The sequence below is a fragment of the Diabrotica virgifera genome, chromosome 3 (assembly GCF_917563875.1).
Source record: "Diabrotica virgifera virgifera chromosome 3, PGI_DIABVI_V3a".
NCBI lineage: Eukaryota > Metazoa > Arthropoda > Insecta > Coleoptera > Chrysomelidae > Diabrotica > Diabrotica virgifera.
In genome coordinates, this window is record NC_065445.1 from 118,136,473 (window position 1) to 118,387,280 (window position 250,808).

Below are 250,808 nucleotides of genomic sequence, written 5' to 3' on the forward strand. Positions count from 1 at the left end.
AAATGGAATACTCTGTGTTGCGTTCCGCTGCACAAACATTTTTGGACAGTAGTGTAGTTAATTTTTTGGGCAGCAGTGTATTTAATATGTGCGCATATGCAACTATTTTCAAGAACGCGTCGACATGCGCGCCGATCCATCATCACACACATCCACACGCGGGACGCTCCCTCTATCTCATCGAAGAACAACGATTAACACCATTTGTAAAATATGTATTTTATTTTCTCGAAATAAAGTTAAAAAACTAATTTTCTTTCTGATAGTAGCAGAAAACCGTATAATTATTTATGATAAATGTACGGAAATTCACACTCTGTATATTTTTTGCATTTTAAAGTGCTTAAGAGGGTGCATATGATCTGTCTAGATATTTTAGTTGAAAAATTAGTCAAAATTTCCAAATACCAGCCCAACTAGCAGGAACAATATATAATTTTTACTCATGTAGAAAGATATATCTCAGAGCACATAACAGTAGTCTCATAGGTCCACGATACACACGATACGAACTTAGGGCTGCCCCAAGGATCAGTATTGAGCCCTTTGTTATTTAATCTGTACACTGCTGATCTACATAATAGCCAAATTGAAAACTGCACTTTGAAGATTATACAATATGCTGACGATTTCTTTGTATACTTTCTTTTATATCTTTTCGTCGTCTCTACGTGATTATATATTGTAAAATCCGGAGATATGGGATGCAGCCAGAAAGCAGTTTATTAACGAAAAGTCTTAGATTTAAAATATTGTTTATTATATTTTTATTTCAATTATTCTAATTGTTTAAAAAGTAGTAAACTTTGTATCTGGGGCTTTTCGTTGTTTTCCTCGTAATACGAGAGATGTCGCTAGATTGCGTCTCAAAAGGTGGGTTCATTGCATCGCGATGGTTTGCCTTAAAAGAGGCAGAATGTTTATATTCCCTTCAGAGTTGTGACTGCATAAACTTCACTGATGATGCATAAGGATGCTGAAATAGTTGCTATATGGAGATGGTAGTCCAACTCTGAATCGAATATAAACAAAACCTGCCTTGAACCCTTTTTTATATTTTTTTTTCTTTGTATACTCTTTTTCAAAAAAATATAATTGTATACAAACATTAGGTAAAATGCACAACTTGTCAAATAATTGGTTCCAACAAAATGGATTTGAAATTTCCACAAACAAATCGAGTGTTTGCATTTTCACACGACACAACTTACCAAATATTGATGAATTACAATTAAGCAATCATGAGTATAGTTTCCAAACTTCTATCAAATATTTGGGGATGATACTTGACCGCAAACTAACATGGAAATCACATATTGAGTTTATGCTAAACAAATGTAATCAAGGAATAAATTTTTTAAAAGCAATTTCAAAAACGTGATGTTCAACGCAGATGTTGAAACACTTTTCTACAATGTTGTTCTGAAGCTATTTTCTTGTGGCATTTTTATAATCAAGTATATTCAAATGGGAAATAAGCCACAATTTTACCTAAAAATGATTTTATTAACGTTTCGACGCCCAAGTCGGGTGTCGTTGTCAAAATACAAAATAATTATTTTGTATTTTGACAACGACACCCGACTTGGGCGTCGAAACGTTAATAAAATCATTTTTAGGTAAAATTGTGGCTTATTTCCCATTTGAATATACTTGACTTTTCTACAAAGCTTATATACGATCAATCATAGATTATGGTTGTGTACTCTATGGCTCTGCATCTGATCGGGTCCTAAGCAGAATCGACGTAATACAAAATACAGTTCTGAGGATTTGTTTAGGTGCTATGAAATCAACCCCAATTAATGCGTTACATGTCGAAGCTTTAGAAATGCCACTGAAATATAGAAGAGAATATCTAAGTAAAAAAATTATTATAAAATTACAACATAAAGATCCTTCCCTTCATATAAAAATAAGCAAATTGAATGAAGCTGATATGACGAATAAATATTAGAAACACAAGAATTCACCTCCACTTTGTGAAGCTTTTCGCAGTATGTCAAACTTTGATGTTAGTTCAAATCCAGACGAAATCTTAGACTTTAAAGATTTTCCTTCTTTATTACATTTGGTAAAAGTAATTATGCCAAGTTATCATGAAAATGCAGCTATCAGTCATAACATCTTAAGAAGTACATTGACGTTTTTTCGGAGTCGATTATCTAGACAGATGCGTCGAAGTCAACGTTTGGCACTGGATGTGCCTTTTATGTCCCATCAAACAAGACAGAAAAAATGTATAAAATAAATAATGCTTTCTCAATATTCAGCGCTGAAGCAATTGAAATTTATGAAGCTTTATTACATTTTATGAATACAGAAAATAAGTCTACAGTAATTGTTTCTGAGTCACTTTCTGTACTGACAGCTATTCAGGCAATAATATTTCCAAGTCATAATTTAAACAACTATATCTTCCAAATTAAAAAAATACTTTATGAAATCTATAAAAAAACGAAGAGAAGTGCGTTTCCTATGGGTTAAAGCACACATAGGTATCACCTGTAATGAACATGTTGATTTATTAGCAAAAAAAGCCATCACACATGGAACGTTAACCGAACATAAACCTTCTAATCCAGATATATGTGCAATTGTTAAAAATGAAGTTAACGAACAATGGAGAGGGGCATGGAACGAATGTAGCAAACATAGTTCCTCTCAATATGCGATGATCAACCTAAAGTGCCTACTGAGTACTGGTTTAAAAATTATTCCGTTACCCGCAGATATATAACTTCCATTATTAGAATAAAATTTGGGCACGCCTGTTATCCTTTTCATTTGGGTAAAATTAACATTTTATCTTCAAATCTATGTCTAGACTGTCAAAAAGAGGGAGACTTAACCCTTTCGCCACTGCGGGGAACTATAGTTCTCGGCCGCTAGTTCAGGTTTACTGATGGCTATAAATATAACCGCTTTTACGTACAAATGAAATATTTCAGTAATTGATAGTCTACCGTCGACAATCGGCAACACTGGCGTCATAATATGATTGAATTTCCTAACCTAACATCGATGTATTGTGACACGTGCATGGTCGTCCGAGTTATTATTTATGAAATTGCAAGAATCCGTTACTTATTTCAATTAAAATAAAGTAATAAAGCGTGCAGACGTTAATACTATTACAAGTAAGTAAAATAAAATGAATAGTTATTAAAATGTAAGGTGTTTTAGCAAACAATATTCTAGTGGGATCGTTTGTTCCCTATCGTAATTTTATATGGAATTAAAATTACCCATCAGTAATAAACTTTTTCTCTTTCAGACATGCGACGAAACCGGTATCTTAGTGCAAAAGAGTTAGAATAAGCTGTAAATAATATAACTGACTTAGAAGAAGAACCATATTCAGCATCTGATGAGTCCAACTATATTCCTGGAGACAGCAAAGATGAAAGTGAAGGAGGAATCCAAATGAGCGACGAAGAGGAAGAAGTTAACAGCAGTACTGAAGAAGCAGATATAAGCAGCGATGATGAACGCCATTCAATGAATGAAGAAAACGATAATAACGGGAGTGGTGAAGCTATTGACGTGAGTCCCAATGTAAACACGCGTGTTGTATCTGATTCATTGGTAAATGATAAAGGCGTAATGGCAGTTAGATGGCAGGACACTAAAGAAGTTTTACTTTTATCAAACTGCTACCCACCATCTCTATCACAGATTGAAAGAAAACTAAAAACAGGCGAAAAATATACTTTTGATTTCCCTGAAGCTGTAGTATTTTACAATAAATATATGGGAGGGGTTAATTTGGCTGATCAAAAGATTGCAACCTATGATTTAGACAGAAAATCTACTAAGTGGTGGCGTAAAGTTTTCTACAAATTGTTATAATGGCATCTGTAATCAATTCATGGATCATGTTTTCGGAAATTCAGAATAAAAAGGAGAAAGTTCCTTTTCTTCATTATTTAGTACCTGTAGCTGAGCAGTTGATAAGTATGGGGAAATCCAAAGCCAAAATTAAAAGAAGAGTCTCTGGTCGTCCAGGTAGGCACACAAAAAACAAAAAATTATGACAAATATTAAAGATCACCTTCCAAAACAAACTAGCAGTAAAAGATGTTTTAGTTGTTCTCAAAAGAAGAAGGAAAGCCGTAGAAAAACTTTGTGTTGAATGCAATGTCCCGTTGTGCAAAAAGTGTTTTTTTTATATTCCACTCATACGTGAATTTCATTTATACCTTATTTCTTAATAAACATTTTTTTTTAATTCCAAATTTTATTACTGATGAGACCTTAAAATCCCAGTCAAAACTACTGTTGGGGCCAGAAGTTTCCACCTCATTTTACGACTAATTATATACCTATATTATGTCTAAATTAATAATTTTGATTATAAAACTGAATATTTTCAGACTCTTACATGTAAAAATGAATTCAGTGGCGAAAGGGTTAAATCATATATTTTTTGAGTGCTCAAAGTATACTCAACAAATTAATAAACTATTTGAAAATTTATTAAAATATAATATATTTCCACCTTATAATTTATGTTACCTACTTTCTCTAAATAGGAAAAAAATATATGACTCTTTAATGGAATTTATTTGTAAAAGTAAAATCAACCTTTAAGCATTATCCACAAATGATTATCTACCTTTGTTTTATCCCATATGTATTTACCTCCTATCCGCGACATACGTCTAGTTATGTCTAAATGAAATGTCTTGAAGGGTCCCTAGACGAGAAGAAGCAAGTGACCCTGTCTTATTCCTACCTTAACTCCTGAATACAATAATTGCAATATTAACAACCACCTTTACGGTAACGTTTCCTTATCTTTCTTATTTTTGTTTTGTTTTATATTTTTGAAATGTATTTAGATTTTAAAATATACTTATTGTGACTGGCTGAGTGGCGATAGCCCATGCCAAAAAAAGTGCTTAAGAAATACTGATTATTTTTCATGTAAAGGTACGTTATCCATACAATGGTGATTCGCGCTCTGTAGTAGCTCCACATAGTGGATACGTCGGTGATCGCCGCTCGGCGCTCACCCTCTTCGATTCAACCGGTTTGCGGTTTATATGTAAGGGAGCGCATGCCGTATCCATTTGAGCAGCCACACCGAGCGCGGATCACCCTTGTTTGGATACGTACCTTAATATCCATGTAATTTCTGAGTTATTGGTAGATTTATACAGGGTGTTTCATTGGGAAAAGGAAATACTTTAATTTTGAATAGAGGTCACCGAGGCGGTTCTAGGTATACTACATTTTTTGCCCTACCGACTTTTATAGCCGAGTTACAGGGTGTTTTATCGATTTTGCCAATTTCTTTCCCAGGCCATAACTTTAGAACCACCCTGTATATTTTTTTGATATTTGGTACACATGTGGCTCATCCAAAACCCAAACGACCGACATACTAATCACAAGAAAAATCCAGGTCCGGATTAACAAAAAATTATAAAGTAATTGCGACCTTAAAACAACACCCTATATATTGAAATTCTGAAAATCTGTTTGCATATTTGAAAAGAGTACAAAAAACTAAGTCTAATCGTTTGCTTCAATTTTTCGGCCAGATAATTTTATGACTTTAATTTTGAAATTATATTGAATTTTTTAAGAACTCTGACATTAAAAAGCAGGTATTATTAACTTTTAATTATAAATTATTAAAGCTATTGAATAAATACTCATTTTAAAATTAATCAATACGTTTTTTACCACATTGGAACGACCCAATTATTAATCACAAGAAAAATCCAGGTCCGGAATAACAAAAAACATGAAGTATTTGTGATCTTGAAATAACATCCTGTATATTGAAATTTTCAAAATTTGTTTCTACATTTGAAAAGACCACAAAAATCTGACTTTATCGGTTTGCTTTAGTTTTGTATGAAGGAAATTTAATGATTTAATTTTGAAATTAAATATATTTGATACTTTTAAGAACACTGAAATTAAAAAGCAGATTTTTAAAGCACTTTTAACAATAAATTATTAAAGTTATTAAAAAAATACCCATTTTAAAAATAATCGATACTTATTTACGACATTCGAACGACCCACTTACAAATCACAACAAAAATCCAAGTCCGGATTAACAAAACAATATAAAGTAATTGTTATCTTGAAACAACACCCTGTATATTAAAATTTTCAAAATCCGTTTGCACATAGGTATGAAAAGAGTACAAAAAAAAGTTTTTTCGTTTGCTTCAATTTTTTGGCCAGACAATTTAATGAATTTCATTTTGAAATTATCTCGAAATTTTTAAGAACTCTGGGAACTCATAATAAAAATTTCGATATAATTTCAAAAGTAATGTGCTTAAATTGTCTGCACAAAAATTAAAGCGGGACATTAAACTTAGTTTTTCGTGCTCTCTTCAGGTGTGCAAACGTATTTTACAAATTTCAATATACAGGGTGTTTTTTCAAGGTCACAATTACTTTGTATTTTGTTGTTAATACGGACCTGGATTTTTCTCGTGATTAGTAAGTGAGTCCTTCTAACGCAATAAATAATAACTGATTAATTTTAAAATTAGTATTTATTCATTAACTTGTATGGTTTAAAATTAAAGTGCTTTAAAAACCTGCTTATTAATTTCAGGGTTCTTAAAAATTTGAATATATTTAATTTCAAAATTAAGGTTAATAAATTTTTGCACAAAAAATCAAAGTGAACCAACAAACTCGGATTTTTGTGGTCTTTTCAAATGTGCAAACAAATTTTGAAAATGTCAATATACAGGGTGTTGTTTCAAGGTCACAATTACTTTATGTTTGTTTGTTAATCCGGACCTGGATTTTTCTTGCGATTAATAATGGGGTCTTTCCAATGTGGTAAATAAGTACTGATTCATTTTAAAATGAGTATTTATTCAACAACTTTAATAATTTATAATTAAAAGTTAATAATACCTGCTTTTTAATGTTGAGTTCTTAAAAAATTTAATATAATTTCAAAATTAGTCAAAAAATTGTCTGGCCGAAAAATCGTAGCGAACCATTAGACTTAGTTTCTTGTGCTCTTTTCAAATATGCAAACATATTTTCAGAATTTCAATATATAGGGTGTTGTTTTAAGGTCGCAATTACTTTATAATTTTTTCTTGTGATTAGTATGTCGGTCGTTTGGGTTTTGGATGAGCCACATGTGTACCAAATATCAAAAAAATATACAGGGTGGTTCTAAAGTTATGGCCTAGGAAAGAAATTGGCAAAATCGATAAAACACCCTGTAACTCAGATATAAAAGTCGGTAGGGCAAAAAATTTAGTATACCTAGAACGGCCTCGGTGACCTCTATTCATCATTAAAGTATTTCCGTTTCTCAATGAAACACCCTGTACAAAAAACATATTTTAGGTTCTTTGGATAATTGGGCACAAAAAATTTCTTTGGAATTTTTCTCTAATGTTGGTAGTTTTCGAGTTGTAAACATTTTAAAACTGAAAGAAAAAACGAAAAATAACGATTTTCAAGCCTTAAACACACAAGTAAAAAATATAATTTTTGAAATTACGAAGTGCCTAAATTCAAGTTCAAACCTTCTTCAGCTAGCATCATAATTTTTGGCATGTTTTATTCTAAAACGTTTTTTTATTAGTTATCACAACTAAAACGACGGGCATTAACAACTAAAAAACAATCGTTACAAATGAAAGAGGCCCAAATTACTTATCGGAAACTGATAAAATAATATTTGAACTTGAATTTAGGCACTTCGTAATTTCAAAAATAATATTTTTTACTTGTTTTTCGGCCTTGAAAATTGTCATTTTTCGTTTTTTTTTTTTCAGTTTTTAAATTGTTTATAACTCAGAAACAATCAATTGTAGAGAAAAATTACAAAAAACCTTTTTTGTTTCCAATGATCCAAAGAACCTAAAATAATGTCTGCCTGGGCCGAAAAATTGATCTTTATAATTTATTTTAAATACATAAATGTAGCAACAACTCCGAAATTACGGCATTTAGGTATAGGAAATAAACTTACGTGCATAGAAATCGGCCCACTTAAAAATTTGGTAATTTTTAATATCTCATATTTCCTAAACCTGTTGGCCGATTTAAGCGATTTTTTGAAAATGTTATAGCTTGCTTCTTTAGTAATACCAGTGTAATAATATTGTTGCTAAGCAGGTAAATTTTCATTGTATACCGGGTGTACCAATCATACTGTGTTTTTTTCGCAAAGTTCGCATCACCCTGTGGAAATTTCTAGCATTTACAAACTACTGAAATTAAAACCCAACTATAGCCACAGGTTTTCTTAACATCCTGTTTTTTATTCATTCGTTTATGTCGGACAATAAAAAAGTTAGGTACTTTAACAACTATACATTTCATGTTCTTCATCAATACACGATGTTTCTAAATAAGTGCCACAAACTTTATTGGGTTATTCTGCATTAAAAATAATGACAGTTGGCTTTATAAACGTATGTCCGCAAATATTTTGTTTCCGAGATACGGGATGTTGAACTTTTTCTTACAAACGGACGATTTATTTATTGCTTTAAAACCAGTTGAGATATGCAAATGGAATTTGGTAGGTTTTAAGAGATAGTTATTGCGCAATTTTTGACATGCAACTAAGAATTGTATATTCACCATTGGCGTGCATACGGGTTATATGACCCGTATGCACGCCAATGGTGAATATTAAATTCTTAATTGTATGTCAGAAAATGTGGAATAACTACGTCTTAAAACCCACCAAATTTTATTGGCATGTCTCAACCGGTTTTAAAGCAATAAAATAAATCGTCAGTTTGTAAGAAAAAATTCAACATCCCGTATCTCGGAAACGGAACATTTGCGGACATACGTTTATATAGCCAACTGTCATTATTTTTACATGCAGAATTACATCTTAAAGTTGATCGCACTTATTTAGAAATACCGTGTATTGATGAAGAACATGTCTAGTTGTTAAAGTACCTAACTTTTTTATTATTCAACACAAACGAATGAATCAAAAAACAAAATGTTAAGAAAACCTGTGGCTATAGTTGGGTTTTAATTTCCGTATTTTATAAATGCTAGAATATTCCACAGGGTGATGCGAACTTTGAGAAAAAAACACAGTTTCATTGGTACACTCGGTATACAATGAAAATTTACCTGTTTAGCAATAATATTATTACAATGATATTGCTAAAGAATCAGGCTATAACATGTTCAAAAAATCACTTAAATCGGCCAACACGTTTAGGAACTATGAGATATCAAAAAATGACCAAATTTTTAAGTGGGCCGATTTCTATGCACGTAAGTTTATTACATGAAAAATAATCAGTATGTCTTATGGACCTCAAAACGCAAAAAATATGCAGGGTGTTCCATTTGAAATAAGAAAGTTCATTAGATTTCCAGAAAGACGGAAGATTTGACAACAATGTAAATACCAGTATAATATTCGCCGCATTAGAAGATCTTAGCCAACAAAATCTGTAAAAATCGTGCAAGGCGTTTCCGAGATAATAGAGGCGTTCCATACATAATAAAACTCACTCTGTATAATCTATTTGAACAAGTTATGTGGAATTTAAGAAACAAATAAATAATACAATTTATATTTAACACAGGTCTACAGAAAAAAAATTTTGTTTTGGTGCCGTGAATCATTAAGCTGATTTTTACTATATTAGGGGCGATAAATCGAAATATGGATTCCGTTTTTTTGTATCAGCTCTAGTTTTCTGGATATGGCACATTCCGAAATTTGTAGTTTTAATGTTTGGGATAATGAAGAATATGCTATTTAAAGGCATGTACATTGTTAATTAAACTTCTTCCTCAGTATATTTGTTGTTCTCACTGTATTATGCCTTATTTATGCATTACAAGTCGGTTCATTACCAGTTTTTAGTCAAATCAGAGAAAATAGTCTTACCACCTCTTCATATTAAGTTAGGTCTAAAGCAATTCGTTAAGGCACTTGATTCTAATGGACCATGCTTTGCCTACATAGGAAGGAAGCTGCCCCAGATAAGTACGGAAAAACTTAAAGCTGGAATCTTTGATGGACCACGCAGTCAGACTTCTTACAAAGGATCCGGTTTTTGTGAGGTCAATGAATGAGGCAGAGAAAAAAGATTGGCTTTCATTTGTGGACATTATGAAAAATTTTCTGGGAAATCACAAAAGTGAAAACTATGCTGAGCTGGTAAACCGTTTGCTGAATAACTTCCAAATCACTTGGATGTAATATGAGCATCAAAGTCCACTATCTTCACAGCCAACTGGACCGTTTCCCTGAAAACTTAGGTGACACAAGTGAGGAGCAAGGTGAGAGATTTCACCAAGACATAAAAATCATGAATAACTGCTACCAAGGAAGATGGGACACTCATATGCTGGCAGATTTTTGCTGGAGTTAGAGCAGAGACTGTTTAAAAGTTCATTCCAGGAAATCACGCAAGCAAAGCTTTCGTTACGTCAAGTAAAGTTTTTTTTCTATTTGGTTAGTTTTTTCTCAAAACAAACTGTATATCTGTTTCATTGTACAAAGGGTTTTATTGTAGTTAAATGGCTTAAAATATACGTATTTTTTAATTGTGTGATTTTTATTTCAATTTAGTATATCCATATCAGCGTATGCGTTATTTAATGCATAAAAGCTAGCATGGCATATGTTATCTTGAAAACTAGAGCTGATAGGGCAAAACTGAAGGTATATTCGGAATCAGCACCCCAAATATACCTAAAATCAGCTCTAAACACTTTGGCACCAAAAACACTGTAGGCCTGTGTTATGAGTCTGCTACATATTTTTTAATTAAAGACATGATCGTCTTCGCTCGAAATCATTTTTAATGACATGACTTTGAGTTTGTTCGGAAATATAATATCCTAAGTTTATAATTTCAAATATATATAAATACTTCTAAACCCTGTTCTTAACAGATAATTCATGATTCTATAATAATTCAGTATTCATGTAAGGCCGTGTCTATTATTTAACACATGTGTCTATTATATAGGGTGTCCCAAAAGTAGGGGAACGGTCGAATATTTCGCGAACTAAACATCGTATCGAAAAACTGAAAAATACATGTTCAATCATTTTCAAAAATGTATCCAATGACATCAAACACCAACCCCCACTACACCCCCTGGAGGTGGGGTGGGGGGTAACTTTAAAATCTCAAATGGAAACCCCTAGTTTTTCTTGCAGATTTGGATTCGTTACGTAAAAGTGAGTAACTTTTATTCAAGACATTTTTTCGAACTGTGGATAGATGGCGCTATAATTGGGAAAAACGATTTATCCTGATACCATTGGTAAATTATAGAAACGGTCTAATATCTCAATAAATACACTTCCAAATGAGAAACCAAAAAACAGGTTTTTAATATTTTTCGAAAACCTATCGATAAACACCAAAAATGACCCTCCAACCCACCCCCTGGAGACGGGGTGGGGGGTAAATTTAAAATCTTAAATAGCAACCCCCACTTTTTATTGCAGATTCGAATTCGTCATGAAAAATTAAGCAACATTTATTCGAAACATTTTTTAAAATTGCTAATAGATGGCGCTAATAAATCGTATTTTTCCAATTAAAGCGCCATCTATCAACAATTCTAAAAAATGTTGCTTAACTTTTCATGGCGAATCCGAATCTATAATAAAAAGTGGGGGTTGCTATTTAAGATTTTAAAGTTACCCCCACCCCACCTCCAGGGGGTGGGTTGGAGGGTCATGTTTAGTGTTATTCGATAGGTTTTCGAAAAGCATTAAAAACATTTTTTGGTTTCTCATTTGGAAGTGTATTTCTCGAGATATTAGACCGTTTCTATAATTTACCTATGGTATCAGGATAAATGTTTTTCTCAATTATAGCGCCATCTATCCACAGTTCGAAAAAATGTCTTGAATAAAAGTTGCTTACTTTTACGTAACGAATCCAAATCTGCAAGAAAAACTAGGGGTTTTCATTTGAGATTTTAAAGTTACCCTCCACCACACTTCCAGGGGGTGTAGTGGGGGTTGGTGTTTGGTGTCATTGGATAGATTTTTGAAAATGATTGAATACGTATTTTTCAGTTTTTCGATCCGATGTTTAGTTCGCGAAATATTCGACCGTTCCACTACTTTTGGGACACCCTGTATAACAATGTTTCTAAGACCGTTGCCAGGCACGTAGCCAGGAAATGCTCTTGAGGGGGTTCAAACACAAATCAATTTTTTTTGTTAGATTAGACGGTAAGGAATTGAAAAAAATATTCAGAATAAATTTTAGGTCCATATGCAAAGTTTGAAAAAAATATTTTAATATTTTAAAAATTGCAAAACCAAGTATTTACTACTTTATCAAATAACATCTATATGACGGCAATCTCACCCTAGTAAAAATAGTTATTTTTCTACGGCCGTGCTAAAAGAGCAACTTTCACGCACGCATTTCGCTTCCGAAAGTTGAACTTTCCCGCACGGCGTGCGTGAAAGTAAAATACCTTGTAATATGGCATTATAATATGTATATTATAATACATGCAATAAACTAATATTTAGATATTATTTACTAATTTATTTCAAATTTATCTTATTGTGTTCATGTTTCAATGAAATTGGCGCGATAATTCGATGAAATAAAATTATTTTGACATAATATTTAAAAGTGAGATCAGTAGACAATAAAAATAATTTTGAATCGTCGTCATGGAAACCAATATCGTCGTCGTGGTAACCCATTATATTGAAAGTTTGCTTTTGACAACCTTGTCAAAGAATTAATTTGTGTATTTTCACTTCTAAATAAAAATTGATATAACTCTATTTTTTGTGGCTTTTTTCCAAACGTACGTTTTTCTAGAAAAAATATTGTTCCTAACTCATGCGGAAAGTGTCTTCCCCGCACTCGACTGCTTGCCCGAAATCCGCTATCGCGTCGTTCGGGTCAACGGCAGTCTCGTGCGTGAAAGTATCACTTTCCGCACTAGTTAGGAAAGTTATTTTCCTAACTAGTTAACAAATAGTTATTTTCCCAACTAGTGCGGAGAGTGATACTTTCACCCACGAGACTGCCGTTGACCCGAACGACGCGATAACGGAGTACGGGCAAGCAGTCGAGTGCGGGGAAGACACTTTCCGCATGAATTATTAAGAACAATATTTTTTCTAGGGCGGTACGTTTGGAAAAAAGCCACAAAAAATAGAGTCATATCAATTTTTATTTAGGAGTGAAAATACACAAATTAATTCTTTGACAAGGTTGTCAAAACCAAACTTTCAATATAATGGGTTACCCAGGGCCGTAACTACGATTTTAGGGCAAAGGTGATCTGGGGGCCCCCCGCCGGGGAGTCTGGGAGTTTACCCCCCAGCGGAAGGCGGGATCCAGAAAAATGTTTGACATTTAACCCATTGAAAATGCATTTTAATGGCTTCTATGACTGAAGTTTTTTGAACCTACATATTGATTTTAGTTGACCAACACAAAAACAATTTGAAATCACATTATTTTTTATTCGCTTTAAAAAATTTAAAAGAAAAACAACAAAATGAACAGATATAACAAAATGAGATAATAAAAACAATAAAAAGAAAATTTATTGAAACTTCAAAACCGAATGGAAAAATATGAAGATATGAAGGTTTATTTAGAGAAAATGCAGGAAGAGGTGAATCAGATTGCTGAGGAGATACAGAAAATTGAAAAGGTGGAAGAAAGATTCAAGAATGCGGTAAAATTCGATACGGAAAAAGTGAAAGAAAAATTGACGGAGATACGAAAATGTCAAAAAGGAGGAGACCGTCGGGAAGTAATTGTATACAGCTCTAATGAAAGGAGAATCCTATTTGACGAGAATATTAGAAAACGATATCCGGTACCTTCAGCAGTGACACTCTCGAAGCCGAATAGCGTCACTGCTGTTAGATTTATTATGCTGTGGTACTGGTAGGGCTGATTCCAATGTGCTCATTCCATCTTACCCTTACCTTTCTTTTCAATATGTTGTACTATGTGGTTCCGTTCACGTACCAAGATGTGGTCTGGGTAAATTGGTTAAGAGAAAGTAGCTGGGACCGGGGGCCGCCCACATAACAATTTCATGTTCTTAGTTGATTCATAGAACATACTTTTCAGAAAAAGTATATACTGAGAATGTGCGTAATTACCATTGCGAATGTGCAGAGCAGATACTGAGTATATACTACATTACAGTACTTAAACGTTCTATGTATATACTTAGAATGTACTACCGCACTTCTTTTCAGTATATACCAAGAATGTTCTTTTTAGAACATTCCAAGGACGTGCTATAAACCTTCTATGTGTATACTTAGAACATACTACCGCACATCTTTTTAGTTTATACCAAGAAGGTACTTTTTAGAATATTCCAAGGAAGTGCTATAAACCTTCTATTTATATACTAAGAACGTACTACCGCACATCTTTGTATGGGAAGAATATTATATTTTTAAGAATACATATTCTAAGAAAGTGCTATCAACTGCTATATTGCTTAGAAGTATGTTTTCAGCATCACCTAATCTCATCTTAGGTTCTACTGGTTCTACCAAATATCTATTTACATATTTTAATTGCAAATGAGAATGTAGTTAGTACCTACATTCTACAATATTACTTAAAAAGTAAGTACATATTTATAAATTTTAGTTATTTATATAAATCATTATATAATATTTAGCTAAACTAAACTATGCATAATAAGTAACTAAAATTTATATAATACTTATATGTACTTACCTATTTAAGTAATATTGAGTTATCAAAATAGATTATATGTATTTTGAAGCATCGCAAACAAAATAAACAGATTATGTATGTTCTTTAGTCCTAGTACTACATCATTCGCTTTCATCCTTAACACTGCCTGCATAGATCCATAAATGATACAAATAATGAAATAATGCCTGTTTTCATTTTACGGTTTTTTCCTATCCCTGATCCATTCAGGTAAGAATAGAAATGGTCAGAATATGATGGGGGGGGGGGGGGGGGTTATGAATGTTGTGGAATAACAAAATCGGTGGTCAGTGTTGCCAAACGGATAGAAATTTCCCTTTTTGCGGGAATTTTCAACAGAAAAGGTGATAAAGGGAAAAAGTTAACTCAAAAGGGAATTATTGTTCCAGTCCAAATTGTAAAATATTAAGAAAAAATCAAAAATAATTCAACATATCTTCTCAGATTTTGTAAACAGGAGGGAAGTTTTTTTTATAAAAGTGGGAATTTTTAAGGTAAGTTGACGGAAAAAGCTTACTCGACGGTTGGCAACGCCAAAGCCTTTGGTTGCTTTGGTTGTGCAGTTTGGCACGTTTTGGTTCTGCGAAATGGCCTATTGAATTGAATGTACCTAAATTCAAATTCCAAGGATGTAAAAATACTAATGATTCATGATAAACTCGAAATGGTAAAGTCATTTCAGTTATGAAAACGAATTTTTAATAGTATCTATGTAAACATTAATACAATTAATGTTTAAACTTTTTTACCCTACAACAATTTTGAAATGAAATTCGTCCAATACTACCTACATACATAAATTTTATTAATTATGTATTCTAAAAAATAACGAAGTTGATAATCTATAAGGCTAATATTATACTTCCTATACATACAAATTATTTTTAAGACATTTTAAAAGTATCTACTTATAAGTAAAGACTGGATTATATGCAAAATGCATATGCATATATATGCTGCATATTTCTCATGTTTTTCATAAATGCATATGCCTTGCATATTTGGAGATTTAAGAGCATATAAATGCATATTTTGATGGGAATTTACTCTACCCCATTTAAAAATAAGGTATATATTAGTAACATCAACATCCATTAAAATAAAATGTGAAAGTAAATATTTTGCTGTTAAGCTCCTTTGTTGTTGTACCCATAAACATAATGGGCGTTATTTATAGCTGCAGGTATCATTATCCGGATATTTAAGATTTATAGACTTCTCAGAATTTACAAATTACCTAAGTAAATACCGATTATATTTTGAATAACATTACAAATATTACCTGTACTTTCTGCTGGTGTCGGCCAACTATGAATTATTCTGGGAAAACCAACCAAAACGAAATTTTAAGCATTTTAAGGGTAGGATAGATTATTTTATTTTATGAATGGTTAGTCTTAAATCAATCGCCGATTATTCAACTTTTGTGATTGCAAGTTATTGACTATACTGTGTAAAAAAATCATTTTATTATTATTGTGAAAATGCCTAAAGTAGCAAGGGAAAAATCAAGTCTTCTCAGAAGTTGGATTGGAAGTAACAATCATCTAAAAGTTATCGACAGTGAAAGTATGTTTTGCACCATTTGTGATAAAAAGGTAAGTTCTCCACTTCAATAGATTTTTAAACTTATCAAACTTCTTTGCACATCTATGTGTCTGTCTATTCTAAAATGACAAACCGTCCCATTTCTTCAAAAACTGTTTTTTAAAGTTCGCAACGGTTTGGCTTATACAGAGCGAGGTGTTGAGAGTGGCCCACCCTGTATACTACGGTACACTGACTGTACTTTATTGTTTGACGATTTCAATTTCACTTTGAGAAATAAAAAAAAATTGGGGGAGGTTTAAAAAGTTTGATCATTTTAATGTAGGTATCTATTTACGAAAACATCTAAAACATCATTATCATTATATTCCAGATTCCATGTCAAAAGAAATTCCAAGTAGTTCAACACATAAAAACTTCACTTCACCAAACTAAGCTATCAAAAAATGATAATAAACCTCGCCAGCAGATTCTACAGAACAGTTTGCAGATTCAGAATACGTCAGTTGGGCAAGAAACCTTTGCAAAGGATTTATGCCATTTTTTTTTGAACTGCAATATCCCTCTGCACAAGTTAGAACATAAATCGTGTCAAAACTTTTTAAAAACTTATTGCAAGATTAAAGATAAACCAGCTCAAATACCAAGTTCTTCAACTCTTCGGAAAAAATATGTCAGTGCATGTTACAAAGATGTGATGACGAGTATTAAAAATCAGTTAAAAGCCGAATATCTTTGGATTTCCGTCGACGAAACAACGGATACAAAGGGTCGACAAATTGCGAATCTAATTGTTGGAGTTCTTAACGACTCTGGCGATTTTAAAAACTCATACTTAATTAGTGTAAAATGTTTGGAAAAAACAAACTATGCTACAATAGCTAGATTTGTTAACGAATCCCTAACAAATTTTTTTTTACCTGATCAAGTACCATTTGAAAAAATATTATTAATGCTTAGTGATGCCGCCTCATATATGATGAAAGCTGCATCCAATCTTAAAATCTTTTTCCCTAATTTAATTCACTGTACATGTTTGGCGCACGGCCTAAACAGAGTTGCAGAGAAAGTTAGAATTGAATTTCCCAATGTAAACACCTTAATAAATAATGTAAAAAAAGTATTTCTGAAAGCACCACTACGTGTACAGGTATATAGGGAGATGCTTCCCGATATTCCTTTACCACCAGAACCAGTATTAACCAGATGGGGAACTTGGCTTAAAAGTGCTATATTTTTATCTGAACACTACGACGACATCAAAAGCGTTATTTCAAGTTTTGATCCGACTTGTACCGCTATTGATAACTGTCAAAATATTTTTAAAGAAAAGTCTATTAAAAATCAATTGTTGTATATAAAATCGAATTTCGATATCATTGAAAGTTCAATTACAAAATTAGAGGCTCAAAATTTATGTCTTCACAATAGTATGTCTATTGTTGATTCGGTTAAACAGAAAATAACAAATCTGAATGGGGAAATTGGAGTAAAAATTAAAGATAAACTTGATGACGTTTTAAACAAAAATGAGGGTTTCACTTTATTGCGTTCAATAAATAATATAATCAATTTTGGAAACTTCGATGAAAATATTAATATGGATCCGTCTCTAATAGCAAAGTTTAAATATGCCCCAATTACATCTTGTGACGTTGAGAGATCTTTTTCTGCCTATAAACAAATATTAACAGATAGAAGACATAATATTAGTTTAGAAAATATGAATCAATATATGATTATTTATTGTAACAATAAAAATATGTAAATTTGTTTTATTGTACTCTTTTTATAATATTAGTTTAGAAAATATGAATCAATATTGTAACAATAAAAATATGTACATTTATTTTATTGTACTCTTATTTATCTTGTGGTCAAAATAAAATATTTTGCCGTTTTATTTGTCACAAAACCTGAAGTTAAAAAAATATATTAAGAAATAATAATACAATTTGGTTTAAATTCAAACCTATTTATTTATTTTTATTATTTTTTATTTATTTATGTATTTAACGTAAACCATAAAATTATTCATATAAAAATAAGTGCATATATAAATGCATATTTGCATGTTAATTGTGCATATTCAGCTTGTTTTAAAATGCATATTGCATGCATATTTTAGACATTTTTTAGTGCATATTTTCCAGTCTCTACTTATAAGTATGTGTTAAGAATGTACTTATAAGTATGTGCTAAGAATATTCGATAAAGGTATATTCTAAGAATAAACTTTTACGAATATTCCGAGATCCTACGTACACGAATATACTTAGTATATTCGGTACGAGAATATACTTTGAAGTATATGCAAAAAACATGAAATTTAGAATGTTTTTTAAGGTAGATGCTATGCTTGTACTACACATATACTAAAAAGAATATACTCCGACGAATGTTGCATGGTAGTATATGCTTAGAACATGATGCGAACATCATTGTTATGTGGGCGCTATTACGGTTGCATTTAATTTTTATTTCACCAAAATGACTAATTTCCTCAGTAACAATTTATATCTTTACGAAAAGTCTCGGGGCCCCATCTTAGCCCGGGCCCCTCTTCCAATGGCATTTTAGGTTTTATTACGCCGAAATAACTAATTCCCTGAGTATCAATAATTTAAAATTTTATGTTAAGGTCTTGGGAGCCACAGCTTAGCTCAGGCCTCAGGGGCCCCTTCTAAGGGTTCTGTTCCAATTGCATTTTAGTCGAAAATACTAATTTCTCCAGTGAAAAATCAAAACTTTATGTTCAGTTCTAGGGTGCCCCTGTAAGGTCTTTTTAAAATTTTGTCATTTGAAAATATTTCGTTGGGATCGGCTTTTAAAATATATATTTTTATTTTCCTCGTTAAACTCTATGCACGGTCAAAAAAGGGGCACCTGCGGGGCCCCCCTTGGCCGGGGGCCCCGGGGCACTGCCCCGGTTGCCCCAATGGTAGTTACGGCCCTGGGGTTACCACGACGACGATATTGGTTTTCATGACGACGATTTAAAACCATTGTAAATGTCTACTGATTTGACTTTTAAATATTATGTCAAAATAACTTTATTTCATCGAATTATTTCGTTAATTTCATTAAAACATGAACACAATAAGATACGTTTGAAATAAATTAGTAAATAATATCTAAATATTAGTTTATTGCATGTATTATACGTATATATTATATTGCTATATTAGAAGGTATTCTCCTTTCCCGTACGCCGCACATAGGTCGATTTAATGGATTTACGCGGCCAAAATTATTTTACAGCATATTTCTACTAAAACTGGTACAAATCAAAGAAAAATATTGTTTTTTAAAAATTGACTTGTATTTTTCATAGAAAAAATCAAAATTTAAAATTAATACAAAATATGCAGGTTTTTACTTATACCTCAGTCGGTATCTAACATATCGGACTCAGTATTTGGGGTCACCCGGTAGGTAACAGCATTCGAAATGTTTCAGAACAAAATGAGCCTGCCCTAATAGCACACGACGTCCTTTGGACGTCCAAAATAGGTCCATTTTTGGTCCTTACGTCCATGGACTATAAACGGACGTCCTTTGGACGTCCCATGTTGGACGTCCTTCGGAAGGAATAAATATGGACGTCCTTTGGACGTCCCATGTTGGACGTCCTTCGGAAGGAATAAATATGGACGTCCGACGTTGGACGTCCTTCGGACGGAATAAATATGGACGTCCTTTGGACGCCCGACGTTGAACGTCCTTTGGACGTCCATACTGGACGAAATACGGACGTTTTATGAACGCTTATATATTATATTGGACACATTATACCAATTACGGGATCAAATAGCAAAATAATTCAATAAAATATTAACTTAGGCGTTAACTTTACGTTAATGAAATACAGTCAAACCTGTCAGTAACGGCCACTAAAATGAAAGAACTATTGGCCGATATAGAAAGGTGGCCGTTATTGCCAGTTTTTGTAGTCTAGATATACAGTAAAACTTGTGTTACTGGCCACCTGTACTAACGGCCAGTTTAAAAATTCCCCAAACCAATTATATCTAGACTACAAAAACTGGCAATACCGGTCACCTTTCTATATCGGCCAATAGCTTTTTCATTTTTAGCGGCCGTTACTGACAGGTTTTACTGTAATTAGTGTGGGGAATTTTTAAACTGGCCGTTAGTACAGGTGGCCGGTGTTTGCAGGGGGCCGGTAACACAGGTTTTACTGTAGTTTAAATCGAAAAGATTAAATCTTAATTCAAAATTGTATATACAATTATTACAATTATAAACTATAGTTTAATATCCAAAACATGTTTTTGATTTTATGTAATGTAATGAAAATCTTATTTGTAAATTATTGGTTACAATGTTTAACAATAGGAAATATTCAAGAATAAATAAAATAAAAGTTTAATCCTAACAACACAAAACATTCCAGGAATGTAGGTACTACCGTTCTATTCCGTGAACATCTATCTGATTAAATTATGGGTGGAAAGTTACCACAAGATATAAATGTCTTCCTGGAGGGGTAAAATTTTCCATTACAAGATTTTAAGAGAGGCCATTTACTGTTCAATTTGCGTTCATTTTCAAATTTGCCGCGCGAATATCTATGTAGCGTCGCGTGGTCATTGGTCATCCATCACATTTCATATATTTCATTTTCGTTATAACCGATAACCTAAAAATTTAGTAAAAATTTTGATTGGAAAAAAATGCATCGATAAGGGGGTGTGGGAAATGGAAGAAATTAGTGGCTTTTTTGCTGTACTGTCTACTAGTTTTTGCTCTGGGCTCTGGCTGGATCTCTTGTTTAAACAATTTTGTAAGTATTATAAAATCCGTTTTCAATTTTCTTTATTCTTTATGAAACGAATCATTTATGCATGCATATTATTACCTGTAAATAGTAGTACCTATTTCCTATTTCTTTTGATTTTTAATTGTAAAGAATAGAAAAATTACCGTTCATTTTAATTTTTTTTAGAATCAGCTGAAAGTGGTCTACAAAAAAAACCAAGAAGGAAATGTATAGCCTTGTGGCTATGAAAGGCAAAAGAGAGATATAAAAAGTGTATTGGCTAGTTGGAAGAAAGTCCACATTGTCCATGCATAATAAGTTATTACTTTATCAACAAATATCAAGAAGATAGCAGGAAGTCACGAGCAACAGGAGCAATTGAACAACTTCATAAGTTCAAGAATATCGAGGAAATCCAGCTCCTCGATACTACTGGGCAAACTAGAAGATTGAAGAGGACAAAGCCTTTTGAACTAGTTTGAGTGATAGGTGATAGTGAAAAACGGAGCATAGTGCTTGTGTGCTGTGCCTGTGTATGTTAGAATAGTGCACGATCTTGTTAGATTAGATAAGAGACGCTATGGGGTAAGCTCTTCATTTTAAGAAACAGTAGTAATTTAGGTTAAATTAAAATTGCTCATTGGTCAGTTATGACCAGATTGTTTTTTTATGTTTGGCAAAAAGGACTTAAGTCAGAATTGCACATTGATAATGTTTTGATGATTTCTGGACCAGAAAAAAACTGTTGTAGATGTAAACTGTATGTACAGTAGAATCTACTACAGTACTGTAGAAATCATCAAAACATTATCGATGTGCAATTCTGACTTAAGCCCTTTTTCCCAAACATCAGAGAATTGTAATGTACAATAATTCTCCTATCTGCTTTTTCATGAATTTTGTAGGAGACGAAAAACCATTTTTAGGATCATCTGCTTTCACATGTAAATTTTGACATGTTTTGTAGTAAATAGATAGTTGAATTTACTACAAAACATGTCAAAAAATATATGAAAACAGGAGGTGACTATAAAAAAAGTTTTTAGTCTCTCTTACAAGACTCATGAAAAAACAAATCGGAGGTATGTCACATCTGTGACTATATCCAGGGAATGTCTAAAAAATATACTTTGATGTCCCAAGAACCAAATATAACCTACAGTCCATCTAATTTACTTACTGTTGCACGTCATTATCTACGCCAGAGATCTAAGTTGACATAGTTGCCAAAGTATAAAAAGATCCTGAACCCATTTTAAATAAAATATATCACATAATTATTGTAAACGTGGATTATACAACAAAACAAATTAATATTCAATGTAAATAAGTAAAAACTTAAGAAATAGAGAACAAGAATTAAGTTATAATCTTTTAAGATTTGCAGTGCAAGCGTTTTTGCACTGCATTGTTAATAATTAAAAAACGGCTCCGAACTCTTGGCAAAAAGCCGGTAGGTTTCTTTGTATAAGTATGTCTACAATAACAACTAAAACAGTTGTCAGATACCTCGATGATTATTCCAAGTCGTTATAAAATTAGGTGAAATTTATATTTTTATAGTAGAGGATCTTTTTATAGTAAAGTAAATAATAAAGACAGTAAATATAATAAATAAAACAGATACTTATAGTAAAGAATATAAACAAATATGAAGTGTCATCACCACAACTGTCAAATAAATGTTACCAATTTATTCTAAAATGTCACCTTCGTTCGATTACAGTTACAGTGGGATCCGAACAAATCTGCTTCATAAAAACGCTTTATAATCCATTTATACAAATTAAATGAAACATATTATTGTGTATTTCTTTAGGTTAACATTAATAGAAATCTTCAAATATTATTTCTACGCGTATATAATAAAATATGTCTAGAGTCTGTATTTCCAGTGTACTCAGCAAAGTGATTCTAAAAAAGAACACACCTACCGCCTAAATATGTCGTGTTGGTATCATGGGACCTCACAGACTACGACGCGGATGATGCACAACAGTTAGTAAATTAGACGAAGTATGTAGATATATACAGGGTGTAACAAAAATACAGGTCATAAATTTAATCACATATTCTGGGACCAAAAATAGTTTGATTGGACCTAACTTACCTTAGTACAAATGTACACACAAGAAAAGTTGCAGCCCTTTGGCTGCAACTATCTTACGAAAAAACTATAGTAAAATTTGGACACCCCATAAAAATATTTTGGGGGTTTTGTTCCTTTAAACCCCCCCCAAACTTTTGTGCACATTTCAATTTAATTATTATTGTAGTACCATTTAAACACAACGTTTTAAAAACTTTTTTGCCTCTTATTGCTTTTTCGAAAAGTCAATTTTTATCGAAATATTTTGAATATTTGTCAAATCCACCACATATTTGTATATGGTTAAGTACGATTATGGAGACTTGGTAATAATATGCAGACTTATTTATGCTTTACATTTTTAGGTATATTTTGAACCATATTAAAAAAGAAGCCAGATCTCGATAAAATGTGCCTTATCGAAAAAATACAAAGAGGCAAAAAAGTTTTAAAAACATTCTGTTTAACTAATGGTACCTCAGTAATAGTTTAATTGGAACGTACACAAACATTTGGGGGGTTTAAAGGAACAAAACCCCCATAAAATTTTTATGTAGACATGTTAAAAAAGAAGTCGCAACTCGATAAAAACTTCCTTATCTGAAAAATACTAAGAAACAAAAATATTGAATTTAACTAATGGTAACTACCACAATAATAAAATTGAATTGGAACGTACACAAAAGTTTGGGAGGATCTAAGGGATCAAAACCCCCATAAAATTTTTATGGGGTGCACAAATTTCACCATAATTTTTGTTTAAGATATTCCTGCCATAATACTGCCACATGTCCATTTTCAATAAAAAATCGCTAATAGTTTTCGATATAATCGAAAAAATCGATTTTCATTTTGTAATTTCAAAGGGCTGTAACTTTTTTTATGTGCATATTTGTACTAAGGTAAGTTAGGTTCATTCGAACTATTTTTGGTCCCAGAATATGTGATTTAATTTATGACCTGTATTTTTGTTACACCCTGTATATACAGCCGATTACGCACCACCTTAAAAATTGGGCATTTTTGATGTCTCGAATTTCCTAAACCTGTTGTTGCATCTAAGTGATTTTTTTATAATATTCTAGCCTAGGCCCTAGGCTATAGGTTAAGTACCTCCTTATGCTTGTCATGCACGGGGAGCTATACTGTAATATATATTATATCACATCGCTCTCTATAGTAATGAGTGAGCCTGTACATACGGAACCATTTGTTTAAGGTTTAATACCCCATATTTAAGGTGGTGCGTTAATTTCTTGGAGAAGTGTATTGTAATTTAATGTAAATAATGTAATATCCAATAATTGTAATTTAATATAAGATGTAATATAAGTTCCTTAAAAAATATATTTTTTATTTCCCACGACATTAGATGGATGTTCGGCAGCAAGACATTGGACCAAACTGGGACGTCCTATGAAGGCCCAATTGACGTCCACCGAACGTCCCTTCGGATGTTAAGTGGACCTCCATTGGACGTTTGGCAACGTGGCATTTGGACCAAAATTGGACGTCCTGTTAATGTCCAATTCACGTCCCCTAGGACGTCCGGTTAAGGTCCAATTTACTTCCGATTAAGGTCCAATTTACGTCCGATTAAGGTCTCATTTACGTCCGATTAAGGTCCAATTTACGTCCTATTAAGGTCCAATTTACGTCCGATTAAGGTTCAATTTACGTCCGATTAAGGTCCAATTTACGTCCGATTAAGGTCCCATTTACGTCCGATTAAGGTCCAATTTACGTCCTATTAAGGTCCAATTTACGTCCGGTTAAGGTCCAATTTACGTCCGATTAAGGTCCCATTTACGTCCCATTAAGGTCCAATTTACGTCCTATTAAGGTCCAATTTACGTCCGATTAAGGTCCAATTTACGTCCGATTAAGGTCCAATTTATGTCCTATTAAGGTCCAATTTACGTCTGATTAAGGTCCAATTTACGTCCGATTAAGGTCCAATTTACGTCCCCTAGGACGTCCGATCAAGGTCCAAATTACATCCGATTAAGGTCCAATATACGTCCCCTCGGACCTTAGATGGACGTCCAATGGACGTTCGGTAGCGCGACATTTGGACCAAAATAGGACGTATAAAGGACGTTCCTCGGACGAAAACGGACGTCCAATGGACGTCCCTAAAGTCCGTGAAGGACGTCCATTGGACGTCCTTGTGCTATTAGGGTGGTTTGATCCTTTCTGTACACTTTTTTTGCTGCTTAAAATTGTTAATAGTGGGTCAGAAGTTAAAAGAACTTTAATTTCCTGTACGCATCTCTGTATTTCCTTGCACTAGCTGGGATCTCTGAGATCTCTTTTGGTATTTTTGAAACATTCCTTTTTCCACGAGTCTGTAATGGCTGTGCTGCTTGAACGATAACTTCACCATCAAGCAAAGAACGTATTTTTTCTCTTTTTCTTCTTTTTGTCCTTTCACTGGAGTGCTTAAATAATTTAGAAAGCCGACTTGGTTCCATTTATTTATTTTCTACTAGTTTTAAATGTTCCATCTTACCAATCTTTATTTGCTTGTAGAAATACAGCACATTTTCGTGAGTCTTTAACCATTTCTCTATCATCGCCGTTTTAAAATTTCGTAATCTTTGTTTTAAACTGATTAAATTATCAGATATAACAGTTCAATAAATGAATTTCCAAATATTTTAATTTGTCCTCTAGATTAGGAAAATCTTCTAGCTCCATTTGGTCGCAAAGATATTTACGGAGCACTATGTTTAGGCCAGAGCAGTCACCAGATGTAGCTAAAACAAAAAAAAACGTAACTTATTATAATTATTAAAACAAATAAGTAGGTACTTTTATTTTTGTGACGTCATCCTATATAGCAAAATTAAAAACCCCTGTATTTCGGGCATCCGCAGCTAAATTGTACGCCATTAATTAGCCAAATATATGCAGTACCTATGCTATAAAATAAATGGCATTGCTCGACCGGAGGCGATAACTAAATGACTTATAAACAGAAATGTCACTATAAAATGGCTTGTTTTTGACTTTCTAAAAATAATATAAAATAACAGTAAACTTTCTATAAATATTTCAAAAAATATTCATTCTTACCTGATTTATTCGATTCCATCACAATCACTTTGAAAAATAAGGTGAATATTACAAAATGTCACAATTTTTAAAAAGTTGACTACTAAGCTAAGATAACAAAACTTCACTAACAGCTACATGCGCGCGCATTCGCACGTGCGCGGTGAATAGTTATGGAGCGGGGCGGATTGGCTGTGAGTTTCGACGGTAGCGCTCTCTCGCGGTTTGAAACTTATACTTTTCTGATAAAATTTATGTATGTGAAATATACAAAACGAGAAAAATAGATACTTATCTAGAAAGACACAAATTATGAACTGAAATATTATTGTAACCTGATTACTAAATGAATACACAGAATTAATAGTAAAATTAATTATGTTTTTTTATTTTATTCATTATAATTTTAATATTTAATATATAAGTTCGTGCGACTGGATGACTGCTTACGCAAGAGACCATTGAGTAAAAGAATACGTTTAAATGAATTATTTAACATTTTAAATGTTACCTCTGTTTATTTTTGTGTGCTTACTGATTTGCTTATTAAAATTTGTAATTTGTATGAATTGTAATTTGTTTGAATTCTATCAAAATGGATATTAAACATTATACTGGATTCAAGTCTTATTTCCCATGATATCCAATTTCAATCAGCAACACCAAACAAGGAAAGGATTTAGTAGATGCAGGACATGTACGCAATGTTTCCGAATATAATAAATGCATCCAGTACTGTTATATTCAGTATTTTTACATGAATCAATACAACAGCTGCAATATCTTGTTTTCTTTTTTGAAAAATCCATATTATCCGCCATTTCAGTTTATGAAGTTTATCAAATGCACAAAACAAAACTGCCAACTGCCACTAACACAGCGTTGCCACATTTTATTTAGAAAATCTACTGTAAGTTTAGCTTACTAAAATCTACTTATCAAAAACTAAAATATACTATAAAACTTTATTAATATATTTGTATATAATTTAGGACTTTTTATAATAAAAATAACAGCTGACTAACTAGAAATTTTTTTATTTAGCTAATGCCTCGACAACTAATGGGCATTGGCATGGTGATGGTACAGTGGATTTTACCAATTAGGTAGCTAGTGTAAAGTCGACTTTGCACTACATGATTTATCATGTGATTTGTCATATGATTTTTCCCATGACGAGTCGCATGACAATGCTTATGACAAAACAATGCAAAATCACATGACAAATCACACAGTGTAAACATGTAAATTTCACTCCATGACCAAATCATATGATAAATCATGTAATGTAAAGTCGACTTTATGTGTAGTGTGTGTGTGTTGAGTAAGTATCTTGTTACTTTGCAAAGTCGATGTCATTGTCTTTTCAGAGACGCTAATTGTATCCGATCCGAACGTCTGCGGTCCCCCCGATGGGTACCGATCCCACAAGGATAGAAACTATTTTCATTTATTAATTTATAATAAACGAAAAATTCTCTACCCTGGTGAGATTCGAACTCGCGACCACTCGGTCCTTTCGATCCAAAGATAGGCGCTCTTACCACTGAGCCACAGAGGGAGTTTAACTAGAAATTAATATGACTGTTGGTAAACAAAAACCAAACTTTTTTATATTTTAACTGGGGAACAAAATGACCAACTATTATTAATTTTTATCAGTTTTATATTTAATATTTGTATATAATATTTTGTCATCCACTGATTTTAACATCTGCATGTCTGGATCATATTTTTCAAACAATTATTTCGCATTTTATATTAGAAACACGCAAACACAATATTTGTTGTTTTGCAAAGTTACATATATTATAATTAAGATATTTTAGTTTTCCATCGTTAGCTTCTAACAGGCTCACCGAATGCCAGAACTCTTCAATAACACCTGAAATAGGTACTGATTGCACTGCTATACTTGAAATCTGCAAGTTTGTTACACCAGAATCAAGTTTCATTTCTGTTTAATATTCATCATCTATGTCCTGGGGCTAGATTCCGTGCACTGTAGATATCTACATTTCGCTTTCTATCGATGTCAATTGTCGTGAAAATATTTGAATTTTTAGCTTTAATTGAATTATTTTCTAGTTTTGCTAGTTGATGCTGAAGTGGCACTTAGTAAAACAAGAAAATATTTGAATTAAAACTAAAAATTCAAATATATTGACATTGATAGAAAGCGGTCGGCGGTGTTAGCGATTGTACACAGAATCCCACCCCTGAATCTTATTTTCGGTAATGACATTGGGAAATTGTTACAAAATGTCTAAAAATTAATTTAGAAATGGGGTAAATACTACTAAAAAGCAAATTTTATTTTTGTCATAAGAAAATGTTGAAATATACCAAAAATCTATTAAAAAATATTGCCTATAGGGGAGTGCAATTAGAACGAAAAGATGTTTCGGAAAAAATCGAACAAGGTTATATTTTTCTAAAACTTTTTTTGTTAGTTTATAAATATGTTAAAGTAAAAAGTTCTACTCACAAATTTCGCCGCTAATTGTTTATTAATTGTTTAAACAATAACAATTATTTTGTATAAATAATGTTAAGAATATGGGTGAATTCAACATTTTATTTTGATTAAAAATGTTTTTATTTTAGTTTTGATTATGCTGAACCCGAATCTGACATTACAATTTGCAAATTCAAAAGGGCGGATTCAAAATGGCGGATTTTTCCTAAAAATCCTTAAAAAGGTGTTGTAAAATACGAATTTTTTTTATAAAACGTGTTTGTTTACATATATGTGGTTATTTTTGAGAGGTTGCTGAACCTGAATCAAATTTTGATAATTTGACTTATAAAATGCAGATCCAAAATGGCGGATAACCTAAAAAATAGTTGTAAAATCATAATTTCTTTACAAAATGTATTTATTTATACATATATTTATTTTTGAGAGCTTTGATAAACCTAACTTAAATGTTAACATTATAAACTATAAAATGGCGGATCCAAAATGCGGATTTTCTAAAAAGAACATAAAAAAGAACATTTTTCTAAAACATTTATTGTCTTTATTTTTAACAGGTTGTTGAATCTGAATTAAAGATTAAAAATTTAAATTTCAAAATGGCGGATCCAAAATATCGGATATTTAAATGAAAAACAAGTAGAATCCAATCAAACAAATATGGAATTTCATTCTTAAAAAAAAAAGATAAACAAATAATTTTCACAATAATATTAAAAATTAAAATTTATCAGAAAGAAAGAACAAATTATTCAAAATAAATATCTTCAATATCACCTCCAACTGCGCTGACATCTTCGCTTTCTTCAATTTCTTGTTCATTAAAAACAATTCAAACAGTTTTGTCCGAAACAATGAGAATAATATTGATAAAATATAATATTTTATATTTGCATATTAAGTGTTAGACCATGCACAGCTATTTATGACGAATAACTGTCTTCATAAAATTAATAATAAAACAGTTATCATAAATAATAAGTGAAAATTTAATGATGTTGGGTATAATTAATTTGAAACAATATTTAAAAAAACAAATTTTCGATTAGAAGGATATAATTACATATTGGAACATAGTTTTTAATTCCAAACAACTTTCCTTTATAAAAATTTTAGATATTGTGAAATATAAAGGTACTTTACTCTTGAGTGAAATTCATATTTTTTGACATACCTCGTACAAAATTAACAAAATTTGATATTTGATGGTTGCGTCGTATGTTATATACGATGCAGAGTATTTTATAAGGAATAACTTTTTTCGTAAAACTGATATTAAAAAAGTTATCAATAGGTTCCAAGTTACGCCGACATACTGTATAAGAACTAAAAAAAAATTTTTTTGTTGAACATTTATTATTGTTGAAGCTTATTTTTAAATGTATTTTAGGTAAGTTTTACAGAAAAAAGTTTTGATCACTCTGTATATACATTTTTTCAGCTGGTAATTTTCGGTTTTTGTATTACATTTTTGTTATCTTTCTTAGTTTTCTCAAAAAGAAATTGTTTATTTCATTTTTAAACTAAAATTATTCAATGTTTTTGAAAGATTACATCCTAAGATTTAAAAAAATATCAAAAAAATGTATTAAATTTATTCAAACTTGAGTAATACCGTCTTAAAGTGGTGGGAATGCTGTAAAACTACGAAGTTTTCAAAAATTACATTTTTTGAGACATCGTATTATTTGAATTAAATTTTTGAGATTTTTTTTGAATGAAACATCGTTTAGTAAGATGATTGAGGGGTAAGTTGTGCAAATTTTAGAGTTTTATAAGTAAAATTGTTTTAGTTACACATTTTTAAATAATTTTTAAACAAAATTCATGTAAGGCTAATTTTCCGCCCACACCGTACTTATGTCCATACATTTTATTTCTTTTTATTGCAACCATAAGATAGCTTATTTCATCTTCTTTCATGTCCATTTTGTAAAATTTCTTTTGATCCATTAGTTAAAGAATTACATTAAAAAAACTCAACCGTGCACTTCTTCCAACGCTAGTTTACAGTGCGCCAATGTGTGTGAGAAGGGTGACTTTAGCGTTATAAATAAAAAATTACAGAAGCTAGAGATTTAATTTTAGAAAAATCTTTATATAAGTTTTTTTTGTAAAATTTTCTGATTTTTTCAATGGTTTTTGTCAGTTTTTGTTGTCAGTTTTGTCAGTTGTTGTCTGGTCAGTTTTTTTCTAAAAATTATATTTTCGGAGTTATTTAAAAGAACATCTAACTTCGCTGTTCATTTGTTTAATAAAAAATGAAGCACCCACTTCTCGAGTAGAACTTTTTGATATGTTGTTTATTAAACATTTCTTAATGAAATTACAAAAAGTTTTATCTTGTTTGATTTTTTCCGAAGTGAAAATCTAAATGCACTCCCCTACTACTAGAATTTTTTAAAAAATATCAAAAATTTACCAAAAAAGTAGAAACCTACTAAATGTGGCAACGCTGCACTAACAGCGCTGGCGATAACCGTCAAATCTCCTCTCCTCTACCCATGGCGCGCCATTTAAATTTATCAGATAAATGCACAAAACTGCCACTAACAGCGCTGGCGAAAGCTGTCAAATCCCCTCTACCCATCGGCTCATGGCCAATAGTAAGTTTTTGTTAAGACAAACCATAATGTGTCTCTAGGATGTGTTTTGAATTTTTTACGTCACTTTTGAAATTTGACTTTTGGTCGGCTAGTTATTTAAAATCAACGTATGTGCGCCGTGCGGGAAAATTTACTTTCACGCACGCCGTGCGGGAAAGTGCAACTTTCGGAAACGAAATTCGTGCTAGAAAGTGACTGTTTAAGCACGGCCGTAGAAAAAAGTTGTTTTTAATACCTAATTTCACCATTGTATCTTTAATAGATCTGGATCCCGCGTATCAAAAAAAGTTGATTAATAGCAAGCTGAAAATTTGTTAATAGCTTAACGGTATCTAGTCGGACAAACTGTGATGTATGGGAACACTAAAACAGGGGAAGTTTTAATTGTGGAACAGGTTAAAAATTTGGAACGCCAGACTACGAAAACGTTCCATGGATTTTGTCGGACAGAACTTCCAATTGATTTGTTACAGGCCCGGACTGGGCCACCGGCCCGCGGGCCGGTGCGCCTTTTGCCTTGGTTAGTCTATCCATTAAAAAAATTAAACGCTGAAAAAAATTTTTTTTGAACCTTTACACAACAATGATGCAGCTATCATTCCCCTAAAAAATGTTTTTACTTGCTTCTGATTTCGCCGTTTGGCACCGAAGGCGCTACATAATAAAGCCAGTGGGTACAAAAAAATACCAGATATCAGATAATCAAATAGCTTAGATACGATACGCGGCGCCTCGAAGACCATTTTTACTATTCGGGCGCCTTTCGTAGGTTCAATATCCGCTGTTTCTATTGTAATAAATAGCTTAGATGCGACGCGCGGCGCCCCCGAAGACTATGTTTGTGATTCGGGCGCCTTTCGTGGGTATCAATTTCCGCTGTTTCTATTAATAAAAATAGCTTAGATGCAACGAGCGGCGCCCCCAAAGACCATTTTTTCGATTGGTGCACCTTTCGAGGGTATCAATTTCCACTGTTTATCAAATAACGGATATTTATACCTATGGAAGGCGCCCCAATCGGAAAATGATCTTCGAGGGCGCTGCGCGTCGCATATAAGCTATTTGTTTATCTGATACCTGATACAAAGAGTGTTACATCCCACAATTGGACTAAAACATACAGGTGTGGTTTTCAGTCCTCCAAAACTACATTATACATACAGGATTGTTGTGTCCCAAAATCCTAAATAGTGAAGCCAGTGGGTACAATAAAATACAACTTGCATCAGGTGTCAGATAATCAAATAGCTTAGATGCGACGTGCAGCGCCCTCAAAGACCATTTTATGATTCAGGCGTCTTTCGTTAGGGTCAATATCCGCTGTTTCTATTATAATAAATAGCTTAAATGCGACGCGCGACGCCCTCGAAGACTATTTTTATGATTCGAGCGCCTTTCGTGGGTATCAATTTCCGCTGTTTCTATTATAAAAAATAGCTTAGATGCAACGAGCGGCGCCCTCGAATACCATTTTTACTATTGGGGCACCTTTCGTGGGTATCAATTTCCGCTGTTTATTAAATAACGGATATTTATACGCGAAAGCACTACGCGTCGCATCTAAGCTATTTGGTTATCTGATACCTGATCTGTCGGTCAACTCCATATCGGACCAATCAAGCCAAGAGTATCCACAAAAGCTTCCTGATTTGAAAATATTTTTAGATCGCTATCTTCATCTTTCCGTTTCTTCCTTTTGCTCGTTAGCTCAAAACTCACATACTTATGTAAGCTGAGCGATTGTTCTTCCAAACCAGTCCAGCTTATGACACTGTTTAGAAGTGATGTTGAAACTAGCGAGAGGTCCAGAAAGGATTCACTATTACTTCTTACGAACGTAGGTGGCTTACCGTCATTTAGCACGGTAAGCCCCATGGCGTGGATCCATTCTGATAGGTATTCCCCTCTTGAAGCGGGACGTTTGGTGAAACATAACAATTGTACGCCCGCCGGTCTACAACTTATGCCTTAACATACCTATTAACATTCTTAACAGAGTGTCTGGTGATTCCAATACCTCGGTTCACCACGTATACGGTCACGTTAGATCTCCTATCTTTAACGATTCTCTGTCGAAAGACCAAATGTCATACCTTCCCTTCGTGCGAGTACCTCTGCAACGTCGTGAGCGGCCCTCGCCCTTTCCACATTTATTTAAAGGAACTGCGGATTAGATGGTTCTTATCTTTCTAACTTACTTACATACGCTGTCTGATTCCTGGTCCTAGGTATTTTCACCCACCCTTTTCTCATCGCTTGTGGCAGGGTGTCTCTTGAGGCCCCGCTTTTCCAGGATCAGTTTTTTACACTCCGGGCACTGTAAGCTGTCGGCACTGTGATCGGATTCTTTAAAAGTGAGGGAAAAAGTCGTCTCACCACTGCACTCTCGTGACTGGTGCCCCCTCCCTTACCACATCTGTAGTAGTCCTCGCTGTTTTCTCTCATGCAGTCCGTTTTACTATGCCTGAACTGCAGGCATCTAAAGCACCCTCTTGTATCTTGCATGAGTTCCAGCCAATAGGTATATGTTCTCTTTCCAGTGCCTTCTTGGCTGCGATACGTGTCATCCAACCGTGACGTTTGTGTTCTCTATTTTCCCTTATACAGACGAGTTTGACGTCGTCAGGCTCCCTGCTGCCAGTATACCTCCGAACTTGTCTCAGGATTTCTACCTTGGGACTCCTCCGTCTATATCAAATAGGTACACCTGGACCTGATAGCCCCGGACAACCTGTACTGCGTTTCCCTCCGTGCGGGCCACGATAGTCTTCTTCAGGCGCTCGGTATGTTCTTTCCCTGTCACTTCGAGGATGAGGTCCCCTCTTATGCCTTCTTTAGTGCTTTTAACGCTAATCCCCTTCTTCCTCGTGTCTACGCTACCCTTGATTTGCTTGAGCAACACGGCGTAGGATTTTCTGCCTCCCTTCACGATCACCTTTTACGCCTCCACTCTCCTTTCCCCGAGTTTATACTCCTCCACCGCGAGGTGGAGGTCCACACCCATAAAGGTAAGTTCCAGGAGCTTCCTGAGGTTGCTACCTCTGTAGCCCCCACTACTCTTAGGTATGCCTCTCTGGTCTCCAGTGTCTCCATGTCTTCCCTCAATTTATAAATAATTGCCAGTAGTTTCTCGTCCCCATCCATTTCTGTCACCCTTGTCTCTACGGGGGACCATGAAAATAGTCTGACGGTTTTCTCGGTTCTCTTTCTTCTTACTCTTCCTTGTAACTGTAGTCATAGTATTAAGTTAAAGGTACTCCACCTCTCCTGGTGTGTTTGCACCTCCTGCACATAGTGTTCATGTTTTTCCCTTATCAGTTCGTGGAACCTATTTTCTTCACCGAAAAGTCCATGTTCCATGACCACTACTACGTCGCCTGCAATTTTATTCCCTCTTACCGGTTTAGCGACCGTATAGTGATCCTCTTCCAATTCGACTTTATAATGTCCTTTATTTTTTCAAAGCTCCTTTCCCCTGAGTTTAGGACCGTTGCGATCATTTTTATCTCTCCTTCACTAAGATTTTCGGGGAAGATTTCGTCGAAATCCATCTGTGTGGACACTCGTACAGTCTCCCTAGTCGTTTTTTTCCTCACCGGTTTTCTACACTATTCTATTTCGTTTCTTAATGCTGCCGAGGGCGACTTGTCTGAAAGTAACCTCCATGTCTTCGGTGACTCTCTTAAGGTTTTGTACCTCATTCTTGATCTCGACCTTAATGTTTGTATGGTCGGACATTAGTTTCACTAAATTATTTGTAACGCTGGTAAGTTTCTCCATTGCTCTTACCATGGCCGTTATGTCCAAGCTCTCCTCCTTCTCTCTAAGTCTCTAGGTGTTTTTTCCCCATGTGAGGAGCTCCTTTGCAAGGTTGTCTCCTCTGGAAGATCTGTCTTGACCAGGTCGCTTCCCCTGACTGGAGATCTTTTCCTCTTCGCTGAGTACTTTCCCTTTGTTCCCTTTACTACAATGAACACCTAATTATCTCATTCATAGCTTGTTCCAGCTGCACCATCACTGGTGACTCGCTCCCTTATCCCTACGTTTTGTTGTTTCCCTTTTTCCTGCATGATTAAATACTTATCCATATAGTTCTCACGAGTAGGGGCGAATTATACTGTCTGGCGAGGCAGTGCGCCCTTGCCAACGCTAAGGCTTGAATTACAAAGGAGTTTCACCAGTTCTCCGAGGGCTCCGTTTGCGACCGTCTGACGTTAGGCCATTCACCACATAAACACGAATCGCCTGACACCGTGTGTGGTTGCGGATTTTTTATCGAGGTTTACTCTTATGCTATATGGAATCATGGGTGGTTTATAATCAGTGATGGAATTTAGTAAAAAATGTGAAAAAATTCAAAAGGTGACTTCTATTGAACACAAATCATCATGATTTTTGTTAAATGTTTTTGGTTTTTGAACCAATAGATACTTTTGTAGTAGCAAGTGAAAATTACTCACACTTTTCGAAAATTGTTTTGGAGTCTTCAGAGAGTATCAAAGAGTGTAGCAGAGTAAAACGGATACTGGGAAACTGAAGCTATATTTTTGTGTAATCTTAATATAATTTACTATTCCCAATAATAATAATAAATTATTTTATGGATTTAATTAAAATTAGTAATATTGATTTACTTTACACGCATTAGGATTTCAAAAAAGTTTGATGTCAAAGCTTAAGAGGGAGGTCTGGCGCCATTGTTTAGACATTAGGTTGGCGCCTTTTTTATAATTTGGGTTGGCGCCTTTTTTATGAGCCAGTCCGGCCCTGATTTGTTAGCATTTCATTAAACTCTCATGCAAAAATCAGACTGGTATTTATCACCAACTGGGCATTTTAATGAGTGGAACACGAAGAACATGTCAAATGATAGGAATCATGTGGGTTAGTAATAGAAGTCTGATTTTTCTATGAGAGTTTAATGAAAGGGTAACAAATCAATTGGATGTTCTATCCGAAAAAATACATGGGACGTTTTCGTAATCTGACGTTCCAAATTTTTAAACTGTGCCACAATTAAAACTTCCCCTGTTCCAGTGTTCCCGTACATCAAAGTTTGTCCGACTAGACACTGTTAAGCTATTAACAAATTTTCAGCTTGCTATTAATCAACTTTTTTTGGTACACGGGATTCAGGTCTATAAGAGTAATTTTGACGCCTGTCAAAATTTTCAATGTGTTTCAAATGTATTCATTTTTTTCGAATCATGATAAAACTAATAAGTATTTTTGAAAAATTTAAATGCAAACTGAAAGATTTCTTTATTACCGAGGGCCGGAAGTCTCTTAGAATAAATAAAAAATTCTTTTGAATGAAATATTTTCAATTAAAAATCAGACCAAATTTTCTCTTTTATTTTCACCCCTGTAACTTATTAAAATTAACATTATAGAGGTTCTCAGAGACTTTTGGCCCTTGGTAATAATGTAATCTTTCATTCTGCGTTTAAATTTTTCAAAAATACTTATAGGGCAGTCAATGACGGTATTTGGCTCCGAATTTCATCCTACTACATCGATTTACTTGATATTTTCATAGTAAGTAGGGAATAGCTCAAGAAACAAAGTCTACCCTATGCCGATGTGCGCTTTTATCTTGGGGGGTGGTTCCCACCCCTTCTGAGGGGTGAAAAATGTTTTGGTTAAAATAGCCACGGAAGACGCTAGAGAACCTAATTTTAAGCAAAAACTGTTCTATAATTATTTTTTGAGAACTCAATACTTTTTGAGTTATTCGTGGTTGAAAATTGGCTATTTTCATTGAAAAATTACACCTTTTCGGATGGATTTTTGCGAATACCTTAGAAACTATGCATCTAACAAAAAAACTATATAAAACATTTCTGTAAGTTATAAAAAAACAAAGAGGGATATGGTAGGTAAGAAGAGTTTATTTCTTTGCTGCATGCTCAAATCGGTGCATTGAACTTGAAATAACAGAGAAACGGTCAATTTTAGGTGCATAATGATACTAACAACTTTTGTAGTGCTTGAAAAGGCCTTTAAAATGAGCAATACTAAACGTCGATTACATTCAAACTAAGTGAGATATTCTGCAAAAAATTTGATGATTTTTAAGAAGAAATGAGAAGTATATTTAACCCCTCATCCATCAGAATTTAAATACATCGTTTTCCTTCTACAATACTTTTTATTATAGCGTTATTTCTAAGTTCAAAAAGTTGGACTGGTTTTTGAAAAAAATAAGATGAAATTATAGAGCGCATTTTTAAATTTTCTTAAAAATCTTCCTTTTTCTCCATGTAACTCGAAAATGATAAGAGATACGAAAAAAGATACCACACAAAAATGTAGGTTTCTTTCAGATCAAAAATTTCCTTTTTTGTTTTTCATTACTGTATCTCTTATCATTTTCAAGTTGCAAGGAGAAAAAGGAAGATTTTTAAGAAAATTTAAAAATGCGCTCTATAATTTGATCTTTTTTTTTCAAAAACCATTAATTTTAAACCCGTTCACCTTTTTGAACATAGAAATAACACTATAATAAAAGGTATTGTAGAAGGAAAACGATGCATTTACATTCTGGTGGATGGGGGTTAAAATTACTTCTCATTTTTTCTTAAAATACATTAGTTATCAATTTTGTTTGAAGCATATCTCGTTTAGTTTTAATGTAATGGACCTTTAATATAGCTCATTTTAAAGGTCTTTTCAAGTACTACAAAAGGTATTAGTAGCATTGTACACCTAAAATCGACCGTTTCTCTGTTATTTCAAGTTGAATACACCATTTTGAGAATGTACCAAAAAACAAACTATTTTCACCTACCATATCTCTTTTTATATTATAACTAGAAGATTTATCAAGGCAAGTATCTCTTTGTTTTTTTATAACCTACAAAAATGTTTGATATAGTTTTTTAGTTAGATGCATAGTTTTTAAGGTATTTGCAAAAAACCGTTCGAAAAGGTATTATGTTTCAATGAAAATGGCCAATTTTCAACCACCAATAACTCAAAAAATATTGAGTTTTCAAAAAAAAATTATACAACAGTTTTTGCTTAGAAAGGTTATCTAGCGAATTCCGTAGTAATTAAACCAAAAAATTTTCCACCCCTTACAAGGGGTGGGAACCACCCCCAAGATAAAAGCACACATCGGCATAGGGTAGACTTTGAATTAGGAGATAAGTAGAGGCTAGGCCCAAAATTTCATTAAAATCCATACAGTAGGATAGAATTCGGAGGTAATATCTTATTCTTGCTCCTATTGACTGGTGTATTATTAGTTTTCCCAGGATTCGAAAAAAATGAATGCATTTGAATAACATTAGTGAAAACCCATTTGTACCCATCCCCTTAATATCATTTTAGCATCCCTGATTCAGTAGAAAAGAGTACACCTGATCTTCTATTCAGCTGTCTACCCAATAATTTTTGGTTATTTGATATACCATCATCATTATCCAGACTTCTGCATCCAAAGTTGAACATAGGCCTCCCCTAATTTCTTCCAGTTCTGTAGGTCTTGGGCTTCTTGCAACCCATTCCCAGCAATCCTTTTGACGTCATCTGTCCATCGTGTAGGTGGTCTACCTCTACTTCTTCCGTCTGTTCGTGGTCTCCACACTGTAATTTTTTTTTCATTCTGGCTACATGGCCCGCCCAATTCCACTTCAGCTATGCTATTCGCTCTATGACATCTGTGATGATGATTTGGTATCTATATACGTATCTATATTCAACGTTCAAATCAACGCAACAAAGAGCCAATAAATTGAGTCCTTCGTTTTCCATTTTGTTTCTGGGTAAAGTTTTTACTCGCTTCATTGTTGAGAACGAAGGTTCGACACTGACCGTTGTGACAGGTATAGTTGCCAAAATTGTAAGGAATTTGTAAATGTTTGGAAAAAAAATCTTTATTACAATGTTCCATTACGTGGAGAACTTCGGTATTTGGTTCCAAAGATGATATTGTATTACAGTTACACCATAACATATATTCAGCTATCATTGCTGTAAGGGAAGTATCATGGGAGTAACAGGCAGTCAACTTTTCCAGCAATTTGGCTTTTTCTGTAGAGGCAAATGCAGGTAAAAGAATTTGAAATGCTCATAGAATACTTTCGTTTTTGCTAAATCTGATTTTTAAATTGGATATAATTTGATCCGTACACTGAATAAACACAAAAATAATCCTAGTAAAAAATAATAATTACGTTCACTTTTTCAAAAATAATAATAACTTGGGGATAAACTTACTGCCTTGGTACAAAAGCCGAGGCAGTTTTGGGAGGGGTCCGGACCCCTCCCTTGGCTACGTGCCTGACCGTTGCTTATTTATATTTTACAGATAAGCTTGAATAACAATTAAAATGAGAATTAAAAATTTCTCTAATAATTTGAGTACGTAATACATTCAAAGTGGTGTGAAAGGTAGTTCACATTGGACATGTCGACATTTTCCGACGTTGGCGATTATTATTGCGAAGGCTTATCTATCTTTTGCCACATGGATTTTTTTTACTTAAATTTGGCATCAGAGTCCATCCACAAATGTTTTTTATGCAAGAAACCTGTTTTTTCTTAAACGGTGGAAAGGGAATTTTCCCTCAATATTTATGTTCCGAATAAGACATTTTCCGGTGTTTAACAGTCTTTAGTAATTCGTTACTTTTTCTATTTTTAACATCCGTCTATGGCTCCACATTTCTAATGCTTCAATTCGGTTCATGCTTGATCTGCACTTTTAGGCCCAAACCAGACGGGCCACTCTGCAGCGCTACTCTGTGGATCCACAAAGCAGCTTCCGATGATTTACCGTGGGTTCTTATGTGAAGTGGACGTCGCGCCCCAGACGAGCGACTGTGGCCAGCCACAGTCGCCGAGCCTCACTGCTAGTGGCGTCCACTCGTGGAAAACGCCATTCAGACGGACCACTTTTGTAGCTGCCGCAGATGTTTACGAAAATTTATAGGGTGATCACCTAAAATGAATTTCGATTCGGAACGGTTTTTGATTGAAGTACAAAACAGACCGGATGTATGTGATACAAGAACCCGAGGGCATTAAAAGGAAAAGCGTGGGACGTCATCTTTCAATTATTTGTTTCTGATTTTAAAGAAGGTAGCCCTATCGAAAATAATAAATCCCATAAGCAGTGATAAATATTATGACAAATAAAACCCTATTTATATTTACATTTTATTATACATTGGATGCACTTGAACTAAACAAAACAAATATGTACTCACAATCTTGTTTGTTTATGATAAATAGTGGGGTCCCATCCTAGGCCAAAAAAGGTTTTATTGTTTGTTGTTGAAAACAAAACGATAAGATATCAGTTAAAAGGGGGTTGCAAGTTAACATGTTTTTCACTTTCACTCAGTTGTCAGGTTGTATCAAACTATTTTACGCCTGTAAGATACCAGATGTAGTGGTTGATTTTTTATGTGCTTCTTTCTGTGATATAGCTGTTTTTGTCGGGTTCTTTTTAATTCCATTTATGGAGTTTATTGGTATTTTTTCAAAAGCGTTGAAATTTTATAAAATATTTAAAACTATGAACATTACAAACACTGATTTTGACGAACACACTTTTTAAAAAAATATTAGCCGCCAAGTTTTTAATCATTTGATTAAATTTACTGTTTTCTCACCCATTAAATTAAACGCCGCACCCTTCCAAACGATCCACTTCGCAGCATAGTCGCCGGCGCTAGAAAATCGCCTGTTTCAGCCACTCTGTGGATCCACAGAGTAGCGCTGCAGAGTTGCCCGTCTGGTTTGGCCCTTAGGTCCACACATCTGCTCCATACAAAAGTATGTACGAAACCGTTATTTTTCTGCATTATTTGAATTAATACATTTTTTAACGGGATGTGTGATATTAGCCCATAGAATTAAATATTCTCATTTCTCATAAATGCATTATAAAAAAATCACTGGAGCAAAAATGTGGTATAGTAATTCCTCAGATTCAATATTAAAAGAAGAAACAAAAAAAATATTTATTTTAGGGATTTATTAAATCTTATTCTAACATGAAAATATATCATTACGATATATCCATCATATTGTTAAGTTCGGATTTAATTGCTTCAGCCGCTTCGTGCATTTCCAAACCTTCCAAAATATACAAGAGATTTTCTAATGTAGCATCTTCATCATCCTCGAACCATAGCTTTAACAAGTTCCTTGCTTGATCAGCTGGTGTCGGATTCTCGTTCTTGAAAAATTCTATTTCGTCAGGTTTGAATCCTACAAAATTAATGTAAAAACAAGATATAAAAAAAGGTTTAAAAAATATTTAAGATGCCACATCAGCGCGTCATTAATATTACAGTAAACTCTCTCTTAACGGACACCTCTCTTCGCCGGACACCTCCTCTATACGGACGAGTTTTGAAGCAAAAATAATTCGGCGATATATAAACCTAATACAGAAGTAAAAACTTCGAGATGTATTCTGGTATAAAATCGTTTATTTAAAACTATAAAATGTCATCGATTGCAGAACGTTTTCGTTCTAAACAGAACATCTTCAGTGCCTAGAATGAAGTATTTCCACGTTAGTTTAAAGCAAAAGGTTAAAAATGTGACTGTTAAAATGAAAAATGTGGGAATACTTACATCCTGCCGAGTATTTTGAAACTAGCACACTGTAAATAGTGTTAACATCATCGTATATGGTTTACATAATGTAATATATTAAAATGTTATGACTACAAGTCGATGTTAATAGATAAAGTGGAACACATGCTAAAAGGGTGCCATGGTTCCCTGCTCGAAGATGCTAGGTACTTGCCAATTCAATGGGCACAGACCAACTGAGAAATTAGGAAGTGGATATACAATTTGACAAGGGTGACATGACATGACAAGATAAAGCCAATTTTTGGTTAAAGTTTCAATTTGATTTTGGATTTTTAATAAAATGCAAAGGTTTGTCTGCAAAAATAATTTAAATTATTTGAATAATAAAATCTACTGTAAAGTTCAAATTAGCAACTCTCTATTCCAGAATAACTTATAGATTCATTAAATTTAATGCAGATACATTACATGGTTTAAGTTGTGACGTCATCGGATGTGAAATGACGAGATGAAAGTTGAGTTTTGTTGAAACAAGGAAATACACTACTTGTTTCAACAAAACTCAACTTTCATCTCGTCATTTCACATCCGATGACGTCACAACTTAAACCATGTAATATATCTGCATTAAATTTAATGAATCTATAAGTTATTCTGGAATAGAGAGTTGCTAATTTAAACTTTACAGTAGATTTTATTATTCAAATAATTTAAATTATTTTTGCAGACAAACCTTTGCATTTTATTAAAAATCCAAAATCAAATTGAAACTTTAACCAAAAATTGGCTTTATCTTGTCATGTCATGTCACCCTTGTCAAATTGTATATCCACTTCCTAATTTCTCAGTTGGTCTGTGCCCATTGAATTGGCAAGTACCTAGCATCTTCGAGCAGGGAACCATGGCACCCTTTTAGCATGTGTTCCACTTTATCTATTAACATCGACTTGTAGTCATAACATTTTAATATATTACATTATGTAAACCATATACGATGATGTTAACACTATTTACAGTGTGCTAGTTTCAAAATACTCGGCAGGATGTAAGTATTCCCACATTTTTCATTTTAACAGTCACATTTTTAACCTTTTGCTTTAAACTAACGTGGAAATACTTCATTCTAGGCACTGAAGATGTTCTGTTTAGAACGAAAACGTTCTGCAATCGATGACATTTTATAGTTTTAAATAAACGATTTTATACCAGAATACATCTCGAAGTTTTTACTTCTGTATTGGTTTTTTAAACTATGGTATACAGCCAACTATTGGGATTTTCCCATTGATTGTTTTTTATATATAAACCTGTACCCTTTACTCCTTTAGACGGACACTCTCAACAACGGACGCGGACAGTAAATGAGGTGTACATGCGGACAGTAAATGAAAAAAGTTTACATTTTTTTTCAAATATTTTACAATATAAACGACGTGTATAATACATTTATTATTTGAAATCATTACAGATGTCCATGACGAGATATTTAACATTTTTCACGTTATCAACACTAAGTAATAAAAATTTAATGTGGTGTGTGTCCGTCGATGAAAGAAATGCGACACCAGAAACTTGTTTAATTATTGTTTTGACTGGAACAAGGATTTAATAATTTTAACCGAAATATGTGATTAAGCCTATTCAATAGACGTAGTTGTATTTTGAGTGTTTTTGCAACGTTAATAATATGGGATCCGATAAGATGAAGTTTCAAATTTGAAAGAAAAAGTCGATGTGGTTCATTATGGGGAGAAGTGTTAGACAGTTAACAGAAAAATTTAGAATTGGAAAACCTCAAACCAGTGAACTGTAAAACATAAAAGTGATTTAATTAATCAGTTTTCTGAGAGCGGAAAACTGAAAGCGAAAATAAATTTTTGAAAAACGAGGGTGCTGGATTAGACCTAGAAATACTTAATTGTGTTTGATAGATTTTGTAAAGTGCTGTCTAAAAATATTCCTGTTTCTGATAAATTATTCAAGAAATTGCATTAGGAGTTCCAAGGGAACTAAGCGTTGATATGAAAGCTTCTGGTGGATGGCTCGAGAAATTCTATAAGCGACACAATATTTCCTTCAAATCTGTATGTGGCGAAGCAGCTGCTGTAGATTTATTAGTGGTTTCTAACTGAAAGGAAAAACTGCCTACTTTGATAAAAGTATACGCTCCGCGAATCATTTTTAACTCAGATGGAACGGGATTATTTTTTTAGAGTTTAAAGCATTACCCAAGAACACTTATACTGTGACAGGAGAAAGATGTACTGGAGGTAAGGCTTCTAAAGATAGGATCACAATTATTCTATTTTGCACCAATATGATGGGGGACAAAGAAAGGCCACTGGTAATCGGGAAAAGTGAAAGTCCTCGTTAATTCAACGGTTCGCACGCAGAACAATTACCTATTGAATGCTACAGCAATAAGAAATCGTGGATGACAAATGACAAAAGAAATCATGACAGACTGGCTAAATAAATTTCATAGAAGAATGCAGAGAAAAAATCAAAGTTCTTTTGTATTCAGACAATGCTGCGTCTCATCCACAACTTGTGTTATGTAATGTTAAACTAATGTTTCTATTTATATGTATGTACCTACAACATATATTCATGCACTTATTTTTAAAAATTTTAAGCTAACATATTTTTTTTCTCTTCAACGGACACCTCCTTTAAACGGACACTTTTTGCGGAACAACGACTGTCCGTTCAAGGGAGAGTTCACTGTACTTCGCGAGATAGTATCACACCCTTTTTCGAAAGTTCTGCGAAACGTTGGCAACAGTGCGGCGGCAGTATTTGACACTAGCTCAATATTGTGACAATGTACTCATAGGCGCGCTAAATGGAAGTAATAGAAAACAATTTGATTATTAGTAAATAAAAAAAAATAAACCAAAATAGGTGAAAATTTTATTAAAGGATTTTTATTTAAATTTTAAACTATTGATGCTATTTTTAGAATAAAAAATCCTCCTAAACTTTATATACTCACATTAGAATTCGAAATATTTTTACGTCAAATATACTTATTCACAATTATAATAATCTGTTTTTTCAAATAGTCTAAGAACTTAATTCTATTACACAAATATTAAATTAATTATAAACAAACACTATTGCCATATGGCTCAACACTAAAGAATTCCAATATCTTAGAAAATAATACACTACTGCACTGAACAGATATCGGTACAGATAACAGAACAGATAAGAGAATCGTGCTATTACACTTAGAAAGGCGACGCAGGTTTGTCAAAATGACAGTGACTATTTCTCTATGTTGCCTAATCAGTTATTAGTTATAATATTTTCGATTTCTTGTTATAGATAATCAATTTTAGTAGTTCCAATGAGACACAAAATGTAGGTATGGGATAAAAAAGTTTATTTGAAGAAAATGTATTTTTTTTGTTACTTAATGACGGTACAGGCTCATTTTTGTAATATTTTATTTAGTTATAGAGTAATTTTCACATACTAACATATTTCTCAAGTTGGGCTCTGTACCGCCATTATTTACTGTATTACGAATATGTGTGCCAAACATCTCGACAAAATATTCAAAATTAAAGCTGCTATCTTGGAACTCGGTTTTCGTGCGCTGATGTTGCCTCTTAAATACCTACTTATTATGAGAATAATAATCAGAATAAAATTAATAGGTATAAATTTAATTAATATTAATAATTAATAGGTTTTGATGATGCGCTGATGTAGCCCTTTAAAGAAATTTGCGTATTGACTTAGAGCAACCATCAAATAAGGCCGCACCTACATCGGATCCGTATTTCTCCGAACTGATCCGACGTCGGATTAAAAAAGAATCCTATAGTATTAAATGGCGGCGCCTCATTCTACATTGGATCCGTTTTTCTCCGATCAGATATCGACCGACGTCGAACTGCTTCTCTACTGTAGCTTCTCCTATCAATCGCCCGATATCGGGCGATTTACGGATCCATTGTAGGTGCGGCCATTTAATACCATGAGTTTGTTTTCAAACCGACGTCGGATCGGATCGGAGAAATACGGATCCAATGTAGGTGCGGCCTAAGATAATAAAGTTAGATGTTATTTAACTACCTGACATATTAAAAATTGCCTATATTATAGAGAGAATAGCAGTCCGAGGAAAAATGGATGGAAGATGTCGGGTGCGACCACCAACTTGATGGACTGATACAATCTAGAAGTTCTTAAATTCGAACTTCGTTAATGCGGTACGTGCCACCCAAAAGAAGAAGAAACGCAACATTCATAATCACTACGCATCTGTTACGATGTATAGATTGGAAGAAAGGATTTGAAATTAGTATTACTTCCAAGATAGGCAAATATAGCAAAGATTACAACGGATGGGACCCAAGTATTAATTCTAAAACTCAATCAAGAGATCCTAATCTACATACAAAATTTGGACATAGTAACTATAGGGAACTTGCACATTTTTTTATTACATAATAATGTTCGGTTTTGTATAAAAATGAGATTTCCAAAATTTCACGCTTGAAAATCTCATAATAACTATTTACAAATTTAAAGTCTTCTTTATCTTAAAATAGTTCAAACGAACCGTGACGTCACAGAGTTTGACTATGTGGTTCAGTTTATGGTTATATTTACGTATATTCTTCTTTTTCTTCTTTAGTTTATTGGCCTCCACCTACTTGGGTATTTAGCCAGATCGTCATCGGGGAATAAAGGAAAAATATTTATATTCTAATGACATTTATCGTATGTCACTGTAATAAAATATACCAGTTTGTTGAGATTGCAGTTTGATACAGTTTTTGAAGGAAAGGAAAGAAGGTTTACTATTGAAAATAAAACTATTTTGTAAAAGTACAAATTTTCTATGAATAGTTCAAACGATCAAAAACATCTGTAACGTCACATAACTATATTTTCTACTGACGTTTATAATGTCTAATCCAAAATTATATATACGATTGGTGTATGGGCCATTCCACGAACATACGCCTGTTTTGGATTACTTCGACAACGAATATTTTACTGTGCAAAATAAGAAGAACGAAAGTAAATTGCAAATTACATTGTTGTTTATTGGAATAATTATTAGCGCCATTTACTTTCGTACTTCTTATGTTGAACAGTAAAATATTCGTTGTCGAAGTAATCCAAAACAGGCGTATGTTCGTGGAATGGCTCAAAGAATGTAAACATACAACCCAGTGACGTTACGACGCGTTTTGGGGTGGCTGGTATAAGTTGAATTTTTAGTCGTCTTTAGGTGCCAAACGAAAGACAAACAAAACTTTTTTATTTTTGATACAGGTTCTAAATTATGTTCTGTTGTGATTTATACCATTTTTTTCGAATTTAAAATTTTATGCAAGTTCCCTATTGATGTGTATCTATCTAGAACCAGTTAGAACATCAGAATGTTCTGGGGTACGTCCATATTATTTATAACAAACTTAAACTCTTACAGAATTTTGGAATTCATCTATATTTGATTCACCGAGTCCTCTATCTCTATTGTTCAACATAATCATGGATAAAATAATAAAATAAGTAAGAACTAAAAAGGACACAAAATTGGGGAAAAACCACTTAAAATAATCTGCTATGCGGACGATGCCATACTAATGCCTCAAAGTGAAGATGATTTACAACGTATTCTGCACCAATTTAATATAACCGCCAGAAAATTTAACATGTTAATTTCCCCAAAAAAGACTAAATGCGTGGTTATAACAGCAAATCTACTTTGTAAATTAGAGCTGGAGGGTCAGATAATAGAACAAGTGACGGAGTTTAAATCTAGGCATCACACTATCTAGTTACGGAAAGTTCGAAACAGTAGTGGAAGAAGAAGTGAATAGAGCAAACAGAGCCGCAGGTTGCCTGCGGAGAAATGAAACAATATGGAGAAATAAAAATATCGGAAAAGAACTGAAAGGCAGTATTTACAAAACGGTCATCAGACCAATAATGACATACGCGGCAGAAACATGACCTGACACAGAGAGGCCAAAAAGAATGCTAGAAACAACAGAGATGGAAACCATTCGAAAAATCGATGGTACACACTACGAGACAGAGCTAGAAGTACAGATATACGACGGAGATGCAAGGTTGAGAACATTATTAACTGGGTAAGAAACAGAAGGGTAGAATCGAACATAAGCCGAATGACAACAAATATAGTAGTAGAGACGGCGAGAAAAGGTTCCTCAATAGGAAGACGATAAGTGGGAAGACCTCGAAAACGATGGAACATAGTCATGTGTACACAAAAAGAAGAAGAAGAAGAAGTCATCTATAAACTCAACTAGAAGACCACCAAAAGTTATACAGATAGTTTGAGTCTCCGGAAATCATTCTCAAATTTTCAAAAGCAAATGTTAGTAAAGAGGAACTCAAAGCTATAAAAGAAAGATGAGTCCATATAATACTACCAGCTGACAAAGGCCACGCAACTGTAATTATACACAAAAGCCAATACCAGGAGAAAATTCAAGAATTGGTTACAAGTGACTCTCACACCAAATTAAAAAAGAATCCAATCAAATATGTAATTGGAAAATATACAAAACACTGCACAAATTTAAGGAATATCTGACAGACTACCAAAGAAGACAATTAATACCACACGACAGCAGGACACCACATTTAGGGAGTTCCAAAAATTCACAAAGAAAATATACCCCTCAGACTAATTTGCAGCAGTATGGGTTCTCCTTGCAGCGAACTGTCAAAGTTTCTCATCCACATAATATAGCCTCTAGCACACAATAGAACATCTTTTATCAAAAACTCGTAGCAATTCTTCCAAAAACTAACAGAAATAGATTATACTTCCAACTATAAGTTATGTTAATCAGCCCTATTCTGTAAGTTTTAGCAAATCAAATAGCAATGACCAAGTCGAATCGTAATTATCCGAAATTGGAATGTTGGGATTGTGTTTGGATTGGCATTCTGTAACTCACATCGTAATCAGTGTACATCGAAAACGCCAACTTCTATTTGACGCTCTTAGAAGGTGGTGGCAACCCCGCACTGAAAAGTAAAATTAGTGTTCTGTAATGTTTTCTTACTGGATCTAAGCTTGACATATGACACCATTGGGATATCCTCAATTTTTTCATACTATCACATTACATAAAGTTACATTTAAAAATAGTTTTGAAACACCAAAAAAGTAAAGTTTTGAAACGTGCATAGAAAATATCAGTGTAGATACATATTGGATACAAAAATCAAATTCAAAAGTTTTAAATCAAAGTTAATTAAAATTATTAATAAAGAGAAGATAACTGATAAATAAAAAAGATAAATTAAGATAAACTGTATATGTAAGTGTTTTTAAATCAAAGATAATTTAAATTGTTATTATTAATTATTATTAATAAACTAATTAAAATCGATATTACTAATAATATGCAATCTAAAGATTCGATTCCAGCCAAAATAACTGCTTAACAACTTTTCCCAAAAATGGCATTTTTTCTATAATTTGTTCAGACTTTATATTTTTTAGTTCAGACTTTATCTTTATATTTTAAACGTTCTTAAAGTTTACTTCAACTTGACTTTTCAAGTTTTAGTAAACAAAATTATCAGTAGTAATTGCACAAGAGCTCTAAAATTCTATATTAATTTTAGAGTTCGAGTGCAATTTGTTGCGATTATTTCATGAATAAAACTGTTCAAAACCAAAATTTTATTGTAATTTATATATGTAAGTACCAATTAGTGAAATTAAACACACAGTTGTTATAAATATGTATTTGACGGTTGAAAGTCATCACTTTTATAATTTTTAAAACATTTGTCATTAATGTCACTGAATGTATTTTTTCGTAGTAACGAAGGGCATCTGACGTAATATGCTTAACGACGGGAGATTATCAAAAATTATCACCTTAATTTGCATGTCTGTAGCTTTCTATTGCTCAGAATCTCCTATGAATGAAATAATCATAAAAATGAACGGTTTTTACGGATGAACAAAAGCGATCTGTGTTCTAAATGTATTTTAGAAATGACGAAATAATTAACGGTGAATGAGTTTACTCCAATCTAGATGCTTTTGAAGATTTTGTTAAAGAATTTCCCAATGTTGCGGTTCATTATGACGTCTTTTGCAAAACTATTCGTCGCGTTGTAGATGTAGATTGTTGATAGAGAAACGGGAACGTAACCAACGAACTGTCAATATTGATGGAATGGGCATGAAGCAAATTTAATGCGGCCAACATACAAGAGAGAGGTTCTCGAGAGAGACAAGAGAATTCAGGGAAAATTTGGGCCGTGTAATTTAAGTTGCCTATATAAACTTAAATCGGGGAAATGGACTGCATATTTTTAACCCTCGTAAGGCGGTGCTTAGATTCTTACGTAAACAACGGTGCGGGGTGCATTTGCACCCCATCCGTATATCAACTTTTTTATATGTGAATGTTGGGGAAATTGATTTGAAAGATAATTAGGACTTGTTTTTCATATTATGAAACATAACTTTACAAACAAAGTACTCATTTCTTCTTAAAAACAATATTATCGCTGCAAGACAAACACATGAAATTTTTCACAGTGTGAGCAACACAAATTTTTACACACAATACAGTTATGCCGGGACTTTCAGTCTTTTTTCTCCGACATAAATAACACCGACATTGTCCTATAGCTCTGTTAGTTCCAGGTGGAACAGCAGAAACGTCTAATTCAGGATGAAATTTTCATCATTTGCACCTTACAGTCATTTTTCCAAAAAAAAAACATGCAAACGCAAAGAGTTTTAAATGCTGTAATGAGTGGAATGCGTTTAGAATTGAATTTAATGCAAATAAAAAATGGACAAAAATAAAAAAAAATATTAAAAAAGATAGGTGAGAAAAACGAGGTCTGGGGTGCAGCTGCACCCCGCACCGCCTTACGAGGGTTAACTTGGTATCAGGGCTGATGGGCAGTATTTCAAAATTTAAATACGTCAGAACTCTCTTCTTCATTAAAAGAAGTACTGGTTTTAGTCTTTCTTTTTGTCATTGTCATTAAATGATACACAATAAAATTACTTATATTTATTAAATATATCATGGCGTAGTTTTAAAACCTACAAAATAGAACAGGCCAAAAAGAAATACCAAAACCAGTACTTCTTTTAATGAAGAAGAGAGTTCTAACGTATTTAAATACAAAAAAGTATTTAAATTTTGAAATACTGCCCATCAGCCCCGATACCAAGTTAAAAATAATATATGAGGTTCATTTCACCGATTTAATGGTAGGGGAGCCCAAGCGGGGATTTTTGCAGTTACTCGAGCGCGTCAGATTTTATCATATGGGAGAAACCTGGTACCCTGCAGATGTACCTCTACCACATATTGACTCTTAACACAGGGGAGTTCGTTAAGGGGGGCCCGAAAAAAAATCTATCCTTAAAAAAACTCGAAATTGTCAGATTAAGATAAGGTAAGTTAAGTACAGCAAAACAGTGTATATTTCAAAATCTGACGATTTGAGCCGGGCGTAAGGAAATGGGGGAGTCCCAAAGTTTCACAAGAAAAAAGCGAATATTTCGCGAAATGAATGACAGATCAAAAAACTAAAAAATATGTGTTCAATATTTTTTAAAAATCTATCGAATGATACTAAACACGACTTCCCACGGAGAAGGGCGGGGGTAAATTTAATATTTTAAATACGAATCCCTCGATATTTCGAGAAATGAACATCAGATCGAAAAACTGTAAAATACACTTATTTTTTTTTTGGAAAAATCTATCGAATGGCACCAAATACGACCCCCCACGGAAAAGGGGTGGACGGTTACTTTAAAATCTTAACTAGGAGCCCCCATTTTTAATTGCAGATTTGGATTTCTTACGTAACAATAAGTAACTTTTATTCGAATCATTTTTTCGAATTATGAATAGATGGCGTTATAATCGGAAAAAACAATTGTTGGAAATGGAAAATTAAATTAAAAAATGGCAAGCGCCCACTAAAATGGAAAACTTTTTTTGGTTTTAGGACCTACTCTTCACAACCCAATAGGTCCCCATAACGCTCGAGTGACTGCACATTTAGCATACTTTGCTCCCCTAATTTTCCTTGACATTTTCTTGTCTCTCTCTAGGACCTCTCTCTTGTATGTTGGCCGCAATCTCACTTCACTGTTTGAATGGGACGGGGCCATTCCATCAGTATTGACAGTTCGTTGAGCGTAACTCACAATCCAGGTTTGTTTAGACAAATAATAGAGAATAGAGAATCACAATCATCCTCGTGGGTCCTAAACAATGTTATAGTTGGCGATGGGACAGATGCAGCACCTCTTTTGATTTTTGATTAAAGTTCTGTGTTAAAGGTTTTGACTGACTTTTTATGTTTTACAATGTTAATCGAAATTAATTTATAAATCAATGAAACAAATTCAGATTAAAACAAGACATACGTAATTTTTGGCTCGGATAGCTTTGATGAAAATAATTGTGGATCGCTCGTTACCATTGATTGAAATTATACAAGAAACAAACAAAAAAGTGTGGCAACACTGTGACTCGCAAACCTAATATTCAGATGACAAATAAATGAAGACTAGGTTCAATGCATACTCGTACAACATGCCCAAATTAAATATAACATTATCTAAAATACACCAGAGACTAAAAAATTAAGCAGCTACAAAAATAAATAATCAATCGGTAATTATTTAACAAATAAAAATCAAAACAATAATGATACCAAAGCGCAAGCGTTAGAGGTCGAGACTGTTCCAGATGAGTTACAGAATATCAAATCCTACAAATTCCGATCCGATTTGCTGACCTCTCTTCGATTTGAAGATACAGAATAGGACTGAATACAAAAATTAAAGTTTAAAAATCTTACCCAATTTAACTCCTAATTTGGGCCAGTCTGGAGCAATTTTCTCACTAATTAACATGATTTGGTCTGATGTAATTTGCTTTGTATCAGATCGAACATTCTCGTCCACAAATTCCTCGTGATCAGCTGGTTTAAGATCATCGGTAGCTGGATCGGCTTCAGCTAAAATATTATCATGTTCGTTATCGTTCTCGTGTTCATGATGAGATTCCTTTCCGGGTTTTTCATGAGCTATTTTCTTTACCATCATCTCCAAATAGTTCGACAAGGGATACATAATCGTAGTACCAAAAGTAAAGAAGTGGGGACTTCTTCTAGCTAACAGTCTTAAAGCTCTCCAACCAAAATTGCTGTCTTTTACTATGTTATCATCGCCTTTTTGGTGTGTCTCAACTTGCTGGATAGCATCTGAGAAGTATTCCTCCAAAGTTGGTAAGAAATTTCGGCCTTTGCAAGCTTCCAAGTTATTTGGACAATGGTTCCATAATTTGGTCAATTCGCCACTAAAATAGGACGTTTCATTCAATATTTTTCTTCCATTATATCTTTGCACATGTATGAAATTATTCACGAATTACTTTTTACACTAGGTCTCTTTTTTTACTCACAGAAACTGGAACCGCCTGTCCATAGAAATCACAATAAGTTAAACAAGGATGCCATACATGTCTTTGATACGGCCAGATTGAAACCACAATAAGTAAACAATGATATTAACGTACGTATCCATACGTTGGGGCTCCGTGTAGCTGCTTAAATAGATACGGCATGCGCTCCCCTACATATAAACCGCAAACCGGTTGAATCGAAGAGGGTGAGCGGCGAGCACCAACGTATCCACTATGTGGAGCTGCTACACGGAGCATGGAGCACCAATGTATGGATACGTACCTTTACATATCGACGTACGTTTCACTTAATGTTTTGATTTAACTTGTTTGCAAATGAATCATGGCGGTTGTGCAAAGATATAATGTAACTATAACACAGTTCATAATAGTCATTTATGTACCAAGGATATTAAGTAGAATTTATGTCTTAAGAACAACGACTAGCATTGGAATGCTTTTTTAAATTTACTTTTTGTATACGAATAAAAAACATTCAATAAAGCTAAAATAAAATACGAAAAAAAATTGGTATGTTGATAACAACGTCCGAAGTGGAAACCGCCGGTGCCTGCCTACACGTGCTAACTCAAACGCTTGTATTTTTTTATATTAGCACGATCCATGAATAAGTTGTAGGTAAACTACAAAGTTGCAGAAATTCGGAAACTGAGATATTCAATGCAAGGTTTATACGGTCATACAAATAATCGCAATACAATAGGCTAGATGCTCGATACTCGTGTTATACAATGTGAGTTTTTATTGGGCGGGTGGGCCCGCATCCCAACTGGAACCAGGGCCTGCTGATATATCGGTACGCCACTGAGCTGAGTCCATGGTTCTTTAACCGTGCGTCACTAATACCTGGCGAGATAAAACACATACTTTTTATCTAGCCATTGTCTTCCACTCATGAAACTAGAGACAAACCAGCTACCGCCTGTTATTAAGTAAAGCCGCATGTTATCTTTATGAACTCTCTAGACTAAGTACATCGAAAAGAGCTAAGTACAAAAAATACGCTTGGGGACGTTTTCAGCTTTTAAGTATAATTTGTGACGTTTCTGGTTTGTTTACTTGTGGCTGTAAGTTTGTTGGATTGTTTTGTTGTTTTTGTCCTGTTTTGCATTTACAAGTTCATTATACTACACAAACATTTGTTTTAACAACTAATTTCATATTGGAGTTTGAAATTTTACGGTAAGCGTATTTTATTTTGCCATTATTACATACAAAGTTAACCTCATTTACACAGTTAACGAATGGTTTTGTTTAAGTTTCTGTAAAAATGAAAGAAATGTAGCTGTAATACTACACCAAAATTTTAAAGCAAAACTAACACTTTACTTTCTATGTATTTTTTTGATAAAGTCAAATTTTATAATTGAATCCGTGATCGAAGCAGTAGCCACTTTCTGTCACTTGCTGTTGCGGGGAGTAAATTTCCGACTTATTTCGTATGCTTTAAATGATGATGCACTGGTAAAAAACCATGGACTCAACTGTTATACAGGTCATATTTTGGACACATAATTCGGACTATGGATTTACCATATTATGCGCTAGTAAATATTAAGTGGAACATATTTTTGTTTATAATGACTTACCTTCCGATATAATACTTTCCTTGCTCGTTTGCTTCTTTGATAATGTCTCCGATTAAGGGTTTATCTGAATCCCTTTTCCTTTCCGAAATTTCCGTTGGCTGTGGTAGTGTTTTCTTTATTTCTAAAACAGCAGAAAATTTATCTATGGTAAGTTAAATTTTATTAAATTTGTTACTTTTTATGAAATTCGATAGTCATTCCAACAATATCTTATTGAACCGAATCCGTAACATTGCAACACCACCTACACTGTGGGCCGAAATAAAGGAGTACATTTTTTAGTTGAAAATAACTTTTTTGTTTTTTGGGGGATTTAATTTCTTTTTGCAGGGCTAATAGCCTAACATGTCCTCAACATGACTGCAAATTTGGAAGCAAATAAAACGTACAGGGTCGGACTTATAAAAAAAATTATGTAACGGTTCATTTGAGCTCGTTGCAAATGAAAACTGTCTTAGCTAAAATTGAACTGAATATGCTATTTTGGTAGGTTAACAGAACACTTCAGTAAAAAGGAAATTTTTCAAAATACCGGATTTGCAAAATATCATTTTTTTATTAAATTAGGAAAATATAACATTTTAACAACTAAACACCTTTTATGAAAACAGTTTAACAATTTTAAAACACACTAAAATATTATGACTGTCGCCACCATTGTTGTTTACCACTTCTTGAAGTCGTCTGCGCCATAAATTGATAGCCCCATTTATTTCACCCTGTTCAAAATTGTTCCAAACAATCTGCATTCTTTCTTTGAGCTGTTCGATGGTTTCAAATTGTTGTCCGCCATACAAATTTTGTTGGAAAATTCCCCAAATTGAATAGTTAACCGGATTTAATTCTGGGCTGTTAGGTGGCCACATCTCTGGCCCAATACAGTGCGGACAATTTTCACTCAAGAATATCCTTGTATTGTGGGAAGTGTGGGAAGAAGCACCATCCTGCTGGAAAGTGTAATCATAACATACTTCTTCAATTTCAGGTAATATGTGCTACAAGATTTGTTCTTGATATGTTTCTGAATTAAGTTTTACCCCGGCATCAACAAAAATCAGACGAGATTTTCCCAACATGAATACTGCAACAGAGACCATTACACCTTTTGAGAAATGACTTTTTTCAATTAAAGAATGCCCTAGAGGAATGTCTCTCTTAAAGTGTACGTCAGAATACACTCTATTATTTTGGGTATTTTTAGGAGGCCGAAAATAAAACATTTTTTCACCTGAAAACCATATTTTTCTAATGTCTTCACGAGAGCGGAATCTTCTGTAGCAAATTACATCTTTCCAGTCGGTTTTTCTCGCAGTAAGTCTTTGACAGTAAACTCTTTTAAATACTTTAAGATGGCAATCTTCTTTAATGATTCGTCGAACTGATGTGCGGGAAATCCTAGTTTCTTTTGAAATTTTCCTTGTTCCAACAGATTGGCCAGGTTGCAAATTTCCTAAAACAACCCTTACTCTAGCGATATTTTCTTCAGTTGTTGAGCTTCGCTTCCTTCCTCTTCCACTTTTATGTTCAATAGACCCATGGGTTTCCCTTAGATGTCTTAAGAACTTTCCTATCGTTCCAATATGCCAATTTTTCTCAGGAAATGCATTTACAATTTTTCTTGCACCATAATTATATTTTTCACGGTAATATTTAATTAATATTCTGTCCTCTTTGTTTAAAAGTGGCAGTATGAACTGGCAAATTTACTTATTTAACTATAAATGTCAAACAAATTCCATTGGGAACATAAACAGTCATGGCTTACTAAGTAAAATTGATATTTGAGCGGTTGAGAAATTCTTTGACATTTTAACAAAAATTACTGCTAATTTGAGTCAAAAACGATGGAAAAGATGTAATATCTATTAGAAAAGTACTCGAATAAGATTTCCTAATTTAAGTAAAAAATGATATTTTACAAATTTGGGATTTTTAAAATGTTATGGCGAAGGCGTGTTCTGAACATTATTTAAATAAAAAAAAATGATATTTTGCGAATCCGGTAATTTTGAAAAATTTCCTTTTTACTGAAGTGTTCTGGATAGTTAACATACCAAAACAGCATATTGAGTTCAATTTTAGCTAAGACAGTTTTCATTTGCAACGAGCTCAAATGCACCGTTACATAATTTTTTTATAAGTCCGAACCTGTACGTTATTTTTGCTTCCAAATTTGAAGTCATGTTGAGGACATGTTGGCTATTAGCACTGCAAAAAGAAATTAAATCCCCAAAAAAACAAAAAAGTTATTTTCAACTAAAAAATGTACCCCTTTATTTCGGCCCACAGTGTAGATACTAAAATAGCAACAATATACATGGCATTTATAAGAAATATGGCGTCATCGACAAAATATGGTCACACTCTGGTCCATTTATCTGTGGCAAAAAGGTTACCAAATGCCATCCCCTCTTTGTGAACACAGGTACAGACTCTGGTCAATTCTCGACTACTAATGGTGATAGGATAATGATATTAAAATTCTTAAATTGTATTGCTTTAAAATCAAACAAGCACGATCAAACTCGACATCATATAAGTATTAAATACTCCTACATAGTAATGAGAGCGCTAATAACCGGCAAAATAACGCAAAAGATGGAAAACATAATACATTGTGATATAAAAAGAGATGAAATTTGTAGAGGTGGAAATTATCGATATAAACGTATAAATTAACATTACATTAGATAGTTTCCATCTTTAGACGTATCGGAGGAGTATAACAACTATTACTGTGACACAAGAATTTTATAAAATTCTCCTGTCACAGACGTCTAAGGGTGAGAAACTATGTAATGTAATGTTAATTTATACGTTTATATCGATAATTTCCACCTCTACGTCTCTTTTTATTTCACAATGTACTATGTTTTCCATCTTTTGCATTATTTTGCCGATTATTAGCGTTCTCATCACTGTATAGGAGTATAAATTCCTCTAGTCTAGCTGGAAAATACTAACTAAGCCCTAACCTCAATAAAATAAAAGTACTTTTAAAGCTCTGACAAAAAAAAAGATATAAAAATAAAAAAATAAAGAATGGATCCGTAACAAAACAAAAGTGAAAGATGTCTCAATCCAAGTAGCAAAGCTTAATTGCATATTAAATAAATTATAAATTAAATATAAAGCATATTAAAGAGAATAGGCCATTTTTGGGAAAAGTTATTTACCAGCAATTTTATTGCTGGAATCGAATCTTATGATTGTATATATTAGTCCGCTGATAGTGTGCTACTTTTTTTATAAACAAAATGGCGCCCGAAAATTGTGTTTTTTTCAATATTTGCTCTATAACTCCAAAGATTTTAACTTTACACCAAATTTACCGTAATTCAATTCTGCATAAAGACGTGTTTTTCCAATAAAATCTTTAATTTTCAACTAAAATTTTAGATAAGTAATTGTTTATCAATAATTAAATAACTTGGTAATATAAAAGCTGTTTCCGTATAGATTATAATTCCAGAAGCCGACGGAAATTGAATGAACAGTTTAGCAACAATTGAATTGTTAATTAAAAATTTACCGTCGCTATAATAACCACAATAATTATGATACATAAGACTAACTATGATTTTTATATAAAAAGACACTGTACATATCCAGTGTACTTCACAGAATTGAAATTGGACTATTTAAGCGGCCTCAGGAATATTTTCAAATTATAAACAATTTTTTGGCTTATAAACAGATAGAATATCTCGGGAAATATTAAATTAAATTAAATCATGAAAACCGTATTGGAAAAAAGCAACAGGACGCTTCTTTTAAAAGAAAAAAAAAACGTTTAATTGTGATAAGTGGTTCCTGAGATACAACCGGTCAAAGTTGACCGGCATTTACGGCAAAGATATAAACAATAGGATCATAATTTTCGAACCATCACCTTTTTATTTAGGTCCTCTTTCTCCACACCAATTTTCATATATTTAAAATACTCATAACATAATATATTAATATAATAAAAGCTATCGATATTACGAGTGAAAATTGCCAAAAATGGCAAAATTCCAATCAAAAATTAGGTTGGAGAAAATGTAATCTTAAAGTTCAAAATCGGTATACGTTAAACAAATGCATTTTCTCGGCTTCCCATGGAGCAATTTTCTTCATTCTTTTTTTGTTCCCAAGTAACTCGAGTGGAGCCATCTAACTAACGCATTATTAACTGTCAAACTTGCTTTTGTTTTGTTATAATAAATAAATTTATTTATTATAACAAATTTTTTTTATTTCTTTAAATAAAGATTGTTTAAATAATTATACAGCTTTCAAATGAGAATATTTGTGTTTATAGCGTAAAAAGGTACACTTGTAGTAAGTTTATCTAAAAAAAGTCTACAACTGAAAAAAATATGTGGGTTGTTTTTCTTATAAATAAATTAATCTATTATAACAAAACAAAAGCAAGTTTGACATTTATTGATGTGTTAGTTAGATGGCTCTTCTCGAGTTCCTTGGGACAAAAAAAGAATGAAGAAAATTGCTCCATGGGAAGCCGAGAAAATGCATTTTTTAACGTACACCGATTTTGAACTTTGAGATTCCATTTTCTCCAACCTAATTTTTCATTGGAATTTTGCTATTTTTGGCAAATTTCACTCGTAATATCGATAGTTTTTATTATATTAACATCTGTTATGAGTATTTTAAAGATAATTGGTGTGGAGAAAGAGGACGAAAATAAAAAGGTGATAGTTCGAAAATTATGATCCTACTGTTTATATTTTTGCCGTAAATGCCGGTCAACTTTGACCGGTTGTATCTCAGGAACCACTCATCACAATTAAACGTTTTTTCTTTTAAAAGAAGCGTCCTGCCGCTTTTTTTCCAATACCGTTTTCACGATTTAATTTAATTTAATATTTCCCGAGATATTCAATATGTTTATAAGCCAAAAAATTGTTTATAATTTTAAAATATTCCTGAGGCCGCTTAAATTGTCCAATTTCAATTCTGTAAAGTAATTAGATAGGCACAGTGTCTTTTTATACAAAAATTATAGTTACTTTGGAGTTATAGAGCAAAAATTGAAAAAAAAAACACGATTTTCGCGCGCCATTTTGTTTATAAAAAAAGTATCCAGCAAGATTCCAGCAATAAAATGGCTGGTAAATAACTTTTCCTTGTATTTTGCTAATTAGCCCAGAGTATAAAGGGAAGTTCGCCGGACACACCTTAAGGCAGAAGGATGAAAGATGGACAAGACGATTATACATTGGAAACCGTGGAACCACAAACGAAAAAGGGGAAGGCCACAACCGCGATGGTCAGATGACCTGAAGAAATATGCCAGGTCAAAATGGATGCAAATTGCCCAAGGTGGAGAGGCATAGAAGAAGGAAGAGAAGGCCTATATCCAAGGGTGGATGTTTAGGGCTGATTAGATTTGAAATAAATGAAGAATAAAATACATAAAAAATCAGATTACCGCACTATAAAGCTGATAGAATATAAGTCCTCGGAATTGAAAAAGCTCGAAAAACATTCATAAAAATAGAGTACAAACAAATAAAAAAAGACCTAAACCTAGAACTGAAAATAAGACTTATGAGATGTAATGTTTTTTTTCAGTGGTGTGTAATGGCACAAAATAATTGACACTAATTTGAAATAAAAACTCCAAAGCCTCAAAAAAAACTCCAAGACTCCAAGCGTTTTAATATCGCAAGATATTAAAATTTCATGAACGGAGAAAATCTCGAGTGCCAGGGTATTCAAGAGTGAAAAAAGAAAAGGATGTTGCATCGATTATTGCGAAAAGAGTTTAACACTATATAATAAAACACTAATATTCATCCACAACAATAATATCTGCTCTTACCTGGACAACTTTCATTTTTCCATGCATTCCATAACTCTTCCCTGCTCAAAACGTTCTTCACGATTTCAGCAAATTCTTCCCCATCTGGCGGTGTTTCTTTTAAAAGACTGTATACTTTTTCAGTATTGGTGCTGACCCATTCTTTTTGATCGTTCTTAAGCTCATGAGCATCACTAAAATAAATTATATATCGAGATAAAGAAAATATAAAAGGAGAAAATAATAAAATGAGTAGATAGAATATACTACAAATTAGAAAATTACGTTCATTGAAGAAAAATGGGGTAATTCATTTTTAACAATTCAACGAATTAACAAACTGAATTTAAAAAGGGAAGTCTTTGCAAATCTATAAAAAAAATTACAGTAAAGTATGTCAGACAATTAGGAAAACAAATTAAATTTTTACTGCAGTTTTATTCTGTAATTACTTCCATGTGGTATCAGCTGAGTGTGGATGTCTGCAGATATTTTTGACCACGTTGAAGAATGCAGTAAATCCTAAATACCTGGAGCTCTTACATTATAGAGTAGTTTAAAGATCCTAGATAAAATGATATGGCAATGAAATGAAATGGCAGTTACAAGATGGTCCAGAAATCATATCATTAGAAGTAAGATGCGCGATAAATACAGTTACATCCAAAAAGGTATCCGCTCCGGATAATATACCTGTTGAATAATTACTCAAAATTCTGGACGAAGACAACATTGCGATTACGGTTAAACTCTTCAATGAAGTCTATAAAACTGGTATGAGCCTTAGCCAGTGGCTAACATCTACAGTTCTATCGCTGCCGAGAGAACAGACCTCGACATTGCAGTGATTAGCTGTAGATGAACTGTAAATGGCTGAATTAATAAGAAATACGAAGAAAGCATTGAAGATACACAGTTTGTTTCGGGCAACATTTTTGGGTCAAGGGAAGCTCTTCTTGCACTTTCCTTCAAAAGTACAGGGGTCAACAAAGAGTGTCTTCTTCTTCGTGTTTATAAGCAATTCTGCTTGTTCATTGGAGGATTGATACTTCTATGGAAGGTTTTCTCTTGCTATTTGACCACACGTGTCTCCCCCATTATGATTATGTGATTATTTCATTCTTTTTTCTATCCACAAGGAAGAATTTCCTGTAGCTGGCTGTATACCATTTATTACAAGTAAATTTAATAAAAAAATTTGTCCTGGTAAAAGGCGTATTAGTTTAAAAGCCCCTATAGGGCTACAAACATAAAAACAAAACGTTTTCGCTCTAACAAGAGCATCATCAGTGTTACAAGAACATGGTGAGCCACCCAAAAATACAAAATACCTTTTAAAAATAGACTAAAAGTCTTATATATGTGAACATCGTAAAATCCAAAGGATGGATATAAATCCTATGGATATGGCCTTAGGACAACATATGACTCCCACACGTGGTAAGTGGGTTACGAGGTAACAATTAATTAGGTCATTATGTTAAAAGAGGTGACAGACGACTGAGTCGTCTCCATCCATCAAGGCCATATCCATAGGATTTATATCCATCCTTTTGATTTTACGATGTTTACACATATACAGGGTGAGTCACCACTAACGCGACGGAAGATCACAGCGAAATGGTAAAAGATTTGAAAAAAATTTAAATTGAATAGTTTGTATGTTGATAAAAGTTACATTTTAAAATTATTTTGAAATATACAGGGTGTCCCAATAAATGGCGGCGTATCAAAGTTATATTTTTTCTTATGGAATATCCTGTATTTTATTAAATTTTTTAATTATCCGCAAAAAATAAGGTATAGTTTCATAAGGCTTCCCTATACCTATGTACAGAGTGTTCTCTGTATGTCTAAAATGTAAAGTTTTAAAAGAAGGCTTATTCTCAAGTTATTTACGAAATTATAAAACCATTACTTTTACATCTAAATAGTTGGATATTGGTTGAATGTATTCCATGATTAATTATTACACATTTGTCTACAGGGTATCCGACGCCCTGAAGGGCACTAAGGATTATGAGAAAGAAGAAAGAAGTCTACAGGGTGTTCAAAATTTAAGTTTCATTAGTGGAGTATTCAATGTGTATTATGATGCTTATTTTAAATGGAACACCATGTATATTAATAAATAATTATACTAAACAAATTTACCTCTTTCGAATGGTATATGGATGTCCTATACCTAGGTGTCATAGTTTTTGCGTAATTTACAATTATTTAAATTCTTAATCTGTAAATCGATTTTAAAACAAAAGATGTAGTTAATTAATGTCATTGTATGACATTGTCAGTTTATGACAGTACGGTCTGGTAATGATCAAAACTGTAAACATCGGTGTATAATATTCAAATTTTTTTTTACTTAAAAATGGCTTTGGCAGAGCCAATTACATTCAAATTTAATTGTTCCTAAAAATGAGTAATCACGATATCTATGAAAGAGTAGACATGCTACTTTTCATTGGGAAATATTTTTAAAATTGTCTCTTAGCTTCTAAAGTTTACGCTTAAAGGTATCCTAATAGAAGATACCCAAAAAAGGACGTGTTTGAGAGATTTCTCGATAGATTCCGTGCTACTGGTAATGTTGCATAGGTACGAAAAGTTAAATAAAAATAAACCATTTATTTTTAATGACGTCAACGAACTTGATGTCCTGCTTTGTTACGGAAAACCCAAATACTAGTACGTGAAAAATTTCGAGTCAATTGGAAATCAGTCAAACGAGTGTATGTAGAATACATAAGAAAAACCACTATCATCCGTATAAAACTCAACTACATCAGCATTACAGTGGCGGCTCGTGACCTCAGTATGCGGGTAGGCGACACATATACCTTAATATATACTCTATACTCTACTATACTCTACATATTATATACTCGTATACCTATATACACAGTGTGTCGAATTTAAGATGAATGCACCCCTATATTGCGGTTATCAAAATAAATACAGATTTAAAATTTTGCAGTCAAGCAAGTGTGATGGTTCACATTTTTTAAGATAGTCATAGTCAACTCAAATTTAAATTTTAAACGCTATCTACTGCGAATCTACAAACAGGGCGAATTTTCGATATTTTGCTTCGCGTTAGAGATATCGGAAAAAGTTATTTGGAAAAGTTGTTCCAAATATTATTCTAACCCCACGTACCAAATTTCATGACAAAATTCGCACTTTTAGTTTTTTCAGTATTTGTAGTCAGGATCCTAAAACATACAATTGGCTATCCCGAGATGCAGCTCGGGACAACCATTGCCGAAGGCGCAAACAAATGTAGCCTACCCTAGCCCCAAAAAGTTCCCGGAAATTCTCGTCCACTAGGGCTAGACAAGCTGTGCTTAGCGTAAAGAATGAGAGACGCATATCATTCTGTTCTGTTCTTTAGGTTAGGCGGATTTTAAAGTGCCTGACCATAGGGTAGTGCCATAAATAGAAGTCAGTAGTACTACTACGAGGAGCGTACAATAATTACAACTTCGAAGAGAAATTAAAAAGTAGCTGTTTTATTTTAGATACTTACGCATTGTGTCAAAATTTATAAATTACAATTTTGAAATAAATAATTGATATTAATAAATAATTTATTATTGTATTGTACATTTGAAGAGGTTAGTCAGCGCCTACCTTGCCTACCCCGACGGGTCGCCCTGCAGCATTAGACAGAACAGGAACGTTTAACTTTTCGTTTATAGACTTAAGAATTTGGAGAAGATCCTGATTTTTTTTTAAGAATGTATTGTGTACAGACGAATCTACCAACTTTTCATAAAAAATCGTCTAGTTAATAGACACTGCTTTCGTTTTATTATGATACAGTAAACAAACATTTTACTGTTAATCATCAACACCGATGAAGTATTAATGTTTGGGGCAGTATTCTGAGCGAGTACGTTATCGATCCATATTTTTTTGACGAAAATCTGAATAGAGCAGCTTTTTTAAATTTCTTAAAACAAGTTTTTTGGATCCTTCTTAAAACCTTCCACTTAGCGTGCGAACAAACATGTGGCTCCAATTGGACGGAGCTCCTGCTTATTTTTGACGTGATGTTAAGAACAACCTCAACATAAAATTTAGAAATAAATGGATAGATAGATTCGGTCCATATATTTGGCCACCTAGGTCACCAGGATTGACCAAGATGAATTTTTTTAAATGGGGTTATATTAAAAATATTGTAAATGCTACACTTCCTACCCTACTACTTCAGATGACATTTTTATGAAATTACGAATTTCGAACGCTTTTGCGTCTATAACACCAGCTATGTTAAATAATGTAAACAAATCATTTAAAATCGCTTGTTGTATAAACATTTTAAACATGTATTACATAACTGATAATTTTTTACTTACATATAGTCAGTTGTGGTTATAAACTGCAAATAAAAATATATCTACATATTTATTTACAACTACACTCTATAACAACTATGCCAAGATGATGGGTTTAAAAATCGAGAGTGACTATAAATATTTTTAATATCGATGTACCGTTTAAGAAAATTGTAAATTATGCAAAAACTATGACTCCTAGTTATAGAACATATACCATATTATACCATTCGAAAGAGGAACGACCTGTGTTTAGTATAATCCTTGATTAATATACATGGTGTTCTAATAAAATAACCATAATATTATGCTACATTGAATAATCCAATAATGAAACTGTAAATTTTGAACACCCTGTAAATAAATGTGTAATAATCAAGCATGGAATGGATAAATTATAAGATAGTTACCAGACCGTATTGTCATAAAATGACAATGTCATACAATGACATGAATTAACTTCATCTTTTGTTTTAAAATCGATTTACAGATTAAGAATTTAAATAATTGTAAATTACGCAAAAACTATGACACCTAGGTATAGGACATCCATATACCATTCGAAAGAGGTAAATTTGTTTAGTATAATTATTTATTAATATACATGGTGTTCCATTTAAACTAAGCATCATATGACACATTGAATACTCCACTAATGAAACTGTAAATTTTGAACACCCTGTAGACAAATGTGTAATAATTAATCATGGAATACATTCAACCAATATCCAACTATTTAGATGTAAAAGTAATGTTTTTATAATTTCGTAAATAACTTGAGAATAAGCCTTCTTTTAAAACTTTACATTTTAAGAAAAGTCAACATAACTCAGAACACTCTGTACATAGGTATAGGGAAGCCTTATGAAACTATATCTTATTTGTTGCTGACAATTAAAAAATTCAATAAAATACAGGGTGTTCCATAAGAAAAAATATAACTTTGATACGCCGCCATTTATTGGGACACCCTGTATATTTCAAAATAATTTTAAAATGTAGCTTTTATCAATTTACAAACTATTCAATTTAAATTTTTTTCAAATCTTTTATTATCTCGCTGTTTTCTTCTGTCGCGTTAGTGGGGACTCACCCTGTATAAGACTTTTAGCCTATTTTTAAAAGGTTTTTACCTTTGTATTTTTGGGTGGCTCACCATGTTCTTGTAACACTGATGATGCTCTTGTTTTGTCAGAGCGAAAACGTTTTGTTTTTATCTTTTTTCTATTTAGTGTTCGTTCGTTTATACACTGTACGGTACATTGTTTTCTAATATCTTCACTCCTCTTTTGATCTCTCAGCGTAGTTCCTGCAATTCTTTTCAGTACTCTCATCTCTGCCGTTTCCAGTAGTCCTTGTGTTGTGGCTGTATCGGGTCTTGTTTCTGATGGTTACGGCATTATTAGTTTTACATTGGCTTTATAGATTCTTGACTATAATAAAAGTACATAAATATTAATACTTTCCTTTTTATAAAAAATAACAAATCAATCATCGTACATATCGACTAGCAATACAATTTACTTACGTTTTGAAGCGGACAGTGGAAGTAAAATACTGAAATAAAATTAAGAACTGCAACAATACAGATCTTCTGAAGTTTACGTCATGTAACTGTAGTTCAAGTAGTTTTTGACTGGTAAGATATTTGGCAAAATATCCCAAATTTGAGCTATTTTGAGTAGAGGTGCCAGAATTTACGTAGTCTAATTTTATTCCTTGGAATGTATTTAATACATTGGTGGCATGCTGAAATAAAAACAAGATGACATTACTCTAATTTTCTGTTTATTCTAAATATTTAAATAAAGTAACTATTCTAAATGGAAAATAAGCCACAATTTAACTAAAAAAATGATTTTAAAAATGTCGAATCGTTAATAAAATCATTTTTTTAGTTAAATTGTGGCTTATTTCCCATTTAGAATAGTTAATTACAAAAATGCCACAAACAAATAGCTTCTAAATAAACTGTTGAATTCCTGCTTCCTTAACTATTTTACATCACAAGTCATTAAATACAATTTGTAGAGGACTGAAACCTGTATTGAAGATACATGGTAAAAGTGTGCTACGAATTTTTACGTTGCACGTGGAGCCCTTGGAGGACAGGGGTTCGATTTTCCGCCATGGAAACTTTTTGTTGTTGTTTTTAATTCGTTAACTTTTTATCTATTATTTTAAAAATTATAAATGATTAGACAATCAATCAAGAGGACATTAACTATAAAATATATTATGAAATTCTAAGGAAAAAAGTAAAAGCAAAAATTTTATTTTCACATACAAGCAGTTATTCGCAAAATTCATTTCCGACAGAGGGCGCTCAAAATCTCAAAGATGGACGATAACTAAAGGAAAACAATCAAATTGTTATTTGATTTCGAAGCCGTTAAACGTTGAATATGAATCATTTACACGCGTTTTTTGCCAAAGTAACCACTAAGTTTTACCACTAAGACATCTTATGGGTTAAAGATGACTCAAAATTATGTTTCATCTGTATGCATTCATTAAAATTTGATGCTAACTACTGATTTATTTTTACCCCGTTTTCATTAACTAAAAACTATCAATAATTCAAATATTTGCATCTGCGATAATCATAATTTAATGTAAGGAACTCTTGCAATGTTTTCATATTAAATTTATTTTACGCTAACAGGTAACAATTATTTTTTATTAAATAAAAACTGAAAACTAAGTAGGTGAATTTATTTTATAATAATGATTGTGTTTTGGAAATTATGAGGTGGTGGGAACATTTTTCATAACAATGTACATTCTGTTCACAGCACAGAATGTACATTAAAAAATACTACGTTTAATACAAACGTTAAATTAACAAAATGTGTGATTTGGCATTGGTTAGTTTACGTCATTATTTAGAGTATAATAGGAATGAATACTGAGGAACACTGCAATAGTTTTTTTAAGTCGAAATCATTGTTAATTACAATATAAACTGACCGAAAATATATACACAAATTAATGACAATTTTAATGTTTTCCTTCAGTTGATGCTTTTGAAATTCGCCACCAGGCGTCGGCCACTTTACGGTTCCTCGCCAATATACTAATTTGGATTGACATCACTAGAACCGTGGCTATCTTCAAGTCTATTTACTTTTAATGTTGCACGTTGAGGGCCAGGGTTCGGTTCTCCATGTGTAATTTTAAATTTGGTGTTGCTGACTAAGTAGCCTTTTTTTGCTCAAAATGCCCATTAATCACGTGAGACTCGAAAAGCGAGAAGGGTCAATAAAAAATCACTATATATCACAAGGGGGTGGGGGTGTAGTAGTATATCACGTGTATTTATTTTTTCGGCAAACGCGCGATACTCAACCGAAAAGCGGCGTTACGTGTATGTATTTATTTTTTCATCACACGCGTACAAAATTAATGGAACGCAAAATCACCAGGTGGTGAAGTGTGATGACCGTGGGATTTTGTAGTTGTCCAGTGGCCTATCAAAGCCTCAATAGCACGATGGCAAGACGTTTGATCCATTTCTTTTGCGTCGGTCTCTTGAAATTACTCCGACGTATGAAGGCTTCGGTAATTTGATTTGTGACCTGCCTCGCCCTAGTCTGCAGAAGGATCGTCATATACTTTTGGAACGGATATTCCAGCGGTGTGCATCGCAAAGAAAAAAGCTACGGCACATTTGAATTCTTGTCAAAAGCAACTGAACCCGTACCCGAGCAATAATACTTTAGAGATGCACAATGTTCGTCCTTTCAGCATCCTCACGCGAAGATCAAACGGTAGATCGAAAGCGATTCTCCGCGCAGTGCGCGAAAATGACGACGCCGAGTGGCTTAATGAAACCGATATTATATTGATCTTCAAGAAAATACTCTACCAACAACTGACTTGTAATATGCTTATCCAGTTATTGGTGTTGAAGAAAGTCTTACTAATCCGTGGTCCGAGGATACTGTACATTAAATAATGTTGATGTATTAGTACAAAACAGATTTTCGCATTTCTTTCATTATTTTTGTCAGTCAAAAACAACCTGCAACCTTCTTGTCTACCTCTAAAAGTTATTATAGTCTTTAATTTTCTATAATAACAGGTATAAGATGATACTTATAACTGTATTTTATAAATTATTTAAAAAAAATTAAGATTTTTTGTAGATATGCTTTTTCTCATGAGCATTTTTCAGTGCGTCACAGTTTTTCGTTTTCTTTCTAACGCATTAAATTGTAATATGACAGAAAAAGGCACGTCGGTGATTACTTTGGTAATTATTCTAGTTCGGGGATTATTCTAGTTGTCGATAGATGGTGCTATTATAGAAAAAAAATTATTTACTAATTATATAATATATTATCTACGAATATAATCTGTACAATTTATAAGACTATACAAATCAAAGAAAATACCATTTTATAAATGCAATAAAGACAAATGATTTGTTTTTATGCCCAATTGCAAATAAAATTTGACAACTGTCAGATTTAACTAAAATGTCATGTTAGAATAAATGTTATAAATGTATATTATCACGGACTTACCTTTTTTTCTATCATTTGTGACGCACTGAAAAATCCTCATGAAAAGAACCATACTAAAAAATACACGTGATATAAGGGGGTGGGGGTAGTCTTAAACCTCACCTAGTATCACCAGGGGGAGGGGGAGGGCGGTTAAAAATGCCAAAACAACATCACGTGATTAATGGACCGCCCCCTAGAGTGCGTAAAATTCGCCAGGTGTTCCAGCTAAGTGACTTTGAGAGGGGCCGAATTGCCGGGTTGCTTAAGGCAACTCTACAAATAAAACAAGTTTCTAGGAGACCAATAGATTCTTACGCAGTATACTGTAGTATATGTGTGTAGTAGTAGTTTGCAGGCCCACCTTGGCACCAGTTAGCTCGAGGACCACCGTCGTTCTCATATTCATATGGACGTCGCGTCGGACCATCGTCGTGTTCAGCGACCTCAAAAAAGCCCCGATGAGCACCCTAGGCACCAGGTATCTCGAGGATCATCGTCGTTACCATATTCGTGTTAACACGAAAACGCCCGAGAAATGACTGTCGACTGATTTAGAATGAAATTACCATAAATCTCCAGGAGATAAGGTTCATCCTGAGCACAAAGTAGCTCTAGCACCATCGACGTTGTCATATCGCCGCCGCCTACGAAAAGTATTACTCCGAAAAATGTCGTAAAGAGTAGAACTTTCAATGAAAGCCGCGAAAATATTATTTTCGATTATATGATTGTGAAAATTATAATCCCTAATAAAGTGTTAGCGAAAAAATTTATTTTTTGAGGAGTATCAGCAAAAAACATAATTTCTGTTTGTGGGTCCACGAAAATTATAATTACTACTTAAAAACTTCTCAGAAATAATTGTTTTCGTCACCAGAAACAGAAAGGGATATAATTGTTTTCGTCGGCATCTATTATAAACTAAATCTTTTCGTTATAAATATTTTAAGAGTTATAATCTTCGCGGACACGCAAATAAAAAAAAAGATGTGTGTGTACTTTGTACGCACGTAAGAAGTTATACTTCTATTATAATATAATTTCAACGAAATAAATATACCTACTTAACAGTTACAATACAAAAAATTAACAATAATTACCAAAAATGAACCAAAACAATGCCAAATATTAAAAAAAAAAAAGAAAAAAATATGAATCGTCCGGGATTTGAACCCGCAATCTCGCGATTTTTTGATCTCTGGTCCAATGCTCTACCAACAAGGCCATCAAGCCGCATGCCAGTTACCTTTCAGATATACATAATTATACATCACGGTGACAAGTGAAATATAAAAATAGATGTTTTATTATTTTACGCCCAAGGAAGACAAATCCAAAGACACAAAATTATAATAAAAAACCTTTTAAACCACCTTTTTCAAATTGCGCAAGTTGTATTATTAATATTAATGTTAATAAATGAAATATAAATATTTTGACGTTTCACAATTTGACAATTCACTTTTAACTGCAGTGCCTTAAAATTTTTAAAGCACTAGTGCCTTAAAGTAGCATTTTTAACGCTCCTATGGAGTCCTAAAAATTGCATTTTTAACACGTTTGTAGAAAAATATATTTAAAAACACTAATATATTCTTTCCACACCTTTTCTGGACTGATACATACATAAATTAAAAGATTTTGAAGTATAACTTCAAAAATATAATATGAAAACTATTTAAAAAGGCAGTAAACCTATTAACTAACCTTTGTTGTTTCTCTTCTCACAAATTTTAAAACGCAACAACCATACATAACCAAACCGTCAACCGTCCAAACCACAGCTGCGCTACAGCTGCCATATTGGATAATTTTTGACATGTCATTTGAACATCCAATCAGAACAAAGTTATAATGCGCATGCGCCGGGATCGTAGGTTTTAACATATAAAAATTCACCCTCATATCGCGCGTAAAGAAGTATAACTTCAAAAAAATTGTATCGCCAACACTTATCAAAGAGTTATTATTTTCACTGGAAATGTATTAGGAATCACATTAATCATAGGGACCAGCGATATACTCGTCTTAGGCTGTCCGCACATGAAGCTACTAAAAAGAAATTAAACTAGTTAGTACATAATTACAATCACTAACTGGTTACCAGCTATGATTCGCACACTACGCTACTAGACCAGGACTAATCTGTAAAAAAAACGTGTATTTTTGGATGTGAGAGGTGGCATTCGGATTTTTGCAGATAAAGTTAGGTGACACCTTCAGTAATAATAATTGACTTATCATCATCATCAGTGGCGTTACAGCTCTTTATGAGTTAAAGCCTTCTTCAGAACAATCCTCCATTCGCCCCTGTCTCTGGCAACTCTTCTCCATGCTCTAATTCCAATAGATTTTAAATCAGTTTCTATGTTGTCTTGGTACCTAAGTCTCGGTCTTCCTCTTGCTCGTTGTCCTATCGGCCCTCTTCGGTCAAAAACTTTTCTGACTATGGCATCTTCCTCTCGCCTGATTACATGACCTATCCATCTAAGGCGTGCTACCTTAATGAATTGTACAACGTCAGGTTCTCCAAAATTTCTATACAACTCAAAAATGTAACGCCTGCGCCACAAACCTTGCTCTTTTATGTCAAATAATTGACTTTGCTCCTTTTCAAATATGCCCGGAACATTGTTATCGAAGTTATCACCTAACTTTATCAGCAAAAATCCGAATGCCACCTCTCACATCCACCTAAAAACAGATCCTTCCTGGTCTATACTGAAAATTAATAAAAACGAGTCACTTCTCGTTTATACATTTGTTATTAAATACGGTGTTTCAATTTTAAACCTTAATTAAATATTATTGATTGTTATTATCGTGTTAAAAATGTCCAGTGATCCAAGTGATATGGTGTATCCACGAATATACGACTGTTTTGGATTATCGCGACAACGAATATTTTAGTGTGCACCATAAGAAGTGCGAAAGTATTTTGCTCTAATAATTACTTTAATAAACAACAATATAATTTGCAATTTACTTTCGTTCTGTATATTTTGCACAGTAAAATATTCGTTGTCGAGATAATCCAAGAGGGTCGTATATTCGTGGAATGGGGATTAAACATATTATCTTTTACTATTATTAGTCCAGAAAGCCACTGCGCATCCGCTAGGAAAAATATTCTGATTCGGATTTTTTGCACAATCTTACTCAAAAAGGACTCCTTTTAACAAATTTGCATGTTGCCAGGACCAAAAGGTGGTCAAAAATTTTTTAAACGTTTTTTTTTTGTTTTTTTCCTAAAATTATTTTTTTGCATGGAAAAGTTTTTTTTTAGGTTTTTTGGATCATTCCAAACAGAAAAGGTCTTTAGTGACTTTTCTCTAAAAATGATAGTTTTTGACATATAAGCGATTAAAAATTGAAAAATTGCGAAATTGGCCATTTTTAACCCTCAAAAACTATGTGAAAAACTGAAAATTTGAATGTTGCCAAGGTAGGTAGATATTCTTTAAACATCGATTGATAAAATCCCGAAGAGTTTTTTGCAATACAATATTCAAAACTCCTTTGTTTTTTAATTGCTAATCAAGCGTGCGCGACACTATTTTCCACCGACAGTATGGTGCAAATGAAAGGAATAAATTCGTTATTTCGTAAACCGGCGAATTTAAGGAAAAATCCCGAAACAGGTCGATTTTTATTTTTAAGTTATGATATTGTGGCATATATGGTATACTAGTGACATCATCCGTCTGGGCGTGATGACGTAATCGATGATTTTTTTAAATGAGAATAGGGGTCGTGTGGTAGCTCATTTGAAAGGTTCTTCAATTCTCTATTTAGTAATGTAAACATTTACATAATTATTTATACAAGGTGTCCTTCTACTTCTTTTTTTGTCAAATAATTTAATTTAATAAAAATTTTACTGAAATATTCGTAAAATATTCGTTGTCGACATAATCCAAGAGGGTCGTATATTCGTGGAATGTGGATTAAACATATTATCTTTTACTATTATTAGTCCAGAAAGCCACTGCGCATCCGCTAGGAAAAATATTCTGATTCGGATTTTTTGCACAATCTTACTCAAAAAGGACTCCTTTTAACAAATTTGCATGTTGCCAGGACCAAAAGGTGGTCAAAAATTTTTTAAACTTTTTTTTTTGTTTTTTTCCTACAATTATTTTTTTGCATGGAAAAGTTTTTTTTTTAGGTTTTTTGGATCATTCCAAACAGAAAAGGTCTTTAGTGACTTTTCTCTAAAAATGATAGTTTTTGACATATAAGCGATTAAAAATTGAAAAATTGCGAAATTGGCCATTTTTAACCCTCAAAAACTATGTGAAAAACTGAAAATTTGAATGTTGCCAAGGTAGGTAGATATTCTTTAAACATCGATTGATAAAATCCCGAAGAGTTTTTTGCAATACAATATTCAAAACTCCTTTGTTTTTTAATTGCTAATCAAGCGTGCGCGACACTATTTTCCACCGACAGTATGGTGCAAATGAAAGGAATAAATTCGTTATTTCGTAAACCGGCGAATTTAAGGAAAAATCCCGAAACAGGTCGATTTTTATTTTTAAGTTATGATATTGTGGCATATATGGTATACTAGTGACGTCATCCGTCTGGGCGTGATGACGTAATCGATGATTTTTTTAAATGAGAATAGGGGTCGTGTGGTAGCTCATTTGAAAGGTTCTTCAATTCTCTATTTAGTAATGTAAACATTTACATAATTATTTATACAAGGTGTCCTTCTACTTCTTTTTTTGTCAAATAATTTAATTTAATAAAAATTTTACTGAATAGAGAATTGAAGAACCTTTCAAATGAGCTAGCACACGACCCCTATTCTCATTTAAAAAAATCATCGATTACGTCATCACGTCCAGATGGATGACGTCACTAGTATACCATATATGCCACAATTTCATAACTTAAAAATAAAAATCGACATGTTTCGGGATTTTTCCTTAAAGTCGCCGGTTTACGAAATAACGAATTTATTCCTTTCATTTGCACCATACTGTCGGTGGAAAATAGTGTCGCGCACGCTTGATTAGCAATTAAAAAACAAAGGAGTTTTGAATATTGTATTGCAAAAAAATCTTCGGGATTTCATCAATCGATGTTTAAAGAATATCTACCTACCTTGGCAACATTCAAATATTCATTTTTTCACATAGTTTTTGAGGGTTAAAAATGGCCGATTTCGCAATTTTTCAATTTTTAATCGCTTATATGTCAAAAACTATCATTTTTAGAGAAAAGTCACTAAAGACCTTTCCTGTTTGGAATGATCCAAAAAACCTAAAAAAACTTTTCCATGCAAAAAAATAATTTTAGGAAAAAAACAAAAAAAAAACGTTTAAAAAATTTTTGACCACCTTTTGGTCCTGGCAACATGCAAATTTGTTAAAAGGAGTCCTTTTTGAGTAAGATTGTGCAAAAAATCCGAATCAGAATATTTTTCCTAGCGGATACGCAGTGGCTTTCTGGACTATATAACTAGTGTGACCAACTTCAATTGAGTCAAATCCGGGACAAAGCTGAAAAAAAAAATACCTGAAATCTGGGACTTTTCAATGAAAATCGGGCCATTTTTTTTTCAGAAGACGATAATTAAAATACAGAAACGAAAAAACTAAATCATTTTAGTTTTCGTAGAACTATAATAGTACGATATAAAATGCATGCGTTTTGGATGTGGTATTAGTATTACACTCTAGAAATTGTCGACTTTTTTTTGTCCCACCAATTCAAGTTAATGTGAATTCTTAGAAGAAGATTGTATTAAAATTTCAAAATACAATTTTACCAAAATGTTGAAAATTCGGATGGCCCGGAAGCCTTGTCCGGGACGCCGGGACACGACTTCGTATTCGGGCCATGTCCCGGATTTTTCGGACTAGTTGGTCACACTAATTATAAGAGATAACGCCAAAAACAGAAGGAGGTAATGGGTTCATCCCTACATTGAAAACAATATTAAATGCAGAGCGTTTGTTGTTGCAAAATAATTACAAGAATTTATGCTAAGTTTCTGCATTTTGTATTGTAATCATATACCGGGTGGTGAATCGTAAAACGGGCCATAGGAAACTCAATGTAAAATTCTAAACTGTTGAATTCCTGCTTCCCTAATTATTTTACATCAAAAGTCATGAGAGAATATTTGTAGAGAATTGAAAATCTGTATTAAAATCAAAAGTTAAAAGTGTTCTACGATTTAAACGCATTCCAAAATTTTGAAAAATATAATACATTTGCCACAGTAGGTACACCTGGTTCCAAAAAAAACTGATACGACTCTTGACGCGTATTTTGTAGAAAATTGAGCAGTGTATTTTGAAGGATAAATACTTAATATTTACATACTGTCAATGTCACTGCCAAATCTTAAAATTTGTCAGATAGCTTATTCTGTTCCACGGTTATTAGACTTTATTATTAATCTTTATTATTAATACTTTCTCCACTTTCTCCGCAACTGAGGATATCTTATCAACTGTATTGTTTTTAAACAATAGATGATAAAATAAAAATATTGACAGTTCAAAAATGTGAACATTATTGCATTGTGTGTGGCCTAAGTTTGGGCTGAAAACTGAAATGTATTACGTTTTTACAAAATTTTGGAATATGTTTAATTACGTAGACCAATTTTAACAGTTGTTTTCAATACAGATTTGAATCATCTACAAATAGTTTCTAATGTCTTTTGATGTCAAATAATTAGGGAAGCTGGAATTCAACAGTTTAGAATTTTACATTGAGTTAATGCAAAATTGTGACGCATGTCAAAATTCTCAATGTATTTTAATTGTATTCATTTTTTTTCGAATCCTGAGAAAGCTAATAAATATTTTTGAAAAATTTAAACTCAGAATGAAAGACTACATTATTACCGAGGGCTGAAAGTCCCTGAAAACTTCTATAATATTTATTTTGATAAGTTACAGGGCTGAAAATAAAAAAAGTGTGATATTTAATTTCAAATATTTCATTCAATAGAAACTGCTTGTTTATTCTAAGGGGCTTTCCGCCCTCGGTAATAATGTAATCTTTCATCCTGCGTTTAAATTTTTCTAAAATACTTATTAGTTTTTTCATGAATCAGTTGTTTGTTTTTGTTTATTTTATTATTTGTCTGTCATAATAAATATAATGTCAGATCAATCAAATACACTGCTCAACATGATGAAATCTTACTAAGAGTCGTATCAGTTTTTTTAGGAACCGGCTGTATGTGTGTAAAAGTTAGGCCACACGTTACTATTTAACTGACAGTGCTCACACCATTGACTGAATAACAAATCTTTATTATTAATACTTTCTTCGCAACTGATGGTATCTTATCAACTGTATTGTTTTTAAACAATAAATGATAAAATAAAAATGTTGACAGTTCAAAAATGTGAAAATAATAACTTCATTGTGACACATTATTGCACTGTGTGTGGCCTAATATTGGGCTGAAAAACTGAAAAATGTATTACATTTTTACAAAATTTTGGAATATGTTTCATTCGTAGAACAATTTTAACAGTTGTTTTCAATACATATATCAATCCTCTACAAATAGTTTCTAATGTCTTTTGATGTAAAATAATTAGGGAAGCAGGAATCCAACAGTTGTTTAGAATTTTACATTGAGTTTCCTATGGGACGTTTTCCAATTCACCATCCGGTATACATTTAGTACAATTGCTTGTTCTGCTCACCTTTTCTCTTCCAATAGCATTCTAAGCCTTTTCGGTGATGTATTTGCGCGAAAATTCATTCAACATATAGTCCATACAGGCACGGACGTTTTTCCACTTCTTGAATTAATTTTATATTCAACGACTGTTCCGTCAGTTTCGTGTGGTAATTTTAACTAATAAAATAATAATATCAAAATAAACTAGAAACTAATCGCTAAGCGCCCTGCACGTCCAGTCACTGTCGACTAATCACTAACGCATTACAGACCGGTTACTAACTAGTGGCGCAGTGTGCGGATACTCATTAAAATACATGGACAGTCCCTAATAAGCAACTGATTGGTAACTAAAGTTTACATCTGGTTTCTTTTTAGTAGCTTCATGGACGGGCTTAATCTACCTCGAAAGCCCCCCGAGTATCAAAACTGAACTCATTTTTGTCGATATTTTCTGAGTTGCAAAATTTTTCATTTTCTATGCACTGTGGAAATATGCATTCTTCTTATGCAAAAATACCATTTTCATTTTACCACTATGAATTTTGTTTACAAACTTTTCTGAGACTTTCCGGAATCGAATGCAAAAAGTTGCTCTTTACCTCGCTGCGAAAAATTGGTAGGTTTAGTGCTTTTGAGTGCTTCATCACAGTTGAATGATAAATAATCAGTTAACTCACTCTCACATTTTGACAGTTCCAATTTTGCAATCCACTCCTGGGACAAAATTTTGAATGCGCACGACAACGACCAATCACGGCAAACGTAGGATGCCATTAGCTGTCATTCATCCGCGCGAAGGACTGAAATTTTTGATGCGCCTTCGTCAAAATGGAACATAGTGAACAAAGGATTTTCGCGGAGTGACCCTACTGATTCTTTTGCATTATACTGTGGCTTCATTGCCTCGCCTAATTTGAAAGGTTAAAGTGCCCAAAAACTTTTGACATTTCATTAGACAGATATAAAGTACACTTGAGTCCACGAGTCTTTACCCGTGCGTCATTAAACCTGGCGAGATAAAACACATACTTTTTATCTATATACTAGCATCATTCTCTTCCACGCATGAAACTAATGACAAACCAGCTACCGCCTGTTATTAAGTAAAAACACATGCTATTTTTATGAACGATCTAGACTCAGTACATTGAAAAGAGATAGGTACAAAAAAGACGATTGGGGATGTTTTCACATATTTTAAGTACAATTTCTGACGTTTTGGGTTGTTTACTTTTGTGGCTGTCAGTTGTAATTTTTTGCTGTTATTTTGTCGAATTTTTGCATTTTGAAGTTTTTTATAGTATACAAATAGTTGTTTTCCCAACTAATTTTATATTGAAGTTTGAAATTTTATGGTAAGTTTATGTTATTTTGCGATTAATTTTGACAACGTACAAAGCTAACCTCATTGACACAGTTAAGGAATGCTTGTGTTTAATGTTCCGCCAAAGTGAATAAAATAACAAAAAGAAAATATATGTTATTGCATTTTTTTTATAAATTGTTTATTTATTTATTAATCAATGATAATAAAATAATTTATTAAGCTACTTCAAATGTAGCTGTAATTATGCTCCAAAATTTTAAAGCAAAACTTAAATTTGACATTCTATTTATTTGATAACGTCAAATTTTATACTATAACCCGTGATCTCGGAGTAATACCCACTTTCTGTCACTTGCTGTTGCGTTTTAGTAAATTTCCGACTTATTTCGTATGCTTTAAATGATGACGCACGGCTAAAGACTCGTGGACACAACTGTACAGTTAAAAACATATACTAGATTTTAAGAAATTCTATGAGAATTATTAAATAAAGAACACAGACAAGATTCTAAATGATCAATTTATGTAATTCTCTCGTAATTTATGTAATTCTTAAATCGGTTCACGAACCAGATAAAAATACTATTTTTACATCATAAAGATGAATATTATATATTTTTAGGGATTAGTAATGTAAATACTTACGGAACTAAACAGTTTCCATTGCACCTTATTGTAACACTGAATAGGGTTTCTAAAGAAATCTTGTAGTTGCCAAAACTTGCAATAAAAAGTAAAATCTATTAGATTCTTCTGTTCTCCAATTTTAATCTCTGCAATTTCATCATCGGGAGGATCAGTTCCATATTCTGTCACATTCTCCAAATTGAATTCGCTGACTATATTCAATCCCGATCTTTCAGAAAACGGAAAGAACTTGGCAAGAAATAACAGAATTTTTCCACAGAATACAGTAGCTGTGGTTCTTGAAAGACGTCTTAAAAGATCATTACAGAGACGCAGAAGATTGTTCTTGCAGTACGAGAAAAATAGTTCCTCTTTCCAAACATTAACATTTTGTTCTGTAACAAAGTAATCAATATTATTAATTGTAATAATAATGCCAACATACGAACCATTAATTTGCATTTGATTTTTACAAAAAAGATTCTACCTATATATTCAAGGGTGGCCAAACTGCGGCTCGCGAGCCACATGCGGCTCTTTGAAGGATTACTTGTGGCTCTCGATTGTACCCGAGTTATTTTTCAATTTTGTATTAGATATGATTTAAAAAAATTATTATCGTTCCATAATATGTGTTTCAAAATGTCTTTTAATTTACTGACAACAAACATGAAAGACTTTGTAACAAATTCCATTTCCATCCAAGATAAGAATGATATGAAACATCGAAAACTGCGCTAACGAACATTACATAAGCGTGACGCAATGTAAAAGTCAGTAATCAACCGAATCCAGACCGATTTTTGTATAACTCTTGCTACAGATGTAATTTGTAATTTGTATTAGGTACACATTTTGCATTTAAGTCATTTCACTTGACTTAGAAAAAAATTTTTACCATATTATACTAGAAAAACTTAACGAGTAGGTATATAAAAAAGCCGGAAGGAATATTGACCGAACTCCAAAATAGATTTGAAGATTTAAAATATGTTAAATCGTCTCTTCATTTTTTCCGAATTCATTTGAAATGAACATAGTTCATAAGGTGAATTTTTTATTATTACCAATATATGACCCAAACAACATCTGGAGAATTAAAATTAATAGAGACGCAAGAAGATCAAGCTCGAACATAAAACTATAAGTCGACGCCGAATACCGAATTTTGGAAATTTGTACCAGAATCCAAGAAGGTACCCTAAAAAAGAATGCTTGTCGAATTATTTCCATATTAGGAACAACGTACTTGTGTGGACCATTTTATTCCATTTTATAATTCGTGAAATCCCAACACCGATCAATATTACCTAACCAGCATCTAACAGAATTACTGAGAAGTCACATATTAATCACCAAATTCTAAAGAATTATCAAAAGAAGGAAAACAAAAATGTAATTAAGTTTAAATATTTCGTAATTGTATTTCGGTTTTCAGTAAGTAAAAGTTCTGTTAAAAAAATTGTAAATACCTTCTATACATAGATACTTTTTGAATAAGTATTTTATTGCGGCTCGCGAAAAACTTCAACTTGTGAAAAGTGGCTCGGACTATTAAGAAGCTTGGCCACCCCTGCATATATGGATAGATCTCTTTCATGATTCCCCAATGGTCAGGAAGGATGTGACTTGGTGAGACTCAAACTGAAAAGGGACGAACCACAGTATATAGAGGTTCCACAGTAAAACCACTCCTCTGTCGGCGCTTTGATCTCAAGAAGTAATACCGGCAGTACGCAATTAGTAACTCACCAGTGGTGGATGCGGGTTTTCCCTGTTAAAATCCGTACGTTTCTATGCGACTAGCAATGCGAGAGTGGGGCAAAAGCGACTAAGAACATTGCGCGGTCGCCATGCGCGACTACAGATTTTACTTCCAATTTTTCGGAGAGTGGTTCTACTGTCCCTCTTTATACTATGGGACGAACCGTCTACCTGGTTATTTGAATGTTTTTACTCTACGTAAAGAGTGCAAATAGTTATGATTTGCATGGGTAAGCTGCTCATGTATGTATTAGCGGAATAAAGGTATTCCTAACATCATCTTATAGTTTTTAGCAAGCTCAGATTTTGCAGTTTACTTGCAGGTCATTTGACTTTATGTTTCTTCTTATAGAGGTTGTTACAAACGTACAATGGTACATTGTGTGCTAATAATTGTCAGGTGGACGGTTAATTTCTCTTTAGTTTGAAACTCACAAGTTCTTTTTGAAATAATTATGAGTATGAAAAGCACCCAAAAAGATTGCATATTCATCATCAAATCGCACCTCCGCTCCGCTCAAACAGTGGTAATATTAGGATACTCTGTATAAAATAGTTTTAAGTTAATTCTAAATAACCTTATAATATGTGTATGATTGGATTGACATTGACCGTAGTGAACTCAATGGACGTGTTGTTGTGAGTCATCCTCATCAACAGCTATTCCATCCATAGTCGGATGTAAGCCTCCCTTAGGTGTGTCCATTCATATCTGTTTGCTGTTTTTTGCATCCATTGATGGCCAGCCATTCGCTTGATGTCATCAGTCCAGCTTGTTTGAGGTCTGCCTCTATTTCTTTTGCTTGCCCTTGGTCGCCACTCGAGAATTCGCTTTGTCCAGCGGTTGTCTTCCATTCTTCCTATGTGTCCTGTCCAGTTCCATTTTAACATGGCAACCTTCTGGATAACATCTGTTACTTTTGATCGTCTTATCTCTTCATTGGACTTGCGATCACTGAGCTTAATGTTGAGCATTCTCCGTTCCATACCTCTCTAAGTCACTTGAAGTTTGTGGATTATGCTATTGTTAAAAGCCGAAGTTTCGGTTCCGTATGTCAGAACTGGCAACACGTACTGATCGAATGTTTTTGCCTTTAAAGTGTTTGGCAAGTTTGATTTAAATACTGTTTGTAATCGATCAAATGCTGCCCATGCTAAGGAACATCTTCTATTTAAATCAGCCTTTAGGTTAAGCTTTGACAGTTCTATTTTTTGTCCCAAGTATATATACGACTCATAGACACATATGAAGAATACAGGGGAAAAGCAAGGAATGTCACTTTTTCATTAATTTTGGTTTTTCTCGCCATGTGGTAGCAAAAATTGAGTACTATCGACTAGGCTATCAATTCAGGACAATACACAGAAATATCAGTCTATATAAATTTTCTAAGAATTTGAATCCAAGCGAAGAATCAGATTTGTCCGCACGACACTGAACAAAAATAAGGAATGTTAGCAGTTTGTTGGTGCATTATGAAATTATTAAGTTAATATAGAATAATTAGAATAATTCTATAATATTATATTAATATTATAGAATAAGAAGTAGAGAATAAGAAGTATAGAAGTATAGAATAAGAAGTAGAGTGCTAGAATTCTGCTAAGAATCTCTTAAGTAGTTTTTAGATATAAGAGTTAAGCCTTACACCTAAAGGTAGAAAGGCTTAGGACTAAGTAAGTAAGTAAGTAAGAGCATTGATTAATAAACACATAGATACCTCACCTTAAGGTAAAACCGAATTCAGTGTTAAACTCCGCCCACTTACACCTCTTTGCCCCTCAAGTCTAAGTACTACCTGACTGGACGGTGGCGACATTTATTGAAATTTTTGCCAAGATTGAAAAATAAATTTGAGTTGCTTGGCTGGCGTAATAGACAACGATATAAGGGTAGTATTCAGCATTTTCACAAATAATTTTAACGAGCTTGTAATCTCTATTTTGGAATTCCTATTTTACTTCAGATAAAACGCTAAATATTGATTAATAAAAATAGTGAAGAGGTTTCCTAAAAATGATTTAATTATTAATACACTACAAAAAAACAACAAAATAGAAAATACATAATAAAATTAGCAGTGATAATTCACATGTAAATAATTTTTTGCAATTTGTAAAAGAAATTAATTTTCAGAACTAATGCGAAATAAAATATTTGAAGTTGATATACAGAATTTCTTTCCAGATCTAACCCATTCACTCAAGGTAAAATATTGCAAAACCTCCGAATTTTAAAGAATCCATTTTATTGGCATGAAATTTGGTATACACATAGCTAAAATATCAAAGAAAAAAGTGATATTGTGCCACTGTGTGCTTCTGCACTGGGGTTAAGTATCACTCCTTCTCGCGAGTGAAAAAATATACGTTCAAGATAAGTCCAGAATTGGATAAACTGATTAATACCTACTAACAACTTTTGGTCCATAGAGTTTTTTCAATAAGTCAATACTTTTCGAGTTATTTTCGGGTAAATATGATTTTCGCAAATTACTCAATAAGTAAGTATTTAATCGAAAAAAAAAGGTATATGTAGCAGAAATACCTATAGTTTTTAAAAAAGTAAAAAAGTGGTATAAGTATGAAGTCTGTAGATCCAGCAGAAACAGAGTAGTAGGTATTGAAAAGTGGGCCCTTATTCGTCAAATTCCAAATCGAATATTTCAACGTGAAATAACCAAAAAATTAAGAACTTTTCGGGAAAAACTACAACTTTTTTTAGTGTTTAAAAAAAAAGTTTATCTTTATTTTTGTTTAAGTTTCTAGCATCGAAGTAAGCAAGATATGGTCAAAATAAATTTGGCCCCTATTTTTATTTTTGGTACAGAAGTCGTGAAAATCATCCCCTAATTAGCATCCGAAATTAAATGAATCGAAACGGCCTTACAATTTACTTAACTTGTTTATTTTTTATATTGTCTGTAAGTTCCATCTAATCAAAGCGCCTATTTTTGAAAAAATTGGTTTTAAAGTAAAAAACAATTTTTTGAAATTCTGAAAAAAGCATTTTTTAGACTATAAAGGGGGTTTTGCTTTTCTGAATATTTTATATTTTTTGTTTTTTTTTAAGACAAAAATAGGTTAAAATATGGCTGTTAAAAATTTTCCAAAACTTACAGATCATAGAAACACTACATACGTAAAGTAATTTATCAAGCGGTGACGATTAATTTAATTTTAGACGCTAATTAAAGGGTGATTTTTACGATCTTTTTTTACAAAAAAAAAAGAATCATTTTATTCTGAGCGTAACTTACTTACTTTTGATGCTAGTAACTTAAAAAAGAAACAAAAATAAAGCTTTTTTTAAACATTTTAAAAAGATACCGACTTTTCTCCAAAAGTGCTTAATTTTTTAATTATTCCACGTTTAAATATTCGATTTGGAATTTGACGAATTAGAACCCACTCTTCCTGAACTACAACTCTGTTTCTACTGGGTCTACAAACTTCATACGTTTATTATATATAACTTCATACCATTCTGCACTTTTTTTATAAGATAGGTATATTTTTGTTAACAATATTTAATTTTTCGATCAAATACTTACCTACATTTTGAGTTATTTGCGAAAAACCGTGTAAAAAGGTGTTTTTTTTGTTGAAAAATGAATATGTTCACTTGCAAATTATTCGAAAATTCTTGACTTAGTGGAAAAACCTCTATAGAACAAAAGTTGCTTAGCATTACTCATTTTAATACCGGACTTATTTTGAACGTATATAAATTAGGGGCAAAACCCGTGAGTAAATGGAATAATTACTCCTACATATTTTGTAATGGCTCGAAATGTCACATAAAAGTAACGTCATCGTTCAGAAAAAAGTTCAGTTATGTTATAAAACTAAACAATAATACTAGAATATGTACTAGGTATATTAGAGGTACTCAAATACCTGCATTTTTAATTTACCGGAAAGAAAAATTAGCTATATATTTTTTCTGAGAGTACCTAACATTGTATTACAAAAAATTGACAATTTGTCTAGAAATGGTAAAATAGAAGTCAATTATATTCTGTACAAAATAAGAAATAGTATAGAGGTGAAATGAAATCGATAGGATCTACTGTTCGATCGCTTACTTTTTACATTTAACAGAACAGAGCTACTAGGTCTGGATCCCGCGTATGAAAAAAAAGTTGATTAATAGCAAGCTGAAAATTTGTTAATAGCTTAAGGGTGTCTAGTCGGTTAAACTTTGATATATGGGAACACTGGAACAGGGGCAGTTTTAATTGTGGAACAGGTTAACAATTTGGAACGGTCAGACAACGAAAACGGCACATTTATTTTGTCCGACAGAACAGACTTAAACTCTCCGATCAGAGATTAAACTCTCATGCAAAAATCAGACTGCTATTTATCACCTGTCATAATTCCTGTCATTTGACAAATTCTACATGTTCCACTCATTAAAACGCCCATTTGGTGATAAATAGCAGTCTGATTTTTGCATGAGAGTTTAATCTCTGTTCGGAGAGTTTAAGTCTGTTCTGTCGGACAAAATACATGTGCCGTTTTCGTGGTCTGACCGTTCCAAATTTTTAACCTGTCCCACAATTAAAACTTCCCTTGTTCCAGTGTTCACATATATCAAAGTTTGCCCAACTAGACACCCTTAAGCTATTAACAAATTTTCAGCTTGCTATTATCCAACTTTTTTTTCATATGTGGGATCCAGACCTATACGGCCGGTGAACGGCATGATCACTGGCATCATACGCCAGAGCACGCGGGTTCAAGCCCTGCAAACGACAATCAATTTTTCATTACTAAAAATGATAAGAGCCGTTTCACCGTACCTCGGAGAGCACGTTAAGCCGTCGGTCCCCCTGGGCTAGTGTATGTACATCGACAATAGTTACTTGAAACAGGTTAAAGATGTAAATGGCGCCGGAACAATCCGAAAGGATCTCTCCGGCAAAAATGCCCTACGATATTATTATTATTATTTCATTTAACAATTTCTGAGGACCTTTCTGATGGAATTACTTCAAAGAGGTTATTAAAAGCAGATAGTGATGTGTACCAAATACAATGGATTATATTTTTCTTTGACAAAACACCACTAGTTGTCAACGTTTAAATGAATAATATTGATAAAATGACAGGGAATTTCCAAAATATAAATAGCCGAGGACATCTAATTCTTTCATTTTGAGTTTTAAAATATGCAGGTTTTTATCAAGAATGCATTTTTTAAATAGAAATTAATTCGTATTTCTGTAATAGAGTTTTAGTGTCTTGCAAATCTTCATGGCATTTAATCCAATTCAAATTCTTTATAATCTTATAGTAAATATAACCAGTAACATGCACATGTAACAGCACACGTTTCTAAATTTGTGGTTGTTGTCTTAAATTCCGCTTTAACTTATCACAGCACAATACGCAGCTAATAGAAGGTAATACACCTATAGGGTAAGTTCGGCTCTGACGCCACTGTTAACTACTCGCAAGTCAGACAGCGACTGAGAAATCTCGATACGGTTTTCGAGTAGCGCCATCTAGTTGCCGATACGTCTTTCGGTTACCAGGAGGTGAGCTATCTATGGGTAAGTTTATAATCAATGGTAAGAGTTAAACCTTTACTGGTGTTTATCTCAATAGATATAAAATGTGACATTCTTTGTTTTCCCCCTGTACTCTTCATATATAAGGGGGTGAAAGAAAATGACGTATGGCGCAGAAGATATAATTTTGAACTATATGCAGCTTACAACGAACCCGACATCATAACATCCATAAAGATCGTGCGTCTGCGCTGGATGGGCCATGTTGAACAGATGTTGGAGACTGAAACACCAAAACATATCATGAGGTAGACACCAGTAGGGAGAAGGTCAAAGGGAAGACCCAAACTTAGATACATGGAACAAGATCTGAAAACACTTGAGATTACCAATTCGAAGAACAAAGCAAGGAACAGAACATAATGGCGGAAAATCCTAGAATAAGCCAGGACCCAAAAAGGGTTATCGAGCTACTGATGATGATGATGATATATACAACTCAACTTTTTCTATTCGCGGTGTGCAAGTACTTGGAAGGGAAACGAGAAACGACCGTGCGCGAGTCGCGGAGAAATATTGCAACTATCTTAAATAATTCATATTGTCAATTGAAATTGTCAAATTGACGTATATTTCATACCTTCTGTCATTGAAACAGAAAAATTATATATTGCTCCACAATATTGATATGATATGCAATTATTATATAAAGGTAAATTTGATTAATTGTATTTTGCTTGCAGTACTGCATTTTAATAACTAATTTTATTTACTACATACAATCGTTTACGTTTGTATAACATAACCTGCATCTTATTTTTTCTTCTTATTATTTTTTTGGACTATGGCCTTGACAATTATCCAGCAACCAGGACTAATATAATTGGCCAATATTGGGACCGTGCAAGTTCGGCAAAGCGACCTCTATTTCTACGCTCTGTACTTTTATTCGCACTTTTAATTATATTGGCCAATTATATTAGTCCTGGTTGCTGGATAATTGTCAAGGCCATAATCCAAAAAAATAATAAGAAGAAAAAATAAGATGCAGGTTATGCTATGCAAACGTAAACAATTGTATGTAGTAAATAAAATTAGTTATTAAAATGCAGTACTGCAAGCAAAATACAATTAATTAAATTTACCTTTATATAATAATTGCATATCATATCAATATTGTGGAGCAATATATAATTTTTCTGCTTCAATGACAGAAGGTATGAAATATACATCAATTTGACAATTTCAATTGACAATATGAATTATTTAAGATAGCTGCAATATTCTCCGCGACTCGCGCACGGTCGTTTCTCATTTCCCTTCCAAGTACTTGCACACCGCGAATAATTAAAAGTGCGAATAAAAGTACAGAGCGTAGAAATAGAGGTCGCTTTGCCGAACTTGCACGGTCCCAATATTATTGTTATCCAGAGTTATATTCCCATTTATATCTAGAGATTCGTTGGTTAGATATTTTAGTTTTTGCTTGATTTATTTTTTTTGTGAGTTAACAATAATATAAAATAGACGACAACACACATGATTATGATTATATTTATTGTACGTAGAATTGCGACATGCCTTGGGGCAGGCTGATTTAATATTATTGTTTGTATTAAAAGTTCGAAGACTAGTAAATAAAGTATATTATTAGCAGATGAAGTCGTAATTATTTAAATAAGGACCATAAGGGTTATTTGAGCACCAACTCTTCAGATTTTCCTTACAGTGTCATAAGTCGAAAAAGCAAGCAAAGTATCGAGAAAACAATGTTTAAAATTTATGCTAGAACTTTTTCGGGTTTAAGTAATTCAAAAACTATTAAAATTAGTATAATAACTACACACACCCAAACTTATATGGCATCACCATGTACTTCAAAGCAATATTTATTTCTTTTGAAAAAACTTGTTATTGTTGAGAAGAATAAGGGTTTTTATTGAAAATAAACCAATCGATAAGACAATCAGATAGTACAGCTCGGCACGGTATACGTTATTTGCTTGAGTTGCAAATTGAACGAAAATAAATAAACTAACTTTTGCGTTAAAAAACGAAAATATGCCTCATGTGGGGTTATAGAACTTACAATGGGAAAGATTATTGGTCTTGTAGATCAAGTAATGTTCTCAGAGGGACATAGCTGTGGAGCTAAGCGTAATACAAGGCGTTCTGTAAAAAAACCTGCGTAAAGCAGGGCGCCAAAGAGTAATAATGGCTCGCCACGATCGTTTAATTGTCCAATCAGCTGGAAGACACCTACCCATTTCTCACCTTCAGCTCCAAAGGCAGCTTTTGGAAGCTACAGGTGTAACTGTTTCAGTTGAAACGGTAACACGAAGAGTTCGTATCAAGAAGTATACAGCAGGAGACAGTTATGAGTTCTCGAGTAATCCAGGCAGCATAAGATTGATCGCCTAAATTGGTGTCTTCACCACCAAAACTGGAATATTGGGAATTGACAAAATGTGCTATTTTCAGAAAAAATCAGGATTTGTGTAAAATCAGATGACCCACGAAATCGTGTACTTAGAGGTCGAGGAAGATAAGCAAGAACAAAAACTGTCAGATCTGTTCACAAATATACAAGGGGAAGTGTAATGTTCTGGAGAGGAATTGTGATCCGTAAAAAAACTCCTATAATTCTCATCCAATAAACTTTAACTGCTCACAGGTATGTTGATAACCTGTAGTTACACTCTGGAGAGGTGCAACAGGAGAAAATTTAATTTTCATGCATGATAATGGAGCTCCACATACCATTAGAGTGACTAGAGATATCATGAAAGCAGAAGGTATCATTTGTTTGGAGTGGCCTTCTTGCTCACCCGAGCTTAACCCTATAGAGTATTTGTGGGATATGCTTAAAAGAAAAATTAGAGCTCGCTCATATAATCCACAAAACACCGCAAGGCTTGTACAAGCTAGTCTTGAAGAATGAAGCAACCTACCACAAAAAAATGTTGATAATTTGATTAGGAGCTTGCCCATGCAAACAAGCTTGCATACGGACTAGAGGTGACAACACTGAATGCCAAAAAAAAAACAAAAAAAAAAAATAAAAATAATTTAAACATTATTAAATTTTTTATGCTATTGACTTTAAAACAAGTAGTTTCAATTTGTTTGTTAAATACTTTATTGTTTTATTTAATTGGTATGTATTTGTTATTAAATTGATTTAAAATAAATATTGTTTTGACTTCGTGTGTTTGTTTTTTTTTAAATTCGCGCGAAATAATAAGAAATATCAGATGATTCCATATAAGTTTGGGTGTGTATTTTAGTCAGTTACAAAGGTTTTTGAAGCTCTACAAAATAGTGTATTAATTCTGCTAAATATATTTAAAAAAATATTTTTTTTAAGTTGTGACACTATACAGATAAAATAATGAAAAGTTTACGAAATAATATTTATCAAAAGTGGCTCTTGCAATACAGAATATAATATCATTATCAATCAGACTTACACTTTTTAATGATGTAACTTTAAATACAATTAACAAAACTAAACAAATATACTGCAAACAGAAAGATAAATAAGTGATAATTGTGTCACTTTTCTTGAGCACATACGCAGATTGCTTTGAATACAGTAATCACATATACTGTCTTAACTCGACAAACGACGCTTTATACACATCTTAGATGAACAAATGCCTTGCACAAGTCGATATGTGACACTGTTTTCGTTCAGTGCACCATTGATTTTGGTTAATCATATAATGACTCTAGTCTAGTGTCATCCAACGACAAATATTTGAATTATAAACGTAACACTTTTTGAGATAAGATTTTGTAGTTTTATTAAACTGTTGGTGCAATAAAACCGTTTTTATTTTTTTTTGAGTTGTGACACTATTTGAGCGGAGGTGCGAAATGTTGCATATAAATAATAATCTTTATTGATTGATATAATCATTTTCATTGTTTAGTTATAATCCTAAAAATGCAATTGCGATTTATTTTCATTCATAAAAATAAACTAGATACTTTGAAATTTTGGTCTTTTATGTATTTCTTCTCTTATAGCTGTGTACATGCCTTCATGATTTTTTTTTGTTTATTTATAGAGTAAATGATATTAAAAACGCAATACCTTACCTACAAAACCAAACATATTCTCACAAATATCCAATGTTAGAGTTTCAAATATGTCCCCTAGAAGAACAACAGGTATTGTCGGTGAACTCAATCCCTTCCTACAAAGTACTATTGAAAAATCTACATAATCTGTCAGAACTGAAACATCGCATTGTTCATCCATAAGGTTCAGCAATATATCTCTAAGAGTTTGATCCAGAGGAGATTTCAAATCACTTTCAGTTTTGTTCATAGATTTCAATTTTTGCTCCACCATTTCGACATTTTTAGTTTTAAACGATTTTTGTAGTACATCCTAAAAAAACTTTTATATTGTAACAATGTTCCTTATAGACCTGGACCCCGCGTACCAAAAAAAAAGTTAATTAATAGAAAGCTGAAAATTTGTTAATAGCTTAACAGTGTCTAGTCGGACAAACTTTGAAGTATGGGAACACTGGAACAGGGGTAGTTTTAATTGTGGAACAGGTTAAAAATTTGGAACGTGAGACTACGAAAACGTTCCATGTATTTTGTCGGACAGAACTTCCAATTGATTTGTTACCATTTTATTAAACTCTCATGTAAAAATCAGACTACTTAGTGTTTATCACCAACTGGGCATTTTAATGAGTGGAACACTAAGAACATATCAAATGACAGGAATCATGTTCGTTAGTAATAGCAGTCTGATTTTTGCATGAGAGTTTAATGAAAGGGTAACAAATCAATTCGATGTTCTGTCCGACAAAATACATGGGAAGTTTTCGTAATCTGACGTTCCATATTTTTAAACTATTCCACAATTAAAACTTCCCCTGTTCCAGTGTTCCCGTACATCAAAGTTTGTCAGACTAGAAACCGTTAAGCTATTAACAATTTTTCAGCTTGCTTTTAATCAACTTTTTTTGGTACGCATGATCCAGGTCTATTATACCTATTCTTATTAAGTACAGTTATATTACAATTTTGTCTTAAAAACCAGAGTGACAACACATAATAATTAAAACAATGGAAATTCATATTTTAATAGAATATATGATAAGCGACAGTAATATTTAAAATCGATGTTGCTAGTATACACTCACCGGCACAAAAGTCCGCCACCCAAAATTTTTGATTGTTTGACAATCTATAACTTTATTATTGGGACCGTGCAAGTTCGGCAAAGCGACCCCTATTTCTTCGCTCTGTACTTTTATTCGCACGTTTAATTATATTGGCCAATTATATTAGTCCTGGGTACTGGATAATTGTCAAGGCCATAGTCCAAAAAAATAGTAAGAAGAAAAAATAAGATTCAGGTTATGTTATGAAAACGTGAACAATTGTATGTAGTAAATAAAATTAGTTATTAAAATGCAGTACTGCACTCAAAATACAATTAATTAAATTTACCTTTATATAATAATTGCATACCATATCAATATTGTGGAGCAATATATAATTTTTCTGCTTCAATGACAGAAGGTATGAAATATACGTCAATTTGACAATTTCAATTGACAATATGAATTATTTAAGATAGTTGCAATATTTCTCCGCGACTCGCGCACGGTCGTTTCTCGTTTCCCTTCCAAGTACTTGCACACCGCGAATAGCCCCCAGTAAATGAACGGGAATTTTTCAGGAGCAACTTCGAATTACATGAAAATTTGGATTTAGGTTCTACTTACCCTAAACTTCAAAGTTGAAATTGTTGCTTTTACTTGGGGGGTGACAGTCACCCCTTCTCGGGGGTGAAAAAAAATACGTTCAAGATAAGCCCGGAAATAGATAAACTGACTGATTTTAGGCAACTTTCGTTCTATAGAATTTTTTATGTAAGTCAATACTTTTCGAGTTATTTGCGATTGAAAATGTTTATTTTTCGACAAAAAAATCTACTTTTTCAGAAGGTTTTTCGCAAAAACTCAAAAAGTAAATGTTTTATGGAAAAAATATTGTTAGCAAAAATGTAGCTTAGAAAAAAAAACGAAAAGAGTTGTGACTTCGTGAAGTCTATAAATCCAGCAGAAGCAAATTTGCAGCTCATAAAAATACGTTTTTATTCGTCCAATTCCAAATCGAATATTTATTTCATCGTGAAATAACCAAAAAATGAAGCACTATTCGGGAAAAACCCAATAAAACTTTTTTGACGTGTTTAAATAAAGATTTATTTTAATTGTTTACAAAAGTTTCTAGCAAATAAGCGAGTTACGCTCAAAATAAAGTTGGCCACCATTTAAAAAAAAAATTCATGAAAATTTCCCCGTGTTTAGCTCCCCAAATAACAAATTTAACAATTTTTTTTCTTATAGAAAAACAAAATGAAAGCAGCATGTTTATAACTACAGTAGCAAAACCTACATTTTTTTACTCTTTGAGTTTTTTCGTATTACTAATACTTTTTAAGTTATTTTGAAAAGAAGAAATTTCTACAAAACTTTTTGAATTTTTTTTTAATACAAAACTAAATTTTTTCAACAATAAGCACTTCAAACCCGTCAAACTTACAGATCATATAAACAATACACATACATTTAAACTAAATGGTAAAGCGGTAACGATTAATTTTATTTAGGGTTATAAACTAAAGGGAGATTTTCACAATTTTTTTCCAAAAAAGATGCCAACTTCATTTTCAGAGTAACTCATTTATTTTTGGTGCTAGAAACTTTTGTAAAAAATAAAAGTTTTTTCTAAACAATTTAAAAAATGTTAATAAGTCTTTCCCGAAAATTGCTTAATTATTCGGTGATTTTACGTTGAAATATTCAATTTGGAATTAGGCGAATAAGAACGTATTTTTCATGAGCTACAACTTTGCTTTTACTTGGTCTATAGACTACTGATTTAGACTGACTAGACACCATTTTTTTGGTTTTTTTATAAGCTACACTTTTGCTAAGAATATTTTTTTCGATAGAATATTTACTTTTTGAGTAATTGGCGCAAAACCGTCTGAAAACGTAGTTTTATTGTCGAAAAATAAACATTTTCACTTGCAAATAACTCGAAAAGTATTAACTTACATAAAAAATTCTATAGAACGAAAGTTGCTTATGTTCGGTTAATTTCTCCATTTCCGTGGTTATTTTAAACACACGTTTTCTATTTCCGGGCTTATATTGAACGTATTTTTTTTTCAACCCCGAGAAGGGGTGACTGTCACCCCCCAAGTAAAAGCAACGGCACAAATTCAACTTTGAAGTTGAGGGTAAGTAGAACCTAAACCCAAATTCTCATGCAATTCTGAGTTGCCCCTCAAAATTACACTCAAAAATGGTCATTTACTGGGCTATTATTTGTACTCCGATTTTTCAAGATTCTTGCATCAGTTTGTAGGTACAGTGGAACCTCGATTATCCGTCAGGGCACCGGACCAAGGGTATGACGGATAATCGAAAAGACGGTTAACAGAACATAAAAAAATAAAAATTCTCGGAACATCATACTTTTTGCTCAATGTGACTGCAGTAACACCTTTCTTTAATTCTGCAATAATTTCTATTTTTTTTTAATTGACAAAACCACACATTTTCTTTTAGATGCTCCAGATGTGGAAGGGTCCATTTTTCAAAACTTAATTGATCAAACGACTAAGTGACACAATCAATGTTCGAATTTGAATCAAACTGAATTATGGTGACACACAGATATTGACTGTAATAATTATTGTGCTGTGCGTTTTTATTTTTGGCTTGCGATTCTAAAAATTGAACTCTAAATGCACGGTATCATTTATCATTACCTATTTAAATTGGAATTTAATCCAGAGCTCTGACTAAGAACAAAAATTATATATATAAAAATTGCGGTGGTGGCATAACTGCACTTTAAAGTTTAACTATTGCGTAACGCAATTTTTGAATATTTTTGACCCCTCCCACCCCCAACCTGCGTTACGTAATACTTGAACGGTCCCTTATTCCGGCAACAAAATTTTTTTGCTTAGATGGAATTATACGGGGGTGAATGGAAGCGTTGTATTTTCTCTTAATTTAAAAAATTCTGTGGAAAAATTGGATGGCTGATTTTGTGTCATACTACTTTTGTATTATCCTAGAGGTATCACTAAGGTTTTGTTTTTTGAATTATCCGAATATCTCTTTTCATGTAAGAGCTGTAAATAAAAACATTGCTTTGAAGGTTTATTTAATTAAAAATATCAAATGCACTAAAATTAACAACAAAACAATTCAATAGCGCCTCCTGCAGCAACGACTACTCGCAATCTGTTTGGCATCGAATAAATATGTGTTATCCTTGCCTGGGGAATAGCCCGATATAGGCACCTCTACCAGGGCCATAACTGTACCAGATTTTCTGGAGGCGTAGGATGACGGCGAATAGCTTTTTTTTTTATTTATCGCATAAATGCTCACTAGGATTGAGATCTGGGCTGCATGCAGGCCATTCTTATCTTATCAATCCAACCTCTATTTTATGAGTCAATCAGTGTTTTTATTTACAAAAAATGTTATATCTCTTACAAGAAAAGATATAATCGGGTAATTCAAAAACAATCACAGGATGACACATAACAGGACTATGAAACAAAATCAGCTCCTCCATTTTTTCCCAGAATTTTTTAAAGTTCTGGAGAAAATACAACTCTCTCATTCACCCCTGTATAATGCCATGCAAGCAAAATTTTTTTGTTACCGGAATAATACAAAACGAAATCAATACATGTACATATCTACAAACTGTTGCAGGAATCTTGAAAATCGGAGCACAAGAAATAGAGTTAAATTGTCAAACTTAATTAAAAATTTTGGGTAGCGGAATTTTGTGCCGGTGAGTGTAGAAGAAGAACAAGAGAGTGATTTTTCTTCATTTTTATTTTAATGCAGTTTTTGGTTCATTGTTATTGGAGCTATCAGTTTCTTTTAAAAGGGCAGCTGTTCAACGCTACTTTCTGTGCCAAAACTTTGTTTGAAATATTTGGTTTGTTTTAAAATGGCCCATTTGATGCAATCACATGCGCCCTTTTAATGAAAAGTTTTTTCAATTTCCCGAAAGTTTAGTTTTGGTCACTTGGGCCCTTTCAAAAAACACTGATTCAATTGTGGAAATAAGGTTAAGATCTCTCAGCAGTGTTCCACATATTGTGGAGAGAAGGAATAATAAATAATATATTAAAATATTATGCACAGTTGCTTGCAAATTCACAGTTAGATATATGAAATATGACAAAATATTACAAGTGATCATGAGATCAGAAATTGTCAATCCTATGAAACTCAAGAAAGGACTGCCACAAGGATCAACATTCACCATTCTTATTGCATAAGTCAACTCCCCTGTATTTAACTTTAACCACGCAAAACCTGGTGGACACTCAATTATAATAAGACATTATCAATGTACACTATGTGGTACTGGTTAGGTCCACATCAATAAACATACACTCGTAAGTAATACTGATGTTTGTGAATTTAGCTAGAAGTCTTCAAAAAAACAATTTTGATTTTAATCCATTTGATTATTGTCTACAGAAAAGCAAATACAGGGTAGGGTGTCCCCGAAAATAGTGCGTTCCTTAAAGGTATAGGTATAAGGCACAATTTAGAGCAAAAAAGTCTTATAACATTTTTTTCTAAATTCCGCCGTTTGATTAAAAAACCAAAATACATTTTGATATGCAAAATTGAAGTCTGACAACAACGTGCAATTAAAAATAGTAGGTTTGTAGATCAGTTGTATCCGGTAGGTAAAATAATGAAAATGTCAACCAAACCCATATCCACATCTGGCATCTAGTCACATTATTAAAGCAAGAAATAACTATTTTGCAGATAGGTGCATTGTCAACAACCCCAAAAATCACATCTAATAGTAAATAAACAGGGGTTTGATTAGGTTAAATTTCCAATGTTACAACAAGTTCTTCTACACCACGTTGCCATGTCATTCGAATTTATGAAAATAAAAATTCACTTATATGGCGAACAATGTAATTTTTTTTTTTGGAAACGGTTAACTTTAGAAAAAATTTTTATAGGACTTTTTTGTTCTACATTGTGTATTTTATCCATACCTTAAAGGAACGCACTATTTTCGGGGACACCCTTAATAGTCAGCAACATTGCACTCCTTGTTATACTATGATTACTGTGAATTAGCTATCATGAATTATTGACTGTTAAGTATATTATTGTCTATACCCTATTCCACGAACATACGCCTGTTTTGGATTACTTCGACAACGAATATTTTACTGTGCAAAATAAGAAGAACAAAAATAAATTGCAAATTACATTGTTGTTTATTGGAATAATTATTAGCGCCATTTACTTTCGTACTTCTTATGTTGCACAGTAAAATATTCGTTGTCGAAGTAATCCAAAACAGGCGTATGTTCGTGGAATGGCCCATATTTATATTGAGAATGATATTTAAGAGTGATAGAGAAGAAGCACATTTGTTTTTATAAAATATCTAATAATTAAGGTTTGTACAGTGGAACCCTGATAAGTCGGCCTCTGATAACCTGGAAGTCGAGATAACCCGGACTGATTTTCATCAGAAAAAACAAACTTTTTTTCAATTTGATTGAGTTTTTACCAATAAAGAACAATACTGTATACAACTGTAAGTAATTTAGATGTATTGTGCATATGTATTCCATGTTTTTGGAATTATAATGGAGTTAATCTGTAAATATAGCGTATTTTATTAATTTTTACCATATTCTCCGGCTAACCCGGATCTGGATAACCATTAATCCGACTTATTGAGGTTCGACTGTATACTGTTTTAACTTACATGAAAAATTTTTATTACAATAAATGTTTAAAGTCACCTCTATCTGCACTCATACATGCATTTATTCAACCAATTCAATTATTCTTAATATCATAACTATGTAAATTGTGTTGAATTATTTCAGCAGCATCAAAAATTCGTTGTCCCAATTAAACTTCTATTTCAATTTCATCCTGGTCGTAATATACTAATGATGTTAGATGTCCCCAAAAATAAAAATCCATTAACATTGCATTCCAGCGTTCTGGGTGGCCACAGAATGTGTCCATTTCTACCAATCCAAACACGAGGATAAGTGATGCTGAGGAAATTTTTAATGTTTGGTAAAATGTGATGGGGTCCCATCATAAAGACACCAAATTTCACAGCATATTTGTAAAGGTACACCTTCAAGAAGTATTGGTAGAACATGTTGCAAAAAATTTGAGTAGATTTCTCCATTGAGTCTTCTAGGAAGTTTGTATGGTCCAATCAGATAGTTACCAATAATCCCAACCAATAAATTCATATTAATTTTTTTTTGAAAATTTGTCCTATGTATGGCATACATGTTTTTTCCATTCCACATATAGCAATTGTGAACGTAAAACACACCATTTCTCATAAAAAAAGCTTCATCTGCACAGCACAAAACACTTTGCACCAAAATTTTTGTTCTCTGGCGATTTTGTTTTGAAACCATCTACAAAATCTTAATCTTCGAGGTTAATCACCTTGGTGTAAATCTTGTACTTGTTGTTAATGGTAATTGTGGCTTATTTCCCATTAAAAATAGTTAATTAAGAAAGTAATAGTTGTTCTGTATGTCTTATGAACAATGTTTCTATAAATGACAACCATTCTAGCCACAGATTGGGTACTTATTCTTGGATTATTACTGACTATATCCAAAATCACATCTTCTACATTTATTCTATGGTTACTTCGTATTCTACTACTAGTTTTTTAGGTACCACACAACCTGTCTCTAATAACCTTTGGGACACATCCACAAAACTTCAGGCATTATGATATCATTGTTCAGGATAGCATTCAACATAAATATCATAACAGTCCTATTAATGTCACAGTTAGCTTTATCATACATAATTAAATATCGTGATAGTCACAAAACGAAAACATGACAATAGGATGTATACTCTTGTTACAGGTAATTATGACTGTTTACTTCCTATTCAATTTTTACTGTTTAAAAGATTCCTATTAATTTTTTATGTAGTGGAAACCATTAAATTCGATGAACAATTCTAGTAACCAGCTTCTTTCCTCAAAATATTTAGCATCCGTGGTATAACTGAATTTAGAGTACATGTATTTAAAACGGCTCTCCTTAACTCAAATTCACTATCGATATCACTTTTAGTAGCCTAGTTTTTTTTCTAGTCTTCTTCAGAGATTTCAAATGATGAACTTTCAATAGCATTTCTTATACTTGTTGTTGTTTATGTTTTGCATTAAATGATTTATACCTTTTTCTGATACACCTCTAACAGTAACAATACATTCGGCTAATGGAATTTGGAGCTTTTGCACTGATTTAAACATAAGCTTGAACAAAATTACCTACTTCTTGATTTTGCCAATTAAATTTATACATAATATTGAAACTCCATCTCTAACCGCGTTTAATTTGGCTCTGTTAACTGAAATATTTAATAATTGATAAAACAAGAAGCACTGAGCACACACTTTCTATTTAGACACACTTGGGGTACCTGTCCAGCACACAACTAAGGGGCGTCTATCTACACTCACTTTCAATTGAAAAGATAAATAATATTAAAATGCCACAAGAAAATAGCTTCCAAACAGTAGTTGTTTAATATTTCTTCTGGGTTTTGATTAAACATGTTTCCAGTGTACACTGCCTGATTTTACCATAGTAAAATTTATCTTAAATCACTTAATACTTGCCTTAAATTCTGTACGTAAAGAATCAAATGTGCAATTCATATTGATGTATATTTTATATAAAGTTTATGTTTTCATTCCTTACAGTGTAATACTGGTTATAAAACAAATCAAATTCTTGTTTCTGGAGTACGCCAAACCAAACCTTTATAAAAACAATAATTGTGGTTATGTTCTGGATTATGTGTGCCTACTCTTCTTCTTTTATTGTTTTATACATTTATGTTCTGTTGAAGGAGTATTGAATTGACGTCCATGGCCGTCTTTATTTGAACAGCGCGTTGTAGTAGATGTGGCAACCCCGACGAACTGTCAAATAGAGGGCCTTAAACTAATCGATTAATCGAGTGTAATTGGTGTTGCCTAAACTAAACGTGCGAAATGCTCCATAGAAACGTCAAATTTGTTTATAAATAAATGCTAACGTCTAATTTAAAGTTGGGGTGAGAGTTTCTATATTAATCGCTGTTAATTCAATAATTTACCCTCAAGGTCTTTGAAGAAGTGCTATCTCTAACGCCAAAGGTGTGGATTAGTCAATATCGACATGGAAACAAAAAATAAAAATTTCTGGTGGTTAAAATCAGCCCCTAGCAGTCTTCCAGATAAAGATGAAAATACTACTATAATTCCTAAATTAGAGCTGCCTCCTTCAACGAATAATCTGTTCGATGATAAAAATAGTAATGTAGACTCTGATGTAGATGTTGGAAGTATTATAGAAGAGATAAATAGGGTAGCTGCTCAAAGTCCCTTGGGGCCTTATGAAAAATCAATTGGCGAACGAAGTGTGGACGATTTAATTAAAGAAGCTGAAAAAATATACATGGAAAGTTCCAAAAGCTTTGAGCAGTTAAGCCAAAGAAGCAAAACATCACAAAACCTATCTGATTTACTATCCAACCTTTCAAAAGATTCAACACCTACACCAAAAAGTGTTAGTCCATTACCAATGGATCCTGATCCTCAAGAAATCGAGATGGATAATGCTAGTGAAAGTGATGATGATTATACTGAAGACTTTTCTGAAGAGAGTAAAATAGAATCTGCCAATTTGTCTCCCACCACCAACAAATTAAAGGATTTAGATTTTTCATTCAATAAGGAAAATATTGATGAAAACAAGGATAAGGTTAGAAATGATTTATTATATGTACTAAGGTGCCTCACACATTAAATTCAAGAATGTTTAATTAGTATTCACTCATTCATTAAGCATTACAATCCCTAGGGACTATAGCTAATACAATGGCATTCAAAATCCTATTCTTGGGTAAGGTGGATTACTCCTCTGTCATTTATAGCTTGCTGTGTGCCTTTGCTACTTTTGTTGCTTGCCTTTGCTGCTGACTCTTCCATTTTTTCCTGTCCTTCCACTGAACTTTCCAGTCTTTAATTTTCATTGCTCTTCTAGGCCTTCCTCTACACTTAAGCCATAGTGCTGTCCAGATAGTTATCATTCTCAATATATGAGTGTGGGCGTCTCTATATGTCATATCTTAAGAGAAGAGATTTTATGTATCTGACTAGGTTTTCTCCCCTTTAACAAGTTCTTTGCGGATGGCACATACTGTCTTTACCAATAAACAGACCAGGAAAAATGAAAGAATACCCATGAACGATCATATCAAGCACATATTTTGGATTTGCTGCCTTTTTCTATAAATAACAAACCAGAGAGATAGATTATTAAGTGTTGTCTACTAAGCAAAAACGTTATCCAAGACATACGCAGTTACATATTTATAATTGACAGAGTGAGACGGCGATACAATTGTTCAACGTAGTTATATTAATTTAGTAGAAAATTTAAACTCACACTTGACTACTTCTGTACTTCTAATGTCATTCTTAGAAAAACATTCAACATCAGTAGAGATAATGATTGTATAAACTACTATTCGAGTAATCGTGCTGGTCAACTATAATCTGACAGATTCAATTTCTGTCACTTTGACAGTGAAACTGGGTTAGGTTCGGTAGAGTTTATAAATTTTAATAATCAGTCGTATTTACTTGAATAAACTCAGTTCTTTTAAAAGCTATTTCGATATTAGGTATATTGCAGTTTTGGTTTGGTAAGTATTTATTTAATTAAAATAAGTCAATAAAATTTGTAAGTAATCATCTGTCAATATGGTTAACTTCTGTCTATGAGTTTGCCAAACGTGTACATATTACTCTGACTTTTCAATCATTGTGTATAAAATTACAGATTAGTATATTTTTACGAATGTACATTTATTTGCAGATAATGTCTGGAAAATGATCTGGATACCAAAATGATCTGAATTCATTAAGTTTACTTTTATTTAAGTCACTTAATGCAGTTGACATAAACGACATTTTTTAAATTCCTGTTACTATTTACTTCCGGCAACTTTAACATGGAGAAATTCATAATACTACATTTTTTTCTTACTCATTATTTTTGTATTATTAATCTATATCAAATAATTAATTACGGCAGTAAAAGTAACATTTATTACCAATAAATAAGGTATTATAAGAAAAAGAATAACATCACAAAAAATTTTTGACACATTTACGTAGCGAAAAATTGTATGGTGGAGTAGTAGTCACATCCATTTTTTTTACAGTATTAACTTAGTTTAGATTGACCAGAATGACAATGAAGGACTCAACAGCAAAGGTTAAAACAGTGGATGGTGAAACAAAGAATATCAACATAGAACATGGGGTAAGACAATGTGACAGCCTATCGACAACTCTCTTTAATATAGCCTTGGCGGGAGTAATTAGAAATACAGGGCTAACAAAAAAGACAATAATCCAAAGCTCTACACAAATAATAGGGTATGCAGATGACCTAGGATTGATAGCCCGCGACAAGAGAAGTCTAGAAGGAGCATTGCTAGCATTGACAAGAGAGGCAAAAATCAGGGGGTTAATAATTAACCAGAAAAAAACAAAATACTTAATAAGTACGAGAAATCAAGACCAAATAAATAGAATAAAAGAAATAAGAATAAGTGATAATGTATTCCAAAGGGTTGACTGCTTTCAATACTTAGGAGTGATAGTAGGTGGTCAAAACAGAAGAAGCATTGAGATAAATGAACGAATTAAAGCAGGGAATAGGGCATTCTGGAAATACCACAAGCTACTTAAAGATAAAAACCTGAGCAAAAAACAAAGACAAAGATATATAGAGCGGCAATTAGACCAGTCATCACCTATGGAGCAGAAGCAATGTGCCTTACAAAAAAAGATGAAGAAAAACTGAGAATAATAGAAAGAAAAATTATGAGGAAAATACATGGTCCAATTAAGGGGTCATATATGTTTCTCGAGCTTAAAAAGTAGTCTAAATGTAATGATAAATTGTACGAAAACTATTGGGCTAATTGATTTAATTTTTTTTTAATTTTTAAGGTGGACATAAAACATATGTTAAAAGTTAAAAAATAATTAAAAACATGGCGGCTGCGTCCAGTGGCGTAGAACGTGTTTTTTTTCAGGTCAAACGGTGGGCATGATAACTGCTTAACTGTTCGTCCGATTAACTTCATTTTTGGCATACATATTCTAAATTAGATTCACTATCGTGTGACGAGAGCTTTTTTGATTAAATTTAACCATTTTCGAATAGCAATAAAAAAATAGACTATTTTTTTGGTGAGAATTATGACTTTTTTTAAATTTCGACCATTTGCGTAATCTTTTTTTTTTCTTAAATTCCTCTTGTCACACGAGAACTATTACTTTAAAAGATGATAACAAATAAACAATTTTTGTGAAAAAAAAAACACGTTCTACGCCACTGGACGCAGCCGCCATGTTTTTTATTATTTTTTTACTTTTAACACATGTTTTATGCTCCTTAAGAGTCCACCTTTAAAATTAAAAAAAAAATGAAATCAATTAGCCCAATAGTTTTCGTACAATTTATCATTACATTTAGACTACTTTTTAAGCTCGAGAAACGTATATGACCCCTTAAAACAGATCAAGGAGAAATACGAATTCTGATGAATCACGAAATAAGAAATCTAATGGAAGCGAAGGAGAAGACATAGTGAGATTCATTAAAGCACAAAGACTAAAATGGTTTGGCCACATCCAAAGAAGAGGAGTGGATGAACTAATTAGGCAGATAACAAATTGGACGCCAGTAATAAACAGACCTAGAGGAAGACCGAAAATAAGATGGGAAGATCAACTGCGAGAGGATATATCCAATATGGAAATTACAGGCTGAAGAGAAAAAATACAGAATAGGAAAGAATGGAAACAGATCACAGAGAAAGCAACAAAACGCGAAAATCTATAAAGGATAATGAAGAGGGCTTATGCGGACCAATCCACCACATGAAATGGATTAAAAGAGCTCATGAACCTGAGCGACCTATACTCTACTAGAGTGACCGGTCTATATATATAACTTAGTTTAGACGTTGTTTTGACAAGAAATTTTTGATTTGATTCGTATGCATATCATTGATGACGCATGGGTATTCTTTCATTTTTCCTACTGTATTTTTAATATGTGTTAATTTTTTCCGTTCAGAGTATAAGTCTTAGGATCAGACATCCACACGCAATGTGTTAAGAGTGTAGGTGCAAAATTTTGGGCTAATGCTTTTTAAATGCATTAATTTTTTTTTCGAAATCTTGAGAAAACTACTAAGTAGTTTTGAAAAATTTAAACACAAAATGAAAGATTCCATTATTACTGAGGGCCGAAAGTCCCTTAAAACTTCTATAATGTTTAATTTAATAAGTTACAGGGGTAAAAAAGAAGAGAAAATTGAGTGTGATTTTTAATTTCAAATATCTTATTCGAAAGAAACTTTTTGTTTATTCTAAGTAACTTTCGGCCCTTGCTGATAATGTAATCTTTCATTCTGTGCTTAAACTTTTCAAAAATATTAATTAGTTTTCTCAGGATTCAAAAAATGAATCCATTTAAAAAGCATTGGCCCGAAATTTTTCGCCTATGCTTTTAATTCTTCTTCAATTTTGGCATTTGTTTTCATTCTCCTTTCTCCCTCTCTTGTTATTAATTAATACACACACCGGCAAAATTAAAGGAACACCTTAAAAATGGGACATGTTTGATTGCCTAAACCAGTTGTCCGATTTGAGTGATTTTTTCAGTATTTTATAGCCTTATTATTTAAGAATATCGGTGTAACAATAGTCTTGCTAGACAGGTAAATGTCATTTTATACCAGGTAAATCAATCATACTGTGTTTTTTCCTTAAAGTTTGGAACACCCTGTGGAATATTCTAGCATATATAAAATATTGAAATTAAAACTCAATTGTAGCCTTAGGCTTTCTTAACATTCTCGTTTTTGATTCATTTGCTTACGTTGGATAATAAAAAGTTAGGTACTTTAACAACTAGCCATGTTCTTCATCAATACAGGGTGATTCTAAATAAGTGCGACAAATTGTAAGGGATAATTCTGCATACAAAATTAATGCCCGTTTATTTTATAAACATATGTCCGCAAATGCTTCGTTTACTAGATACAGGATGTTGAGTTTTTTCTTACAAACTGACGATTTATTTATTGCTCTAAAACCGGTTGAGATATGCAAATGAAATTTGGTAGGTTTTAAGAGGTATTTAATGCGCATTTTTTGACATACAATTAAGAATTTTATATTCACTATTGGCGTGCATACAGGTGTAAACATTTTAGATACCTATATCCCGTATGCACGCCAATGGTGAATATAAAATTTTTAGTTAACCTCTTGTTCTAGTCTAGTTATCTCTTAAAATCTACCAAATTTCATTTTCATATCTCAACCGGTTTCAGAGCAATACATAAATCGTCAGTTTGTAAGAAACGATTCAACATTCCATATCTCGGAAACGAAGCATTTGCGGACATATGTTAATAGATCAAACGGCCATTATTTTTTCATGCAGAATTATCCCTTAAAGTTTGTCGCACTTATTTAGAAACACCCTGTATTGATGAAGAACATATCTAGTTGTTAACGTACCTAACTTTTTTATTATCGAACATAAGCAAATTAATCAAAAAAGAAAATGTTAAGAAAGACTAAGGCTACAAATGAGTTTTAATTTCAATATTTTACATGTTAGAATATTCCACAGGGTGTTCCAAACTTTAAGGAAAAAACACAGTATGATTGTCACACCTGGTATAAAATGACGTTTACATGTCTAGCTACAATATTATTACTAATAATATCTTAAATAATAAGACTATATATAACATACTAAAAAAATCACCCAAATTGGACAACTGGTTTAGGAAATCCGAGTCATCAAACATGTCCCATTTCTAAGGTGTTCCTTTAATTTTGCCGGTGTGTATATCCATTGTGTGTAAATTTTTTTGATGACAAATGTTATCACTATTTTTATTTTAGTTTTTAATCTCTTGATTAATTTTATCGTTTATGACTCATGTATTTTTTAACATTCTTTTGTAGTTTCTGTTTCTGGTTTACTATTTCTTTCATATTTTCTATAAACATGTGTTTATTGTTTTGTGTTTTACTGCCTTAATGCTTTTGATAATTTCAATTGCATTTTTTGAACTCATTTCATACTCTACTCTTGACTACTGTATTAGAATATGCTTTATTTTCTAAAAAATATGCTTACATTGTTTGAGATTTCTGAGGTCAGAACCCCATAGGTGTGCCAGAACATTTTATTTTATTTGTTTGTTTTCTGGGCTTGGTTCTGGCCTTGGTTCTGAACCTTTAACCACATAATTACATATTAGGTATAGTTATCTCAAGCTCAGGGGAGTAATGTGAAGTAAATGTTTTGTATTTACTCAACACACATACTACGCATTAGAATAGTAAAAAAATGTGAGATATCTTCCAAATGCCAACTGGACATTTGGAAAATATTTACTATTCTAATGTTTTGTCAACTCTGTGGGATTCTAACGTCAGAAATCTTGAAGTAAGTGTATTTTTATAGTAAAAAAACCATGTCTTACTTTCTTAAGTATTTGGGAACATATTTTATACTCTTTTTCTTTTAGACTCCTGTGGCTGAACAACCTTCTATCTTCGAATACAACAGTAAAAAGATAACCAGTATGATCAAATCTCAATCCCTTAGTACCTTTAAGGATCAATCTTCACCTCAAATAGGTATGGTAAAAAGTCAGTCAGATCTGGTCACATTTAATAACCATATAGTTGGCATACCTATAATGGAAGTTGAAAGAGAGCAGTATCAGGAGATAAATGAGAAATTACAGAAGTTTGAGGATGAGGAAATGAAGAAGCAAGGTGTGATTCAAGATTTAGAATTGCACAATAAATTGTTAAAGCAAGAGATGGAAGAATTCAAGGTAAGATCAATTTAGATTTTGCATTCACAACTGAATTTATAGATATAAGTTTAAGGAAACTTTCTATATGGATTCATATTCTATCTTTTATGCTTGCCATGTTTGTTTTAAAACTTTTTTAGCTTTTTCATCATTATGTTATTTGTCTTCCAGTAATACATATTTGTTGTTCCTTCATCAGATAGACCTGTCTATCTTATCTGTGGAACTTATTTTATTTAGCCAACCTCAAATAAAGTATTGCAGAAACATACTAAACGAAAATGGGAATAGAAAAATTCATGGTACATTACCCGTGTTGAGCTGCCCCCCCCCACTTGCAAAAATTAAAAAACAAATAGCACTGATTTATGAGCTTTCATATTCCGCGAATTTAAAATTTTGAGCTTATTACACTGGGCAGGAATTTAATATGTGCCCCTCCTTAAAAGTTATTTTTAATAAAATAATTTTCACCCCCGCGAAGGGGTGGTATCCACCCTCAGGGTAAAAGCGCAAGGTGGCACCTTTATTTATTTTCCTTTATTATTATACCTTTATTTCTTGAGGTATCCTCTAACCACACCAATTTTCGTGAAAATCGATGAATTTTCACCGAAATTAATAGTTGATTTTTAACTTCAGTGACTGCACTGTACAAAAGAAATTGCAATTTATTAATTTGAAATGCGCGTATTTTGGAAGCTCATAAATTATTAAACGATATGTTGTCGCCAAATAATTAATTTAATTCATTTTAAGTACATACAACTCTCTCTTAAACCGGGAAGATGGGGTGGTTTTCTTGCGAAGGGGTTGTAGCTTGTAGCTCAATAATCAAAATGCGCTTGATTTAAGAGTTTATTCTTAGAACTTATAAGCTATACAAATTATATCCGCGATACGATATATTTTAATTTTCTCAGCATTTTTCTCTTAAGTTCAATCAGTTAAAGGGTTGTTTGGGGGTGAAGGGAATGAACTCAAAAATCGAAACTATATCACTTCGAGAGCTCATAAATAACTCGTAATTCTTCCGCAAAGATCGATTCAATATCCCTATTTTTAAGTAGTGAGGGGGGGCTGAGTCAGCCTAAAATATTAGATTACTGCCCAGTGTAACGAGCTCAAAATGTCATCATCAGATCTGATGTAAGTACTCATACCAAAACAACCTGAAATGAATTGAGTTTGTTAATTAAAAAAAAACGCAGTAGAGTACCATTATTTTATTCAGTCGAAGCAAGTGTTCAATTACTACAATAATAATAAGGCACAAAAATTAAACTAAAACATTTAGAAACCATTTTATTACAACTTAAAGCCTACTTGTATAAGCAATAGGACATTTTAAATTTATTTTGAGTAACTCTGTTGTTAGTTTTATTCACAATATTGCCACAGAATAAGAGAATTAATCCATTTATTACTTTACAAGCTGTCTGTAGGTATAGGGTTATTCACTATATTTTGATCCCCCTGTAAACTGCTTTATTTACAGAATTAGAAAAAATGTAAAATACAAAAGTTATTCGATTCTTAAAATACTTATAATTTTTTGACATATATATCATACTAGTGACGTCATCCATCTGGGCGTGATGAAGTAATCGACTATTTTTTTAAATGAGAATTGGGGTCGTATGCTTGCTCATTTGAAAGGTAATTCAATTCTCTATTCAGTAATATAAACATTAAGATAATTATTTATACAGGGTGTCCAAAAAACTTTTTTTGAATTAAATTATTTGACACAAAAGGAAGAATGTATGTAATATATTTAATTTAAAATACATTTTACTGCTGTTAGAAAACAAATAAAAGTTTATTGCACAAATAAACATTGATTTTTGCTTAAATTCAATGTTCAAACTGCCAAGAGGCAGATGGGTGGCAGCTTGAACATTGAATTTAAGTGAAAAATAATGTTTATTTGTTCAATAAACACTTATTTCTGTTTTCTGACAGCAGTAGAATGTATTTTGAATTAAATAAATTACATACATTCTTCTTTTTGTGTCAATTAATTTAATTTAAAATTTTTTTTTGGACACCCCGTATAATTCATCACGTTAATGTTTATATTACTGAATAGGGAATTGAATAACCTTTCAAATGAGCTAGCACTCGACCCCTATTCCCATTTAAAAAAATAGTCGACTACGTTATACCCAAATGGATGACGTCACTAGTACGATATATATGTCAAAAAATCATCATTTAAAAATCGAATAACTTTTGTATTTTACATATTTTTCTAATTCTGTAAATAAAGCAGTTTATAGGGGGGTCAAAATATAGTGAATAACTCTGTACATTATCTCCAGATGTGTGAATATTTGTGGTATAGATAAAAGAACACTTAACAATAGAACATTTTGCAACATCCTGTATATGTGTTTGTGTCATTTGATACAAATTCAAATAATAATTTATTTTTATTAAAAACACCAGTTAACTTTAATGTTTTTATTGACTGCAGCATTGTTTTATTAGACTGCTTCCGCAAAGGTTCAGTCAAGGTTTTTAAATCCACCCTATATTTCGTTTGACGTATTCATGCCTTTTGAGCTGCTTCCGCTATGACCCGAACAGCTGCAAGTGCTTCTTTAGCTGCTGGATTGATGAAATTTGCCGGAAGAATAAAGCCAAACCTAAAAACGAAATAATTGATTAAAAGAATGTATAAAATAAAATACAATATTTAAGTTATAAGTGCCAACTTAAATTTTGATAATTGCAACAAAGATGTTTACATATATTATATTTTAAACTAAACTTATAGCCCTCTGTGGCTCAGTGGTAAGAGAGCCTACCTTTGGATTCAGGGGTTGTGAGTTCGAATCCCATTAGGGATAGGACATTTTTCATTTATTCAAAATTAATAAGTGATAATAGTTTCTATCCTTGTAGGATCGGTACTCACGGAGGGATCGCAGACGTTCGGATACAATTAGTAATTATGGTCTCTTTGTAAAGACAATGAAGTCGACTTCTCAAAGTAACAGGACATTTACTCAACACACACACTACACCCTACATTAGGTATATGATTGCAAAATCAACTGTACCATGCCAGTGGCCTTAGTTGTACAGGCATTAAGCTAAATAAGAAAAAACTAAACTTGCTAAAAATAGAATTTCTTGGATACTTATGGAGGAGGCTTATGTCTAGCAATAAACGTGAGAATCTGGATGCTGATCAATTCTTCTTATGGTGCCCATCCTTTTCTGATATTGGTGACCATATTGTCTATCATTACTTTGTTTGCCGCAGCTCATATGTGATAATTGTGTTACACCAGTTCCGTAAATTTTGTAGCCCCGAAATACGTCTTCTATACCTTCTATACTTGATTTTCAACTTGACATTAGCCAGGCCAGATCGTCAATAAATGATATAGGCAGTTATTGTCTATGCCTTCATTCCATAAAGCAGAACTGTGTTCAGTACAGGGCATTTTGTTTTTAATGATATTATGTTTTAGTGCATGGAAATAAATGTCATCCTGACGAATGCTGATTTTGCTTTTACTGTTCGTTGTTAAATTTTTGTTGAGTGGTCTTGTTGGTTATTTAGATTGGTGCTGCTATATGTACTACAATGCTCGACACCTTCGATCTTTATTAATGGTTGTAAATCGTCCACTTTATCTGCAGATATCTATTTATCCGAGAGATATATTTAGAGGAAACACTGTACCTAACAAGAGACTTCACAGCCAGAACTTGGGCCATTGAAGACAACACTGGAACTCTGAGAGCAAACAGAGAAGATATAGCAGAGATATGAAGATCGTATTGCAGGGACCTATATAAAGATGATCAAGGCCAAGAACTTGTTAACCAAATCCCTGACGAGGTGGAAGAAGAACCTGATATACTCGAAAATTAAGTAAGACTGGCGATCAGTAAGCTCAAATATAATAAAGCACAGAAGTAACCGGCGTAAAATTACTTCATCTACTCTGTAACCAAATATGGCATTCCAAACAATGGCCTGAAGACTGAACAACATCTACAATAACGACAATACATAAAAAAGCAGCTTCTATAAATGCGACAATATTATAGAACTATTTCTCATATGCCAGCAAGATAATGCTACATATAATCAATGAGACCCTGAAAACATTCGTTCAAATAGAAATTCCACAAGAGTAAGCTGGATTTACCAAATGTAGAGGCACTCGAGAACACCAGTTGAATATAAGACAGATAATCGAAAAATCAAGGGAATCTAATATTCCACTACATATATTTACATATGCTTTATAAATTATAGTAAAGTGTTCGACAGGTTTCAGTAGAGACACTTATGGCGAGTACTAAAGGAATCAGGCGTATCACCACACCTATTTTCGCCCATAACTGAACTGTACGAACACACTACTGCATCAGTTAAGTGCTTGACACATTTTTAAACGAATTTCATCCAGAACAAGGATGTGTCAGACAAGGATGTATACTATCTCTACAATTATTCAATATATAGGTATGGGGAGAATATTATGAGAAGTGCACTTGAAGGATGGGAAAAGGGCATCTCAATAAATGGTCATAAAATAAACAACCTACGTTTCGCACATGACACAGCCCTTCTTGCAAATAGTCAAGCAGAGCTGATTGATCTCATATTACTGGTCTAAAACGGAAGTCAAATATTTGGTCTGCAATTAAACATATCAAAGACAAAGATCCACATATCCACAATCATCCACACATCACCACAATTGAACGGTTAAGGTTGTGAGTTCATAGTTATGTCTGGGATCATTAATCACAAAAACAGGGTTATTTCAGGAAGAGATTAAACGTAGATTTGATCTAGCAAAAGTTGCCACAGCAAAAATGGCCAAAATATGGAAGGACTGTCAAATTTTAAGAGCGGTAAAGATGAGGTTGATCAGTATTCCTTTATCTCTACTTTCCAGAGCTTCCATAAAAATACATTCAGAATAAAAGTTAAATAGCAGGAGGGATAAAATACATCCGTGTCGTATTAAAATTATCAAATAACAAATTTATCAATTGATATTGGAAAATATGATTGGTATGACAATGTTTATAAAATAGATAAAAGAAAGTATAAAATAAAAAGAAATAATCTTACCTTCCATTATCTCTAAGTTCTATCGTATAAGCATATTTCATGCGAATAGTTCCTTTAGCCCAATCATCTGATCCTCCTGAAGCTGGATACAACGTATTTCCTGCTGGTCCAATGGTGTAGTTAGGTCCTCCAGCATTGCGAATAGCCGCAGCTGCTTTCCTAGCTACAGATTCCAAATCTTGATGATCTGGAGGGACTGCCCTATTGTAGCCCCACGGATACAGTATGAATTGGCCGTAAGAATGGAACGAGATGTAAGCGCGCCACTTAGCTGGGGTTCCTAAAATAAAGAATTAATAGTTATGTATCCATTGTTTACCGTATTTATAGGCCATTGTCTGGAATTATTTCTCCCTGATGTTTTTACATCTGCAATTTGATAACACCAAGATCCACATCTACTAGGTGGAAAGATAAATAAACTCCTTTAAAATGAAAAACAGGTTTTTTTAAGACAACCTGTTCTCAGAAAACCTGTTTTCAGAAAACCTTTATTCAATATAGTCTTCTTCAGATTTGTGAACACGGGAACACATAATAATCGGAGGGGGCCAAATCGGGAGAATAAGCCGGATGAGAAATAAATTCGAAGCCCCACTCATGAATTAGTGCCTTTGTTATAACGCTCTTGTAAGCCTGCGAATTCTCTTGAAGAAACAACATTTTCTTCTTCTGCATATGGGGCCGTTTATTATTAAGTTCCTGCTTCAATTTGTCTAATAATGCACAATAATATTTGGCTGCTGATAGTTTGACTTTTTTCAAGATAGTTAATTAAAATTATGTAATCCCAAAATGCAATGGTCATAATCTTTCCGTTCCATTAAGCCACTTTTGGCCGCTTAGGAGCACTTTTGCCGGCTTTAGTCCACTACCGTGGGTTCATTATATTCTCTGATGCGTAGGTTTCTTCAACGCTTACCAATTAAGACCAAAAACCAGATGAGTTGGGCTTCATAAGGTCCAAACAGTGCTGAGACATGGTCACCACGGTCATGTTTTTTGTCAATGGCCAGCAAACGCAGCACCCATCGGCAAGATAATTTTTTCATATCAAAAACTTCGTTCAAAATATAAATATTGTGATCTTTTCTAATTCTATGGCATCTGCCAACTCAGGTACCTTCACTTTACGATTAGCTAAAACCATTTCATCGACTTTTTTCACATTTCAACATTTGAAATGTGATGATGATGAACATATATGTGCGGATTGTGATATTCTACTAAGCACTCTGTTTCTTCTTCAAGTCACATATTATGGTGTTTTTTTTGTTTTGTTTTATGGCATAGACTTGGGTGTCAATTAGCCAGTCACAACTTTTTGTTTTCTATTCATACATAAAGAAGGCAATGAGGTCTTTAGAGTTCCATAGCAAACTCTTCCACAGCTCTCTACTCAGTTCAAAAGCTGCAGCTGGCCGCTATGGACTGTCCAAGTTGCTCACCACATTTTTCCATTATACATCTTCTTCTTCTTCTTTTTTCATATGAACATAATATATCAAATTATCAGGATTAAAAGTTTAGAGGTTAATTTTAGTTTCACTAGTGTTGGAAAATTCTCGAGAATGAAAAATCGGAGAATATTCTCGATATGGAGAATTTTCTGAGAATGAACCCCATGACGCGCTTAAGAATATTGTTGAAGATGGAAAATAGGATATTAAAAATCATGATCTTATATACAAAATTTGAGACGAAACAACAGTGTTATTTGTATATAAAAAAATACAAAAACAACAGAAAACACAAAATTTCTTTGATAAAAAAATTAAATTTTCTTCTTAACAGCAAATAATCGATGTGGTATGATAAAAGATGAGGCCTCGGATTCAGAATCTATTTCTATAATTAGCTCATCCTAGTCACGTACATTCTAAATTTCAATGTACTGATGAGAAGGTGTGAGATTTTGTTTTTCACGAGTGGCCATAGAGGAGTGGATAAAAAAACCATAAGTACTGAAACTTTTTTTAGTCGCTGCACTGGATCAAGGCATGCTTAATATATCAACTGCTATTTTAGTTAATTTTGTTCCGAAACATGTACCTTTTCACCATATGATTGGGTCTAGTTTTTTAATTGATTTTACAACGTATGGTTTTCCAAAAAAATCCCTCCTTAGACCGATAAAGTGCTAAATCTGCCATTATTTCAGCCGACTCATCATCATATTTTAAAGTTGCTAAATTATCTACAAACTCAGTTTCCTCAACTTGTTCTTCTCTGCTTAAATGAACACCATTCTAAATATTTGCATGTTAATATTGCACCAAAACAATAAGTATTGACACTGTAAACAACCTTCCTAGAGGTTCATGGAATTGGCAAAAACAATATATAGTATTTTTACTACAAAAACGTTATTAAGTAGGTCAAAATTTTTGACGTAAGAGAACTGTCAAAACATTAGAATGTGACTTTTCATTATTGTCATGTTTATTATAAACATGGCAATAATGAAAAGTCACATTCTAATGTTTTGACAGTTCTCTTACGTCAAAAATTTTGACCTACGTAATAACGTTTTTGTAGTAAAAATACTATACCTACATATTTTTTAAATTATAATAATTTGACCCGTATCTAGTTTTTATTTTTGTTTCGGTTTTTGAAAATATAGAAAATTTTTGATGAGAATATTCTCGAGAGAATTTTCTGGCCGAGAATATTCTCTTGAGAATATTCTCTTCTAACATCACTAAGTTTCACAGATAAATTTCATTAAACAATCATATATATTTTTGCTATTCAGAGACAATAGATGGGATACATTGAAAGGTGGAAAAACATTACATTTTATTAAATCTTCGATTAAATTATAGGTATATGTAATGTATTTTGTGCACTCAAAGAAAGTGTGATTCAAATCACCCACCTTCTGACATTCAGTACAAAGATTTGAATCAAAAACTTTAATTCTTGATAGATGTAGAGGGAAACAAGCATGTCCAAACTTCATTCTAATTAATGTTGTTATATATCTTCGAGGTACTACATAATTTTTAAACCAATATATATTTGGAACAGAAGGTTGAATCAGTGCATACTGAGATTTGGATTGTTTACAAAGATCTCGCCATGATTGACTCGCATTGATCTTGTCTTGTTTGATAGGTTACAACTCCTCTTTTGTTCAGTAAAAGTAGTGTTAACATTACGTTTTGTTCTAATCATCCAATGTATCTGAACTAAAACTAGAAGGAATACGGTAAGACCAAAAAAGCCAGGAATAAATAATTACAGATCACGACCTATAAACCGTGAAAAAATGTATACAGTGATGAGCTCGTTAATAACCGGAAAAATAACGCAAAATATGGAAAATACATTAAGTTGTGAAATAAAAAGAAATGAAACTAGTGGAGGTAGGAAATTATCGATATAAACGTATAAATTAACATCACATTACATAGTTTCCCACCTTTTGACGTCTCTAACAGGAGTACCTATTTTATAAAATTCTCCTGTCACAGTGACAGTTGTCATACTCCTCTGATACGTCTAAAGGTGGGAAACTATGTAATGTAATGTTAAATTATACGTTTATATCGATAATTTCCATCTCTACTAGTTTCCTCTCTTTTTACTTCACAATATATTATTTTAACTATTTAGAATGGGAAATAAGCCACAATATTATTAAAAAATGATTTTTATTAACGTTTCATTTTTATTAACGCAATATCATTTTAAAGTCTTCTACTTTAAAATGTATCATATGTATCTGAATTGCCGATATAAATGAGTCAAATTAAATAAATTATTAGAAGAATTTTTTTTTACTAAGCAACAACATTTTTATTTATATTAATAGTATTTTGTATTTTGACAACGGCACCCGATTTGGGCGTCGAAACGTTAATAAAAATCATTTTTTAATAATATTGTGGCTTATTTCCCATTCTAAATAGTTAAAATTGTAAAAATGCCACAAGAAAATAGCTTCAGAACAACAACAATATATTATGTTTTCCATCTTTTGCGTTATTTTGCCGGTTATTAGCGCGCTCATCACTGTATTTACAAAACATTGGCCGTGAAATATACACTCATCTAAAAGAATTATTTCTTAACTCTTCTAAACATCTAACCGTAGTAAATATCCAATAAAGCTGCTGAACAGTATTACTCTTCAGAAAATATGCTGGAAAAACTTAGATGCACATTGTATAATGTTTCTACGTTTCACCAACGTTTTAAACATACATATTTGAATATTTTAGATAAAAGTGTACTTGAACGGTATTAAGATAGGCAGTAAATTATATTTTACTCTTGGTTTCAAATAAGTATAAGGCTAAATATAAATACCTGTAATAAATCGTTGAATAGCTGCTGTCTCTGGTTCCGAAAATGGCCCACTTCCTCCATAAGTTTCAGTACATGGATTTTTTGATGCTCCCTGTCCTCCCCATTTATAACTATAACATAAAACCAGTGAAATTAAAATTTGAATCAAATATGTTTTATAGAAAAATATAATGACCAAACAGAATGGTTTGCTGATTTGCCCAAATTAATACAAAACATGAAGAGATCACTGCGGTCCTTCATAGCAACGGGGGCTGGACTAAAAACTGAACAAATCAACCCCTATAGCACAGTGCATAGTGTAATGCTAACAAATCAGTAGGGCCACTTCTCGAAAAATCTTTTGTTCTTTATGTTCCATTTTGGTGAAAATGTCACCAAATTCATCAAAAATTTTAGTCCTTCGTGCAGATGAATGACAGTTAACAGCACCCTAAGTTTGCCGTGATTAGTCGTTATCATCGCGCCGTCAAATTTTTTTCTCAGGAGTGGATTGCAAAATTGGAACCGTCCAAATTCGTGAGTGAGCTAACTGATTCTTTAGCATTAAACTGTGCCTATCGGGTTGAAACCACCCCGAACTCAGTCAATACTATCAAATTCGGAATTCATTAGTTTTACCTTAAAAACATGTATCGCACTATTTTTTTCACAAAATTGAACAAATCACCCCTATAGGGTTGAAACCACCCCGAAGCCAGCCAATAATTTAAAATTCGGGATTAATATCCCAAAATATATAATTCGCGATCTGTAATACTTAGTTTACTAAGAAAGTCAACATAAGTGTATATGTAGATATGTACATTACGGTATACCGCAACGTTACCACTCGCATCACAATTTTTGAATGACGTCAAAGACGATTTTAGTCTCGTCAAAATTCTATACCGAGCGATAAGGAGTCATCATCATTCTCTTTACCTTATCCCTATGCGGGGTCAGCTTCCCTAATTGCATTTCTCCACACAATTCTATCTTGGGCCATATCAATGTCAATCCCGTTTACCAACATGTCCTGGCTTATCGTCTCCCCCCAGGTCTTCTTTGGTCTTCCTCTCCTACTCCTTCCAGGAATCTGCACTTCAGCTATTCTTCGTATTGGGTGATTAACGTCTCGACGTTCAACATGACCAAACCATCTTACCCTATGCTTCTCTCATTTTGGCATCAATTGGTGCCACATCTAGACTTCCTCTAATATACTCATTTTTAATTTTATCCTTCTTTGTCACTCCACTCATCCATCTAAGCATTCTCATTTCCGCCACATGCATTCGTTGTTCCTCTTTCTTCTTCACTGCCCAACATTCGGTTCCGTACATCATAGCCGGTCTTATGTTTTATAGAATTTTCCCTTCAGCTTCATTGGAAATTTTTCTGTCACACAACACACCACTCGCTTCTTTCCATTTCATCCATCCAGCCCTAGTTCTACTGCATGCATCTCCATCTATTTCTCCATTACTCTGTAATACCGATCCCAGGTACTTAAGACTATTGCTTTTTACAATCAGTTCACCATCCAAAGATACCATTTTATTTGTAGTAACTCCATCTTTAAATGAACATTCCAAATACTCTGTTTTTGTCTTACTAAGTTTTAAACCTTTTTCCTCCAGAGCTTGACTCCACTGTTCCAGTTTTGGTTCTAAGTCTCTTTCACTATTTCCTACTAACACGACATCATCAGCATACATTAAGCACCATGGAATGTTCTCCTGTAGTTCCGCTGTTATCTGGTCCAAAACTAATGAGAATAAATACGGACTAAGCACAGAGCCTTGGTGCAATCCTACTTTCACATGAAATTTACCAGTCTCTCCCACACCTGTCCTAACACTAGTCGTTACTCCCTCATACATATCCCTCACAGTCTTTACATATTCACCAGGAACTCCTTTCTTATTGAGTGCCCACCACAGAATCTCTCGAGGGACTCTATCATATGCTTTCTCAAGATCAATGAATACCATATGAGCGTTTGTTTCTTTACTCCTGTATTTCTCCATCAACTGCCTTATAATAAAAATTGCATCTGTTGTTGATCTGCCCTGCATAAAGCCAAATTGATTCTCGGATATTTCGGTCTCTTCACGTATCCGTCTATCAATTACTCTTTCCCATATTTTCATGGTGTGGCTAAGCAGTTTTATAGCCCTGTAGTTTGTACATTGTTGTATATCTCCCTTGTTTTGTAAACAGGTATCAGTATACTGCTTCTCCGTTCGTCTGGCATTTGTCCAACTTCCATAATTCTATTAAATAGACCTGCTAGCCACCTTGTTCCTGTCTCTCCCAATGCTCTCCATACTTCCTCAGGAATATCATCTGGTCCTACCGCTTTTCCTTTCTTTATTTTTTGAAGCGCTTGCTCCACTTCCTCGTTTGTTATTTTGGTGACCATTGCTGCTACTGTCTCCGTTGACTCTACAGGCTGTCTGTAAAATTCTTCATTTAATAAGCTTCAAAGTACTTTCTCCATCTCTTTTTGACATCCCTTTCGTGAACTAGTATTTTATTATTTTCAACTCGGATACATCTAATCTGATTAAAATCTTTTGCTTTCTTTGCTCTCTGTTTGGCTATTTTATATATCTTCGTTTCGCCTTCCCTGGTATCAAGTTGATCGTATAGGTTTGAATACGTTTCTGCTTTGGCTTTTGCTACTTCTACTTTCGCTTCCTTTTTCGCCACCATATAGTCTTGAAGATCTGTGTCGGATCTGGTTTCATGCCACTTTTTAAATAATTTTCTCTTCTCTTTTATTTTTCCTTGTACTTCGTTTGACCACCACCAAATCTCTTTATCCTCAAACTTTTTTCCTGACGTTTTCCCAAGTATTTCAATAGCAGTCTCTCTAATACTACTGGCCATTTTTCTCCAAATTGTATTAGAGCTTCCTTTCATGCTCCAACATATTTTTTCTACTATTCTTCTCCTGAATATACCTTCCTTCTCATCTTTTAGCAGCCACCACTTGATTTTTTGTGGTCCTCTCCGATATTTTTGTTTAGTTTCGCTTTTTACTTCGATGTCCAGAACAAGCAGCTTATGATGTTGGCTTACTGTCTCACTAACTATTACCTTGCAGTCCTTGCATTCACGTATGTCTTCTTTCCTTATCATGAAGTAGTCTATTTGGGATTGATGTTGTCCATTTTTGTAGGTAAAAAGTTGAGTTTCCCTCTTTTTAAAGAATGTGTTAACAATCGCCATATCCAATGCTGTTGCTAATTCAAGCATGTCATCTCCAGCTTCATTTCTAGTTCCAAAGCCTAATCCCCCATGCCCCATGTATTGCTTCGTATCCTGCCTTGGCTTGGCCCACATGTGCATTGAAATCACCTCCACCGGGCGATAAGGAGTATTCACTTGAAAAATTATCAAAACAAAACGTGCACGTAGATGAAAGCCACTACCATATTGAGATGATTACTGAGAATACAAAGTCAAAAATACCTGTTGACAATTTATAAGAGAACTTGTAACCCACAAATTTTCAAAATGAAGTATGCAAAACAGGACGTGTTTCTATCCAATCCTATTCAAAATGTGTAAATATACCTACCTATGTAAAATTGAACAGAAATTGAACGGAGACTAGCTAAGAATAAAACTAAGAAAATGTACCTATGTAAAATATATATGATTTGTATAAAATTTATGGAAAAACATTTTGCCTTGTTGGTAAAGAAGCGTTTATAACACGTTTATTGATGGCTTTGAGTAATACGTAACACACGTAAATTTTAAAAATTAAATCACCTGTTTAAAGATTCCTGCTTGTTTGACTGGCTGACATTCACAACATACAATCTTCCAATATTTCCTACAATAAGATTAATAATCTAGGATACACATACGCAGGTATGTATATAAAAAATATTATGATAGATAAAGATAGATGTATGCTAAGAAGACCAATCTTTTGAAGAGGAATCGTTTACAAATTGTTGCAAACATATTTTATATGATGTTAGTGTACATGATGTTCAGCAACGAACGACTATAATATAGTCCTGTCGCCAGTAGGGGTACAACGGCCTCCTTAATTCAGATGGACTTACCCAAGTTTTCTTTATGTATTTTGACCCGTATAACACGAATTTTTTGGGTAACAGTCGATCCGGATGTCGATAAGATTGTTATAAACAAAGAACTTGAGGAATCACGTAACAGCGATTTTTCGGAAAACAAAGCATTTTTTTTGTATATTTTGAGTCATTCTAAGCAAAAAATGTTTTTACAAGTTTTTTCGTAGGATGCATAGTTTTCGACATAAACGAGGTTGAACTTTTAAAAAATCGAAAAATTGCAATTTTTGAACTCGAATAACTTTTGATTGAAAAATAAAATAGCAATTCTGCTTACTGCATTTGAAAGTTCAAGTCAAATTCTATCGGCATTGATTATTTTCATTGCTAAAAAATAATTTTTTTATTGTTAAACAAAGCTATAAACACATAGTGATTGAATGGTGTTTTCAATGCATTTCTAATTTGAAATCGAACGAGTAGGCGCGCATACAGAATTTCTACGTATATTACGTACATTAAAACGCATGCATTTGGCACGGGAAAACTATGTGTTTATAGCTTTGTTTGACAAATAAAAACTTAATTTTTAGCAATGCAAATACATAATCAAAACCGATGTAATTTGACTTGAACTTTCAAATGCAGTAAGCAGAATTGCTATTTTATTTTTTAATCAAAAGTTATTCCGGTTCAAAAATTGCAATTTTTCGATTTTTTGAAAGTTCAACCGCATTTATCTCGAAAACTGTGCATCCTACGAAAAAACTTGTAATACCATCTTTTGCTGAGAATCACCCAAAAAATACAAAAAAATGTTTTGTTTTGCGAAAAATCGCTGCTATGTAATTCCTCAAGTTCTTTGTTTATAACAAACAATCTTACCGACATCCGGATCAACTGTTACCCAAAAATTCGTGTTCTACGGGTTAAAATACATAAAAAAAACTTGGGTAAGTTCATCTGAATTAAGGAGGCCGTTGTACCCCCCCTGGCGACAGGACTAAGATGTCAATAAGGCCTTATAGATATATATTCACGTAGAAGTGCAGAAGTCGTATTTCCAATGTTTGTTGTCAACAGAAGAATTTTAAACGCAAATAGTACTCAAATACATATACGTGACACGTGACACTTTATTACTGCAAAACTGTTCATTTTGTTAATCAAATATTTATACAGGGTCCGCCAAACCTCTGGTTTTCTTTGATTACGGCTAAACTATGAGATATACAAAAAAATGTTTATAACAAAACTAATGTGTATCAAAGACGTCTATAATTTAAAATTATTTTGTGAGTCAGAACGACGGTATGAACCAAAGTTGTATTTTTTTAAATGGAACACCCTGTATATTAAATCATTTTTGAATATAATATTTAAAAACATGAAAAATTTGTATAAGGTCTTATAGGCCTAAAGTTAATAATTTTCGAAATATTTACATTTTTATTGAGGCAAATGGTAATATTTATAGGGTCGTGGATTATGTTTCCCAGGTAATAAAAATTTAAGTAATAAGTCAAAGTTTTTATAATATAGTGTTATTTTTAAATAATTTAATATCTTTTACTTTTAGCCATAAAATATACAGTGTGATCACTATTTGCAAATACAAAATTTTCTCATTTTTTTTAAACGGGACACCCTGTATATTAGTTATACATTTTGTAGTAAATATTACAACCTTTCTTTTGGTATAAGGTTGTATGTACCTAGCATGTTTAGTTTTGTAGATATTTTTTAAAAACTATAGATTTTACGTTTTTGCGGATTTTTTATTTAAAAAATTTTTTGCAAAAAAAATAATTATAATCTGGTTTTAGAAACATACACTAAAATATAAAATATGAAAATAAAAACGTAATTAAAGATTAAAATAAATCGTATTCTAGTACAATTCAATTGAATTTAATAACTTTAAATTATTTTACAAAAAATATTTTACCATACTAATGAATGCATAAATTAGTTACTAACTTAAATAAACAACCAAATTTTAAATCTACCCTAGTAATTTTTCTACCGCAGCAACTTTCCTGTACCAAATTAATTGTTAGTTATAATGTATTTACGAGTAAGATCAGTTAATAACTTTTTAATTTACCTACATCTTAAGAACGTATACAGTATGCTTTGCAACAAATGAACGTTATGGAAGTATATTAAGAAGTAAATAGTATCTATGTACCTACTCGTGTCCCAAAACAAATGTCATATCCACCAATTGTTCGGTTGAAAAATTAAAATTTAAAATATAAAAAATTGTTAGAAAAATTTCAACTACAAAAGTATTGACCAGTAAATACTCTTTATATTAATAAATAATCTGGCTGATACATTAAATTTAACATTCATTTGTCTCAAAGCATATTTTATAATTGTTATGTTCTCAAGATGTAAGTAAAAAAGGCAAATTAAAAGTTAAACTAATCTTGCTCGTAAATACAATATAACTAACAATTAATTTGGTACAGGAAAGTTGCTGTGGTAAAAAAATTACTAAGGTAGATTTAAAATTTGGTTATTTATTTAATTTATTAACTAATTTGTGCATTCATTAGTATGGTAAAATATTTTTTGTAAAATAATTTAAAGTTATTAAATTCAATTGAATTGTACAAAAAATATTAGCATACGATTTATTTTAATCTTCAGTTACGTTTTTATTTTCATATTTGATATTTTAGTGTATGTTTCTAAAACCAGATTATAATTATTTTTTTTAAAAACAATTTCTTAATAAAAAATCCGCAAAAACATAAAATCTATAGTTTTTTAAAAATATCTACAAAACGAAACATGCTAGGTACATACAACCTTATACCGAAAGAAAGGTTGTAATCTTTACTACAAAATGTAAAACTAATATACAGGGTGTCCCATTAAAAAAATGAGAAAATGTTGTGTTTGCAAATAGTGATCACACTGTATATTTTATGGCTAAAAGTTAAAGATATTAAATTATTTAAAAATAACACTATATTATAAAAACTTTGTCATATCACTTAAATTTTTATTACCTTGGAAACATAATCCACAACCCGATAAATATTACCATTTTTCTCAATAAAAATGTAAATATTTCGAAAATTATTAACTTTAGGCCTATAAAACCTTATACAAATTTTTCATATTTTTGAATAATATATTCAAAAATGATTTAATATACAGGGTGTTCCATTTAAAAAAATATAACTTTGGTTCATACCGTCGTTCTGACTCACCCTGTATAATCGAAAATAATTTTAAATTATAGACGTCTTTGATACACATTAGTTTTGTTATAAACATTTTTTTGTATATCTCATAGTTTAGCCGTAATCAAAGAAAACCAGAGGTTTGGCGCACCGTGTATAAAAGAACACTTTGTAAGTAGCTACCTATTACGTCATATTAGTTTTGTTAATATGTACAAACATAAGCTTAAAATATTTTTATATAATTCATAGATAAACAATGACCTGAGTTATTAAGAAAAACATTGTGACTTTAAGTTATTAACATGAAATCATCATAAGCCCCAATGAAGAAAAGGACACCTTAGGTCTGATGAGGTTTTAGTCTCTTTTGCTTCTTTCAAAGTTGTTAGTTATTGTTTTTTAGTTTCTTCTTTATTGTTATTTTCTATCTGAGTGCTGGTTTGTATTTTCTTCTTTTTTGTGGAGCCTTATCTTATAGTGCCTTTCTCGTAAGAATTCGGTATCGAATTCTGTTCTGAAAGAGACGGAGACATTTATACCCCAAAAAGTTAGATAAATTATCTCTAAAATATCGCTAAGGGTTGCAGCCACGATAGATTCAGTTGGATCGGTAAAGGTTTTGTCAAATGCAGCTGGAACATAAACTATTGCACAAACAGATGCAAGTGCAAAAATGCAATAATACTCCGCAATTATTCTAAGTGTCACCACTAGTTTATCCTAACGCGTTCAGAACAAACTAGTTTGTCTTGAAATCGGGTTTGGCCGGTAACATATGCATGAAGTCTGCTGACCCAGTAGAAGCAGAGTTGTAGCTAATAAAAAGTAGATTCTTATTCGTCAAATTCCAAATCGAATATTTCAATCTGAAATAACCAAAAAACGGTGCACTTTTCGGGGAAAACTCATTGCAACTTTTTTAAAGTGGTTAAAAACAGGTTTATTTTTGTTTTTAAACAAGACTTCTAACATTAAAAGTAAATGAGTTACGCTCAAAATATTGTTGGTCCCTTTTATTTTTTAGTAAAAAAAAAATCGCGATTATCACCCCCTAATTAGCATCCTAAATAGAATTAATCGTTACCGCTTCACAAGTTACTTTACTTATTTATAATTGTTTAATTTGTTTATAATTATGATATATAAGTTTAATTGGTACAAAGTGTTCATTTTTGAAAAACATTGGTTTAAAGTAAATTTAAAAATTCCTTTTTTTTTCAAAATAATTTAAAAATTATTAGTAATACCAAAAATCTCAAAGAGTAATAAAATGTACGTTTTGCTTTTCTGAATATTTTTGATTTTTTGTTTTCCTGTTAGACAAAATAATTGGTTATGCTATAGCTGTTCAAAATTTGCATACACTCGTGATTAGTGACTCGTTCAAGCCATTTTAACTACAGCCTTTTCAAAAATAATCACTTTGAACCGATAAAATGTACAGATCATAAAAAGAATACATAAGCAAAGTAACTTGTGAAACGGTTTGATTTGGCGAATAAGAACCTACTTTTCATTAGCTACAGCTCTGCTTTTACTGGATCTACAGACTTATACATACACCATTTTTTTCACTTTTTTATAAACTATATAACTCGAAAAGTATTGACTTATTGACTTATATCACAAAAGTTGCTTAGAATTAGTCATTTTATCCAATTCCGGACTTATTTTGACTGTATATTTTTTCACTCCCGAGAAGGGGGTATTTCCAAATTTTTGTAAAATAGGGGGGATGTAGAAGTGTAAACTTATTCTTATATAATAGATACTTTCAATTACGTATCCGCAAATTTTCACCCTTCCTTTATTTTTTTTGGGTCAGCTTATTCTTTGATCGGGCTATATGGATTCAGGAAACAAAACGATATAGGAATCCATCGGTAGATCGGCTTTAAGTATTGCAGGGGCTGCGACACACAAACGAACGGTCGAACAGACTATGCGAATTTATAAACGAAAAAGTTGACAATAAGTTAGTTTATTGTTGTTCTGAAGCTATTTCCTTGTGGCATTTTTATAATTACGTATTTTTTATGGGAAATAAGCCACAATTTTACTAAAAAATGAATTTATTAACGTTTCGAAGCCCAAATCGGGTTTCGTTGAAAAATTTTCGTTTCAACGAAACCCGATTTGGGCTTCGAAACGTTAATAAATTCATTTTTTAGTAAAATTGTGGCTTATTTCCCATAAAAAATACGTAATTATAAGTTAGTTTATGTATGTAAAAAAACCTGCATTACTTTCATTGGACAGATTATTGTAACTAGATTTTTTTCGATGGCTTTATACAGTATGAAAAAGGGCTAATTCTACATGAAGAAATAATGCCGGTTTGCTTTATAAACATATGTCCGCAAATGCTTCGTTTCCGAGATACGGGGTGTTGAAATTTTTATTTCAAACTTCCAATCATTTATTGCTCTAAGACAAGTTGAGCTATGAAAATGAAATTTGGTGAGTTTTACGAGGTAGTTATTGTGCATTTTTTGACATACAATTAAGAATTTTGTATTCATCATTGGCACGCATACGGGTAATAGTCTGAATTTTTTTAAAGAAAAAAATAGTACGCCACTGAGATATTTCAAATTAAAAATTATTTTTAAATTCCACTATTAATTTTTGATAAAAAACCTTTCTTGCCTTTTTTTCACATGGTGCACCGTTTTTATGCAGAAAAATAAAACATCCTGACGCGTATTTTTCATTTCTTAATACATTATTAAGAAATATCCAATATAATAATACTAAACTGGAACAATAACAGAAAATATTATTAGTAAGTTTTTAACTAGGTGAAAAGCTGCAAGAAATGTTTAAAATGATCTCCTTAATAGCCACTTTACACGATGCAAGTAATTGCGAAATTTATTGCACAAGTTCTTGCAGCAAGAACTTCTGCAATAGGTTGCAACTAGCTTTCTGCAATAAAGTGATTACACAGTGCAAGTAATTGCATAAACTAACATGAAATGGATAGAAACTTTGACATACCATAAATTTTGGGTTATGTTGTTTTTATAAATTAAAAATGTAATTTTTTGAGTAGAGTTATCAGATATATTAGATTGAAAATGTTAGATTATAATTTGAGAAAAGTATAATATGTATTATGTATAACAAAATCAATTAATACCTAATGCAAGTATACCTATAATACATTATTCATTTACAAAAGGAAACAAGTTGTTAAATACAAAAGAAATAAAAATAGAATATAGTTTCTTTAATCCCTATGTTGCATAATTAAAGTTATCCCCCAGAATAATGTTATCTGTGAAGCGTGAAATTGGTAAAAAGTTCCTCTAGTTTTGTCAAAAATTGTTTAGTTTGAAATTTAGGATGACAGAATGTCAAAACAAACAGTGTAGCCTTAAAAGTTACTAAAAATATACCCAAATTGCAGAAAAAATTGCATGAAAAATAGGACATGTTCTATCTAGCTGCAACTTCTTGCAGCAAGAAATTGCTGCAAAAAGTTGCAGCTTTTATGTGCAATTCGCGTATGACACGATGCAATTTCTGTTGCTGCAAGAAATTGTGCAATTAATTGCGCAATTAGTTGCATGGTGTAAAGTGGCTATTACAGGTGTAACAGAAGAATTTTATATTCATCATTGGCGCGCGTATGGGTAATGGTCTGCATTTTTTTGTTAAGAAAAAAATAGGACGCCACTGAGATATGTCAAACTAAAAATCATTTTTGAATTCTTTGTTCAATTTACGAGAAAAAATCTTTCTTGCCTTTTTTTCTTACGAGGCGCCGTTTTTATGCAAAAAAATAAAACATCTTTAAGGCTGATTCTCACTATCATGCAAGGCAAGTGCTCGGCATGGGCAAGGCATCGGCTCGGCAAGATACATTTTACATAAAATCTTATGAACTTCACGGGATATAATTCACATTATGCGTGCCAGGCCCCGGCAAGCGACGGGCTTTGCATGCGACGTTCTTTTCGAAGCAATCTTTGCCTAGCATGTGCCGTGAAGGTCACGACAGTGTGAATACATTACCGGCAAGCAATCTGCAATCTTGGTTGTTTAAAAGCCGTTTTATACAGACGTTAAAGAAAAGAAGTTTTGTTTTTGAAGAGGTCCCTCAATATGCGTCAATTTTTCTTCTTCTTTTGGCATCACAACCCTGGATGGGTCTTTGCCTGTCTGGCTATGTCCTTTCATTCGGATTTCTCTTGTGTACTTTTTCCTCATTGTCTTATGTTCGTCGTCTTCCACGTCATCCATCCCTCTCGTTCTGGCCCTTTCTTTTTTTTTCGCCTTCCTATCGGCTTTCATTGTAATATTTTCTTTGTTGTTTATTCATTGTCTTTTCTCTGCACATGTCCCAGCCATGAGAATCTTTGACTTTTCACAAATTGTACAATATTATAACCTTCATTCAATTCATTAACCTCGTTGTTTCTACTGATTCTCCATGTGCCGTCTTCCTCTTGCACCGGGCCATATACTTTTCTCAGTATTTTTCTCTCGAATGTACTAAGTTGGGCTTCATCCCTTTTCATCATTGTTCAGGTTTTACAAACATAGGGGTCTAATCAATGTGCTGTAGATAGTTATTTTGGTAATGTCAAAGTACTGTCAAAGTATAAAGACGTATTTAAAAAGTTCTTTCCAAAACTTTAAACATTTCGAAGTTCTAAACCTTTTTGAAGGATCAGACAGGCTGCCGACGAGTTTGTACAACATCGAATATCTCAAAAATAGGTATACATTTCGTGGGGCAGAAAAGTAAGTTAAAAAAAAAACAATTATAAAGAGGACCGATGGAGGTAAGTCCAAATATTTACTCAAATCTTCCGCTGTTTGATAATTCTGATATTGATATTGATCAAAATAATGAAAATTTAACGTGCAATGCCTTAAACGGCGTTTCTAAAACACCTAAGGCCATAGCGGAAAAGAAAAAACAGAATAACATGGAACCAGAACACGAATCAGAAATAGTAGAGAAAAATAAAACTAAAAACAAAAATAAGAAGGCAGCAAAACGTCAAAGGCCGAATGAGTGCCAGGAAGATGAAGATTCAGTGGCTGAAATGAAAAAGCAACTAAAAGAAAAGGACGAAGAAATTAAAAAACTCAGAAACCAAATCCATCAATTGAATGAAAAAATCAATGGACTACAAAATACAATAATAAACTCTCAAGAAAAAGTAATCGAAACTATAGATAAAAGATTCGACGAACTTAAAAACGAAAACCAGACAATCGATATACAAATAAATGAAAAAAAATCGATGACAGCAATCCCAAAGAAAAAAATTGAAGATACTAATAATAACATCGCAAATACAAAAAATTTACCCATAACACCCACAACAAAAACAAATGAAGATTTCCCTTCCCTGCCAAAAAAGGTCGGAAAAGACAACAGCGTGCCATCAACATCTAAGGTACAAGAACTATTTCCTTCCCTACCGAATAAGGGCAGGGAAGAGACAATGGAAACAAGCGAAATTGATAATATCCTTATCACTGAACAAAACAATCAAGAAAGCACTATAAACAGGTCCAAACCAAAACCACCCGTCATAAAACTACAAACAGTAAACGAAACAGGAACAATATTGAAAATTGCTGAAACTCAAAAGATATACACAGACAATAAAATCTCCAAAAACGGAAGAGAAACACTTATTCAAACAAAATGCCCTGAAGATTATAGAAAATTTACCCATATCTTGGAAGATTATAACAAAGAAATCAAAATTCAGTGGATCGCCTTCCCATTAGACGAAGATATCAATCCCAAAATGGTTATTAGAGGACTTCCCTCAAATACAAAACCTATAGATATACAAACGGAACTATTAAATAAACATGAAACAAATACAATTAACGTAACAAACATGAAGTCTAGGAAGGCAGACAAAAAATCTCTGCCAATGTTTATAATTACAGTGGAAAAAGAAGACGTACCCAAAGCCAAGAAAATTACCAACCTTATGTACATGAGAGTAGTAATAGAAGATCTAAGAAAGAGCAACGGACCAACTCAATGTTTTAATTGCCAGGGCTTCCACCACGCCCAAAATGCATGCTTCAAAGACGCTAGGTGCGTAAAGTGCGGAGAAAATCACAAGAGTAAATTCTGCCAAATTCCAGCAGAACAAAAAGCAAAATGTGCTAATTGCCAAGGGCAACACCCGGCAAGTTATAGAGGATGCCCAAAGATACCTGCCTGGGGAAGACCCAGACAAATAACAATAGAAAACAGAACACAACAACCTAAAAGAAACAATGGGCAATCGTACGCCCAAATCACCAAACCAACCCAAAACCCAACAACAGATTCGACCATATTAATTTCAAAAGAACAACAAAAAGGACTGGCCACGATGATAGAAGAGCTAGTCATAAAAACGGTAAGTGAAGCGATTAAAAATGTAAAAATAGCACTGAACTAAGGCACGAAACTAGGGGATACCTGAAGATAGGCTCCTGGAATTCAGGCGGCATAAGAACTAATACAAACGTGCTGGACGAATTAATAAATAGATATGAAATGGATGTCGTAGCATTGCAAGAAACTAAACTAACTCATACCATCAATATCAAGTTTCCAGGATACGACATCTACAGGAACGACCACAGAGCAAATTCAGGAGGAACTGCTATCCTAGTGAGAAAAGGAATAAATCATACATTACAACATACGCCACCACTAAACACTATGGAAGCAACAACAATAAAAGTCCAGATGAGACAAGGTGAAATAAGGATCACTTCAGCATATGTAAGGCCAACAGATCCTTTAAACGACGACGACCTGAATACGTTCCTGAACGCCGAAGAACCGTCCATAATAATAGGAGACCTAAACGCCCGATCCCCTAACTGGAACGATAGAGCTACAAACAGAAACGGTAGAATACTGAATAATTATCTAGTGAACAACGAAGACACCATGGTGATTGGGCCCATCGAACCAACATACTTTCCTGGAAATGCTCTACCAACCCATTTAGATATAGTAGTGGCCAAAAGCCTAGGACTACAAACAGACATCCGAACCTTAAACGAAGGATCAGCAGACCACAACCCCATACTCATAGAAATAGGTACATGGGAAGAAGATAACAGAACAACAAAGAAAAGAAAGAAAACCAAGTGGTCTAACTTCAAACGCCTAGTGAGCATAGGAATTGGAAACATTCCTACAATTGACAATCCACAAGAAATAGAGGAAAAAGTCCTAGAGCTCGAAAACATCATAAAAGAAGCACTAAGAAATAGCACTACTGAAGAAGAATATGAAATTCATATGGGAAGATTTAGAGACATAAATCAGGAAATAAAAGAAATGATAAGGGAAAAGAACAGAGCCAAAAAGAGAGCCAGAAGAACAAGAAACCAGGAAGATAAAAATAGGGCAAATCGACTGAATCGACAAGTCAAACAGGCACTAATAGACCATAGAAGCCAAAAGTGGGAAAACTACATAAAAGAAATGGAGGAAAGGAGCCAAAATATGCAAGAAATATGGAGGCTCCAAAGAACTTTAAGAAACGATAGAAAACCCATTCCCCCACTACATGGAGAAAATGGGATCGTCTACACAGAAGAAGATAAAGCCGAGGTGATGAGAAGGACACTTGAAAGAGAGTGTACACTGAATTATCACCAAGACGAAGATATAGACTTTATCGAAGAAGTCGAAGAAACAGAACTAGAAACGCCCGAAGAACAAGAAGAAATAATAAATCCCACATCACCAAGAGAGATAAGTGAACTGATTCGAAAAAGTTCACCAAAGAAAGCACCTGGTCCAGACGAAATCACTAACAGAGCTCTGAAGTATCTTCCCTCGAAAGCAGTTGTGTATTTGACAAATATAACAAACGCAATACTAAGATACAGGCTCTTCCCAAATCGATGGAAGGAAGCCCATGTAATTATGATACCCAAGCCAGGAAAGAACCACATATTTCCTCAAAATTACAGGCCGATTAGCTTACTTCCAGCAGTCAGTAAGATAGTGGAGCGGGTCATCCAAACCAGGCTCCAATCAGAGACAGACCGGCTAGGCATAATCCCAGAATCACAGTTTGGATTCAGAGCTCAACATTCCAGCGAACTTCAAATATTAACGCCCGGTTTCCGAAAGGATGATCATCTCAAAAATTATGTAATCGACGATTAACAATAGATTAAATGCGTCAGAAACGTCAAACAAACTAGTTTTAACAACAGTCGATCACCTGACAAAAGATTAATCGTTAGTTAACAGCCGATCATGAGTGTTTTGAGTCTGCGAAAGGTCGATTAACCAGTTTCGCTTGTCAAACGGCGGTAAAAATGAACTGTTACCTAATCTGCGACTATCCGTTGATTAACGGGCTGTTAAGAGTTTTTTTAGTTTTTTAATTACTGTAATTAACAAATTCCGGGAAAAAATTGTCAAATAACACATATATAAATGATATAAATCATATTATTCAATAAAAATAAGATTTTTTTATGGAAGAAATAATTTAAAATATTTATTTAACTTGCAGAACATGGATATCTCGGACATTTTTTATATTTGATTATATAATTTATATTTTTTTTCTTTTAAAAATGTAAAATAACAAGGATGCTAGACTCATGGAGCTATTTTTTGAGAGGCCAGAGCTCTAAAAAGCAGAACATAATGATTATAGCGATGTAAATAAGAGGGAAAACGTGTGAGAAATTATAGCAGCTAACTTTGAAGACAATAAAACAGCCGGTAAATAAATTAAAAATAAATATCAAAAGTAAATATATAGACCAAAAATAAAAATAAGATTATAGAATATTATAGATCATAAATAAACTGTTTTATATCTCCAAATCTGGTCACATTACCTAGCCTCATTTTTAAAATGCTCCCGTTCAATTCTTGCACCAAACAAAAGTGACAGTACGTAAGAGAGAATGCACCTTTAGAATCTAAAGATACAAGTTTGGATTTAGAGGTTAATATAATCGAAATTTTGAAGGATAACAGCCAATTGTGACAGTATCGCTACCAAATCGCATGTCAGATCATCGATTACATGATCTATGATCATGCAATTTTACAATAATTGGCGTTTGAGAAACCCATCACAGGTTAACAGTTGATCAAATCTGACAGCCGATTAGATGATCGGAGATTTGAATAACGTTTCGGAAACCGGCTGTTAGACTTACCGAATATATAGTAGCTGGATTCAATGACCAACAATATACGGGAGCAGCCTTTCTGGATGTAAGCAAAGCCTTTGATAGAGTGTGGCATGAAGGACTGACATACAAAATGAGAGATTATGGATACAGCGGGGCCATGACGAAACTCATCTCCTCGTACCTAAGCGACCGGAAGTTCAGGGTCCGGATAGGACCAGTTCTATCAGAACACGGAATGCCGGAAGCTGGAGTACCACAGGGGGCAGTTTTATCACCCCTTCTGTATACCATATATACAGCAGATGTTCCAAGAACACCCGGAACATTGATCAGCCTTTATGCAGACGACACTGCAATTGCTGCAAAACACATGAACCTAGATATAGCTGTAAGAAATCTACAGACGGCATTGGATACAATAGAAGAATGGAGTATCCAATGGAAAATAGCAATAAATCCAGATAAGACCCAAGCGGTTATCTTCAAAAAGAGAAGAGATAACCCGGAAGAACAGCTAACATTGCAAGACAGACCCATCGAATGGCAAAACGAAGTTAAATATTTAGGAGTCACAATGGACCAAGGTCTTACATTCACATCACATGTCAACGCAACAGTCCAGAAAACAGCAGCGGCCAGATCGGCAATAAGAGGACTCACAGGAAGAAGAAGCAAATTAGCTATGAAAACAAAATTAAGACTGATAAATAGCATTATACTGCCAATAATTACATACGCATCTCTTGCATGGGGTCACATAAGTCAAAGTAACAAAAAGAAGATACAAGCGGCACACAACAACTGCCTCAGAGAAGCTGCAAACGTGCCCAGATACGTCGCCGAACGGTTCTTATTTAGAGACCTAAAACAAATAAGAGTACTGGATATTATGGAGGAAAAAGCCAGAACAAAATTTGCTGAGCTAGAAGACCACCCAAACCGGATCTTGCAAGAGATATTAAGGTATGATGTGTACCATAGATGGAAACATAGGAGACCCAAACAACAAATATTAGTAAATATATAATAAAGGCTAGATAATCGTAGCTCTATCAAAAGAAGACAACTTGCTCACCTATGGCATCTCATTATATTTATTAATGTTGATTTTTATAATTTTCAGACATCCCTCAAAAAAAATATACAAAAAACTTCAAAACGGCTTCAGCCACTAAACAAATCAATAAAATATTAACAATAGGCGAAAGCCACAAAAAAAATATTAGTAACAAAACCCAAAAAAGGGCATGAGGGGCCCACATCCTCGAGCGCCGAGTCGCCGAACTGGACATAGCCCAGAGCGGGGACTCGGCGCCCGAGCAAGCAAAACAGATCGAAGATAAGTCACTAGAGATAGCGGGAATAGAGCGCCTCACGCTGGCCTGCATTGATCGGGGTAGGATTTCATATGGGAGTCCGTGTACCCAAGACTCCCATATGATAAGCACTTTGCTGATTGAGAGCCCCTATAGCGCATCAGAGTGCTATCGGGGGGTAAGTGGATGGTCTGGAGCATTGAAGCGGGGTGGAGTGATTCCTGCTTACGGGAGTTAATCCTCCTCGCCCCAATGAATTGTATCACCCGAATGTCATTCTCTAGGGGTGAGCAAGTCTCTCAGGCTGGGTTAAATCACTATGCTTGCTTGCTTGTTATTTTGGTTCTTTTGTCTAATAATTTCGATGTCATCAATATTTTAATAGCATAGTACAGGGGTGGCCAAGCTCATTGATACTCCGAGCCATTTTTCAAAATTTGAAATTTTTCGCGAGCCGCAATTAAACAATTAAGTATCTAAAAAGTGTATAAAAGGTATTAAATTTTTCTCTTACCGTTTGGATTTCACGAATTTTAAAGTGAAATAAAATGGTTCACATCGTTGTTTCAAATATGCAAATAATTCTACAAGCAGTCTTTACTAATTCAGGATACTTCGATTCTTCATCATCCTTCCAACTTTTTCTGGGATGGCCTATTGATCTTCTATCGCCTCTCAAAAAACACCGTCACTATATCTTCCTCTGATCTACCACATGACCTGCCCATCTTATCTTAGCTTTTGTATGTCTGACGATGTTTTCAGTATCACTCTCCTGTCAATTTATCTCTTTAAGGACCAAATATCATTCTGAGGACTTTGCTTTCAAATACCAGCAGCTTATTTATTTAATTTGTGACAACATAGCCGATCTTCAACAACTTGTCACTATAATCGGAGAATACAGTAAGATAATGGGATTAGAGATTAATATCAAAAAGACCAAATTCATGATCATCTCCAGAAACATGGATGCACTTTAAAACTCCACCGTAACACTGAATACCAAGTCCATTGAAAAAGTGAGCAAATTTAAATACCTGTGAACGTGGTTTTTAAAGACTGGTCATCGGACAGGAAAGTAAAAGGTCGCATTGAGCAAGTTCGACAAGCTTTCGTAAAATTTAGGAAGGTACTGACCTGTTCAGAGTTCGATCTTCAACTGAGACTAAGGTTTACTAAGTGCTACGTATGGTCGGTGCTGCTATATGTCGTAGAGGGCTGGACACTCAAAACGAGGGATATAAACAGATTAGAAGCTTTCGAAATGTGGCTTTATCGCCATATCCTAAAGTTACCATGGACAGCGAAAGTCAGAAATGTAGATGTCCTTAAAAGAATCAACCAAGAACGCCAACTTTTCGAAACCATCAAGAAAAGGAAAACTGTGTATCAAGGTCGCACCATGCGAAATGAAGAATACCAGTTTCTCCAACTTATAATCGAGGGTAAAATTTAAGGCAAGAGAGGAATTGGACGCAAGAAAATGTCCTGGCTCCGAAATATAAGGCAATGGACAGGGATTAACGATAATCAATCTCTGATACATTTTGCAAGAAACACAGAGTTAATGAAAAATGCGATCGCTAACATCCATTACTGGATTTGCATCTGAAGAAGATTTATTTCCCACTGATGTAGAGTCCAAGTTTCACTTCCAATTTAACAATTGGGCGAATAATTGGCTGTATAGTCTGAATTTGTTTGTTTTTTTTTTAGCAGCTTAGATCTTAGTAATGATGATAGGGAGCATAATTCTCTATTCCACGCAACTATCCTTGCTAAGACCTCTTTTTATAATGTGACTGTCATGTGTGATTGATTACCGTTCCTAGATATTTAAACTCTTTTACTATTTAGAAGTTGTGGTCATTAATTGTGGTCATTAAAAAACTTTAAGATGTCTTTTATATAAATTTAGATATCTACAAAGTATATTAGATATTCATCATTTAAAAATTATTTATTTCTCCTTAGTAGAGTCACGTATAAGGTATGGAATTCTTAGTTGGGGTGGCATTGCAAATACGCACCTAAAGCAAATGAACATTATACAAAGAAAAATATTAAAAATTATTTACAATAAAAAACTAGGGCACAGTACTGACGATCTGTTTATTGAAGCTCAAGTGTTAGATATAAGGCAATTGTTTGTACTTGCAATGTTCACTAATCTATATAAAAATAAACAGTTACTTGTACCACTAGAACACACATACGATACCAGAAGTAGATCTCAGTCCTTTATTAGAACAAACTTAACAAAGAAAGTAGTTGGACAAAGAAACTTTGAATACCTTCAAATAAAAATATATAATTTGCTTCCTCAAACATACAAAACCTACTTAATTACTATAAATTCCTTTAAATTAATAAAGTGCATATTTCAGACGTATTTAAAAATAAATAATAGAAAAATGTTTAACCATCTTTTTGAATAAATAAATAATATAAATCTGTAAACCTGTAATTAAACACAAAAAAAAAAATAAAAAATAAACGCTCAAAAATTGATGAACTTCACTTCATACCATGTTCTTTTTGTTTATATTAATTTGTATTGTTCTTGCATGTAAAAATTTTACTTCTTAAAAATAATAATTATTATATCCAACACAATAAAATAATTGTTATGTTGTATATCTAACACAACTATACTAAAATGGCCCATGCACAACTTAATTGTTTTAATGGGTTCTATGGTTTGTTTGCGTTGAATACATAACAACATATCTAAAACACATAGATATTATATTGCATAATAATTATATATTTTTTTATATGTGTATATTTTTCAAGTGAATAAACGTTATTATTATATTATAATAGTTATGTTCTGCCTAACTCTTGATCTTAGATTTTTGGTTACTAGCATGTATTTCGTGTTCCCTTCATTAATTCGAAGGCAGACTACCTGTTTCTTCCTCGAGTTGTGAAAAAAACCTCTCTCACGTCTCTTGTAGAATGATCAACTGCACCTATATTATCAGCAAAGGCCAACAATAGTTTTGATCCTCGATTTGCAAATACTCCTGTCAGCTCAGATGATATTTTACTTATTAGATATTCTAAGGCCAAACTGAATAGCAACGGTGATAAGGGGTCTCCTTGGCCAAGTCCTGATGTTACGCTTAGTCTTTTATATTTGTTGCCACATTTTGAAAAAAAAAATAAAAGTAATTCAGAGACATTTATTGAGAGCCACAAATAATCCTTCAAAGAGCCACATGTGGCTCGCGAGCCACACTTTGGCCACCCCTGGCATAGTATGTACGATTCCCCTCTGGAAATACGTGCATTAATTTCGATCCTTACGGAATTCTTCTGATTTCTGTGCCCAGATATGTGAAGGCATCCACACGTTCAAGAGTATAGTTGTCTATTGTGATATAATTTTCATTGTCAGGTGTTCTTTTGACGGTCATGAAATTCGTTTTTACTTCGTTTATTAAAGCTCCCTTTTTCGTGCTTCAGGATCAATATTTTTGAACGCTTCAGTTAGTCGTGTTAAAGTGTAGCACTACATCGTCTGCATATGCAGTAATTTGTACTGTCTTGGTGTTTCATTGGTATTTCTGATAAGTGACTCAAGAACTAGGTTGAATATTATGGTTCAATATGCAGCAATAAGTTGTTAAATTCATCCACTGTCATTCGGTTATATTTAAAAATTTTTGTCTGATCGTCTAAAAATTTCGGAGTGTAAGGTTGCAAATTCTCCTTATTTTGTGCGTTTCTTTAGCATTTTAAGCACCCAACAACGTCTTTTTCTATTTCTGCAATATTTGTTTCCATTTTCTGTTTCTTTGTCTAATGTTAGAGCAATTTTTATTAACGTTCAATTTCAACATTGTTCACTACACAAAACAACCAACCCGCGGCAAGCCTTTCGCAGTGTGAATTTTCTCCGAAAACCTTGCCCGTGCCTTGCCGTTGCCGGTCCGATTCCTTGCACGTCTAATGAGAATCAGGCTTAACGCTTACAAAGTATTTGCGGTAGTTTCCATATGCACAGAAACTTAGTTCAAAAACTTTGTAAACGTTAAGATGTTTTATTTTTTTGCATAAAAACGGCGCCGCATATGAAAAAAAGGCAAGAAAGATTTTTTGTCTCAAATTGAGTTACCAAGCAATTCAAAAATTATTTTTAACTTGACATATCTCAGTGGCGTACTATTTTTATCTTATGTTTATAGAGCAAACCGGCATTATTTCTTCATGTAGAATTAGCCCTTAAAGTTTTTCATACTTGACTAAGACTAAGTTTTCACTCTAATGGCATATGAAAGAACATAATGCTATTCTACACCCCACCAGAATGAAAACAATGGGAACCTTCTCTGGTTACACCTCCGAGGCTTCTACAATATGCAAGCCATACGGATGCTGAGACTAAGGAAGATGAGGGAATTCTACAATTTACAATTCACGTCCCATCTGCTCAGCGCAGTAAAGTTCCAACGAGAATGGTTCCCTTCGTACTCCAATCAGAGTAAATGTAAATCAAAAATGAATAACCATTTTCAATTTCGTTGCAAAACGAAAATACAGCCGAACCATATTCTAGTCCAATCAGAGAGGGCAGCAAGCACCTCTACCGGTTTCGAAACTTATTAGTCTCTCATCAGGAGGCACATATGCTGCTCTCCCTGATCCAACCAAAACATACCCCAGCGTGCAGTCCCGCACCGCAACGAACGAAATGGCATAGATGCCCTAGCGGCAACTGCTACAACAAGACTAAGTTTTCACTCTAATGGCATATGAAAGAACATAATGCTATTCTACACCCCACCAGAATGAAAACAATGGGAACCTTCTCTGGTTACACCGCTGGTCCGGGACTGCACGCTGGGGTTTGTTTTGGTTGGATCAGGGAGAGCAGCATATGTGCCTCCTGATGAGAGACTAATAAGTTTCGAAACCGGTAGAGGTGCTTGCTGCCCTCTCTGATTGGACTAGAATATGGTTCGGCTGTATTTTCGTTTTGCAACGAAATTGAAAATGGTTATTCATTTTTGTTTTTCATACTTATTTACTAACACCCTGTATAATGCAACCTAAGGTTTCTATTCTTATACAGGACAAAATTTGTATAAAATAAGTTTAACGATCTTACCCAAAGTTCCTGTTTAGATCCGTCCCCGCACATTGTCCAGATCTCGCTCTGTTCTTTCTCCAAAGTCTGTCGACGTTGTGAGTGTACTCGTAACCATCGGGGTTAACCAATGGGGTTATATACCAGTCTATATTCTGCATGTACTTTGGCTCATTGTCAAAACTGGCTACTAGATAATTGATAATGTAGGTTGTGACTGCAGGTGAGATCCATTCTCTAGCGTGGACGCCTCCATCTATCCATACGGCTTTGTTGGATGAATTTCCGTTAGAGATTTTTATTAACTAAATTAACAAGTTTATATTAGATTGAGGCGTGTAGTCGTTTCATTTGTTACCATTATTGAACAATTTTATTCAAACTGCACACAGCTGCAAAATTACCGGAACACCTTAAAAATGGGACATATTAGATGTCTCGAATTTCCTAAACCTGTTGTTGGATTTGAGTGATGTTTTTAATATGTTATAGCCCTATTATTTAAGAAAATCGATGCAATGATATTATTGCTAGACAGGTAAGTGTCATTTTATACCGGGTGTAACAATCCTACTGTGTTTTTTCCTAAAAGTTCAAGACACCCTGTGGAATATTCTAACACATATACAATATTGAAATTAAAATTGTAGCCCTAGGCTTTATTAACATTTTCTTTTTGATTCATTTGATTATGTTGGATAATAAAAAAGTTAGGTACGTTAACAACTAGCCATGTTTTTCATCAATAAATCTTTATTTTCTGCTTAGTTTAATAGACAAGTCCAAAGTAGGATGAGGATAAGGTATGACTATGAGAATTTACCAAAGATGTCAAATTGTTAACAGTCAAAAAGTGTCTGGTTTCTAGTGAAAATTTGTAGATCTATTATTTAAAGTTTCAATCATAGTCTAAGAGCTGGGAGCGGATTTTGTGCGTGATAAGTAATATGGAAAAACTATATGGGGATATCTTGAACTAGTTGTGTACATTAATTTCCCCAATGGCCGGAAACCAGAGTGGGGGCCGAGGGTAGATATAAGGGGTCAAAGTCGCGGTTTTTATTTTTTTTGTGACGCTCTTGATAGAGATAGTGCACCAAAATTTGGGAATAAGTAGGTCATGACGTAACTAATTAAAATCTCCAGGGGCGGAACGCTGCGTGGCCGACAAAGGGGTGGGCGAAGGGGTGAATATAAAAATTATAATTGGGTTTTTTGTGACGTTCCTCATCGAGATAGTGCACCAAAATTTGGGAATAAGTAGACCATGACATAACTAAGTAAAATCCCCAGAGCTCGAAACCAAATTGGGGGACGAGGGTAGTTATAAGGGGTTAAAGTCGCGGTTTTTATTATTTTTTTTGTGACGCTCTTGATAGGGATAGTGCACCAACATTTGGGAATAACTAGTTCATGACGTAACTAAGTAAAATCTCTAAGGGCGAACGCTGCGTGTCCGACAAAGGGGTGGGGACAGGGGTGAATATATAAATTATAAGTGGTTTTTTGTGACGTTGGTGATCGAAATAGTGCCTCAAAATTTGGGAATAAGTAGATTATGGCATAACTAAGTAAAATCTAAAGGGGCGGAACGCTGTGTGGGGGACAAATGGGTGGGGGCAGAGGTGAATATAAAAATTATAATTGGGTTTTTTGTGACGTTCGTGATCGAAATAGTACACCAAAATTTGGCAATAAGTAGACCATGACATAACTAAGTAAAATCCCCAGAGCCGGAAACCAAATTGGGGGACGAGGGTAGTTATAAGGGGTTAAAGTCGCGGTTTTTATTATTTTTTTTGTGACGCTCTTGATAGGGATAGTGCACCAAAATTTGGGAATAACTAGTTCATGACGTAACTAAGTAAAATTTCTAAGGGCGAACGCTGCGTGTCCGACAAAGGGGTGGGGGCAGGGGTGAATATATAAATTATAAGTGGTTTTTTGTGACGGTGATCGAAATAGTGCCTCAAAATTTGGGAATAAGTAGATTATGGCATAACTAAATAAAATCTCCAGGGGCGGAACGCTGTGTGGGGGACAAATGGGTGGGGGCAGAGGTGAATATAAAAATTATAATTTGGTTTTTTGTGACGTTCGTGATCGAAATAGTACACCAAAATTTGGCAATAAGTAGATCATGACATAACTAACTAAAATCTCCAGGGGCGGAACGCTGCTTGGGTATAAAGGGTGGTGGGTAGGGTTGAATATACAAATCTAGGGGTTTTTTGTGACCCTCGTTAACGATATAGTGTACCAAAATTTGGGAATAAGTAGATCTGAAAAAACTAAATAAAATCTCCAGGGGCGGACAAGGGTGAATACGCAAAATTTTTGGGTTATGCTCGTCATCGAGAATATGTCTGTAACTTGCACAATTGATTCATTGTAGAATCAAAATCCAAAAGGGCGGACAGCTAGGTGGGGTCAGCTAGCTTTGTTAAAAACGGTGTCACAATATTTTCATAAAAAATGTAGAGAAAAAATTAAAATTTCTTTTATTTTTCAAAAAAACAATGTATAACATTGATTTATGCAAATAATTATAATTATTGTTCTCGAAATTTTTATTATTAATTGATAGAAACAATGATGACATTAGAAAAAAATTCATGGTTTTTCATTGGAAAATATAATTTTATTTATATCTACAAGTATTAAGAGGCTACATCAGTGTGTCATTAATATTAATTCGAGCGAAAGTTTTGCCGCACCGTTTTTCGAAAGTTTTGCGAACCTTTGGCAACAGTGCGTCGGAAGTAGGTGACACTATCAAAGACAAAATCACAATATTGTAGTAATATGCATTGTGATAACGGTGACTATTTCTCTATGTTGCCAAATGTTGTCAGTTAAGTTCGATTTCTTGTTATAGATAAACGATTTTAGTAGTTCCAATGTGACACAAAATCTAGGCATGGGATAAAAAGTTTATTCGAAACAAGTGTAATTTTTTGTTCTTCTTTATTTATTTAATTATTAAAGAATCTTCATTGAACAAAATAATTCATAATCATTTTCGTTACAAGCAATTTTTAGAACACACGAAGCATAAACGTTTTCGTCCATTTTTGAATACAAAGATACAACCGTTCACTCAAAAATCACATAGGCGTTACATGCAAGGCGTTATTTCGATATTAAATTCAACGCTCCAAGGAATTCGTGTCGGAACTAACCCAAGCGGATGATGACGCAGGAATTTCAAAATTTAATTTCGGTAGGAAATTTTAAATATAGCTTAAACTATTTAAATATAATGTTGTACAGTTGGAAATTTTTTTAAATTGGTAAATTTTTAGGAAAAATAACCCCCACCTAGATCGCCCTTCTGGATTTTGATCATAGATATTTAAATTAATCAATTGTGCAAATTGCGGACACATTCTCGACGACGATCATCACCCAAAAGTTTTGCATATTGACCCCTGCTCGCCACCTCTTTGTTCCCCCCCCCGCAGCATTACGTCCCTAGAGATTTTGCTGTTACGTCATGATTTACTTATTCCCAAATTTTGGTGCACTATCCCGATCACGAACGTCACAAAAATCTCTTATAATTTTTATTTACACCCCTGCCTTACCGCTTTGTTCCCCATACAGCGTTCCGCCCCTAGAGATTTTGTTTAGTTACGTCATGACCTATTTATTCCCAAATGTTGGTGCACTATCTCTATCACGAACGTCACAAAAAACCTCTTATAATTGATATATTCACCCCTGCCCCTACTCCTTTGTCCCCAAAAGCAGCGTTCCGCCCCTGGGTATTTTTCTTAGTTACGTCATGAACTAGTTATTCCCAGATTTTGGTGCACTATCTGGATTATGAGCGTCAGAAAAAAAATAGTAAAAACCGCGACTTTGATCCCTTATAACTACCCTCGTCCCCCACTCTGGTTTCCGGATCTGGGGATTTTACTTAGTAATGTGATGGTCTACTTATTCCCAAATTTTGGTGCACTATCCCAATCAGGAACGTCACAAAAAACCTCTTATAATTTTTATATTCACTCTTGTCTCCACGCCTTTGTCGGCCACGCAGCGTTCCGCCCCTGGAGATTTTAATTAGTTACGTCATGGCCTACGCACTCCCAAATTTTGGTGCACTATCTCGATTATGAGCGTCAGAAAAAAAAAACAATAAAAACCGAGACTTTGACCCCTTATAACTACCCTCGTCCCCCACTCTGGTTTCCGGCTTTGGGGATTTTACTTAGTTAGGTCATGGTCTACTTATTCCCAAATTTTGGTGCACTATCTCTATCAGGAACGTCACAAAAAACCCCTTTAAATTTTTATATTCACCCCTGTTCCCACCCCTTTGTCGGCCACGCAGCGTTCCACACCTGGAGATTTTAATTAGTTACGTCATGGCCTACTTATTCCCAAATTTTGGTGCACTATCTCGATCATGAGCGTCAGAAAAAAAAATAATAAAAACCGCGACTTTAACCCCTTATAACTACCCTCGTCCCCCAATCTGGTTTCCGGCTCTGGGGATTTTACTTAGTTATGTCATGGTCTACTTATTCCCAAATTTTGGTGGACTATCTCGATCAGGAACGTCACAAAAAACCCAATTATAATTTTTATATTCACCCCTTCCCCCACTCCTTTGTCGCCCACGCAGCGTTCCGCCCCTGGAGATTTTAATTAGTTACGTCATGACCTACTTATTCTCAAATTTTGGTGCACTATCTCTATCAAGAGCGTCACAAAAAAAAAATAATAAAAACCGCGACTTTGACCCCTTATATCTACCCTCGGTCCCCACTCTGGTTTCCGGCCGTTGGGGAAAGTAATGTACACAACTAGTTCAACATATCGCCATATAGTTTTTCCATATTACTTATCACGCACAAAATCCGCTTCTATCTCTCCGACTATTAAGCTCCTATTTTTTTTGTTGTTTGGTGGAAATGGAACGCGCTACAAGGAATTTAACCCGCGATGAGTGTGTTCAATCAGCGATCTTACATAGCGAAGGACTTAGCTACCATGCTATCGGCTCCTTAAATTAGTAACAATCTTTTGCTAAAGCACGATAATTCAAGAGCTCACGTTCACAAACTGTAAACGAATATTTACAACAGGTAAATCTTCTGACTTTGAATTGGCCATTGCATAGTCCAGATCTTAACCCGATCGAACATTTGTGTGACATAATTGGTAGAAGACTACGACAGCGTTTGCCACCTCCTAGAACCTTACAAGAGGTAGAAACAGTAGCTCTAAAACATATGCGAATTAATTAAAACACAAAGTGTTAAGAAAGCCTAAGGCTACAATTGAATTTTTTATGTATATGCTAGAATATTCCACAGAGTGTTCCGAACTTTAAAGAAAAAACACAGTATGATTGTTGAGTATAAAATGACACATACCTCCAGTAACAATATCATTACATAGATTTTCTTAAATAATAAGGCTATAACATACTAAAAAATCACTCAAATCGGACAAAAGGTTGAGACGTCTAACAAGTCCCATTTTTAAGGTGTTCAGTTAACTTTGCCGCTGTGTGTATATAACAACCTTAGTAGGTTTAAGTTTTTTAGAAATTAAAAACAACGTCTTTAAGTTCCCCATTCTCAAATGTTCAAATGCATGTGTAAACTGTTACTCAGTTATAGGGTTTATTAATGATCTGCCCCAATACAGTTTCTCAGCTTGAAACTTTTAAAAAGTCATTTTAGACGATAATAGATTAGGCGACAATACGAAGGCCCGTTGCTTATTATCTGGACCGTCATTGGGATGGGCATGGATATGAATAACAGAAAAAAAAAACAACAGTTTGACCAAAAAACATTACATAAGCTTAACTATTAAAATTACCATGCTATAAAATAAAATTAGAGCTAGTCTACGTCTGCATATTTAGTCTGCGTCTGCATATTTCTACTTTTAGCCCGAATAATGAAGACTAAATGTTAATGTAAACATTTTTTAATAGGTACCTCGAGAAAAACGTGCGTCTGTGTTTATAATACACAGTAACACGGCAGAAGTATTACATACCTTTTACAGTATATTAACAGTATATTAGATAGTATAGCCATATATTATGGTACACTACAATAAAACTTTGTAGTAAGGGAGGCAAGGATGCTAAACTTGCAGTTACTAAAGCGTTATCGGAACCTGTTGGGTTTTGAAGATTAGGTCCTAAAATAAAAAAAAAGTTAAGTTAAGTTTTTCACATTAGTGGGGATTTTCTATTTTTAAATTTAATTTTCGGTTTCCAAAAATCGTTTTTTCCGGTTATAGCACCATCTATCCCTGATTCTAAAAAATGTCTCGAATAAAAGTTACTTATTTTTACGTAAGGACTCCACATATATATATATATATATCGGGTGTTCTACAGCATTCGCCGTTTCCCGCATCCTATTCGCCATGCTTTTCGGTCACGAATATCTTCCTCGTTGAGTTGTCTACTGTTCATTGCTTTCTCTACATCTTGTATCCATGTTCTCTTCGGTCTGCCTCTTTTTCTTCTCTCGGGTGGTACATACTGGATCATTTTCTTGGGCCATCTTGTTGGTCCCATTCTCTGGACATGCCCGTACCATATTAATCTTTTTTGTTCTATTCTGTCTATAATATCCTTTTCTACTTCCATTCTTTCTTTTATTTCTTCGTTTGGGATATGCTGCAGTTTAGATATTCTGCAGCTTCTTCTAAGCGCGTCCATTTCTAAAGCTTGAAGTCTTTTATTTTGTCGGTCTTTTACTTCCCACACTTCCGAGTTGTACAGGACAATTCCTTCCACGATAGTTTGGTAGATTTTTTTCTTTGTCTGATTTTGCAGTCCTGTACTCCACCAAATGCCATTTAGCTGTTTTATAGCTTTTCTTCCTTGGCTTATTCGATATTCTATATCTTGATCGCATGTGGAGTTTTTGTCAAAAATTGAACCTAGATATTTAAATTCATCACATCCTTTTATGTATTCCCCTTCTAATTCTAAGTCTTCAGTATCACCTCCGACTACAAGGTATTCAGTTTTCTCCATGCTCATTTCCAAACCCCATTTTTGGTACTCCTCTTTCAATTTTCTAATCATGTAACTGGCGTCATCTTTATCAGCAGCAAGGACTCCACATCTGCAATAAAAAAATAGGGGCTCCTATTTAAGATTTTAAAGTAACTCCCCACCCCACCTCCATGGGGGTCGTGTTTGGTGTCATTCGATAGATTTTTGAAAAATATTTAACACGTGTTTTTCAGTTTTCGAACTGGTGTTCATTTCGCGAAATATTCGTTTTTTTTTGTGAAACTTTGTACTCGCCCATTTCCTTAAAATCTACGTAAATCGTCAGATTTTTGAAATATACACTGTTCTTCATGTACTTAACTTCTTCTTCTTCTTCTTCTTCTTTTTGTAAAGACATGACTCTGTCTGTTTTTCAATGTGCCTCTAGTAAGTTGTCGTTCCATCGTTTTAGTGGTCATCCCACTGATCGTCTTCCTATTGGAGAACCGTCTCTCGCTGTCCTGACTACCATATTTGTTGTCATTCGGCTTATGTGGTCATTCCATTCTATTCTTCTGTTTCTTACCCAGTTATTAATGTTATCCATTTTGCATCTCCGTCGTATATCTGTACTTCTAGCTCTGTCCCATAGAGTCTTACCATCGATTTTTCGAAGGGTTTTCATCTCCGCTGTTTCGAGCCATCTTTTTGTCCTCTCTGTGTCGGGTCGTGTTTCTGCCGCGTATGTCATTATTGGTCGGATGACTGTTTTGTAAATTCTGCCTTTCATTTCTTTTCCGATATTTTTATTTTTCCATATTGTGTCATTCAGGCAACCTGCAGCTCTGTTTGCTCTGTTCACTTGATCTTCCACTTCTGTTTCGAGCCTTCCGTAGCTAGATAGTGAGATGCCTAGGTATTTAAACTCCATCACTTGTTCTATTATCTGATCTTCCAGCTCCAATTTACATCTTATTGGATCTGCTGTTATAACCATGCATTTTGTCTTTTTTGAGGAAATTAACATGTTAAATTTTCTGGCGCTTATATTGAATTGGTGCAGCATACGTTGTAAATCATCTTCACTTTGAGAGATTAGTATTGCATCGTCCGCATAGCAGATTATTTTAAGTTGTTTTTCTCCCATTTGGTATCTTTTTCTAGTTCTTACTTTTTTTATTATTTCGTCCATGATCAGGTTGAACAATAAAGGACTCAAGGAACTTAACTTACCTTGTCTTAACCTGACGATTTAGATTTTTTCCAAGGATATATTTTTTTACGAACTGTTACAAGCGCGCGCCCCTGTATTAAGATTCCATATATGGTAGGGGTACATTTACAGAATACAAGGTTTCTCCCCATGCAATTTTCTGATGCGCTCGAGTAACTGCAAAAATCCCCGCTTTGGCTCCCCTACCATTGAGGGCAGTTATTACTAGAAAAATGTAAACTCTACAAGCTAAGTCTATCTTAAATTACCTTAATAGGTCGTCCCTGAACTGACTGTCCAATAGTTCTCACTGTACAAAGATCTGGATATGTTTCACCTAAGTAGTCCAGAAATCTGTGAATATCAGGTACTTTATGATAAGCTCTCCATGTTAGACGGTGACCTAAAATTTTGATAGTATTTTAATGATTTATTTACATATAAAATGCGTCAGAGAAAACGGGCGGCCTACAAAATTGGTCATTTTTGACGTCTCGAATTTCCTAAACCTGTTATCCGATTTAAGTGATTTTTTTAATATGTTATAGCCTTATTCTTTGACAATATCGCTGTAATATTGTTTTTTTCTTTTAGATATTGTTGTTTTCGTTTAGATTTTACTATTTAATGTCTTTCCAGCAAGGCCTCGTCATGACTACTCCACCAGAAATTCAAATTTTGATGTCTATTTACCGATCCCGTCCTCTGAGTTAGTAAAGAAATCTATATTATATTCCGCAAAAAAACTATACAACCATCTTCCTTTACAACTCAAATCTGCAACATCTTTCCCCAAGTTCCGTAAAATGACAAAAGCTCATCTATCTAAAAGACCATATTATTCAGTAGAAGAGTTTCTTAATGACTAACTAAGAAATTACAGTAATGTACAAGTAACCAAACTTATCTATATGTGGGTGTCACATGCAGCAGCTTAAACTTATTAGTTCCTATGTCTATAAATAGTTTACTTTGTTGTATGTTCACTTTGCAATTTCTATAAATTGTTGCAATATATCGATTTTGTTTTTTTTTCTTTTACTTTATTAACTTATATTTTGTATTTATGTATATTTTTTTTATATTGACGATTTATCAAATTTCAGAAAATTGTATTTGTTATTGTTATTGTTAGATATTATTTATTTATTTTTTTCTGACTTTAATTAAGCTTTGTCCATAAAATTTGTATAATTTTCAGTGACAATAAAGCATATTTCTATTCTATTCTATTCTATTCTATTTAAGTTATAGGGTCTTATGTGCCTAAAAGGATTAGCAAATTTTACCTATACCGGCTCCTAGTCTATAACTCTTTGTTAACCAAAATCTCTTGGTTCCGTTAACAAAAATCCATTGTGTCACATCGATGGCATAGAAGCAATACCTCGTAAGTACCAAAAATTCAAAAATCACGCATTTGGCGCCGCAGTACTGATTTAAACCTTTTCTACCAATCACCAAAAGTATAAAGGCGTAAAGCAATGAATATCGTAATTTTCATCATGTGTCAATACCTCACCTAAATATTTTGACGTGCAATACCTCGTATGTGTTTATTTTGCTAGGGTAGTTAATGTCGATTATAACGTAAAATATTGTTTTGCAAGTTTATATTATAAAGTTTACCAGTCTGGCGATTGGTAGAAAAGGTGTATGTCAGTATTGCGGCGCCAAAAGCGTGATTTTTGGTACTTACGAGGTATTGCTTCTAGGCCATCGACATGAAGCGCTGTGAATCGGACGGCTTTAATATGCGCAGTAATTCTTGCCTAGACGTATACTCAGAAAACTCTCAGAAAACTAAACTAATAGTACCTAATCAGTAAAGAACCAATCAGATGTAAAATAGAAATTGTTGGTATCAGTGTTGAACAAGTAATGGAAATAAAATAAAGAAAAGAGAAAAGTCCCAGACACAAAATGCATTATTAAAATAATAAGAAATAATTATTTAAATCTGAAACTTTTCTTATTGGAACATTGGAACCCCTTTCTGGTAACATCCTTAATCTCTGACTTTTACAATTTATAAGATGAGAGACGACGAATAAAGAAAGCGAAAAGGACTCTACAATATGCAGTCAGATTCCGCTTTCATTCGTCTAGGAAAATGTCCGAAAGGAAGTTCCTAATACTCAAAATCTGAGTAAACATAAAAGTGAAAGATAGTTTATGTTTCCTTTCGATTCAGAGGCGATACACAATCTCCAGACAGCTGTTTCTGTGTTACGACGTCCTCAGTAGAACTGAGTGCACACCACACCTCTGAATCAAAACGAAACCAAACTATTTTATTTAAGTGGAATTTCAAAAATAGTTTAAAATCCACTTTTAGGACGCTGTAGTGACATCTCTTAAAGAAAAGAGAAAAGTCCCAGATACAAAATTTATTATTAAAATAATAAATAATTATGTGAAGACATTAAAAGACAATTTAACGTATTAGGGGATTGCACTTAGAACGAAAACATGCATTGTTTCGAAAAAATTCAAACAAGCTTATATTTTTCTAAAACGTTTTGTGTTAGTTTATATACACGTTAAAGTAAAAATTTCTACTCGATGATTTGACCGCTAATTGTTTATTAATTGTTTAAACAATAACACTTGTTTTGTATAAATAATTTTAAAAATATCGATAAATTCATTATTTTACTTTGATCAAATATGTTTCTGTTTTGTTTTTGATTATGCTTAATCCGAATATGGCATTGCAATTTGAAAATTCTTATACAGAAGCTCTTTACAGTGTGTCTGCGTAGCTAGGAACCACATGGAAAACTTTTTTATTATCAATTTACGAAAAAAGTTATTCTTAATAAAATGCTCTGTATAGTCAAAAATCTAAAACTCAACCATCAGATATCAAATTTGATCAATTTTATACGAGTTATGTCAAAAATATGAATTTCGTTAAAGAGTAAAGTACCTTTATATTCCAGAATATCAAAAAATGCTATTATGAAAAGTTTTTTGAAATTAGAAACTATGTCTAAATATACAATTACATAAGTATTTTGTATTTTGACAACGAAACCCGATTTGGGCTTCGAAACGTTAATAAATTCATTTTTTAGTAAAATTGTGGCTTATTTCCCATAGAAAATAGTTAATTACAATTACATCATTCTAATCGAAAAAAAAAAAAAAAAAAAATCAATTTTTTTTCAAATTACGGGTACTCATCATCATTTTATTACAATTATGGTAACTATTTTATTATCACTTTAACGAAAAAAAGTTATTCTTCATAAAATGCTCTCCCTGGTCTAAAATCTAAGATACAATCATCAGATATCAAACTTTTTTAATTTTATACGAGGTATTTAAAAAATATGAACTTTTCTTAAGAGTTAAGTGCCTTTATTATTCACAATATTTTAATTAGAAGGATGTAATTGAACACTAAAACAAATTTTTAATTCCAAACAACTTTTCTTAATAACAATTTTCGATATTGTGAAATGTAAAGGTACTTTACTCTTGAGTGAAATTCATATTTTTTGACATACCTCGTATAACATTAATTAAATTTGATATTTGATGATTGCATCTTAAATTATATACGATGCAGAGTATTTTATAAAGAATAACTTTTTTTCGTAAAACTGATAAAAAAAAGTTATCAATAGGTTCCAAGTTACGCAGACGTACTGTATAAGAGCTAAAAAAAAATTTTTTGCTGAACATTGGTTATTGTTGAAGCTTATTATTAAATGTATTTTAGGTAAGTTTTGCAGAAAAAAGTTTTGATCACTTTATATAAACATTTTTTTAGCTGGTAATGTTCGGTTTTTGTATTACATTTTTGTTATCTTTCTTAATTTTCTTAAAAAGAAATAGTTTATTTCATTTCTAAAGTAAAATAATTTAGTGAATTTTAAAGATTACATCCTAAGCTTTAAAAAAGAACTTATAAAACTGTAATAATAGATCTGTTCAAACTTGAGTAATACCGTCTTAAAGTGGTGGTAATTCTATAAAACTACGAAGATTTCAAACATTACTATTTTTGAGACGTCATATCATTTGAATTAAATTTTTGAGATTTTTTTTAATGAAACATCATTTAGAAAGATGCTTGAAATGTAAGTTGTACAAAATTGAGAGTTTTATAAGAAAAATTGTAATAGTTACACATTTTTAAATCATTTTTAAACAAAATTCATGTAAGGCTCACTTTCCGCCCACACCGTACTTATGCCCATACATTTTATTTCTTTCTATTATAACCAAAAAATAGCTTATTTATTCTTCTTTCATGTTCAATTTGTAAAATTTTATTTGATCAATTTGTTAAAGAATTACATTAAAATTACTCAACCGTGCACTTCGCCGTACGTTAGTTTACAGTGCGCCAATGTTTACGAGAAGGGCGACTTTAGCGTTATAAATAGAAAATTATAGAAGATACAGATTTAATTTTAGAAAATTCTTTATATAAGGTTTTTTTTGTAAAATTTTCTGAATTTTTCAATGGTCAAATCAGTTTTTTTCTAAAATATATATTTTCGGAGTTATTTAAAAAAAACATCTAATTTCACAGTTCATTTGTTTAATAAAAAATGAAGCACCCACTTCTCGAGTAGAACTTTTTGATATGTTGTTTATTAAACATTTCTTAACGAAATTACAAAAAGTTCTATCTTGTTTGATTTTTTCCGAAGTGAAAATCTATATGCACTCCCCTATATAGTGTATAAACGAATGGACAGTAAATAGAAAAAAGAATGGAATAACCACGTAAGCAGAATGGGGGAGATACGTGTGGTCAAAATAGCAAGAGATAAATCACCAATCGTTAGAAGAAATATCGGCCGACGCTGCAAAAGATGGAGTGACACAGAGGCGTGCGGTCCATGGAAGCGGGGGAAGCGCCGCTTCCCTATTTATTCGTCGATATAAGAAAATATATTATTAATTAATATTTAATAATAAAATTTTTTCCCTAATCCAAATAATCTACATATTACCTAGCCAATAGGCATTGAAAAATATTAAAAATTAATCGCGTACGAACGAACTCAATATGCACACAATTCAACTATTTGGTCCACTCCTGGCAGAAGCGCATCTCAAAATCGCCGCTTGTCATGCAGTTGTCCGTTTTAAAATTGGTCAGGGTTCAATGACCGCAGCCACTAGTCGCGCGAATTTTGGTATGCCATGGAAGCGCTCGTCGTATCGCCTTCCCGAAAGTGAGATGCTCCGACTGTTACTGCTGCTAAGGGCTGCTTAGGTATTATTTCAATCAACGGTATTACATACATTCGCTTAAAGAATATTTGGATTTAAATTTTTTTCAGAGATATTTCCTTTTACTGATCTTTTATTTGACATTTTACAGAAATCAAATGGTATTGCATTTTGTATAAGACAAATTGATGACTTTATTAATACGATAATTAAAAAAACGAGAGCAGTTTAAAAATATTTGGGATAAAACTGAACATATGGGGTTTGAACATGAAAGAAAAATAATGAAGATTGATAATTTCGGAGACAGAGAAAACAGAGGAAACAAAGAGACCTTTTGATAATATTCTACACCAAATGAATTCTAGCTTTCAAAATTTTAACGATTTAAAATTTGTAGAATTATATATAATCTTAATATTTCTAATTATAATTCATCAAAATTTCCCACAGAGGAATTTATGTCATTACGATTAAATAATCTTTGCATGATAAAGCTTTGCATTCTCAGTTAAGTATCATTTATGAAAGAACTGACATGAATGATAAAGAAATACCCAGAAATCTGGGATTTCTTTATAACTACTGGTTTAAACAAGTCGCTGTGTGAAGTGGTCAAGTTGTGTGAATTAGTACTACTAACTATCCCAGCCACAAGTGCATCAGTTGAACGAAGTTTTGCAGTATTAAGATGCATTAAAAGTTTCAAATTAAGAGTTTAAAAGAAATTCAACAAGCGAAGACAGACTTTGAAAGTTAGCCCTATTATCCATTAAAAAAGACTGCATTCAACAATAATCAGAAGTTGATAGGAGAATAGACCTCGAGTACTAATAAGTGTCATTTTAGTGAAAGTTGTGTGTTGTGGAAAATGCCTCGGAGTATATTTTTTTTTAAATATGATTCTTCTTTAGAAAACCAAGCCCGGCGCGAGGACTCAAGTCCCGAGCTAGCAATACAGATCAATGATAGGTCACTAGTCACTAGAAATAGCGGGAATAGAGTGCCTCACGCATTCACGCGTCACGGATTTAGTGTGTGAGTCCTTGTACGCAGGACGTCTCACATAATTAAGTACTTTGCTGATAGAGAGCCCCTGCGCATCAGAGTGTTATCAGGTGGAAAGTTGCTCGACCCTCGACCCTTAAGAAAATATTTTTATATCCTTATTGAATCGCTTCCTATTTCGAAAAAGTCACCGCACGCCACTGAGTGACAACCTTCCATAGAGGTATCAATCCGCTAATGCTAATGGATAAGCAGAATTGCTTATAAAGAGGAAGAAGAAGTATATAGATTCATACATTCAAACATACCTAATATTATAACCAACCTTACCTTGTCTGTCTTCATTTTCTTCTAAGTGGGGTGGGTTTTCTTCGTCAATAGCTTTTTGTACATCTTGCATAACTACATCATAGTTTATATGTTTGCGTTTTAACGTGTCTTTGACTGTATCTACAGAGTTCGGCTTTACTAGAAAGTCGAGACTAGTTCTATTTCCTCCCCACATCGAAATATCTAAAAAATAGAATAAATGAATGAATACAATAAAAAAAATTCACTAAGCTGTTTTGAAACAAGTGCTGCAATAATTAATTTTAATTTGGTTATGATTTTTGGAATGTTCAGCGTCAGCTTCATTGTGTCGTTCTCCATTATATGGGGAATAGACATGCAGATGACCAATAATGATTCTTGGTCAACATGCATTTACTAAAACAATTGGACATTGTTAGCTTCTGATCATTTGATTTAATTATGTAAAGTAATGTTCTTATCAGTTAGGCCACTCTGGTTCTCATGGCCTCAATTACAATTGTCATTTTATCCGTTAAGATTGTGCAAGTACTGTCACGATAGATTACTTTTGTTTCAAATTATCTTTATTCGCATCGTGGATTGGTTATCCATTTAGAGTATTGTAATTGTCAACCAATTATACATCTATAAGTGTAAGTGGCTTTAATATGGAAATACCCTCCAACGAATACATAATTTTTGAAGTTATACAGGGTGAGGCAGATAAAGGGCCTATTAGAAATATCTCGAGAACTAAAGGTAAGAAAATCATGAAAATTAAAATATAGGGGTTTTGAGGTGTGAACTATTTAATGAAAATATTTTGGTCTCTTTGCTACTTCCGGTTATACCGGAAGTTGATTGTAACTTCGTTTTTTTTAATGGGACACCCTGTATATTTTTACATTTTTAGATTCTCCTCGATTTCTTCTTTCTTAAAATATAAGGTTTTGTAATATTATACAAGGTAGGTTAAAAGATAATTACATTTTCTTATTAATTTCGTAGCAAAATTCGCACCCTGCAAGATTGTAGTAGTTTAACATAATAAACTTTATTTATGTTTAAATGATTTTTAATATAGTCTATTGTTGGGATTTATTGGTATAGTTAAATTTTTCATTTTAGTATACAGGGTTGGTCGAAACTCGGAATGAGTATTTTCTGAGTTTTCTTAATTGGAACACACTGTATTTTAGTATTGTAATGAAATGTTATTTTATGGTACTTTTTAATTTCTTAAGCATTCCCTATACCTAACTGCTTCAATTTGTGAGTTATTGTTGATTCAAGATAAACATTAATTGCAACACAAAATATGTGAAATTGTATTAGGTTGGCCGTGAAAATATTCAATAACAAATAATTTTTTGGAAATAAATACATATTAATCTAGACTGATACTTAAAATTGACAATAATGGTTGAGATATCAAAATACCAACGAAGTTAAGACTGGTAGTACGATTAACAATTAAGCACAAATTAAAGCAGTTAGGTATAGGGAATGCTTAAGAAGTAAAAAAGTACCGTGAACTATCATTTCATCACAATACTAAAATATAGGGTGTTCCATTTAAGAAAACTCAGAAAATACTCATTCCGAGTTTCGACCCACCCTGTATACTAAAATTAAAAATTTAGCTATACTTATAATTGTTAACAATATTAGACTATATTAAAAATCATTTGAACAAAAATAGAGTTTTTTATGTCAAACTACTACAATCCTACAGGGTGTGAATATTAGTACGAAATTAATAAAAAAACGTAATTATTTTTTAACCTACCCTGTATAATGTAACAAAACCTTATATTTTAAGAAAGAAGAAATCGAGGAGAATCCAAAAATGTAAAAATATACAGGGTGTCCTATTACAAAAAAAATGAAGTTATAAGCAACTTCCGGTATAACCGGAAGTAGCAAATAGATGAAAATATTTTCATTAAATAGATCACTTTTCAAAACCCCCTTATTCCAATTTTCATAATTCAGTTGCCTTTAGTTCTCGAGATATTTCTAATAGGCCCTTTATCTGCCTCACCCTATAATATATAGTAATCATGGACGTACTTTTTTTTCTGTCATTTCATAATCACGTTTGAGATCAACTGTAAGCGCCATTTTTAAGTCACAGTACTTAAAATCGCAGCTATGTACAAATGATACGAACTGGTCGGTATGACGTTTACAAACATAACTATCATTGTATTAAAACTTACTTATTAAAACAGTTAAGTGTTTACCATAGGCGCCCATACACACGGGCAGGGGGGGCCGTGGCCCCCCCTAGCTTTTCGGGAAAGAAAAAAAATTAAATTTATATTACATAAACGCATTTTTGTCAAAACATTATTGGATAATTTTGAGAGATAAATTGGAAACAACATATTTATTAATAAAAAAAATTCACATATTGGGTAGTTATTAATAGTTTAACAGAAAATCTTTGTGTCTGCGACAGTGGTCTGTATGGAATGTGCATAATACACATTTCCCACAATCACGGTATGCTACTAACAAAAACATTGACAGAGATTAGAGGCGTGGGAAACATATACACTGTAATCGACACCCAAAATTACAAATTAAATGAATCATTTATACTGCAAAAAAACCATATCAGCAAGAATTCCGATCTCTGATCGATAATCACTAATGAGCCATTTGTCTTTAACAACTGGTATAAAGTTAAAAATTATATTTTATATTTTGAAAAAATTCATACTGAAAAATAATTTTTAAAATTTATTGAACATAGTCAAATTTTAGTTTGCAAAAGTATTTTTTTAGTAAGTAGATTATTTTTAAAGTGTGCATTATGATGAACAGAACAATTTTATTTAAATGAAAAACAGGTGATCTTTCATGATGAATGAGTGTTATATACAGGGTGTCCCAAAAGTAGCGTAAAGGCCGAATAATTCGCGAAATGAACATCGGATCGAAAAACTGAAAAATACGTGTTCAATAATTTTCAATAATCTATGCGATGACACTAAACAAGTCCACCACTTCAACCCCTGGGTGTGGAGCGGGGGTAACTTTAAAATCTTAAATGGAACCTCTAATTTTTGTTGCAGATTTGGATTTTCCTTGTAAAAATAAGCAAATTTTATTCGAGCCATTTTGCGAATTGTGGATACCTAGATAGCGCTATAATCGGAAAAAACGGTATATCTTGATACCACAGCAAAATTATAGAAACGGTCTAATATCTCGAGAAATATATGTACTTCCAAATAAAACTAAAAAACACGTGTTTAATATTTTTCAAAAATCTATAGAATGACACCAAACAGGATTTTTCATTCCACACTCTGGAGGTGGGGTGAGAGTTAACTTTAAAATCTTAAATAGGAACCCCCGTTTTTTCTTGCAGATTGAGTTTCCTCCTCAAAAAATAAGTAACATTTATTCGAACTTTTTTAGAATTGTTGACGGATGGCGCTATATTCGGAAAATGCGATTTATTTGCGCCATCTATCAACAATTCTAAAAATGTTTGGAATATGTGTGCCTTATTTTTCATAAGGATTCTATATCTGCAAAAATAAAGGGGGCTCCTTTTTAAGATTTTAAAGTAAAAACTTGGTTCGACACATACTCTTGGTTAGTCTGCTCGCCAAAGTTGAAGGGAAGGCTTTGCAAGCATTGTATTCTTTTCAAACGGGTTTTAAAGAGAGGCTCAACTTTTGTGGTACCCATGACATTTCCATTTAAAAACTTGGTCTAGTGTTTAAATGTATGAATAATTCCTCACAACAGGGTTCAAACTAGGGTTTTTAGGTGGTTTAAACTACAGTAGACTCCCTCTATAACGAGAACTGAAATGGTGAATTAATTATCTCGTTATAAGTAAGCGGATCTCGTTATATCAAACAATAATAATATTGAAATCTTTTGATGCCTCTTACGTAGTTTATTATGTGTCGATGGTCAACCTGAACAGTGAACAATGAGACTTCGCCGCCATAAATTGTAAATTTCCTATAGTATTCAATATCGGTCGATAAACAGGCAGATGTTTATTACAGGTGGCCGAGTTTATTATAGCACTGGCCTCGATAATAAGACAGATGTTGGGCATTTCTATGTACAGGTAGTTGGGGCATTTATTTATTTATGACCATTACAACGCTAAAAACAGGTAAAGACAAGTATTCTTCGATTTAAATTTTCCTCTTTATAACCAAATATGCCTCGTTATAGAGCGTTATAGTTCAATAAGAATTTCATGGGACACCTAATGTACCTCGTTATAAGCGAAACCTCGTTATATCCGTGTTCGTTATAGAGAGAGTCTACTGTATATATTGTCATCCGAAATATACAAAATGTAATGAGCAACATCTTCACGTTTGGCCCCCCCCCTAAAAATTTTTATATGGGCGCCCTTGGTGTTTACCTACAATTGTTTCTAAATGTAAACTTACCAAAGATGCAAGCAAGCAAGCAATTTGATTCAACCCGACCCATGGGAGATGTTCACCCTTTCGAAAAAAAAGGACATTCGGGTGTAACAATTCATTGGGGCGAGGTGTTTTGGCCCGAGTATAAATACAGGGATCACCCCACCTCGCTCCAATGCCCCAGGCCATCCCTTTCCCCCCTATAGCACGCTTATGCGCGATAGGGGCACAACTATCAGCCAAATGCTCTTCACAATGGAACCCTGGGTAATAGGATTCCAATGTGGTACCCTAATCGAATGCAAAACTAGGCCAGCGTTAAGCGCTCTAAGCCTTTTATCCTCTTATTTACTTATCCGCGGGAACTAAAATTGCTTGCTTGGGCTCCAAGCCATTGTACCGAGTCCTAATGGGCTCCGTCCAATGGCTTGACGCTCTAATTTTATGTTGGTTTTTTTATTTTGTGTGATTTTTTTGGTGGCTTACGCCTTTTTTTTTAATTGTATTGTGGTTTTACCTGATCATCTGTCTGGTATCTCGGATGGTTTCCTGGACTACCGTGGTCACTATGTTGGTGACTAGTTTGACCAGGTATTCTTCGTCTGGGAGGATCGCTGTGGTGGCTTGTTGGTTTTCGCCCTGCGTGACTTTGGCATAGGAGACTCCGTTTGCTTGTTGTCGTCTGTAGATCTGTTGTTGTGGCCTCTGTTGTGGTGGTCTATACCAGGTTGGACTTCTCGGGCATCCTCTGTAGCTTGCGGGGTGACTTCCTTTGCAGTTTGCGCAGGTTGCCTTTGTTTCCCTGGGTCTTTTACAGGTCTTCGTGTCGTGGTCTTCTCCGCATTTCACGCATTTGGGGTGTTTGTGACACGCGTTCTGCGCATGGTGGAAGCCTTGGCAGTTGAAGCACTGCGTTGGCTCTGTCGCTTTTCTTAGGTCTACTACCTCTATCTTCATGTGACACAGATTGGTGATCAGCTTAGCCTTTTCTACGTCCTCACGATTCAGAGTCAGTACGAACATCGGTAACTGCCTTTTGGGACCGACTCTTGTGGTCATATTCTTGGCTGCTTGGCAGACTATTTGGTGTCTTGCTTCCATCTCTTCTTGGATTTCCTCCTCGGTGGTATTTGAGGGCAATCCTTTTAAAACCACTTTGGGTTTTTTATCCTCGTCTACTGGGAAGGCTACCCATTGTAGCATTTTGTCCTTGTGTGCCTTTGCGTATTCTTCTATTACCCTCACCATTTTCTTGTAATCTTCTAGGTTTTTCGCCTGGATGAGTGTTTCTTTACCGCTCCTGGAGATTTTGTTAGTCGTATAGACTTTTAGTCTTTGGGCTATGGTGAGGATAGCACCTGTCTCATTCACGCTCTGTAATTTAATTACAGGCGGCTGTCTGTGAAGTGTTGCCTGTTGTTCGGGCAGCACGGTGGTATCTTCGTTTGTTACCATGTCCTCTGTCTCTGAATCGTCAGATCGCCCCAAGGCAGGCGTCTCACCATCTGTGCTTGGTCTTCGTGACAGTGGTGGGAAGTTTTCTTTTGCCCTCGGTTTTTTAATCGGCGGTGGCTTATCGGTCGCTGGGTTATTTTCTACCTTCGGTATGGGCTTTGCCTGTTTTTGGCGTTCTAGCATCAGGTTTTTCTGGGCTTCTCGTAGCTCTTCGGTCAGTTCGTTCATCTGGCTCTTCATCTTCATCGTCGATTCTTGTAGTTCCGCTCTTTTGGTCTTTTGTCGGGTTATTTCTTCGTCCTTTTCCTTCAATTGCTTCGCAAGCTGGTCTTTCGTCCTTCTCATCGATTCCTGTAGTTCCGCTCTTTCGGTCTTTTGTCGGGCTATTTCTTCGTCCTTTTCCTTCAGTTGCTTCGTGTGCAGGTCTTTCATCCTTCTCAGGTCTTCTGTTAATCGCTCTGTTAGTCGCTCTGCTCCTTCTTTTTCCATTCTAGTCATTTCTAGTTTCATCTCGATTGTCTGTAGGCGAAGTTTGTCTAACTCCTTAAGTCCTCTTTCCACAAGTTCCTCTCTTGAGTCTTCCTCGGATTTCATCTCGGTATCTTCTTCGGTTTCCTCTTCGCTTTCATCGGTTTGTTGTTCCTGAAAAAGTCTAAGATCCACTTTGCGTGGATCTTCATGTGTTGGCGGAGTGGCCATAGGGGGGGGGGGGGGTGATCGAGACTTAGCTCGATCAATCGTCTGGGGGGGAGAATCCCTAATCTTGGCGAACCTTTTTTTCCGCCGACTGGCCCGACGCCAGCTCGGCTTCAGGGTTGGTTTCCCTACCCCTATCGCGGTTGTTCACGTACCCAGACAGAACTGGGTACGGGATCCTCTTGATGTTCTCGTTTTTACTGACCTAGGGGCCGGGGCTGCCCGATGTAGATTCCATAGAACTACACCTTGCAGTGTCTACCCTTACGGAGGCACAGTAAAAATCCCGTAGCGGGCTCCCGTCGAGCCCGCTTTGCTTCTTCTGCTAACCGATCTCTAGCTGTGGCGTCTCAGAGAATCCAATAAAATCAAATTCCCTAAGTTTCACCACATCCAGTCGATCGGCATTTGCCTCTCCTTCTTGCCTAAGGCTTAGAAGTGCACGATTTCGCTATCACGCTTACATTCGTGATGGAATGAAAATTCCTGCTAATCGTACAACCTCTTTCACCGTTGGCTCCTCGTCGTCTTCTCGCCTCGGAGAGTGAAAACGCTCAACTGTTACCTCGCTTACATTCGAGGTAGGACTAAAAAGTCCCCAGCCGAACAATCCCCACTACTCGTTGGCTTCTCTTCGCTGCTTCTCTGCTCCGCTCCGCTCGCACGCGTGTTACCCGTCCAGTGGTCGGCACTAGACTCTACTATACTTACTACTACTTACTGTACTACTTCTTACCAAAGATGGGTTTCAATTGAACAAACCTCGTAACAATTGATTTTGTGTTGATTTTTTTGTGTAATTACATCAGAACAATAAATTTGAAAGTCACAAAATGTTTACTTACGATGAGCATCTCTGAGATTGGCTACCACGCGAATTTGGTCGTTATCAAATATGTCTATACTAGCTTTCCACAATTGATTTCCACTGTATGATATTCTGCCTTGTGGAGAAAGTTCCGGATTGATGTCGCTGTTGTCTTGCTCTATACCATCATCGATATTTTTTACATCATATTTGGGTTCTTCAACCAATACTGGCTCAAGATTGAGTGGAAATCCATTTTCTTCTCGAATTTCAAATGATGGAACTAAAAAATATAAGTTTAAATTATCAGTGGTGAACGGGTTATAATAATTTAATAAAGCATCAGCATATTTACATTTTTTAATAAGAGTGTAGGCGCAACATTTTGGGCCAATGCTTTTTAAATGCATTCATTTTTTTGAGTTCTGAGAAAACTAATAAGTATCTTTGAAAAATTTAAACGCAGAATTAAAGATTACATTATTACCGTGGGCCGAAAGTCCCAATCCTCTGTCTAATAATCTAATCTAATCTAATTATTAGATAGAGGTATCGTGACACAAGATCTAATCATGTTATGGTTGACGCAGATCTAATCATAAATGAGCAAAACTTCGAAGCGGTCAAAGAGTTCATATATCTAGGGACATCGGTTAACCCCAATAATAACACATCTGAGGAAATAAAAAGGCGAATAATAATTGCAAACAGGTGTTATCATGGTATATCGAAGTACTTATCTAACAAACGTCTGTCTAAAAAAACTCGTATAAGGCTGTATAGAACATTGATAGTCCCCGTTCTCACATATGGATCAGAGGCATGGACGCTAACTAAAACAGATGAATCCGCTCTATCGATTTTTGAAAGAAAAGTGGTACGCAAGATATTCGGAGCAGTCTGTGAGAACGGAATATGGAGGCGTAATATGAATGGACGGGGTAACACAAAATGCCGAGAAGATCGGAGTTGGCAACTGGAAAATGCAAGCAAGGGACAGAACAAAATGGCGTAGAAAGCTTGATAAGGTCGAGGCCCTCTAAGGGCTGTAGCACCAAGATGATGATGATGATAATCGTGGCACAAATTATAAAAAAGTTGCGATTATATACAGAAAAGGTCATCGAAAATTGTTCTTTTGTACGACTAGTTTTATTCCCAATGGCATATATTTTAATGATACAGATATCTGTCACTGATCCTAGTGTGTCCAACTCCAGTTCAGTCGAATTCGGGACAAGGCTGAAAAAATACCTGAAATCTGGGACTTTTTAAAGAAAATCGGGCCATTTTTTAAACATAGAACTTTAATATCGTCATTTTATTGATTTTAACATTTTTATGTTGACATGTGTAGATTAATATGGGATTAAAGGTGTAGGCGCAAAATCGTGGTCCAATGTTATTTAAATGCATTCATTTTTTTATCCTAAGAAAACTAATAAATATTTTTGAAAAACTTAAACGCAGAATGAAAGATTATATTATTACCGATGGTCGAATGTCCTTTAGAATAAACAGAAAGTTTCTTTTGAATGAAATATTTGAAATTAAAAATCTCACCATTTTTTCTCTTTTTTTAACCCCTGTAACGTTGTAACTTATTAAAATAAACATTATAGGGGAGTGCATATAGATTTTCACTTCGGAAAAAATCAAACAAGATAGAACTTTTTGTAATTTTATTAAGAAATGTTTAATAAACAACATATCAAAAAGTTCTACTCGAGAAGTGGGTGCTTCATTTTTTATTAAACAAATGAACTACGAAATTAGATGTTTTTTTAAATAACTCCGGAAATATAAATTTTAGAAAAAAACTGACTTGACCATTGAAAAATTCAAAAAATTTTACAAAAAAAACCTTATATAAAGAATTTTCTAAAATTAAATCTGTATCTTCTATAATTTTTTAATTGTAACGCTAAAGTCACCCTTCTCACAAATATTGGCGCACTGTAAACTAACGTACGGCAAAGTGCATGCTTGAGTTATTTTAATGTAATTCTTTAACTAGTGGATCAAATGAAATTTTACAAATTGAACATGAAAGAAGAATAATTAAGCTATCTTATGGTTATAACAGAAAGAAATAAAATGTATGGGCATAACTACGATGTGGGCGGAAAGTGAGCCTTACATGAATTTTGTTTAAAAATGATTTAAAAATGTGTAACTAATACAGTTTTTCTTATAAAACTCTCAGTTTTGCACAACTTACCTTTCAAGCATCTTGCTAAATAATGTTTCATTCAAAAAAAATCTCAAAAATTTAGTTCAAAATGATATGACGTCTCAAAAAATGTAATTTTTGAAATCTTCGTTTTATAGAATTACCACCACTTTAAGACGGTATTACTCAAGTTTGAACAGATCTATTACAGTTTTATAAGTGCTTGTTTAAAGCTTAGGATGTAGTCTTTAAAATGCACTAAATTATTTTACTTTAGAAATGAAATAAACTATTTCTTTTTAAGAAAATTAAGAAAGCTAACAAAAATGTAATACAAAAACCGAAAATCACCAGCTAAAAAAATGTTTGTACAAAGTTATCAAAACTTTTTTCTGTAAAACTTACCTAAAATACATTTAATAATAAGCTTCAACAATAATAAATGTTCAGCAAAAAAAAATTTTTTTAGCTCTTATACAGTATGTCTGCGTAACTGGGAACCTATTAATTGATAACTTTTTTATTATCAGTTTTACGAAAGAAAGTTATTCTTTATAAAATACTCTCCATCGTATATAATCTAAGATGCAATCATCAAATATCAAATTTAATTAATGTTATACGAGGTATGTCAAAAAATATGAATTTCACTCAAGAGTAAAGTACCATTACATTTCACAATATCGAAAAATGTTATTAAGAAAAGTTGTTTGGATTTAAAAAATTGTTTTAGTGTTCAATTACATCCTTTTAATTAAAATATTGTGAATAATAAAGGCACTTAACTCTTAAGAAAAATTCATATTTTTTACATACCTCGTATAAAATTAAAAAAGTTTGATGTCTGATGGTTGTATCTTAGATTTTAGACCAGGGAGAGCATTTTATGAAAAATAACTTTTTTTTCGTAAAAGTGATAATAAAATAGTTATTATAATTGTAATAAAATGATGATAAAAGTATCCGTAATTTGAGAAAAAATTGAATTTTTTTTTTCGATTAGAATGATGTAATTGTATATTTAGACATAGTTTCTAATTTCAAACAACTTTTCATAATAGCATTTTTTGATATGCTGGAATATAAAGGTACTTTACTCTTTAATGAAATTCATATTTTTGACATAACTCGTATAAAGTTGTTAAAATTTGATATCTGATGGTTTAGTTTTAGATTTTTGACTATTCACAGCATTTCATTAAGAATAACTTTTTTTCGTAAAATTGATAATAAAAAGTTTTCCATGTGGTTCCTAGCTACGCAGACACACTGTATAAGAGCTTCTGTATAAGAATTTTCAAATCGCAATGCCATATTCGGATTCAGCATAATCAAAAACAAAATAGAAACATATTTAATCAAAGTAAAATGATGAATTTAACGATATTTTTAAAATTATTTATACAAAACAATTGTTATTGGTTAAACAATTAATAAACAATTAGCGGCCAAATTTGCGAGTAGAACTTTTTACTTTAACATGTATATAAACTAACAAAAAAAGTTTTAGAAAAATATAAGCTTGTTTGAATTTTTCCGAAACATTGCATGTTTTCGTTCTAATTGCACTCCCCTGTTATAGAAGTTTTCAGGAACTTTTGTCCCTCGGTAATAATGTAATCTTTCATTCTGCTTTTAAATTTTTCAAAAATACTTATTGTTATAGTTTTCTCAAAATTAGAAAAAAAAATGAATGCATTTAAATACCATTGGACCAAGATTTTGCGCCTACACCCTTGCCACAATTGGTTGTAATGATAATTATAATTTGAGTTTTCGTATAACTATAATACCAACCACGATATACATGCATACGAGTTGAATGTGGTATAATGCTTAGAAGAGTAACGTATTCAAAATTTCAAAATATAATTTTACCAAAACATTAAAAATGAGGATTACCCGAAAGCCTTGTCCGGGACGCCGGGACACGACTTCGTAATTCGGGCCATGTCCCGGATTTTTCGGACTAGTTGGTCACACTACTGATCCATGATATTGTTTAATATTAACTCCGTTTTTGGTAAAAAATGATAATTTATTGAATGTTTTTCATCTCGAACAAAAATTATAAATATGCAACGCCTGTTTCATTAGTGTTTTACAAAAACAAAAATGTGGTGTAACATGAAAAGAAGTCCTACTACAAGTTGAGGAAATATGTCCAGTATTATTAGAGCTTCCTGCTCTTGGAATACTTAAAAAACCTCAGATCATAAGTTTGCGAATAAAGAAACCCGATGGTCAAGCTCCGTTCAGGAAACAATAAAGGAGAAGAGAAATTATATAGCAGGAGCAGTAGCAAAAGCTGAAACAGAAGCGCATACGAGCAACCTAATGCCAGGGAAGGTATATATCACGTGGTATACCACGGAGATAGCACACATACGTAAACGGTTGCTGCCCGATAACCGTAGTCAAGCAGTGTTTACTGTGGTTAAGTTTTGGATGAGTGACCGCTTTAGGAACACCTCATGTTGTTGCCTTACTTTACATTTTTTTAATTTTTGGTATTGTTTTAATAAATGTTTTTGAAACGTAGTATTAAAATTAGTTTAATATTTAAATAAAATCCAAATAAACTGTTTAAAGTTTATTTATTTCCTTGAAATCATATAATAGAAGTAGGTATAACTTCTTACGTGCGTACAAAGTACACACACACATTATTTTTTGTTTTGGTTATTAAATACGTTTGTTTAATAAAATTAAAGTGGTAAGGGAGAATAGAAAATGTTGGGGGCATATAAAACCACCATAAGACCAGTTATGGTATATTGAACTGAATGTTGTGCAATTAAAAAGACAGTGAAACAACGAATGAATGTGGAGGAGATGAGAATGCTTAGCTGGATGAGTGAATTAACAAAAAAAAATAATAAAATTAGGAATGAGTATATTAGGGGAAGTATAGGGGTGGCACCAATTGATGCCAAAATGGGAGAACATAGGTTAAGATGATTCGGGGCTGTTCAACGTCGAGTCGTTATTCAACCGGTACGAAGAATTCCTGATTTGCAAATTTCTGGAAGAAATAGATAAGGAAGGAAAAAGAAGATCTTGCAGAGGTGCCTGGGCAGGACATTTTGCTAAAGGTGATAAAGACAAAGAGAACGATGAAGATTGGACGAGGTGATAAAACAAGTAAAACTGAAAAGAGAATATCAAATGGCAGACAAAGAAATAAAAAAATGTGTTGTACACAGAAAACATAGTCTGCTGTGGGATCTATATAGAAATATACAGTGAGGACGATTGAGTTGGAATAAATTAATTTTCTCGAGAATCGGCGACTCTGGAGATAAGTCTCGAAACAGGTTAATTTTTATTTTTAAATTATAATTTTTTGGCATATATATCATACTAATGACGTCATCCATCTGGGCGTGATGACGTAATAGATGATTTTTTTTAAATGAGAATATGGGTCGTTAGCTCATTAGAAATGATATTTAATTCTGTATAATAATTATTTATACACAATGTTCAAAAAAATTTTGTTTGAATTAAATTAATTGAGACAACAAGAAGAATGTATGTAATTTATTTAATGCAAAATACATTTTACTGCTGACAGAAAACAGAAAAAAATGTTGTTTAAAAAATAAACATTGCTTTTCGCTTAAATTAAATGTTCGAACTGCTAAGAGGCAGGTGAGTGGCCGCTTTAATATTGAATTTAAGCGAAAAACAATATTTATTTATCAAATAATAGCTATTTATAATATAATATAAGAAAGGAGATACTATGGTTTGCGAAAATTATGGAGAAATATCTCTATTATGCGCCGCGCCGGACTAAAAATATACGAAATAATAATAGAAAGTAAATTACGTAAGATGATAGAACCTAGACTAGCAGATGCACAAAGTGGATGATCAGAATGAACGAAACTAGACAGGTGAAGAAGATATGGGAGGAGAGAAGAATAGGGAAAAATCGTAGAGGATGACCAAGAAAAACATGAAACAAAAGCATAAATTAGATCCTCGAAGAAAGGAAGACAGGGAGTTAGGCGAAGGAAATCATTCAAGGGAGGAAAGGCACTTTTAGGGGAAAGGAGGAAAGTGTTATTTTTAATAAAATAATTTTCACAAGTTGGCACTATGTCACTTTTGTTTCTTGAGGTATCCTCTAACTACTCACCAATTTTCATGAAAATCGATGGAGGTTCAACGAAATCGGAGATGAAAATCTTCAGTGACTTCATTAAATAAAATTGAATTCATTAGACGAATTTTTTTTTGTGTTACCAAGTAACAAAATAAACTAATTTGTGGAAATCGAAGCGTCAAAATAAACGTATTTTCAACTGGAATCATGGTTAATTCCCAATAAAAAATAATAATTAAATGAACAGTTCAATTCAAATAAATAAATAAGAAAAAAAAAACAAATTGGTTAAAACACAAATAATGTGTCAATATATTACTCTAACTAAACTGATAACTTATTTTGAATCAAGTTAAAGAATTGCATATTAATTTTATTCATCCCGAAATTACATATTCTTTAGATTCGATTTTTTGTTTTGGAATTCCTAAGATAAAATTGAGATAGTACCCACTCACCTTGGAGAGGTGTCCGACCTAAAGCAGATTCCACAACGACACCAAACACAAACAAAAACAAAAGGCGGCGCCTCATTTTAATGTGAGCCGCGACTCGAAATATTTCTGCTTTATATACAAACCACTATCGAGATGTTTGACCCGTTTCTGATCAACGGTACCCTTTGCGTCGCCTTGTTCGAATGACTACAGACTAACAACTAATCGCCATTACCATTTTCAATACCTATCGCTTTTTTTAATACACTACAGGGAAATAAGCAAAAACTAGACCATGTTGGGGACACTGAATTATCCAGGTATCTGATAACTTTTTTAGTCATTGTAGACCTACATATTATAGAAAGAAAACCTACTTGTTTCCTGCCGAGAGTTCGGGGCTGTTTTTTAATTATTAAATAACAATTTAGTGCAAAAAACGCGATTTTTCGATTTTTGCACCCCATTAAAAAGCTAAATAGTTGACATAAAATTGCAAAAGCTTCAAAACGCTGATTTTTTAAATTTAAAAAGTCAAACTGCAAAATAAGTCAAAATATTTCTTTGTTAATAAATTTTATTGAAAAAAACGTAAAGCTTGGCGTTTCACACAAAAGCTGTGTATTAGGGCATTCAACAAACCCTCTAAAGAGACCCAACAATTAATTAGTTTAAAAGTTATTCTATTTATTTATCCCAGAGACTTTTGTTTTGCAACAACATAAGAGAGAAAATAATGAAGATATGGCAATTCTGCATGTTCCAAAATGAGAGTAGAAGAGTGATGCTATCAAAATGTATTAAAATAAGAAAAAAAATTATTTATTTTAGTCAAAAATTGTAATGCCAAATTTTTGAAATTTTGTAGTTTATAAACATTTAGAATAACTTTAAAAATATTGTCAGTAGAAAAAATCTTTTTACATATTCGAAAAGCTGGTATTTTACACGAATTTTCAAAAATGTAGTTCAAATGGTGACTAGTAGTAAGTGAAGGGGGATCTGGGAGCCTACAAATCCACGAGTTCAAAAACTTAAAACTACCATCATTTTCTATACCTCGGGATCTACTTAATGGATTTTGATCTTTCCTTTTTAATTTGTATGTACTTTTTGTGTAGGTACATTACAAATATGCAATTTGTCTAAACATTTATTAATTAATAAACAGTCTAATTTTAAAAACAAAAGATGTAGATCTTTGAAACACACTCAGTGATCAAAAGATCCAAAGTTACTGGTTTGGACGACCACTTGTACGAAAACAAACAGATGAAATAGAGAATGCGGAAAAATCCCTTTACGAATAATTGACACATCCACTACTTCGGGCTGGGAAAAATTTTTTGAATAGAATCAAAGATCCAAACACCAGTTCTTAGAAATGTGTTTCGCCCTCTTCAACCTCTCTGGAAATAAGTTGTTATGTCTAGGTCTCGAATGTTGTTTTTTGATTGGAATGTGTCTGAAGATATTCAACCTCTCATCTTCACTGATGAGCCCAGAGAGGTTAAAGAGGGTGAAACACATTTCTAAGAACTGGTGTTTGGATCTTTGATTCTATTCAAAAAATTTTTCCCAGCCCGAAGTAGTGGATGTGTGAATTATTCGTAAGGGGATTTTTCCGCATTCTCTATTTCATTTGTTTGTTTACAGTCCAATTTATTTAAACAAATTTTTGAAAAAAATATTTGTTTCCCAAAAATCTATTTTTGATCATATCATTATTAATCATAGAAAAAGTTAAAGTACACTTTAATAAATAAATTATCTTTATTTTAAGAATATTTTTAAATAAAATAAAATAAAAATGTATACTATTTTTATTCAGTTGCAATGTGAAGGCAAAACTGTCTTATTTTCACTGTCTAATTTATTTATTAAAGTGTACTTCAACTTTTTCTATAAAATTATTAATGATAGAAAATATTTAGGGTCAACAAAGACAGAGAACTGCTATTATTAATGATAGAAAATATTAGGGTCAACAAAGACAGAGAACTGCTAAAGACTGTTAAACATCGAAAAATGTCTTATCTGGGACATATAGTGAGGGGAAGTCGATATAAAATATTACAACTGATCCTTAAAGGCAAAATAGAGGGCCGTAGAGGTGTAGGAAGAAAACAAGTTTCTTGGTTAAACAACATTCGAGAATGGACTCAGATACCAAATGCTGGACAATTATTCCATATTGCAGAAGATCGAGAAGCCTTCGCAATGGTGATCGCCAACGTTGGATACTTCTGATATGGCACGTGAAGAAGAAGAAGAAAATATTTACGTATAGATATAAAAGAGATATAGAAAATTTTAGTAGTTGGAAATTGTTTGTTCGGTATTTGAACTCGATGTTGTTCTGAAGCTATTTTCTTGTGGCATTTTTATAATCAAGTATATTCAAATGGGAAATAAGCCACACTTTCACCTAAAAATGATTTTATTAACGTTTCGACGCCCAAGTCGGGTGTCGTTGTCAAAATACAAAATAATACTAAATAAACAAAAATGTTGTTGCTTAGTAAAAAATTCTTCTAATAATTTATTTAATCTGACTCATTTATATCGGCAATTCAGACACGTATTATACATTTTAAAGTAGACGACTTTAAAATGATATTGCCAATATTGATGAGTTGCGTTCCTGGGACGACTTTACTAAAATATAGTTCATTCGATTACATGAAATCAATCCCAACTCAAGAATATCCGCCACAAAAAATCATAGCATGTGATCTTATTTATTATTAGTTCCTAGTGTTGATTTGATTTGTTTTATGTTCAATTTGCAATTTATATAAATTTTTTAATATATTGTTTTTGTTTTTGTTTTTGTTTTTGTTTTTGATTCACTTTAATACTCTTATACATAATATACTGTATCAATAGAAAACCAACACACACCAACAGATATCTCAATTACAAATCAAATCATAACATCAACGTTAAAAAGGGAATCATTAAATCTTTATATGATAGAGCCAAAATTACTTGTTCTAACGAAAATTCATTTTTTGAAGAAAAACAATTGTTAACATCTGTTTTATTAAAAAATGATTATCCCATATCGTTTATAAATAAGGAATTGTCAAGATTGGATCGAATGGAACAGAACAACAGTTGTCTAAGTTACTTAGAACGGGATCCTACAACATTCACAAGAAATAATACGAGGAAAATATCAATACCATATGTAAAATGACTATCCGAGAAACTTAAAACAATAGGAAATAAATTCAACATATCAACAACATTCAAAACAACAAACACATTGAGATCTATTCTATCTAAAACTAAACCTAACAGTGAACAAGAAAGAACAAAGAATTGTATTTATAAAATACCTTGTGAATGCGAACAATTTTATATAGGTGAAACGTCAAGACCATTAGACGTTAGAGTAAATGAACATCAGTCTTATATAAAAAATAGAGAATTTGATAGATCTCAAATATGTCAACACGCATGGGATAATGAACATAGAGTTCAGTGGAGAGATTCAAGTATAGTCCTAAAAGAAGCAGATAGTAAAAAGAGAAAAATCAAAGAAGCTGCTCTAATTACGCTAAATGAAACCAATTGTGTCGCAAATTCCTCGGTAGAATGCAGTAGGATGTGGTTACCCATATTAAAGGAGGAAGTCAATAGAAAGAAAATACCACAATTAATAAATCAGTAACATATCGAGTTAGTACATTGAGTATTTTAGTATTATTTAAAATTTAAAATATCAAGTCAGAATTCGGTATTAGTTTTGAGAGTAAACTAAATGTAAACCCAAATACTTACGATGTCGGGATAGTATCACGAGGTTTTTCCTGGTTTTCCCTCGTGATTTACTATGGAATCTCTAACGCGAGAATTTCAGTGCCACCGTTGCATTTGGTTGTCTTTTTAAAGACAGATCACATGCTATGATTTTTTGTGGCGGATATTCTTGAGTTGGGATTGATTTCATGTAATCGAATGAACTATCTTTTAGTAAAGTCGTCCCAGGAACGCAACTCATCAATATTGGCAACATCATTTTAAAGTCGTCTACTTTAAAATGTATAATACGTGTCTGAATTGCCGATATAAATGAGTCAGATTAAATAAATGATTAGAAGAATTTTTTACTAAGCAACAACATTTTTGTTTATTTAGTATTATTTTGTATTTTGACAACGACACCCGACTTGGGCGTCGAAACGTTAATAAAATCATTTTTAGGTAAAATTGTGGCTTATTTCCCATTTGAATATACTTGATTGAACTCGGTGGATTTGTAAGTTCCCTCTAGTCACCTTTTGAACTACATTTTTGAAAATTCGTAGAGGGTCCTGTGAAAGTACAATTTTTGTGCAAATGTTTTGACAAAAAATGCAAATCCCATTCTTTAAAATGGCATTAATTAGATTCCTTAATTATTATCAACAACTTAGCTGTAAATAAAAAAACATGGCGAACTTTGGCCCAAATTGACCTAGGCCAAATTTTTTTGTTCGAAATTATTTATTACAAAATTACAAAATTTTTGTTACACAATTTAAAAAAATGGCATTCAGATTATTGACTATAATAAGTAATTTTTTATCCTTTTCTAATACATATTGATAGTACCTATAAGTCTTCTACTTTCACTGCGGGCACCCGCAGGATTGTCTTATCTTCATTATTTTCTGTCTTATGTTATTGCAAAAAATAGGTCTCTGGGATAAACAAATATAATAACTTTAAACTAATTAATGGATCGGTCTCAAATTTTGAGGATTTGTTAAGTACCCAATACAGAACTTTGGGTGAAACACCAAAGTTCTATGTTAGTTTTAATAAAAGTTATTAACAAATAACGATTTTCACTTATTTTACAGTTTGCGAAGCAACAAATTGACTTTTTAACTTTTAAAAATCGGCATTTTGAAGCTTTTTCAATGTTATAAAAAATCAAATTTTGTAATTTTATGTCAAGTATTTAGCTTTTTAATTGAGTGCAAAAATCTAAAAAATCGCGTTTTTTGAACTAAATTATTGATAATTAAAAAACGGCTCCGAACGCTAGGCAGGAAACAGTAGGTTTTTCTCCTACAGTTTTACAATAACTAAAAAAGTTATCTGGATAATTCAGTGTCCTGAGAAAAACCATATTTCCCTGTACTATATACGAGTGATCCTGCATAACACAGGATAAATATAAACCCAGGAATGTTTTCAACTTATGTCGATAATGAGACGAAGGTGAAGAATAAGCCACAACAACTTAAATAATTTCAGCGAGCCTACAGCAATCAGCATCGTATTGCAAAATATTTCTTTGGCTTGCTTGACATCCCCTTCTGTCCCCTGAAAACGATTTATTATTTTGGTTCCGAAATAATAAAAAGTACAGAGCCACCCAAAAAATTTAAGAAATTTTTTATTTCTTTTTGATTTTTTTCTTATTTATATCAAATAATATCTATTGTATATTGTGTCAGTTACTTTTGTAGCACGTAACCCGACATTATGATTAGTAACAAATGGAAAACAAGGAAAACTTTGAGAAAACAATAAATGTATTGAAAATTTTGATGTACTATTATAGTTACAGTTATAGTAATAATTGAATTATAGAGTCAAGAAAAGACAAGTATCACTCATTTCAAAAATGTATGTTGCCATCACGATTCTAGATACCACTTATCATTCGGTTTGGCATAGAACTAATCACATTTTGGATGTCCTTTTGGAGAAAGCGGTCCATCCCTCAATGAAACGGCGTTATCGAAATGCCTCCCACTTTTTCAGGAAAATATTTTCATACATGAAATGCCTCCCAGGTACAATCGAAATGCCTCCGTTTCGTTAATCATTTAGGCTGATATTTTGTCTATTTAATCTCTGTATAATGAGACAATGTTGCCAAATCATAATTTAAATAGGTACTATCTATCTATTTTGATTTATAAAAAATTAACATTATAATCCTCTTGTCTTTTGTTTACTTCAAGATAAAAAGTCATCTTCATAATAATATAATCTTCATAATAATATGTTTTAAAATTAATTGTCCTGTATCCCCTAAAGTAATATCTTCAGACTTTGAAATTTCCATTCATAATAGTATCCGTATGGCATTTCCTGAAGCAGATCTTCATGGATGTCGTTTTCATTTGGGCCAGGGATGTTACAGAAAGGTTCAAGCACTGGGTTTACCTCCAGAATACCAGAAAAAAGGTGTTGACTTAACTGAAATAACGAATTTTTTTATTTATATTTTTTGTCTTTCATTCTTACATCCTGAAGATGTGAGCGATTTTTTTGCTATAGAATTGGCAGAAATTAAACCAGTGGATGAAAGAGTCACCCAGTTTTGTGAATATCTTGTTGATAATTACATATCTGAAAATTCGACATTTCCTCCACATCTTTGGGCTCATCCTAACATTAATAATTTTATTGATATAGTTTTACAATTTCAAATAAATACCTACACTAAAATGAATTCTGTTTCGACACAAAAATAGTTATTTTCCTAACAAGTGCAGAAAGTCATTCTTTTCCGCACGCGACTGCAGTTTGCCGAACGACGCGAAGCGGGAGTTAGGAACAATATTTTTTCTAAGAGTCTTTAAAAAATTACCAAATCTTAATCAATTAATTTAATTAATATGAAAATACATACACAAATTAATTCTTTGACAAAGTTGTCAAAGCAAACTTTCAATATAATTAGTTAGCATGACGACGATCTTGGTTTTCATGACGATGATTCAAAACGACGGTTATTGTCTACCGATTTGACTTTCGAATATTACGACAAAATAATTTTATTTCATCGAATTGTCGCGTTAATTTCATTAAAACAGGAACACAATAAGATATATTTGAAATAAATTAGTAAATAATATCTAAATATTAGTTTATTGCATGTATTATAATTACTTTAAGGCCATATTAACATATCTAAATTAACACGCGTGCGGAAAAGTAAAAACCGCGTGCGGAAAAGTAACACGCGTGCGGAAAAGTAACACGCGTGCGGAAAAGTGAAACTTTCTAAACTAAAATGCGTGCGCGAAAGTAGACATTTTTGCACGCTCGTAGATAAAAATTGTTGCGGAAAGTACAGCAAAAATAAATTTTCTAAATGAAAAACTTTTAGAATTAAGAGATTGTAAAATAAATAGATTGGAATTTGTCAAAGTAGTACCTATCATATAAATTTAGGAAAAATATTTTGTAACTTTATATTTCTATAGATACACATTTTGTAATATTTTCCAAATAAGTTTTTTGTGATGTTATTTTTAATAAATCTATAAAATACTTTTTATGATTTTGTATTTTTTGTCAAATTAATAATAACAAAAAATAATGGTTATTATAATTATAATGGTTATAAACTAATTCTATATGTATAAGTTAGTTGAAATTTATAAATATTGCCTAGTGTCAATAATGTATAATACATAAAGGTCGAAAATAAAATAAATTAAATAACAAATTACCAATTTTACCAAAAATGTACAAAGGGATGAAGATGTGGCAACATCTCAACTTCACATAAAGATTAGAAGAATGTAATTTATTTAGAAATTGGGAGGCAATTCGTATGTGACCATTTTAGCGACAGGTAAGAAACCCCTTTTCGGGAGGCATTTCATATGCGCCCCAATGAAAAGCTTTTGAAGCTCTTCATATATGTTGTTGGACAATGGACAGGTATACGACATCTTACAATTCTTTTGACTTTTGAGAATGCTCCATATTTGCTCAATAGTATTAGGTCTGGATTTTGAGCAGGACAGTCCATTTTTGCAATATTAACACCTTCAAAATGCTGTGTTACAATCCTTGCCGTGTGTGATCTCGCATTATCTTGAATTATCAGAAAACCATTACCAATAAACCCAGCCTATGGCATCAAATTATGTTGTGGGATCTCCGTTTTGTATCGGTGTGCTGTTAATGTACCCTTATCAATCAAGACGAGATCCGTGTGTGCCTCAAAAGAAATCCCTGGTCAAAGCATTAGGGAACCACCACTAAAGCCAACCCGGTGTGACCGAGTGCAGGCAGCATAACGTTCTCAAGCCCCTCTGTGAACCTTATTTCGACCATCTTTACCATATATTAATATTCTATACTCATTCGTAACCAATACTTTTTCCCAATCGTCTATTGTCCAAATTGACGTGTTCACGGACAAATGCAAGTCTGCGTCTTTTGTGAGCAGCAGTAAGTAATGGCTCCGTTGCTGTATTGCAAGCTATCAAACCCTGTTCTGTTAATCTTTGTCGAACAATAGAAACGCTTATTACTTTCCCTTGGGCTTGATGAATATGGTTTTAGAGCATTCTGATTAACAGCTTGTGATTAACAATATCTGACCTTCTACATATGATCCCAGTTTTCATCGACTGGACAACCCAGATATTTGTGTAAATCAACCTGTTCTACAGTGGGTGATCATATTATTAGAGCCACCTCAGAAAATTTTACTTTTGTTTAATAATGGTATGTAAGTTTTTTCTTTATACGGTCCACTTTGCCTTTGAAACTTTAGAAATGGATGCTATGTTTCTGTTGGAGTGAATAGTATTGAATATTAAAGTTTTTATTTCTGCTATTTTCCTTGGTGCGATGTCTTTGGATTTCTCATGATGTTCTGGTACCTCTAGTATAACGAACGCGCAATTTTTACTAAATTCACAAAATATAGTATAGGACTGTTAAAATATCACTAGAGAGCAATGGAAACTCACAAAGTTTATTGTGGTAGGGGAGCCCAAGCAGGGATTTTTGCAGTTACTCGAGCGCGTCAGATTATCATATGGGGAGAAACCTGGTACCCTGTAGATGTACCTCTACCATATATTGGCTCTTAACACAGGGGAGTTCGTTAAGGGGGGCCCGAAAAAAAAAATCTATCCTTAAAAAAACTCGAAATTGTCAGATTAAGATAAGGTAAGTTAAGTACATGCAAAAGAGTGTATATTTCAAAAATCTGACGATTTGAGCCGGGCGTAAGGAAATGGGCGAGTCCCAAAATTTCACAAGAAAAAAGCGAATATTTCGCGAAATGAATGACAGATCGAAAAACTAAAAAATACGTGCTTAATATTTTTTAAAAATCTATCGAATGATACCAAACACGACTTCCCACGGAGAGGGGTGGGGGTAAATTTAATATTTTAAATACGAATCCCACGATATTTCGCGAAATGAACATCGGATCGAAAAACTATAAAACACACTTATTCAATATTTTTGAAAAATATATCGAATGGCACCAAACACGACCCCCTACGGAGCTGGGGTGTGGGGTTACTTTAAAATCTTAAATGGGAACCCTCATTTTTTATTGCAGATTTGGATTCCTTACGTAAAAATAAGTAACTTTTATTCGAAATATTTTTTCGAATTATGGATAGATGGCATTATAATCGGAAAAAACGATTGTTGGAAATGGAAAATTAAATTAAAAAATGGCAAGCGCCCACTAAAATGGAAAACTTTACTTAACTTTTTTTGGTTTTAGGACCTACTCTTCACAACCCAATAGGTCACCAAAGCGCTCGAGAGACTGCACATTTAGCATACTTTGCTCCCCTACCATTATAACTCTAAACACCAAGAATACAAAATAATAGGCACACGAGTTGCAAGCCAGGCTGGGCAGCACTGACAAACAGTGGCATCTGAGTCACGCATTGCCACACATGCGTGTTGGAAACAAATGGAAACAAATGCATGTATATATATGATACAGCTCAATTATATACCCTTCCTCTAAAACATTGAATTTTACTAGGTGGCTCTAATAATATGATCACCCACTGTAATTGTTATAATTTACTTACAATACTCCCCTTATATTAGGCTAGAAATTTTTGGCGTTTCTAGTTGGAAATTTTAATCTAGTAAACGGCTATAAAATCTAAAATCAAAAATAAACATTTAAATCTTTGTTTTAATTGTATTGTTCATGCATTTTTATTTTGTTTTTATGTCATTTCTAGCCCCCTTCGCAGTTGTGAACTGTATTTTCCATTATTTATTACTGTCGATTTTAAATGACGGTGGACGGTGGGATCATAAAAGATACACCTTTTCTATAAATAATTATAATTCTATAAAATGTAATTAAAATTCTATAAATACACTCACCGGCATAAAATTCCGCCACCCAATATTTTTGATTAAGTTTGACAATTCATAACTTTATTATTTGTACTCCGATTTTCAAGATTCTTGCATCAGTTTGTAGGTACATGTATTGATGTCGTTTGTTATTATTCCTGTAATAATTTTTTTTGCTTAGATGGCATTATACGGGGGTGAATGGAGGGGTTGTATTTTCTCCAAACTGTAAAAAGTTCTGTGGAAAAATTTGAGAGCTGATTTTGTTTCATACTCCTTTTGTATTATCCTGGAGTTATCCCTAAGATTTTGTTTTCTGAATTATCCGAATATCTCTTTTCTTATAAAAGCGGTAAATAAAAACACTGCTTTGAAGGTTTATTTAATTAGAAATTCCCCCCATTCATTTAATTAGAAATTCATCTCATAAATTCTCAATAGGATTGAGATCTGGGCTGCATGCGGGCCATTGTAATCTTATCAATCCAACCGTTATTTAAGATACAATCGGAAAAATGAAAGATTACCCATGAACGATCACATCAATCACCTATTTTGTATTTGTTTCTCTCTCGTTTGTTATTTATAGAAAAAGACAACAGATACAAAATAGGCGATTGATATGATCGTTCATGGGTAATCTTTCATTTTTCCGACTGTATATATGTTTACGAATCAATCAGTGTTTTTATTTACAAAAAATTGTACAGCTCTTCAATTTTTCCATAGAATTTTTTAAAGTTAGGAGAAAATACAACCCTTATAATGCCATCTAAGCAAACATTTTTTATTACCGGAATAATAACAAACGACATCAATACATGTACCTACAAACTGATGTAAGAATCTTGATAATCGGAGTACAAATAATAAAGTTATAAATTGTCAAACTTAATCAAAAATTTTGGGCGGCGGAATTTTGTGCCAGTGAGTGTATTTATATAATTTTAATTATGTTTTATAGAATTACAATTATTATTAATTTATATTTATAGAATTTATAGAAAAGGTGTATCTTTTATGATCCCACCGCCCACCGTTATTTAAAATCGACAGTAACAAATAATAGAAAATACAGTTTAAAACTGCGAAGGGGGCTAGACATAAAAATAAAATATAAATGCATGAATAATTTATATGCCAGTTTTCTTTGCCTCTATCTCCAATTTATTGAAAGTTTCCTTCACATTGGTGACTGTGTTTCCCACAATGTCAATGTCATCCGCGTATGCTAATAGTAATTTTGGTACATTTACTGTCAGTAATTATATTCTAATTTGTGCTGTTCTTACTTTCTCCAGGATTATATTAAAAAGGAGAGGTGACAGCATATCTCCTTGTTTCAGGCCACTGCTTATTTCGAACGATTCTGGGAGTTTGTTACCTATCCGTACTCTGGATCTACACCCGTTTACGCATATCTTAACAAGCTGGATAAGTTGTTTTGGAACTGAAAGTTCTGCCATTGCATTCCACATCTGATCCCTTTTAATGCTATCGTACGCTTGTCGGAAATCTATGAAGAGATTATGGATAGTTCTGTTGAATTCCCATCCTTTTTCAAGCAGCTGTCTTAGAGTAAAAATCTGGTCTATGATCAATCTATTTTTTCTGAAGCCGGCTTGGTATTCCCCTATGAAATCTTCTACAAACGGTGTTAGCCTACTTAATAGGATGTTCGATAAGATTTTAGACGCCGTATTAAGTAAGGAGATGTCTCTAGAATTAGAGCATTGGTTTTGTCTCCCTTTTTATGGATGGGATTATTACACTTTCGTGCCATTTGTCTATGTAAAGTTTCTCCTCCGTACTTAAGGAACTCAGACGGTATGTTGTCGGAGCCTGGAGCTTTTGCGTTATTTAATTTGAACAAAATATAAAATATTCAATATAGTAAATAATAAAAACAAATCTGACGCCTCAATGCCGCAACTGTGAAATAGGTGTTACCAATTTATGCCAAATTTCTCCTTCGTCGTATCACAGTTGTTAAAGTGTGATCAGGACAAATGTGCTTCATAAAAAGAGCTGTATAGTCCATTTATACAAATTAAATGAAAGAAGTTACGGTATATTTCTTTAAGTTTACTTTAAAAAAATCTGTTCAAATATTATTTCTACGCGTACATAAAAAAAAGAATGTGTGTGTACTTTGTACGCACGTAAGAAGTTATACTTCTATTCTATTATATAATTTCAACGAAATAAATTTACTTCACAGTTATAATACAAAAAATTAACAATAATTACCAAAAATTAACCAAAACTTCACAATGCCTAAAATTAAAAAAAAAGAATATGAATCGTCCGGGATTTGAACCCGCGATCTCTCGATCTCTGGTCCAATGCCCTACCAACCAGGCTATCAAGGCGCCTGTTATTGACGTTTCGCATATACATAATTACACATCACGGTGACAAGTGAAATATAAAAATAGATATTTTATTATTTTACGCCCAAGGAAGACAAATCCAAAGACACAAAAATTATAATAAATAATACATTTACTAAAAAACACTAATATATTATTTTAATGGCTTATTTGAGCTGATACATAATTTGAAAGATTAGCAACGAACATACTATTGAACGTAAAGAAATAAATTATTAATCACCTAGGTAGATCTTGGCCATAGAAATAAGTTGCTTTAAACTGCAGTTAAATAGGTATATCGCAGTAAATACTTAAGGCATTATAATAGCTGCACATGACGAATAGAGGAGAATTCAACATGTAAGGTTAGTTCTAGCTTGTGTATTTCTGAATGTAATCGAATTTCTTACTGGATAAGACGGATAAGATTATAATAAATATACAATAAAATGTTTTAATAATACTCATCTTACTCCTGAGGAAGACAAATCCAAATACACAAAAATTATAATAAATATATTTACTAAAAACATTAATATATTCTTTTCACACCTTTTCTTGCACTGATATATTTATACATAACTAGAAATATTTAGCAACTAAACGCCATACTGTCTGTGTGCGCATGCGCGCAGTATTATGAAATTTTACTCTCAATCGTGCCTAAAGAAGTATAACTTCAAAAATATGCCTAATGGCTGTAATTCCAGCGTACTTGGCTGAACAATTCCAAAAAGCAACAGAGCTACGAATTCAGAGGCAACAGTAGCGATCAACGGGTAGCAACAAATGCGGTCCAAGATTGCGGCTGTAATTTTGAATATTTTGTCGAGATATTTGGCACACATATTCGTAATATAATAAAGAATGGCGGTACAGAGCCCAATTCCAGAAATATGTTAGTATGTGGAAATTACTCTATACCTAAATAAAATATTGCAAAAAGGAGCCTGTACCGCCATTAAGAAGAACAAAAAAATACACTTTTTTCAAATAAACTTTTTTATCCCATGCCTAGATTTTGTGTCATTTTGGACTTACTAAAAATTTTTATTTCTTACGAGAAATCGAACATATTATAACTAATAACTAATTAGGCAACATAGAGAAATTGTCACTGTCATTTTGACAATCCTGCGTCAGATTTTATCGTGTCTGTTCTGTTATCTTTATCGATATCTGTTCAGTCCAGTAGTGTATCATTTTAAGAATTCGTTATTGTTGTTTCGTAGGAAAGTAGTGTTTATTTATAGTTAATTTATTATATTTTTGTGTAATATAACTAAGTTGTTGGCCTATTTGAAAAATAGATTATTGTTAATTGTGAGTTTTAGTTATATGTAGGTAAGTATATTTTACGTAAATATATTTCGAATTTTAATGCGAGTATATAAAGTTTTAGGAGGATTTTTTATTCTAAAAATATTATCAATAGTTTAAAAAATGGGAAAAGTTCACTTAAAGTTATATTTAAAAAAAGGAGTTGAAACTAGGTAGAGTGCATTTGGCGCTCTATGAACTAAATAAAATAAGACGGCTCTTGTTTCGCTTCACAACGAAATGACTATTTATTATTGTTTTATTATTGTTTCGTACAAATACCTATTAGACCGAGCAGTATCGTCGCCCCCGATAGCGAAATTATTCCGATTCGATTTTATTGCACAAACTTACTCAAAAAGAGGTCCTTATAACATAAATACAGGGTGCCGTGGTCGAAAAATTGTTAAACAATTTTTTTAAACAAATTCACAAAAATAATTTTTTCATTTCGAACAAATTTTTTTTTTAGATAAATTGGCTTATTCTGAACAAAAAAAGGTCTCTTGTCATTTTTTTCTAAAATTGATTGTTGTCGAGTTATATGCGATTAAAAATTTGAAAAACGCGAAAATGGCCATTTTCAAGGCTTAATAACTTGAGTAATCATTATTATGAAATTCAAAAAGTGACCAAATCAAGTTTCAAACCCCTTCTTCAAGGTCCTGAAGAGATCTTTGTCATTATTTTATTACAAAGCTGTTATTTTTAATTATTAACAATTAGCGCTATAGTCCAGGATGTATCCGTCGCCTCCGTTAGTGAAATTATTCTGATTCCATTTTTTTACAGAAACTTACTCAAAACGAGGTCCTTATAACATATCCACAGGGTGCCGGGCGGTGCAGTGGTCGAAAAATTGTTTAAACAATTTTTTTTAAACAAATTCACAAAAATATTTTTTTTATTGCCAAAGATTTTTTTTAGATAGTTTGGGTTATTCTGAGCAAAAAAGGTCTCTTGTGATTGTTCTCTAAAATTGATTGTTGTCGAGTTATATGGCCATTTTCGCATTTTTCAAATTATAAATCGCGTATAATTCGATAACAATCAATTTTACAAAAAAAATCACAAGAGACATTTTTTGCTCAGAATGTCCCAAATTATCTAAAAAAAATTTGTTTGAAGTGAAAAAATTATTTTTTTGAATTTGTTTAAAAAAATTGTTGTTAACAATTTTTCGACCACGTCACCGCCCGGCACCATGTGGATATGTTATAAGGAACTCGTTTTGAGTAAGTTTCTGCAAAAAAATGGAATCGGAATAATTTCACTAACGGGGGCGACGATACATCCTGGACTATAGCGCTACTTGTTAATAATTAAAAATAACAGCTTTCTAATAAAATAATGACAAAAATCTCTTCAGGACCTTGAAGAAGGGATTTGAAACTTAATTTGGTGACTTTTTGAATTTCATAATAATAATGTTTAACCGAGTTATTAAGCCTTGAAAATGCCATTTTCGCTTTTTTCAAATTTTTAATCGCATATAACTCGACAACAATCTATTTTAGAAAAAAATGACAAGAGACCTTTTTTGCTCAGAATAAGCCAATTTATCTAAAAAAATTTTGTTCGAAATGAAAAAATTATTTTTGTGAATGTGTTTAAAAAAATTGTTTAAACAACTTTTCGACCACGGCACCGCCCGGCACCCTGTGGATATGTTATAAGGACCTCTTTTTGAGTAAGTTTTTGCAAAAAAATCGAATCGGAATAATTTCGCTAGCGGGGGCGACGATACTGTCCGGTCTATACGTGAACTTAAAATTTTCACCCATTTTGGTTTATTTTTGTAAATATTTATTTACTAATAATAACATTTTTTTCTATTATTTCCATTTAGCGCGCCTATGAGTAAAGTTGTCAAAATATTGATTTTAGATAATGTCAAAGATTATCACTGTTGCCAAAGTTTAGCAGACCTTACGAAAAAAAGTATAATACTATCTCTCGAAGTTATATTGATGACGCGCTACTGTATGCTCTTAATATTTTGTATTGGTATCATGTGACGTCACTTGGTATGACGCGGATGACGTGCAACGGTATTTATACTGTACGAACCATAAGTATGTCAAAACTTTATTACTTGATTTCTATTTTCTAAACGTAATTTTTTGTGCAATTATAAAAGCATATTATATAAACTGAATGGGAAAATCCAAGGATCATCTCAGAATTATCATTATTAACTTACATAACTGATTTAGAGAATTGACGTAACTGAACTTCCCCAATGTAGTCCAGAGAAATAAGGTTTTTCTAGTGACACATCCCCCTCCAGGCCGAAACCAAATTTTTTGAGTAGTATGGACATCTATATTATTAACCTATATGTTTCCTGCAGCCGATTTTGATAATATACATAGTTATAAACAAATGAAGATCGAAAAACGGTAAATTATCGCTTTTTTCGTCTATTGCCAAAAAGTTAAGCACTTTAAACAAATTTGAGAGTAAGAAACTCATAAATCGTATAAAAAACTTCAATATGGCATTCGCTAAATATGTCCAACCTTATTGGTTGCTTAGAAAATTGCAAAATAAATCATAAATATTGAGTTTTTATAAATATTCGTAACTTAGGTAAAAATTAACTTAGAATCTTCTTATTACACGGAATGCCGAGACTTCTTGTACTTAAATTATATTTTAAATTTCAAAGCAATTGGTCAAATAGTTTAAAAGTTATTTAATTTATTTTTCCCAAATTCATTTTTTTTGCAACACTATAAGCCAAAAAATTATGAGGTTACAATAATACTTCGGACAGTTTATGAAAGAAGAACATTTATACTATTACCTTAATTAAAAATAAATGACAAAAAATTATTTTAAACAGTGTAAAATTATTTTGCAAAAACATGTCCATTTTTGCTTATTTATAAACAATTAGAATAACTTTTTAACCGTTACCCGTAGAAAAATTATTTTTTCATATTTAGAAAGACTGAATTTTTATACATATTTAGAAAGAAAAACAACTGTTCTAGGACATTTAGGGACAAAGTTAGCCCCCCCATTTTTTTAATTCACATGTTTTTGCAAAATTATTTTGCAATATCTATAATTATTTTTTGTCATTTTTTTTAAATTAAATTAAAACTGTAAATTTTCTTCTTTCATAAACTATCCAAAATATTACTGTAACTTCATCATTTTCTGACTTACAGTGTTGCAAAAAAAATTAATTTTGGATAAACAAATTAAATAACTTTTAAACTATTTAATCAATTGCTTTGGAATTTAGGGTATAATTTAAGCACCATAAGTCTCAGCATTCCATGTAATAAGAAGGTTCTAAGTTAATTTTTACATAAGTTATGAATATTTATAAAAACTCAAAATTTATGATTTATTTGGCAATTTTCTAAGTAACCAATAAGGATAGACATATTCAGCGAACGCCATATTGAAGTTTTTTATACGGTTTATGAGTTTATTACTCTCAAATTTGTTTAAAATGCCCAATTTTTTAGTAAGAAACGAAAAAAGCGAAAATTTACTGTTTTTTGATCTTCATTTGTTTATAACTATGTATATCATCAAAATCGGCTGCAGGAAACATATAGGTTATTATTATAGATGACCATATTACTCGAAAAATTTGGTTTCAGCCTGGAGGGGGATGTGTCACCAACACGATATTTTTTTTCCTTATTTCTCTGAACTAATGTAAGGATGTAAGAAAAACAAATATTTGTAAGTATCCTTGCAAATGTCGTTGAATGTTATACTGTTTTTGACTTTATTTTAAAGATATTTACGACAAAAACCAATATTAACATAATTCAACTATGCGTGAATGATATTTTTACGACTAATAAATATACAGTGCTACTAAATACATAATAATGTTAAATTCAATATACTACCAACAAAATTAGCTATTTGGACACTGGTTTGTGTAAACCTTCCCAATTTTTTAAATATTGTCGCCCCATTTTTTGTTATGGGTATGAGATTCATTCATGTAAATTATGGGACGATTTTCTTTCCTATGATGTTTAATATTCCTAAGAAAATGTCTGCGAAGCACTTGTGTATCAGGTGTTTTCAATAGAATTTTTCTCAAAGTTTCATATAACCCTGTCTAAAAACTGTCTTCACTATATTTTTTTGCTATTTGTCGCAAAGTAGGACCTCGTTTTTTCGTGACAAAAATGTATTATTTTTCGACGAAGTAATCCTCTATTTTTTCTTGTTAGACATCGAAAATAATATAGAAGCACCTTCATATTGAAAAATATAGATCATAGTAGGTTCTCACTTGCTAGTGTTTCCCGAATATTTGTAATTTTATTTCTATAAGGATATCTGATGATTCCGTGACCCGTCAAAATAGCCCGGTCAAAACAGCCCCGTCAAAAAAGCCCCGTCAAAATAGCCTGGACACAAAATAGCCTCGACAAAATAGCCCGCAAACAAAATAGCCCCGACAAAATAGATCGCACACAAAATAGCCCCGGTCAAAACATCCCCGGCTAAAATAGCCCCGGCTAAAACAGCTTCTTAGTAAACACCTCCAATAAAAAGTTTTACCTTTTAACGGAGTACCATTTATTTTAAATTACTATTCTAATTGGGAAATAAGCCACAATTTACTTAAATTATTTTATTAACGTTTCGACTTCCACTTCGGACGTCGTTGTCAAAATACAAAATATTAATAAATTAAACAAAAATGTTGTTACTCAGTAAAAAAATTCTTCTAATAATTTAATTTAATCTGACTCATTCATATCAGTAATTCAGACGTACAATATGGTGCAAATGGAAGGAATAAATTCGTTATTTCGTAAACCCGCGACGTTAAGGAAAAATCCTGAAATAGATCGATTTTTATTTTTAAGCTCATTTGAAAGGTTATTTAATTCTCTATTTAGTAATGTAAACAATTACATAATTGTTTATACAAGGTGTCCAAAAACTTTTTTTAATTTAAATTATTTGACAAAAAGGAATAATGTATTTAATTTAATTTAAAATGCATTTTACTGTTGCCCGAAAACAGAAAAAAATGTTTATATCATAAATAAACATTGATTTTCGCTTAAATTAAATGTTCAAACTTCCAAGAGGCAGAGAAGACAGTACTCGAGTTCTCTGAAAACACCATTTTTATTTAATGTGGTTAAGATAAACATCTGAATAGAGGATAATTACCATTTCCGAAAAAATGTATTTTTAAGGAATTATTTCATGATGAATTCTGAAGGGAGCTTTTTGTCGGGGCTATTTTGTCGGGGCTATTTTGTCGGGGCTATTTTGTCGGCGGGCTATTATTCCGCGGCTATTTTGTCTACAGGCTATTTTGTCGGAGCTATTTTGTGTGCAGGATATTATGTCGGGGCTATTTTGTCGGAGCTCTTTTGACGGGGCTATTTTGACGGGGTACCGATGATTCTAATGTATAATTGAATCCCAAAGTTGGATTCCAAAATGAGTGTAATTTTGGAAAATATTACTCTATAAACTTACGACGTTATATTTCACAATAAAATACTGAAACCTTTTGATTAATTATTTATATAGGAAATAAGCCACAATTAAAATGAAAAAAATAATTTTATTAACGTTTCGACGCCCAAATCGGGTGCCGTTGTCAAAATACAAAATATTACTAAAATAAACAAAAGTGTTGTTGCTAAGCAAAAAAAAAATCTTCTAATAATTTATTTAATCTCACTCATTTATATTGGCAATTCAGACATATATTATACATTTTAAAGTAGAAGACTTTAAAATGATATTGCCAATATTTATGAGTTGCGTTCCTGGGACGACTTACTGAAAGATAGTTCATTCGATTACATGAAATTAACCCCAACTCAAGAATATCCGTCATAAAAAATTATAGCATGTGATCTGTCTTTAAAAAGACAACCAAATGCAACGACAGTAAAAAATTCTCGCGTTAGAGACTTCATAGTAAATCACAAGGGAAAACCAGGAAAAACCCTGTGATACTATCCCGACATCGTAAGTATTTGGTCTTACATTAATTTACTCTCAAAAAATAATACCAAATTCTGACTTGTAACATGTTTAAATTATAAATAATATTAATAATACTAGATATATAAGTAATACGACTTACTAATTTTGGTATTTTCTTTCTATTGACTTCCTCTTTCAGTATGGGTAACCACATCCTACTGCATTCTACCGAGGAATTTGCGACACAATTGGTTTCATTTAGCATAATTAGAGCCGCTTCTTTGATTTTTCTCTTTTTACTATCTGATTCTTTCAGGACTATACTTGAATCTCTCCACTGAACTCTATGTTCATTATCCCATGCGTGTTGACATATTTGAGATCTCTCAAATTCTCTATTTTTAATATAAGATTGATGTTCACTTATTATAAACAAACCTTTTGTTTTCAATACTTTACCACTTCTAATACTACAAAATTTATTACGAATCAATGTTACTACAGCTGTTTCGGCAGAGTGCCTTTCTCAAGTGATGTGAATAAGTTGAGGAGTGGGGAGCTGTTTGTCTCAATTTGGTCATTTAGATTTACATCTGTATTTTTTAATTTATTAATTTTCATCGATTGTAATAAGGATAGCTTAAGGCCTTTATTTTCAATATGGAGAATTTGAAATTGGTGATTAAAAGAATGATTATGATCTCTAGTCTATAAGGTAAAGTGCTTACGTAGAATCCGTTTTTCTACTATTAAAAGCCCTTTTGTGTTCTGCTATACGTTTGGTAAAGGTTTTACCAGTTTGACCTATGTAAGTTTTTGGGCAGTTACCACATTTAAGTTTGTCTACCCCACTGCGTAAGTGATTTTTAATTTGGCTCTTGTTATTCCTTTCTTTTTTATGTGTTTAGCTATTTTAGTTGATATTTTGCCTGTACATATTATAATGTAATCGACTAGAAGGTACCTACTGGATTTTTTCTCTGATGGTGGAGAAACTAATTTCAGGACTTTCTTATGCAGTTTTGATTTAAAATTTTGTTTATTATTCGTTGCATCCATTGTTTACTGCTATTTGTTATTAATATTCAATTCTATCTCGAAGTTATATTTTAACATGGGAATTTCTGTTAATATGTGGTATCTAACATGCTATGGTAGGCTGGCAATTATTTATGTTGTATAGGGTGGGATGATGAATTGTGTAGGTATAGCTAGTTATGTCGGTATGGGTGGGTTTATGAAATATGGAGAACTCATGTCTGTTTTCAAGTCTGATAATTTTTAAATGTAGAAAATTTATAGATTGATGCTGTTGTTTGTATTGTAAATTCAATGTGACTACAAAGTGAATTAATGTGAGCCAAGAATTGGTTAAGTTGGTTCGTGTAAAGTGTAAAGTATACAGTATATTGTCAACGTATATATCAATATAAAAACTGTTTGAATACGAAGTGTTCTGAAATCTTTGTTTCTAGATTATCTATAAAAATATCTGATAATAATGGACTTAAGCATTGCCTATGGTAAGTCCTGTACTGTTATTAGTATTCAAAGATTATTAAATTCAAAGTACATAGTTCTGATTAAAGTCCTGATTAAGATTTCAGATGTAGTGATTGGATTTGTAATAATATGGTGTAAAAGGTTTTTACTAGAGCAGTAAGATACAAAAGTTTGTGTAGAAGGAATATTAGGAACAATATTTTTTTACTAGAATACTAGAAAAAACAAAAAATACAAAAAGAAAATGTATTTTATTGACTAGTTCTATTGTGTTCTTGGCGGTAAATTTAAGTCAACATTTAGTGTATTTAAAAATAACCTCTAACAGTTTTTTTATACTTTAATGATGGAGCTATCTAAAACCTGAAAAAGGTTATATTTGCCTGATATAATACATTTTCAATTAAGTTGTAAATTTGGGACTGTCTATACTTTTACTACTTCACGTGCAATCGAGGAGAGTTTTAAAATATCCGTTAACGTACACTTTTTTTAGAACTAATCAATTATGCACCTAGTTAATATATTCAGAACACGAGTTTTATGTTTTAACACTCCTTGTCGAATAAATTGTTTTAAACATTAAACTTCTTCATTATTTGTGGGTTACAGATGCCATATGTAAATAGCCTGGTTTAATTTAGTTACAAACAAACAAAAGGTTAATAAAAAAAGATGATAAAATGATAGATTTTATCATTTTAATCTTTAATGAGATATTTTTCAGTAGTTGCAATATATTTTAACCATAATTATCTATTGTCATCCCCAGATCGAACAAATACACTGCGCGTCAGAGAAAACGGGCACCCCACAAAATGGGTCATTTTTAATGTCTCGTATTTCCTAAAACTGTTGTCCGATTTAAGTTATTTTTTTAATATGTTATAGCCTTATTTTTTAGCAATATCACAGTAATAATATTGTTGCTAGACAGTTATATTGTCATTGTATACCGGGTGTACCAATCAAACTGTGTTTTTTTCTCAAAGTTCACCACACCCTGTGGAATATTCTAGCATTTATAAAATACTGAAATTAAAACCCAACTATAGCCTCAGGTTTTCTTAACATGCTGATTTTTTATTCATTCGCTTATGTTGGATAATAAAAAATTTAGATACTTTAACAACTAGCCATGTTTTTCTCAATACAGGGTGTTTGTTAATAAGTACGACAAACTTTAAGGGGTAATTCTGCATGAAAAAATAATGACCGTTTGCTTTATAAACATATGTCCGCAAATGCTTCGTTTCGGAGATACGGGATGTTGAATTTTTTCTTACAAACTGACGATTTATTTATTGCTCTAATACCGGTTGAGATATATGCAAATGAAATTTGGTAGGTTTTAAGAGATAATTATTGCGCATATACAATTAAGAATTTTATATTCACCATTGGCGTTCGTACGGGTCATATGAGAATTTTATGTGAATTCTACAGGGTGTGAAAGTTGCTACGAAATTAATAAAAAACGTAATTATCTTTTTAACTACTCTGTATAATATTACAAAACCTCATATTTTAAGAAAGAAGAAATCGAAGAGAATCCTAAAATGTAAAAATATACAAAGTGTCCCATTAAAAAAACGAAGTTATTAGCAACTTTGATGATTACATGAAAATATTTTCATTAAATAGATCACTCTTCAAAACCCCTTCATTCCAATTTTCATGTTTCAGTTGTCTTTAGTTCTCGAGGTATTTCTAATAGGCCGTTTATCTGCCTTACCCTATATATTATTAAAAAAATCACTTGATCACTTTTCCTCTTTTCTCGATTAGATATTAGCTTTTATTGTATAGTATATAAATTATTGTAATCTGAATACATAGTTAGTTAAAAATAATCATATTAATTAACTGAATTAATAATTTAAGCAATTATACAAGTAACAGTTATCAAGAACATTCAGAAGCCATCTCTAAGTTAATGATGACAATGTTATTGTCAAGTACATCTCCATACCAGTGAGAATTTTACTACACGTAATTTGCCGTGTAAAGAAAGAAAGAGTAGGGATAGCCGTAAAATATTTGCGCCTACGCTCTTAACATTTTAGTGTTTAAATTAAATAACTATGCTATTAATTTTAATTAATTTCCATAATTTTAATTGAATTCCTTAATTTTAATTAAATTCCAATATCAAATTTAAATTTAACAAATCTTTAATTTAATTAAATTAAAATTTAATTTTTCGTTCACGGTTTGTTGTGTGTTGCATATGTATGCAGCGTATGATATTTTTGATGGTCTGCTCTTCATTCGGCTACTGTTGGTATGTTCTTGTTGTTGACTTCTGCTTTTAGTATTGGTTTCGTTTTCATTTCTTATAAATACGATAATAGAAGAACCGCTTGGATTGACATGAAATTTGGCATACGCATAACTTACATATCAAAGAAAAAAAGTGATAGTGTGCCAATGTGTGCTTTTGCCCTGGGGGTGACTTTCACCCCCTCTTGGGGGTGAAAAAATATATTTTCAAAATAAGTCCGGAAATAGGTAAACTGACTAATTTTAAGTAACTTTTGTTCTATAGAGCTTTTTCGATAAGTCAACACTTTTTGAGTTATTGGCGAGTGAATATGTTCATTTTTCAAGTAACTCAAAAAGTAAGTATTTTGTAAAAAAACGTTCTTAGCAAAAATATAGCCTGTAAAAAAGTAAAAAAATGGTGTACGCGTTAGGTCTCTGGACCTCGTAGAACCAGAGTTATAACCAATGGAAAATATATTCATATTCACCAAACTTCAAATAGAATATTTCGACGTGAAATATCCAAAAAATTAAGCACTTTTTGGGGAAAACCCATTATAACTTTTTTAAAGTATTTAAAAAAAATCTTTATTTCTGTTTTTATAAAAAGTTTCTACCATGAAATTTGAGCAAGTTACGCTCAAAATAAAGTTGGTCCCTTTTGTTTTGGCAAAAAAAAATCGGGAAGACCACCCCCTAATTAGCAACTTAAATGAAATTAATCGTTACCGCCCCACAAATTATTTTACTTATGTTGTGTTTATATGATCTATTCTATAAGTTTCATCAATTCAAAGTTTTTATTTAAAAAAAATTGGTTTTAAAGTAAAATTTTTAAAAATTTTAATTTTGAAATATATGCTTTTTTTCAAAATAACTTAAAAATTGTTAGAGATACCAAAAATCTCGAAAAACAAAAAAAGTCAGCATTGCTTTTCTGCATACCATGTATTTTTTGTTTTTCTGTTAGACAAAAATTGATTAATATTTGGTGTTTATAAATTTGCATACATTCGTGATCAGTGACTCGTTCAACCCCTTTTAACTACAGCCCTTTCAAAAATAAGAACTTTGAACCAATACAATTTACAGATCATATAAACAATACATACACGAGTCAAGAAACTTGTGAAGTCGTAACGATTAAGTTCATTTGAGATACTAATTAGGGGGTGATTTTCCCGATTTTTTTACCAAAAAAAAAGGGACTAACTTTATTTTGAGCGTAACTTTTGAAGTATTTTGAGCGTAACTAAAAATGAGGCTTTTTTTAAACACTTTAAAAAAGTTATAATTAGTTTTCCCCGAAAGGTGCTTCATTTTTGGTTATTTCTCGTTAAAGTATTCCATTCGGAATTTGACGAATATGAACCTATTTTTCATGAGCTATAAACTTTGTGAGCTACTGCTTCTACTAGGTATAGAGACGTGATATATACACCATTTTTGTAAATTTTTTACAGGCTATATTTTTGTTAAGAATGTTTTTTCGACAAAATACTTATTATTTGAGTTATTTGCGAAAAACCGTCTAAAAGCGTTGTTATTTTGTTGAAAAAATGAACATATTTACTGGCAAATAACTCGAAAAGTATTAACTTAGTGAAAAAACTCTATGGAACAAAAGTTACTTAAAATTAGTCAGTTTATCCATTTCCGGACTTACTTTGGACGAATATTTTTTCACCCCCGAGAGGGGGTGAAAAGCACCCCCAGGGCAAAAGCACATATCGGCACAATTTCACTTTTTTCCTTTGACTTGTTAGCTATGTGTATGCCAAATTTCATGTCAATCCAAGCGGTTCTTTAAAATTTAGAGGTTTTGCAATATTTTACCGTTAAAGAACGTACTATAAATCTTGTATGATTAAGGTAAAATATCTTGGTATTCATTTGGACAGAAGTCTCCCATGGAGGAAACATATCTGGACGAAGAGAAAGCAACTAGGTCTCCAATTCAGAAATATGTATTGGTTAAACATTTTATGAGCTACAAAAATGTTTTATATAATTTTTTTAGTTAGATGCATTGTTTTTAAGGTATTCGCAAAAAACCGTTTGAAAAGGTGTTATATTTCAATGAAAATGGCCAATTTTCAACCACGAATAACTCAAAAAGTATTGAGTTTTCGAAAAAAAAATTATAGAACAGTTTTTGCTTAGAATTGGGTTCTCTAGCAACTTCCGTAGTTGTTTAACCAAAAAATTTTCCACCCCCGAGAAGGGGTGGGAACCGCCCCTCAAGACAAAAGCACACATCGGCATAGGGTAGACTTTGAATAAGGAGATATTTTCAGGCTATTCCTAAAAGTTCATTAAAATCCATGCAGTAGGATAGAATTCGGAGGTAATAACCTGTTTTTGCTCTCATTGACTGCCCTAATAGTTTGATTTATAATAATTAAAATGGCTACTAATTAACGATTTTTACTAGCATCTGTTTTAATTTATTCAATCATTATTTTTGTTCTAACATGAGAAATTAAAATATAATGTTTTTCGACGTCATACGTATAATTATGACTGATGTCAACTAGCCACGTATAAGGAATACTTTATCTCTTACTATCTCATAACTTAATATGTTTTCTGTCTTTTGTGGTATTTTGCCGGGTCTTAGTGCACTCATCATTGTATAAAATGTAATGCAAGAAAATCAATTATTTTAATTTAAGAGATTTGCACTCAATTCGGATTAAAATATTGAAACATTCAGTATGAAAAATAGATAAAAATAATAGTAGTATGTTTATTTCCGTATTACATTCTTAAAAATGCAACACTCGTAGAAAGGTCATTTTCAAGGAAACTTCGACCTATTAGGATTCATAATGTACCTATTATTAATTATAAAAATGGTATTTTCCTGGGAATTGAAAACTGAAACCAATGTGGTTATCTGCAATTAAAGAATATCTTCATCCATATAATATAACCATCTATAATTGCACCTTATATAAAAAAACCATTATATACATATAATTTTTCTACAACCACTATTCAAAGTGCACTTTTCTGCACGGTTTTATGTTAGCAAACTTGATATTTTCTCACAGTATAAGATATTTGACATTAGTGTGCAGAAAAGTGACGTTTCTGTGCCGCAAAGTGACGTTTCTGTGCCGCAAAGTTCTTTTCTGCACAGTTGACTACCTCATTCTGAGTAACGTTATATTCTGTTTACATCCGTGGACTACCGCATTCTGAGTAACGTTATATTCTGTTTACATCCGTGGTTAAACTTTAGACAAATATATAACCTATAAGACAATTATTATATTTTACCATAGCATAGAAACTAAATTATGGATGTTACAACGGTTTTATTTTACAATTTTATTCTTATTAAACATTTTATAATTATCAAATAACCAATAAGGATTTAGCAACCTGTGCAAGAGACGTCGAATGAAGTAGGTTTTGTGTAAATCTGTGACTGCATAAATATAATGTCAATAATGTGTAATAATTGTTTAAATTTAAACAAATTAAGGCAGTGCATTAATTTTTTAACTGATTTCTGTGCAATTTATTTAGGTATAAGGAATTTAAATTGATTGGTAGGTATTAATTAAATACAGTTTAAAATTTATCACATAGGTACCTATTATAATTAATCGTCGTTTGGAAATTGTGATTTTTATTTTTAAGAAAAACTTTGCTTGTAGAAAAAGTATAGTGTGAAACACGTGCAGAAAGGTAATTTCTCACTCGTTTGAATTGCGGCACTCGCTTGCGCTCGTACCGCAACTTTTCAAACTCGTGAGAAATTAGTACCTTTCTGCACTTGTTGCACAATATACTATTTCTAATTTTATTTAATATTGATTCATGTTTGGTAATGCAATGTAACTAAGGCGAAAAGGGGAATTTGAAAGTAAAGAAATGCTTAAGGAATTATCAAAAGGAATACAATGGGAGGAGGTATATTACGTAGATTATATAAATGGGAACAGCAGATTCTAAGAAGTTATACACATAAAAGTAGGAACAAATAAAGAAGATTATAATGACAGAGAATGAATTTATGGTTTAGGTAATTCGATAGCAAATTCATAGAAAAACAAAATTGTTTATTTCATTTTATTTAAAACAAATACTATTAAAATAGAAGGTTGCGTTTCGAAGAATTTTATTTAAGGGCGCAAAATTTCGCGCCAATGTGTTTTAAATGTATTCATTTTTTTTTTCGAATCCTGAGAAAACCAATAAGTATTCTTTGAGTTTTCCTTAGTTTTCAGTAAGTACCTTAATCTTTATATTATTTGCATTTATAGATCACCTGACTCTTCCGTGGAACTATTTTTTCAGAACCTGTTTAATTTGTTAGATGACCTGCCCCATAAAAGCAGAAAAATTTTATGCGGGGACTTTAACATTAATTATGCTGCTGCTTGTGCTACACAAATATCCCTGGTCAACATATTTGAATCGCATGGTCTAACAATGCACATTGATTCTCCTACAAGGATTACAAAACTTCATCTACCATAATTGATTATATTGTCTCAGATTTCTCACCCCGTGATGTCTGCGCTACAACTGTTAATGCGGGACTATCTGATCATGAAGCGGTTTATACGAAGTTTAACATCTTCAGCAAGCCCTCTTCGAAAACTCGACGTTTAGGCAGGATTTTTTTCGCTCGGAACTTTCGTAAATTCCAAAATTTATGCTTAACCTCTGAGTGGCCTTTTCCTTCTATGAACGTCGATAATAATTTCAGTGACTTTTTGAATAAGCTTGTCTGTATCTTCAATAAAGCATTTCCTTTAATCACAATTAAGCCAAAACATCACAAACCCTGGACTACCAAAGGTGTCCGCATATCAGCCAAAAATATGCGTTCACTGTACATCAAGAAATTTACTACCAACTTCTCTGTTACTGAATATATCACCAACTACAGGGCAAATCTATTTAAAACTTATAAAATCAGGTAAAAAAATTGTACTATCAAAATCGTCTGAGAAGCTCTAAAAGTGTTGCAAAAGAAACTTGGTCCATAATAAACGATCTTCGAAATAAAACTCAGACAGCTCAAAGATTTTTCCTTCCAGACCCAAAAAATCTAAATGAATACTTTGTTAATGTGAGTAAAAATATAACATCAACTATTGTGTCACAACAAGATCCCATTTCCTATCTCCCTAATTCACGAAAGGTCTCGAATTCATTCTGTATAAGACCGGTTGATAAATCTGAACTGATCCAAACATTCAATAGTGTCAAAAGCAAATCTTCCTGTAGTACCGATGGACTATCCATAAAAATTTTCTCAAATCTCCCAGACAGTGTGTTGGGAGTCCTCGTCTCTCTAATTAATGATTCTTTTGAGAAAGGTAAATTTCCAGAGGGCCCAAAGACGGCCATCATTATTCCTCTTCATAAGGGTGGTGAAAAATCTAATGCCTGCAATTATAGACCTATTGCATTACCACCGGTACTCTCCAAAATTATTGAGAGACTCATAAAAGCCCGACTTATTCGTTTCTCGTTGATAACAATATTTTATAACAAAATCAGTTCTGGTTTTTAAATAATAAATGTACCACAGGTGCCATGTTTTCTGTACTACATGAGGTTTATCAAGCATTAAACAATAATCTGTTTACTGCCACTGTTTTTTGTGATTATGCCAAAGCTTTTGATTGTGTAAATCACGATATTTTGATAAAAAAAAATAGATTTCTATGGAATTCGAGGTATTTCTTTGAACTGGTTTCAATCTTACTTGGAAAATAGGAAAAAACTGGTTAGAGCAAATGATACAGACTCTAGTCTCAAAAATGTTGTATGTGGGGTACCACAAGGTTCAGTATTGGGTCCTCTACTTTTCCTTATCTTTATTAATGACTTTTCTTTTTGCTGATGATACCAGTATCACTTGGAGCAACTCAAATATTGCAACTCTTCATGCTACTATAACTTCTGATCTACTTACAATAAAATCCTGGTTCGATTCAAATTTACTCTCTTTTAACGTAGATAAAACAGTAGCATTATCCTATAAAGGAGCTCTTCAACCCTTACCTCTTCATAACAGCCAGATCAGTTGTCCAATCCTATCGTCCAATAACAAATATTCAGAATTCATATCCGATATTGAACAGAATAATTATATCACCCAGTAGATCGCACGAATTTATTTGTTGTTATATTCACACATGTGGATTATTAGTTTAGATACAAATTGGTCAATTATCAACAATATAATTTGGAAATGATACGAAAGTGCTGACGAAAATAGAATTATTTAGCTTGATTAGATATACAAATCACGCGGGCATCGTGTCACCGATGACCCAATTTAAGCTTCTATAAAACTAACAAATCTCGCCTAGAGAGAGAGTCTTCATCAGTCTTCAACTAAACGCGTTCCGGTAACGAGTCATTGTTCAACAGTTCTCCCGGGGTACAAATACCCTAGTGTCGATTCTATCAATAAATACCTTTATCGCTATTTGGTGTTTACATTATACATGGTCCTTATCGAGAAAAAAGGAGATCCTACAACTACAGTCCACACTAAACAAACCCAGTAGCAGATAGACGACGCTAGGCCCGGGAGAACAGAAGCAGCAGAGCCAAGAGCCGAACCAGAGCCCAAGAGCCGAACCAGAGCCAAGAGCCGAACCAGAGCCGCAGAGCCGTACCAGAGCCAAGAGCCGAACCAGAGCCAAGAACCGAACCAGAGCCAAGAGCCGAACCAGAGCCAAGAGCCGAACCAAAGCCGCAGAGCCGTACCAGAGCCAAGAGCCGAACCAGAGCCAAGAGCCGAACCAGAGCCAAGAGCCGAACCAGAGCCAAGAGCCGAACCAGAGCCAAGAGCCGAACCAGAGCCAAGAGCCGAACCAGAGCCAAGAGCCGATCCAGAGCCGAACCAGAGTCGCAGGGCCGAACCAGAATCAGGAGAGCCTTTACGTCCAAAATAAAAAAAAAACCGTAAGTTTTTGAATAAGTTTACCCCCAAATAACCCCAGACTATTTAATTTATACATATATACAATATATCTTTTTTTTCTAGTACATTCTATACAATATTTTTCATTTAAACACAAACTATTTAACTTATACATAGATATTTTTTTTTCCTATATAATAATAATAAACGGTATTTATCCCTAAAAATATTTACTACATATTTATTTTATTTAAAAAATTTCATAAAGAAAAAACGTATACTTTAATAGGTACATATTGCTGTTGTAGTTTATTCAGATTGCATAATTTTAATTAAACATCGTAGCCAAAAGATTTCAATTTATATTTGTGTAACATAATATTATATAACATTAACCTACATGTATAACTGACCTACAGAAAAACTGAGTGTCAGCAAGGTCAAACAGAATAACATTCCCTCATCATTTAAACGTGAATCATAGTAATTGAAAATATAAACAACATTTTAAAAATACGATAAAAACACTTACTACTGGATAAAAGTAGGTGAATTTTTAACATGGAAGCTGTACACAACAACCAGGCGGAGATCGGATCAGAGATTAGTAAACAAGTATCGTCTCTTAAGAGAGAACCTGGATCTCGCAAGAATCAACAATATATTAAAGAGCGTCAGGATAGTTTGGAGGATTATTGGACAAGATTTGTGCATAACCACGAGAAATTACTAGAGAGTGGAGTAACGAAAGACAAATACTTCGAAACAAAATACTACGATCAGGTCTTTAAGACATATATTGAGGGAAAAACCCTATTGGAAGAATATGGAAGAAATTTGAAAAGATGAAAGACAACAAAAGTAAAGGAGATACAGATAAGAAAACAAAAAATCGAGGAATTATTACAAGAATATGAACAAGACTTGCAGTACGATGAAGAACTGCAAGCAGAGTCAACAGAACACATGGAGAAAATAAATACACTCGTCATCGAAGCAACAGTAAATGAGGAGCTAGACGTGTTAGACAGTGAAGAAGTAGAGAGAATAAATCAGCTAAGGAGGAAGGTCAGGGAAACTGTAAAGAAAATGGATGGAAAAATGGAAAATTGCCTGGGATGCAACGGCCAGACAGCACACAGAGAAGAGATGGTGTGACATTACCGCAGGTAAAAATCCCTGTGTATTAAGGAAGATATGAAACGTGGAGAACTTTCCACGATCTGTTTACTAAAGTAATACATGAAAACGACCAATTGTCGAACGCAGAAAAAATGCAGTACCTAAAAACTCAAGTAAGAGGGGAAGCCAACAGGATGATACAACACTTACACATATCCGAGGCTAACTACGAAGTGGCATGGAACATGTTAAAGGAAAGATATGAAAATCCGAGGATGATATTGTTTAAACTAATAGACAGGATGCTACTAGCGCAGGAAGTAAAGGAATCTTCTGCTAGAGCACTGAAATCATTACATGACACCTTCCATGAGTGTCTGGAAGCCATAGGAGGATTAGGAACAGACACGGAAGCGTGGAGCCCATTGATAGCGCGAATTAGCATAACAACATGGGACAATGAAACAAGGAGGCTATACGAAAACCACATCGGAGACAGTAGAGAGATACCGACGTACAAATCAATACAAACATTCTTACAGCGACGATTCCAAACACTGGAACTGCTGGAGTCAGAAAAGAGACAAGAGAAGCAAGGAGGATCGGGTAAGAAAACAAGAATGAGTTGCGTGATATGCAACGGAGATCACGGAGTACCATACTGCAGAGAATTTCAGGAACTCAATGTAAGAGACCGGAACAGGATAATACGAGAAAAAGAATGGTGTGCGGATTGCCTAGCGCATAAGAAGGAGAAACAATGTTTTTCACAGATGAGGTGCAGACAGTGTGGCGGAGAACACCACAAAATGTTGCATTATGAAAAAGTAAACACAGGCAACAGAAGAACCACAAATGAAACAAAAGGAGAACAAACACAAGAAAGAAATGGAAGAGAATCAAACAGTAGAAGAAACGGGTACCAATCGGACAGGTACAGAGGAGGAAATAATTATTCCAACAACGCCAGAGAACAAAATAACGGAAGACGAGAAAACACGCAAGAGAACAATGGGCAAAGAAACAACAACACACAACAAAGAGGGCAGAACTCAGTTAACTGTGCAAGCCATAAGGAAGGTGAAGCATTACTAGCCACAGCAGTGGTACGCATAAGGGATGCGAAAGGAGAGTCTCACATGAGAGCATTGATCGACCAAGGGTCACAATGTGCATTTATAACAGAACAAGCGGCGACGGCGCTAGGAACAAAAAGGCAGCCAATACAGGCGACCATATCCGGAATAGGCTCGTCAGGGGAAAAGACAGCCAACTGGAGTATGAAACTTTTGATCGGAACTCATTACCAAAGTGACTTCGAGATGGAAATAGAGGCACTGGTACTACCGAAAATAACAAGGGATTTACCGGAACAGGACATAATCCTACAGGACTATAACGAGAAAAATGCACTACTGGCAGACCCAAGATACTACAGGGTAGGAAAAATAGACTTATTGCTAGGAGTAAAAGAATATAGTTACATATTGACAGAAGGGATGCACAGAATAAGTAATGGACTCCTAAGTCAAAACACCAAACTAGGATGGATAGTTTCGGGGATAGCACAAGAAAAGGAGACTACAAAAGCAGAAGTATGCTGTATGATATCCAGACAAGAAATGGACATACAAATAAAGAAATTCTGGGAATTAGAAGAAGTAAATCAAGAAACAAGTTTATCAGTAGCAGAACAAGAATGTGAAGAAATATATCGACAGACAGTAAAAAGAAATGATGAAGGGAGATACGAAGTGAGAATTCCGTTTAGGGAAGACGTCACAAAGTTAGGAGAATCTAAGCAGCAAGCATTCGCCAGATTGATGCAACTAGAAAGGACGTTTACAAAAGACAAACAGTTAGAAGCGAATTACAGACAATTCATGGAAGATTATGAAAACCAAGGTCATACGGCAATAGCAGAAAACCAGGGAGACGGTTACTACCTACCTCATCATCCAGTGAGAAAGGAGGACAGTACTACAACAAAAATAAGAGCCGTGTTTGATGCATCAAGTAAAAGCTCATCAACAGTAAGCTTGAATGATATTATGCACACAGGGCCAAAATTACAACAGGATTTGACAGATATACTATTAAGATGGAGATCCCATAAGGTAGCATACTCAGCGGATCTGGAGAAAATGTTTAGACAGATCAGAATGGCAGAAGAAGACCAAATGGATCAAAAAATACTCTGGAGAAAGGACACAAAGGATCCAGTGCAAGAATATAAATTGAAGACGGTGACATACGGCACGGCCGCAGCACCATTTTTAGCGTTAAGAACAATACAACAATTACAAGAAGATGAAGGAGTGAATTTCCCTATGGCATCGAAAATAATAAAAGAAAATATGTATGTAGACGACATCCTAGGAAGAGCGGAGACGTTAAAAGAAGCAGAAGCAGCCCAAAAGGAACTAATACAACTTTTCAAGAAAGGTGGATTTACACTTAAAAAATGGTTGAGCAACGAAGAAAAAATAATGGAGAACGTACCGGAAGAAATGAGGAATGTAGACTCCAAAGCATTCAAGCAAGAAGAAGTACGAAAGACGTTAGGAATACATTGGTCACCTAAAGAAGATACAATCAGATTAAAAATAGAAATAACGACGACAAAGAAAATAACGAAAAGACACTGTCAGAAGTAGCAAAACTATATGACCCACTAGGATGGGTAGCACCAGTAGTAATTCAGGCGAAAATGTTCATACAAGAACTTTGGGAGCAAAAGACCAGTTGGGATAAAGAATTAACTAGCACGCAACAAAGCCGGTGGAAAGCATATCAGGCACAATTAATAAATCTTGAGAAAATAACAATACCCAGGTGGAACAATTTAAATAAAACAATCAGAGTAGAACTACATGGATTCGCAGATGCGTTTTTGAAAGGATATGGAGCGGTAATTTATTCAGGGGTGCTAGGCCCGGAAATTAAAACGAATCTAATGATAGCAATAAGCATAGAACGCGGTGTAAGACAAGGCGACACACTCTCGCCAAAAGTATTCATAACTGTTCTGGAATATGCCTTTAAGATGCTCAACTGGGACAATAAAGGGATCAAAATAGATGGAGAAAAGTTAAATCATCTTCGTTTTGCAGATGACATAGTCCTTATAACTGATGACCTAGGAGAAGTAAAGAAAATGCTAAATGAGTTAGACGCTATCTGCTGGAAAATAGGCCTGAAAATGAACTTTTCTAAAACTAAATTTATGACTAATCTGATTCCTAGCGGACAGCTGATTATACGCGAACAAGAAGTAGAACTAGTGGAAAAGTACATTTACTTGGGTCATGAAATTAGAATTGGCAGAGATAACCAAACATGCGAAATAAAAAGAAGATTAACTCTTGCTTGGGCAGCCTACGGAGCTCTGAGAGACATATTTAGGAGCAGTATACCGATCGGTTTAAAAAGACAAGTGTTTGACCAATGTGTGCTACCGGTAATGACATATGGAGCAGAGACACTGACTCTAACCAAGGCAACGGCGTCGAAAATGCGGGTTGCTCAAAGGCGCATGGAAAGATCCATGCTGGGCGTAACTCTACGGGATAAAATAAGAAATGAAGATCTCAGACAAAAAACCGGTATCGCAGATGTTGTAGAACGTATCACCAGGCTCAAATGGAACTGGGCAGGACACGTCGCCAGGCTGAAAGATTCAAGATGGGCACGAAGGCTGATGGAGTGGAGACCAAGAGAAGATAAACGAAGTAGAGGAAGGCCGCCTACACGATGGACAGATGATATCAGGCGGATTAGTAAAAACTGGCAAAAATCAGCACAAAACCGTGAAGTGTGGAAACAATTGGGGGAGATCTATGTCCAGCAGTGGACGTAAATTGGTTGGATGATGAATGATAGCAAAATCGAAAGTCGCACCATTGAAAGGGAAAACGACATTACCAAGATTAGAATTGTGTGCCGCGGTACTATTAGCAAATTTAATGAAGAAAACCCTACAAGCATTGAACAGGGAGAACACGGAAGTATATGCATGGTCGGACTCAACAATAACCCTGGCTTGGATAAAGGGATCGTCAAAAAGGTGGAAAATGTTCGTCGCCAACAGAGTAGAGGAGATAAAAGGAGTTATAGGGCCAGAAAATTGGCATAAAGTGGATACGAAAGAAAACCCAGCGGACATCCTCTCACGTGGAAGTACCGCATCAGAGTTATTAGAAGCAGAGTTATGGCGGAAGGGACCAACTTGGCTGACAAGTAAAAAAGCACTTAGGCTGACGGCAGAGGAAATACCTGAAACAAATTAGGAGGAAGCCAAAACGAAAGTAACGGCGCACATGGCAACGATAAAGGAAGACATATGCGAGAGATTCTCGAATTTAGAAAGAATGAGAAGAGTAGTATCATGTTGTATGAGATTTGCAAACAACTGCAGAAAGAAGGACAAAAATCAAGGACAACTTACAGTCCGAGAATTTGAGGAAACATTGTTAAAAGTGATAAAGCTCACACAGCTCACCAACTTCAAGCAAGAAATCAACAAGCTGGAGAAGAAACAGCAACTAGACAGGAAGAACAAACTAGCATCATTGGTACCATTCCTGGATAAACAAGGGATTCTAAGAGTCACCGGAAGGCTGAGGCACACGAATCTACAGTAGGCGGAAAAACATCCTATAATTTTACCAAACGACAGTGCACTAACAAAATTAATTATATCGGAGAGTCATACAAGAAATCTACATAACGGGCTACAACAGACATTACAGTACATAAAGAGGAAATATTGGATAATAAACGGAAGAAGAACTGTGAAAAATCAACTAACTAAATGTATAAAGTGTAGGAGGTATAAAAGTCAAGTAGCACAACAGCTAATGGGAGATCTGCCGAAGGACAGAGTGAACCCGAGTCATCCCTTTACGAATACATGGATAGATTATGCCGGGCCGATAAAAATAAGTACTACGAAAGGCAGAGGACAAAGGAGTTATAAAGGATACATTGCAGTATTTGTGTGTCTGTCAACAAAGGCAGTACACCTCGAGGTAGTAAGTGATATGTCTACAGATGCGTTTATTGCGGCGTTCAAAAGATTTACGGCACGCAGAGGACAGTGCATCAACATTTACAGTGACAACGGAACCACATTCGTAGGAACGGCAAATTTACTAAAAAAAGAAAATCAAAACATAGAGGACGAGATAAAACAAGGATTAGTTGCACTAGGCACCCAGTGGCATGTCATACCTGCATATGCGCCACACTTCGGAGGATTGTGGGAAAGCGCAGTGCGAATAATGAAATATCATTTGAAAAGAATCATAGGGGAAACAGTATTAACATATGAAGAACTGAGTACGGTGCTAACACAAATAGAAGCCTGTATGAATTCGAGACCATTATGTGGATCATCAGAAGACCCAGAAGGGAAAATAGCAACTACACCAGCTCACTTCCTTATAGGGAAAGAAATATTATCACCGAATCGGGAGGAAGAGCTCACGACGTATTTGAAGATGCCAGCAAGGTGGCGAATATTGGAAAAAATAAAAAGAGATTTCTGGAAGATTTGGAGGCAAGAGTACCTGCAACAGTTGCAACAAAGGAATAAATGGCATAAAACGCACCCAAACATAAAAATAGAAGAAATAGTCATAATTAAGGAAGAGGATACACCTCCAGGCAGATGGCCATTAGCAAGGGTAATAGAAACACACCCTGGAGCGGAGGGATTAACCAGAGTAGTGACAGTGAGAAAGGCAAACGGGAAAATAACAAAAAGACCTATACATAAGCTGATAAAATTGGAAGAAGAGAAACAGGAAAAACCAAAGAATACATCAGGATCAAGATGGAAGAAAATACTCATCGCAATAATGCTTTTAACACTATTAAAACCCATGAATGCAGAACTGTATAAAATATACAATCCGGAACCAGGGTTATTTACAGAAGACCTTGGAGAGGTTTATATAGACCGGGAACATTCCGAATAAAGGTGCTACTCGAAAAAGGAAGAATTCAAAAGGAGCACCAACTGATAGGAAGTATGATACAAGGCATACAGGATCTGTGTCAAGAGACAAAAATCGTAAACTGTAAAGATATAATAGGGAAGTTCGAGGAAGGACAAAGGAAGGCGGAGTCAGTAAGTGAGGCGTTGACAGTAGAAATAAAAGGAAGAGAAAAAAGAGGAATATTAGGAACAATGTTAACCTCCATATTTGGAGTGAACGACGAAGCCTATAGTAACATTGAGGCACTAGACAAAAACCAGAGAGAATTGATAAAGGGGTCACAGCATCAGGCAAAGATAATGTTAGAAACAATAACGTCAATAAACCACACGGAGATGAGGATAAACGAACAACTGAACAAGTTCCACAAAGCACTAACAACCGGTCTACAAGACATATCCAGAGGCCTCAACGAAGTAGAGGACAAAGCACAAAGACTAGAAACCGAATATAGCACGTTACGAATACAAACTATAGCATTACAAGTTACGGAGTTCATAAACGAATATATTCAATTTTACGAGGGAATATTAAACCTTCACTACAACCACGGCCATTTCATTGATATAATAAAACCGGGTCAAATAGCCAAGTTAATAGAAAGAGCAGGGAAGATACTACCACAAGGAGTAGAAATACGACGACAACCCATTATAGAAACAGAAGTCAGCCATGACGACAAATACATAAAGGTCATCGGCTACTTCATAGTGACAGGGAGAAATAATTACAACATGCTCAAGGTCACTGCGATACCACTTAAGGTCAAGGGGTCAGTGTTGCATTCATTTGTCGCCCCAAGAAATCTACTGATTGTAGATTATAACACTCTTCACTACTTCGAATTGACCGCAGAAGATAAAGCAAGATGCTTACAGTTGGCACGGGCACAGATAGCGTGCTCCCCAACGGCTGTAATGAACATGGATACCAAACCAAACTGTATACTGGAAGAAATTTATGAGCGATCTAAGTATAGCACATGTCCAGTGGTTACCCGGGCAATACATTAAGCTCAGTGGAGTAAGTTGGGTACCCCCAATCTCTGGTTAATTATCACGCCGAGCCCGATACACATGTCCATTATCTGTGATGGAAATCGGAACGAAAGAGTTCTGGAGCGAGTCACATTCCTGAAACTCTCACCCCGATGCATCGCCCAAACGAAAAGCATTACACTACTCCCCACTAGCAGTGGAGTGGAGACAGCGATAACCAGTTACCTAAAGACTCCTATCACTCCCGTAGCACAACTGGTGACGATGACACGACGTAAGTTAAGTACGACCCAACCCACACATATTAACATACAAGGAGATGAGCTCCGTACTATATTAGTGGAAGAAGAGAGTCTGGAGCAAGAAGTAGCGCATACGCCTTGGCGAAAGATACAAGAATCACATTGGGCTTATTTAGCGGCCACCGGGATCATTACTACGATAGTGGTGATTGGGCTGCTCACATTGTGGAAATACTGTCCTGTTACACGAAAATGTCGCTCAGTTAAAACACTTAGTCGGAAACTCGAACACGACGTACCTGCATTAGCTCGGAACCGGAAAAACGACTCCCCGTCGACTTCCAAAGCCGACGTCCCTCTCACCACATTTTTATCCAATAGATTTTATCCAATTTATCCAATTTTGATCTAAATATAGAGTCGGACATTGAAAGCTAAGTTAACAGTTGGAGAAATATTGATTATTCTTAAACTATTTATTATTAAACTATTTATGTTATAATGTTAGAAATATACCTATTATATCTTACGTTTATGTTATACTTGTAAACTTTGAACACTGACACTTGGGACAGAGTTGCCGGCGGACAGTATGTCCAATAACAAATATTCAGAATTCATATCCGATATTGAACAGAATAATTATATCACCCAGTAGATCGCACGAATTTATTTGTTGTTATATTCACACATGTGGATTATTAGTTTAGATACAAATTGGTCAATTATCAACAATATAATTTGGAAATGATACGAAAGTGCTGACGAAAGTAGAATTGTTTACCTTGATTAGATATACAAATCACGCGGGCATCGTGTCACCGATGACCCAATTTAAGCTTCTATAAAACTAACAAATCTCGCCTAGAGAGAGAGTCTTCATCAGTCTTCAACTAAACGCGTTCCAGTAACGAGTCGGTGTTCAACAGTTTTCCCGGGGTACAAATACCCTAGTGTCGGTTCTCTCAATAAATACCTTTATCGCTATTTGGTGTTTCCATTACACACCTATTTATCTGAAAGACCATATTATTCAATAGCAGAGTTTCTTTACCAATAACTAAGAAAGTACAGTACTTATTCTTATATTTATAAGTAGAATCTTAATCTATATTTGAGTGTCATATGCAGCAGCTTAACTTAACTTAACTTATTAAATTTCTTAAGGTAGATTATGCAATTTGCAATTTTTTTTAAATTTTGCAATAGTTTGTTACTGTTTTTTGTTTCACTTCATTATATTTTATTTATATTGACGATTTATATCATTTTAGTAAATTGTATTTGTTATTTGTTATTGTTTTTATTTATGATTCTTGTAAGCTTTGTCTATAAAATTGTTAAATATTTCATGACAATAAAGCATATTTCTATTCTATTCTATGTATTTTTAAAAAATTTAAACGCAGAATGAAAGATTACATTATTACCGAGGGCCGAAAGTCCCTTAGAATAAACAAAAAGTTTCTTTTGAATGAGATATTTTAAATTAAATATCACACTAAATTTTCTCTTAGCTTTTCACCCCTGTAACTTATTAAAATAAACATTATAGAACCTTTCAGGGACTTTCGGCCCTCGGAATCGTTGTCGTCGTCACAGTTATTTTTGCTGTTACCCTCGAGACTTGCATATTTTCTGACGTTTCTTGTTGAATTGTACATTTATTTTCTTCTGAAGATAGTTGTTTATTCGAAATAATTCAATTCTCTATCATTTCAGTCCAATCATCATTTCTCCATCAACAGTCCTAATTTTATTTTTTATTTCAGTTAGAATTACAACGCACTCAAAGGTCATTAGAGCAAACCAAAGCAGCTTTAACCTCCAAAACATTATCATCTCCAGAAATGAACTTGGAACTGGAAAAGGCGCTGGAAAACTTAAAGGACTCAAAAGAGATAAACACAGCCTTACAACTTCAACTAGACACTGTAAACAAAAGCCACCAACTTCTGAAGAGTTCTTATGACGATTTATTGATTTCTAATAGCAGTCTTCAACGGCGACTTATAGAAATAGATTCTAGTTTAGACAAATATAAAGGTGAGATATTACAACTGCAACAAACCAAAGATAAATTAATAGAGAATGAAATAAATTTAAATAAGTTATTAGAAATGGAGAAACTTCAAAGTAAGAATATTAAAATACAACACGAGAAAGATGCCAAGTGTATCCAAGACTTGAATAGGCAGATAAAAGAAATGGAACGAATAATAGCTAGAAAGCATCCTGATTCCGTATCGGCCTTAATAGTAGCTGCCAAAGAAAATGCCACAGATACAAATTTAACTGCAAGAAAGGTTCTAGAAGATAGGATTAAGTCTTTAGAACAGGACCAGCTTACAAGAGAAACTCAGTCTTCCAAAGTTTTTATGGAAATTCAAGAAAAGTTCAACCAAATGAAGGCCAAATACGAGAACCATATAGAAGACTTAGAGTTACATGTCAGTGATCTAAAAAATCAGCTAAAACGACGTGGTGATACTTACGATGTTTACACCCAAACCACCGTGGATGATAAAATTCCTCAAAAGGAGACTTTTACAACTTTCACACAGACTGATGCTACTCAAAGTGTACCAAATACTCCCGCTCCAACTCCACCGCCTGTAGTAAGCAAACCTCAAAAGCATTCAGCTTCTAGAAAAAATGAAGATACTCACCTCCTAGCAACAATTAGAGGCCTGCAGGCGGATCTTTCAAATAAAGAGAAGGTGATACATAGACTTCAAAAAGAAATTGATGACTTGAAGAAAACCAATAGACGACTACAAAAAGAGCGTGAAGGCAGTTTAAAAAACTTAATCGATAAGAAAGAGTCGAAGGGTTTTCCTGAAAGACTAACGTTACAGGCTAGATCTAATAGTTGCAGTTCTGAGAAGGATTTTCGGAAAGAAGAAACGGTACTGCAGTTAAAATGCGAGCGAGACAAACTTAAACTTCAGTTAAGCAAGTTGGAAGAGGATTTTCAGTGTCTGCAGAACAAGCGAATACAAGATGTAAGTTTTTCTTTTATTTAATTTTATTTCAGGTTTAAAAAAAAAAGGTCACAAAAAGTATCACATAAATTATGTATTAACTCTAGCTCTAGAAGTTTTGATTACTTACTTTACTTTACTCCTCTTGATTCCATTTGGAACATAGGGCCTCTACAGTCCCCCTCCATTCATCTCTGTTTCTGGCCAGGGCTTTCACCGCTTTCCATGTTAACCCATTGTCTTATAGCTCTCTGGTAATATTTCTCTTCCAGGATGTCATTGGTCTGCCTTGTTTTCTTTTTACAGTTGGCTGGTAATCCAGGGCTTGTTTGGTTATATCATCTTCATTTTTCCTTAATGTGTGTCCAATAAACTTCCATTTGCGTCTATTTATCGTTTTGGCTATCGGCTCTTGATTAGTTTTTCTCCAAAGTTCCTTGTTACTTATCCGATTTGGCCAATATATTTGCATTATTCGTCTAAGGCATCTATTTACAAATGTTTGAACCTGTTGTATAATCTTTTTCTCTATTTTCCAAGTTTCTGCTGCATATAGCAAAATGCTCTTTACATTTGTATTAAATATCCTGATTTTGGTTTTGGTTGTTAATTTATTGGACTCCCATGTTTTCTTCAGCATATAGAACGCATTTTGGGCTTTAGTTATCCTTTCATTAATTTCCTCTTCTATTCCACCGCTAGCGTCAATTATGCTTCCCAGATAGCAAAACTTCTGTACATTTTCTACTTCTTCTCCTTCAATGAATATACCCATTTCTCTTTCCGTATTTATCTTCATAAGTTTGGTTTTTCTTGTGTTAATCTCTAATCCTATTTTTCTTGCTTCTTTTGTCACCTTTTCTGTTTTTTTTCTGCATATGTTGTCTTTTTTCGGACACCAGACCTATATCATCCGCAAAGTCTAGATCTTCAAGCCGACCGAAAGCATTCCATCTAATTCCTGTTTTATTTTCGTTGCCTTCTTCATGACCCAGTCGATTAAGATCAAAAATATGGTTGGAGATAGAATACACTCCTGTCTGACTCCACTGTTTATGTTGATTGGTTCTGTGAGTTTCCCATTGTGCATGATTTGTACGGTATAGTTTTCATAGAACATTTTAATAATTATTACGTATTTTAATGGAATTCCATATCTCTTATCCACATTTTTTCTCTGTTAATCCGGTCAAAGGCTTGTCTAAAGTCAAGGAAATTTATGTAGAATTTGCTCTGCCATTCTATTGTTTGTACTACAATGTTTCTTAATGTGTTACTTTGATCTGTGCTTGCTTATAACGTTCAGAAAGATATAACGTTCAGTGGCTCAAAGACGGAAATGAAAGTACTGAAGAATATAAGACCAAGTTAAAAGAATTATATAATAAAACTTACAACACAGAAAATGCCACGATAGAAGAGCTGTGGGACAAATGCAAGTATGTATATACACAACCAGTAAATGAAACGATAGGAATACAAAAAAGAAGTAATAAACCATGGCTATCGAGAAGCATGTGGGAAAAAATAAAAGAAAGGAAACTACTTAAATGTAAAATGCTAAAAAATGATCTAAGAGATAGGGAACAAATGAAGAGAGTATAAAGAGAAAGAAGTTAAAAAAAGTGCGAGAAACGACAAAAGACAATATAACGAAGAATTGTTAATAGAAGCAGAAACAGCAGCAAAAAACAACGACATTTGGGAACTCTATATAAAACGACGAAAAAGCTAAGCTCGCGCTGAAAAATTAATGTGGAGCATATAAAAGACAAAAACGGGAAAATATTGAAGAATGAAAAGGAAATAGTTGAGAGATGGATCGAACATTTTAGAGAAGTATATGCCAACAGAATAATAGAATACGAAATGGAAAATGGAGAAATAAAGGAAGAACCACCGAATCGGAATTCACAAAAAAAGAAGTTAGTAAAGCAATACAGAACTACTGAAAGCAGATAGAGAAACATCGGAAGAAATCCTGTATATACTAATAAACAAAATATGGCAGGAGGAGAGAATTCCTGATGATTGGAAAAAAGGTATAATTGTAAAGATACCCAAGAAGGGAGATCAAACGAATTGCAACAATTGGCGAGAAATAACACTACTTTCTACAGTGAGTAAAGTCATGACAAGGATGATACTAGAAAGAATGAAAGAAACTATTGACCACACATGATGCACAGAAGTTTTGATTAGTATCACCAAAATTTTTTTGGAAAAGCTAGGGAATGAGACGTAAGAATATTTAACAGTGGTTTATTCCAGTAAAATGAAAAGTCAAAGACTAACAGACAAAAAAAAAATGAAAATAACAACTATTTAACAAAAATGAAAAAATACAAATCTATAAAATAAGGAATTTCAAGGACAAATTGAACATTTTTGTATCTGATATATTAGCACCTCTGGTCCTAATGACGCCCCTCATTCTCTGTGGAAGCTTTCTTATCGGAGACCGTATGTACTCCACATCCAAATTTTTCCATTCTTCCGTTAAAACATTTCACTGTTCATCAAAATTATCTGGAGCAACAATACGGGCTCTTATGCGTCTTTCTAGGTAGTCCCAAACATGCTTAATTGAGTTTAGGTCTGGGCTGACTGCTGGCCAATTAAGAACTTGAATTCCAACCTCTTGAAGATACTGAATTGTTATTATAGCAAGTGCGGGCGAGCGTTGTCTTGCATAATGACGACATTTTCTTCAAGAACCTCTCTTATACAGTCGAACCCGCTTATTGGAATAGCTTTCGTGCCAAGCAAAAATATTCTTATAACCGGGATATTCTAATAACCGATCATTGGTGGCTAGCCGTAATAAGTGTAGCTACCGAATATACGTAATAATAGTACATACTATGTTAATATTATGTACATGGTTTTAGGTCTTTTTATGTCAGTAATACAATAGCGTAACGTATTTATTAAAAAACCAAATTACATTATATTATGTGGATACATACAGTAATTAATATGAATTGTATGCAATATATAGATTATGTAAATATTTTCGTATCAAAATACATAATATACTTAATAAGAAAATTACTTATTTAGTTTTGAAAAATAATCGGTAATTGTAGCTTGTTTTTTTGTTACATAAAATACTAGTCACTTTTGTTCCTCTGAATTATATAAATTAGAAAAATTTACAATGGTTTGGCCATCCCGAAAACATTTTATAACTTTCCAAGCAATTAGGATGGGCGAACTTTTTCTTAAAAATTTTATAACATGCAACTGGGTGGCAATATGTATAGTTTCTAGACAAAGGAAATTATTTTACGACTGGATTTGTCGGTAAACGATTGAATTGGTACTCATAACAACGCACTAAAATATTTATTACCTATCTGACAAACCCAAATAATATAAATAAAACAGCACTACAGGCCTTCGAAGCCCTTGGCGAAAAACCATAGTACAAGACATAATTTAAATTTTTAGGAAATTTGAAATTGTAGGTAAAAATTTATTCGTCGATCTGAAAAATATTATTCTAATAAGCGGTATTGTTTTATGAATACGTATTCCAATAAACGGATAAATGTATTGAGGAGTAAATGGAAACGTTTCGGGACCTCGAATTTATATTCCATAAACCGGGATATTCCTATAACCGGTACTCTAATAAGCGGGTTCGACTGTATATCGATCAGCTGTCAGGGTTCCCCTGCGAAACACTGGTAATTCTGTCACGTGCAAAGTAGATGCCTCCCCATATCATAATCGAGCCACCTTTAAAATGTCTGGCTGCTCTTATGTTACACTGAGCAAATTGCTCACCGGTGCGTCTGTAAACCGGAATACGTCTGTCGGATCCACAAAGAGCAAATCTTGAGTCATCAGTAACAAATAGTTTAGCCCAATCGTTAATATCCCAATGGACATGTTCTCGTGCGAACCTTAAACGTGCCATACGGTGTGCCCTCGTTAATAATGGAGTAGTAGCAGGCATTCTGGCTCTGATTCCAAATTCCACTAATCTTTTTCTAACCAAATGGATACTTATTCGAACATTACGGACCATGCAAAGATCATTATTTCGCAGTTGTCTAGCTGTAACATGACGTATACTATACGCAAAGTCTGCAGACGTAAATAACGGTCATCTACGGGGTTCGCGCACCTGGGAAGTCCTGGAACTGGTCTTTTTGTGTAACCTCTAGTTTCTCTAGACTTTCTTAAAGCTCTTGAAACGCTGGATTGATGGATTCTATGACATCAGCAACATATTGCTGCGATCGTCCATCTCCAATAAAAGCTACGATTTGGGCTGCTTGTTCTGACGTTAAATTACTCATTTTTTTGTAAGAACGCACCTCCTCATTAAAAAATCAGCAGACGTAGTGCACATATCAAATTCTTAAACACAAATTTCCAAAATAAGTAGTCCCTCTTATCAACGTTTTGTTTACTTTTTTCGTCAAAAACACTCTTCAACTTGAAATGTTATGGGTTTATAGACACCTAAAGGAGACCATAGACGACAATTGTAACATTCTGCTAAAAATTAAAAAATACTTTTAAACATTTTTTCTGTTTTAAAGATTATGCGATACTTTTTGTGATTAGTGTATTATACCGGGTGGACCAAAAGTCAGTTAACCGTTTTGTATATTAATAAAAGCAAAAATAACTGAAGTAAAAAAGACGTTTATTGTTTATTATTTATTGTAAATAAGTAGGTACAAAGAAGTGCATGTTTTACATTTTATGTTCAAAACGTAAACCACCTTCATCAATACATTTTGGCAACGCTTATACACAGTGAAACAATTCTTTCTGCAGACTTCCAAGTTGGCATGGAGAACTTCAAACTGGCAAAAACTTTATCTTTAAGTACTCCACAAAAGGCAAAATCACAGGTCTTCAAATCTGGCGAACGCGCGGGCCATTCAATTGTGTCTCTTCTCCCTATCTAATCACTAAACTGGTCATTTAAAAACTCACGAACTTGCAATCCGTAATGAGGCGGTGCACCGTCTTGCTTAAAATATCGAATACCTTGTAACTGTGGATTATTTGCAAGGCCCTTCACAGAGCATGATATGTTTTCTTGGAGACGCCGCAAACTTGCACGTGACTTTTTTGATAGCGTTAACTGACTTGGTCCACCCGGTATATAGTTGTTTTTAACGTGTTCTAGCTCACTGCTCTTCAAGAAGCTCATGAGCAAGAAGTAGCCAACTACATGGCCAATGTGAATCCTTTAAGAGAACAGCTGGAAATCCATCAGATGTCTTTATCGTCCCTTCAGTCTCAACTCACTTCTGCCAGAGAGGAATTGGCAATTGTTCGAGTTGAAAGAGATCATCTCAGTAATCGCTTAATGAGTGTATCTAAAAATGGAATGAATGGTACCGAGGATGCTGTGGAGGTGCCTCCTTTACTCCAGAAGGTTTGTGAATTTAAAAATAATGTATTATGTTTTACTTGCTAACACTTAAGACCGCATGTCTCATCTAGTTTTAATCCTCTGAACAAATTATGATATCCTGTATTAATAGCTATGAGCTCTGAAAAGTTCATTTGCTTCAATTGAGTACATCCTTATCACTCTCTCAGGTTGCGCAGCCACGATATTCTACGTCTTCCTATGCTCCCTTTTCCTTGAATCTTTCTCTACATGATCAGTTGGAGCAAGTTGTATCTCTCTACGTGTAATATGTCCGAGATATTACAATTTTCTTGTTTTGATGGTATTTAAGATTTCCATTTTATTCCTCTTTCTCAGAGCCTCTTTGTTTGTGACGTGTTCTGTCCACGATATTTTCAGAATTCTTCTGTATACCCACATTTTGAATGATTCCAGTTTTTTATTGATGCCGCATTCAAGGTCCCAGCTTCTATATCTCTTGAGCTGAGTACTTTGTCCATTTTGTTAAAATTTGCTCTTCGATATGCTCATAAATGGTTTCTTGTTTTCTTGACGTTCATTGTTACATCGTATTCTTGTCCATACTCAGCTGTTCTGATCACCAGCCTCTGAAGATCCTCAATATTTTCGGCTAAAATGACAGTACCATCCACATATCTGATGTTGTTAATGGAAACTCCAATCAATGATACTTCAGCTGTTTCACCTTCAAGAGCTTTTTTCAGTATCTCTTCCGAGTAGGCTTAAAAGTAATTGGCGACAACAGGTATCCCTGTCTCACCCCACGTTTCATTTCAATTTCCTCTGACAGCTGTTCGTTAACACGTACTTTTGCTCGCTGCTTATAGTATAAATTAGATATGATCCTGAGGTCATTGCAGTCTATCTTCTTTGATTTCAAGACATGCATTAATTGTTTATGTCATACTTTGTCGAATGCTTTATTACAGTTAATAAAACACGCATATATATTTTGATTTATAAGAAACCTAGTGCAGATTTTACCATCTTATTCCGCTACAGCCTTTACATAATACCAAATATAAAAATAAAACCGTTTGGCAATAGGCAGTACAAGTATACAGTTATTTTCCAATACATTATAAAATATTACATAAATACACACACCCAAACTTATATGGAATCATCTGATATTTCTTATTATTTCGTGCGAATGTAAAAAAACCAACACACGAAGTCAAACATAATTTATTTTAAAGCAATTTAATAACAAATACCTAACAATTAAATAAAATAATAAAGTATTTAACAAACAAATTAAAACTAGTTGTTTTAAAGTCAATAGAATAAAAAATTTCAATGTAAAACTGATAATGTTTAAATGGTTTTTATTTATTTATTTATTTTTGGTAGTCAGTGTTATAACCTGTAGTCCTATGCAAGCTTCAGTTTACGTGGGCACGCTCCTAATCTTTCAACATTGTGTTGTGGTAGGTTGCTCCATTCTTTAAAAGCAGCTTATACTAGCCGTGCGGTGTTTTGTGGATTATCCCGGCGAGCTCTAATTTTTCTTTTAAGCATATCCCACAAATACTCTATAGAGTTAAACTCGGGTGAGCAAGCAGTCCACTCCAAACAAGGGATAACTTCTGCTTCAATGATGTCTCTAGTCACTCTAATGGTATGTGGAGGTCCATTATCATGCATGAAAATTAAATTTTCTCCTGTTGCATCTCTCCAGAGCCTAACTACAGGTTATCAACGTACCTGTGAACAGTTAAAGTTGATTGGATGAAAATTAAAAGAGTTTTTTTTGCGGATCACAATTCCTTTCCAGAACATTATACTTCCCCTTGTATATTTGTGAACAGATCTGACAGTTTTCGTTCTTGCTTGTCTTCTTCGACCTCTAAGTACACGATTTCGTGGGTCATCTGATTTTACACCAATCCTGACTTTTTCTGAAACTAGCACATTTTGTCAATTCGAAATGTTCCAGTTTTGGTGGTGAAGACACCAATTTAGGCGACCAATCTTGTGCTTCCTGGATAACTCGGGAACTCATAACTGTCTCCTGCTGTATACTTCTTGGCACTAACACTTCTTCTTATCGTTTGAACTGAAAAAGTTACACCTGTAGCTTCCAAAAGCTGCCTTTTGAGCTGCAGGTGAGAAATGATTGGGTGTTTACCAGCTGATTGGAAAATTAAACGATCGTGTCAAGCCGTTATTACTTTTTGGCGACTTTCCCTTGCTTTATTTTTAAGTTTTCCTAGTTCCTGTAACCTAGTATAGGTTTTGGACAGAACGCCCTGTATTACGCATCGCTCTACAGCTATATTATGTCTCTCTGAGAACATTACTTTCTCCACAAGACCAATATCTTTCCTTGTTGTAAGTTCTATAACCCCACATGAGGCATATTTTCGTTTTTGGGCGCAAATGTTAGTTTATTTATTTTCGTTTACTTTTCAAATCAAGCAAATAGCCTACACCTACAGGGTGGGGCATTAGTATGACAAAGTCCAATTACTCGTTTGTCGTAAGAGATACGAAAAAAAGTTATTTAGGTAAACGTTGGGGCACTGATAGGACCATAATTTAAAAATATTTTCAAATATACAGGGGCGTGCGTATTGACATGGTGACGTAAACTTATGTTTTTTTAAATGGAACACCCTGTATATTTTTACATTTTTGGATTCTCCTCAATGTTTCCATTCTTAAAATGTATGCTTTTGTAATATTATATGAGGTAGTTTAAAAGATAATTACGATTTTTTGTTAAAACATTTACACCCTGTAGAATTATAGTGATTTGACATCAAATTTTTATTTTACGTTCAAACGATTTTTAATATAGTCTACTATTGTTAAGCATTAACAGTATAGCGAAATGTTAAATTTTAGTATACAGGGTTGGTCGAAACTCGGAATGAGTATTTTCTTAGTTTTCTTAAATGGAACACCCTGTATTTTATTATTGTAATGAAATGATATTTTATGGTACTTTTTTATTTCTTAAGCATTCCCTATACCTAAGTGCTTTAATTTGTAAGTTATTCGTGATTCTTTAAGCCAAACATTAATTGCAAGAAAAATTACGCGAAATTTTATTAGGTGGCCGTGAAGATATTCAATCAAAAATAATTTTTCGAAAAAAAATACATCATAATCTGGCCTAATCCTTAATTTATTAATATTGGATGAGATATCCAAATAAATCCGTAGTTAAGATTGTTGGTGCGCAAAATATTAATAAAAACATACAATATTTTACCTAGTCGGATATGACACTAAATTTTCTTAAAAATTTGATAATATACTATTTTTATAGTTCCAGCTGCTTTGTTACCATTACTAATATGAATTTTTTTAACGAGGAACTGATTAATAAGATTTTTGTGCTAGTGGAGTATAACAAAAATGTGCTACTAGCAATAAGAATCTTCATCAGAAATTCTCTGATAGACGACAACTAAGAAAATAAACTTTTAAAAATATACTAGAACGGTTTCAACGGACTTGACACTTAGATTATGATAAATCTGATCGAACAAAAACTATTGTAAGTGAAGAAAACAGGAATTAAATGTAATCCTTAGTGTCACTGAGGATCTGCATATTAGTACAACCGTTCTTACAATCTAAGTATCTAGTCTGTTGAAACCGTTTTAGTATACTTTCAAAAGATTCTCTTTTTGGTTGTTGTCTATCAGGGAATTGCTGATGATAAACTTTTATTGCAAGTAGCTCATTTTTGTTATACTCTCCTAGCACAATGCCATTTTAATCAGTTCCTCATTAGAAAAATTAATATTAGTAATGGTAACAAATCAACTGGAACTAAGTATAATGTCAAATGTTTAAGCAAATTTTGTGTCATAGCCAACTAGGGAGAATTTTGTATGTTTGATTAATATTTTAAACACCAACAACCTTAACTACGAATGTATTTGGATATCTCATCCAACAGTAATAAATTAAGGATCAGGCTAGATTATTATGTATTTTTTTCGAAAAATTATTTTTGATTGGATATTTTCACGGCGTTCTAATAAAATTTCACGTAATTTTTGTTGCAATTAATGTTTGGCTTAAAGAATCACGAATAACTTACAAATTAAAGCACTTAGGTATAGAGAATGCTTAAGAAAAAATAAAAAAGTACCATAAAATATCATTTTATTACAATACTAATATACAGGGTGTTCCATTTAAGAAAACTCAGAAAATACTCATTCCGAATTTCGACCCACCCTGTATACTAAAATTAAACATTTCGCTATACTGTTAATGATTAACAGCAGTAGACTATATTAAAAATCGTTTGAATATAAATAGAAAATTTGATATCAAATCACTACAATTCTACAGGGTGTAGATGTTGCTACGAAATTAACAAAAAAACGTAATTAACTTTTAAACTACCTCGCATAATATTATAAACCATACATTTTAAGAAAGGAAACATTGAGGAGAATAAAAAAATGTAAAAATATACAGGTTGTTCCATTTAAAAAAAAACATAAGTTTGTGTCACCCTGTCAATACGGACGCCCCTGTATATTTTAAAATATTTTTAAATTATGGTACTATGTGTGCCCCAACTTTTACCTAAATAACTTTTTTTCATATCTCTTACGACAAACGAGTAATTGAACTTTGTCACACTAATGCCCCACCCTGTATACCGTACCGAGCTGTACCATCTGATTGTGTTATCGATTTATTTATTTTCAATAAGAACCTTTATTCTTCGCAACAATAACAAGTTTTTTCGAAAGAAATAAATATTACTTTGCAATACATGGTGATTCCATATAAGTTTGGGTGTGTGTACCGAGTGTCCCAATAAGAATGGCTCTCGGCCATATCTCAGGAACGGTTAATAGTAGAGCTTTGAAATAAAAAATTGTATAACAAAAGTTGCCTCAGGAAAAGCCTGGAAATTATTTCCATAATTGTGGGTCCACCGCTAGAGGGCGTAATTGAATATCAAAAATAAAAAAATCTAAATTTTACAAAATTTTCCTAATGAAGGGGCACTGGAAATCCGATTATTGTATTCTTCATCAAATTCTGCGCATATTTGATTTAACAAGTTTAACTCTACCTTTGCAAATAAGAGGTGGAGGTGAGTGGGAACCTTGTTATGAAAAAATGGCTGTAAGTCCGGATCTGCTAAATCAAATTTTGAAAACTGGGTCTTGTTGAAGACAGATCTTTTTCTTCAATGTCAGCGTGATAATTTTGAACCATCCTAATAAGTAATAAGCCAGCTGGGAGGCGTTATTTAATTTTTTTCAGAAATCTAGTTTTCTTTGGAAAATATTAAATACAAGTATGCATTTTTAATCATACTTTATAAAATTAGATTAAATTAGCAATAGAATAGCGAAAACCGCATGTCGATACCTTTTGTCTATCTCAAGATATCTCGAGAAACGTGTAAATTTTATACATAACTGTTACTATCACCGGTTAACTAAGTTAATGAAAAGTAGTGTGCTGTGGAAAAAAAACAAAATAACATTTTCCAGATGTCAACGTATAAAAATATAATTAATTAAAACAACAATATAAAGAGAAACAATACTATTAAAATTAAATATAACACAGAACAAAAAGAACTACTTAGTGACGACCTAAATATTCAAATTGTTGCCCATCATATACTACTCTAGAATACATTATCCAGAGAATACTAAACGCCATTCAAAGCATATCGAGAGCAGAAATTGAGACTGCTGTTCAATCTACTCTTGAAAGAGTAAATGTTTGCAACGAAAATGATGGGCAAAAATTTGAACGTTTATGTCATCACTAAATAGTTGTTTCTATTTCTTTGTAATAGGGCTTTTCAACGCTTCTCATTTGTTTCGAGCCTCTGTCATATGCCGTATAATCCGTGTATAATATTAATATACGAGATATGAACGAGGCTCGAAACAAATGAGAAGCGTTGAAAAGACCTAATATACGTTGACAGCTGGAAAATGTTTCTTTGTTGTTTCCATAGCACACTACTTTTAATGAATTATTTCGTTTACCGGTGACAGTAACAGTTATGTTTTTAAATTTACACGTTTTGTAAGATATCTCGAGATAGAAAAAAGGTATTAACATGCGGTTTTCGCTATTCTGTTTATAATTTTGTCTAATTTTGTAATATGGTATTAAAAATGCATGTTTGTATTTAATATTTTCCAAGGAACACTAGATTTCTGGAAAAAATTAAATAACGCCTTCTAGCTGGCATATTACTCAGTAAGTTGGTTCAAAATCACAACTTTTACATTGGCGAAAAAGATCTGTCTTCAACAAGACCAAGTTTGCAAAATTTGATTAAGCAGAACCGGACTCACAGCCAGTTTTTCATAACAAGGTTCCCACTCACCCCCACCTCTTATTTCCAAAGGTAGTCCTAAACTTGTCAAATCAAATATGCGTAGAATTTTATGAAGAATACGACGATCGGATTTCCAGTGCCCCTTCATTAGGAAAATTTTGTAAAATTTAGATTTTTAATTTTTGATATTCAATTACGCCCTCTAGCGGTGGTCCCACAATTATGAAAATAATTTCCAGGCTTTTCCTGAGGCAACTTTTGTTATAAAATTTTTTATTTCAAAGCTCTACTATAAACGGTTCCTGAGATATGGCCGAGAGCCATTCTTATTGGGACACCCGGTACATACTGGTAGGGGAGCAAAGTATGCTAAATTTGCAGTCACTCGTGCGTTATGGGGACCTATTGGGTTGTGATTATTAGGTCCTACAACCAAAAAAAGTTAAGTAAAATTTTCCAATTTAGTGGGGGCTTTCCATTTTTAATTTATTTTTCCATTTCCAACAATCGTTTTTTCCGTTTATAGCGCCATCTATCTATAATTCGAAAAAATGTCTCGAATAAAAGTTGCTTATTTTTACGTAAAGAATCCAAATCTGCAATAAAAATTTGGGGGTCCCATTTAAGATTTTAAAGTAATCACCCTACCCCTCTCAGTGAGGGGGGGTCATGTATAGTACCATTCGACAGATTTTTGAAAAATATTGAAGACGTATTTTTTAGATTTTCGATCTGATGTTCATTTCGCGAAATATTCGCTTTTTTTGTGAAACTTTTTGACTCACCCATTTCCTTACTCGTCAGATTTTTGAAATATACACTCTTTTGCATGTACTTAACTTACCTTATCTTAATCTGACAACTTCGAGTATTTCTAAGGATATTTTTTTTTTTCGGGCCCCCTTAACGAACTTCCCTGTGTTAAGAGCCAATATAATAATATATTGGCTCTAGTACCTCTACCATAATATATACATATTATGGTAGAGGTACATCTGCAGGATACCAGGTTTCTCCCCATATGATAATCTGACGCGCTCGAGTAACTGTAAAAATCCCCGCCTGGGCTCCCCTACCATACTATACAGATGAAAACAATAACATAAAAACAAGTTAACAAATTACATACGTTTCACACAAATAGTAAGCCCTTATAAATTACTTTTAAAACGACTGATGGAGTTGCCAAACAGTTGTAAATCGTAAAGGGAGTTAGCTAGATTCAAAACTCTGGGTATGACTGAAAAAAGTGAATAATTAAATATATGAAAGGGTACATAAAATTTTCGCATTTGTCTAGTGGAGCGAGGTAGTACGAACAGTCCAATCTTATTGAGTACAACTGCATATACCATTTAAGATATTGAATAGTAGTAAAAGATCTCTTTGTTTTCTCCGGCTCACAAGAGAAGGGACCTGCAGTTGATGTTGCCATACAGTGTAATCCTGATACGTATGAAGCTTAAAAGCAATATAACGGAAGCAATTATTTTGAACTTGTTCAAGTTTCCTAATGTAGACCAAGTAGTGTGGGGATCACACTGAAGAGCAATAATCGAGGTGAGTCCTGACCAAGGAGATGTAAATAACTCTAATACTGGATACGTTTGTAAAGTTACGAATTGTTCTTTTTACAAAACCCAACATTTTCATAGATGTTTGAATAACATTGATGATGTGAGTATTGAAACAAAGAGAATTATCCAGTGTAATCCCCAAGTCCTTGATTTTATTTACAGTATTGCGCAATTGACCATCAATGTAATAGTTTGATAATATAGGGTAAAGCAGCATTTTCAGTCCAGCTGGATTTTTGCAAGATTGGCCTGAATCCAGCTGGATCCAGTGCGGATCCAGCAAAATGTGGAATCAAAATAAAAACACGATTTTACTGTTTTTTTTTGTCTATATTCTAAATTTCTAAACAACAGAAACATGAATAATTTTGTTTTTTGGAAGTTAGACCTTAAAAAACATATTTAACTATCGTCTTATCGTCTAACCTACTTCGCACAGAACTACACATATAGCTAGTTGCGGAGAAAGCCCTTTCGGCCTCTATGCTGGTTGGTTTTAAAGTCATCAAATAGCCATAAACCATGGACAAATTATCTCCTTTCGCTCCTTCGGTGTCACAATTGGTCATTTCCTTTTCCAAAATCTTTTCATAATATTTTTGATAACCAGTTTTGTTTTGTTATAAAAGTTTTCTCTTTCTCGTTTCAATTCAATCTCAAGCTCTTGTTCTAAAGTCAAATTCACGGGCTCCGGATTAGTTTCCTTCCATTATGTCCTCTTGCACTGGTTTCACAATCAATTGTTTATTTATACGACTTAACAAATTTTTCATCTCTTGTCACATTGCATTCTTTTTCGTTATGGGGAAATAACCAGGATTGTTTGGTCCTTCGTCATACTTTTTTGGATTTTGTAAGTACATTAATGTACCTGTAACTTCAGAGAGGTGCCGTTCCGCGATTCTGTTGCGTAGTGCTTCCTATAGATCGGCGCTAAGGCTAGAGACCTGGCTATTTAGTTTGTCTAAGACTTTCATGGTTGTGTCGGCCGTTATCAAAGTGTACTCTCTTCTGCAAAGAGCTTCTACAGCCAGTTTTACCGGTCAAAGAGTGGGATCAATTCATTGTTTATTGACCACTCGCCAGCAGAGAATTTTGTGGCAGAATCAATGTCTATCAACGCTTTACGGATGCAAACTTTTAGGCTGTAGAAACTTTCCAGCATACTGAGCTACTGCTAGCGCGATAGAATGACAAGCTGCCGACTCACGGCTTTGAATAAAGAGGCTTATGAATACATTAAGTAACTTATTTCGAATTTGACACGTTTGCGGATCGGCGCTGCTGGATCCAGCATGTAAAAAATAGCGCTGGATCCAGCCGGATTGCTGGATGCTGGATCCAGCAATTGCAATCTCTAGGTGGTAAGCACGGTTAAAGTTAATTACATGACATTTGCTGGAAGGTTCATACCGTTAAATGAACACCATACAGAGAGGTTAGTCAGTTCTAATTGCGATATGGTAGCATCATAATGAATTTTTTTTATAATTTTAAAGCACTTTAAACCACCAGCAAATAGTAAGCGCAGTTCCACGCGCTAAGAATTTTGAACGTGCGATCGTTAGAACGCACGATGACATTTCAGTGGTCGCTCAAGCAATCCCATGGTAACAATCACATTACACGGCGGCTTCACCGAACGTTCCATTGTGAAAGTTACCATGGGATTGCTCGAGCCACCATTGGAATGTCATCCGTGCGTTCTAGCGACCGCACGTTTAAATTCTTAGTGTGTGAAACTGGGGCGAACAGGCGACACAATCGTGAAAACAGTTGGTAATATCATTAATAAATAGATTAAAGAGTAATGGACCCAAGTGAGACACCTGACTTAACTGAAAAAGTTCGTGAGTAGAAGTGGTTCACTCCAACCTGTTGAATTCTTTCAGTTAAACAACCCTGTAACCACTGCAACAAAGATCCACTTATGCCATATGAGCTGAGCTTGTGAATCAGGAGTTCATGGTTAACTCTGTCAAAGGCATTGGAAAAGTCAGTATAAATTGAATCAACTTAAAGTCCCTCTTCCAAGGCTTCAGACAGAAAATCTACATAGGTCAATAAACTCAATTCTACAGATTTCATCATCATCATCAGGCCATAGTCATCCACTGCTGAACATAGGCCTCATAAAAAAACTTCCATTCAGATCTATCTTGCGCTGCTGCAATCCAGTTGGTACAAATCCTCTTTATCTCGTCAGTTCATTTTGTGGGTGGTCTTCCCGGGTTTCGTCTATCCGCTCTCGGTCTCCACTCCAAGATTTTTTTGGTTCACCTATCATCTTTCATTCTAGCAACGTGTCCTGCCCACTTCCATTTAATTTTGGATATGTGTTTTATAATGCCGTGCTAGGTCTAGTTTGCATGGAGGAAGAGCTCTGAATTGGGTAGGGGTTTTTCAGTACTTTGTGAAAGACAGACCTGGATGGGGAAGTCCTTAACCCCAACACGGCGCGTCCCAATGGCTGATAGGGAACGTTCCTGTAGATATACAGGACAGGTACGAATAAGGCTTCGCCAAATAAGTACCGGCGGATCAACTGAGGACATGACACAGGACAGCAGCTGTGTCATTAGTGGCTCGCGGCTAAGGAATACAATTCCTAACAGGTGCGATGCCATAAAGTCGCAGGCGACAATCAAATAATGATTTAACCGGCTGCGATACTGCGAACCTAAACCTAAATAAAAACCGAATGTGCGCCGGTATAAGCAATCAACCGTTACCAGGAGGTACGGAAGGGCACTCTATTGTCCTGGGGTTGAGAAATCGGCCCCGAAGGCGGATGAGCTGAAAATTCAGTCAACGGCAGTGGAATCAGGAAAGCAACGGGAAACTACCTGATTATAACTTCCCTAGTAACTCATGATGACAGATGTTAATAATGTAAATATATTTACTAATCATGGGACTCGGAATCCAAGATTCGGCGTGGGAAACAGCAGGGTTTCCCCAGTCGTCAGCAAGCGAATTCCCTGTAATTCATCAAATTTGGTAAAAGATAAGGAATGTTTAATAGCGACTTGGAATATTACAAGTATGTTTGAGTCTGGAAAGATTCACAATACGATCAAGGAAATGCGAAGGTTAAATATAAATATCTTAGGTATAAGCGAGATGAGGTGGCCGGGTTCTGGCCATATAACGATAGATAATTATGAAATTTACTACTCTGGTGAAGAAGGTCCGCAACATAGAAATGGTGTGGCATTTATTTTAGAACAAAATGTCGCAAAATCAGTAAAAAATATCGTGCTATACTCAGATAGGTTAATAATGTTACAAATAAAAACAAATCGTACAGACTTAAACATCATTCAGGTATATGCACCTACACAACAATATGACGATGAAGTTGTCGAAAGCTTTTATTCAGATCTAGACTATTTATTATCACTCACAGGAAGCCAAGATATAAACATTGTATTGGGGGATTTCAATGCCAAGGTTGGAAGAGGTAGTGAAGAAGATGTCGTTGGCAAGTTTGGTTTAGGAACGAGAAACGACCGTGGAGATAGAATGATTAGATTTTGTGTAGAAAAACAATTAGTAATTTCCAACACTTTTTTTGACTTGCCTAAGCGACGACTTTACACCTGGAAATCTCCTATGGACACTTACGGAAGAATAGTAAGAAATCAAATTGATTATATCTGTATATCAAAAAGATATAGAAATGCTATCTTGTCCTCCAAAACATATCCAGGAGCGGATGTACCCTCCAACCACAACTTACTAGCAGCTAAAGTATTACTTAAATTTAAAAAGATTAAAAAACCCAAAATATCTCCTAGGATCAGCAAAGATAAACTTTCAAATGCGGAAGTGAAAGAAATAGTAACCGATAAATTAGAAGATCAGTTTCAGAAATTGGGAAATAAAAATTCAGAAGAACAATTATGGGAGTCATGCAAAGAAACATTGGAAAAAGTCCAAGAAGACCATCTAATGGAAAATCAGCGTAGGAATAAGCAACAGTGGATGACAGAAGAGATATTGAATTTAATGGATGCAAGAAGAAAATATAAGAATGCTAATCTGACAGAATACAAAAAGCTAAACAGTATGATTCGAAGAAAAATAAGATCAGCTAAATCAGAGTGGCATACACAACAATGTAAAGAAATTGAGAACTACGAGCGTATCTATGACGCATTCAATATGCACAAAAAACTGAAAGAAGTTGCAGGACTGAATAAAAAATGTAATCCTCCACTAATCGAAGATAAAAACGGAAAAATTATAATCGATATCGAAGGTCAACTAATACGATGGACAGAATATATAAAGGAATTATTCGATGATGAAAGAAGCGAACTAGAAACGCTAAATGACATAAGCGGTCCTCCAATATCTAAGGAAGAAGTGCAATACGCTATAAAGAACGCAAAAAACGGGAAGGCGATCGGACCAGATGGGATTTACGTAGAAACACTAAAGCTTTTAGGTGTCGAGGGCATTAAGATACTTACGAAATTGTTCAACTTAATCTATGAAAGCGGAAAAATTCCTAAAGATTGGCTTAAATCCTCATTTGTTGTACTACCAAAAAAACACAGAGCCACAAAATGCAGCGACTATCGCACCATCAGCCTAATGAGTCATGTATTGAAAACGTTTCTTAGAATCATTCATCAAAGAACATATAGAAAAATTGAGGAAAGAATCTCAAGTACTCAATTCGGTTTTCGCTGTGGCCTTGGAACGCGTGATGCACTATTCGCAACCCAAGTTTTAATTCAGAGATGCAGAGATGTAAATCATGACGTTTTCATGTGCGCGATTGATTTTGAAAAGGCCTTTGATAAAGTTCGCCATGAAAAAATGCTACATATTCTCAAAACTACCGGTCTGGACGGTAGGGACATTAGAATAATCGCAAATTTGTATTGGGGCCAGGCTGCATGTATTAGGGTTGCGAATCAGTGCTCTGAAGAAGTAAAAATCAAGCGCGGAGTTCGACAAGGCTGTATATTGTCACCAATGTTGTTTAATCTTTACGCTGAAACAATCTTAAATGAAGTCTTGGAAAACGCAAAAGAGGGAATACTCATTAATGGTATGCTTATGAACAATATCAGATACGCAGATGACACCTTGTTGCTGACTGGATCAATTGAACATCTTCAAGCGTTATTGAATCGAATGGTGGCATTCTGCGCGATATATGGACTCAAACTCAACGCAAGAAAAACAAAGTTTATGGTTATTAGTAAACAGGCAGCCGTAAATAATAATAACTATAACGTAACAATCGGTAATGACTCAATTGAACGAGTAAGTAATCTTGTATATCTGGGTACTCATATTAATGAAAGCTGGAACCCTAGTACAGAAATAAAAAGTAGAATTGCCAAAGCAAGAACAAGTTTTATGAAATTTAAGAAAATCCTGTGCAGTCATGATCTAAATTTGGAACTTCGCATAAGAATGGTCCGATGTTATATATTCCCAGTACTACTTTACGGGGTTGAAGCATGGACACTGACAGAATCGCTTTTAAAAAACCTAGAAGCATTTGAAATGTGGGTCTACCGCCGTATTCTGAAGATCAGTTGGGTAGAAAGAGTCACAAACGAAAGGGTTTTGCAACGTTTGAATAAAAGTTGCGAAGTAGTGAACACGGTTAAAAGGCGCAAATTGGAATACTTTGGTCATATAATGCGTCACCCAGAAAAATATGACATACTTCACCTTGTCATGCAAGGTAAAATAATGGGAAAAAGAAGTGTGGGCCGCCGTACAACTTCTTGGCTTAAAAACCTACGCCAATGGTTTGGGAAAACTAGCACTGAACTATTTCGTGCGGCTGTAAATAAGACAATGATTGTTAATATGCTGCACAACATGAGAGCCAACGATCGACAAGCGGTCTCGGCACCTTAAGAAGAAGAAGTTTTATAATGTCTTCTACACCACTTCTACGAATTTCTTCGTTTCTTACCATACATATTTACCTATGGTAAAAACAATTAGTGATAGCAGTCCCGGCGCCGGCGCTAGGGTATAAGGTGCTCGCCTGCAAAACTAGCATAGGCGGCCTTAAGTTTTTTTAATTAGTATGTTGTATTACACCAGCAGAAGAAAGCTCATTTTGGCGCCCCCCCCAAACAGGGGCGCCCCGGGCGCCCGCCAGCAGTGCTTTCCTTGCAGGCCGTTATCGCCGGCCCTGAGTGATAGGAAGTAATCTATACTTCTTTTTTCATTATGACGTGTAGTAAGTTTTAGTTAGACGTATTTTTTTTCGCAATTTTTGCGGCACTTTGTAAGTTCACCTATCATCTTTCATTCTAGCAACGTGTTCTGCCCACTTCCATTTAATTTTGGATATGTGTTTTATAATGTCTTCTACACCACTTCTACGAATTTCTTCGTTTCTTACCATACATATTTACCTATGGTAAAAACAATTAGTGATAGCAGTCCCGGCGCCGGCGCTAGGGTATAAGGTGCTCGCCTGCAAAACTAGCATAGGCGGCCTTAAGTTTTTTTTAATTAGTATGTTGTATTAAACCAGCAGAAGAAAGCTCATTTTGGCGCCCCCCAAACAGGGGCGCCCCGGGCGCCCGCCAGCAGTGGTTTCCTTGCAGGCCGTTATCGCCGGCCCTGAGTGATAGGAAGTAATCTATACTTCTCTTTTCATTATGACATGTAGTAAGTTTTAGTTAGACGTATTTTTTTTCGCAATTTTTGCGGCACTTTGTAAGTTCACCTATCATCTTTCATTCTAGCAACGTGTCCTGCCCACTTCCATTTAATTTTGGATATGTGTTTTATAATGTCTTCTACACCACTTCTACGAATTTCTTCGTTTCTTACCATACATATTTACCTATGGTAAAAACAATTAGTGATAGCAGTCCCGGCGCCGGCGCTAGGGTATAAGGTGCTCGCCTGCAAAACTAGCATAGGCGGCCTTAAGTTTTTTTTAATTAGTATGTTGTATTAAACCAGAAGAAGAAAGCTCATTTTGGCGCCCCCCCAAACAGGGGCGCCCCGGGCGCCCGCCAGCAGTGGTTTCCTTGCAGGCCGTTATCGCCGGCCCTGAGTGATAGGAAGTAATCTATACTTCTTTTTTCATTATGACATGTAGTAAGTTTTAGTTAGACGTATTTTTTTTCGCAATTTTTGCGGCACTTTGTAAGTTCACCTATCATCTTTCATTCTAGCAACGTGTCCTGCCCACTTCCATTTAATTTTGGATATGTGTTTTATAATGTCTTCTATACACCACTTCTACGAATTTCTTCGTTTCTTACCATACATATTTACCTATGGTAAAAACAATTAGTGATAGCAGTCCCGGCGCCGGCGCTAGGGTATAAGGTGCTCGCCTGCAAAACTAGCATAGGCGGCCTTAAGTTTTTTTTAATTAGTATGTTGTATTAAACCAGCAGAAGAAAGCTCATTTTGGCGCCCCCCCAAACAGGGGCGCCCCGGGCGCCCGCCAGCAGTGCTTTCCTTGCAGGCCGTTATCGCCGGCCCTGAGTGATAGGAAGTAATCTATACTTCTTTTTTCATTATGACATGTAGTAAGTTTTAGTTAGACGTATTTTTTTTCGCAATTTTTGCGGCACTTTGTAAGTTCACCTATCATCTTTCATTCTAGCAACGTGTCCTGCCCACTTCCATTTAATTTTGGATATGTGTTTTATAATGTCTTCTACACCACTTCTACGAATTTCTTCGTTTCTTACCATACATATTTACCTATGGTAAAAACAATTAGTGATAGCAGTCCCGGCGCCGGCGCTAGGGTATAAGGTGCTCGCCTGCAAAACTAACATAGGCGGCCTTAAGTTTTTTTAATTAGTATGTTGTATTACACCAGCAGAAGAAAGCTCATTTTGGCGCCCCCCCCCAAACAGGGGCGCCCCGGGCGCCCGCCAGCAGTGCTTTCCTTGCAGGCCGTTATCGCCGGCCCTGAGTGATAGGAAGTAATCTATACTTCTTTTTTCATTATGACATGTAGTAAGTTTTAGTTAGACGTATTTTTTTTCGCAATTTTTGCGGCACTTTGTAAGTTCACCTATCATCTTTCATTCTAGCAACGTGTCCTGCCCACTTCCATTTAATTTTGGATATGTGTTTTATAATGTCTTCTACACCACTTCTACGAATTTCTTCGTTTCTTACCATACATATTTACCTATGGTAAAAACAATTAGTGATAGCAGTCCCGGCGCCGGCGCTAGGGTATAAGGTGCTCGCCTGCAAAACTAGCATAGGCGGCCTTAAGTTTTTTTTAATTAGTATGTTGTATTAAACCAGCAGAAGAAAGCTCATTTTGGCGCCCCCCCAAACAGGGGCGCCCCGGGCGCCCGCCAGCAGTGGTTTCCTTGCAGGCCGTTATCGCCGGCCCTGAGTGATAGGAAGTAATCTATACTTCTTTTTTCATTATGACATGTAGTAAGTTTTAGTTAGACGTATTTTTTTTCGCAATTTTTGCGGCACTTTGTAAGTTCACCTATCATCTTTCATTCTAGCAACGTGTCCTGCCCACTTCCATTTAATTTTGGATATGTGTTTTATAATGTCTTCTATACACCACTTCTACGAATTTCTTCGTTTCTTACCATACATATTTACCTATGGTAAAAACAATTAGTGATAGCAGTCCCGGCGCCGGCGCTAGGGTATAAGGTGCTCGCCTGCAAAACTAGCATAGGCGGCCTTAAGTTTTTTTTAATTAGTATGTTGTATTAAACCAGCAGAAGAAAGCTCATTTTGGCGCCCCCCCAAACAGGGGCGCCCCGGGCGCCCGCCAGCAGTGCTTTCCTTGCAGGCCGTTATCGCCGGCCCTGAGTGATAGGAAGTAATCTATACTTCTTTTTTCATTATGACATGTAGTAAGTTTTAGTTAGACGTATTTTTTTTCGCAATTTTTGCGGCACTTTGTAAGTTCACCTATCATCTTTCATTCTAGCAACGTGTCCTGCCCACTTCCATTTAATTTTGGATATGTGTTTTATAATGTCTTCTACACCACTTCTACGAATTTCTTCGTTTCTTACCATACATATTTACCTATGGTAAAAACAATTAGTGATAGCAGTCCCGGCGCCGGCGCTAGGGTATAAGGTGCTCGCCTGCAAAACTAGCATAGGCGGCCTTAAGTTTTTTTAATTAGTATGTTGTATTACACCAGCAGAAGAAAGCTCATTTTGGCGCCCCCCCCAAACAGGGGCGCCCCGGGCGCCCGCCAGCAGTGCTTTCCTTGCAGGCCGTTATCGCCGGCCCTGAGTGATAGGAAGTAATCTATACTTCTTTTTTCATTATGACGTGTAGTAAGTTTTAGTTAGACGTATTTTTTTTTGCAATTTTTGCGGCACTTTGTAAGTTGCTTTATTCTTTGTTATTTTGAATCAACTCTTATTCACTTGTTTTATAGATTGGATATTTGGAAAAACAATACGTCGACAGGGAGTATAGGCTCAGATCGATGATATACAATTTGTCTCAGAAAGGAGTGGCGAACAGGAGCTGCCAGCAGTGCTTAGAGAGACAGCAGCAGTTGATTTCGTATAAAGCCGAAATGGATCAATTATTAACGACCGTCCGAGCATTACAATAATATGGATAAGTTTTATTCATTAGTTTTTAGAAGTTTTTTTTTATGGAAACTTGTTAATGAATGTATTGTTGTTAAAAATAAACTTTTTTATTAATTTTTAAACAGCCAAATTCAATATCTGTAACATTTTGGAGCATTGCTTAGAAATAACTATCGGTTGGGATCCTAATCTTTAAAGATATTTCATCTTAATTAACATTGTAGACTATAGACCAACAGACAAGCATATTGCATATTTTATTTTAAGTCTGTTTTTGAAGTATATTTTTTCCCTTTGAAAAGTTTTATACTTTTTATTGCTAAATACGTTGTGCTGGACTATTATACGTATAATCATTGTCAAGTAACGTGCATATTGAAGAGCTGCAACAAATTAGTAGAGAAAATCATAAAATAATTACACTTTTATAAAAAAAAAGAACTTTTTATAATACCACATTTTTTATTATTTATAGGCACAATATAAAAATCATAATAAAAACAATTATTTTTCAAATCAAAATGTCAATTTTAAAATCCAAAAGGGTTTCCGATGTCGGGAATCGAACTTGAGCCTCCTGGGTAAAAGCCAGGTATCCTAGCCACTAGACTAGGCGTTCTCAACCTTCTATAGACTGCGTATGTACCACCTGAAGTATGCTGAAGATTTTGGCGTACCACCAATACCGGTGGGGAGTACTATTTATTTCTAATTCTCGGTGTATGACACAATGTATATTTCGGCATTCAGGAACAATTTTCTTTATTTGTGCTGCTAGCCCTATAAATTTACCTGATATATGAGTTCCGCTGTAGTGTTTGATTCAAGTGGTTTGCAGAACAAAAACTCTTCTATAACTTCTTTATAAAAATCGAATCGTACAAATACGAGTAGCTGTGCCATGTTTGGATTATCTGAGCTTTCGTCTACTTGAAGCGCAAAATATGTGGATTCTTGAAGTTTTAAACAAAGTTGTTCGTCAATATTGGAAGAGATATCAGTAATTTGCCTTTTCACTGTGTTGTTTGACAATGGTATTTTTTTAATTTCTTTGGCTGCCTTTTCTCGCCTTTTCTGCCACTGTTTGGGCCATTTCCATAGAGGCCGGTGGTAAAAGACTCTCACCTATTGTGTGAGGCTTCTCATCCTTTGCAATTCTATACTTAGCAAGGATGCCTTTACTAAGTTAGTATCATACTTACAAGGCTAGTCATGCATTTATTATCATTCTTAAAAAAATCAGATTCTCTTTTAAAAAATTCGATCAGCCTATCAAACAAATCAGGGTGCCTTGTGTCTTGGTGACATATCAGCATAGAAATCATCATGCTCTGGTTCGAAAGCGTTTCGAACCACGCAACACATTGAGGAATATGATTGTCACTAGTTTTTGTGCCAGACTTCACTATAAAACTATACTGGCCTGCGGTTTAGGTTTTTTAACACTATCCTTTGAAGTCCTAGGGTTCACTAAAAACTGCTTTATAGCATATGGAAGCACAACAACTGCACTAGAACTGGCGCAGACAGAAGTCCAGCGTAATCGCTTGTTTCACTCACGTGACGCGTACCACCTGAAATCTTCCCGCGTACCACGGGTGGTACGCGTACCACCGGTTGGGAAACCCTGCTAGACCGTTATTTGACATATGTTAGATCTAAATGTCATTATATTATTTAGATTTAAAATGGAATAAAATAAAAATATACTAAAACTCAATGCATCTATACAAAGGCTGTTAAATATTGAATTTTAATCGAGTTCTGAGTTATTCTGAAAATTTCAGGTGTCTACGTAATCTGGAAGTATGTTTAAAGTGGATTACAAGCCAAGTATATAAAAACGTTTTAATAGTCTGATTTTGCTTAAAACATTTAATTAGAAAGACAAACAATAACGACAATAGAACACTTTTTTACGGCAACATTGTAATAATTTAGTAGGTACTTAATATTTCCTGCTCTAGCCTTAGTGATAGCCTGCATCCTTCTAGGCTTGCTTCGCAGAAGCTCTTGGATGGTTTCTCCATTTCAGCTCCTGTTCAGCAATGCTTAATTCTTCATTTGTGTTTGGAGGTGGATTTCTTGCGCATATACAACGTTTTAGCATGTCCCGGGATTTGTATCAGGACTCATTGGTGGCCAGTCTAAAACCTCAATCCCAACATCTTTTATTTTGGGGGGCGCACATTTTTTGGTCAAAATAACCACGGAAGTGGCTAGAGAACCTAATTCTAAACAAAAACCACCTTCTATGGATTAGCTCACATTTTAATACAAAAATGTAGGGTTGTTTCAGATAACAATTTTGTTTTTTCTTTCATTACTGTAGCTCTTTATCATTTTCGAGTTACATGGAGAAAATGGAAGATTTTTAAAAAAATTTAAAAATGCGCTCTATAATTTAATCTTATTTTTTTCAAAAACCGTTCATTTTAATCCAGTCCAACTTTTTGAACATAGAAATAACACTATAATAAAAGGTATTGTAGAAGTAAAACGATGCATTTAAATCTGGTGGATTAGGGGTTAAATATACTTCGCATTTTATCTTAAAATAAATTAGTCATCATTTTTTTTGCACCATATCTCGCTTAGTTTGAATGTAATCCACATTTAACAGTGCTCGTTTTAAAGTTCTTTTCAAGCACTAGAAACTATATTAGTAGCATTATACTCTTAAAATCGACCATTCTCTGTTATTTTAAGTTGCACACTAGTTTGAGCATGCACCAAAAAAAATCTCTTTTCGCCTAACATATCTCTTTTTTATTATAACTGGAAGATTTAAGAAAAAACGAATCTCTTGGATTTTTCATAAACTACAAAAATGTTTTATATAGTTTTTTTCGTTAGATGCACAATTTTTAAGGTATTCGCAAAAAACCGTCCGAAAAGGTGACATTTTTCAATGAAAATGGCAAATTTTCAACAATGAATAACTCAGAAAGTATTGAGTTTAAAAAAAAATTATACAACAGTTTTTGCTTAGAATTACCCCCCACCAAAGGGTGGGAACCACCCCCAATATAAAAGCGCACATCGGCATAGGGTAGACTTTAAATTAGAAGACAAGTAGAGGCTATTCGGGTTAGCGCACATCAGGCTAATTCGGAGGTAATATTCTGTTTTTGCTCTCATTGACTGGTGTAACTGTTCCTGCGGCAGGTGCACGGGCATTATCATGCATTAGCACAAAATTATACCTAATGAAGCCGGCATATGGAAAAACATGCTCTTCGAGTATGTTCTACAGTCAGCATTTATTCGAATATTCACCTCAATAAGCTTCATACGACTCTCTCAACTAATGCCATCCCATAGCATAATGGTATATAATGGTACCGGCACCATTTTTGAATGCAACTATTTCTGTGAAGCTCGTTTGGATTTTCAGGACAGGAGCATTGTACTCATTGACATATCCATTGAGGAAAAAGTGAGCCGTCACTGAAAATAATCCCATCTAAACCACCTTCATACCAAAAACGTCATCTTGGAAAAAGTTTTTCTCAGTAAGTGATCAGTTTCTTTCAAATGTTGGCTTAATTGAATTTTACAGTGGGAAAATGCATATTTATAAAGTGAACGACGAGGATTACGTTTGACAGCACGAATAGTTTTTGGTTTCCTGGATTTTTCCTCTTTGTAACAGCTGCGTCTTCTCTAAATTTCTTTATCCATCCGTGCGCAAACATCGCAGAAGCATCAACTACGCGTCTAATATTGTACTGCGCACAAAAATGCTGCGAGTAACTGTAAAAAGTACTAAAATCTACCCTGAGACAGCTTGTATTTTGTTCCGTTATGATCTCGATTTCAGTATACATTTCTTATTAATCCAAAGCTCCAAAATTTTCTGATGAATATTGTTTTAATGTTTGTAGGGTATTAATAACAAAGAACAACCATATAGTGTAGGAAACAGGTTGAACCTCGCAAAATGGACACAATTCCGGTTTTATTTTTTTTTCTGGTATATCAAGGGGTGCTTGTTATGAGACTACCTTTTTCTTAAAAAATTTCGCCCCGCAACCCCCTTTTTCATCCCTTTAAAGGGGGTAATTTGTGGTTTTTGCGAAACGTAGCCCTTCCTGTATGTTTTGCAAAAAATTTACTTAATAGTAAAATGAAGAGGACTATATTTCCTACTATTTATTTCCCGACAGCATGTGTCACCCACCGTTTAGCGGGGGTGCGCCCCAAAGTTGACAAATTAAAAAAAAAAATATTTTTCCCTAACTGTAATGAAAATTAAGAAGAAACCCTAGGGAAATTAATCTCAAATAAGTGGCTTTTTTGGTATAGGTTTCATTTAAGGGGAATTGCCCATTTTTTAATTAAGGGGTGTTACATTTTAAAAAAACCCTTTTTATACCATCTGAACCGCCTATGCTAGAGTAAAAAAACTTTCAGCGATTATCCATGTACTGGTGTTATTTACAAATTTCTATAATGCACCCACCCCCATTTTTTTTCCGGAATCACCCCAAAAAAAAAGCAGAATTAATAAAGAAAGTGATTTTCTTGGAATCCTGCGCACACCATGCTTTTTATTAAAATGCACATAATATATCATTTTGTGCACGTTCTTATTACCCATGCATGGACAACAAAAGCGATTTATAAATTCAACACCTGTGGCCAAAAAAAATAAATAAAGGGGGGGGTTGAAATTTTTTTTGCTTTTTAACCCATATGGACATATGCTCCATCAATAGGGTCTTTCATAAAAATATATATGATTATTGCAACATCCCTGCGGAAACTACCCCTATCCTTGAAAATAAACTGCAGAAACTACCCCTATCCCTTGGAGAGGATGTCTTGACGATTTTCTCATTACATATGCATTTTTTTAAAACAAAACTTATACAGAATTAAAGATCACTATTTTTACTACAAATAAAGTCCTATGCATTTTTTTCGTATAAGTAACTGTTACGGCACAGTGGCGTCGCAAACCTCAGAAATTCTTTGTCGGGCTCCAGTTTTTGTTTTTTTTTTCGTCACCTATTCATTTTATGGATAACGTACTTATGGAAAATAAAAGAACACACTGTCTGCTACACATTATGACCTATGCATATTTTATTTTCTTTGCACCCTAAAACCACAGCGGTGGCCCAAAATCAATTTTTGATTATTTGCTTTATTAATTCTCTTTTTTTTTGGGGTGGTTCCGGGGAAAATATGGGGGTGCATTATACAAATTTGTAAATAACACTAGTACATGGATAATCACTGAAAGTTTTTTTACTCTAGCATAGGCGGTTCAGATGGTATAAAAAGGGTTTTTTTTTTAAATGTAACACCCTGTAATTAAAAAATTTGCAATTGCCCTTAAATGAAACCTATATAAAAAAAATCAGCCACTTACTTGTGATTAATTGCCGCAGAGTTTCTTCTTAATTTTCATTACAGTTAGGGAAAAATATTTTTTTAAACATCTTTTTTAAAAATTTGTCAACTTTGGGGCGCCACCCCCGCTAAACGGTGGGTGATAGACATATGCTGTCGGGAAATAAATAGTAGGAAATATAGTTCATTTTACTATTAAGTAAATTTTTTGAAAAACGTACAGGAAGGGCTACCTACGTTTCGCAAAAATCACAAATTACCCCCTTTAAAGGGATGAAAAATTTCTTAAGAAATTTCGGGGCGAAATTTTTTAAGAAAAAGTTAGTCTCATAACAACACCCCTTATATACCAGAAACAAAATAAAACCGGACTTGTGTCCATTTTGCGAGGTTCAACCTCTATTTCCTACACTAGTATGCTTCGTTTATAATTAACTTTTTTTGCTAGTGTACTTTCTATTTTAACTTTTTTATACTGAACTTTTATGTAATTTATCTTTAGATTAAAGAAACGGCCTATCAGTATTTATGATATAATCAACCAATGTTTCTATTGTCATTTCTACGCAAATCCGTTGTACTTCAGTGAAATGGACGTTGTGCTATTCTCGCAATGAAATGTGTATAGTTGAGAATATAGAATGTTGTGAAATACTAAAAATCTGAACTTATTATTAGTATTATTAATTCATTTGTTCAGGGATACTAGATGACTATTTCAAGAACAAAGAATTATAAATTTTTAATATTAAATTTAAATTCGACGCCTATACTTTAAAATATTTGTAATAGCCTATGTTTTTGAATGTTTTAAATCTCTGCTCCAAGTGAGTGTAGAATAATAAACCCAAAAAGTTGGAACAAAACAGGTGAATCTAAAACCAATTTCAAATTTGTAAACATCACTGCATCACGATGGCTAGACGACATCAAAGCAAAACTGGGAAGAAACTGGCACCGAATAGCACAAAACAGAGAAGAGTAGATAACCCATGGGGAGACCTTTGTCCAGGAGTGGATGCAAACAGGCTAAAAAAGAAGAAGGAGAAACATCACTGTATGATTACTATTATATCATCTCTCACAGCAGTTACGGCTATCAGTTGCGTCTATTATTTTTTTTTCAAAATATTGAAATAATGAAAACACTTTTTTCTACGGCCGTGCTAAAAGAGCCACTTTCACGCACTCATTTCGTTTCCGAAAGTTGCACTTTCCCGCACGGCGTGCGTTAAAGTAAATTTTACCGCACTGCGTGCGGGAAACTAGAATACCTTGTAATATGGCATTATAATATATTATAATACATGCAATAAACTAATATTTAGATATGATTTACTAATTTATTTCAATTTTATCTTATTGTGTTCATGTTTTAATGAAATTAGCGCGATAAGTCGACGAAATAAAATTATTTTGACATAATATTTAAAAGTCATATCAGTAGACAATTACAATGGTTTTGAATCGTCGTCATGGAAACCAATATCGTTGTCGTGGTAACAAATTATATTGAAAGTTTGGTTTTGACAACCTTCTCAAAGAATTAATTTGTGTATTTTCACTTCTAAATAAAAATTGATATCCCACTATTTTTTGAGGCTTTTTTTCAAACGTACGGCTCCAGAAAAATTATTGTTCCTAACTCATGCGGAAAGTGTCTTCCCCGCACTCGACTGCTTGCCCGAACTCCGCTATCGCGTCGTTCGGGTCAACGGCAGTCTCGTGCGTGAAAGTATCACTTTCCGCACTAGTTAGGAAAATAACTATATTACTATGACTATTAACGTGTTTTTGGTGAAATTTTGTTGATAGAACTACCATAAATAATTTCGTGTTCATATGGTTTTAAATTTGTTTATACATTTTATATAAAGCTGTTCCTTAATTTCCTTAGGCTCTAAGTTCTTTGATTATGTTGGTAATAGTTCTCCCGTCTCTTTATTTGTTATAATATCTAGTCAATAGTAGAGCAGCCCTCTGAATCCGCAATGATAATCTCTAGTCTCTTCCTTCTGTGTTTGTTTTGGATATACACACTCTGAGGGTATACCTTCACTGCCTGATGCCTTACTTTTCTGAAGTTTTTTAATTGCCTGAGTTATTTCTTCATATATCGGGTATTGTTCTTCTATTTCAGCTGTATGCACCTCTATGTTTGATGTATTTATGCTAGATTTGTCGTTTAACAGTTGATAGAAGTATTTCTTTCAGGCTGTTAGGATTTCCTTGTCAGTACTAAGGCCACCGTGCTTTTGAACGAAGTGTCATGTTTTTTCTTGATACCCCCTTGATCACCAAAACTCCTTTAAAGAATTGTCTTATGTTGTTGTTCTTCCGATTTTCATCTATTTCTGAATTATTTGTTCCTGGTACTACTTTTTTCCTTTTCATTAGATTTCTGGTCTCTATTCTTGTCTTTTTGTACCTTTCATGTTGTTCGACGGAGTTTGTAGCATGCACCTTCTGGCCATGTTTTTTTCTATCGATTTCAGTAAATAAGATCGAACCATTTTTTAGGGTTCTCTTTTTATATCCTAGTATTTCATGTGATACGCTTGCCAAAATTAATTGTATATTCACCCAGGCAGATTCTGTGTTGGCGTTATTTGTATAGCGTTTTGCAATTTCTCCTTTATCTCATTATCCTGCTAACATGTTTTTGAAGTTGTAAAAATAAACATATTTGTTATTATAAAATAAATAAATTATTGGTCTAATACGTTTTGCAAAAAACCTTACATAAACATGTGCATGTTTTGAATATATCAACAAAATTTTACGAGTTTAAGGGGAACAGGGCAAAATGCAAAATTTTGACGCATGTCAAAATTTTCAATGTGTTTTAAATGTATTCATTTTTTTCAAATCCTGAGAAAACTAATAAGTATTTTTGATAAATTTAAACGCAGAATCAAAGACTACTTTATTACCGAGGGCCGCAAGTTCCTTAGAATAAATAAAAAATTTCTTTTGAATGAAATATTTGCAATTAAAAATCACACTAAATTTTCTCTTTTATTTTCACCCCTGTAACTTAATAAAATTTACAGGGCCCAAATATAATTATTCGGTCCTCGGTAATAATGTAATCTTTCATCCTGCGTTCCAATTATTCAAAAATATTTATTAGTTTTTTTCAGGATTCGAAAAAAATAAATACATTTAAAACACATTGAAAATTTTGACATATGCGTCAAAATTTTGCATTTTGCTCCGTTCCCCTTAATTATCTTATGTTATTCTCAATCTCTTATGTATTTATTTTCAAGTGTCAAATTGTATATAAATATTTTTCACAAAGCTAATACTAGTATTATAACTAGTTTACAAATTAAGTAAAAATAGGATATTACTTTGCTACAATGCAATACCAAGATTAATGGAAAACATATTTTTCCACCTACCTCTACCGAAAGTATACTTTTCCGGACCTGATTGTAGGGAGCAAAGTTGTACTTTTCCTCCCTAGGGAGGAAAATATTTTTCCTCCCTAGGGAGGAAAAGTAAAAGTGACGTCATGGTATTTCATTCATGAAATATAACTTATTGACGCCCTGTATAATATCTATTTTCTATTACGAAGTATCTATACATTTTAACGTTTATTTATAAAACATCCTGTATTTTGCAGAATGGCAAAAAACAGTAAATTGTTATTTTGATTTAACAATGTTTACATTAATAATTTGACTTATATTTGACAGTTGACAGTTATATTGTACCTACTTGTTGTTTTAGTTCTAATAAATTTTGTTGGTTAGTTACATAAATAAATTAAGTAAAAATGAAAAAATGACTTGTTATTTGAGGAAGGTGGAAAACCCATATGTATAACATGGGAGTAAAGTGCCTTTTCCTCCCTTGAATGATTACTGCCCTCCGCTACGCGTCGGGCAGTAAACTTCATTCTCGGGAGGAAAAGTAGCACTTTCCTCCCTTGTTATACAAATAGCTATTTTAAACTATTTGTTTAGCCTATCTTATATTTCCGTTTGTCTTTTTATATACGTTTTTACCATGAGTGTTTAAATTTACTTACGTATTAAGTTTACTTTTGTAATAGAACCTTTTTTTCTATTTTTTTTTTCTTTTCAAATATCGTTTTTAACAGTTCATTTGTAGTCTATTCATATTAACAGTATAATTTAGTTAGTAAATATTATGTTGACCACGAATGACACGCAAGGAAACAAAAATTTGCTGCCCCCTTTTTAAAAATCAAGTTAAGGATATCGTGGACATATGCATAAATTTAAAAATAAATGTTATAGCTGGATTCCAAGAATTAAAGCGTTTGAGTTTACATCTCACAAATGGTTGGTCGTTAAATTTTTGAATGACCCTCTGTTAAGAGTTATGGCGTTGTTGGATGTTGGTAGATCATAATAATTGGTGAGAAAGCGGTCCCAGTAAACTTGGCGGGTGTTGTGTAATCATGTATAAGAAGCCAGAGTGCCAAATTATATCAAAAACTTGGCTTACATGTAGAAACACAGTAGAGTAGTACTTTTTGTCTTCCAGGTCTTGTATTATTTTGTTGGTAACTCGTATTACTTAATTGGTAACTGTAAGCAACCGACAGTTGTTGCGTCGTTTTTATTAAAATCATGATATTCAAAGCGTTGTTTTTGTGAATTGGTACGATTTGGGGCTTTATCAAAAATTTGTTAGTTAAATTAGTTTAATCCATTATATCTCATTATACCGGGTGTCCACTTATATTTTCCCCCATTTTAACTGCCTATAACTTCTAAACGGCTAAAGATAGAAATATGCGGTTTTCGCTGAAATGTTTTATTTTAGTAAAAGTTTTGTCTGATTGGACTGAATTTTTTATATCGCTTTCAAATACGAAAAGAAAAATGGCGGATTTTTGAAAAAAACGTTGTTGACTTTCTTTTAATGGAACACCCAGTATATTTTTTTGTAAATTCAAAGAAAGGTCATTCACCTATCCAGCGATATAAAGTTTTTCAAAATCGGTTGTCATATCACTGAGTAATTAATTTTTAAAATGAGCGGTGCAACGTGGATATCACATACCTAAATAACATAACTAAGCAAATTGATATTATGTTATGTGATTTCCACATTGCATCTCTTATTTTAAAAATTAATTGCTCAGTCATTTGACCACCGATTTTAAAAAAATTATATCGTTGGATAGGGAAATGACCGTTTTTTCAAGTTTTTGGGTAAATGACCATTTTTTATGTCGCTTTTAAATTAAAAATGGCGGAATTTTGGAAAAAAAACGCTGTTGACTTGTTTTATTGAAACACCCAGTATATTTTTTTGCAGCTTGAAAAAACGGTCATTTACCTATCCAGCGATATCAAATTTTTTAAAATCGGTTGTCAAATGACTGAGCAAATAATTTTAAAATGAAAGATGCAATGCGGAAATCACATCATTTTGCTTAGTTATTGTTATTTAGGTATGTGATATCCACGTTGCACCGCTCATTTTAAAAATTAATTACTCAGTGATTTGACAACCGATTTTGAAAAACTTTATATCGCTGGATAGGTGAATGACCTTTCTTTGAATTTACAAAAAAATATACTGGGTGTTCCATTAAAAAAAGTCAACAACGTTTTTTTCAAAAATCCGCCATTTTTCTTTTCGTATTTGAAAGCGATATAAAAAATTAAATCCATTCAGACAAAACTCTTACTAAAATAAAGCATTTCATCGAAAACCGCATATTTCTATCTTAATCCGTTTAGAAGTTATAGACAGTTAAAATGGGGGAAAATATAAGTGGACACCCGGTATAACAATAAAACACTGAAAACGTTTGTTTTCTATACTTCCACAACATTTATTATAACTATGTGACTACAGCTGTTTCGGCAGAGTGCCTTTCTCAAGTGATTTAGTTTACAATGTATTTGACTTTTTAAGATCTTTAACTGAAGAGGTTGAGGAGTGGGGAGCTGTTTGTCTCGAGTTGGTCATTCAGAATTATATCTGTATTGTACTGTATTCTGAATGACCAACTCGAGACAAACAACTCCCCACTCCTCAACCTCTTCAGTAAAAGACCTTAAAAAGGCAAACACATTGTAAACTAAATCACTTGAGAAAGGCACTCTGCCAAAACAGCTGTATGGTTCAGTCAATTTGTACTCTACGAGCTCCCTAGTTGGAAAGTTTTGGGGTAGTTCTGATGTCTTTCATTATATATGGATTTTGGGCTGCTGAATCCGAATATGAGGTTTGCGGACAAAATTTCTTGCCGGAACATTGGAAAAATCGCGAGAAAATCGAAAAAGTTCAGCTTTTTTCCGCTTTTTGCTCAAATCTCGAAAACTATTAACTTTTAGTAAATGATCTGTTAACAGAAATTAAAGTACTTAAAATTATCTACAAATATCACTATTTACTTTTTTTTCAGACGAATCGTTCGGTCTAAAGTGCAAGTTGAAAATTGCCAATTTTTAACGGTCTCGGCAAAACCCACTTTTTACATTAAAAAATTTTAGTTTTTATTAGAATGCTGTCATTTGATAAATTTCTCCTAGTTTTCTGTACAAATAGTAAATGTTAGTTCATAATATGAATATGGTATGTCTCTTCTCACAGCTTTCATGAATCCATTCCATCCCAAAATACCGAGAATGTCTCTGCTTTTCCCTTAAGGCCACAAAAATCAGGCACAGATGGAGTCACAGTTTCAGTTGGTGTGAACATTCCCTTCGGATCTTGATTTCTGATAAACCTTGAGGTTTTGTCCTTTCAAAATGTATTAGTTGAATAGCTCTCTGACTTCCATAAACGTCAGGTGCGGGTTTAGTTTTTAGCCGAGGAATGGATTGGTTAGGAGCTATTGCATGCTTTGGTGCAATACAAGAAATGCCACCCATGACGTAAAAAGTGTGGTATCCGTCGATTGTATGTACGTTAAACCTTTCTGTCCCAACGCTGCATATATATGTTTTTGAAAAAGTGGGTGTGTATTCCCAGCCGCCGTATATATACCGTCAAGGTGTTAATGATCTCAATTTACCAAAGCCGAAAATATGCGTTATAATATGGCTTATAAAATTTTAGACTCATTGGTGTCCCAATGCCGTAGAAATATGTCCGAAAATGTTAGATTATTGTTCCCAAAGCCTCAAAATGTTGGCACCCAAGACAGGTCATGCGGACCCATTATAGGTAGCTGCTAGAAGGTGAAGCGTTTGTAGCCACAGAAAAGACCAGAAAAAAAGAAGCAAATCGAGATACAAGACATGTGTGCAAGAGGCGGAGTCGGCCTTTGCGTAATGTCATGTTTTGAGGAGTACCACACAATAGAAAACTTTTAATGTTAATTTACATTACATTATTTTTTAAGTTAGTTACATTTTTTCAAGTTGGTTTTGCTCTCTGATGAGTACTTTTGAAAAGAAAACGTTTAATTTGGTTAAAAAAAACTCATTAACAAACATGTTTTGGTCATTTATTTGTTTATTTATATGCGACGTATATATAAGGCATTGGGACTCTAAGCACAAAAAAACCTTTGGGATTGAGGGACCAACATGCAAATTAAGGCCTGGCATAGAAAGGGTTAAAATTAGCGTTTTCGTACACCTGTTGTGTAAAGCACGGCTGGTCAATTCTCTGCAGATCGCCTGCGATTGCTGACACTTCCAGATAAGCAACTCAGAGCTTGCTCAAAGTCTTTTAGCGGCAGTAAAGCCCATATAGTTGGTCTCACCATTCTTTGCAGGGTTGGCCGTTTTCTCTACAAAAAGTACGGCTCAAGAAAATAGGTTGATGTAGTTTCCTTTGGGGTTTTGTTCATCCTATACAGAAGCTGTTCGCCTGGAAGTGTCAGCATTCGCAGGCGATTCGCAGAAAATTGACCTGCCGTGCTTTACACAGCAGGTATACGATAACGCTGATTTTAACGTACATACAATCGACGAATACCACACTTTTCACGTCATGTGGTATTTCTTGTATTGCATCAAAACATGCAGTTGCTCCTAAGCAATCCATTCCTCGGATAAAAAAGGAACCCGCGCTTGAGGTTTATGGAAGTCAGGGAGCTGTTCAACTAATTCATTTTAAAAGGACAAAACCTCAAGGTTTATCAGAAATCAAGATAACAGATCCGAAGGAAATGTTCACACCAACTGAAACTGTGACTCCATCTGTGCCTGATCTTCTGTGGCTCTAAGAGAAAAGCAGAGGCATTCCCGGTCTCTTAGGACGGAATGGACTCATGTAAGCTGTCACAAGAGACATACCATACCTATGAACTAACATTTATTATTTGTACAGAAAACTAGGAGAAATTTATCAAATAACAGCATTCTAATAAAAAATAAAGTTTTGAAATGTAAAAAGTGGGTTTTGCCGAGACCGTTAAAAATTGGCAATTTTTGAACTTGTACTTTAGACCAAACGGTTCGTCTGAAAAAAAAAGTAAATAGTGATATTTGTAGATAATTTTAAGTACTTTAATTTCTGTTAATAGACCATTTACTAAAAGTTATAGGTCTGGATCCCACGTATGAAAAAAAGTTGATTAATAGCAAGCTGAAAATTTGTTAATAGCTTAAGGGTGTCTAGTCGGATAAACTTTGATATATGGGAACACTGGAACAGGGACAGTTTTAATTGTGGAACAGGTTAAAAATTTGGAACGGTCAGACCACGAAAACGGTACATTTATTTTGTCCGACAGAACAGACTTAAACTCTCCGAACAGAGATTAAACTCTCATGCAAAAATCAGACTGCTATTTATCACCTGTCATAATTCCTGTCATTTGACATATTCTACATGTTCCACTCATTAAAACGCCCATTTGGTGATAAATAGCAGTCTGATTTTTGACTGAGAGTTTAATCTCTGTTCGGAGAGTTTAAGTCTGTTCTGTCGGACAAAATACATGTGCCGTTTTCGTGGTCTGACCGTTCCAAATTTTTAACCTGTTCCACAATTAAAACTTTCCCTGTTCCAGTGTTCCCATATATCAAAGTTTGTCCGACTAGACACCCTTAAGCTATTAACAAATTTTCAGCTTGCTATTAATCAACTTTTTTTTCATACGCGGGATCCAGACCTATTAATAGTTTTCGAGATTTGAGCAAAAATGCGGAAAAAAGCTGAAATTTTTCGCTTTTTTCGCGATTTTTTCAATGTTCGGGCATGAAATTTTGTCCGCAAACCTCATATTCGGATTCAGCAGCCCAAAATCCATATATAATGAAAGAAATCAGAACTACCCCAAAACTTTCCTAGTCAAAACACAATTTTATTGAATCAGTAGTCACATAGTTATAATAAATTTTGTGGAAGTATAGAAAACAAACGTTTTCAGTGTTTTATTGTTTATATAAAATGAACTTCCATCAAGTAACGGTCGAATCCATCAATTATTTCGCATTATGTTTACTTCTGTGCTTATAAATATTATGAGATGAAAATTATATTACATTGGTTTAATTTGCCAAACATTTCTTTTAAGCCAAACAAAACATTGCTCTTGATCTATTGGTAAATTATGTTGGGGCTTGACAGATATTAGTTTCTTTAACAAATTTCAAACCTCTTTTGAAGTAATGCCTACTGTATTTACTATTTGACCACCGGAACATGGTAGACTATTTTCAACAGTGGCACAAATGGTAATATCTGATTCTAAATACACCTCAAGTAGAACCCTTACGGTCAGATCACCAAAGCATCGTTTCTGGTGAATATTAGCACAACCGAATTTTTAGAATTTTGATTTTATTTGACCGAATTTCTTACAACCAGAAATGCCTCGATTTTTACACGAAAATGTAAGTAAATAGTGAATAATCCTGTGGTTGGGGACACAAATTTTATTTAACAGAAAATTCCACACCTGTAATTTTGAACCAATCAAAATACGTTATTTTGACAGATCACCATGGCAACGGAGGTATTTTATCGGAAATTTTTTGCTCGTGGGGTACCCAACAGCGAATTATAGTGGAAATTTTTTGACGTTTACAATAACAGAACATTTTTGACAGACTGGTTTTTATTTGTTTACATAATTTAGTTTTGATTCATTTTCTATCACTTGTAGTTACTCAAAACTTATGTAAAATTGAAGAATATACTATTTTCTATCTTGAAATGGTATTCCCATGCAACTACAATGAGTAGAAATTACGAATTTGAAAGCCTAAATAATTGCTGACAAAGCTATGGCGCGCTATTAATCTGTTCATGCAGCTTTGGATTTTCAAATGCAAATTTGGTGTGGAATTTTCTTACCGAATACCACGCGAAGTCAAATTAATATCCGGAAATTTTTTTTTGATCATGAATATTTTTAGAAAATTTCCCTCGTCTGCGACTCGGGAAATTTTCAAACTATTCATGATCTCAAAAAAATTTCCGGAAATAATTTGACCTCTAGTGGTATTACTAGTGAAAATTTTTTGCTCAATTAGAAATCCAATGAAATCAATTAATTTGTGTTCATCTGATTGAATACAACCAATAAAACCAACATTATACTGAAAACAGATCCCATGGGCTGTTTTCACTCAATCATGTAGCTATGGATACCTACATTTCCTTTCATTTCGATTTTGACATTTCAAATATTCAATATTTCAAAATGTCACGATTTGGTTGTAATACTGATGAGAATATTAATGAAATTATCGAATCAAATATACCAAAGAATACTGTTTACAATGATAGAAAATATGAATTAGATGGAAATCGGACGGTGGAAGAATTGTTAATTGCACATTTAAATAAATTGTTTCTGCTCTGTATTTTTTTTTCATAACCAGCAAAAAATTTTCTATCCGAATAACCCTCGAACATTGATAAATGCTCAAAAATTTTTTAACAACTTTCTCAAGCTTGTTGCTTACAGGCAACAGACCTCCGCCTACGGCGTCGGTCTGTTTCCAAGCAACAAGCTTTCGAAATCTGTTATAAAATTTTTTCGAACAATTATCAATGTCCTTGGGTGATTACTACTGATAACAAACTGTTGCCGTATTTTCTCCTTGATGTACCGTAGGACTCTTGCTGATATAGAGTATGTTCTTTGTCTTTCAATTTGAAAGGTAGAATTCAATATACAATAGATCTTTTTTTTTTTTTAATTTTCTGTTGAAATATAATTTATTCTTGTACACCATACTGCTTCTTTCCTATTAATTTTATCTGACTGTCCCTGTCTGGTTAATATGTGAAAACTGCAGAACTGAAAACTGATTATGTATTTGTTACGGTCGACTCTGTTGGTCCAAAGTCTAACATCAGGGAATTACAGTTTAAGCAGAAGGCTGTTGTTAATCATAATATCAGTATTTACTATTGGTGTTTACTATTGATTATATTAGTTAGGTAATATTATTTTAATTTTAAAATATAAATTTGAATTTGTTTTGTTAAATGTAATCTAATAAGTTTTATTCCAAATATTGTATAATATTTATGTAATAAATTAAAATCAATTTCTAGTACTTTTTTGTGATATTTACTAAATGATTTATTTTTAAAAAATCTTAAAATTTATAAATTAAATGTATTGAATAAAAAAATTGTCCACTTTAACACGTTAAGCCCCGCGTGAGAAGCATCTGTCTCACGGTGCTGTGATCTTGGCAGACCTCGAGACCTTACCGTATCTCTCACAGCCGTATTAAAATTAATTGCCGGTCCACAGATCTCACAAAAAAAATCATGACGGGGCTTAACGTGTTAAGGATTGAATGTGTTGCTTGAAAGCCAGTTTATTAAATAAATATGACGCTACTGACGTGGATGTTTCAGGACGTAGACTCTGACATGTGGTATGTCATACCTTTGATTATTCTCCTTTTTTTTTCAATATGAACTTGTGTTATATTACTGTATTTGTTTTTTACATCAACTATGGAATTTTTGTTCACACTGATGTAGAATAAAATATTGTTCCAAATAAAGTAAACTTTATCTTTTCAAGAAAATTACGAACGCATGCATAATATTAAAAAAAAATGGTGGAGGTTCTTACAAAATCCTTTATAAACTGAATTACAAAAAACTTGAATGTTGGTAACTAAAAAATAGTAAAATAATGTTGATAACAGTTATATAGAACCTCTGGATGAACTTGCTGCCATACTAATAGCAAAATAATACGCTGGACAGCTTTTAACTATAGAAACGTAAACACTGACATGCGGTACGTAATACTGCAAGAAAACTTTACGTCAACATAGCTCAAAGACTAAACTACTAAACCATACTAAAACTGCAGCAGTTGAGAGCAGGTACAATTACGCACCACTTGAAGGGACACACATGGTGTTCTAGGAATCATTTATAAAACACGTTTTACAACAAAATATATTTTCGGTGCGGTATGGCTTACCCAATGAACTGTCAACACGGATGGAATGGACATGAAGCGAATTTAATGCGGCCAGGATGAGAAAGTCTAGTCAGGGAAGGATAAAAGATAATCGCCATCTTTCGTAAACAAACAAATTGATAGTGATAGTCAGGGTTGCCAGATTGGGGTATTTTCCTACAATTTTGGAGTAATTTAAAAGAGTCTATGGGATTTTTTCTAAGCAGAAATGGTTGGAGGATTTTTTGGGGGGAGAGTTATGGAAGATTTTAAGGAGTCATGGAAAATTAAATTTGCGAATGTACATAGAACTGTATATTATACTTTCATATATTCGAAGAAGATAGGACCTATGAATTATTTCCAGGGCCCTCTGTTGATAAGTAGTATAATTTTGGTTTACTGTTCTCTACATTTGACTACTAATTTATTAACATGCGAAAAACATTTTAATTTGGGGGATTTGAGCTTAATTTGAGGGAATTACAGTTTCTAAGTGGGGGATTTATAAAATCAATATCCAACCAATGAAGAAGTCAAATTTTCCCTGGCAAGCTCTGTCTCTCTCTAGAACCTCTCTCTTCTATTTGAACGGGACGGGGCCATTCCATCCGTGTTGACAGTTCATTGGGCTTACCGCATATCAGTGGTTAAGAATCATTTAATACTAGCTAGTTAGTTAGTTACAAACCAAACAGTGGTTGAGTTTAAATTCTTGTTTACATACTTAAAAGTATTAAATTAGCCGACTATAAGTCGATGACTATCGACTAAAATAGATAACTGTCTATAATAGATAGGTAATCTCTTTCTCATAGGCACTTTTCAGTGCGTCACAGTTTTTCGATTTCTTTCTAACGCATTAAGTTGAAAGTGACAGAAAGAAACGTACTTCCGTGATTACAGTAATTTCTAACATTTATTCTAGCTGTTGATAGATG

At 33.6% G+C, this 250,808-nt stretch overlaps 3 protein-coding genes and 1 long non-coding RNA gene across 5 annotated transcripts; 2 read left to right on the forward strand and 2 right to left on the reverse strand.

The window, feature by feature from the left end:
• Positions 1-20,586: 20,586 nt before the first annotated feature.
• On the forward strand, positions 20,587-25,294 carry LOC126881260 (uncharacterized). The gene is made up of 3 exons (XR_007696773.1): positions 20,587-21,063; positions 21,226-24,707; positions 24,818-25,294. It is a non-coding gene; the product is annotated as an uncharacterized LOC126881260 (long non-coding RNA).
• Positions 25,295-41,243: 15,949 nt separating this feature from the next.
• Positions 41,244-99,411, reverse strand: LOC114336534 (THO complex subunit 1). Of its 2 annotated transcripts, none has more exons than XM_028286907.2 (8): positions 99,231-99,411; positions 90,582-90,876; positions 79,213-79,589; positions 66,592-66,812; positions 60,742-60,914; positions 54,912-55,032; positions 52,697-53,196; positions 41,244-41,494 (listed from the first exon to the last, which is right to left on the reverse strand). In XM_028286907.2, exons 1-8 carry the CDS (start codon positions 99,267-99,269, stop codon positions 41,292-41,294), a joined length of 1,929 nt encoding a protein of 642 aa, XP_028142708.2. In that variant the 5' UTR covers positions 99,270-99,411; the 3' UTR covers positions 41,244-41,291. The 2 variants fall into 2 exon arrangements, with proteins under 2 accessions (XP_028142708.2, XP_050501379.1); XM_050645422.1 differs by lacking the exon at positions 99,231-99,411 and adding an exon at positions 97,354-99,181.
• A 205-nt stretch (positions 99,412-99,616) lies between these two features.
• On the forward strand, positions 99,617-232,288 carry LOC114336532 (centrosomal protein of 162 kDa). Its single transcript, XM_050645421.1, has 5 exons — positions 99,617-100,359; positions 106,238-106,552; positions 208,119-209,351; positions 214,486-214,737; positions 232,004-232,288. The coding sequence occupies exons 1-5, from the start codon at positions 99,775-99,777 to the stop codon at positions 232,184-232,186; spliced, it is 2,568 nt and encodes an 855-aa protein (XP_050501378.1). The 5' UTR covers positions 99,617-99,774; the 3' UTR covers positions 232,187-232,288.
• LOC114336535 (carboxypeptidase B) lies at positions 107,746-167,772 on the reverse strand. Its single transcript, XM_028286908.2, has 8 exons — positions 167,587-167,772; positions 160,879-161,124; positions 153,507-153,689; positions 147,239-147,372; positions 138,796-139,079; positions 115,962-116,071; positions 111,645-111,924; positions 107,746-109,185 (listed from the first exon to the last, which is right to left on the reverse strand). Exons 1-8 carry the CDS (start codon positions 167,660-167,662, stop codon positions 109,089-109,091), a joined length of 1,410 nt encoding a protein of 469 aa, XP_028142709.1. The 5' UTR covers positions 167,663-167,772; the 3' UTR covers positions 107,746-109,088.
• Positions 232,289-250,808: the final 18,520 nt, after the last annotated feature.

Bases quoted from the DNA above. Each gene is read 5' to 3' on its own strand.
- LOC114336532 (XM_050645421.1), top strand. From the start codon at position 99,775: ATGGAAACAAAAAATAAAAATTTCTGGTGGTTAAAATCAGCCCCTAGC. The intron at 209,352-214,485 runs GTAAGTTTTTCT...AACGTGTTCTAG, and splicing joins AGAACAAGCGAATACAAGAT to CTCACTGCTCTTCAAGAAGC. The intron at 214,738-232,003 runs GTTTGTGAATTT...CTTGTTTTATAG, and splicing joins TGCCTCCTTTACTCCAGAAG to ATTGGATATTTGGAAAAACA.
- LOC114336534 (XM_028286907.2), bottom strand. From the start codon at position 99,269: ATGAATTGCACATTTGATTCTTTACGTACAGAATTTAAG. The intron at 66,813-79,212 runs GTAAGTATTTAC...TTTTTATTTCAG, and splicing joins AATGGAAACTGTTTAGTTCC to CATGCCACCAATGTATTAAA. The intron at 55,033-60,741 runs GTAAGAGCAGAT...CTGCTGTTTTAG, and splicing joins GAAAAATGAAAGTTGTCCAG to AAATAAAGAAAACACTACCA.
- LOC114336535 (XM_028286908.2), bottom strand. From the start codon at position 167,662: ATGAGGCGCCGCCTTTTGTTTTTGTTTGTGTTTGGTGTCGTTGTGGAA. The intron at 147,373-153,506 runs GTAAGGTTGGTT...TCAAAATTTTAG, and splicing joins AGAAAATGAAGACAGACAAG to GTCACCGTCTAACATGGAGA. The intron at 111,925-115,961 runs GTATTTATATTT...TCTTTATTTTAG, and splicing joins TATTCAACGATTTATTACAG to GAACCCCAGCTAAGTGGCGC.